The 206,990-nt window shown below is 37.2% G+C and overlaps 4 protein-coding genes across 8 annotated transcripts; 2 read left to right on the top strand and 2 right to left on the bottom strand.

Moving 5' to 3' along the window:
• Window positions 1–3,632: 3,632 nt before the first annotated feature.
• On the bottom strand, window positions 3,633–15,900 carry KCNMB3 (potassium calcium-activated channel subfamily M regulatory beta subunit 3). The gene is made up of 4 exons (XM_033128701.1): window positions 15,839–15,900; window positions 8,869–9,060; window positions 5,157–5,355; window positions 3,633–4,000 (listed from the first exon to the last, which is right to left on the bottom strand). Exons 1-4 carry the CDS (start codon window positions 15,898–15,900, stop codon window positions 3,707–3,709), a joined length of 747 nt encoding a protein of 248 aa, XP_032984592.1. The 3' UTR covers window positions 3,633–3,706.
• Window positions 15,901–62,336: 46,436 nt separating this feature from the next.
• ZNF639 (zinc finger protein 639) lies at window positions 62,337–70,993 on the top strand. Of its 3 annotated transcripts, none has more exons than XM_033087771.1 (6): window positions 62,337–62,586; window positions 65,982–66,054; window positions 66,723–66,791; window positions 67,814–67,924; window positions 69,390–69,524; window positions 69,652–70,993. In XM_033087771.1, the coding sequence occupies exons 3-6, from the start codon at window positions 66,734–66,736 to the stop codon at window positions 70,800–70,802; spliced, it is 1,455 nt and encodes a 484-aa protein (XP_032943662.1). In that variant the 5' UTR covers window positions 62,337–62,586; window positions 65,982–66,054; window positions 66,723–66,733; the 3' UTR covers window positions 70,803–70,993. The 3 variants fall into 3 exon arrangements, with proteins under 3 accessions (XP_032943662.1, XP_032943672.1, XP_032943680.1); XM_033087781.1 differs by lacking the exon at window positions 62,337–62,586 and adding an exon at window positions 62,694–62,815; XM_033087789.1 differs by lacking the exon at window positions 62,337–62,586 and adding an exon at window positions 62,838–63,364.
• An 11,205-nt stretch (window positions 70,994–82,198) lies between these two features.
• Window positions 82,199–117,372, top strand: MFN1 (mitofusin 1). Of its 2 annotated transcripts, none has more exons than XM_033092372.1 (18): window positions 82,199–82,323; window positions 83,411–83,529; window positions 85,725–85,860; window positions 87,242–87,404; window positions 96,298–96,422; window positions 97,857–97,965; window positions 99,379–99,486; window positions 101,686–101,839; window positions 101,955–102,022; window positions 107,338–107,459; window positions 108,825–108,951; window positions 109,123–109,227; window positions 109,528–109,630; window positions 109,767–109,996; window positions 111,847–111,999; window positions 112,833–113,029; window positions 114,845–114,979; window positions 116,671–117,372. In XM_033092372.1, exons 2-18 carry the CDS (start codon window positions 83,418–83,420, stop codon window positions 116,750–116,752), a joined length of 2,229 nt encoding a protein of 742 aa, XP_032948263.1. In that variant the 5' UTR covers window positions 82,199–82,323; window positions 83,411–83,417; the 3' UTR covers window positions 116,753–117,372. The 2 variants fall into 2 exon arrangements, with proteins under 2 accessions (XP_032948263.1, XP_032948272.1); XM_033092381.1 differs by having other exon boundaries at window positions 82,217–82,323; window positions 83,414–83,529.
• Window positions 117,373–119,593: 2,221 nt separating this feature from the next.
• On the bottom strand, window positions 119,594–161,607 carry GNB4 (G protein subunit beta 4). Of its 2 annotated transcripts, XM_033092395.1 has the most exons (11): window positions 161,341–161,607; window positions 158,814–158,915; window positions 141,539–141,635; window positions 136,127–136,165; window positions 135,275–135,381; window positions 134,112–134,175; window positions 132,582–132,744; window positions 131,687–131,753; window positions 131,381–131,582; window positions 128,017–128,233; window positions 119,594–123,758 (listed from the first exon to the last, which is right to left on the bottom strand). In XM_033092395.1, the coding sequence occupies exons 3-11, from the start codon at window positions 141,593–141,595 to the stop codon at window positions 123,652–123,654; spliced, it is 1,023 nt and encodes a 340-aa protein (XP_032948286.1). In that variant the 5' UTR covers window positions 141,596–141,635; window positions 158,814–158,915; window positions 161,341–161,607; the 3' UTR covers window positions 119,594–123,651. The 2 variants fall into 2 exon arrangements, with proteins under 2 accessions (XP_032948286.1, XP_032948295.1); XM_033092404.1 differs by lacking the exon at window positions 158,814–158,915.
• Window positions 161,608–206,990: the final 45,383 nt, after the last annotated feature.

The following is a 206,990-nucleotide window of genomic DNA, read 5'->3' as shown; positions in this document are numbered from 1 at the left end:
TGCCTTGTTTTTAATGGCATTGGAGACATTAAGAAAAAATTTTGGTTAACAATTTAGTCACTGCTCCAGCCATTTGGAAAAGGCTATCGTGCTAAGAGGTTCATGGTACTGGGTTCTTGAATTTGACATTTGAAATGTTATGTTCTTTTTTCTGATTATTAGTGAAATTACTGTGTGCATATTTGCACACATTTCTATTTGTATACACACTGCTTGCTAGCTCTAGTCAAAAGGCATCTTTTATAAAAGGTGTAAACATCAAGTTTCTAAAATTCAGAAGAGTTTAGAATTTATTAGGAGTTTCCCAAGTTGGGACGTTAGTTTTTAAATAAGCTTATTTCATTCAAGTATTCCACTTGAGTAAGTTTTGCACTTCCTTTTTATCAGTGCAGCGCCATTCCTTTTGCTTAGATATGTTAATATTTTAGATATGTTAATATTACAGCCATGGTAGTTAGCATAAAGTGACAGTTATGAGCCATAGGAAATTAGCTGACTTAATTTTTACACAACTACACATAAGAGTTTTAGCAGGGAGGAGAAAAGCAAAATCAGTCTAATTGTACATTTAGTGTAGTTGGGTAACTGATTTTCACTACCAACAGTGGACTCCATTCCTCACGTTGGTAAGTATGGAAAGGGTTTTTTTTTAACGCATTTTTGTTAGCTATTTAAGTCTGAGTCTATCTGAAACCATATTTAATCTGTCACTACAATAATTTTGTGGTTATGCTAAGAGCCATATTACATTTTTATGTGATTCTTATTTTTGTTAATTCTTCTAGGTTAGCAAGGAGGCAGAAAACCAACTTTAATATTGTCTAAAAATATCTTTAGTAAGACTGAACTTCTCATTTCTAGCATGAATTTCCAAATGTGGTCATTATCTATTGATTTCATAAGAAAAAGCCCCTTACCAGATTCAATTTATGTTCCTTAAAGCTTGGCCTTCACCTGATTTCTAGAAATGTTGTTGGCTATGGAACCTAAATTTCAAATGCAATCAGTGGTTTCAGTGTGATTCAGTCCATGGACATAATTGGGTTGAATAAAATCTAAAACAATACATTCTTTCGGAACATAACACTTTCATATCTTGGGGAATATGGCACTACCAACAGAAGACTACTAACAAACACATCAAATGTTGACTTTGGAAGCTTCAAAAGAGTTCCCACCACGCTTTTTAGCCCCCCAAATAGCAAATCTATTTCTCTATATTTTGTCATTCAGTAAATTGAAGTCCTGTGGTATACTGCATTAGTTAGGAGAAAAAGGGTTTTTTAATGTTCTTTTAATGATGGCCCCAAAAGTATCTGACACAGCAAGATGCATGTGTTATTGTACTGAGAATATAGAATAATCCAGTGTCACTGAATTTAAGACCTCTTCCCAGTCTTGCTGTTGCTAGCAAGAAGTTTGGCCTGTGGCTGCACTTACTGTCTGTGCTCATCAGAAACTGTCAATGTTTGCTTTTCTTTAACTTTGCAGTCTGTAACATCACGCTGTTTATTAAAAAAAAAAAAAATTAAAAAAATCGTGTCCAAACAATCCTTAGTGTACTATATATTTTAAAGGAAAAACTGTGGTAATTATATTTTGCCGTTTCTTTTGAATACTTAAAAGCAAAGCAGTGTTGCTAATAATTAAAATTTAGCTGAATTTGAGTTCTGATCAATAATGACTAAGAATAATTGAATGAAAACCTGAAACTATTATGCTTTAAAAGCCAATTTTTCTGCCCCAGTAAAGTGATGAATATTAGAGAAATTCCGGTTTAAATATTAACTTCCTTTAAGCATAAAGAATTATATGCTTGTAGTTCAAGCAGAAATGTATGTATACATATACATGTATGAATGTATTTGTATGTGTCGGCAGACTTTTTTTCAAGTCAGTTAAATACCAGAACCTAAAAGAGAAGTTAGGTTAGAAGCAAACTGGTTTTGCTTTCAGTTGTTGTAAACCTTGCAAAGGGGAACATTGGTACTTAGTACTTCTAAGCAATTAACAGCAAATAATTGCTTAAATTTTGTTTATTTGCCAAGTGGTTTGATTGATTTTGAATTAATATTGTTCTAAATTGACTTTGTTCTCTAAGCATAATGTCTCTCTTTCCTGAAATGAACCAAATAGCCACTATACAAATGAAAAACTGTAGTAATTGAAACACTTTAGGTTTCACACACTCTAGGTTTCCAATTAGTGGTTTTCAAATTAGTGGAATTTGTTAGGAGAAAAGTCCCCAAAATTGCATATTGTTAGATGGGTTTCAAATTTAAGAAACTATGGAATAGAGATGTGCTCTTAAGAAAACTACAGAAACTCAATTTGCAGAATGATTTAAGAGTTGTATGCATACAAATATTTTATCACAGAGAAGTCTTCGGTATACAAAAGAATTTACTACAACCTTTTAAACAGCACATTCTAGACCTTAAATACTTGATCTTATTTAGTTAGCCAAGAGAAGGTGAGGAAGAATCCTCTCCTGCAGCTTCCTACTCTTGCCTTTATACAAGTTGTCTGATGAAAAGTAATAAGGCTGACTGAATTTATTTCATTTTTTAATAAGAAATGTATACATTTAAGGTGTACGATTATAATGACTTGATACATATACACATAGTGAGATGATTACTACAGTCAGGCTAATTAATGTGTCATCTCACAGTGTGTGTGTGTGTGTGTGTGTGTGTGTGTGAGAGAGAGAGAGAGAGAGAGATAAGAGCACCTGCAATCTACTCTCGTCGTCGATTTCCAGTATTCAGTACAATGTTACCTGTAGTGATCGTGCTACGTACTAAATCCATACTGATTCATCTTACAGCTGAACGTTTGCACCCTTTAACCGTCTTCCCATCCCCCCACCTCCCGAGCCCTGATCACCACCATTCTACTCTGTTTCTATATATTCAGATTTTTTAGATTCACATAGGTATGAAATGCACTTTTTTTCTTTCTGCGTCTGGCTTATTTTACGTAGTATATTGCCCTCCAGGTTCATCTGTGTTGTTGCAAATGGTAGGATTTTATGTTTTAAAGCTGAAAAATATTCCTCTGTGTGTGTGTGTGTGTGTGTGTGTGTGTGTGTGACCACAATTTCTTTATTCATCTGTCAATAGACACAAGTTATTTCCACATCTTGGCTACAGTGCTGCAGTGAACATAGGAGTGCACATATCCTTTAGCGGTACTGATTTCCTTTCCTTTGGGTATATACCCAGAAGGAGGGATAAGGCTCACTAAACATTGAAACTTAGCAAAAGACTTTTTCTTTTTAATCTAACATTTTAAAGCGCCTCTACTAGGTGCCAGAAACTAAGCTAGGCGTTTCACATATTCCCTAAAATAATCCCATGAAAAAAGAGATTATCCCCATTTTATAGGTGAAAAGAGAGAGAGGCTCAAACATACAGCTGAATTGCCAAAGGGACCATATCTGGAAAGTTGTCATTAAGACCTACAGACTCAAACCCTCATCTGAGACACATGCTCTCCCCACTACTGCACAACAGAAAGTGGAGAAAACGCCAAAATTGTTCATTATTAGTCAATATTGCTCTATTTAATTATTCAGTTTATTTAGTAATTTGTGGCTTCACATTAATTGCTAAAAAGCATTTCTCTGCTCCTTCCTTTGCTTCTCCCCACACTTCACAGTTTGAATTGATGCTTTTCCATTCGAGGCACTTAGCCGCCTATATCACCTCTTGAGTGCAGTGCTGTGTCTTTCACACAGTAGGGACAGGTACTGTGTCAATCTCACCATGCCAACAATCAGGGCACCACCTAGCAGAGTTAAGGAAGGCCAAAATAAACAGTGGAAGATGACCGTTTGGTCGTACTTTTTTATAAGAATGACATCTTCAGACTGGCTGTCTGGACTGTAGAAGCATGAAAAGGGGGTTCCATTTTTGTGATCGAAGAATTCCTTTATGTCCAGAGCACTGTTGAGCAAATCATTTCTATCTCGGTGGCACTTAGGTGTGTAAAAGCACTAGGAATATGGAAGAGGAAGAAAGATGAGGATACCCTCTCTGACATCAAGCACTTAACAGTTTTAATTCTGAAATAGCTTCAAACTGAAGCTATTTGTGGGGAGTTTCAGTCTCAGAAGGTGATGAAACCTATTACATCGTTCGCAGGAAAGGGTTGGCAGGAGGGCCACAGTGAAATGGCCACTTCCAGGCCCCAGGCGAGGATGTGGGAAGGTATTCTTAGAATAAAGACACCGTAGTAAAGGCGGTGACCAACTTCCTAAGGACCACGCTTCTCCCCACATGCAGTCTATTCCTGAACAGTAACTCAATCCATTTGTCCTTTCAACAAGTACATATTGAGCTCTCTCTGTGCATACAACACCTATTAATCCCTCTGTCATCTTTGTCTTGATTTCCTGTAGTAAGATCTTTCCCTAAAGGATTAGCACATGGAGGCTTTTGCCCGAGGCCCACAGGAAAGGGCCCCACCTGGGCTCTGGTTCCTGGGAGGCAGAACCAATGGAGAATAAGGGAGTTCTATCAGCTGGCGATTTTTTCCCAAAAAGTTCCCAGCTTATTACGTTCCCACCAAGCACTGTGCCAAGAGCCTACAAAAATGTTTGAAACCTTAAAAATCATCACATCCAAAATAGAAAACAGAAATCATCAGATTGAAATTAGTGCTTAAGTAAAGACAACGTGTAACATGTCAATTAATATAATCCAATCCAACTTTGGCAGGTGTAAGTGTACATTTTGTCATAGAACCAGTTGAGTAACTTCTTAAAATCAAAATTGTAATAATCCTTTACATTTCTCTGGTGAGAAAAATTATTGCTCGATTTCAGGTGGACTTTTTACCATTTTTTATATGGGGAGTGGGTCCTCCAAAAATAAGACCACCCACAAATGACTCTTCTTTGGCTCAGCCTATAAATTCTAGACACCAATTTATGAAATTGGAATAATATCTCCCCTTTCCGTATGCCCCATTTTTCCCTCCAACAATGCTTTTAGCTTCATTTATTCTGCTTTGACCACTATGAAAACACTAACTGAAAAGAAACAGATTTATCCCTAGAGACGGCCCGGGGTTCTGCACCCTGCTAGGACAGGCTGACGGGAAAGGGTTGCTGTGATTAGAACTTTGTAATTATGTGAACTTTACATTACCTTGGAATTTATCTGGACAGCCTCTTCATTATAATGTAGGAGAGCTTTCTGACCTGAATGGGTGAGGTTCACAACCACCTGAAGACACGGGTATTTGCCCTGACCTTGGCAGGCCACGTCACAGGTGAAAGCACAGCCCATCCAGTCATCCATGATGTGGGTGTGCATGGTGGTGCAGTTCGATTCTTCTCTCTGAGTGCTTCAATTTGAAAAAAAATAAATGATCTTCACCCTCTAGAAAACTTAGTTCTAGATTTCTAATGTGGTAACCGGAGGCGTTTATCTATTCTGAGGTAATATAGAGCCATCACAGAAGGAACACAATGATTAGGGAGCATGGAGGACATGGAGATGGAATACATAGCAGCAAATTGCCAAGTCCCATATCAGTTATGACCCTCCTAGCATATTTCTCACTACACCAACTCTTAGATCCATGGTTTTCAAACTTCAGAGTCACATGAATGAATGTGTTAGAATGAAGAATTTGTAAAAATATGGATTCTACACTTCACACCCAGAGATCTGGGTTCACGTGATCGGAGTTGAGGCCCAGGAATCTGTCTATTTAACAGAATTGGTGATGCAAGTATTTGGAGAACCATGCTTTGAGTCGTATTACCATAAATACTGTAACCACCAAGATTCACACACACTCAGAAACCTTATCACCTCTCATGCGTCATCATTTCAAGATGCATCCACTGGCTTGCCCTGATGACAATGTGCCTTTGGAAGGAGACCAACAACAGGGCTCAGTCAACACAGCCCCCAGCAGTTCTGGTCACAAGGAACAATTCCATGTACCCACTCTGCTTCCACAGAGGCAAATGCAAATCACACACGTCGTCTCATGAGAAAACCCACCACATCTTTGCCATCAGTGGTTCCTTGAGGTCAGGACCTGCGTCCTAGGCATCCTTACATTCCTCACAGCTTAATAGTAAGCACCCAAGAAACGTTGTGTTTGTTGATTAGGAAAAAAAGTTTAAAGCACAATGCCTGTCACATAGTAAAGGCTCAGTGAGTGCAGTGAATTCAGTTTGACTTGGAAAGCCTTCCGTGAGAATTTTCCTAGGGACACCATACGTAGGATGTCACAGGTGCAATGAGAAGTGCTAGCCATTTCTTCCCAAGAAGACTGTGGTGTTGAAGAGAAAGGACATGTATGTGTGAAATCAGTAGAGCCCAAGTCCAAGATGAAGGAAATGAGGGTGAGAAGAATGGCTATGACGGAATATACAGGACCAGCTCCTCGAGCACTCTCACACCCACACCTAGGTGAGTCCCTGTGTGTTTCCTGGTGCCTTAGACACAAGAAGTTAGAGTATCGAATCCTGAAGTCAGAATATTTGAAAAGCATTGTTTAGCTAGCTTCATACTGTACTTCTATTACGATCTGTGACCGTAAGTCATCATTGCACTTTAAAATAATATAGCAAAGCTGAGATACACAGTGTAGTTTAACACAATCTTAAGGCCCAGGACATAAAAACATCACTGGATGGGGGCTAGAAGAATAATATGTTGGACAAGTGAAAAATACAAAAATGGAAAATAAGGTTCTTTCACAGGTTTAGCACTGGCCTACTTTTTCACAAAATTAATTTCTATACTTATTTAGAGTTCTCTGCTTATCTGTGTTAGAACTTAAACTCTCTAAATCCTAGCCAAGTGCCGAATGGAGTATGATTTGAACCTTCCTTGAAGATTTCAGGAAGCTCCAATATAGAGAGAGGGACATTCTTTCCTATGCACAAGGGCTGGGCCAGCCCTTTCAGGTGGAACCAGGGATATATTTAGCCCTGAAAAAAAATGAGCACATTCTTTCAATAGCATTGTGTGTCTATCTGTCTACAAACAGACAGAATCCATCCTTTGACTGAGAGATAAGTATTTAACAGGGTGGAAATAGATATGAGCTACCCAAGCCTCTTAATTATCATTTTTATGGAGCAAAACTACTCTCTGGTGCCACAAGATCACAAGGCAAGAGAGAGATGAGAATTCACCACTCTTAAGCATTCACTAAGTCACTTTAAAAAAACAACAATTTCCAGAAATGTTTTGAAAACTAAAATTTAACTATGAGCAAGAGTTTGGTGCCATCTTCAAACCATCTAGCAAATATATCACATTTTTAAAAGACAATCTGACCTGCACACAAACATACACATACACACACATATTTATCCAATTTACATATATATGTAATGCAGAGGTGATAGATAGACAGACAGAAAGAAAATGTAGCAACAGGAAAAGGAAAGTAGAAAGCTAGAATGAAGTCAAGAGTGAGGTACAAACACCAAACTTGTAGATCATAAGATCTCTGTTAGTTGTGAGAACTGGGCCACAGATTTGGCTCTGAGCTTCCTAGCAGCCAAAGCAATAAAGGAAACACAACCAGGTATGAGATTCCTGGTGTCCATTGAATAAAAGTAAGCTGGTTGATCAGGAGCAAGAAGAGATTTTCCTGGTGCTAATATCAGAGAGAAAAATTCTCCTGGGATCCTTCTAAGAGTGGCACTATGTGTGCTATACTGGATGGTGACCTACACATTGTTGCCCTAACCATGTTAAGCCTGGAATGGCAGGAGATTAGGCTGACAAATAACAAAAGCAGGCCACCCACTTCTTTTTCTATGATCTCTTTTCTTCGCTGAACTCCTAGGCATCCCTTTGCCCATTCCCTCTGGGCCTTGTGTTGTTCATTGGCTAGCCAAAGAGAAAGTGTTCCTTGCTTTCCCAGTACTGCCCTTCCCCAAAATACTTCATGTTGTGTGAGCAATCCTCTAAAATTAAACAACTCCTCTCCTGCCTAATCAAAATGTCCATCCCCCACATTGCAGCAACCTTCGTTTAAGTATTAGGAGGCAAGAAGTCTTATGTCAGAATGACAGGCAGATTCTTTACTGGCTGTGTGACTTTGGGCAAGTTACTTGGCCTTTCTGATCCTCAGCTTTCTCATTTATAAAATTAAAATAATGCTTCCATTATGGGTTTGCTGTGGTTTAGAAAGGATGAAACATTGTATATTTGTCATATATATTTAATAAATGGTAACAAGTTTTACATGTATCTAATAAGGAAACTAATTATAAGAAAAGGAAAGAAACTAATATTTATTGAGCAACTACTCAATATTTATTTACTCAATATTTATTGAGTAAAATAAGACCAGGTCTTATTTTACTATAAGACCGGGTATAATATAATATAACATATAATAATATAATACCAGGTCTTATATTAATTTTTGCTCCAAAAGACGCATTAGAGCTGATGGTCCGGCTCGGTCTTATTTTCGGGGAAACACGGTATATTCCAAGTAGACATCATCAAATTCAAAAAACTCAGACTCTCAAACTTTTATTGTATTCATGTATAAGGCATAAATCAACCCTTCCAGCGGATATCTGTATGTCAAAGCAAGAATTTGTTACCTACATGAATATCTAATTTGTGAACTAGTTGTTGGAAGTATTTTTGAGATTGAAGCGGGGAGCAGCAAAGAAATACCTTCCATTTTCTTACCACCTCTTCCTCCACCCAGCGGCCTCCCAGCACTGAGACAGGAACAAGTGAATCTCTTTTCTGTCCTAGGCACCGGTCAGGGGGCTGCAGAAACCAACCAGCCTCCCTCCTCTACCACTGTGCCTGCGTCTGATCTGAATTGGAAATTCTGGCACTATCTTTCTCTGTTTCTTACCTGAGCATAAAAGGCTTTAGGATGGTTATTCCAAACAAGAAGAACATTAGGACTGAGAAGCCCATCATTGCAAATCCTAGAAGCATGGCTCGGTCCTCTCCAGCACTGGAAGGCAGTTTCTTGTGCACATTCAGTGGGTCTCCATTATTGTGGTATATATTTCTCTTCCTCTCTGAGGTAGACAAGGCTGTCCTTTGGGAGAAGTGGGAAAGAGATATTTCAAAAAGCTCATAAAGAAGTGGGGACATTTACCAACAACCCATGGGGTGGTGAGGGGCTGATCTCATTTGCTGCCCACCTAAGGGTCGTACGCAGGTTTGGCTCAACACAATGAGATCCCATGTGCAGAGCGTGGTGAAAAGTCCGTCTAAACACACTAAAATGATGTGTTATACCTTTTTTCTTTAATGCAACAAACTAAGGAATGTTAGCTGGTAGAAGTCTTTACAGACCTGTTTAATTGATGACTAGAAAAGAATTCCTTATAAAAGTAGCTTTCATTTGTTTGGTGTAAACAAATATTATGAATTTGCTTATCTTTCAGGGATATTGCATTTTATCCCTGAAAATATTTTTTATGTTCTTCGATAAATTTCATATGGAAAGAATGACTCAGAAAGTTCACATTTGGACTGAACAGCATCCTGAAATAGGATCTGATTTGTTCTTTCATATCCAGCTGTTGGAAAGGCAGCGCATCCACCATGGGGCTTTCTGGCCCCGGGCCCAGTCCACTCAGAACAATGAGGGCTTCACGGCTGCCTTCCCCGCTCTCCCTTCACCCCACTTCTCTTCTTCTCTGTCAACTCACACTCTTCATGAGTGGCCCCACATTTCTTCCCTCCCTCTCCCTGCTCTGCTCCAGCAAAGGATGTAATAAATTCTTTCACAGTAGGGTTCCAGAGAATAGTCAAGTCCAATACAAAGGTTGCAGACTGGTGACCCATGGATAGGATCCATCCCAGAAATGTGTTTTGTTTGGCTTTCTTTATAGTTTTTTTTTTTTTAATGGATAGTTGCTAACACTTTAAAAATTATGCAATTTCTCATAAAAATGCTGATTTCTGACTTTTGAAAACACCACTAGGTCCACATTCCTGCCTATGAACAGCTGGCCAAACCGAGCAGAGGTACCCCTACGGAGAGCAGGAGTGTGTTCTCCAGTTTGCCTCCGTCTCAAATCAGTGACACTGGTTTGCTGTTCCTGCTCAGAAGGCAGTTCAGTCCCTCAGGTAGTTCCATTTTAGAGACTTAGTGAAATCTCCAGCCAAACAATTTCAGTTATCATGGTAGAGGCTCAGGCTCCATCCAAGCTTCGTAAAACGCTTACTAAATTTTGAAACTAAGTAAAAATCCTGTCAAGGGAATTGCTAGTTGTTTCCTTCCAAAGCATATTTTATACTTTCTCCCCCATCCTTTTCCTTCCTCTTCCTAGCTCCCTTTCTCCTTGGCAACACCTTCAAACCAAAGAGAGTGAGGGGAATGTATTCAGGATGTTCCAAGAGCCTGCCTGCACTGGGAAGCACTGACCTCAGACGGCAGCAATCCTGGTTACTACGACTTTGGGAATCAAGAACCTGGTCTGGGGATTTGTAGACTGCTTTGATACTTACCCTCTGTCATCCCACCCTCAGAGAATGGGCAGGGGAAAAAAAAAACTAATGAAATTTGAGCCAGTACATTTGACAATTTATCAACAAACATAACTGATTAAGAAAAGAATTTTCATCCAAAAGTAAAGTTCAGATATTTTGTGGGTTTCCAATACCCAACACCCTGCATTTTCTCTTTTGTTCTGAAACTTGATTTTAATTGCTTTGTATCCAGTAAGGTATCCTGGAGGCTTATTGTAAGCTATCTATGGATGCCATACGTGAAGAGGCTCTCTGGCATTTCTGATATGTTGATTTCATGTACTCAATTATAATTGATTGATATACAAAATGGGCATAACCTGATTCTGATCTAATTTAAGAATAAGCAGACCTGGTAGTATACTGGAGTGTATTATCTCTTACTAATATGTCTGTCCATTTTGTTCTAAGGCTTTATGAAAAGATGACAACCTCATAGATCCCTTGTAAAGAAGTTATTTCATGTTTGAGGGGAAGGAGATATAAAATAATCACCAAAAATAAATATACAGATATATTTTTATTATTTTTATGAATAGGCTTCTGTTTCACCAGCATGGTGAACTAGATACCCACTCTAACTGCAATCAATTAAAAATTCTGGTCAAAGCTTTATAAAAATAGTTGAAAATACGCATAGGACAAAAACGTTCTGGAAGTAGGAATACAGAGAAGAAAGTGAACAGAAATAAACTTTTGCCTTGAGGGCATCTACAGAACTTGGTGACCTTGAGCTTCAGTTTCACAGTTTGGGGGAGGGCACAGGGACAGGAGACAATGCCCAAAACCTATCCAAGGTATAAGTATGAGATTTAAAACACCACTCAACTAGACCTGGGACCCCCAAAAGACCTCATACTCTGTGTAAGGATGAACTAGAAATAACCACCTCATACCCTGAAACTAGTAAAGGAGGAAAATTGTAATCTCCCTTTGAGATTTTGTAACTTTAAGGTGATCACAAGAGAGTTTTAGCCCGAATTCACGCTACCTGGGAAATTCAAACCTCAACCTAAGAATTGTGCTTAATGTTGTCTCAAGTAGTTGTCCCTTTAGCAGCTGGCAAAAGCAAATACACACTTCTCTGGAAAAGCTCACCTCCAACCTAAGCCTCAAAGGAATCCTATAAAAGTTCAAGGAGTATGTGTTCTCACTCAAAAGTCATAAAACACACAACAAGGACTTTGAGTAAGAAAAAATATACAACAGAAAAAAAACTTCAGATATTTGGACAGTGTATGAAAAATATATCTATAATGAGTTTAAAGAAATAAAAGAAGGGTTGGAAATATCAGAAACAGCAAAAGACTCTAAAAACTCTAGAATTTCTAGAAATGAAAAATAAAATAATTGAAATAAAAACTCAATGGACAAATTAGGTACATCTGAAAAGATAATTAGTAAACAGAGAGATGGATCTGAAAAATAGAGTATAATACATAGAGATTTCTTGAATGGCAAATATTAAAGCTAGGTTAAGAAACATGGAAGATAAATAGAAAAGGTCAAAAATAAGGTCTATTCAAGATTTCAGAAAAAGAAAAGAGAAATAAGTCAGAAGCAATATTTTAAAAAGATAATAAGTTTCCAGAATTGATGAAGTCCACAGATTCCAAAAGCCCAGTATGATAAAATTTAAAAACCCACATTTAGACATATCACAGAGGTATTGCAGACACCAAGATAAGAGAAAATCTTAAAAGCAGACAGAGGGAAAGGCAGATTAACTTCAAAGGCATGACAGATAGGCTGAGAGCTTATTTCTCTATAACAAAAATGGAAGCCAGAAGACAGGGATATTGTCAATATGCTGAGAGAAAGTCACTATTAGCAAAAATCTCTCAAGAATAAGTACGAAATAAAGACATTTCAGTCACACACAAAACTGAGTTTGCCATCAATAGATCGTCACTAAAGGAAAAGGTCAGGTATTTACCTCAGGCAGAGGGAAAGATGGAAGAGCTAAAGGTTTAACCAGAAATGAAGAGCAATTACAGGGGTGAATGGGTAAGTAAAGATATTGTCCTTATAAAATAATGATAAATTTAAATATTGAAATTTAAATTATTTTTAAAATTTTTAAATAATTAAAATTATTATCATCATTATTATGGGGATAAAAGATAAATACATCACAAAACCATATCACTTAAAGGGGGTGAGAGTGTTAGTGTGTTCCAAATGTCTGATATTTTTCAAGAGGAAGATAAAGACATTGATTTCTCCTTAATAATTCAAGTTTCCATACTAAAATTTCTGGAGTATCCACTAAAAGAGTACAAATAGGTGATATAATTTCCAAACTAGTAGAGGGAGAAAGAATGCAGGGCCGGGGGTGGGGGTGAGGGGGAGGAATCAATCCAAAAAAAAAAAAACCAGTAAAGAGGAGGAAAAAAACAACTCATGGAAAAGACAGAACAAATAGAAGGCGCGCGCGCACACACACACACACAACATGATAGAATAAATCCAAGTATATTAGTAATTACAATAAATCTAAATGGATTAAATGGTCCAGTTAAAAGACAAAGATTGTCAAACTGGATTTAAACAGGTATAATTTTATAAAAGATACATCTAAAACACACAGATACAGAAAGGTTGAAACTTGTCAGACAAAGTCTAATGAAAAGCAAGCTGATATGAACCTTATGGTTAAAAAGCTTTATTAAAAGTTAAGAAGGTAATAACATTGATTAAAGTTTCAATTCACCTGGAAGATCTAACGATACTCATTTATACGTACCCAATAACACTGCCTCATTGATAGGACTACAGGGAGAAATGGACAAAATTCACTGTCAGATTATTAGATATTTTAATGTACTCCGTTAGTAATTGGTAGCTCAACTGAGACAAATCAGTAAGGAAACAGATTTGAGCAATTAACAAGCTATATCTCAATGATAACACAGGATATCATCCTCTACAGAATATACATTCTTCCCAATATATATATGAAACATTCATGAGACCTAACTACAAACTGAGCCATAAAAAAAGCCTCAACAAATGTCAAAGAATTTGTGACCATAACACACTTTTTATATTTTCATTTTATGAAACTTGGAAAATACGGAAAAGTCTAGAGAACAAAAATAACCCACAATTCTAGTACTTAGACATAATAACTGTTCACTTACTGAATTATTTCCCTCCTCTATATTATTTTAAATAGAATGAGATCACACTAGAAATAGTGTTTTCTTTTAATTTTGTGTTTTTCACTTAACATAATAAGCCCTTTCCCATGTCAGCAGCAATTCTTTGTAATCCTTTCTGTTGGCTACGTAATAATACTGCATCAGTTGGATATGCCATAATTTCCTTAACCATTTCCTTATTGTTGAATATTAGGTTGTTTCCAGTTTTCTGAGACCATAAACAGCCCTGTAATTAACTTTGTGGTATTTACAATTACCTTTCATCCAAGGACCTCAAAGCACTTAGGAATGATCTAATTTTGCTCTCTAGCCAGAGATGAGTAATCAGCATTTGTATTCTTTTTTGCCAGCAATACAGCTTCATTTCTAACCAGTGTGTTACCCAGAGATGTTTTATTCACAAAAGCAGGATCCACCCTCTCCTGTTGTCTCCCCTGCAGACAGAACTGACTTTCCCAACAGCCCTGACTACTACACTTTACTACAGGTGTCTTCTGGCTTAGCCTGAGGCAAACTCAATTTCAAAGAGCTTGAACCTGCTCATGGGGTGTGATCCCTGCAGAAGCCAGCAGCCTCTCCCTCCGACACTGTAACTTGTGCAAAAAGTGTTCCTTAGAAAGATGCTGTAGTTCATCAAAGCAGGATAATTCATCGGATTCTTGTTTCACACATGTATGCAATTTTAAGCATTGGGTATGTTAAATTAATATTTCACTGCAATTTATTTGTGTTGCAGAGGATATCTAAGTAATTATTTTCACATTTCTATTTTTTAATTACAAAATTATTTAACAACTTCTTTTAAAACAGCAAATGAGGTGAAGTAAAATCAACGTGTTTCATTGAGTTTGGTAAGAGGAAAGAGCAATAATCCAGTTGTGCATTTCAGAAATGAAAATGGGATACTGTATTGCTTTGGGGAGTACATGACTGCTCTCCTATCCAGCTAATTATGTTAAGACCAGGGCATTAAAACTTGTTCCATTGCATGTTGTCATTTGATCTTCTGCCATACAGTGATTCACTTTAATTGTCTTTTCACAAAAGCTTTAATACATTTCTAGGAGAGAGGTGTGTTTGCCTGTATCTCTTTCCTCTGTAGCCTATCTGTTCCTTCCTCCCCCAACTCCCATATCCGTCCAGACCCCTATATCTCACTCTCCTGCATTCTCTCTCCCAAATACCCATGAGTGTAGATGATGGAAGTGGGTAATGTGATGAGCAGTGTGATCTTCCCTGTTTCCACTTTCTCAGCTCCCAACTCGACTTCAAATCACTAATAAATCATCCACGTTTCCAGATAGAGCGAGTGAACTTGGCTATGAAACGTACCCCTCCCCGGAGTAAGCTGGCAAGCTTTGAATATCCCATGCTTCCAACACCCTGAGACATGGCTCTTCCCTCCACTTCGGTGTCCACTTCTGACTGCCCAACTGCCCCTAACCGGGGGACAGGCAAAGGGAGAGCAGTGTCGTGTAAGGCTCTCAGCCCCTCTGCTTTGCATTCCCCTGGGGAGAAAAGAGGCTCTCAAGATAGCTTAGTTATCTCACTTCCCCCCTTAAGGAGTAGGTTATTTCACTTCCCCTCTTAAAATGGTTAATAACTGGCTAAAATACTTTAATGGAAAGGTATAGAGAGTACTACATAGGGAGCATGCTAAGGCACGTGGAGGATATTACTGTCCCCATTTCGTGGACGAGGGGATGAGGCAGAGAGAGATTAACTGACCTTCCCAGAGTCATCCAGCTAGTTAAGAGGTGGAACTGGGATTTGAACCCAGGCCTGTGACTCCAAGGCTCAAGCAGGCTTCAACAATGGGACCAAATGCTGGTGGTAATTTCCTCATTCTTTCACTTAACCAAGAGATATTTATTGAGCAGTAACTATGTGCTGGGCCATGTGCTAGTGATGGGAGCCAGGGGTGAGTTTAAAAGGTCCCTGTCCCTCCAAGAACTTGCAACCTGGAAGAGGAAGCCAACAAGAAAGGATGCAGCCCCCCCATGCCAGTACTGCTGGGGAAGCCTCCAGGGTCCCCCAGGAGGCATGGCAAGGGGGTACTCTCAGAGGATGAAGACCAAACTCAACCCCCAAACTCGTGATGGCCGCACTTCCTCTAGCCACTTGTTCAGCGAGATGTCCATTGTAGACTGAGAGATTCCGGGGGTGACTTACCTCCCCTGGCACCGCTGGCCGCCCTGCAGTGTAATTTGAACGGGGGTGTTGAACGGCTGCATGAGACCAGGGGGCTGGGCAAAATGGACTCCTTTCAGAGTCATAGCCTCTGAGGGTAGGAGAAGGGTGAAGCTTAAGCATCAACGGAAGTGGGGTCCCAGAGGGAGCCACCAGTTCCCCGCAGGGGCAGCCACCAGAAGCTAACACCTGGGGGTGTGCAGCGCCAGCCTTCCTGGACAGGTGGGAAGTCTAAGGCAGGCCAACCTGGTGGTTGTGCAGATTCCGAACAAGACCGAACAGGCACTCCTAGATGCTCAAACAGATTCTGCGTGGTTTTCTGCAGCCAGACCTTCTCCCCACGGTGTCCCATTGCCTGCTGCCGCCTTTTCACCTGTGTTCCGCTTCAGCAGCCAGATGCATCGCCATAGAGACCTAACCGCTTGTGGAAAGTTCTGAGGCCCAAGGGACCCCATATAATTGGTGAGGGACATTCTCAGTTCAAGGTTTATAAAAAAAGGAAATTTTTTCCCTGGCTGGCCACGTTTCCTTTATCACAAGTTGTCTGTTAGGGTGCAAGCTTAGAAAAAGGACTTTTCTGGTTAATTGCATGTTCCGATTAAGAGAATGTTTCAATACTACATGTGATTTCCCAAATTTTCAAGACCCAAAGGACCATAAAATAACTCACCATTAAAACTATATCAAAGGTTAAAAAACTATCAAATATCCTTTTATCTTTCTTTGATAACCTAAAAGGCATTTGGGGATCTTTTAAAACGCCCCCAAATCATAAACGGCAATTACCATTATATTGTAGCTTACTGAAATATGGATGATAGAAGGCTAGCTAGACGACTTTTGCTGTGTGTTTTTTAATGCAGGTAATATTATCTCAACATTTTCTAAAACGCTGGTATAAGCAAGAATGTAAGCATAATCTATAAACGTTCATGTCTATATATAGCCATATTAACTGTTACTCGCAGCTATTTTAATACTGTTTAATGAAAATCTATAATTTATATACTTCTGATTTGTATTATTTTTATGTTAGTGTAAACTTTTTAAAGTATTTGTTATAGTCCTTTTTAAACTGTTTGTTTTTAATGAACTGATGCAATTTGGAATAAAAACTGATAGCAACCAGAAATTTTTGCTTTTTGCCCTCTACTTGTAACTTAGCCTTGTAAATATAATATAACAATACAATAACCTTTCATTTTCAGATTTAGATGTGCTAATAAATTCTCCTCCAATGTAGTATGTAACTATAAAGACATGAATGATTTGCTGCTGTTTTTATGTATTTGATTTAACCTTAGAAATGTGGTAACGTTGAGCCTGTGAAATCCCTGCTTGCCCCAAGAATTTGCACCTGCCTTTACTGGGGCTTCCCAGTCATTCCCCTCTTCTAAGTCTAGCTCCATTTAAGTGAAAATACTCATGCACAACCTTTAAAAATTCACCTTAAGATGATATGAAGAGAGAAAGTGAATTATTTCAAATTATTTTTAGTCTCAATTCAAAAGTTCTGGTAGGCCCAAATAGATTTATTTGGGGTCCTGGACAATTCTAAGCCTGGATATGTCTTAGGTGTAGTTGTCCCATTTGGCCAGCAGAGATTGATTTCAGACCTAGCCTAGGCTTTTTTTTTAGTTTCATTTTAAATAGGGCCAAGGGAGCAAGTAAGAAGGAGTAACATAATCTGCTGTCCTTTGATTTTCTTCCTGGTGCCCCTTCACTTGGTAACTGGCTGCCCTCTCTGTCCACCAATACCAGACCTCTCTCCTCTTGCCCCTACAGTAAGTCCTGTCCACACACATACTCCACTGGAGAAGAACCTAGAGTGGTTAGTATGAATTGCAATCTCAATGTACCCATTCAGGGACACGGTAGCTAAGACAGGAGTGTGGTGGTCAGAGACACCAGGTCCATGTCCCTTCGCTCTAAATCAGGATCTCTGGTCCTCACTGTTGGTCCCCAAGACCCTCCCTGAACTCCTAGCTTATTTCTTCCCCTTCAGGTTGCTGGAGATCACTTCCTGCTCCATGAAACAGCAGCCATGAGTAAACTGTCAAGTTACTACGTATGTAGGCCCCCTTTCTCCCTGGGCCAGAATATTTGGTACAGGGTTCAAATCCCAGCTCTGTAACTACAAGTGCCTCTTCAAACATTCTCTGCCCTGGTTTTCCTCAGTAAAAAAAGGAGTGAATAAAACTCAGTGTGAGTTGTAAGAGTATGGTGAAACTTAATTGGTGCCCATAAACTGTTGTGAGATGTGTAGATGAAAGGGGATGTTATTGCAAAATGCTGGCATCATGAATTCCTGGCTCCAGAGTCCAGAGTCATTTTCTTTTGCATTTTATAGATGCTTTACTCAAGGAAAAAAAGAACCATCTCTCTCTTTCACTGTACTAGAGAAACTACATCTTCATTTTTTTACATTCTCTCAATTACACACTCCTATTACAGCTAAGAATTCCTTTGTAGCTGAACTTTTCCATGTTCATGAGAAATTTTTCTCTCTTCTCAAGTTTAGAGATGCACAAATTATTTATAACAACCTAAAAAGTATACAACAGCCTATGTTCTTTGCACGTCTCTGTGTATTTGTGTGTAGGAGAATAAACCCCAAACTGAACCATCACCCCAGTATGGGTAGTTTTTGCTGATGCAAGCAACAGTTTGAATGGTCAAAAGTAAAGTCATATCCGATCTCACATTCTCTTTGCAGGAGAAAAAAACATCAAGGGAGTGTGATCTGTGCCATGTACTTATGGAGTCTTAGATGGAATCTTCCTTTTCCTTTATCTTAATGACCATCTCCAGCCACGTTTGCTCATTAAATTGACACTGACCCTATGATCTAGGCTCATGTCAGAGAAACCAGCATCACCTCACTGCAGATGTTCTTCCTGCTCTGATGAGTAATAACACTAGTGACTAACATTTACTAAGCACTTGTTATGAGCCAAGCACGGTTCTAAGACTTCACATGTTTTGTTTGTTTGTTTGTTTGGTTTTTCCTGTATGTAGCATTAAGGGCAGTCACCTCCAAGCAACTGGGGTAGGCTTGAAAGATTAAAACATCTGGATACCCCTGTCTGGATCTTCCATTCATATGTACAGCCATCCACAGTATGAACTAAAGTTCAAAATGATGGTTGTGAGGATCTGTGAGATTTTTAATCGTTCTATTCAACAAGCATGTAGTGAGCTTCTCCTAGCGTAGAGTTCAATTATAGACACATATCCAACTGCAGTGGTTCTCAAAGGGGATGGTGCCAACCCGTGGTAGGCATTTTGGAAATCTGTGGGGTGTTTCTTGGTTGTCACCATGACCAGAGTTGACAGCCACATGTGGCAGATGTCCTGCCGGGTGCAAGAAAGTCCCATGCAACAAAGAATTGTCCTGAGTGCCCTGGAACTTTCCATGTCCCACTAGACATTCACGTAGATGAAAAGCCTGTTTATAATGGTCTAACTCCATTCTATGTATAAACACAAAATATCTCCTATTTGAGTGTCTTTTGCATTTTTGAAAATCCACTGAATTTTTGAAAAATGCCTCTACTGTGTAAATTGAGAGAACTGTGTATTTTGTTCAAAACTTTACCAAAAATTCTTCATGTCAGAAAATCACATCACCATCAGCAAGACTGTTCATGGTATTTGAGTTGCCAATATAATAAAACAGCCAAATGAGCCAATGTTTTCAGCTGTCACTCCATGGTGATTATTCATATAGATGTCAGCATATAGATATGTATTCCATTGTATTACTGATGGAGCCAGTGCAAGTTCGCAGAGAGAATTACACATTTAACGGTAACTTACTTCACTTTTATTTCTCCTATATTATATAGTTTGGGCATTATATTATTTTTTAAATGTATGTAGGTGGGTTATTTCATCTATAAATCTCATTTCAGAGTAGTAAAGTATTTCAACTATGAATGCACTCCTGGAGCACCTGAAGCAGGTTACCAGGGAGACTGCCAAGGCCCCACAGGTCACCTGCTGCATAAGGCCACCCGGCCAAGACTGGAAGACATAGCAGATCCACCTAATACATAGAAACAAACACAGAGAGGCAGCCAAAATGAGGAAACAAAGAAATGCATCCCAAATGAAACAATGGGGGAAAACTCCAGAAAAAGAACTACACAAAATGGAGGGAAGTAACCTACCAGAGACAGAGTTCAAAACAATGGTTATAAAGATGCTCAAGGAACTTAGTGAGAACTTTGAGAATGAGATAGCAAGCATTAGAAAAGGACATAGAATCCATAAAAAAGAACCAGTCAGAAGTGAATACAATAACCGAAGTGAAGAATGCACTAGAAGGAATCACCAGCAGACTAGATGAAGCAGAGAATCAAATAAGTGATTTGAAAGGCAAGGTAGCAGTAAACATCCAATTGGAAGAGCAAAAAGAAAAACGAATCCAAAGAAATGAGGATATTTTAAGAGACCTCTGGGACAACATCAAGTGAAACAACATACACATCATAGGGGTACGGGGGAAAAGAGACAAAGCAAGGGATTGAGTACCTATCTGAAGAAATAATGACTGAAAACTTTCCTAACCTGGCGAAGAAAATAAACATACAGACCAGGAAGCACAGAGTCCCAAACAGGATGAACCCAAACAGGCCCACACTAAGACACATTATAATTAAAATAGCAAAGTTAACGACAAAGAGAGAATCCTAAAAGTAGCAAGAGAAAAGTAACTAGTAACTTATAAGGGAGCTCTCATAAGACTGTCAGCTAATTTCTCAACAGAAACTTGGCAAGCCAGAAGGGACTGGCACAAAATATTCAACGTGATGAAAAGCAAGGGACCAACAACAGCAAGGCTACCATTTAAAATTGAGAAAACTGTCTGTTTCCAGAGAGCTTTCCAGACAAGAAAAAGCTAAAGGAATCAATCACCACTAAACCAGTATTACAAGAAATGTTAGAGGAACTTCTTTAAGTTAAGGGGGGTGGGGAATCAAAACTATTGATAATAAAATGGCAATAACTACATATCTATCAACAATTACTTTCAATATAAATGGATTAAATGCTCCAGTCAAAAGACATAGAAGTGCTACATGTATAAGAAAATCCTTACATATGCTGCCTACTAGAGACTCACTTCAGATTGAAAGACACACAGACATGGAAAGTAAAGGTACAGAAAAAGTTGTTTCATGAAAAAAAAAGTTGGGGTATCAACACTTATACCAGACAAATTAGGCTTTAAAACAAAGGTTATAACAAGAGACAAAGAAGGACCCAGTAATTCCACTTCAGGGTACTTATCCAAAGAAACTCAAATTGCTACTTCAAGAGGAAGTGTGCATCCCTATGTTCACTGCAGCTCTGTTTACAATGGCCAAGATGGAGAGGCGGCCTAGGTGTCTGTTGATGGAGGAATGGATAAAGAGGAGGTGGTGCATATATACAAGGGAATATTGCTCAGCTATGGAAGGGAATGGGTTCTTGCCATCTGTGGCAGCATGGATGGCCCTGGAGGGTGTTGTGCTGAGTCGACTACTTCAGACAGAGAAAGAAGGATGCACTGTGATTTCACTTATATGTGGAATCTACAGAGTAAAATAAACAAACAAAACAGAAACAAACTCATAGGTACAGAGGACATTTTGATGGTTGCCAGATGGGAGAGGGTTAAGGGTGTGGGTGAAAAAAGAGGAAGGGATTAAGAAGTACAAATTGGTTGTTACAAAGTAGTTATGGGGATGTAGGTTATAGCATAAGGAATATAGTCAATGATATTGTAATAACTAAGCATAGTGCCAGATGGGTACTAGATTTGTTGGGTTGATAAATGGGAGGAGATTGGGGGTAAGGGTGAAAAAGGTGATGGGATTAAGAAGTACAAACTGGTAGTTACAAAATAGTCATGGGGATGTAAAGTAAAGCATAGGGAATATAGTCAATAATATGGTAATAACTATGTATAGTGCCAGGTGGTACTGGACTAGTCAGGGGGATCACTTCTTAAATTACATAAATGTCTAACCACTATACTGTACACCTGAAATTAATATAAAATAATATTGAATGTCAACTGTAATTGAAAAGTTTAAAAGGGGGAGAAAAGGTGAAAGGGAACAAGTGTTCCAAATTTCCAGGTGTAAAGCAAGTAAGTCATAGGGATGTGACATCTAGCATAGGGAATACAGTCGATAATATTGTGATAGCATGGTACCGTGTCGGATGGTTGCTGGACTTACCATGATGATCACTTCTTTAGGTCTATAAATGTTGAATAACTATGGTGGACCCCGGAAACTCATATAATATTGTATGCTAGCTATATTTTTAATAAAAATATTTTTTAAATGCCTTGATGAATAAATGGCCCTTGAAAGATTTGTGCCAGAGGTAATGAATTAAAATAGAAGCAGCAAAGAGGTGACACAGTAGGGAGTCCCCCTATATTTTTATCTAGATATGAGGTCTGGCACCAGTTTACTTTAACCACAAATATGGCTAATGTGCATCAGATATTGTGGGCATATGAAACATTTTGTGCTATTCCCACCTTGCCTCTTTCTTTGCAGAGAAGAGGAGTAAAATTCCTTACCTGACCTCCTTCAGCTTCTTCCTCCCTTCTAAAATGTCTCTGTTGCCACCTCACCTCTGTACCTCTTTCCTTCCTTTCCCTCCCAGAGGACGGGGTTCTCCTCCTTTCCAAGAATCACTTGCAGCCAGCACTTTTATTCCCCTCTCCTTCATCCTCTGCAACATCTTGATCTCTCTTCACTTTTATAACTTCACTCTTCTGCCCTCCACACAAAAATATCCAAATCTACCCTATCTACTCACTTGGCACCAGGCACTGTGCTAAGTGCTGCGTGTGTGTGTGTAAAACCTTCACTTGTTGTTTCATTTGATATTCCCAATCTGGGGGACTGAGAAATGTCCCCATGTCGCACAGTTAGTCAGCTAGTGAGTAGAGAGGAGACAGGGTTCCGACAGCCAACCCTGACGCTGTCCACCAGACAACAACTTATAGTCTTTGGCCACTACTTCCCCTTTTACTGTCTCCTTCACCCCTCGTGGTACCTGATTTTTCTCCCCATCACTGGAAAGTTGGATTCTTTAAGGTGAATAACCTCCAAATGATCAAATCTATTCTACCACATCTTATCTGTAATAGAAAATTTTAATTATTTATTTCACAATATTTTGTTTCTTATTCATTAATTAACGCTGGTTCTCAATCCGGATCACCTACCTCTGGATCACCTGTAGCGATTTTTTTAATTTACACAATATTTTGTAACAGGCAATACGTAACCACGGTTCACTACTCTGCAAAGAGGGGTCTCCCTCCTGTCCATATCACCCACCCACCCAGGACCTCTCCTCGGAGGCAATCAAAGTTACCAGTTTCTTATGTATCCAGGAGCTTTTAAAAAATACAGACTATTCTCCAGGAAACTCAGATTTAATAGGTCAATATTTTCAAAAGTAAAGGTTGTTTTTATTCTCTAAACTCTTTCTAAAGTTTAGAAAGAAGACTCCTAATGCTTTCTAAAGCTTCTGGCCATTTTTAATTTACCAGATAACAAAGTAAATGTTTTCTACCATTTGGACAATTAAACCTGACCATCTCTCTCACTGGCTGAGAACCTTTCGATGGTTCCCCATTCCAAAACTGCCATAGAACTGAATGGGTGTTCTGGGGGGGCGGGGGGGCGGGGGAGAAGGTCCCATGGCCAAACTCACTCGGGAAATGGCCTATTACCATGTTGTCCAATACTGGGGAATGCAAAGAGCACATTAGCGTATTGCCCCAATTAGCTTTTTAAAAACATAATAATGATTTTGCTGCCCTTAGCCCAATGCCCAGCTCATGGCATGAGTTAAAAGAATGTTAATTCTTGTTCTTATTAACTACTCTATCCTTTATCCTGTAACAGTGTCCTTTCTGGGACTTTTCTCTCTTGTAAATACTTAACATATAATTTGCATCCACTTGTTTAATTCCTACTTTCTTCATTGGCCTGTAAGCCCTGTGAGCAGGGCCCCTGGGTATTATTCCCCTCTCTGTGGCTTCCCTCCTCCTCTCCCTCCGCCCCCTGCCTGTCACAGGATGATGCACAATGCTCAGTAAAACAGGTACCAACGGAAGAGTATGGATACTGCCTTTTAAATCAGTGTTCCCCAAATTTGGTTAACCGTGAAACCCATTTACCATGCAAGAGTACTTACCATCACACAGAACAAGTATTCCTTACATTTTGGAAAACGCTGACCTATAGGTTAACATTCAAGTACCTTCCATGGCCCAGAGGCTGCTCTGGTTGGTCTCCCGCCCGCCCCTCCCTGTCCATACTTTCCTGTCTTGTTCTTGCTCATCCCTCCCAGCCCTCCATCCTTTGTCTGACTAGCTTGCAGTCATCCCCCAAGGCTTCACCCTACCTCGTCCCTCACCACACCGGACTGAAATCATCTGCCCTCTCATCTTGCATTGGCCTTAGGGCTATGAGCTCCTCCAAGACAAAGACTTCATCTTACTCATCCTGTCTTCAACCCCTGGCACAATGCCTGCCATGTAATACGCAACTGACAAATGGTTGCTGACTAAACAACTAGTTTTCTTTTATAATTAAAATTTCATCTCCAGGATGGCATTACATAAAATTACCAAAGGAATTATGTTTTTTGGATCTTGAGTCTGTAATAACATAGTAGATCAAGGGATACACAGAATGAAACCATCACTGAACTGAAAGTGAGTAGAATGAGCCCGAGCTAGCCCTCATGTTGTGCGTCACTAAATCTACATGTGGGCAGGACGAGGTAGGCGCCCTCCGAGCACAGACTTGATTCATGAGGCTGGCATCACAAGAGCTCGTGTGTATAAATCGGCTGAGATGAAAACAGAGTTGTTCAGGAGCTGAGAATATCAGAACCATGACTCCGGAATTGTCCTGAGTGGGTCAGGACACATAACTCAGGACCTCTAGCCTAGGCTTGTGAATAGGAGCATGTGAATAGGAGGATGGCTCAGATCAACTTAACTTGACACAATAACAATGACGTGAGCTCTTTTGCAGATGACTGTCCAAAGTTTCAAAGGCCTCTTTCTTCAGAAACATGGTTTTTGGATAAATGGCTATTAAATTCGTTAATTTTATCATTGCATCGCTAACACTGACTTATCTCTTGCATACCAGATTCCTACATCCGGTTTCCTAATGCACTCACCAATTTGTATATTCGCACACAAATAATTGTGGAATTGAATTGTGACTCTGTGTTAGACACCAGGGATCCAAAGAGAAACTCCACAGAATTTTGCTGGCATAAAACTCACAGTCTAACTTGGAGAAAAGATAGGTAAGAAAGTATACAATGCTATGTATGTGACAGGTGGATAATTAAAGACTGGAAAGAGGTGCTCCTAGAACGAGGAAGAAGGGATGCCTTGTATTGCATGGGGGATCAGGGCAAGGGAAGGTGTTTGAGAGGACAATTCTGAGCTGAACCTAGAAGTCTGTCTAACTGACCAGGTGGACAGTTCCAGCAGAAGGAGTTGGTCAGCTCCAGTGGACAGCTCTCCAATTCAGCCTGTACAAAACCCTTTGCATCTCCTCCCCCTGGCATAAACCAGACACGGTGTGGTTTCAGCAGTCAAGACTCATTGAGTAACATTCTGTAAATAGTTAAGCACCTACTATGTGGCAGTCACTGTTTAGGCCTTCCAAAATAACAGGGAGCATAGAGAAGAAGTCCCTGCCTTCCAGGAGCTGTTATTCTGGTGAGGAAACAAGATGCAAGGACCCAAATAAAAGAATTCCAAATATATCGGTGTGGTGAAGACAGAGAAGCGGGGTGATGATATAGAAAGAGATGGGAAGAGAGCAGGCAACATAGAATAGGAACATAGCACTTAAGATGGGGCCTGAATGGCTAGGAACGGCCCACCAGACCAGGAAGCAGCCAATGCAAAGGCTCTGAGGTGAGAACATTTTGGCCAGCAAGGGGAACAAGAATAGACCTGCTGACTATGGCAGGGACACCCAAGTGGGGGAAGCAGAAGCTAAGAGTCTTGGAAGAGGTGAGCCCAGTGGCCCCCGGCCACACAGACAGTTAAGCAGAGCAACGCTCTGGGGCATCCCAGCTGGGCTGACCTTGAGGCATCAGGATGGTAGCTTGTCACTGAGGGCTATTTGTCCGTGTGAGGTAGAGCCCTAATCAACACGCCAGAAAGTCAGACAGAAGGGGATTGCAAGAGTTAAGTTGGACAGCAGGGCCAACTGAAGGCCTTCAGATGGATCTCAAAGCAGCAGTGGGGTGCTAGGACTAAGGAGGGGAGAGTGAGGCAGCTTACTGTGAGCTGAAACTCCGGCCACCCCAGCAGCGTGGCTCACTCCCAGGGTCAGCAAGCCCCGGGTCCAAACCGGCAACAAAAGCGCCCGAGTTCCGGGGGAACTCTGAGAGAAGAGAAAGGCTAGACCACTAGAGCACCCCAAAGCTAGACCACTGGACTCCGGGGCCAGAAGAAGGAACCCTCCCACCCCAGATAGGGGAGGGCATAAGAAAAAGGAGGCGGGTGGTTGGTTATTGTTTGGGTCTCACCGGGAGCGGCTCAAAAACTGAAGTGGGAAGCGGGGAATCTACCCGAGCTGCCCGTGAGCTCTGTCTTAATTCATGGCGGCAGCTTCCACCCCTTCGTCACCCAAGCTGGAAGGCTGAGTCATCTCCTGCACCTCCACCGCCACCTCCACCCACGGTCAGTGAGTCACCACAGTCTGTTGCTAACTCCTCTGAACCATCTCCTGAATCTGTGCCCTGCCCCGATTCACGCTGGACCTGCCTTTGTAGCGCCTTCTTTCTCTCTTACACAGGATAGAGTGGAACATGCAAGGACTGGAGAGTCAGGCAGCCGCTTTGAGCACAGCTCCTCTGGTTACCTGTTGTGTAGTGTGGGGTTAGTCAGTTAACTCTCTGTACCTCAGTTTCCTTACCTGTGGAATGAGAATAGTTACAAACTTCATGGGGTTGCTAAAAGGATTGATGAAAGAACTTTGTAAAATCAGAAACACTCTATAAATATAGGTACTTGTAACCAGGGCAAACGTAGGTGTCCTGAGGACTCAGGATAGTGTCACATAAAAAAAGAAAACAAATCTAACCTCGAAAGGTTCAAACAAGAAATGCCAGCTTTTATGGAAGTCTCGGAATATTTTTCGTTTTCGCTAGCATGCTTCTATTCTCCCTTTTGCCAGTGCCCCAGTTTTCTTGTGGCACCACCCTTCCTTCACTCTCAGTTTTTGTCTTACATCTCTGTCTCCACAGATGACACAGGAGACTCAGGCCTGGTCAATCAGAGCATCACAAACCCTTGGTCAGGTGTATGATTCAGGGGAGGGCATGTGACTGAATCAGAGCCAATTAGACATTCAAGAACTTTTTCTTGGGTTAGCAGCTACCATTGCCACCACAAGGATGAGTGCTTGGCCCAGACGGTCCATTTCCCATGTACTATCCACCCTCCCCACTCCCGCCCCTCCACAGGGAATGGCCGAAGCAGAGCAAATGAACATTTTCTCTGAGGGCAATGTTGAGTCGTGGAAGAGAAACCTTCTATTCTCACTCAGAGTTGCTAAGCCAGAGAATATGGGCCTAGGGCTATTGTCACCCATCTTGCCGACCACAGGAAGGAAACCTGCCTCAAGAAGAGGCAGAAAGGAAGAGAGAGGAAAACTGCCTGGATGATAACATTTGAACCCCTAGTTCCAGCTGCTCCTGAAGCTAATCCACTACTGGCTGCACTTCCCTGTTATGAGTCAATTAATTCACTTTTTGCTGAAGTTAGATGGACTTGAGTTTCTGTCATTTGCCTCTGAAAAAGAGTTACTTTCTAAGCCATTTAGGTAAAAGAAAGGAAGTTCACCAAAATATTAAAGTAAATATTCCTATTTCCTGCCTTCCTTTAGAGAAAACTTGACCCAGTCACAAACTTTTAAAGATGATGAAGAGAACACCACCCATCTTTAAATGCCTATGTCGGACCAAATAGGCTAGAAAACCAAATTTGCTCTTTGTGCCAATTATTAATAATAGATTAAAGCCAATAACTCCCTACCAATACTGGCAAAGTTAAATTGTCAGACACACATTATTTTGGCAACAAGGAAACATTACAAGACACACCACTATTATTTCCAGAGCACACAATTAGGTGCCTGGCTTTGCAGCCACATGGGCAAAAACAATCAGCAACTTCATGGATTACCTGCTCTGGTTCATCCAAGCTGAAATATCAAGGCCATATTTTCCTGCCAAGTAAAAAAAAAAAAAAAAAAAAAAAAAAAAATTGGGGGTGTTGTAAAACAAACCCCCCAAGTCATAATCCTGGACTGGATCCCAAGCATCGGATCCTAAGTTACCCTTTTCCAAATAGTGGTTTATAGCATGGCCTGTCAATTCTTACTAACCCTTTATTAATAAGCACAATTTATTTCTATTTACTCCTCAGGAAGAGAATTACAGAAGCTTGATTTCACAAACATGGTATATGCCCTTCTATGCTTCCATTTTGGGTGAGTAACTGAGATGGGTGGGGTGAGGGGTCAAGTAGAGGGGTCAAGACAACAGCACAAACTGCCTGGGAAATTTGAGAAAAAAACCACATTCTTATGTCCTAACACTTGGTGCTGGGTCTCTTCATTTTTTTACATGAAACATCCTCTGGGAAGCTGAAGATTTGTTGAGCCTCTTGCCTCAGCATGAATTCTGTTAGCACAGGAAACATTTTAAAAATATATTAATGGATTTTCCAATTTGGCATCTCCACGTATGTGATCTTCTCTCTAGTCAGACAGAGACATACAGCTCTCTGGGGCACCTAGGCGGAGACATGGGGGGATATGATTGTTACGACAGGAATGTCAAGAGCAAAAGACTCACTACCCAGTCTCTGACATCCAAATATTTGATTTGGGGGGCTGCACCAGCACGATAGATTTTGAAAGTCAAACTGTGTCAGGAGAAAAGGATTGTCTAAATGACTTTACGTTCCTTTTGAACACTCAAGAAGCAGAGCAGGTGAACACAGGTCTGGGCAGTTAGACTTCTTCAAAACCATAAGGAGGATATGGCTTCTTTTCCCCTAGAACATGAGGCTTGTAGTATGAGGCGAAGGGATCTGGAGGAAGTGAAAATCCTGAAGGCCAGCCCGTGCCCGACACATAGTAAATGCTCACTAACAGTTTATCCACCTGAACTGGAAAAACTCAGAGCTGAGGGCACAAATAGGCTTTACCATTAGTATTCTGGGCTAAATTTCTCCTCATTGAAGTATGAATTCAAGAAATCAGAATAATCCAAGACAGATAACCCACCCACACTCTCACTCGTCTGCTCCATATTCCAAATTAGGAAATTGATTGGTATTTATTCCCACTTTGTTTGCATTCGTGTGTTTGTTTCTGGTTGGTTTTGCTGCAGCTGTGATCCAAACTCAGTACTACTACATTCTGGAGATATAAACAGTTTATTTTCCAGAGTCACATCTGTGACATTGAAATGAGGCCAGAAGGTCACTGAGTTGTTTCTCAGCATCTAAAGTAAATTGACCATAGAACAAATCAGCTCTCTAGGCCCAGTTGCCCCAGCAGGAGAGACCCCAGCGGCATCAAGCAGCCTGAATATCCCAGCTCCTTCCACATGTGAGTTCAGCTCTCTAGAAGTTTTGCTGGATGCACAAGAAACATCAATAGCATAAACCCTCTGAAACCGGAGCACTCTCCTGGATAAAAGTGGGGAGGGGAACTTCATGATAACACCGTGTTTCCCTAAAAATAAGACCTAACCAGAAAATAAGCCCTTGCATGATTTTTCAGGATGACATCCCCTGAGCATAAGACCTAATGCGTCTTTTGGAGCAAAACTTAATAATATAAGACCCGGTCTTATTTTCAGGGAAACACAGGAGGATAATTGGCTAGATGAAAAGATCCACAGATTAGGAAAATGGGTCAAACAAACTTAAAATAAATGGTAAGGCCAGGTCATTCATTCCAAAAATATTTGTTGAGCACCTACCACATATCAAATGCCAGGATAAAAGATACACAAGGCTGATCTACTAACCAGCCATCCTACCCCATCCCCAGGCAGAGCCACTGCACACCTCCAGGAAGTGCCATTCACACCAGATACCATGTGACTGGCGCCCTGGGAGTTTGCAATACTGCCAGAGCCATTCATATTCCTGCTGGTGGCCGAGCTATAAAGGAGTCATTATGTGTGACGGGTGCAGGAATAAAGGTATATGCACGGGGTCATGGGAACCTGGTCAAGTAATGAAGTGGCTCTACCCACCCTGCCTGCCATCCACAGCTTCCCCCATGTACAGGAAGCAGCAGGCCAGGGTCAGATGCCCCTGGCATTCCTGCATGCTGCATTCCTGGGCACCAGGAAGCACTACTGGAAAGCAATTAATACTGGATCAAAGGAAGATTTCTTAGCTTCCAGATTCGTTCCCAAAGCACAGACCCTGGGCAGTAGTGAGGTGTGACACTAGTAGTGAGGCTGAGACGCTCCACAGCCCATGGAGCCAATGACTCAAATATCCACAAACTGATTATTCCATTTGCCTTTTCTTCCCGAGAACCTGCAGAGGATTGGCTGGTGCTAAAGAGTAAAACCAACAAGTGGTGAAATGCTTTTTTAAAAATCCCTTTGGTGCTTTCTCCCCATTTTCTGTAGGGGAAAGCTGAGTGCCAAGTTCATCAGAGCCTTTTGAGCATCTCCGTTCTTGCCGAGGGGGCTGAGGACATCAAGTGACTTCAGTTGCCTGATGGTTTTCGCATGCAGACAATCCCCTGCAACCACCCAGAGTGTCAGTGTCACCGAAATGAATACCCTCTGAGATAGGGTCATATTTAGAGTTACAAGTCATAAGTGAGGATATTTTCTTTCCTGGTTTATATTTCTTTGCTTTAAGTATCAAAATAAACAGATTACACAGATAACAAAGAAATAAAGTAACCCTAACAGAAACCAGGCAAGAGGTGAAAAACTGCTCCAAAAAAGACTAGTTTTGTGCATGCTAAATAGTAACTAAATAATAATAATTGACTGATAACTTTTAAATATTACAAGAACAAAATAATAATAACTGCCATTTCTTGAGCCCTCACATGTCCCAGGCACTGTGCATTGCCTCATTTAATCCTTACAGCAGACCTGTGAGGTAGGCGGAATTAGATGCAGCTATCAGATGAGGAAACTGACTCTGAGAGGTTAAGTAACTTTCCAAGAATACACAGTAGGAAGTATCATGACTCAATTCAAATCCAGGTTTTTCTGACCCCGGAGCTTATTTTCCTCATCACTATGAATAAGTAGTATTGATTAAATAAAACTAAAACTTATCTTTCATCATTTTGCCTGGGGACCTGTGTTAGGGGTTAGGGTGGTGGGGAGGACATGAAGAACCTATACAAAGTAAGATGACACTGGCATCTACTACAGTGTTTTTTTCTCATCCACTTCCTAGGGATGTCTATGGTACACAGTGATACCCAGGAAAAGGGACATGTCTTCTCTCCCAAACAGTCTGAATTATGGCTTTCAACATTCCTACATCCTGAGAGCAGGATGCGTCAAAAGCCTGGAATGCAACTACCGTTGACCCTTGAACAATGCGGGGTTAGAGGAACCCACCTGGGTGCAGTCCAACATCTGTGTGCAACTTTTCACTCCCCAAGAACTTAGTCATCCCTCTGGATCCACTGGGGGAGGGATTGGTTCTAGGACCCCCACGGGTACCCGAATCCATGGATGCTCAAGACCCTCGTGTACATTGGCGTAGAACAATGCACGCCGTTGTCCTTCCACATCCACGGACTCCCGGCTGCAGATAGAAAATACTGTACTCAATCTGCAGTTAGTGGAATCACAGATACAAAACCCATGGATACGGAGGGCTGACTACATGTTTATTGAAAACAATCTGCGTTTAAGTGGACCTGTGCAGTTCAAACCCATGTTACTCAAGGGTCAACTGTAAGAATTACAAAGACTGTCAGGGCAAAAGGGAGAGTAAAGGGAGGAAGAGACGTGTGTGTGCACAGCTAGAAAGTGGGCATCTGGATCCTTTCAAGGATCCAACCTGAATATAGCTGAGCCGTGTTATCAAAGCCACACATTTCCCATGACTGCGTAAACTTCTTCTCACCTTGACTCTACAAGAACTGGTGCTTGTCCTAAAACCCTCACGTCCTGGTTTCCTCTTTGGTCCTCATGGGAATTAAAAATTACAATCAGGGGGATACGAAGATTGGGGAGAATTTATTTCAACACGATCACAGGCACTTCGCTTGGCACCTCACATATACTATTTTGTTGAACCCTTACAACAACTCTATGAGGTAGATGTTTATGTCTATTCCTCAAGTGAGGAAACTGAGGCCCAATGTGGTTAAATAATTTGCCCCAAATCATACAGCCATTAAGTGGGGCTTTATAACTCACACTCTCTACTATGAAATTCACGCTTGAAGCCACTCAGAGCTGAACTTTCACAATTGCTACCTAGAACAGCAGATATCATTGCGGGAAGACGTCACTGAGATCATCTAGCTTATCACTATTGAGTAGAATACAACGCGAGCCATATATGTAGTTCAATTTTTTTCTAGTGGCCACATTTAAAAGAGACAGGTGAAATTAATTTTAATACTATATTTTATTTAACCCAATACATCCAAAATACTATCATTTCAACTCGTAACCAATACAAAAACTATTAATGAGATATTTTAGACTTTTTCATACTGTCTTTGAAATACAGTGAGTATTTTACATTTCTAACAATCTCAATAAGGATGCTACATTTTCAATGGTTAAAATGTAATACTGTCCTACCAAAGTTATGAAGCTGTGTTTAAAAGAAAAATATTTTATACTGCTTCAGTTTTTTAATTTAAATTCAAATTCATTAAAATTATGTTAAATTAAAAATTCAGATCTTCCTCAATTGCATTAGCCACATTTCAAGTGCTCCAGAGCCACACGTGGCTGGTGGCTGCTGTACAGTGAGGATGTAGCCCGAGCCCCCTAGACTTACAAAATGAAGAAACTAGAGCCCAGAGAGGTTAAGGGACATGCTCAGGGTTGCTGCTAGTTGGTAGCTGAGGCAGAGCTAACCCAAGCTTCCTACCACTGACCTTTCTACCACACCACGGGTAGTGAGACACTGTTGAATTGATGGGCTGCTGGGTGGACTTGCTGACGTTTTGGGGGGTTATTCCTCAAACTAACCACACTTCAATCCCAGCCCTCTCTCTCCTTGGATGAGTTCACCATGGTGATTCCTGCTTCCTCACTGTGATTCACTCTCTAAACCTCAGCCAATGAGTGCCCCAAAGCCAGGTCCACATAGCCCTGCTTGTAATAAAAAAAAAAAAGTTATAAGTATGAATAAAGATTCTTTTTAAAAAAATACGACTTAATGACTCAAAGTTTGTCATTTTTACACTATTCATTTTCAGGGACAATTTAATACTACATGCCAAGAATTTTAAAGCATATCTCTATCTTTCAACAGGAAGAATATGGTAAATTTCTCTTTTTAACATTATTTTATGGGTAGAAAAATGAGATGCCAACGAGTTGAACACTTTATCTAAGATTATATAAGGATTCGGAAGCAGACTCCAGGCTGGACGCTTCCTATTCCCACTCTGGGTCTCCCTAAGTCACAGCGCTTTTCTTAACTTACTTGGGGATGAGTTCTGAATGTAAAGTAGAAAAGATTGATGTGTAATAGCCCAATAATTGAGATTTTTATCATCCAAACAAAAATCGAGGTAAAACTAATATTTTAATACCACACATAATAGTGACCAGGTAACATAAACACTACCAAGGCTGAGACAGCACTGTCTGTGGAGACTAACACTTGCCTTGATTTGGGAGGAGACCTTAGCAATACGACATCCATCAGCAGGGCTGTGGAGGTTTCGCCAGTCCTGAAATTGATTCACGTCTTACCACTTGTCTCAGATCTCGTTTTTATAGGCAAACATAGTACTGTATATTACTCTTAACTGACTGTAACCATGGAATCCTAAGCCCTGAAATATGTAAGCAATGAACCAGAGAGAATCACTGTCATGCAGGGTGTCATGCGGGGTCTCTGGTCCCGCTCCCCACATAAGAACGCAGGACATGGTGAGGCCAAAAAGGAACACCCACGGAGCCATAGATAGGCTCCACTATATTCTTGCTGGCGGCTGGGTTGGAGACACAGGAAGCAGGAGCCACACTATCCACAACCTGCCATCCACTTCTCTCTGCCAACCCACCTCACTTGCTAGCTGCAATCCGCTCTTGCTAGCTCAGCCACCATCTTCTTGCTAGCCCCATTTCCTGTTAGCACAGCCACAGCAGTTATATTAGTGGCCAAAGGCTCACTGGTTACAGCTGACGGCCAACTAGCCACAGCTGATGGCCATCCAATCACAGTTGATGGCCATTTACTACCTGGGCCAGCACCTTTCCATGTGAGGGTGAGAGCCTGGAAACTGCACTCCTGGCTCTGTCCCCACAATCACCATTCCCCAGGAAGCTGATATGCTGATAGAGAGCTGGAGTTTTCCTGCTGAATCACGGAAGCATAGAGTGAACCTTGGAGAAAACAAGGGAAAGAATAATGGGGGAAATGAGGTACCTACAAAAAGGCCCTGGAAAAAATGAAACCAGAAAAGGAATAAAACTTTTTTTCTCCTCTGGTTTGGGTTTTAAGATCAAGTTGTTCCTCAGCTGCTATGCAGCAAATAAAAATCTACCTATGAGAAGCATCCACAGTGTCCACAGTCAGCTCTCCTGAGAAAGGTTAAATCTTTAAATAATCAAAGACGGCAGCCTTGTCCCCTCTCCAAAGACTTCTCTTTTCTTCACATGAATCATCCCCAGTGCCATCAACAATTCTTTATAGCACTGATTCATGCTTTCAGCCAACGTGACTGAGTGTTAGCAAAACCAGGTGATGTGCCCTGTGAACACACAGGTGAGCGCCATGCTGCTCCACCCACACACGCCCTGCCTCAGTTTATTTCCAACAGGCAAAAAGTGTGGCAGAAATGTGATTTGCAAAGAATTAAATTATAATTCCAGGTAAACTGTGTTGAAACAATATTTACCCTTGGCGTACATTTTTGAGAACCTTCTATGTATGGAGCTTATATTAGGCATTACTAAGTCAGAGGATCCTTAAGAAACAGAAGAGGGGAAAAGCAGTTTTTGCCCTCCAGAGCTAAGACCTTATCTTTAAGTTTATTACTTATATCTTATGACTGTAAAACTATTCTCATAATCACCAGTTATTTATAGGCACTGTCTCCTAAAGGGTAGAACTTTTGCCTCTTTCTCCCTGGAAAGTCATAAACATGGTCAAACTAAAGTAGTGAGTGTGTGTGCTTTCATGTGTTCACACAATAATAAGCATCATCTTTGTTTCCTTCTATTCTAGGCTATATGCTTTCAATACCCACAAGTGCCAAAAAATCATTTATTCATTCATTTACTCAATAAACATTTAAGTCTCTGCCATGTACCAGGCACTGCTCTAGGCTCTGGAAAAACAATGGTGAATATAAGAGAACCAAATCCCTGCCCTTGTAGAGCTTACCAAAAGCTGTAACTCCATTTTTGATACATAATGCTTTGCAAAATTTTAACCAGGCTAAAGAATTATTTTAAAAAAACGAAACTCTTAATAAGACTCATCCTTCGGGTTGAAAAAATGTTCAAATGTAGAAATGATCAGTCATTATATTGCAGTCAGCCTATCAGCTCTTTTAAAACAATGTTTAAAGACATGCAGAAATGCTCCAGCAGCTTATTTATTAGAAACTGCAATTAACTTTCTCCTACTTTTCCTCTCTACCCTCCACTTTATCTTTATTTAGGGGAAAGGAAGATGCATTTCTCCAGGGGTTTGCTTCAGAAAGTCCCCTTGTCATTTGGTTCATTTCCAAGTAAACATTAGTTTCCAGATGAACTAATGGGCCTAATGGGAATTTAACTGTCTTCAAAGCGCTGATTAAAGGGGACTCACCAGTATAGGGGATTATCAGACAATGTTCGGTCCTCTGTTTCTAGGTAATAATTAACTGAAGGCAATAGACCTTTGATGTCCTCCATTAAATGATCCCCTGATAGAAGGTGGAGGCGGGGAGGTTCCTTTCCCATTTCCTCCCTTGATGGAACTTACTCAAATCTTACCAAGAGTTGCTTGTCCAAGCTCAAGTGCAGCAAACTCATGAACTGCTGAAAAGGAGAGCTGACTGAATACACCCCCAACACAATAACCAAAACTGCACTTGGCACTTTTCTGAAATGTTGGCTATAACCACAGAACTCTATTCTCTATCCACATCCATCTATGTTACCCATAAAAGACAAGCCAAATCTATTGAGAAAAAGGCATACAATCCAATAGAAAAATGAGTAAGACTTGAACAGATGCTTCACAAAACAGAAAATCCAAATTGCCAATGAAAAGGTACTAAATCTCATTAGTCATCATGGAAATGCAAATTCCAACCACAATGATATATATTATACTGGCACCAGAATTACTCAAGTTAAAAGAATGCACCAAGTGTTGATAAAGATGGGGAGAACTGGAATTCTCATACATTGCTGGTAAGGTTGTAAATCAGTGCAACCACTCTGGAAGAAAACTAGGTAGTATCTAGTAAAGCTGAAGATATACATACCCAGCGACATACCAGTTATGTTCCTGGGCATATATCTTAGAGAAACATGTGTACGTATGAACCAGAATGCATATACAAAAATGTACATAGGAAGCAATCCATTTACAGTAGAATGGCTAAAAATACAGTATATTTGTGCAGAAATATCACTCAGAAACAAAATTAATAAATTTCAACTACATGCAACAATTGGGTAACTTACAACATAATCCGAGCAAAAAGAAAAAAGATACAAAAAATATCCTACACAGTATGATTTATATAAAGTTCTAAAACAAGCAAAAACAACACAATATTGTTTAAAGATATTGCACACATATGTGGTATAACTATAAAGAAAAGCAAGAAAATGACTAAATGAACAAAAGGATAACAGTTATACCTTTGGGGAAAGGATAAGTGTTGGGATCAGAAACTGATACACGGATTAGAATGAAGGGCTCACCATGCTTAATTTCTTAACCTGAGTACCACTTACATGGGTGTTTGCTTTATAAATATGTGTTAAGCTGTGCAAATAAGTTGATGCACATTTCTGAACAAACGTGCAATATTTTACAATTAAAAAAATTTGAAGGGGGTGTGGCAAGCTAAATAACACCATCCATCTGCCTGTTCCTTTCACCTGGATTGTTTATTTATTTTGATGCTTCTTATTTGGAACACCATTTCTCATGTGGGAAGTACTTTCTTTGAGAAGAAAAAGAACTTTAAAGGCGAGTTTTGTTTAATAGATTTCCTATACATGACAGAAAAGCAGAAGGAGAGAGGGCTCAGCAGAAATTTTTTTGAAAAGAATGAATTCTATTACTGTGAAGCCTAAACATTCTAAGCTAATTTCACTGCAAAGTCTGTGCTATACAAATCCTGTGTCCTCTGAGTCTCCATCTTTAAGCAGGAAGAGAAAATAGTAACTGCCTTACTCCCAAAGGTGGGGAGGGAACACTTGCAAGTGAAGCGTCCAGAGCATATTAAAGGTTCATTCAAATTTTATATAAAACAGGGGGATCAAATATATGGTGATGGAAGGAGAACTGACTCCGGGTGGTGAACACACAATGGGATTTATAGATGATGTAATACAGAATTGTACACCTAAAATCTATGTAATTTTACTAACAATTGTCACCCCAATAAATTAAAAAAAAATCTTATATAAAACAAACAAGCAAGATGACTTCAGAAAAAGGGAAAAATCATGTAGAGAAACAAACAAACAAAAAAAGATGCAAAACAAAATCTCTGTTGAAAAATTTATTACTCATTTATATCAAGGACTCTGATAAACCATCATTCGTTCATTCATTCATTCAACAAACATCTATTGAGCCTCTACTCCTGTTTGGCATTGTGGGATCTGAATAAGACATGCTTACATTGTTGTTGTCCTGAAAAGGCTTATAACTGAGTAAAGAAGAGAACAACTATATGCAGTTCTTTAGTTTGCTCTCAATTGTTAAAACTTAACCAAGGGCCAAACACTATATGCTAAATCATTAATCATTATTATCTCATTTAATCCTCATAAACAATCCTTTCAGGAGTATTGCAGATGTGGAAACTGACTGAGAGAGATTAAGCAATTTGCCTAAGGGAAAACATCCTGGCTTGAGTCTGGACTTGTCCATCCCACTCCAAACCACATGCTCTTTACACATGGTACATGTACTGCTTCTCTGTTTACAGAACTCAAGAGAGAATAAGCTAAATGCCCTAACATACAAACCAGATACTGAAGGCTGTTTCCTTCCTTAGTGCTGGAATTTGTTACTACAGCACATATTACTTAAGTAATTCTTAATGAAAAGAAAGTGTAATGCTTTTGGATGTTGGGCAAACTTCGGTTTAGATTACCTTAACCTGAGACTTATACAATTTTCCAAAATTTTAATTTAGGAACATTTCGAGTAGGGAGATAAATCCAACCAAAACAATTCTGGAATTCTGAAACTTTCATGAAAGATAAAATGTGGAACCTTAAAATTGCACACTTGTCATACTTCAAATATTCTTCTGATGCCTGAGTAGGGTTTTGTATTCCTGCTTCCCCTCTTAGAGTTTTAATTTCAAAACTAACACATGTGATTAAGGACAAATAATTAGGCCCCCCTTGAACTGTATTACCACGACCTGGAAAGTACCCTTCAAGCTGAGTGAGGAAGAGGAGGACCTTTGGGCAAAGCAATCTGAGGGGCAGTCGTCCTGTTCCTCTCCGTGTGCCCACTGCCTCCTGCCACCAGGCGCACAGCGCCACCGCAGGGCCACCACAGGAGGCCAGCGACAGATGGTGTGGGAGGACTCCCAGCTCAGCAACGGACTCCCTGTGCCTGCCGCCTCCCACTCACTGGAGAAAAGGGGAGCTTTTACAAGGTGACATCTGGAAACTTGATTCACTTTCCTCCAGCTTTGTTTCACCCCAGGTGTGTTCTGGTTGGGGCAACCTGACACTGATGGTCAGATTCTAGATGCACACTACTCAACACATGCATATTCTCACAAACAGCTTAAGCAAAATGACAATTACAATGTACCTTCAGGTCCTCCCCCCAACCCCCAAAAAAAGTAATATTGACTATATTTCTCACGTATTTTGCAATAACTAAGAAAAGAGGGTGAAAGCAATTAAGTGGAGGCAACCGAGGGAATAACAAAGTGGGGGAGAGGCACAGTTTCCTCCATATTCTATCATAACTATGCACTTAGAAGATGTTGCAGAAATATTACGAAATCTGAGATGAGCAGAGATGAAGGAGGAGGCATTCCATTTGGACTTTTGAAGATTAAGTATGGCATGCAGACGGGGGAGTGGGGCACATAAGAAGAAAGAGAAGTGCAAGGTATGTTAGAGAAACCTTGTGATGTCCAGTTCGACTGTCACCTAGTGCTTGTACAGGAAGGAGAATAAAAGGAGATAAAACTGAAGTTTGAATATAGGAGAAGCCCTAATGGTAGATAGTTGTGAAAACCAGGTGAAGGCACTCAAACACTCAGGTCATTTTTTTAAGTGTACAATCCAATGGCTTTAGCATATTCACACAGTTGGGCATCTATCACTGCAAATCAATTTTAGAACATTTTCATTACCTTAAAAAGACTACCCATTTCCCTATCACCCCCTCAATAATCCTTCCCCTGCAGCCCTGGACAACCACAATCTACTTTCTATCTCCATAGATATGAGTATTTTTGAACATTTCATATAAATGGAATCAAAAATATGTAGTCATTTGGAACTGGCTTCTTTCACTTAGCATAACATTTTTTTTTCAAAGTTCACCCATGTTGTAGCATGTATCAGTACACCATTTCTTTTTATTGAGGAATAACATTCCATTGTGTGGACACACCGCATTGTATTCATCCATTCATCAGTTGCTGGACATTTGGAATGTTTCCACATTTTGGCTGTTATGAATACTGCTGCTCCGATCATTTGGGTATAAGTTTTTGTGTCAACGCAGGTCTTCAATTCTCTCAGGTATATATACCTAAGAGGGAAATTGCTGGGTCATATGTCTCCATGTTTAACTTTTTGAGAAACTTCCAGACCATTTTCCAAAGCTATTGCGCTATTTTACATTCCCACCCACCAGCAATGTATGAGGCTTCAATTTCTCCACATTCTCACTAACACTTGTCATTATTTGTCTTTTTATTATAGCCATCCTACTGGGTGTGGAATGATATTTCATTGTGGTTTTGAATTGCACTTTCCTGAGGACTAATGTCGTTGAGTATCTTTCCATGTGCTTATTGGCCATTGTCTATCTTTGGTGAAATGCCTCTTCCTTTGCCTATTATAAATGAAGTTATTTCTCTTTATATTATTAAATTGTAATAGCTTTTATATATTCTACACAAAAGTCTCTTATCAGCTATATTTTGCAAAAGTTTTCTTCCTACCTGTGAGAAACAGTGTATCATTTCAGGCACAAAAAGTTTTTAATTTTAATGATGTCCAATTTATTTTTTCTTTTATTCCTTGTACTTTTGGTGTCATATCTAAGAAACCATGGTCTATTCCAAGGTCACCTATGTCTTCTCCTAAGAATTTTATAGGTTTAGCTCTTACATCTAAGTCTTTGATCCATTTTGAGTTAAATTTTGCACACAGTGTGAAGAGAAAGAAAGTCATTTTTAATCTGTAATCTTTTAAAATCATCAAGATGGATTTTAGAAAGATTAACCTGTCAGGAACATGTAGGATGGATTAGTTTGATAAGAGACTAAAGGTGCAGAGGCTACTGCAGCGGTCCAAACACACGGTAATAACAGCAGCAGGTGAAGAGATTAAATTCCTTGAGGTAGGGGCATGGGCATCATTTTTTTTTAAGTTCACAGGTGATTTTAATGTGTAGTCAGCTCTAAAGGAGAGGAGGGAAAAGACATTGCAAAACAATGACAAGCAAATGCAACACTGTCCTTCTAAGGGGCCGTGTCTAAGCAGGGTCAGTCCTGTGGTTGCTCTCGTCTGGATGGACTGTACTCCCAGAAAAAAGAGGCACAGCAGGACCTCTCAGAGAAGGGCTGGAAATGCCCATCAACGAGTGAGCGTCGGCAGCTGACTCAGAACGTAGTAAGTTTGAGTCCCTGCTTTAAGTTACCTGCTCGTATAAAGTACAATTTTCTCTTTTGTAATAGATCAAATCGTTCATGTTTTGGACACGAGCCCTATTTCGTACACTTACATAGGATTCTCTCCACACGTCCGCAGCAGTTCCTCAGTTTCTCAGTACACTAAGTGATTCCCGACTTGGGGGACCTGGTCATGGAAATTCACCTGATGAGACAACTAAGTTTAATTTGGAAGTTCAAACACAAAGGAAAAGAACTGTCTTTTGGGAAATGCTTTCTCCGTTCAGAAGCAGGAGACTCATTATAAGAAAACACCTTAGCAGATTGAACTAAGGCATTAACATGTCGGGTTAATTAGCATTTCCACCCCGAGGAAGCTCAAAGAAGTGCCATCTGACTTTTGTGAACTAAGTTAACCAAACCGTGCAGTAGACTGTACTCCCAGGAAGTCTGATTTCAAGGTTGCTCAGAATGCACTGCAGCCTGAGTGGTCCTCAGCCCCGGCCTCTCGTTGGAACTACTTGTTGAGTTGTATTTAATTTCTTTTTAATGTTCATTCCTTGGCCCGTATCCCAGAGTTCCTTAACGAGATTTATTTGGGGTGGGTCCCAGGTGTCTGTGTTTTTAGAAATCTCCACAGATGATTTCAATGCCAACCAGGATTTAGAATCAGAGGTCTCAGCTAGAATGAAGAAATCTGGTTCTAATCCAGGTCTGCCATAACTGGCTACTTTAAGCTTGACCAATTCCCAGAAATCAATCTGAGCCTAGATTCCTCATTAAGCAACATAATAATGACCACAACTACCTCCCAATACCTCATGTGAGAGATAAAACTGACATTCCAGATTTTATAAAAGTGCTCCAAAATGTATCACATAAACACTGACTGTCATTGTCAGATCCAATGGCCACCTTATTATACTCAACAGTTTACCAGCATTAGATGCATTTGGCCTCTCCCTTCTTGAGACACTGTTTTCTCGTGGTTTCTAGGTATGACATCACACTTCCCTGATTCTCTCTTTCCTCAAGGACCACTCCTCTTTCATGTTCTTTTCTGGTTTTCCCCACTCTGTTGGAGCACTAAGTATTGGACCATGCGGGCTCAGTCATGGCTCCCCTCATTTTCTCTCTATATATTCTCTCCCTTGGTGATCCCATACGACTTCATGAGATCTATGGTTTAAAATAAGCATTTTCGTTATTACAACTCCCAAAATTTATGTCACCAGCCCTCATTTTATTAGCCATCTAAGCACCTACTTGGTCTCTCCCTTTGGACACCTAAACCATCTCAGAATGAGCATGTCCAAAAGAGAATTCCTGATTCTCCCAAAATTGTTCCTCCTACTAATCCTTTCCATTTCTCTCTCTCTCTCTCTCTCTCTCTCTCTCTCTCTCTCTCTCTCTCTCTCTCTGATGTATTATAAGGAATTAACTTATTTGATTATGAGGGCTATATAAGGAAATCCAAAATCCACAGGACAGGCAGTCAAGAAGGGAAGATTAGGCAGACTCAGACTTTGAAATTCACTAGCCCTGGCTAAAGCCGTAATTCATTCTCTCTCTCTCTCTCTCTCTCTCTCTCTCTCTCTCTCTCTCTCTCTCTCTCTCTCTCACACACACACACACACACTCACACACACACACACACTCATATACTCTGTCCATCTGACAATGGGCCAATAATCAAGTTATTCAATGGACATCACCCTCCCTATCATCCCTAGCATTTGGTATCATCAAGTACTAGAAAAGCCCCTCCAAAAATCTACTCAAAGATTTTTGAGTCTGTCTCCTTCACTTCCTTCTAATCCACACACTTTACTAAGGTAGCTTGGTCAACGAACGGGACCATGCCCAGACACAGATCATTTCCTTTCTCTTTTTTTTTTATTCACATATCATTTGAAGTGCATGGATGGATATAAAAGACCACACTAAACCAAAATGTTTCCTATTGCAGTTAATTTGCCTCTCTGAATTATTCACATGGTAATTAAGTTCACTTGGCTTCTAACTGAGTAAGATACTGTTTTAAAGACCCAAACCTTTTTTCTTTATAATCCTTGAGTGGTGGGATGCTTTTTCCCTATAAGATTCTTTAAAGTCTTATTCTAAAATACTTTCTTAAGTTAAAAAAAGAAGAAAACAGAGGAGATCCAAGATGGTGGAGTAGATAAACACCGTGCCTGCTTCCTTCCATGAACATATAAAAATTAGAACTAAATTATAGAACGATCAACCCGGAGAACCATCTGAAGTCTTGGTGAACAGAAGTTTTACAACTAAGGACATAAAAAAGAAACTGCAGCGAGACTAGTAGGAGGGGCAGAGACTGGAACCCCGCTTGTACCAAACCTCCGCGTGGCGTTTGAAAATAGGGAGGGATACGTGGACCATTGAGGTTCCCCAAGGAGTGAAGGACCCCAGTACCACTTCAGGCTCCCCACCCCGGAATACTGGTGCCAAGAAGAGGAGCCCCCACAATATCTGGCTATGAAAAACAGTGGGGATACCAACAATTTGGGTGGGACAGAAGGCTGCAGGAAACGCAGGCGTCCTCTTAAACGGCCTGCGCACAGATTCACATGCTCGCAGGCACTCACCTTGGGCTCCAACGGAGGGACGGTGACTCAGGGGGCATCAGAGGTGTACGGGGAGCAGACTGAGGTATGTGGCTTCGAGGCCAGAGCTGGAGGACAGTTGCCATCATCCCTGTGTGGAGTCCTACTCTCATGCAGCCAAGCAGGTGGCCACCATCTTTAATGTGTTGAGCCCGCCCCCTATGCTTATGGCCAAATCAGAATCTGATTGGTCTGGTGAGCTCTGGGGCTCCACCCTGCAAACTCACTGGGACCCCACCTGACCGAACTCCCCCAATGCACTTTCAGTGAGCAGCCAGCCCTGCCTGCATTGCACTCTTTCTTGGAAAACTATCAGAGTCCACGGGCCCCAGGTGGGCAACAACTGGCCTCAGTGTGCTCTGAGATTTTTCCTGAGTAGCTCTAGGCTCTGTACTGGCACCAAACCAGAGTTTATATTAACCTGATGACCACAAAGCTTCCCACTTTAGTGACTCCCTAAGACCCTGCTTCACCAAACTCAGTGCCGCATGAGGCTTTATTAGTGGTTGAACATTAAGGGAGCCGGCCAGTGGCAGATCTCCTCGGGGTTTCTTGGCTTTCTGTGGAGCTACCCCAGGCCCGGTACTGGTGGCAGCAGTCCTCAGTTCAAAGAGTGGCCTCTCCAACATGCCTCCAGATTTAGCACAGGCAGTGAAAAACTGCAGATTGCTTTGTAGCTTCTACCAGGTAGCTTCTACAGGGAGTGGCTGACCTGGGCCTGCACTGGAGACCCTCCAAAGAGGCCCCAGAACCAACATACTTAGAGGTTGGCTGCAGAACACAGCAGAGCACCGCCCAATTAGCCCCACAAGCGGCACACCCAAAGGGCAGTCTCAACAGGCACCAGAGCCTGCTGCAGTGAATCCCACTCACTGGAGTAAGCCCCCCCCACAGCACCCCATAAGCTGTGGACATGGCCAAACTCCACAGCCAATCAGCCTGAGGGTCAATGCCCCCCATGGATGTGCCAATAGCAATCAAGGCTCAACTATAATGGGAGGGCATACACACAACCCACATAAGGGGCACTCCTGGAGCACCTGCAGCAGGTGACCAGGAGATTGTGCCAGGACTGCACAGGTCATCTGCTACATAAGGTCACCCAGCTGAGATGGGGAGACATAGCAGATCTACCTAATATATAGAAACAAACACAGGGAGGCACCTGAAATGAGGAAACAAAGAAATACATCCCTAATAAAAGAATAGGAGAAAAAGAATTAAATTAAATGGAGGTAAGCAACTCACCAGAAACAGATATCAAAACAATGGTTATAAGGATGCTCAAGGAACTTAGTGAGAACTTCAACAAAGAGATAAGAAGCCTTAAAAAGGATATAAAACCATAAAAAAAGAACCAGTCAGAAGTGAAGAATACAATAACTGAAATGAAGAATGCACTAGAAGGAATCACCAGCAGACTAGCTGAACAGAGGAGCGAATTAGCGATTTGGATGACAAAGGAGCAAAAAACACCCAATCGGAACAGCAAAAACAATAAAGAATCAAAAAAAAAAAAATGAGGATAGTTTAAGAGACTTCTGGGACAACATCAAGTGTAACAACATTCACATCATAATGGTACCAGAATGAAAAGGGAGAAAGCAAGGGATTGAGGTCCTATCTGAAGAAATAATGACTGAAAACTTTCCTAACCTGGTGAAAGAAATAGACATACAAGTCCAGGAAGCACAGAGAGTCCCAAATGAGATGAACTCAAACAGGCCCACACCAAGACACAGTGTAATTAAAATAGCAAAGGTTAGAGACAAAGAGAGAATCCTAAAAGCAGCAAGAGAAAGGCAACTAGTAACTTATAAGGGAGCTCCCATAAGATTGTCAGCTGATTTCTCAACAGAAACTTTACAGACCAGATGGCATTGGCAGAAAATATTCCAAGTGATAAAAAGTAAGGATGTACAACCAAGCCTACTCTCCCCAGCAAGGCTATCATTTAAAATAGAAAAACAGATAAAGAGCTTCCCAGACAAGAAAAAGCTAAAGGAGTTCATCACCACCAAACCAGTATTACAAAGTATCTTAGAGGGACTTCTTTAAGGTGAGGGGGAAAAAAAAAATCAAAATTATGAATAATAAAATGGCAATAGTTATATATCTATCAACAATTATTTTCAAAGTAAATGGATTAAATGCTCCAATCAAAAAACACAGGGTGGCTAAATGGATAAGAAAACAAAATTCTTACATATGCTGCCTACCAGAGAATCACTTCAGATTGAAACACACACAGAGACATGGAAAGTAAAGAGATAGGAAAAGGTATTTTATGAAAATGGAAATGAAAAACAAAAAAAGCTGGGATAGCAATACTTACCAGATACAATAGACTTTAAAACAAAAGCTATAACAAGAGACAAAGAAAGACCCAGTTATCCCACTTCTAGGTAATCATCTGAAGAAACCCAAACACTACTTCTAGGGGATGTGTGCATCCATGTCTTCATTGCAGCACTGTTTACAATGACCAAAATGTGAAGGCAGCCTGGGTGTCTGCCGATGGAAGAATGGAAAAAGACGAGGTGGTCCATATATACAATGGAATATTGCTCGGCCATGGAAGGGAATTGGTTCTTGCTATCTGCGGTGGCATGGATGGATCTGGAGGATATTGTGCTGAGTGAAGTATGTCAGAGAAAGACAACTGCAATGTGATTTTGCTTATATGTGAAATCTAAACAACAAAATAAACAAATCAGAAACAAACTCATACATACGGAGAACATTTTGATGGTTGCCAGATGGGAGGGGGTTAAGGGTGTGGGTGAAAAAAGGGGAAGGTATTAAGAAGTACAGTAGTCATGGGGATGTAGAGTATAGCATAAGGAATATAGTCAATAATATTGTAATAACTATGTACGATGTCAGATGGGTACTAGATTTGTTAGGGTGATAGATGGGATGGGGGTGGGGGTAGGGTGGAAAAGGTGAAGGCATTAAGAAGTACAAATCGGTAGTTACAAAACAGTCAGGGGATGTAAAGTACAGCACAGAGAGTATAGTCAATAATATAGACTAGTCAGGGGGATCACTTCTTAAATTATATAAATTTCTAACCATTATGCTATACCCTTGAAAGTAATATAATATTGAATATCAACTGTAATTAAATAATTAAAAATGGGGGAAGATAAAGGGTAATAAGTGGTCCAAATTTCCAGGTAAAAAACAAATAAGTTTTGGGGGTGTAACATACAGCATAAGGAATATAGTCAATAATATTGTGATAGCATAGTACAGTGTCAGATGGTTGCTGGACTTATCATGGGGAACACTTCTTTAGGTATATAAATGTTGAACAACTATGGTGTACCTTGAAACTCACATAATATTGTATGTTAGCTGTATTTTTAACAAAAATCTTTAAAACATAAAATAATAATAAAAAAGAAGAAAATTAATAAAATTTTTCTCTGGAACCACAATTAATTTAAGACACAGGATATTTAACAGGTGTGTCTAAGGAAAAGATGGTTTTATTTTTTGAGATATAATTGACATATAATGTTATATTAGTTTTAGGTGTACAACATAATGATTCATATACGTATATATTATGAAATGATCGCCATAATAAGTTTAGTTAACATCCATCACCATACATAGTTACCAATTTTTCTAGTGATAAGAACTTTTAAGATCTTCTCTCTTAGCAACTTTTAAGTATGCAATGCAATATTATTAACTATTCTCTGGGTGGTGAACACACAGTGTGATTTATGGATGATGTGATACAGAATTGCACACCTGAAATCTATGTAATTTTACTAACAATTGTCACCCCAATAAATTAAAAATAAATTAATAAAAAAAAATATTATTAACTATTGTCACCATGCTGTACCGTACATCCCCAGGACTTATTTATTATATAACAGAAAGTATATACCTTTTTACCACCTTTATCCATTTTGCCTACCCCTTAGTCTTCTCATATGTAAAGGGAAAATAATAATATATATCCTATAGGGTTGTTAAGGGGTTTAAATAAGTACAATGACAGGCATCTGGGAGGTACATAATAATGATAACTGTTGCTAATAAATGATTTTTGCAGAATTTTCAGATTTCTAAAAAAATTTTCCCATATAATTAGGTTTTAGAAATCCTTGATGCATATCAGAATTATATGGGAAACTTTTTAAAAATGTTGATGCCTGGGCTTCATCCCTGAGATCCTGATTTACTTGGTCTAAAGCCTGGGGTTAGTTTGTTTTTTAAACACAATTTTTGCACATGATTGTTCATAGTAGATTCCTTTGTATTAGCCCCAAACTGTAAAAAAAAAAAAAAAAAAAAAAAAAAAAAAAAAAAGGGAAAAAGCAAAATGTCCTGTAGTGCATAAATAATTAAACCATCTGTGGTCCCTCTATACCACGGAATACCACTCAGCAATAAAAAGGAACAATCTATTGATATATGGACCAACTTGGATGGATCTCAAGGGCATTATATTGAGTGAGAAAAAGCCAATCTCAGAAAGCTACATATGCATGATTCCATTTGTGTGACATTCTTGAAATGACAAAATTATAGAGATGGAAAATAGATTAATGGTTGCCAGCAGTTAGAGATGGGGTGGAAGAAGCAAGGGGGATGGGTGTGACTGGAAAGTGGTAACACAAGGATCTTTGAGGTGATGGAATAGTTCTGAATATTGACCGTGGTGTGTTGTGGGTCACCTGAATCTACATGTGTTAAATGGCACAGGACTACACAGAAACACCAACACACACAAATGAGTGCACCTAAGACCGGTGAAATCTGAATAAGCTCTGTGGATTTTACCCGTGTCAATTTCCTGGTTTTGATATTATGCTCTAGTTATCTAAGATGGTACCATTGGGGAAAACTGGGTGAAAAGAACACAGGGATTCTCTGTACTGTTTTTGCAATATCCTATGAATCTATAGTTATTTCAAAATAAAAAGTAAAAAAAAAAAAAACTACTTCTGGATGCAACAACTTGAATGGATCTCAAAGTCATTATGCAGAGTAAGAAAAACCAATCTCAAAGAGCCACATGATATATAATTCCATTCACATAACATTCTCAAAATGGCAAAAATATAAAGACAGAACACAGATTAGTGGTTGTCAGAGGTCAGATGGTAAGTGGAAGAAAAGGGATATGTGTGATTATAAAGGGGTAGATAGTATAAGGCAGATCTTAGTGATTATGGAATAGTTTTGCATTTTGATTGCAGTTATGGTTACAGGTCTCTCCACAGGTGATAAAATAGCACAGGACTATACCAACACATTGTACCAATATAAATTTCCTGGTTTTGATACTGTACTAAAGTTATACAAAATGTAACCATTGGGGGAAATTGTGTGAAGGGTACACAGGACATCTCTGTACTGTCTTTGCAGCTTCCTGTAAATCTGTAACTATTTCAAAATAAAAAGTTTTAAAAAAATAAGACCCCCCCCCCAAGTAATTTATAGGCACACAAATTTTTGAGAAACAACGACTCTGTTTGTTAACTTAGTCACAAATATCAAATAAGGAGAAACAGAATCATGACTGACTCAGATTGTTAGTTAACAACCTAGGCACCTGGGAAACTAAATAATAATAATGATAATAATCAATCATAATCATAATAAAAGGCCAAGCTCCAGAGTAACTAAATCAGATTCTGACACAATGATTCTCAGATTCTGGGGCCTGAGATTCTGCATTTCTAGAAAGATCTCAGGTGAATAGCAAAGATCAAGTCCTGCCAAGAAGGGAGAACCACTAGACTATAAAGATGTGGAACCACATTAGTAGGTGCTTTTCGTAACATGTATAAGAAAACAAGTCACTAATATACTTTTCTCTTTTATCACCTCATCAAAATAGTAATAGCAACTGCTATCACTGGAAAGCATTATGAGTTTCCAAGTTGTTCTGAAAAATGAAATATATTTGCAAATACAAGCCAATACAATCTTTATTTACAAATATTTCCATAATTACCGAGTAGATCCATATTGGGAGGAAGGGTCCTAAAGACACTGAAATATGCTTCCCAGATAAAGAAGAAAGCCCTAGAGTGAAATGTGGAAGTCATTCTTACACTAGCTGAAGTTGGGAGGAAGAATCCTTTGCTCTCAATCAGCAAAGCTGTGAGAATGACTCCAGAACTGCTAGGAGCCATCCCTAGAAAAATGAATCACATGAAGCACAGAGAGATACAGGATAGAGAGCGAGGGAAGGAAGGCTGGAAGGAGGGAGGGAAAGAGAGTTGTTTCTTGGTACCAGTCATTCCCACCTGTCTACCTTCCTTTCTCAGTTATTATGATTTTTAAAATAATGTTTTACTTCTATCAAAGTAATATATATATATATATTTTTAAGTTAAATCCTTTTATCAGGCTTCTGATACACAACAGCAGCCCTTTCCTCTACCCAGCTGTCTTCTCACTGTGTCTTCACATGATGGAAGGGACCAGAGAGTTCTCTGGAGTTTCTTTTATAAGGGCACTAATCCCCAAAATGGGGGCTCTGCCCTCATGATATAATCACCTCCCAAAGACCCCACCTGCCAACAACATTACATATGGGGTTAGGAATTCAACATTTGCAGTTTGAAGGGGAGACAGACATTTATTTAGTCTATGATAAGGCCAAACTGCTTTCTTCAGCAGACTTTCATTTTCATATAGACTTTCTCAAAATTTCAGTCCCACTCATACCTATGCCTATTGTATCTAATTTGAGCCTGTCCAGGATACTGCTGTAAAAATTGTCTTGCTTCTTGGAATTACCCTCTTGCAGGCAGTTAGACCTGAGAAAATGAAATTCAGTCCTGCTGATATTCAGACTGTGAAATTCCTAACAAAATATAAACACTGTTTCCAAAGACATAGACAAAGTCTCATAGACAGTGTTTCTATACAAGGCCATACCATAGCTGCAGAAATGACTAATAATCTTTTCTTCTAAGTGATCGTGCTTTGCTACCAACAACATCCCGTCTGGTTTTGTTCCTTCAGTCTCCTGGAAAAAATGATTTCTGAGATATCCTCCCATTTCTCAATCATATCCTACCCTGAGATGATATTCCCCCATTTCTCAACCATATCCTATCCAGAGGTGACACCCCACTTCCCTAATCCCTCCTTGGAATCACGCAGCACAAACCCACCCCTATAAGAATCCCGTCTTAATTCTCCGTTACTGAGATGCTTCCACGATTGCTCTGGGTTGTGTTCGCCCTTGCTTCAGAAAACTAAGTAAACATAACTCTGTTTAACTCCAAGTGTGTTCCTGGTGACCTCTAACTGGTGAATGTTGACACAATTCAGCTTGCTGTGGTCTGCTAAGTTAGTGAACTCTTGTGTATCTACTTTCCAGGTTCTAAAATATTGTTGACTTCTCTCTCTTTGAGGCTTCCACAACTTGTATTTGCTCTTTCTGGTTGGTGTGAACCAGTATTCTGTTGCCTAAGATTATCCAAATTGGATTTCTATCACTTGCATCAGGTTCTTGACAGTGTCAATGGCAGAAAATACTCTGAAACAGGAATCAGTGAATGCACTAATCTGACATAGCATCCCCATGTTAGGCATGTAAGCCATGACATTGGAATGCTGACCATATATGCACTTCCTCAGACCCAGTCCTATTCCAGTGTTAGACCTGCCTACCAACCCTCATTGCATGTTAAATTCAACAAGACCAAAGTTAATCATCCTCTTTTGCCACCAGACTTGCTCCACTCCTGCATTCCCTATGCCCATTAATCTACTTTTTATTCAGTCACACAGCCAGACACTGGAATTCATTCTATACTGTTACCTCTTCCTCACCTCCAAACATCCTATTATCACCAAATTCTGACAATACCTCCTAAATACTTCTTGAAATTATCCTTTTTCTCTATCCTTAATACTATTGGTCTATTTCAAAGTCTTTATCATCTGTTACCTAGAAAAATGCAGTAGCTTCTTCTAATTCTCTCTACCATCAAAGAAGTATCTATACTGTTGCTGCTAGAAGTCACCATTAAAATGCAAATATGATGGTTATGCTACAACTTACCGATATTTTCCTATTTGCTACAGGATAGTCTAAGCTACTTAGTAAGATAAACAAAACTCTCCCAGACCTGGCCCTTTTCCACTTCTCCAGTCTAAAAACATATCCAACTTCAATTTTGACCATTTCTTCCAGAAATACCAAACCATGTTTGTTTGTTTCTCATTTCCTTTGTATATGCATTTCCTCTGGCCAACAATCTTCCCCTCCTTTGTCACATGGCTGATTCTTACTAATATTCCAAGCAGCACTTCCTGCACTTCCCAGCCCAGGTAACTCCTGTCTAACCTAGAAGACTATCAGGTTCTCAGGAGTAGGGGTTTTCTTTTGTTCAACTTTGTATTCCCAGTGGGTAGCATAAACACAGGCACATGACACGCATTCTATAAATAATTGTTATCGCATTCTATAAATAATTGTTCTAAATAGACTTTCAGCTAAAAATGGTCAAAAGAGACAAAGATGGTGATATAATTATAAAGGGGTCAATTCGTCAAGGAGATAAAACAATTGTAAATATTTATGTACCCAACATTGGAAGACCTAAATATACCTACATTAGTGTGGTTCCGCAAAAGCAAAAATCCTCCTTGGATTAATTTCTGTTAGTAAAAACAGGTACTAATGTAAGTCTTTCATAACAGCAATGTGGCATAATGCAAACTTTCAGAAAGTGGAGGATACTTTTTGCTTTACACCATTTCAGCTTACAAAAAGGCTTCATAAGAATTCTACTTTTGGACCATGGGGGAAAGCAAACTCTAACTGAACTAAAATGAGAAATAAACAGCAATACAGTAATACTTGGGACTTTAGTACCCACTCTTAACAACGGATAGATCTAGACAGAGATCTACTACCAGGAAATAGCAGATTTGTGCAACACTATAAATCAAAAGAACATTTTATCCAACTGCAGCACTCTTTCCAAATGCACATTGAACATTTTCAAGGATAGATCATATGTTAGGCTACAAAACAAGTCTTAAAAATTTTAACAAGAAAGAAATTATATCGAATATCTTTTCTGACAACAATGGTATAAAATTATAGATAACGTGAGGAAAACTAGAAAATTCACAAATACATGGAAATTAAACAACATACTCCTGAATAACCAATGGATCAAAGAAGAAATCAAAAGAGAAATCACAAAACATCTTGAGACAATCATAATATACCAAATGGAAACACAATATACCCAAACTTGTGGGATGCGAAAGCAAAGCAGTTCTAAGAGGAAATTTTATAGCTATAAATGCCTACATTAAGAAAAAAGAAAGATCTCAAACATTACACCTGAAAGAACAAGAAAAACAAAAAAAAAATTAAGCCCAAAATTAGCAGGAGGAAAGAAATAACAAAAATTAGAGTAGAAATAAATAAAATTGAGACTAAGTAAACATTAGAAAAAATTAACAAAACTAAGAGTTGGTTCTTTGAAAGGTAAACAAAAGTGGCAAACCTTTAGTTAAACTATACACTAACAGTGAACTTCCTCAAAAACAAATAAAAAAAAATCTCATTTACAATAGCATTAAAAGTAATAAAATACTTAGGAATAAATTTAACCAAGGAGGTGAAAGATCTGTACACTGAAAACTATACGACATTCATGAAAGGAAATGAAGAAGACACAAGTAAAGGGGAAGATATCTCATGTTCATGGATCAGAAGTACTAATATTGTTAAAATGTCCACACTGCCCAAAGCCATCTATAAAGTCAGTGCAATCACAATCAAAAATCCAATGGCATTGTTTTCAGAAATAGAAATAGCAATCCTAAAATGTGTGCGGAACCACAAAAGGCCCCAATAGCCAAAGCGATCTTTAAAGAGAACAAAGCTGAAGGCATTACAGTTTCTGAATTCACACTATACTACAAAGCTATAGTAATCAAAACAATATGGTGCTGGCATAAAAACAGACACATAAACCAATGGAACACAGTTGAGAGCCCAGACATAAACCAATGCATTGACAGTCAACTAATATTTGATAAGATAGCAAAGAATACTCACTGGAGAAAAGATTGTCTCTTCAATAAATGGCTTTGGGTAAACTGAATATACACATGCAAAACAATGGAACTGGACCCCTGTCTTACATCATTCACAAATTTAACTCAAACTGATTAAAACTTAAATGTAAAACCCGAAACTATAAAATTCCTAGATGAAAACATAGGGAGATGTTCATCCATGTTGTCACAAATGGCAGGATTTCCTTCTTTTTTCTGGCTGAATAATATTCCATCATGTATATATGCCACAAATTCTTTATCTATTCATCTACAGAAGAAAAGTTGTTTCCATGTCTTGACTATTATAAATAATAGTGCGGTGAATATAGGGGTGCAGATATCTCTTTTTGAAAGAATAATTTCATTTCTTTCAGATATAGGCATACCTCACTTTATTGCACTTCACTGTATTGTGCTTCACAGATATTGTATTTTCATCAACACCCAGGGAAGAACCTCCACCAGCAAACAGATTACAACTTGCTGAGGGCTCAGATGACGGTTAGCATATTTTAGCAATACAATATTTTTAAATTAAGGTATGCACATTGCTTATTTAGACATAATGTCATTGCACACTTAACAGACTACAGTATAGTGTAAACATAATTTTTGTATGCACTGGAAAGACAAAAAATTCATGTGACTCTCTTTATTGTGATATTCACTTTACTGTGGTGGTCTGGAACCAAACCCACAATACCTCTGAGATTTATCAACTGAATGGTAAATTTAGCTGTAAAAAATAGTATTCCCCCTGGGGCTTGTATCATTTGCATTCTAGAAATTGCCCGTTTCCTTGCAACCACTCCAAAAAGTTTGTTGCCAAATTTTTGGATTTATGCCAACCTGACAATGAGAAATGATAGCTCAGGGTAGTTTTAATTTGTATTTATATTACTATGAATTAACGTGAGCATTTTTTTCATATGTTTAAAGACCATCGCTATTTGTTTCTCTGTGAACTGTTTTATCACTATTTTTGAAAGGAGCACCTCTAACGTTTTACACCATGTGGTGTCACTTCCTCAATGGTATCCGCGGGAGCTGTGTTTGATGATCAGGACTATCCAGAGAGTTTACCTTTTCCAAACATGGAGTAGCTGACACTGAGTGGCATTGCTTTTCTTGTTGTTGGCCCTGAGAGTCAAAAAACGGAGCTTTCACAACCACCTCTGCCTACATCTCATTGGCCAGAGCTGTGTCTTAACATCATCTCTGTCTTCAAGGGAGGTTTAGAAAACATTGTTTTAGACACCATTTTAGTCTCCAGTTAAGTCAGGATTTAGTTTATAAGGAAGAAGGTAAGATACACGCTACATAAGGAGCTGGAAGGCTCAGTCTCAACAATTTATCTTGATTTTTGTTTAACCCTTAATTTTCAGAAGTCCTTACAGAGATAAAAGTAAAGCAGCCAAAGAAGTAAGTGTTACTAGTGATAAACTTGGAAAATGTGACTGAATTACTTATGTTGTACTCAGTGATTTTTTTTTCTCCTTGGAAAATGACACCTCTATATCTGTGTAATATTATGGAGCCAAATAAATTAATAAAAACAGTAATTTCCCTACCTCCATCCCCATAAAACTGGGTGGTTTTTTTTTTTGGGGGGGGGGTTTAAACTCTGCCTGCTTTTTGTAAACTAGCAAAACACTAAGAGATGCAAGATTCCTTACAGTACAAACCTTCAGAGTTCTGTTTGTAACAAAATTTAAAACATATGAAAGTAAAAAATGTAAATTCATCTTCCACAAATCAATGACATGAAAAAAGTAGGAAGGGGGGTATCCAGCTTAATTGAGACAAAAAACAACATGAAAAGTAGATTGATTAGAGGCCTGTTTGATCTTGTTTTTGAAACAAACCAACTGAAAAAAAATATGTGTGAGAGAGAAATTTGTGTCTTTGATGGCATTAAGGAGTTAACGTTCTTTTTGTTAGGTGTGAAAATGAAATTGTGTTCATATAAAAAGAAAAGTCCATATTTTATAGAGAATTACGTAGGAGTGAAATGACCTGGGATTTTCTTAAAATACTTGAGAAAAGAGAGAAAAACAAGAAAAGAAGAAAGGAGGGAGGTCAGTGAAAGAGCAAAAGGAAAAAAGTAAAAATAAAGCAAGTGAAGGATAGCTTGATAATTATTGAAAATGAAGTGATAAGTATATGAAGATTCATCTCTTATTCTCTCTATTTTTGTGTGTTTGAAAAAGTTTATAGAAAACCATGAAAAATACCCAAAAGGCACACTGATTAAAAATTGAAACAATAAACTTAGATTATTGTCCAAATAAAATACCCTTTGAAGATACCAAACCTCATCATTTTTATGAGCAAATCAATGATACGTAACCCATTTTAAATCCTTAAACAAAGGGATTTTACATTTGTGAAGAGCAGAAAAAAAACAAGATCTGCACTCCTTATGATGTTCCTCTTTAAATCTTTTTTTTTTTCTTAATCGTTACAAAATACCTGAAAATCCTGCAGCTCTAAGGGTAACTAAGCTAAGTTTGCTTTGATGTTACCCTTCCCCTGAAGACTCCCCATCAATTTTCCTATTTCAAAATAGATTTCACAGTTGAAAGCATATTTTGGAGGAAAATCAAAAATGAGAAGGAATGCCCACTAAGTAAATCTTTGCTATTAAATATTCTTTGAACACAAAATGGACTAAACATTGTGCAAATATTTATAGTGTGGTATGAATTTCATGTATCCTTTCCTTTTGTTCTTCATTCATACAACAAACATTAGGTGATTTGTCTGGGTCAAATCACCTAATGTGAGGCGTTTGGGGAACAGCAGTTAACAAAGCCAACTCCTTTCTTACCTTCACAAAGCATACAGTCTACCAGGGAAGACACCAGAGTCTTCAACCACTCACTTTATTGTGATTAGCAAGCATTACAGGTAATTATGATGTCAATGTAAGAAACATACAAACCGGTAGAGAATTTTTATAAGAGTTTATTTGAGCCAAACTTACGACATGTGCTGAGAAGCAAGATCTCAAATGCTCAGGAGAATAACAGTTTTGCAGTTTGTTCTATGCATTCGAAATTGAGGGAATTTAAAGAAGATTACATGGAGGTGGGGAAAGCAAAGCAGGGTTTGGATTACAGAATAATTAACACGATTATGTGCTCTCTTGAGGGTGGTTATGCTTCTAAGAGGTCTGAAAAAGATGCGTTCCAAAAGTATGTTAATCTAGATGCATAAAAACAATGAACAGAGCTTGCTTAGGGCAAAGATAAATCTCTTATTAAAAAAGCTATATGCTTAGGGCATGACTACCCACCATGACCTGCCCAGTTAGGAATTTATGATCAGATCACCCTGTGAGGTTACTTTCCATAGAAACCCTTTTTTTCATCCACAATGACTTTCTGGTTTTTGGCTTCATGGCCAACAACAAGAAAAACTGTGCTACTCAGTTTGGGCTAGTCAAAGCTGGGCTTAGAAGAGCTAAACTCCGGACATTTCTGATCATCAAAAGCAGCTCCCATGGTTACCACTGAGTAATGTGGCACCACTTGGTCTAAGACACGAGAACTGCCACATGAAAATACTCCAAAAAAAATACAGTTCTAACAGTTTTCCATAGATTTTTCAGTGGAAGGCTGCCAGAGAAGTAATTAAAAACATATTTTTGTATTGTCCCCTCCATAGTCGCTACCACAGTTATCTTGCAAATAGTAGTTTTTAATAAATGCTTGTTAAGTGAGTAAATAACTGAATTTAAGTACACTGATGGAACATCGATTTTAACAGATTCTGTTCTTTAGGATGAAGAAAATGTATAGTCATAAACTTATCCCTTATATCAGTCAGTGATTACTGAAAAATTAGTGATTCTTCAATAAAAAACAATCCCAAAGCTTATCACCTTAATACAACAAAGGTGTGTTTTTTGCTGTGTCATGTTTACTATGGGTCTTGATAGCTCTCCAGACAGAGGAAGGGAGGACTAGAGAAGCAAGCACTGGAAATGAAATGCCTCCACCTAGAAGTAACACATTAACACTCCTACTGACATTTCAATGACCAATGCAAGTTATAGGGCTCTACCTAACTTCAAACGGGATGGGGTGTAATCTCTTATAGATTACACTGCAGGTAGAAAGCACGTGAAATTGGATATTGTTGAATAGCGTTAATGCCTACCACAGATCTAAACAATCAGTGAGTTTTAGTTCTAGGGATAATAAATATACTTATGTACTGGGGTAATGCTTCCTTTTTATCATCTATTAATGTCAATCTCCTTTCAGATGGTTCAGTCTTCGGATCTTCACAGGTATGTGTGTCCCAGTTTAAATCTGTCAAATGGATACAACACTTGACCTTCATTCCCAGATACTGTAAATAAAGTCATTACTCTAGAAAATGAAAAACGCCATACAAACACTGTAGAAGTTTCCTTATTAGTATTCTAATAAGGACGTCTAGTCAGATTGTATTCATTCATTCATGTGTTCATTCAGTTAAAGAAAAAAAGACTAAATAGCAAATGAAAATTGAGTACTGAGTGAAAAAGTTTTACAACCTCAAGTGAATTTCATCCAGTATAGAGTCTAGGTAGGCTCTCAGAGATAAGATTCAGGGAAGGAGAAATGGGGTAAGTCTTTTAAAGCTAAAAGACTGTTTCTTTCCTATTTTAAGAAAGCAAAACGTCTCAGTAGGTTGGCTGACTAGCTAGATCTGGGCTTGCTGGTTTTGAAAGCACTGGGCTGGCTGCTTGGAGGACATCTGCTGTGATAGGTGGCTTAGAATTATGGAGTCCCGGTGTCTCTTTCGAGGATGAGAGGTCCCTGACTTGAGACTATGGCATGTTGCTGCCTCACGTCTGAGTCAGGAATACATCACTCAGTCAGGTCTGCACTAGTGTCCGCAGGCTAGGTGGTCAGGAAAGAGTTTATCAATTTGTTCAACAAGTTTAATGTTTAATACCTAGACTCTTTACTGCCCCATCCTCCTTAGACCCAGCTAGGCCACCTGTCATGTGCTTCTGTAACGCTCTTTACTTACCTTATATAAGTTTAATTGTCACATGCTAGAGCTATTTTATTGCCCATATTAACTAGCCTACTGTAACGACCAGCAGAACAAGGACCATATCTCTCTTGCTCACACTGTATCCCTAGTACCTAGTACAGTGCTGGATATAAGGTAGACACGCAATAAATATTTTACTTAAAAAATGGATGAGACGCTATGCAAGATGCTGTGCTAAGCAGGGAGATGGAGCAGATTGCAATATAACAAAACCAGAATTCAAAGATGGTGGAGAGACAATATAGGGGTGGATCCAAATTTTGTGAGGACAGTTTATACAAATTAAGGGGACCAATTTTTTAAAAAAAGAATATAAAATTATAAATACAAATTAACTACCTCATCTTGGAAGATGTTCATGTCATGGAAGGAACTTGAAACTTAAGCTTCATTATCTTCATAGTAAATACATCTCTGGTCCTAAGTGGACTTAATGTACCAAATACTGTGAAATCTCTAAAGAGTGATTAGAGATCTCAGCTGGGGAAAATCAAAGATTTCATAGAAGAGATAAATTAGGGGCTTGATCTTACAGAAAGAAACTAAGGAAAGGGATTGCAGGTGGAAGAAACATGCTGAAACACACAGATGAGAAAGAGCTACAGCCCATCCGGGGAAGAGTTAGAGTACTTTTTGGCTAGTGTGGGGCTGGGTGGGGAAAGTCTTAGGATAGTGGTTCTCAAAGTGTGTTCCTGGGCCAGCAGCAGCAGCATCACCTGAGAACTTGTTAGAAATATAGCTGCTCAGGCTCCAGCCCAAACTTAGTTAGAAACTCTAGACATAGAACAGAGAAATCTATATTTTGACAAGACCTCCTAGTGATTCTGACGCAGTTAAAGTTTGAAAAACCAATGCTAGGAAGTTACTTGAGTGTTATATGAAGCTATTTTATTATTACAAATTTAGTTTCAGGCTATATGACATATAAATGGAGAGAAAGAAGAAAAAAGGTTTATGACAGAAAAAGAGAGACTTTTACTCATCTCATACCCCACAATAAATTACAGATAAATTAAAAAGTTAAAGCAAAAAAAAAAATGCAATCAGAGCTTAGGGAGAAGAAAAGATTATTTCAGCATAAGTTCAATAATAAACCTATAAAGGAAAAGATTTATAGATCCGCTTTCACATGGATTTAAAACATTTGAACCATTAACAAAATAAAAAAGGAAACAACAAATTATTAAAAATATATATATGCAACCTATATATATATTTTACAGGTTTTAGCTATATGCAAAAAGCTAAAAAAGTAAATCTTAAGTAAAAAGCTAAAAAATTTAGTTTAAAAAACATATTAACAGCCTGTAGAAAAATGGGCAGAAAACATAAACTGAAAATTCACAAAAGAAATATAAATGGCCAATAAACACATGAGCAACTATTCAAGTTCACACACACAAAAACCCCAAGAAATATAATTAAAATGGAATGCTGTTATTTTACTTACCAAACTGGCAAAGCATTTTTAAAGAATGGAAACAACTTAATCATCCACCTTTTAACTGTATGGTCACTTATACTGGAATTCCAAGGTGCCATTAACATTAAATTAATAGCATAAGGAATACTCATGCTACATGAAATGGGGGAGGGGGAGGAGAGCTGTTACAAAATAACAAACAATACTCTCCTAATTTTGAAAAAACAATTCTAAATGGATATAGATATATAAATAAAGGAACAATGTTGAGCAAAACATTATCATTGGTTAGCTCTGGATTGTGAGATTATGATAAATTGTTCTTTTATTCTTCATATATTTCTATTCTCTCCATTATGTGATAAACATGTATCCTTTTTCCAATCAGGAAAAAATTAAGCTATGCTACGAAGTGTGGCAATAAGTTGGAAGAATGATGATTCAATATCCCGTCAAAGTTATAACAGAATATATTTAACTCCAGAACTTGGTACTCTTGAGATTTGAGGGTTTTATTCTGCAGTCACCACCCTCAAGTGGAAAGAGAGGAAAAGGGAGATGCAAAAATGAAACTAGAAACATACTCCAGCCAATCAAAGAACCTCAAGTTGCTTCTGATTTGTGATTATGTTAAATGACATGTAAACACTGTGATGTTCTTATTCACTTTGTTGAGTAAACACAAATAGTGTGGGTTTGTTTGTTTAAGTAATACACGGGGGGGGGGAGTGCTCTCACTACAAAATGTATGTTTTGGAATAAAACTTCAGCCTAGAATGTGAAGATTTTGTTTGGCACAAGGCAAGGGTGAACAAAACAGTAACTTAAAATGGTCCCATAACACCCCCTTGTGGCTTCCACTGTATCACATTGGGCAACAGCTCAACCAGCCAAGAGGAGGAAGCAATACCTACTGTTCTTTATAAATTCAACAAACATATGTGAATTCCTTATTCTGTGCCAAGTACTAACAATACTAGGATAAAATGCCACTAAATCTCTTCGTACTTTATCAGGCCATGCCAGCATTCGTAAACATTCCTGTTTGTTTGGGCTGAGTAGACACATAAAAGTTATGAGTTCATAAAAGTTGAGCCACACAAATCAGTGTTTCTCTCAAACATGGCTATATCTCCTGGGAGATAGTTGAGGAGCTCGGAGTAAGGTCTGTGATTGTTACTACCCAGCAGTTGGTTGGTAAGCATGTGGTCATCAGAAAAAGCACAGTGGGCATGGATAAAAAGACACGGATTACAGCCCTTGATTATCCGAGTCACCGTGGGCACGTGATAATCCCAAGTAAATGGGAGTCATTCATTCACTTAACAATCTCTTGAACTCGCGGCTGCGGCTACAAAAAAAGAGTAAAACCTTGTCTTTAGCCCCTCACAAACTCCCTTCTCTAGTATGTAAAGTAGGACTAACAAATTCGTTGTCAAAAAGGTTAAACATATGACCACTCTTGAATTTTCATTTTTGAAACCGTGTCCACCATTTGTTTGTACTTCTTTATAAATTTAATCCTTTCTACATCTGCTCATAGAAACTCAAGGTCGGAAAAGGAATTAAATCATGTAATCCAATCCCATATAATTTCACATTAATTCCACCAAGATTTCTTGAGTCAAGGAATCCAGCTGAAGCCTAATAATGACTCACGATGTTCAAGAGTTCGCCCTCCTGCCCGGTGGACTGCATCCCAGCCCTGTGTGGCGGTTCTTTGGCGAACGTCAGTAAAACCATGACGCGGTTGTTGCCCTTTTCGTTATCCCCAGCAGGCTGCTGCCACTCGTTAAGATTTGAAATGCCATCAGCCTGGCCCAGCCCGGCAAGACCGTTCTCGCACGTCCCCTGAAGGAGCGGGGTGGGAAAGCGGCTGCAGGCGCGAGCGCTTCTCCCCCTCCTGGAGGGGCAGGAGAAGGGCTGCGAGCGGGCGGGGTAAATTCCCTGCGCGGCCCCGCCTGGAGCGGTCTAGGGCTGGAATCACCCCCTGGTCGCGGGAGGAGCGTTACCCGGAGCGGAAAGGGCCTGCGGCGGCGCAGAGGTGCCGGCAGGGGGCGCGGGCTGCCGGACCACCCCCGGGGTTAAAGGCCGGTGGTCCCTCCCAGGCCTGGTGTGAGGCCCGGCCTCGCTGTCAGGTCCCCTGCCCCCACTCTCACCTCGTCACCTCCCCGCCCTCCCAGCGGGACCCTGAGGTGCGCGGCGCAGGCGCAGAGCGAGGCGGTGAGTGCGGCCGCGGAGCCTGGGCTTGGGGCCTGGCGGGCAAGGCGTGGGGCGCGCGGGAGGGAGAGGGGCCCGCCCGGCCGAGTGCCCGGGAGCGCGAGGGCCGGAGCCGCCGCACGCCGCCTGCCGCCGTGAGCCCGCGGGTAGGGCGGCGCGGCCCCTCCGCCCGCGCTCGGCCGCTGCCGCCTTGGAGCTAAGCCTGGGCTGGCCCGGCGGCCCCGGGGGACTGGTGAGTGTGACGGAGGGGCGGGCCAGCAGGGCGCTGGGCTGCTGCGGGAGACGCGGGCGTGCGGGCGCAGCTTCCAGCGGGAGAAGGCAGGAAAGACCGGATGGCGTCTTTTAAACCGAAACGCTACCTTCGTGTTCTGGCGGGATTGCGGTCCCCCTCCCCCATCGCGAAGGCTGTTCCACCCCCTGCTGAGGACGCAGCACCCTGGCTTTCCTCGGCCCCCTACGGCTTTTTTCCTTAGGCGCTTTAATGTCGGGGCTTGGGAGTCCCCGCTAGTCGCTGGGCCTAGGTGTGGCGCTGCGAGGCGCGAGGGTGGAGGGCTGGGGCCCGGCGGCTCCTCCTGCCCGGCCCCACCGACGGGCACGTCCTGCGACGTCTGGGCTCCAGACGCCCGTCGGTGCCACGCTGGCCCGCCGACCCTCCAGGTGGCGTGGTGACCCTGCGGCAGCGCATCCGCGTGCTCTTGCCCCGAGCTTCAGCCACAGCAGGAAGCCGTCGGTCCAGGCGCTCAAGACTCCAAACTCCAGTCTAAGCAAGCCGCTCTTCAGGGTGCTTATACACCCCTTTTGGTTTTGTTTTTTAGTACAGTTTAGGGATATGAGTAACTTGATGCAGTTTCTCTCTTTGTGAAGAGCTAAAGAGTGGTACTTCAGCAAAGACGGACAATAAGTTGGACATATAAGTGGGTTCTAGTTCAAGCTCTCCTGCAACATTTTTGTTTATATTTTTCTAAAATCTGGAAAACATGCTTATTTTAAAATGAGGGTGAAAAGGACGTGCTTTTAAAACTCTTTAATATAAAAATGTAGCTTTTTATTGTAAATGCTTGTCTTATTTTGAGTAAGAGAATATTTACATTGCAAGAAAGTCCTTAAAAAAAGATTGTCCTATTTCATGTCAGTGCTGACTGCCTATTATGTGTAGTCTGTTTTGTACATAGACATTTTTATTGTTGAAAAAGAGACAAGTGGAAAGTTGCTGACATGAGTTTTGTAAATTTTTTTTTAATTAATGTTTTGTGTGCCATTATCTCATTTTTGTAAATGTAAAATGTATATTCATATCTTAGCATAGGATAATGTCTAGTAGTCTGTACTTCAAAATGTTAACTCTGATTTTTCAGAGTGAATAGATTCTACATGATTTAATTATTTATTTTTCTACTTTTCTAATAGTTTTTTCTTATAGTTTGCTTTTAAGTGGGGAAGGGGGAGTGAATGATAAACTGCATGGGATTCAGAATCTTCCCCAAGAGAGGAGAACTAGTGAGCAAATGCTTATACGACATCTCTAAGTAAAAAGTCAAACTTCTTCATCGCAGTACCTATGCATCCAAAAGCACATAAAAACATTTGCTGAAATGAAGTGTGGGTAGCACTTTTGGTCTTGAGGAGGCATTTTCCCATCTTGTTGAAAGGAGATCTAATAAGCATTGGGGATTGTTCAGCCCTAAATAGGAGTCAAATCTTGACTGATCAAGGTGATCCTATTCCTTTCACTTGACAGTCTGAATGCTGGCCAGCTTGCAACATTAATTTTAATGCCATGCTTGGTTTCCTTTTCTTACTTTTTTATTCTTCATGTTTGAAAGAATTTGAAATGTATTCTGAAATAACAAGAGGCTACTTTAACATGCTCAGCTGCCAGTTTTCAGTGTTCTCCCTGAAACTTGTAGAGCATTTAAAACGTGAAGTGTAAAGCTTTTGGCCGTATAAATTCTGGAAGTGTACAAAAGAAGGATTAGGAATAAATCTTGAAATTTTAGTTTATTACATAAATATGAAAACAGCTTTTGTGTGTTTTTTTTTAATGTTTGAATGCACTTGATTGGGATGGGCTCAAGAAATGCTATTTGTTTTGTCAAGTAAGGCATTATATATGTTGATATCATTTCCGTAAATCTCCTGGTTGTCAGTTCTTTGGATGGTTCCCTTCTCCTCCTAATTAGTGGCTGAGTAAGAAGTGGAAGCAAGATGTAACTTGCTTGTAGCAGTGATTAGCAATAAAGGTTTACTCACAGTTGTTCAAAATCCAGGAGTCAGAAAACATGCTTTTTCATCTCTGGTTCTGCCACTTAGTTGATCTGACTTTCACTGACTCTTTCCTCATCAGTAAAATTGGGGCGCGTTTGATAGTAGCCCTTCTATGTACCTCACGATTGTTATGATAGTAGCCCCACTATGTACTTCACAAAATAATTGTGAAGACCAAATAAAATAAGGGTTAAAAAGATGTTCAATAAACTAAAAAAGCTCTACCTTAGTACCATATGATCACATCACCTGTAGTGCTGATATACCCAGAACTTAATGAAGCAGCAAAAATAGTATGTGCACCTCAAATTCCTCACCGCTAGAAATGAGATGTTCTTAGTAATGATGCCATGTTTTACCTGCTATGTATATCACCTTATTGGTAAGAAAAGCAGCATATAAAACTGATGGAGAAAACCTCTTTTTCTAACATTCCTTCTGACATTCCTCACTGCTACAGAGGAAAGAACACTAACTGAAATGGAAGAGGTAGCTCTGATTCTGACAATCTGTTACTTGAACCGGGGTGATCACTTTATCTCCCTATTTGTTTCCAAAACTTGGGCTTTAAAATTGATTAGATATTTGTTCAAATCCCAACCCTACCACTTACTAAGTTTCCCCTTGACTTTATTATGCCTCAGTTTCTGTGTCAATAACAAAATATTTTGAGAGAGTGTTGTGGATTTTGTGTATCATAGGATTAAATAAGATAAAGTATGTGCACAGCCTAGTATATAACTGGTGATCAATAAGTGATCGTTTTTATTATTCTATTGTTAAATAGTCTATAAGGACTTAAACAGTTAAAAGTCTGTGGGTTGGTGTTTGCTTTCATTATATTGCTTTCATCATGACTGAATAAATTAATGTAGATTTATATTCTTTGGTGTTAAGATACAGCTTAGAAAGTAAATTCATTTCAAAGAAATATGACATTTACATATATTCACATATTTGTCAATATAAATAATTTTTAGTATTTAATACAGTGTGTTGAAAAGAATATTATACTTGAATTAATTTTTGTATAACTTTCTAATTGACTAAAGATCTTGGTAACATTGTATTCTTGAATATCAGAAATGAACTACATTTTTGCTTATAGGACTTCTGTCATGTTTTTCCTGCAGGCATTTTTTACCACCTATGAAAACTTCAGTGTAATTCATTTTTCCTCACTACCATATTAAGAATTTATACCAAGTAAGTAGAATGTGGTAAAACGAATGAGTTAATTTTATAACAGTCCGTGAGAATTTAATTGTACAATGGTTGTCATACCTGTTTTGTTCTCAGTAGAATGTTGAATGTGACCTAATAAAGTAAGAAAAGAATTTTTTCTTGAAAATTGTATTTTGATACAATGTGATAAGTATCTATGTGGTAAGTATCTGTGTGATAAGTATTTTTCCTGGAAGCCAGGGTATTGATACAGATTTGCAAAAATACTTTTTTAAGGGATCAGATCCACCTTTTGCTTGAAAACTATCAAAATACTCCCAATTATAAGAAATGTAACTATTTTATTCTTATTATGTTGCCATAGGCTCAATTTATTTTTTATAAAAAATTAAGCATAAGGCTTATTGTAATTATCCAGTTCTCACAATTACATCATTTGAAAAAGAGTTCTTAATCTCACCAAGAAAGAAAACAGAAATTGGTGCCCTGCCTTTAAACTTGATCAGAAAAATCCAAAATATAAACAGAGGCATTTTTTAAAATATTTTAACATTTCTCTTATGAAGTAGATTTGCATATGACACACAAATTTCTTATTGCCTGTAAATTCTTAGGTTAGAAGGAATTTTTTATAACAGTATTAACAACAGTTATTTGCGACATATTTTAAAAATTTTTTTCATTTTCAGATTGAAAAGATATGAATGAATATCCTAAAAAGAGAAAAAGGAAGACTTTACACCCTTCTCGTTATTCAGGTCAGTGAATGATTTTAAAGTTGGGCTGTGGATTAATTTCCATGCAATTGTATTCCCATCTGTTTTCTCATAAATGATCAGATAAGAATTAAATACCTGGGTCAATGATTAGGTATGAGAAAACTTTAAATAAATTCTCTGAATATGTATTTTTCATTGCCTACCATGTGCTAGGCATACATCAGAACTGACAGGCATTATTTAATTCCATACAACTTCATGGTTTATAGATACTTAAAAGTAGATATCCAAGGTTGCATACTTACACAGTGTAATTGGGATTTGCCTATATGCTTCCCAAGCCTGTGCTTAATGCAGAACCATAACCTTGTTGGAAGATATTTTGCATCACTGTGGAAAAATAGCTTTATCCTATACATTACTTTCAGAAATAAAACTTTTATTTTGATAGTGTGATTTTATATCTTTTGGTTGAGGTTGTCTCTATCTTGGCAGTACTAAGAAGAGAGGTCTCTCTGGCTATCTCTAACTCATATACCTCACATACATAGACTTGGGATGGTCCCAGTCATACCTGCTAGCCCAGCCAACCTACACATGCTTCACATTTGAGGAAATTAAGCCTGGCTTACTTCTTACTGGCCCCTACCAGGCAAGATTTGAAATGACTATATTCAGAAGCTCTAACTGGCCCTCAGACCATGTTCCCTATGCATTATGCTTTCTCTGCATCCCATGGCATATCTTCTTGGTAGTTAATTCAGTGTTTTTTACAGTTAACACATTTATTGCATATTTATGTTTTGTGGTATTCTGACAATAAGTGAAATGTATCTGTGTGTATCGCAGTTTTATATTTTATATTGTATAATTTGCGATTCTTTCAAAGCTCGATGTTAATAACATCTGAAATATAAAAGCTATCAGAATTGAGGGAAATATTAATACTTTATTGCAAATACTATGAAAATTTATATGTTAGATAAAGGAGTGGTTGTCATTTAATGTATGTATGTATGTTTACTGTGCTTGAAAATTTTTAAATTTTGTTTTATGTTCAGATTCCTCTGGAATAAGCAGAATTGCAGATGGATTCAATGGAATTTTTTCAGACCATTGTTATAGTGTCTGTTCTATGAGACAACCAGATTTAAAATATTTTGACAACAAAGGTATATCTTATATTTTCCAAGCTATTTTTCTTTAAATTGCTTTTATATATTATCATTTCTTCCATATTTGAAAATGTGAGTGAGTTACAATTTCAAAATAGGCAAGTGTTTAAATTTGTTTAAATGCAAGAAAACAAGAATTTTTTTGTAAGAAAGCAATTAAGTGAATTTTAATTTTTAGAGTTATTTCAGATATATAAATCAAAAGTACATTTTCCTAAATACATTTTAGTTGGCTAGGAATTGGTGGCAAAGCAGAAGTGGCCCAGAATTGGGAGCATTTATAATGAAAAGTTAAGAATGTTACACACAGTTTATCCACTCAGCTATACCTTTCAGTCTGGAGCGCTAATGGAAAGAAAGAATAGAGGATGAAGGATTTGGTCTTTTTCAATCGTTCATCTTGTACTGACTTCTCTGTTCTCCAGTATTGGGTGAATGATAACAACTTGCATTTGTTTTCTTCTTCCTCTGAAATCATCAAAATTCCCATTTCCCTTGAGCTCTTGTTACAGATACAGAAACAGAAATTATTTTTTTTAAAAAAGAGAGAGACATCAGTATGAACTCATGTTTGGCTTAATATAGACACAGATGGTTACATACAAAAATATTTGTAGGTATGTCTATCAATACATGGCAGTGTACACAAATATTTTTTGCTCTGTTAGCTGAAAAAAATGACACCCCTAAAAAAAAAAAAGATGACATCCAGTAGCAGTGAGCACATCTAGTGCCCAGATCTTGGCTTCTAATACCATTCTCCAATAAAAGGAACTAGGGCTTCTTGGAGAAATGACTGGTTCTAGTTCTGGGGCAGAAAATATACAGGATGAGCCTGAAGCATCCTATAGTGCCACAAAATAAGGAAGTACTCAAAACTCTCACAAACACTACAGATATGCCAAAGGAGCACAGGAGTCAACTAAAAGAACTCCCAATAGCCAAATCTGAAACAATTTGAGGAGAAAAAAATTGAGTTATAACCCAAAACATAAAATAAATAGCCATGAGTCCATACTGATATAAATAAATGATCGAATAAATAGATGAGAAGAAACAAATCTCTTGTACAGAAGAATCCCAAATTATAAGTCTATTAAAACAACAGCGACATGATGTTAAAGCCCAGTTTTCTATACAGACCTTATTTCAGCTTCTTCATGCTAACTTGACAACACTGTGTCTGGGCTGAGGGAATAAAGTTTCATTCAAATTCAGTAATTTAAACTTAAAATTCCTAAGTAATTTTGAAAAGTGTATTCTAGACCAAGTGGGGCATGGAAGCAAAAACAGTTACTTGTTTGGACAGATTTTCTATGTCTGTGATATATGTAACCTCTTTTCATGGCTAAATCTAAGTCCTTAGTTCCTGTTGAAATCCAAAATCATACTTAAAATACTTGGTGCTTTGTGTTATAACAATTAATGTTTAATGCTTTGATATAAAAATCTCTTTTTACAGATGATGATTCTGATACAGAGACATCGAATGACTTGCCAAAATTTACAGATGGAATCAAGACCAGAAACAGAAATCAGAACTATCTGGTTCCCAGTCCCGTACTTAGAATTTTAGACCACACTGCCTTTTCTACAGGTTAGGGAAACTTAAGTAATAGCATTTGCATATTTTGTATAGATCAATCAAGAAATAATGCATAAAGTAATTTTTTTGCCAGTTATTTAATAGGCCTTAACAATAATAGGCTTGTTTTATTTTTCAGAAAAATCTACTGATATTGAAATTTGTGATGAAGAATGTGACTCACCTGAATCAGTCCACCAACAAACTCAAGAGAGCCCTATAGAAGTTCACACTGCTGAAGATGTTCCAATTGCTGCAGAAGTGCATGCAATTTCTGAAGATTATGATATAGAGACAGAAAACAATTCCTCCGAGAGTCTCCAAGACCAAACTGAGGAAGAGCCGCCAGCTAAACTTTGCAAGATCCTTGACAAGAGCCACGCTTTGAATGTGACTGCCCAGCAGAAATGGCCGTTACTGAGAGCTAATAGCAGTGGCCTCTACAAATGCGAACTTTGCGAGTTCAACAGCAAATATTTCTCAGATTTAAAGCAGCATATGATCCTGAAGCATAAGCGTACTGATTCAAATGTGTGTCGAGTATGCAAGGAAAGTTTCTCTACCAACATGCTTCTGATCGAACACGCCAAACTGCATGAAGAGGATCCCTACATTTGTAAATATTGTGATTATAAGACAGTAATTTTTGAGAACCTCAGCCAGCACATTGCAGACACCCATTTTAGTGATCACCTTTATTGGTGTGAGCAGTGCGATGTGCAGTTCTCCTCAAGCAGTGAACTCTACCTACATTTCCAGGAGCACAGCTGTGATGAACAGTACTTGTGTCAGTTCTGTGAACATGAGACAAATGACCCAGAAGACTTGCATAGCCATGTGGTAAACGAACATGCATGTAAACTAATAGAGTTAAGTGACAAGTATAACAATGGAGAACATGGACAGTACAGCCTCTTGAGCAAAATTACCTTTGACAAATGTAAAAACTTCTTTGTGTGCCAAGTATGTGGTTTTCGGAGTAGACTTCACACAAATGTTAACAGGCATGTTGCTATTGAACATACTAAAATTTTTCCTCATGTTTGTGATGACTGTGGGAAAGGCTTTTCAAGTATGCTGGAATATTGCAAGCATTTAAATTCACATTTATCTGAAGGGATTTATTTATGTCAATACTGTGAATATTCAACAGGACAAATAGAAGATCTTAAAATTCATCTAGACTTCAAGCATTCAGCTGACTTACCTCATAAATGTAGTGACTGCTTGATGAGGTTTGGAAATGAAAGGGAATTATTAAGTCACCTTCCAGTCCATGAGACAACTTGATTATTCTCTTTAACATCCATAATGTTAATGTAAAATAATAAATATGACTTTTTTTGGAGATGTTAAAATGAATTATTTTAAACACAATTTATGAGAATTGCCTTAAACAAGTAAGATTCTTTAATTGTCCAATTTTCTTGACATTACTACATTTTTCAGTATATAATTGTATACTAAATGTGGACTTTTCAGTGTATGGTAGTTCATAGTTTTAACCCCTCTTGGTGACTATCATCCTGTTTCTTGCATGTGCTCTGATTTAATGAATTGATAGGAAATAGATGTATTAAAGAAATGACTAGTCTTCCTTCTGTAACCATAGGTGCTATTAACTTTTTTAAACTCAAAACAAGCTCAGTTTTTCAAATAGAAAGTCGTTAAACTGCCGCACTACCAGCACTAAAGTGCAGTATAATGTACGATTAAGTCCACTGATACTCCCGTTAATAAGAACCCAGACCCTCCTTTTGCAGTCCCCATCAGTAATTATCCCCAAGTCAATCACTGAACTCTCCATCTGTGTGATTCTTTTAATAACACTAGAAGGTCAGTGTAATAGTGGAAAAGATCTGGTTTTGGTTTTCTAAGTAGTCTTATTTTTTTATTTTTTTTACTCATCACTTTATTTTAGCCCCGATATATGTGTTAAGTAATGTAAGATGTGGCTGGGGAGGAACTGGTAAGGGATTAGACAATGAGAAAGCAACATTTCATAACTCAACCTGTTCACATTCCATATCCAGTTATGCAACTACAAAGTCATGCCCAAACTGTTGGTGTCAAATCATTTATTGACCTGAAGTATTAATACTGAATTGGGAAGATGTGGGAGCTAAGGATTTGCTGGCGTGATAATGTATAAATTACTTTTGATCATGGTAAAATCATCTTAGCTTCTATATTAATTTACTGTGGCTGCCATAACAAAGTACCACAAACTGAGTGGCTTAAACAACAGAAATTTATTGTGTCACGGTTCTGGAGGTTAGAAGTTCAAAACCAAAATGTTGGCACAGTTTGTTCCTACTGAGGGTTGAGAGACAAGGCTCTGTTCCCTGCCTTCCTCCTTTGCTGATACATGGCCGTCTTCACATCCCTGTGGTGGTGCTCCCTCTGCATGCAAGTCTGTCTCCATATTTCCCTTTTTACAAGGAACCAGTCATATGGAGTAGGACTGACCCCATTTTAACTTAGTGAAGACAATATCCCCAAATAAGGTCACATTTTGAGGTACGGGGGCCCAGGACTTCAATATATGTATTGGGGGGAGGGAAAGAGAGACAACCACAAAAAGCAGCTTCTAAATAGCAGCTTCAAAAAAATAGAACTTTGTGTATCAGCAGCCTCAAACTTAAAAAATACTACATCTCACAAACAATATATTGTTCGGGAATATTGATATAGTTGAAGAAACCAATTTATGACCTATGATTTTTCCCACTTCAAAAACCATGGGAATATAGGGTATTTTGAGAATGGCAGAAAAAAAGTATTTTCACAACCAATCATTTTTATCTACTATTTTGTCATACTTGTATATGCATACCTGTATTCCTAGAAACGACCATTCCATCTGATTGTAACTTTCCAGGTAGGGAGGGCTATCTGATACAAATGTTTCCTAGAAAACTTAAAATTATAATTGTTTAAGTTAGAAGAAAACCTTAGAAATCATCTGGTCTAAACCTAGTTTTCTAAGTTTCTTGTAGAAATAGAAACTTAGGTTGTTTTTAGGTCAAGGTCACAAAACTACTGTAGCAGACAGAAGTGAATCCAAGTTATTTGGCTTCCTGTCTAGTGATGTTTCCATTACACCATGTTACATAAAAATGTAAGCGTTGTCCTTGAGATATTTTTCATGACTACTTAACCTAGCCGTCCAGCTGCCTTTTTGGTAATTGTTGTTAATACTTTTTTGATATACATCCATCTCCAGGAACTTGATTTTCAGGAAACAAACTTGAAGTAATGACTTGGTGGTTTGTTTTTTTAATTCTGTATTTTATTGCTTTACATTTGATTAGGTGTTGGTAATCAAATTAACAGTACTGTAATGAAACTAAAAAGATACTAAATCCAAGTTTTAGAAACATAATTTTGTACTTTTTGAAGAATCTGCCGCTTGAGGCAACATCCCACTGACAAAGTGTTCAATAAAAACTTGTGACTTTGACTCAGCTTTCAAATAAGTCTGACTGGCCAAATTGCTGAGGTAGCTGGTCTATTTTTAGCTTAATGAACTTCTTTGGAAAAACAAACATACCTAAAGAGAAATTTTCTAATTACTTCTTTTTTTTTTCTCTCAAAGACTGGCATTTCCACTATATTCTTTGTGACTTGAACCACAATTCAAGTGTGAGAAAACATAAGTGATAATGATGTTTATTAGCACTACAATACAATTCCTGGCAGCAGTGAACGTAGTGACAGGTCATTTTTTTCTTGCTATTTTTATCTTCACCTTGGAATGAGTTACTGCTTTTGAAATTCCAAAGCATTTCCCCTGTACTCCATCATTTCAAAGTGATTGTGCACTACTCAAAAGCCTTTCCTCTTCCTACTTGTTAATTTGCCAATTATACCATTTTATATCATTTTCTTAGATTTCTCTGAATGTATGATATCACACATTAACCAGTTCCTCAGTTTCACTGGGCCTATAGTGGGTTGGTAGGTGATTGCTGAATTGTTGGCAGATAGAGTATATAGGCTTTTTTTTTTTTCAATAGCTTACACTATTCCTAATTTTTGAATCCGACTTACAAAGCATTGAATTACTTAATTCCTGGCACTTTACCATTAACCTTAACTTTTCCTTGTTTTGCCAATCATACTATCTTTTGCAACTAGTTTAATATAATGCCCCAACTATTGTGATTAATTTTTAATGGAATTGTAATGCCTAAAAAGCACTATAAATTATGTAAATTTGAAAAAGCTAATAAAAATCAAATGGCTATAATCCTCTTGGGAAGCAGATTGGCTCACCAAAAAAAATCAGTACTCATTAAGAATTTAAGTGAAAATAAATAGTTAAGGCTAATGTTAATCCCAATGGAGAAGCAAATTTGGTAAGGTTACCTTACAACTGAGCCTCATCGTTATAAATTAAAAATAAAATTTTGCCTCTCACTTTCAGTTCTGATGACTGAAGATGCAGAGGATCTAAAGAGCATTTTCATTAATGGCATTGAATTTATTGATCGACAAAACGCTTTATATTGGTTTAGCTTTCCAAAAAACTCTTTTAAGACATTAAAATCTAAGAAAAAATTATGTATATTTGTGGTATAAAATATAAATTCACAAAGCTAAAAGTTGTCACATGTAATTTTCATGTTTATATGAAGTTAAATGTTCAATTTGTAAGTTGAAAAACTAAAAATTTTAAGAGCCTATCAGAATTGTTTGGAGTCTACTTCATACTAGTGATTTAAAAAAAATTTTCTAGATCAAGACTTTCCATATTAAAGCATGAAAAACCACAACTTCCTTATTAAATTCATTCTCCTTCGTAACACTGGTAATTACCTGAACCCAAAATAAATCACGTTTGTGAAAAGTAATTCACTTATTTTAAAAAGAAACAATTTTCTCACACTGCTAAATAGGAATATTGTATTATCTACTAATCTTATTCCATACTTGAAGAGAAATGATTATTTAGACAGCTTTGAAAAGGAATTTTTGTTATCACAACCATTAAAAGTTTGTTGTTTATTTGTGGCTTTAAATAGGCAAAAGAATATAACCTGCATAACCTTGCTAAAAATATTGAGCTGAATGAATTACATCCTGAAAATTTTAATGAAAAATATGTTTTCAATGAAAACTCAAAAATTGTTAGTTTTTAATATCTGATCCAGATAATGTCCACTACTGAAAAACATTCCAGTTGGAAATAATTAAAACTTTTGCCCTTACTCTTCAGAATAAGCTGATACCAGGAATTGGAAACATACCCATCAAAAGTAAGTTCTGGTGGGTAATTCCTTTTTTCTCTCTTTCAATCCTCTGCCTACTGGCCATTCACTATGCTGTTCTGAATTTTGGTTGGCTGAAACTGAGAAGATTGAATTCTCTTTTCCTATCTACCTAGTTCATTTTATTCAGGGTTACTTCTTTACGGCATTCTTCATGTTTCTAAAACATAGGCCTCCAACTATATTTTATGGCTAATTGCCCTCATCTTTGCAACTCTTCCTCACCTCATGTGGGTTTTCAGAAAGTCTCAAGAGATTAAAGGTTTTCCAATTAACAAGGTGAGAGTAGATTTTCAAAAATAATTCTTCCCTCTATGAACTGTGTTAAGTGATTCCCTTTATACCATATACCATATCATTTGCTTTTATAGCCTATAAATATGTATTCCTGTCTAACAGCAATTTGGTTATGCTGAATTTATAAATTTCAATGTGTCTTTTAAGCAGAATATCATGGCACATCTTACTAAGCAATTCTTTATGGTTACAAGAGTACGGTTAAGTTCTTTATGGCACTGATCCAACGTTCTTTAGTGAACAACTAAAATGCTGAAGTAGAGAAACTAACCTAGAATGACAGAATGTTAGTTTGGGAGCTACCGCAGAGATCATCTAATCCAGATTCATTAAACTACACAACATATAAAAATAATTGTATATAGTACCTAGTTTTATTTTCATGGTTGTAAATTGTATGTTGTAAAATACAACTAGCACATCAAATATGATTCATGTATATTTTTACTCAGGACAAAACTAATTTCTTAAGAAAAAAGCAAATTGATTTAAAGAAAAACGAAGTAAATAATGATACGTGGACATGGAAAAAAATTGGGTAGGTGATACATGAATGACTGAAATTTGAGAAAACAAAATTCTGATCTAAACTTTTTTATAGCTTAGAAAAATGGTTCTATAACATCATTAGTCAAATACTTTTTAAGCTAGAATAAACACCTCCCCACCACTTTTCAAAGAATTTTCTTTAGAAAAAGTTAAAATGTGCCCTATTTTGTTTTCATGGAATGTCCTACCAGACACCTGAAGGGTAAATGATGCATTAGAGCGTACTGGACCAAAGCATATATGACTTTGACTTCTAATCCCTGTTTGTTAATTGTGTGACTGTACCCATGGACAATGGGTGTAATGTCACTAAACTTTTCTCCAATAGTCCATGGATTCTTTGCAACTCTTTAAAAACTTCTATTACACTACTCTTCAATTTAACAGCTATGGGATATCTACTGTCAAGCCATATATTTAGAGATACAAGGATAAAATAAACTATGGTTCTTGTCCTCAAGGAGATTTACCATATAAGGCAGGAAACTTCCCTGTCACCTTTCTGAACTCCAATTCAGTTAAAATATCAAATTGAGTGCCTTTTTGTGTTTCTAAGTATTTGCTAGTGTACAATGCTACCATAAACATCCCTGTATGTGTTGAGATGTTTTGGGGTTTTGGTTGTTTTCTTGGGGAGGGGGGAATTTTTTTTTTTGTATACTTGTGATTATATACTTCCAAATTATTATCCAATACAGCTAAAGTTTATACTCCCACCAGCAGATCACGTTTGCCTACATCCTCATCAACAATGTCATACAACTTAATTTTCTGGAAATCTGGGAGGCATAAAATAGTATATTAGTGTTTAAATTTGCATTATTTGATTATTAACAACCATGTTTCCCCAAAAATAAGACCAGGTCTTATATTAGTCTCTGCTCCAAAAGACACATTAGGGCGTATTTTCAGAGGGTGTCTTATTTTTTCATGTACAACAATCTACATTTATTCAAATACAGTCATATCATCTTCTGGAACATCATCATAATGTACTAAATGCGTCCGTCTGGCTGACGATCTTAACTGGGGATTATTTTCGGGGTAGGTCTTATTTTAGGGGAAACAGAGAAGGTTGAAAATAGCTTGATATGTTTATGAATCATTTTGGTTTCTCACTTTGTGAAATGCATCTCCATATCATTTGTTTACTTTTCTATTGGGTTTTCTGGTTAGTTTTCAGAAGTTCTTCACAAATTTTAAATGTTGCTCCTTTGTTGACTATATACACTGCAAAAAATAGTTTCTCATATTGTCATCTATCTGTTACTGATGTTTTTGGTTGAACAGAAATCTTTATTTTTAATGTAGAAAAATCATCATTTTTCCTTTACAAGTTGTGCTTTCCGCATCTTATTTACAGAATCCTCTCTAACCCCAATGTCACAAATTATTTTCCTACATTTTCTCCCAATAAGTTTCTGGTTGGAACTTTCATGTTTAGGTCTGAGTGTTTTTTTTCTAATTTAAAAAATTTTTTATTACATTTATTGGGGTGACATTGGTTAACAAAATTATATAGGTTTCAAGTGTATAATTCTATAATACATCATCTATCCATTGCATGGTGTGATCACCACCCAGTCAGTTCTTCCATCACCATATATTTCACCCCCTTTTCCCTCTTTTACAACCCTTTCTCCCCCGTTACCTTTGGTATTAACTAAACCGTTGTCTGGGTGTATGAGTTTTGTTTGTTTTGTTCATTTGTTGCTTTCAGTTTTATATCCCACATGAGTGAAATCATACGGGTCTCGACTTTTTCTGATTTGTATTTTGCTTAGCATGATAATCTCAAGATCCATCCATGTTGTAGGTCTGGATTTCTTTGTGTGTTGGTATGATTCAAGTTTTATTTTTATTCTTTCAAGTGAGCCAGTTTCCCCCAGTACTATTTGTTAAATAATGCATCTTTACCCAGTGATTCATACTAATTTTATCACATATCAACTCTCCATGGGCATAATTGAGATATGGGTCTCTATCTGTATTCATTAGGCTTGTCTGTTCCTGCAAGAGTATCACATGCTTTGACAATAACATTATGCTTTGAATATTACGGCTTTGCAATTGTCTTAATATCAGGTAGTGTGAATTTATCCTCTCTGCTCTTCTTTTTGAGAACTGTTTTAGCTATAGATGGACTTTTTCTTCCATGCCAATTTAGAATTAGTTCCAATTCCATCTGAAGTCTTATTGGAATTACATTAAAATTATTGGTAATTTTAGAGGTAATTGACATCTTTACAATGTTTAATCTTTCCTTTTATAAACACTGTATATTTCTCCATTTACCGAGGTCTCTTGTTAATGTTCTCTTTAATTTTTTCCATAAAAGTCATATGTAATTTTTAAGTTAATTCCTAGATTCTTTAGAATTTTGGTTGCTTTGACATGCAATCTTCTTTCTAATTGGTTATTATAAGTATATAGGAAGGCTTCTGATTTTTTTTAAACATTGCTTTTGTGTACAGAAAACTTGTTCAGATTTTAGCCTTTTTAGTTCAAATATCTTTGTTCAATTTTTAATGTAAATAATCATATGATCTGCCATGAATGACATATTTGTCTCTACTTCCATTTGCCACTCCTTAATAGCTTTTTTTCTTATTACAGAATTTGTCAGTATTTTCACTAATATAATGAGCAGAAGTAGCAACAGCAGGCATTCCTTTTTTGTTCTTAGTCTCAGCTATAAGACTCCTAAAGTTTCCTCAATAAGTGTATTTACTGCAGGTTTTGGTAGGTAGCCTTTAACACGTTTCTTAGTATTCTAAGAACTTTTATTATATGTAGGTAGTAAACTTTAGCAATGACTATTTCAGCACCTATTGAGATAAATGTGAATTTTCTCCTTTAGTCTACTAATATTATAAATTACATTGAAAGATTTTCATGTTATTTTTGTATCCCTAGGAAAACCCTATTTGGACAAAAAAAAGTTTTTTAATACAACGTTGGCTTCAGTTAGCCCATATTTCATAGAGGATGTTTGCCTCTATATTCATAAGTGTGACTTTCTTTATTTACAGCTCCTATCCAATGTGGAATCAAGGTTATTCTAGTCTTATAAGTGAGTTGGGGTGTTTCTTCTCTTATTCTATACTCAGCAAAAACCTGTGTGAGATAAGATTAATATTTTCTTTAAAGATTTGATAAAAAGTTACTTTTAAAATCATCTAGCTTGGCTTTTTCTTTTTCTTTCTTTCTTCTTTCTTTTTTTGTATATGTGGGAAATTGCCATTTCAATTTTTTAAATACTTATTAGCTGTTTTTTCTTGGGCTAATTTTGGTATTTGATGGTTTCTCAGAAATTTTACACTTCATAAAAGTTTTCATATGTATTGGCATTTATATTATATGTCTAGTTATTTCCCCCTTGGTTTGTATCTCCTTTATTTTTGACATTCAAGAACAGAGTTGGAAGTAATATGTCAAATATATAAGTTTGTAAAATAAATTTTAGTTTTTGTTAATTTCTATTTGTTCCAGCTTTTATATTTTAATTTTTTTCTTCTTTCTTTGTTTACTTTGCTAGTTTTTGCCTATGAGTCTATTCCATAAAAAGAAAAGCAGTGGATTAATTACTTATTATATCAAAACACTTATTTTTATAATTCATAACATGCAATGTCACCTTTACTTTAAAATACAGTAATTATATTAAACATTATTATTTACAGAACTAATAAAGGGATACCATCATGATTTTCAAAATTCAAACAATGTAAATAAAACAAGAGATCCCTTTGAGATCCCCTATGCTCAAAACTGATATAAGTAGTTAAGGGTTTCACATAGCTCTTAAGTGGCATAGTATAGAGTTGAACTCAGGTCTTCAGATTTCAAGTTCTGTAGTTTTCCATTAAAATGTTTCTTCAATATATTTGTTGAACAGACCTGTGAATGATCTCAAGGGTGGTGAATGCTTTCACCTTCCACATGCTGGTTGATGCTTGAAATTCATCCTTAAAATCTGATTTCTTTTTGCTAAATGCCTTAACTCCATTGTAAATTATTGTGCTTATCAAATATATTATTGTTATTAGTTATATATATATGTTTTATTAAGCATTAAAAATATAAACTATTAGATTTTTCTCATTATAGGAATACATGCCCAATGCAGAAAACAAACAAGTACAAAGAAAAAAAAAGGAATGTATCACCACCCAGAAATAAGATATATGTATTACATATGATTTACAAAAATATCATATTTTTATATAGTGTGGCAATATGGTGAACATTTCTCTATGTCAAGTACTTTTTTAAAACAAACTTTAATGATTACATCAAATTCCATCCTGTGAATGTACCATAATTTATTTAACCCATTTCCTATAGGGGAACACTTGGATTGTTTCCAGTTTTTCATGATTTTAAATAACATTTTGATTATTATATATTTATTTGTATTTTTGAATACATTGTATTTTGAATGTATTTGATTATGTATTTACAGCTACAGCGATTCTTTTCCTAGGGTTGCTGAGTCAAAAGGCCTACACATTATAAATTTTGAATCATTTTGCCAAATAGCTCATAACAATGTGACAATTTTATGTGTCATCTTGGAGAGTCTACAGTACCAAGTTATTCAACCAAACACTACTCTAGGTGTTGCTGGAAAAGTATTTGTGATTAACATCTACAATCAGTTGACTTTATGTAAAGGATATTATTTTGGGTAATCTGGGTGGGCTGATCCAATCAGTTAACAGGCTTTAAGAGCAGAACTGAGGTGCCCCCTAAAAAGGAATGCTGCCTACAGGTTGCAGTGTGAGCTCCTGCCCAAGAACTTCCATTCTGCCCTTACTGGGATGGCAAGCCCTACATACATATTTTGCCTAGCCAGCCCTCACAATCCCATAAGCCAATTTCTTCCAGTAAGTTTCTTACCCTATAAAACCTGACTGATACACACTGTAACCTTCCTGCCAGCAAAGTATGAGACTGCCCTGGGTCATTGGCATAACAATGTTTTTAGATAAATACACACATTTTGATAATTATAATTCCAAGAATTCCTAGCAGAAATGATTAGCATAATGTGTTTATGTATGTGTTTTTATGGAGAGGGTAGGGAAAGGAGATAAGGGATTAAAAAACATAAAATAATTGTGAAATCAAATGATTCCAGCTTATTTTGCAATTAAGCCCAGCGACTTCGTATATTGCTAACATTAAAAGCCATTTTCTTTTAATGGAATGCCTGCAATTCCAGCCAGTGGACGGGGCCCTTTAATAAACATTGCATGGAATCTCTGTACAGTCCAATACCCACAGAGCAACCAAAAAGACCTTTCAAAATGTAAATCAGATCATATTATTCCCCAAGCTTAAAACAGCAAGCCATTGCACTTAGAATAAAACGCAAATTTCTGATCTTGGCCTATATGATTTTACCCCTGCCTACCTCTCTAAATTTATTTCCCCCAATCTCTGTCTCTCTCCCTTCATCCCAGACATATTGGCCGTCTTTCTTTTCATTCACCATAACACTCTCTTTCCTGTGGACCTCTGGACTTCCCTGTTTCCCATTTTGGGCACTCTTTCTCCAGTCATTCCAAGGACTGGCTTCCTGGGAAAAGCAAGTTAATATTACCTCCTTAAAAGGACCACCCTGAGAGGCTCACTCTTTCTTATTTTCCTTCAGATAGTTTATCCCATTGCCATTTTTCTTCTTCAGAATACCTAATTTATTGCATTTGCTTATTGATATTCACCTATTGCAACAGAATAATATTTATCCAGCTCTTACTAAGTGTGCAGCAGTGTTCTAAGCACTTTACATGCTATCAACCCATTTAATTTTCAGAACAATCCACAAGGTAGGCACTATTAGTACTCCAATTTTATAGATGAAGTACCTGAGGCTCAGGAAGATTAAGTGGCTTCACTTGCAAAACTGCATCTCACTTGCCAGCTCTAGAAAGAAATCCCAGGACATTTTGTTGAGCCATGTACAAACCAGCTGCAGCAGCTTCCCAAGGATGTTAGAAATTCACACTGTTAGGCCTCATCTCTAACCCAATGAATCAGAATCGGCAATTTAACAAGATCCCCAGGTGACTCCTAAGTACAAAGTTTGAGAAAAACTAGTCAAAGATAATACATCAATTTCCTAATTTCTTCTCACCTCTAAAGTAATTCAACACACACACATACACTCACAGCTCCAAGCCCAGAAAGCCAATCGCACAGAACATAGTAGTGGAGAGGTCAAATGGGTTTTCCATTATTGCTGCTGGCCCAGCAAGTCCGCACCCTCTTGTCTGGTAGCCCCAACCTCCACCTCACCCCACCTCCTTTTAGCTCTCCCTGACTAAACTAGCCATTGGCACCTACCTATGACTGGGCTGGTCAGAGCTTTGGAAACATTGCAAGGAGAAGGGAGGGGAAGCAGAAGTTGGCAGGAGGTGGGGAGTAAACAGCAAAACATTCCCAGGCTGCATTCCCTGCCCGCACAAACCTTGCCTTCTGCCCTTAACAAAAATGGCGCTCGACATAGGTGCACTTCCGGCCACTGAGCCAAACAAAATCGGGCACGGCAAGAGAACGGAAGTGACCGCCCTTTTGGCACGCCTCCCGCCTCTTCCCAGCCTGCCAACCTCCCTTAAGAGGATGAAGGGGCCTGAGGGCTGCGGCTGACCTGCGAATGCCGAGTGACAAGTCGGAACCAGGACAGTGTGAGTGCCCTCTGTCTTGGCCGCTGGCCGTTTTACTTCTCTAGGGGTGACCTTCGTTCGGTCAGGGACGAAGTCGGAGAGCCGTGCGCCGGGTGCTCTGTGACTAGACGCTGCCACAGCCCTGCGAGAAAGGAGCGAGCAAGCCGGGCTGGCGGCCGGGTCCGGCCCGCGGAGCTCGCGAGGCCGGAACCTGGGCGAGGGGAACCGGGTCTGGGCCGGCGCACGCGGGGCGGCGGTGGGGTCTGGCCCCTGCCCTGCGGGCGGGGCTCCCGTGCCTGGTGTGGAAGGCCTGGATTTCCCGAGGTAGGTGATTCTCCCCGGCTGAACCGGGTCGTTGCCGTCACCCCGCCTTTCCCACGGAGCTCCTTCGCTCAGAAGATTCCTGACCCTCTGGTATGCTCGCCTTCCTTATGGCCACTCTGCCACATTCCACACATACACACCAGGATTAGATTGGTGTTCAATCGTTTTTGTTTGGTGTCTTTTTCATGAGAAGCTGCCCCCCCCGCCCCACTTTTTTTGTTTGTTTAATTTCTATTCCTTGAAAGTCTTGGTACTTTGGCTGGAAAACTCAATACTCACTTTAAGCCTTGCCTCCTTACTTGTTGTGATGAGAATTACTTCTTTACATAATTCAAAACGTCAGTATTGAATTATGATCTTGGAATTGTATTTCCTCACTTTGCACATCCACCTCCATCCACCTAGAGCTCCAGGTTGAGAAACTTAATCACTTACTGTTTGTGAACTTGGCTTCTCACTAATTCTGTTCCGTGATATATATACTTAAGAGTCACATGTAGTCACAATTTAGCCACAGATAGCTTCATCTTCACCAAAGGGAAATAAAGTAGAAATTGCAACTAAGATTTTGGCTAGTGGAGTTCACTTATTTTAGTGGAGTATCACTCAAAAGAAGTCTTTGTCTGACTAAAACTTCTCCCCCCAAAATAATTATCTAAAAGCATTTTGACAGTTTAATTTATTTCATTGGGGAGTTAGTGTCCCTTGAAAGTGTCATTAATTTGCAGGTGATTGTGATCCAATTTAATCTGTGCATTTCTAACTTTTTGTTTTCATCCCCCAGTAGCATAATGGCAGAAACTGCTTCTCCGCTGAAGCACTTCGTGCTGGCGAAGAAGGCAATTACTGAAATCTTTGATCAGTTACTGGAGTTTGTTACTGAAGGATCACATTTTGTTGAAGGTGAGTTTCTCTAAAGTTTTTAAAATAATTACTGTTGAAAATATACAAAGGTGCATTATTCTTTCAACCTTAGTTACTGAACACATATATAGGGTATTGTGCTATATATCTGAATGATGAGTGATATTACAAATGAAACCCATTTCTGCCCTCCGAAGGAGGATTAAATAGTAGTAATAACAACTAAGAAATAAGTGTTTGTATATAAGTGTTTGTACTATTCTAAGTATATTGTTATATTAATAACTCATTTAAAAACCATTAACTCATTTATTATGTTCGGTATAAATTAAATTTAAGCATTAATTTAATTATACTTAAATTGAATAAATTTCATTTGAATTATATCATTAACTATGAATTGAATTCAAATTTGAATTATGTAATTAACTATGAATTGTATAATTAACTGAATTGAATTTCATTTGAATTATATAATTAACTATGAAATGAATTATATATTAACTCATTTCAGTAATAGTAACAGCTCATTTAATCCTCATCAACATTGAGGCACAATTTTAATCACTCCTTTTAAAAATAACATCAGTGTACAGAAAAGTCAAGCAGCTTGCCCAAGATCACAGAGCTAGTGAATGCCCAGACTAAAAATGAGGCAGCCCACATTTAACCATTATACTTATCTCCTCCCCAACTCAGCTGTTAAGCCACGATCTCAGACCTATTTTATTCTTTCAAATGAGGCTGGTATGCTGTGGGAAAGGGCAAGAATAGTTTTCCTAAAATGAGTGTAACTGTTTGAACAAAGGTGGTGAGGAATGTCTTGCTAGGGAATACTGCTTTGGAGATAACTCTTGAAAACTTTTCTGTTTCTTAAGATTATGTGGCCTTCAGGGGTCCAAAGAAAAGGGAGGGATTCTGTAAACTTCTCCGGTGACAGTGGGGAAACATTTGGTAGGTTGGTAGAATCAAACTTTCCTTGTCCCTCCTTACCCTTCCTCACTTAAGGGTAAGGATCATGCCTTATTATTGTGTCTCTATCACCAAACCTGACACAGTTCAAGTTTTGTTGGAGTGAGAATAAAAATACTGGTATAGAATCTTTATGTTTCCAATTTGGAAAGAACTTGAGCTCGCACAGTGACTTTGAATAGTATTTTATTCTAAAAGAATTGATAGGAAGTGAAAATGAAGTTAAACATAACATGTTTTGTGTATTGAGCCAGTTATAGCTTGAGTGTTATGCTTTAGAATCGGTATTTGATTTTACTGGTTCTAGAACCTCAGAAAAAATGTTGCAAAAAAACCCCTAAAAAACAAATCAGGAAGACCAAGAATAAAATGAAAAACAAAGGTGAATGTAATGATACTTAAGCCAGTCTTAACTTTTTTTACCAAGTTACACATATTTTATTAATTCACTTGAAAAGTATGATGAGATATGTAAAGCTTAATTGAATTAGATGACCACTCGTAAGCTGTATCAGTGTTTGTGTCTTAATTAGGACCACTCAGTTAACCAAATGAATCACTATATTTTTACCTGCAGAATCAGATGATAAAAATATAACTGTGCGCATGTGTATTCCTAAAATAGAAACAAAGCTGAAAAGCTTTTCTACTTTTCAAACTCAGGCTTTCGCAGTTATCCCTATCCTTGGAAGAGGGGAGTTTGGAGCTGGGGTGGGATTCAGTCTGCAAGTTCTCTTTTTATGTGAAATGAGCTGTTTGGCTCCATCCCTGTGGGAAGAAGCGATTAAGGTAGCAAAGTCTTACTTAGCTTGGAGACCTTGAACCATATCTTTACTTTGGAGGGCCCCATTCAAACTCCACTCTTTTTACCATGTGGGTCTTCTCACTCAAGATTTGATGATCCAATCAGGATGGGGACAATAATAGGTGAATATTAGGCTCTACTTTCTCTGTTCAGAAACATTTTTGTCTTAGTTGGATATTTTGTATTTTTGAAACCAGATGAATAATAAATACCTTTTGAGTGGGCTCCTGAAATTCTTAATAATTTTGAAATTCTTTTGGGCAGGATTCTTATGACCCATTGGAAAGAGGCACTCACCTTTTACCAAATATTCAAATGCTATGGGCATTTTTATTTTTCAGATGGCATGTTAATATAGAACAAAGCCAAAATATATGCACATCGTAGGTATCCCATTGTATAATTAACTTAATATTCATTTATATCATTTTTTTCTAATACAATTTCAATGTTATAGCAACATACAAGAATCCAGAACTTAATCAGATAGCTACTGAGGATGATCTGGTAGAAATCCATGGATATAAAAACAAGCTTTCCATCATCGGTGAGGTGCTGTCTCGGAGACTCATGAAAGTGGCCTTTTTTGGCAGGTAATTCTTTATTATTTCTTCTCGAGGGTAGTTTCCAGAAATCAGTTTTCCCTGTCATTTCTCCATCTTAGTTTCTGATGTTTCAACAAGTACTACTCCTCCCCCTTCTCTCCACAACAATTTCTGCTTGTGTTAATTGTTAAAGTCATTAGCATGTAAGAGAATTTGTTCATTTTAGCTCGTGGTATGAAATGAAGCTTTATGAAGGTCAATCATACTTTTATTTTTTAAGGATGCTCATTTCTAAGAATTAGCTTCTTAGCTAGTTATAAGAGTATAAATACAGATAATATGCATAATATGTCACTTACTCCTTTAAGCTTCTGTTGATTATCAGGTGTGTCTTACAATGCCTCATGATTCCCAGGGGGACAGTAGGAAGTGCCATTCGTTAATGTTACTGTTTGGAGTGACAGAGTGATCTCTGCCACAGCTTCTCCATACGTTTAAGGATCATTTGTTAATTACCTATGTACCATGCACTTTCAGGCAATAGGGATGCAAAGACAGAATACTAGGCTCATACTTGGTTGCTCAGGTATCATGTGCTATGTACCAATAGAGGCATTTATTTACTCACTAAACTGACCTCATAGGCCTTCTAAGCTATTTTCCTACTTAGGGCTTTAGCACTTGCCATTTCCTATGCCTAGAATTCTCTTTGCCTTATTCTGTCTGGCTGGCTCCTTTTCAGTCTTCAGATCTCATCCTAAATGTTACTACCTCAGAAACCTTCCCTTATCACTCACTCTATTTAAGTATTCCTTCTCTGTTATTCTGTACTAAAGTACCTGTTTATGACTTGAAAACATTTTCACAGAGTTCTGTTGTTTTGTTTCTGTTTTTATTGTCTGCTTCTCCCACTTGACCATATACTCAGGGCCTTAGAATCTAGTATGAGGTAAGTCTATTAAAGAGCCCCTACCTCAGATTAGGGTGGAGTAGGAGTGGGAGGGAAGAGGCCTCCTGGAAAGGTGATGACTCAGTTGTCCTACTTGAGAAGGAGGAATAGGTATTTAGCTGTGGATGTGCAAAAGGTCCAGCCTAGATTTAAGAAGATGGAACATTAGAACACATCTTGTGATTGGTCAAGTAGCACAGAATTTGGGGCTGTGATTTCAAATTGCCCCAAAAAGAAAGAAAGTTACAAAAGGCAAAGATAGCTTTATAGAAAAGGTAGGATTTGCTTTCTGCTATTTTCTGAAATGTACATTGCTAATATTTGTGTAAATCCAGTTGTCAACTCTTTCATGAAAAACTCAGTCTGATGAAATTTTAACAAAATTTCAATTCTAGAAAAGTCAGCCTTAAACCCAGTGAAAAAACAAAGTTTTTTACTGTTATATTTTGTTTTTCATGATTTTGTATGTTCATTCTTCAGGACAAGCAGTGGGAAGAGCTCTGTTATCAATGCGATGTTGTGGGATAAAGTCCTCCCTAGTGGGATTGGCCATACAACCAATTGCTTACTGAGTGTTGAAGGAACTGATGGAGATAAAGCTTACCTTATGACAGAAGGATCGGATGAAAAAAAGAGTGTGAAGGTATGATATTTGACCTTAGCAATATAATGTATCTGAAACAGTGTCCTTGTTCTTTAAAAAATATGTAAGATATTTGCAATCCTGGAGATGGAAGACCCGTTAATATGTAGTCATAGTTTTTTAAGCCATTACTTTTATTTTTAATTCTCTAAAATTCTTTTGCTTCAGAGCTAAATTACTAGGTGACGAAATCCTGTCCTTAAAATATGAGTAAATTATAGTTAAAAGCATATTACGTTTTAAAAATAAACTTTCCCAATGAAAACATTGAAGTGTATTTCTATTTAATCTCAAGTCTTGCCTTTCTAAAGAAAACTGTATGTAAAAAATTGGGCCCTTGGAATCTGTTTTTGACACATTTGTGCCTTTAGAAATTGTTTTACCTTTGGAGTACTCAGTAAGTATATTTATGAATAAACGTTATGTTATCGCTTTATCAGATAAGGGCCAATGGCAGTTCTCTACCTTTCATAAATGTCTTAAGGAATTCAGTGCCACCAAATTCCTTCAGCCAAAAAAAAAAAAAATTAGATGTAAGATGTTGACTGTAATGAAAGCAATTGGTAAAGACACTGTTTCTCACTATGGTCACTTTCTCTTAAGTCTTAACTTCTCTCCACAAATACAGAAGATCAATGTTTGAAGTTCCATGCCATTTTAGTTTTTGGTAAACTAGGTGAATACATGGATCTGGTTCTTGTGTTGTGAGTTTGCTGTTTGATCTAGATCAGGTAACAATCTGTGTAATACCCTTCAGTTTAGTTATGAGGAATAAATTAGATGATGTGTATGAAAATATTTTTCACACTTTTAACCCGTACAAATGAAGGAGTCACTTATTTTGTAATCAAAAATTTTAGCAAATTACAATTCAAGCTATGGCATTAGATCCTCAAAGTCAAGTGTGCTGTGGTATTTTAAGGAAATCATTCATTTTTTCTGATATGTGCTCTCTACTTCCAGTCCTCGTCCTTCTTGCTCTTTTACTCCTCTGCCCTACTCCAGAATATACATTTGTTTACCTCAAGTGGTGGCTTGCTTTAAGGTATAAACAGACCTTGAATCTTGTGCTCTAATAGTTTACTTAGTGAAAGAAATAAAACAGTAACAGCTAATACTTCATTATATACTTGCTATGTACCAGGCACTTGTAATAACTCAAACCTCACCACAGTTCTGCCTGATAGGTGCTTTTGTTAAAATCTTAATTTTATAGGTGAGGCCTCAAGATTTTAGTACGAGTTTATAATTCCATCACAAAGTTTATGAAAGCAAGCCAAAAAAAAAAAAAACCTACTTAACATGGTCATTATGGAGATTCACTTCAACCCTGATCAGGAGTATTGTGCTCATTTGAAAACAGATATTTCCCTGTAAAATCTGATACACATCAAATGAACCGTAGCGGTATGTGTGCTGATGCCCTTTCCTTGATTGATGTTTCTTCTATTCCCCGCCCCCTTTTTTAAAATTTTTTTAAATTAATTTATTTATTTATTATTTTTTTAATTTATTAGGGTGACAATTGTTAGTAAAATTACATAGATTTCAGGTGTACAATTCTGTATCACATCTATAAATTACATTATGTGTTCACCACCCAGAGTCAGTTCTCCTTCCATCACCATATATTTGATCCGCCTTACCCTCATCTCCCACCCCCAACCCCCTTACCCTCTGGTAACCACTAAATTACGTTCCCCAGATTAATTTTCAAACCCCGTGGCCATCTTGTGGTTACTGATTGTTTTCTAATCTCCTCACCTTCCCCTTTACCCCCCCCCCGCCCATCTAGCAACCCTCAGTTTTTCCTCTTTGTCTCCAAAACTGTTTCTGATTAGTTCATTCACTTATTCTTATCTTTAGATTCCGCATATAAGTGAGATCATATGGTACTTATCTTTCTCTGTCTGACTTATTTCACTTAACATAATGTTCTCTAGGTCCATCCATGTTGTTGCAAATGGTAAGATTTCTTTCTTCTTTATGGCTGCGTAATACTCCATTGTATAAATGTACCACAGTTTCTTAATCCAGTCATCTACCGATGGGCATTTCGGTTGTTTCCATGTCTTAGCTATTGTGTATAGTGCTGCAATAAACATAGGAGTCCATAAAGATTTTTGAATTGGAGTTTTGGATTTCTCCAGATAGATACCTAGGAGTGGAATTACTGGATCATAGGATAGTTCCATTTTCAGATTTTTGAGATACCTCCATACTGTTTTCCATAGTGGCTGCACCAATCTGCAATCCCACCAACAGTGCACAAGCGTTCCCTTTTCTCCACATCCACGCCAGCACTTGTTGTTTGTTGATTTATTGATGATAGCCATTTTGACTGGGGTGAGGTGGTATCTCATTGTGGTTTTTATTTGCATTTCTCTGATGGTTAGTGAGGTTGAGCATTTCTTCATATGTCTGTTTGCCATCTGTATGTCCTTTTTAGAAAAATGTCTCGTCAAGTCCTCTGCCCATTTTTTAATTGGGTCGTTTGTTTTTTTGGAGTTGAGTGAGTTTTTTATAGATTTGTGATATTAATCCCTTATCAGATATATCATTGGCAAATATCTTTTCCCATTCAGTAGGATCCCTTTTTGTTTTATTGATGGTTTCCTTTGCTGTGAAAAAACTTTTTAGTTTGATATAATCCCACATGTTTATTTTTTCTCTTACTTCCCTCGCGCGAGGGGATATATCAGTAAAAATCTTACTCCGGGTAATGTCTGTGAAGTTTCTTCCTATATATTCTTCTAGGTATTTTATGGTTTCAGATCTTACATTTAAGTCTTTAAGCCATTTTGAATTTATTTTTGTATATGGTGTAAGTAGGTGGTCCAGCTTCATCTTTTTGCATGTGTCTGTCCAGGTTTCCCAGCACCATTTATTGAATAGACTGTCTTTACCCCATCGTACATTCTTGCTTCCATTGTCGTAGATTAAATGGCCATATAGGCATGGATTTATTTCTGGACTCTCTATTCTGTTCCATGGATCTATGTGTCTGTTTTTATGCCAGTACCATGCTGTTTTGATTACTGTAGCCTTGTAGTATAATTTGAAGTCAGGTATTGTTATACCTCCCACTTTGTTCTTATTTCTCAAGATTGCTGAGGCTACACGGGGTCTTTTATGGTCCCATATAAATTTTAGGATTATATGTTCTATTTCTGTGAAAAACGTCATTGGTAGTTTGATAGGAATTGCGTTGAATATGTATATTGCCTTAGGCAGTATGGACATTTTAACTATATTAATTCTTCCTATCCATGAACATGATATGTGTTTCCATCTATTTATATCTTCCTTCATTACTTTCTTCAGTGTCTTATAATTTTCTGAGTACAGATCTTTTACTTCTTTGGTTAAATTTATTCCCAGGTATTTTATAGTCTTTGGAGCAATTGTAAATGGGATTGTTTTTTTAAATTTCTCCTTCTGATGTTTTATTATTGGTATATACAAATGCAACTGATTTCTGAATATTAGTTTTGTATCCTGCTACTTGACTAAATTCGTCTATCAGCTCTAATAGCTTCTTGGTGGAGTCTTTAGGGTTCTCTATATATAGTATCATATCATCTGCATATAATGATAATTTTACTTCCTCCTTACCAATTTGGATGCCTTTATTTCTTTTTTTTTGTCTGATTGCTGTGGCTAGAACTTCTATGTTGAATAGAAGCGGAGCTAGTGGGCCTTGTTCCTGATCTTAGGGGGAATGGTTTTAGCTTTTCCCCATTGAGTATGATGTTAGCTGTGGGTTTGTCATATATGGCCTTTATTATGTTGAGATATGATCCCTCTATTCCCATTTTCTTAAGGGTTTTTATCATAAATGGCTGTTGGATTTTATCAAATGCTTTTTCTGCATCTATTGATATGATCATGTGATTTTTATTTTTCATTTTGTTAATGTGGTGTATCACATTAATTGATTTGCGGATGTTGAACCACCCTTGCATACCAGGGATGAATCCCACTTGATCATGGTGTATGATCTTTTTAATGTATTGCTGAATTCTGTTCACTAATATTTTGTTGAGGATTTTTGCATCTATGTTTATTAGAGATATCGGCCTGTAGTTTTCTTTTTTTGTGGTGTCTTTGTCTGATTTTGGGATCAGGGTGATAGTGGCTTTGTAAAAAGTGTTTGGGAGTCTTCCCTCCTTCTGGATCTTTTGGAAGAGCTTGAGGAGTATAGGTGATAATTCTTTTTTGAACGTTTTGTAAAATTCACCTGTAAAGCCATGTGGTCCAGGGCTTTTGTTTGTTGGGAGATTGTTGATTACTGATTCAGTTTCCCTGGTGGTAATCAGACTATTCAGGTTTTCTGTTTCTTCTTGAGTTAGCCTTGGAAGGTTGTACGCCTCTAGAAAATTGTCCATTTCTTCCAGATTGTCAAATTTGTTGGCATATAGTTGCTCATAGTAATTTCTTAAAACTTTTTGTATTTCTGCGGTGTCCATTGTTACTTCTCTTTCATTTCTGATTTTATTAATTTGGGTCCTCTCTCTCTTTTTTTTAATGAGTCTGGCTAAAGGTTTGTCAATTTTGTTTATCTTCTCTAGGAACCAACTCTTGGATTCATTGATCTTTTGTATTGTTTTTCTGGTTTCTATTTCATTTATTTCTGCTCTGATCTTTATTATCTCCTTCCTTGTGCTCCCTTTGGGCTTATTTTGCTGTTCTTTTTCCAGATCCCTTAAGTGTGAAGATAAACTGTTGATTAGTGATGTTTCTTGTTTCTTTAGGTATGCCTGCAAAGCTATGAATTTCCCTCTTAGGACTGCTTTCGTGGCATCCCATAGATTTTGGGTCGTCGTGTTTTCATTTTCGTTTCTCTCGAGATATCTTTTGATTTCTTCCTTGATCTCCTGCTTGACCCATTCATTGTTTAGTAATAAGTTATTCAGCCTCAATGAATTGGTGTGTCTTCCAGTTTTTTTTTCTATAGTTCATTTCTGATTTCATAGCATTGTGATCAGAGAAGACAATTGGTATGATTTCAATTTTCTTAAATTTATCAAGACTTGTTTTGTGGCCTAACATATGGTCTATCTTGGAAAATGTTCCATGTGCGCTTGAGAAAAACGTGCATTTTGCAGCATTGGGGTGAAATGTTCTGAAAATATCGATTAAATCCAAGTGGTCCAATGTATCATTTAAGGCTGTTGTTTCCATATTGATTTTCTGTCTGGAAGACCTGTCCCTTGTTGTCAGAGGTGTGTTGAAGTCCCCTACTATGATAGTGTTACTGTTGATCTCTGTCTTTATGTCAGTCAGTACCTGTTTTATATATTTAGGTGCTCCTATGTTGGGTGCATAGATGTTTACTAGGGTTATGTCCTCTTGTCAGATCGATCCCTTTATTGTTATATAGTGCCCATCTTTATCTTTTAATATGTTCTTCATTTTAAAGTCTATTTTGTCAGATATAAGTATCGCAACTCCAGCTTTTTTCACATTTCCATTTGCATGAAATATCTTACTCCAACCCTTCACTTTCAGCCTGTGTGTGTCTTTTGTTCTGAGGTGAATCTCTTGTATAGAGCATATACAAGGGTCTTGCTTTCTTATCCAGTCAGCCACCCTATGTCTCTTGATTGGAGCATTTAATCCGTTTACATTTAAAGTGATTATTGATAGGTACATAGTTATTGCCATTTTTAAATTTGTAGTTAGGTTGTTTTGATCTTTCTTCTATTTATAGAAGTCCTTTTAGTATTTCTTGCAATGCTCGCTTGGTGGTAATAAATTCCTTTAGCTTATTTTTTTCTGGAAAGCTCTTTATCTCTCCATCAACTTTAAATGATAGCCTTGCTGGATAAAGCAATCTAGGTTGTAGGCCTTTGTTTTCCATCACTTTGAGTATCTCCTGCCACTCCCTCCTGGCCTTCAATGTTTCTGTGGAAAAGTCATTTGATAGTCTTATGGGCGTTCCCTTGTATGTAATCCTCTGTCTTTCTCTTGCTGCTTTTAGGATTCTCTCTTTGTCTTTAAGCTTTGCCATTTTAACTATTATGTGTCTTGGTGTGGACCTGTTTGGGTTTATCCTGGTTGGAACTCTGCACTTCCTGGGCTTATATGTTGGTTTCCTTCATCAGGTTGGGGAAGTTTTCGGACATTATTACTTCAAATATGTTCTCAATCTCTTGCTTCCTCTCTTCACCTTCTGGTATTCCTATGATGCGCATGTTGTTGCGCTTGATGTTATCCCAGAGGTCTCTTAAGCCATCCTCATTGTTTTTTATTCTTTTTTCTTTCTGTTGTTCCATTTGGGTGATCTCTGCTACTTTGTCTTCTAAGTCGCTGATTCGATCCTCTGCTTCATCTAACCTGCTGGTAATTCCTTCAAGTGAGTTCTTAATTTTGGTAATTGTGTTGTTTAGTTCTAACTGGTTGTTCGTTATGATTTCTACATCCTTCTTTATGTCTTCTCTAAACTCCTTAAACATTCTTATCACCAGTGTTCTGAACTCTGTCTCTAAAAGGTTGGTTACCTCTGCTTCATTTGGTTCCAGTTGTGGAGGTTTCTTCTGTTCTTTTATTTGGGACGTGTATCTTTGCTTCCCCATTCTGGTTGACTCTCTGTATTTGCTTTGATGTATTAGGTAAATCTCCTAGAGTTCTTAGTTCTTGCTAGGTTATCTTATGTAGTATGTGTCCTTTATATTTGACTTGCACTACTTCGTTCTTCTCCTCTGCGTGTGCTCCAAAGGTGACTCTTGTGTTGTGTATATTGTCCTGTTCAAGAAGATCTTTAATTGCTTTTTGCTTGTGAGTAGGTGGGGTTAACTCCTAGGCTGACTCGTTGTGAGACTTGGCTCTGCCCACCGCAGGGCGTTCTGCTGCGTGAGGGTTGACCACTTAAATGTGGTTTGGCCTCTATGGGCTCTAGTGCCTGCAGAGAATTCCCTCTGGGTGTGTGACTTGTAGGTCAAACCCAGTAGTACTCTGGTTTGGTCTGGAGTTGGCCTCTGGATATGTTGAATCTTGTGCCTCGTAAGCTGGGCCCTGGAAGGGCAGTTTCAGAACAAACCAAATCACCAAGCACAACAACAACAACAACAACAAAGAAAAGAGTCAAATACATTCACATGTAAAAACACCCGATAACCCCCACTCGACACAGGAAAAGATATCAAAGATATAAAGATAAAACAAAACAAAACAAAACAAAGCAAAACAAAAAGCAGTGCCAGTCTTGGCTTAAGCCCACCAAGTAATGTCCAGGTTATCCTCTGCTGTACCAAAGAGCCCCCTGCTTATTGCGCAGGCAGAGCCAGTCACCTGGTGCCCAGAGTGACTTTGGGACTGTAGATTTAAATGCGTGGGCCTGAGGGGTCTGGATGATAGTTTTTACAAAGTCAGTGCAGTTTCTGCCCTTGCCTGCACATATGCACACTGAGAGTAGCACCACCAGCCCCGTGTCCAGTACTCCTAAGTCTTAGGGCACTTCTTCAGTGTGTGTGTGTATGGGGGGGGGGGCGGTGCGGGCGGGAGATTTCTGAGCTGCTGAAAGCCCAGAGCTGCGTCTGCTGCTTACTGCTGATCCCTGGGGGTGTCTCGGCAGTTGCCCTTGCCCCATCCTAGGCAGGCCTGAAAGGGTGGGGGCTGGGGATGAGGGGTCTTCTCTTTCCCAGCCCAGCCGCGCGTCACCCTCTTCCTGCAGGCCAGAAAAGGTGGTGGCTGGGGGTGGAGGAGTCTCTTCTCTCCTAGCCCAGCCAAAATCACACTCTTCCCAGCCTCTTCCCTGGGTCAGGGCTGCCTGTCAATCTTCCCAGAGCCTGAGCACTACTACGGCTCCTCTGTAATCTGACACTACTCCTCAGTTCAGGGGCCAGTTTAAGTCTCTGGAAGGGTGGGGGTAAGATTGGAAGGGGGGGAGGGTCCCAGGTATGGAATCTGTGTTCTTTGTCCGCCCCTGGGCCCACTAGCCGCCCTCCCGGCGGGAGAAATCAGCCGTGGGACGCAGGGAAAGAGCCCACCTCCTGGTCTCTGTGCTCTCCGTTCCGCCCTGGGATCCCGTGCGGGCCCGGAAGTGCGGGTGCCACCGCGGTTTTTGCCACCGCGGTTCGCCACCGCCGCTGCCGGCTGAGACCCCGCCGCGGGCTGGGATTTCGCTGCCGCCGCCGCGGGCCCGCACGTTTTCACTCCGCTCCCTTCCTTCCTTCCCCTGCTCGCCCAATTAGCGCACCTTCAAGTAATCCTTCCAGGAGTCTCTTAGCTGTTCTGTGTGATGAGCAAAGAGTTCTTTGGTGGGTTATAGGTCCCGTTTGTAATAAGATCCGGAGGAGAACTCAGAAAGTGCGCCCCGCTGCCGCCATTCCTATGACATCATCCCCCTATTCCCTTTTATTACTAAGCAATACACATTCATTTTAGAAGAGACAGAAAGTACAAATAGATAAAAAGAAAAACTCCAAAACTCACATACTTCCCCTGTCCAATGGAAACCCTTTGGTATAGAATTAAATTTGTATTTCTCTGTATTTTTTAAACAAAGTGGTTTTATATCATGTGCTATATTCTGATTTGCTTTTTTTTCTCTTGATATATTACACATTTCTTTTCCTACATACATTATCAATTTTAGGGGTTACATAGGACTCCATTGCCACCATTCCATTTTGGGGGGCATTTAGAATGTAGCCCTGATTATTTTTACAGAATGATATGAATAAACTGTTTTAAGGGTAACAGTTATTTTTCCTAGTTGATAATTTTAAAACTAACTTTCTCAAGATTGCTCAAATGGTTTTATTTTAAATTATTTAAAGTTCTGCTTTTTGTACATGTTTTACAAAAATAAATGTTGTACCAAACCATAGTATTTTACGTTTTTATTAAATTTTATTACAAGTAGAGTTCTGTTTTTTCCATGCTTTAGACAGTTAATCAGCTGGCCCACGCCCTTCATATGGACAAAGACTTGAAAGCTGGCTCTCTCGTGCATGTGTTTTGGCCAAAGGCAAAATGTGCCCTCTTGAGAGATGACCTGGTTTTAGTGGACAGGTAAAATTACGTATGAGTTGCGTTTTGTCCTTGTAAAGGTGTTTTTAATAATATAATGCTGCTTGCTTTAGCGTGTAGTACATACAAATTTTAAATGTTCAATTGCTGCTTTGCTTCCATTTTCTATATTGTTAAGGAACAGTTAAGGTGTTGGTTTTTATATTTTAATGATATTATAAAAGTGCTAATTTATGAGTCTAATTCTATTACAAGAGATTTCAAAGGTGGCCACTTTTATTTCTCTGTTTATCTAGACTGTTTCTTTGTTTATCTAACTTTGTAGTTTATGTGAGTAGCTGGGCCTTAGAGAATGTCTAATTCTAGATACCTAAGTAAATAATTCTAAATAGATAATTTTTTAAACTAGTAATGAATTCATTCTTGAGAGCAAGTTTCCCAAAATAATTTTGCTGGACAGTTTATATAGCTTTTTATTGTTCAAGAATTAATCCAGTACTCTTGGAATTTGTTTTCCAACTCTTCTGATTAATCTGCATTTATTATGTATCTTTAAAATCATCCTACTACACTGGTGCTTAATAAAATGGTAATGCATACTTATTAAGCATACTTATTAACCAAAAAAGATAGTTAAATGACTTTTTTTTGTTTTTGTTTTTAATTTTGGTGTGTTCGTTTTCTTCAGTTAAAATTTCAGTGTTCTGTGGAAACCATTTTGTTTTTTGATGATGGGCTCTCCATTTAATTGGAAGAGTGTTTCAAGTAATCAACAGAAATAGATCAGATGAGAGGGAAGTTGCTTGTGAAGTAAAAATATTTGGTTTAACTATAAGCTAATTAATTTTGCTTTATTTCACAGCCAGACTGTGTCCATGGCACCAACCTTTCAACTTGCCACAGGATACGTCAAACCAACCTGTAGATAATTGCACTATAATTTTTATAGCAGATTGTATGTTAAATTTATGTCTAGCAGACAGTCTTTTATTTTTCATTACTTATAAGCACTTAGTCTTTTCTGAACTGTACTGGACCTAGCTGCTTATACCTTCATTTTTGTTTATGTATTAGCCTAGTTTAGGGTTTTTGTACTTACATTTTAGTCTTCCAAAGCATTAAGATTTAAAAGGTTAAAATATTGACCATATTACTTGCTTTATTAAAAGCCATGAGGTTATTTGTTTTTAGTAAATAAACCTTTTTTTAGCATTTATTGTCAACTGGGTAGGCTCTGGGAGTTCCTTGTCAGCAGAATAAATATATAGAATTATATAAAGCACACACTCTCAACTTGCCACAACGACTGTCTTATAGGTGAGAAAATAATTTAAATCTCCTAGGCTTCATACTGATGATTGGTAGAAATCTGTCCTTAAAAGTTAAACAATTTATAAAAGTTTAAAAAATTGTCTTTCTGTAATCGAAATTTTCTTTTTAAAAAATATTATATAATTTTTATTTTATTTCCATTAGTCCAGGTACAGATGTCACTACAGAGCTGGATAGCTGGATTGATAAGTTTTGCTTAGATGCTGATGTCTTTGTTTTGGTTGCAAACTCTGAATCAACACTAATGAACACGGTAGGACTTAATCATATTATTATGTTTGAGTGGTGGGAAATGAAATCGTTTGTGTTTTAATTCCAAAAAGTGACAGAAATCCAAATCTTGAACTAGAAAGAACTTCTGATATCAAGGGTGAATGAAGGGGTTTGTGTTTCCATGGGACTTGAAGTGCTGATTCTGGTCTCGCGTGTTCCCAGGGTTTGAATAGCAATTTAGGGTTTTATGGCAGTAGCTTCTCGTGAATCTTGGAGTTCAAGGTATGAAACGTGTGTGTTGTTCACATTCACTGTGGTTATTTGCCTGTTTCAGAAGGAATGGGCACCAGAATTGTTAGGATGCTGACTTAGTCTCTCTTGAATAAAATATAACACCAACACCTCACATCCATATATGACAGGCAAGACTTTTCTGTTTTGACTTTTGTCAACATTTTCCAGCCTTCCCTGTGTACACTCTAAACCACTGTCAAGCTTAGAAGTGTATTTATCCAGAATGTCTAGAACCAGACTCATCTCAAATAAACTTTCCAGATTTTAGACAATCTCATATCTCAAACTATACTGCGATATTTTTAAATTGTTATTTATCAAAAGCATATAAATGGCAAAACACCTATGTAACCTTGATGTTATCAGCAGTCACTATGTTATTGGTATTTGTATGGCCCATTCCATATCGCGTAGACCAGGCTGCTTTGACAACACTGATAGTTGTTTATTACCTGATGATATAACAGATGATAAATGTTTAAAATCTATTAGAATAACTTCATTATTTGGATGTTGGATAAACACACTTTAATATACATTTGGATTTTGATGACTTTGTTTATGCTGTGCATTGCCCACAATTCTTTCCCCCACCCAACTTTTCATCGTGTCAAAAAGCTCTGTTGTCTACACTTTCAAGCTCATCTTTATCACTACTTCCTTCTTTGTGGAGCTTTTCATAATTTCAACTAGATATGGTGTCTTCTTCCTTTGAATAATTCCAGCATTTATTTATAGTATTTATGGCACATATTTTTCTCTGTTGTTTATTATGATGTGTTGTACATATGTCTTACATTGTTACTAATTTACTTAGTCTAAATCTTAAAAACAATTTGAGGTAGCTTTTTGAAAATATGGATTGTTATATCCAGCAGTTCCTTTTATGTCCTGTATATAGCAGAAACAGAAAAATATTTTATCTTCAAAAAAGACTCATAGCAGGAGCCAGAATATCTTCACTTTTCCCTTTCTTTTATTTTAATTTTCTCATATTTGAAAAGTTTAATGCTCAGAGTACTTTGGGATACTCTATCAACGAGTGTTAATCACTGTTGTCTAAATGGTTCAAATTTTTATATTAAAATAAAGCTTTATATAAAAATGTAAAAATAGCTTTTAAAAATGAACATATTGTTGGGCATTTGATGTTTTTCAGGAAAAACATTTTTTTCACAAGGTAAATGAGCGACTTTCCAAGCCTAATATTTTCATTCTGAATAATCGTTGGGATGCCTCTGCCTCAGAGCCAGAATATATGGAAGATGTAAGTTATTTTTTTCCTGTAAGTTTTGAAATATACTCAGGTACATTGTTATCCAAGAAAACTACCTATAGAATAGAACATCATAAGCAGCTATTCTCTTACTTGAGAAAAGTGTATAATTATAGAAAATCTGAAGTCAATATGTGATAGACAAGTATTAAGCTGCTGTGAAGGAAAATTGTGTTATAAAAGTGTTATTCATTTTAGATCTTGACACTTCATTTTTTTGTTTGTTTTGTTTTAATTTTTTATTGAAGTATAACAGAAAAGTGTACAAATCATAAGTGTCTAGCTAAGTGCTCTTTATAAATTTAACATACTTTTGTCAGGCTCCACATCAAGAAGCAGGGCATTCCCAGCAGCCCAGGAGCCCCCTGTTCCATCCTCTATTCTCCCTCCCAAGGATAACCACTTACCATGACTTCTAACACCCTACATTAATTTTTCAAGTTGTTAACCTTTGTGTAATAGAATCATTTCACATCAACTTTTTTGTCAGGTTTCACTTGCTCACCATTACGTTTGTGATAGGCAGCCATAGTCTTGTGCATAGTTGAAGTGCATTTCTCACTATTGTATAATATTACATTCTGTGATTAACTGCAGTTGATTTATTTGTACTGTTAGTGATGTGCATATGGGTGATTTTCCTGTATTTAGTTATTAGGAATCATGGTGCTGTCAATATTCTTACATGTCTTTTGGTGACCATAGGAATGTATTTCTGTCGGATATATACCAGTATTCTCAGTACAAGGGGTTGGACAGCTTTAACCCCAGGGAATACTTGGCCATCTCTGAAGACATTTTTGTTGTCACTACTGGGGGAATGTGCTACTGGCATCTAGTGGGTAGAGGCCAGAGAAATGGTAAACATCCTATATCACAGAACAGCCCCTCCCCCAATGATTTATCTGACTCAATATCAATAATGCAGAGATCAGTAATCTATAGGTATGTATCTAGAATTGCTGGATTGCAGGTTAAGAATATGCTGTTTTCGTAAACAGCCCAAGAATTTTCTAAAGTACTTGAATCAGTTTATATTCCCACCAGCTGATTGAAAGTTTCAGGTGATTTATATCCTCGCCAACACTTGGTATTATTGTTCTTTAGATTAATCATACTGGTGATTTTAGAAACTTCTTTTTAAAAAGAATAGAATATCTGGCATTTGGTCTATAAATAATGTTTGCTCGGTACTACTTTTTATGATTTTAATAGTAGTATCTGTTTATTGTAAAAAAATTTTAGAAAATGCATTAAAAAATTAAAATTCACACTATCCCATTACTGTTCACATGTTAGATTATTTGCTTTCATTGTTCCCCCCACACTCAAAATTAGAATTTTGCTTACTATGAAGCTTTATATCTTGCTATTAACTCTTGTTTTATAATCATACCCTTTCAAATTGGGCTCTCATTTAGTCATCAGATAGTTAGGAAGTGTCACCCATAAATGGTTCTTCCCCATTCTTATTTTGCTTAATTGTATTAAGTGTTAATATAGAGATTTCTTATCATGCCCTAATGCTAAAGGCGAGTACTAACCCTAACTAATTTTAACCCTAATTTTAATACCCATGTGCTAATCTTAAACCTAACATCGCAACTGTTGGGGAGGTTAGTGCATTCTCCCCAACTTTAATTTCAGTGTTTTAAAGAAGAGAAATATATTATTTATGTCCTGATTTCAAAATAAAAATAGCTTCATTGTAGAAAATTTGGAAAATAAAAGCATAAGGAAAATATAAAAATGCCACCCATTTTTGTGGGTGTTGCTTGCATACCACCTATTAACTTACATAAATATATATATATACACACACACACACTTCATTTCTTTGTTGTTATATAATTATGTACGTCCTTAATACAGAATTAGCAACTTCTTCCCGTGCCATTAAGTCCTAATATTTGTCTACAATATGTTTTATAATGACTGTAGTATTTTTGGTCCATCAGAATTTTAGATTAAATGTTCAAAGGAGAATCACTACCTTAAGTTAAGAGACAGGTTTTTCTGTCAGCAAGTATCAAACTTTTTATATTTGAATTATAATTAGGATTTGTTAAGTATATGGGAGCTATTGTTATGATATCACTATAAATGGAGTTTAGTGTAGGCCTGTAGCTGTCTGTTATAATTATATTTGTTTAACTATTAAAATTCTTTTAATATCCTATTTTTCTCTAGGTACGCAGACAGCACATGGAAAGATGCCTACATTTCTTGGTGGAAGAGCTCAAAGTTGTGGATCGTTTAGAAGCACGGAATCGTATCTTCTTTATTTCTGCAAAGGAAGTTCTTAATGCTAGAATGCACAAAGCACAGGGGATGCCAGAAGGTGGTATGTATTTATTAAACATTTCTTTTTGACATACAAGTGTAGGTTATAAAAACGGCTAGAAATCCTACTTTGCTATATTATACTAGGTTTTTAAATCTTCACCTAACTATTTCAGGTGGGGCACTTGCAGAAGGATTTCAGTCAAGATTACAGGAGTTTCAGAATTTTGAACAAATCTTTGAGGTAGGGATTTTGTGAATGTATTGGCTAATGTGAAACCCTAGCATTGGTTGGAAAGTGATCATAATGTTCTATTTTCACTATTTATCTTTGTCAATAACTTTACTGTTATTTAGTGTAGTTACTGACACAGCAAGTGAAGCAAGGAAAGTTTGAAGAAAGGAAGTCCCTGCAAAATGGATGATCCGTAAGAATTGAGAATTAAAGATTGTAATTTCTTTCTTAATCATTTTCCTTATGTATTTGTATTTAAATGAGAAGTTACTTTCTAATATTGCTTGTGTTTTGCATTGAGGGAAGTTCTCTATATGTAATATGGGGCAAGACTAAACAAGTGTAATGGCTGTTGGGTTGGAATAGAGCAAAGTGAAGATTATCTTTTTTCTTTTGTACCATAGTATTTATAGAGAGAAATATAACATAGTTAATGTCATTTGACAAAAGTTTATTACATTTCTATAACTGTTGTCACCTGTTACTCTCCACATGTTATGCCAAATGTCCTGAACACATGAGTGAATACAAAAATAACTAAGAAACAGGTCCTGTACTTTAGGGATCTGGTAGGAATTACTGAGGCATATGAATAGCTAATGTGTGTGAAGCACTGGGGAGGGAGGATACTTCTTTATGTTTTGATATAGGTGTTTTATTTAAAGACATTAAAACTCATCCTGCATTTGACTGGAAAGTTTTTCAGATGTTAAAAGACATCTAAATTCTTACTTAGCCTTATTTAATCTAGGTCTGCTTAGATTGCATATCCTCTTCTCACCCTCAAGTGAACAGAAAGATTGCAGACCTAAAAAATCTTCCACCTGTAATTATTCTTCCTTATAAACAGTAACTGCTTTAATAGTAAGGACATGAATGTTGAATGTACTAGGCAGAATTTTTTAAATTAAACATTTGTTCACTATCCCTGTCTTTAATTTGGTGAGAGGCAGAAAGATTATTAGGAAGGTGAAGACAAAGTGTTTAAGAAAGAAAACCCACTACCAGCTATCTTGGTAAGATCTCTCTAATTATTCAGAGGCAGATGTTCTCTCTAGCTAGGCTATAGGATACATGAAGTCCCAGTTACTCAAAGATCATTTTTTTGTTTATTTTCTTTCCCTTTTGTTTTGACAAGAGATTTAATTATCTCCCCTCTCTCATCAGTTATTTCATCCATGGGGAAAATATTGGGGAAAGGATCTATTGTTCTGTTTCTTTTGTCTTTCCTTACTTACTGACCTTTTCTTCCTTCTTTTCCTCCTTTTCTCCCTCCCCTTCCCTTCCCTCACTTTCTGTTCCCCTCCCTGTTTGTCATTGATTTCTCCTACCAAATAATAATACTATTTTATTATACCCTTATTCATATTGGTTCCTGGTGCAGCTTTTTCTTTCCCAGAATATCTCCTTGAAGAGGTAGGAATGAAAAGAATAAAATATGTGCCTGTGGAGCACTGGTTCCCATACCTGGCTGGTCTTGAAAAACCCATGAGGTGCTTCAGAGATCTGCAGATTCCTGACCTGTCCCAGGGACTGATGCAGTTGGGCTACGATGGACCTAGGAATCTGTACATATTCAAAGCTTTCCAAGTGATTGTAATAATCAGGCAGACTTAGGAACTATTCTTTTTAATGTTTATAGGAGAGAATTGGCAGTTTGCTTTTTTATTGTCAACATTCATTTGGGAATCTAAAAATTATATATGGAAAAAAACTTTATGAGCAAGAGCTTTTAAATAAACTCATAGAGAATGTCAGGATTTAGAATTTGAAACTTTTAATTGAAACTATTATAGATCTAAGATGAGAGTCAGCTAAAAATTATTTGAATTTACCTAAAGAAATAATCAGCTAGGCCAAAAGTTCTGTCTGAATGTCCAAAGCATTTTCAGTGGAATTGCTTTTTGTTGTTTAAGGAAGAATTTAAGGCTATGAATTTGTCTTTGAATGTAGCTTTGGACATATTCCGTGGCTTTCAGTATCCAGCTTAGTTTTCATTGTTTATTTTTAATTGTAGTTTTGAAATTGCCCATTCCAGTAGTTCAAATTCAGGTATTTTGATCCTTTTCATCTAACTTTTGGTTATTTCTTGAATTTTTTGTATTGTGATCACAGAATATGGACTTTATACACCTTTTCTTTTTATTTTTAGCCTTCTCTTTGTAGTCTCATAAAATGATTTTTGCAAAAATAAAAATTGTACCAAGTTCATTATTATCAAACAGTCTGATTTTTGCCATGGACTTCTTTGAGGTTCATTTGGTTCAAAGGAGCTAAATATTAACAGAATAGAGTACAAAGTCCAAAGCTTGGAAATTAAATCAAGTAAAATCAATCAAGAAAATCAACATTAATATGTTTTCTTGTTGTTTTCAACCTGTATGTGGACAGGTATATATTCTAAAGGCCATTTACAAATCTAAATTTCTTTGCTCAAATATTTGGTCATTAACTATTTTTAATAGTTTTGGTTATGTGATGGAAAAGAGATATAAAATAACTCTTTTGTAAAATGTCAGTGAATTTGTTATAAAGAACATTCCTGGGACAGCTGGTAAAGTTTGAAAATGAACTCTGTGTTAGGTTGATAGTATTATCCCAGTGATAAATGTTCTCAATACAGTAATTGGTTCTTGGTTCTGTAGGCACATGTTCCCATTCCTAGGAGACACATGTTAACATATTTAGTAGTAAGGTTGTGGTAGCTGCAATGAATTGTCACATTGTTCAGCGGGAATATATATACATATATATGTAAAAATATGGGTATGTCTTTATGTATAGACATACCTGTCTGAATGTAGCATCAGAGAAGGAAAGGTAAACAAATGAGGCTGAATGTTAACATTTGGTATATTGACTTGAAAGGTATATTATATATTGGTGTTCTTTCTTGTACTTCTTCATTTTAAAATATTTCAAAATAATAAGTTAAGAGTGGTGAATGTTATTAAGTTATCAAGGAGCCTTAACAACTTTGTTTTGTTTTAATTACACATAAATATTAATATTTACGTTTGTGTAGCTATGTATGATTAATTACTAGCTGGCTTCTTTAGATGTTAAACTTCTCCATGGAAAGTTAGAGTTCCTGATAAAATAACTCTGGGAACTGCTGCACAGTATATATATTCCCCATGGAGATTCATAAACGTATTAGTCTATTGAGGGCTCAGAAATAATTCAATAATGAAACTTTAAATTAGCATTTCCTGTACTTATTTCAGAATAGAGTATTTATTTTGCAGGTTGACTCTTGATTTTTTCTGATCAGTGGGAACATCATTGTGGGATACTTTTTAATTAGAAGAAGATTCTGTGTTTTTTTCTTTATACTTACAATTGTATATTTTTGAATCAAGGAGTAACATATTGCCTAATAACTTTTGGAGATCTTTTCTTTTCTGTCTAGTCTAGCTCTAATACTGTGCTGTTATCTACAAATCCGGGGTCTTCATTGCTGATATCTAGATCTGCTTCATCGAGGAACATAGAATTTCTTTTAACCTTTTATTTTCTTTAAAATATTTTTATGCATTATAGTTTTTGTGGAGATTAATTTGGCAATTTATGAGATACAGATACTTAAAATAAAACTTGTTTTGTTTTGGTTGTTAAAAAACCTGCAGTTTACACTTTAAATGTTTAATGTTGTGTAGGTATTGGTTTTTGCTTTGGCATGTACAGAACAGAAATGCTGTAACTTCCCACCACTAGTCTCCTCAGCATTAGTGATATACAGTGATGAATGAATGAGCTTAACCACAAGCAAAAGTGAGACTATACAATGGGAGGAAGTAATAGTCTCTGAGTTAACTCTTTATAAACTGTTAACTAAATGACAGTTTATATCATGTGCTCTTTAGCTAAAGAAATGAATTTGTGTTCTACACCTCAAAAAAAAAATGCTGAAGAGGGCAGCTACAATGGCAAAAATATTTTAAAAGTCTTTTCTATTTTAGGGAAGTGAACAAATTATCATTTTAGAGATTGTAGAGACATGAAGGCTAAGCATGGGTTATAAATAGTACATTGAATGAATATGTAACATACAGATTTCAAGATAATAAATACAGGACTAGAGTACTAAGTGAATGCCTTTTAAAATCTGTAAGTTATTTAATGAAGAATAGTAATTAATTTAGGAAGTAATGACTACAACTTTGTACTATTGATATATAAAAAGAGGTTCAAGAAGATGTATTCAAAGAAATATTGGAGTTGGGGTATATCCCAAATTTTAAACAGTTTATCATAGAAAATAAACATGGCCTCTTAACAAAACATCTGTTATAGTTACTTATGTTGTGACCCAGGTGAACATTTCTTGATTGTTCAAAGACCTGATAGTATCCCTCTGTCAACATTTGTAGTTGTTTTCAAATGTGATGTCAGTACAGAGTTTCACTTTCTGTGAAATAAAACTGAAAGGCTGATTTTAATTTAATAATTTTGCAAACATTCAATGATGAATTACCATAAATATTTTAAATAACATGTAGCTTGCACACATATAGAAATTGAAACCAAAATTTTGCAAAATAAACATCCGTCACTGTATGTGATGCATTCTGATACATTCTCTTCTATTTAAAAAAAAACACTGGTCATGAAATTCTAATTGTTTTGTATAAGTATTAACAGATTGTGAGGTGTATTTATCTTGAAAGTGAAACAAATGAGATAGGGTATCATTGGGACCTGTAGGCACACACAAACCAATGCCAGTAACAGGATTATCTTTGAAATAGCTAGAGTTATTTTTCTATCAGCAAAATATTACTTAGGTTATTTGTTGTTAAAGAATAGTTTTCAAATTGTTCAAGTTTTAATCTATTATAAAAGTCCTTTTTAATAACCTATGTGAATCATATCATTCAACTAATTTTTTTTAATATGATAGAATTCTATAATTCAGAGAGCTTTGTTAGGTTATCTGTTGCAAATATGAGAACAATCAAGATAGATTAGAAGTAGATTAAAGGCGATACAAATAAAATTAATAATTCTAAAGGAAAAACCTTTAACATTGAAAATAGTATCCTATTTATTTATTTTTAAAAATAAATACAGTAAAAAAAACATTGCACATTACTGTGTGAAATTACACAAAGATTTGGACTTGCTGTTTTAAAGCCCTTTTTACTTTTGAATCTTTGTAGTTTCTTTAACGTTTGTAATTTTAAGTTGTGCTCATCATGCATTTATTTTCTATCCTTATTTCTGTTTTGGTTAAAGTTATAAACAGCAAGTTTTTGTGTTTAAATTCCTAAAAATGTTGGGATGGAATTACAGTAATGTGTTATGGCTTGGGCCCCTCGCAGGAGTGTATCTCGCAGTCAGCAGTGAAAACAAAGTTTGAACAGCACACTATCAGAGCTAAACAAATACTAGATACTGTGAAAAACATAATGGATTCAATAAACGTGGCAGCAGCAGAGAAAAGGTATGATACATTTTATTGCAAAATAAAAATGTAATTTTTTGTATGTCAATATGAATTCCTTAGACTAAGGTTTTAAATTGTTATAAATACTTTTCCTACTAAAATCAGCCTTGTGGGTGTAACTGGTGCCCATTTGCATGTTTTTAAGTGAAGAAACTGTAAATATTTATTCTACAGCCTTGCATACATCATTTACATTCCCTGGATCTTGGTATTGTCAGGTATGAATTGTGGTTTTAAAATGTTTGGTGGCTTTAAAATATCTTTAAAGCAGAGGAAGAACCATTTCCTCAAGCTGAATTTCTTGAAGAAGTCCAAAACAGGTGACCCTCTTTTTTACATTCAACCCATGAGTCATCTTTTATAAATTCATACATTGATAATCTTGAAATCACTCTTTTATGCCAATGTGGTTTTTATCAGCTGGTAAACAGAGTGATTTTACCTGCCAGCTGGAAAGTCAGTTTGGTAAGCACTACCCTGTATGTCATACTGTACTGCACCATTTTATTCATTTATTACTTTATAAAGATGAAAATGAATATATGAAAGTGTCAACACTTTTGAAGAAAAGGGTAGTTCTCACAATCTTGGTACATTTGAAAGAAAGATCAGGATGTTATTAGATGTGACAAACATAATGATGTTAAGCCTCATTTGAATCTTTTAGCAGAACTTAAACCAATCAAAAGAAAGATATGAAACATTAAAGACTAAGTCCAAGATGACATTTAATTGGGAATTTTAAATGTATTTGATAATGCTGGAAACAAAACTCCATATCTAAATCTGTTGCCTAATTTCAACACTTGTGCAAGAATGTGTTATATACAAAATTCAAGAATTTCCAGCTTATAAAACAAAACAGAATCCTGTCTGACCTCAGCTCCCTAATGCGTTATTTCTGTATAATGAGATTGTGTTGTCGTTTATGTCCCTTTCAACTCAGTTGCTTTATTACAGTAGCCAAAGTGAGTATTTGGTCTGCTGGATTGAACTTCTTAATTTTTAAAAATACAGGACATTGAACTAAACGTGGCACAAAAAAGATGTGATTTGAGGATGGTTTGTATAATCATAATGTCTTGGAAGTTCAGTTCATGTCTATGAAGTGTTTGGAAACTTAGAGTGCTCATTAATCCTTTGTGGGATTCAGGTGCCACATGAGCGAGAAAGTAGTTCATGTACAACCAGCTATAAAACATAAGTAATGTATTATTTGAATCCTTTTTGATGTGGAAATATGAGATTTTTTTTCTTGTATAATGCTAACAGATGGTTCAATACATAATTAAGTGCCCTTGTTTAATTGTTTTGGGATTTTTAATATACCCTGAATATTAATTACTCTTCATACTATAATAGGGTTTATTCAATGGAAGAGAGGGAAGACCAAATTGACAGACTGGACTTTATCCGAAACCAAATGAACCTTTTAACACTGGATGTTAAGAAAAAAATCAAGGAGGTTACAGAGGAAGTGGCAAACAAGGTGGGTAACAGTACCTTTTTGATTAAAACGCTGGGAATGGAAATATTTTTGATGATGCTAAAAATGTTATCCCTGTTGATTTAAAGGACTATTTTAAGTTTTTTCAGTTTGATTTTTTTGAGTGGTTGATAATCTTGTTTAATATTTTTACTATTGATTTTCATATTTCAGGTTTCATGTGCAATGACAGATGAAATTTGTCGACTCTCTGTTTTGGTTGATGAATTTTGTTCTGAGTTTCATCCTACTCCAAGTGTACTGAAAGTATATAAAAATGTAAGAAAGTTAAATTGTAATTAAAAGTTTTTTAGATAGTTTCCTCCCCTTGTTCTATACTCTTATGTAGTGGTTTGTCCATTTTAGTGTCTTTATGGCCATCAGTATGTGATTGAACTGTTAATACCACCTGTGCACTCTTATAATAAATGTAAACTATTTTGTATATAAAGTGTACAGAAAAGCTATCCTCTTAGAATAAGAATAAGATCATTTTAGTGCTTACTACATGTTTAGAGTTTTATAAAATCTGCTTATATTCTAGAGAAAAATAATGTAGACATTTACTGTTTTTAACAGGAGTTAAATAAGCACATAGAAGATGGTATGGGAAGAAATTTGGCTGATCGGTGCACCAATGAAGTCAACACTTCAATGCTTCAGTCCCAGCAAGAAATTATTGGTAATATATCGACAAGTTCATTTTTTTGCTTTATTTTGTTGGTAAAGGATTCATTTTCCTTTAGGTGTTTTATAAAGTGTAGAACATTATTTACTATTGTTTCTTAAAGTAAATGTCATAATTTTGTTCTTTCTAGAAAATTTGAAGCCACTACTTCCAGCTGGTGTACAGAATAAACTACACACACTGATTCCTTGCAAAAAATTTGATCTCAGCTATGACCTAAATTGCCACAAGTTATGTTCAGATTTTCAAGAGGATATTGTTTTTCGGTTTTCCTTGGGCTGGTCTTCCCTTGTTCAGCGTTTCTTGGGCCCTGCAAATGCTCAGAGGGTGCTTCTAGGATTATCAGAGCCTATCTTTCAGGTATGGTTTTTTTTTGGTTTTTTTTGTTTGTTTGTTTTAAGTAGGCTTTTTTCAGGTGTTTATTGCTGTACTACTACACAGGTATGTGTCTTTGATTCTACCAGTTGAGATTCTCCTTTTTCATTTTGCTTATGTGATTTTTCTCTAATAGAACTAATTGTGTCAAATTTGCATATTTGTGAGTTAATATCTGTCACAGAGCCATTTATGAATTAGGTATACTATGCATAAGGGAAAGCCAATTCCAAATTTTTTGTCCTGTACTGTTTCAGGTCATTCATCATTCATTTTTGAAACTTTTTTTATTTTCTTCAAAGTTTCTGCTTTCAGATTTAAAATGAATTGGAATGAATATAAATGTTTTTAAAAATTTTTTTGAATTTATCAATTATTTTTTAGAAAATTTATGATGGAGTTGTAATACCATCACCACAATCCAGTTTTAGAACATTTCTAGTACCCCAAAAGATACTTTGTGCCCCGTCATTATTCCCACCTCCAGCCCTACTGCTAATCAGCTTTCTGTAGCCATTATTTTGCCCTTTCTGAATGTTTCCTCTAAAAGGAATGAAAAAAATGTGTCCTTATTTTGACTGGCTTATTTCACTTGGCATAATGTTTTCAAGCTTCATCATTGTACACAAATGTTGTAGCCTATATCAGTACTTCATTCCTTTTTTTAAAAGTTTTCTTTTTTTAATTGGGGAATATTGGGGAACAGTGTTTCTCCAGGGCCCATCAGCTCCAAGTTGTCCTTCAATCTAGTTGTAGAGGGCACAGCTCAGCTCCAAGACCAGTCACCATTTTCAATCTTAGTTGCAGGGGGCATAGCCCACCATGTTATGCGGGAATTGAACCAGCAACCTTGTTGTTAGGAGCTCGCGCTCTAACCAACTGAGCCATCTAGCCACCCCAGTACTTTGTTCCTTTTTATGGCTGAATAATATTCCATTATACATATCACACATTTTATTTATCCATGCGTAAGTTGATGGACATTTGAGTTGTTTGTACTTTTTGATTATGAAAAATGATGCTGTGAACACTCGTACTGTTTTTTATGTGGACATCTGTTTTCATTGTCTTGAGTACTTACTTAGGAATGAAATTGCTGGACCATTTGACAAATCCATGTTTCACTTTCTGAAGAACTGCCAAACTGTTTTCCAAAGTGGCTGCACTACTTTACATTCCTACCAGCAATGTATTAAGGTTCTGATTCTCAACATTCTCATTTAGACTTACTATTGTCTGTCTCTTTTATTCTGTTGGATGTGGAGTGTTACCTCATTGTAGTTTTGATTGTATTTCCCTAATGACTAATGATTTGAACATCTTTTCTTGTGCTTTTAGCTATTCATGTATCTTGTTTTATGAAACATCTATTCAAATCATTTGCCCAAGTTTTAGTTGGGTTATTTAGCTTCTTACTGACTTGTAGTTCTTTATATATTCTAGATAAAAGTTCTTTATCAGGTATATGCTTTCCAAATACATTTTTCTAGTCTGTGGTTTGTCTTTTAATTTTCTTATGATGTATTTTTTAAGTGTAAAACTTTAGTTGTGAAGTACAATTTTATTTTAAAGGATTGTGTCTCTGGTGTGAAAACATTTTTTAAATACAGTTTTAATTTAAGAGTTGAGGGCCTACTGTTACAGAATTTGTCATAGAAAATAAGTTTCAGATCATTTCTATTTTCCTGTGTTTATGGTAAATTAATTAATTGGAGTCTTTCTTTTCATTGATTTACTACTATAATTTTAAAAGAAATGGAACAGAATTTTACAAATGTAACTATTGCATTTGTATTTGTTTAATTGTAATGATTATTTTTTCCCAATCATATTAGCTCCCCAGATCTTTAGCTTCTACTCCCACTGCTCCTACCAATCCAGCAACACCAGATAATGCATCACAGGAAGAACTCATGATTACATTAATAACAGGATTAGCTTCTCTTACATCTAGAACGTCTATGGGCATCATCATTGTTGGAGGAGTGGTAAGAAGCAATACTTTTTAATATAATGGAAATTGAAATTTTTGCAGAGCTGTCTGCTAGATCACAAAGAGAAAGGTATATTTATTTCTATTTACAGGATCTGTAAAATAACATGAAAAGGTGTAGGTTAAAATTAGTGAATGAACAAGTTTCACAAGCTCAGTCTTAAGTTTTTAAAAAATGTTTATTTTTAAATTGAAATATAATTGAGATAACATTGTATTAGTTTTAGGTGTACAAACTAATGATTTGATAAAAATATGTGTGTTGTGAAATAATTACAACATACATTTTTAAAAAATACATCTTTAGGAAAGAAACACCACCAAGTAGCTGGTCCTTAATACTTTCTATTTTCCCATCACAGCACATAAAGAAATGATATTTGTACAAAGAGTAACAAGAATGATCCAGGTTTCTTATGTAGCATTCTCAGAATGCCAAAGGGATCTGCCTTAAAGTATTGATGATTACAAAGTAGTTCTTACATATTAAATTTTCATATCATTAACAGTATATACTTACATGTTTTGGTTTTTGAAACCTCTGACCGAAAAGAAATTAACCTCCCTTTGTGAGAAACATTGAATTAACTTACCAAATGTCTGGCAGGTTATAAAAGTTCTTGCCTGATATTTATGTGCTGTTTCCTTTTTCAGCTTGTTTGATTTCTGATTACTTCAGATTTTCATAGAGAAGGAAGATACGTTTTTTAAAAATGGATCTGACTCAAAGATTTGTAGGGAACTGATGAGTTTTCTAAAATGCCTTTTAGTACAATCTCCCTGGTATTGTTTTTCTTTCTCAAAGTATGTTGCAAATTTATCTTACAGATTTGGAAAACTGTAGGCTGGAAACTTATATCAGTTTCATTAAGTATGTATGGAGCTTTGTATCTTTATGAAAGGCTGAGCTGGACCACCCGTGCTAAGGAGAGAGCCTTTAAACAACAGTTTGTGAACTACGCAACTGAAAAGCTGCAGATGATTGTTAGCTTCACGAGTGCAAACTGCAGCCATCAAGTACAACAGTAAGTTGAATGCTTCGTATTTGGTTTAAAAAAAAAAAAAAGGTTTATTGAAGTATGCCATACATGCAGAAAATGTAGATAAGCGAATAGCTCAAAAATATACCACAATATGAACACATTTTGTTATTATAATAAATACCTGGGTCCACTGAGTGTCTTCTTTCATGTATCATAAATATTTGTTTCATTGATTTAGTAAAAATATGTAGACCTCCAGTTAAGTCAATGCATAATACTCTGTATTTGGATGCTACTGAGAGGTGAATTAAAAAATTCTCTGAGCTACAGACAATTGCAATTTAATAGAAGAAATAATGTAAATATTTATAATAAAATGTGATAAGAAATATGGTAACCTCATAATGTGAGGCTCTAGAATCAAATCATAAAGGATAGTGGATCAATAAAGGTTTCCTAAAGGAGGAGTAGAATGTGCAGAATAGCATGGTCTAGGCAGAGAAAACAGCTCAAACCTAAGGCAAGAAGGTAGGGGAAAAGGAATGTGTTGAGAAACATGAGAGAATTTCAGTGAGAGCTGTATATAGAGGGTACATTTGAGTATAAACTTAACACTAGGACAGGGGTTGGCTAATTAGGACGCCTGGGAGTGATATCATTAATATTTAGCTCTAGAACAAATAAAACTTTGCAATGGTGTGTGTATAGAATGGTTTAGATTAAGGAGACAAGAATTTGCAGGGAGATTATACTGTTTCAGACACGACATGAAAGCCTGTTGTAACATAGAGCTTATAGAGAATGGAAACAATGAGGGCATGGATTTGAGACCACTGATTTAGTTCATTCATTTATTCATTTACCAAATATTTATTGAGCTATTTTATATAATTTTAGTATTAAGGAAGATCTTTCATCTAAGGAAGAGACCTGGACCTCCAGCAGAAAGCAGCTGAGGTTCACATATGTAGAAAAAACATTAATGAAATTCTCCATTCATCTCATCATCAAACATTTGTTAATTGCCTACCATGTGACGAAAAGTATTTTAGATGTATGGGAAATAAAAAGTTAAAGATAACTTGATCCTTTTCTTTAGAGGACTTCACACTCTAATGGAGGCAACCTGAACTAATTACTCAGTTAAAATAATACTGATAAAATATTAATTTAATAAAATATTAAAATAATGAAAGATGCTTCATTTGTCTAATATTGGTAATTGGTGGGATGTGGAGAGAAGGGAGAGGAAAAAGACCAGGGCAAAGATGAAGATGCACAGGAGAATAGTTGCAGAGAAAGATGAGAAAGTTGTTTAATCCTAGTCCAGAGATAGATTATCTACCAGGCATGCTCCCAGTTGCAAAATATAAGCATAACGTTTGCCAATGCTAACATATTAATAAGTAGCCTACAAAATAAATGTAACCTATTGGTTCTAGAAATATGGTTAAATGTTGCCATAGTTTAAAGTATTTTTGTCTACGTCACAGGAGTTTGTGAAATTTTTCCTGGTCTCAGTAATTATTTTTATGAGTAGGAGACAAGAATAAGGCTTCTGAAGAAATATACCCATCTTTTGCCTTTTTATAGCTTATTCATATTCACAACCATATATCAGAGGTAATATCGCATGTTGAGCATTGTCTTGAGGCCAGATGAAATTAAGCCCACAGTCATTAAGCTCACAAGTGCCATACCCTCCCCGTACCATTCTTAGCACCTTGTTCTTATTCTTTGATACCTTATGTTTTAAGTGTTTTTTACCGTGTGATCTCCTTTTTATAAGCTTTAAATGAAAGCCTATGCATTTTAAAAGACATTCATGACTGCTGATAAAATATTTTTTATTTTAAGGGAAATGGCAACGACTTTTGCTCGCCTGTGCCAACAAGTTGATATTACACAAAGACATCTAGAAGAAGAAATTGCTAGATTTTCCAAAGAGATAGATGAATTGGAGGAAATACAAAACAATTCAAAGCTTTTAAGGTATTCGAACCATTTTTTTCTCAATATGAACACTTTCTGATAAAATCACTGGTGCATTTGTGTTAAAACTTTTAGCTTCCTATGTTGGCTTAAATTATAATTTTCTGTATTTAATTCCATAATTTTGCAATTTCAATGAAGGCTAATTTCAACAAGAAAAAAGTAAATGGGATTTTTTTAGATCTAACTTGACAACTCTTAAGCTATATTTAGTCCCTTTTGAAAGCATAAGTTCTGCAATTCAAAGTACAAGTTTTTAGTCATGTATATCTATCTAAAACCCATGACTTCCATTCTCATTGGGGATTATTGAATATACTTAAATTTGAATCAACAAAAGTAAACAAAGTATCCTACTATAATGTAGAATTCTGGTTTAATGTAATTTATCATGGACTCTTTGGGATATAAATAAATTATGCTTTTGGGGACAAGACCAGAAGTATCACCACATGGTCTGTATTTCTTGGCAGTTCTTAACTGTCAGTTTTATTAACCCATTTGCTGGTTCACGAGTCTGGGAGAATCCTTAAGCATCATTTAATCCCTGCTGCTACTTACCAGAGTACATACTACATACAAACCCGCATATAAGAGCAGATTGCATTGTCTGCAAATTGGAGAGACTGTCCTTGTAACCTGAATTTGGGGACACATATTTAAAACCCTGTGGTAGTATCTCTCTAGGGTGTCTTAATCTGATCAGCAGTCACATTCTCATTGAACCTTAGTTTCAGAATCTCTGGAGATGACTACCGGTACCTTCGAACCCAGCCTCTTTTCACACACCACAAACACACCCAAGTGAATTCCAAGTACTCCGTTGCTCTTTTAAATTAGATCATTCCAAATACAGCCTTTGAAATTTGGTGAAACTACATCCAGTAGAATTTTTTTTGTTAACCTAGGTAGATTTTTAAATGTGTTTCATCTTGTTATAGTAAAACATAAATGATAACAGATTATTGGCGCTTATGTAGCTCTCTGATTTGGGCAGGACTGACTTGATAAGTATGAATATTTTTGATCTGCAAATTGACCTTTTTCTAACAGGAAAATTTTCAATAACAAATTCCATAATATTTGCAATCTTGACTGTTACTAGCTAAGGCTCAGCCATTCAGATATAATTTAAATTACCTAGTACTTCAGGAGACTTGTCTGAAGAAATATACAGTGGAGTTCATACGTACATTTAACTTACATTACCCCGAGCATATGCACTCAACAAAACAAAACAAGCCCAAGGAAAAAAGAGAGGGAGAAGCTCATTCAAGTATGTGTGTGTGTCCTGGCACAGTTTGAGAATGGGACACACAAATCTGTGTTCTCTGTCAGTTTTGGTTCCTTTTTTCCTCTTTTTATGGGCATTTGTCTGTATCAAGTATGATTCTAGTTTTGTATGTGACTTAGGCTGTAAGTCCCATGTAAGGTGATAGGTAAGACTCCACTGCCTCCTACGCTTTTCATTATTTTATGTCCTGGACATTGGAATCTGTGTTTACTGGAAAGCTATAGTAGCACATGTAATACTCTAAAAAGGGGTTGTTAATAGTTTAATCTGAGTTCAGATAAATGTTAACAGCAGCTACCTAGTGGTTTTTTATTTTTAAGATTGGGTGGAATGCATTTTTTTTCTCATTGACCTTTATGATAATTAGATGGTTTTTTTCATTTTTTGTTTTAATTAGAAATAAAGCCGTTCAACTTAAAAGTGAGCTGGAGAATTTTACTAAACAGTTTCTACATTCAAGCAATGAAGAAGAATCTTAACCATAGAGATCGCTTTGGTGATCATCATAGGAGAAAATGGAACTTGGATAATTTGGGACAGTTATTTTTATGAAATTGACTTTAAATATGAATTGTGCTCACTGTACCTAAATAGCAAATTCTTGTGTAGATTCTGGTAATGATCTATCTCAGGGTGTTTGCATTTCTGAAGAGTGTTATGTCTCTTTAGTTTTAATTTTGGGTAAAGAAAAGGCTAAATTGTTGGATGTGTTAAAATAATGAATTAGTTAAAAGCAACAGAACCAACTATGTGACCCCTGAGGGGTGGGGCCTTGCTCTTAATTAGGGCTTTCTTAGTTTCTGATTCTGAAAAACTCTGCTTCCTGGCATCCAGGAGTTAGAGGTACTCCTTTCATCTTCTTTCTCAAAACTAATTTTTGACATCTAATGGGAATAGTCACTTTTTTGTTTTATAAACTGCACTGTGTGCTCTAACCAGCAGGAGGGAATGTGGAATGTTCTTGTGGGTATTATTTATGCAACTTACAGTCACTTGCCATTCTGGCAGGTATATGTAAGCCACTAATAAATATGCTGTTTTTACTCCTTTTATTCCCATTAAAACCGATGTAAAGCAGTATAAAGTTATTCTAAATAGTGTCTACTAAAAGTATGTGGGTCTAAATAGCTTCCTGATATGTTTCTCAAAAAACATTTTCAGCTTTAGCTGTGACGACAGTAAAGAAAGCTTCCTATCTCAGTATTAGGAGTCAAGTTTGAAGTGATAAAAAAAAGCCAAAAATAAGGGAGGTCTGAGTTTTGGATGGTTAACAGTTGTGTACAGACTCTGTTCAGAAGGTATTTGCTGAGGACACTGCTGGATTCCCCTCACACCCTCACCCCGGTGGGTTTACTTTTAATTGTATGAATTTGCCAGGGCACTGTTAAAAATTGTCATTGTATTTTTTAGCTTAATGAAATGTTTATGGATTCAAGTATTGTGTTTTTGTGTTGAAAACTAATTGAAACTTAATGTGGAAACATTAGAAAATGACAGTCTAGGGCTTTGCTATGCAAAACGTAATCTTGAGGACCACCCAATCTGCATCACCTACCGTGTTTCCCCGAAAATAAGACTGGGTCTTATATTAATTTTTGCTCCAAAAGACGCATTAGGGCGTATTTTTCAGGGATGTCTTATTTTTTCATGTACAAAAATCTGCATTTATCCAAATACCTGTACAGTCATGTCATCTTTTTTCTGGAACATCGTCGTAACGTACTAAATGCGTCCATCTGGCTGATGATCTTAACTGGGGCTTATTTTCGGGGTAGGTCTTATTTTCAGGGAAACATGGTACATAATTGTTAGAAATACACAATCACAGAGGACACAGTGCATTTGGCCAAGTGTTTTCATGCTTCTTTTCCATGGAGGGATAGCATTTCAGGCTCTTTTCTTCTTTTAATACTCAGTACTTCCTTTTCTGTGCCTTCAAGGCTCCTGGATGCTGTTCTGTCTTTTCACAGCAGGTGCAACACTCTTTTTCAGGATATTTTAAGTAGAATATAACATTATTTAGAACATAAAAGCCTTTCAAAATATATTTTTATGCCAATCAGATACTAGGATGCAGTGTCAAATAAATATTAATTTATAGCTGTTGTTGTTGCTTTATAACCAAAAGATGGTACAACCACCAAGTGGGATCACGTAACACCTGCAATATGAAACTGATGCCTAAGACTGCTTACTGGTAATTTAGGTTCCAAGTTCAGGGCCTTAACCTTTATACAAAGTATTTGAACTTAACAGCATAATGGTTTGGTCTCACCTCATTAGCATATTTAAGTGGTTCTCAAAGTTTGGTCCCTGGATCAACAGTAAACTTGTAAGAAATGCACATTCTTGGGTCCCACCGCAGACCAACTGAATCAGACCCAACTGAATCAGACGCTAGGTTTGGGGACCAGGAATCGATATTGTAACAAGTCCTCTGGGTCATCCCGATGCATGCTAAAGTTCGTGAACTACTGGAATTGTCCTGGTATAGTAAATTTGTAGTAAGTTTTCCATCACTAGTTTGAATGACGTTCCACCTGGTCAAGTTTGAAAATGTATGAATGTTGGAAATGGAACACTAAAATAATGAAACCCAACCTTTATGCCTAGAAGTAAGTGTACCTACTATGGCCAAGCCCGTGAATTCTAAAGAAATTAAGTAATTTACAGCTGATATAGTTCAGAGTTATTGTTCACTATGTGTGTTTGTAGGATTATTTATAAACTTTGTATAACCTCAAACTTTTTACAAAACTACATTTTTTATAAGTACGCAAGCTTGCAAGGTGAAAATAAAACCTGTTTGCCTGATAGTTGACAAATGTAGCATTTATACTGTCATTTAGTGAGTTTTAATTTTTACGGGAGGTGTATAAGCTACCTTGGGTAGACTGGCTCATCATCTTTTGATTTTATTAACTCATTTAGTACACCTGGCCTAGTGTTGAAAGTTTTACTCATTCATCCTCCCACAAGGTTGTGGTGATGAAAGTAAAAACTTTTAATCAATAGTATAAGCAATAGAATTGTTTATTTAAAAATTACACAGAAGGAAACTAAATTATCCTAAGGGAGCTCCAGGGAAAGAATGACTTAATTTTGCCTTGTAATGAAGATCTGTGGCTCTTGAAGAGGAAGCTAACATAGAACTTCAAGTACAAGTCAGAAGCATTCCAATCTCTGCTCTGGTATCCCAGGGCCAATGTTTAGATAAAGAAACCAGGCTGAGCATGAAATAGTAGGCTTGGAGTTTAGTTCTGACACTTAATTTTAATGATTCAGTCTACTAAAATTAACTTAAAACATGCTACCTGAAATCGGGTTAAAGTACTTTATTGATTACAATATGAATTCACAGCAGTATTATTTCACAGAGCTACTGTACATAAAGGAATGAATCACTGTGCAAGAAAGATCAAAGAACACTGTTAAATCATGGTACAAATCCATCATTTGTTTGGTTTAAAGCTTTTATAAGAGCTTTAATCTAGTAGGTTCACCTACCCCATAGTCATACTACTGATATTCTGAGTCTGCTGGCCACAAGTGTATAGAAACCATTCTACATGAAGAAAAACATCTTATTAACTTTAAAAACCCACTTAGATGTGGGTGCCTTTGGATAAGAATATGCAAATACAAGTGTTCAGACACTTCTTTGAAAAAAAAACAATAAGATAGAGCACCATTGTATAAAAGACAGAAAGGCTTCAAATATCTACCAGGTATATTGTTGAAGTGTTCTATTAAGAAAAATACTATATGGTGTAAGATTTTGTGGGGCACATTGAACACCAGTTAAAACACAACTTTTTTCATAATGCTGCATCATCATAACTTCTATAGGATCAACAATTGGATTTAAAGAAAAAAACTTAGGAATTTTATTAATGTGCAAACAAATTTGCTAAATACAAGGTGTACCATAAAACTGATTAATAAATTACTTTTTAAAACAGTGCTAGCTTAGACATTCAACTACAAACCATTTTCATGAGTACCTATGGTAACCAGTGTTTTAAATACAGCACTGAATTTAAGGCAACTCAACATGAACAGTGGGAGAAAAACTAGTAAATATGAAGTGTACTTTACATTCTATTTAATCTCATTTAAAATACCAATTTTATTCATTCTGCTACCCTTTCTCACAAGAAACACGGTCTAGCTTGTGGGTCTTTTAAAAATTCTAACAGGAGGTGAGAAATGGTTTTAAATATTTTCCACAATGGCAACGGGGAAACTACAAGTTGAGCATAGTACTTAATTAATTTTTTTAGCCTGACTCACACACTAAAGATTCTAGAAAGAACATTATTAAAATGATAGGCCCACTTGGTAAATTGTTTAATCAGTTTCCATAAGTTTAAACACAAATAAGCTGTTAAGTATTCAATTGTGTTCCAATTTTAAATGTGAGACATTCATCAGTAATCAAAGCATAAATTTCCCTGAAGGTTTTCACTTTTAAAGCAGGTAAAGTCTTAATTTATTATTAAATCCAAGACCTCAAAAGTGCTAGAAAAGGTCAGTTATGTAATATTGGCACAGTATTTTTTTAACACTAAAAATTTCATTTTGTCACTTGGAGACGTCAAGATCCATTTCTCTTTAAATAGGTTAACATTAAAACTGCTTACCCCATATTCCAGAAGTACCTATATCCATCATGTCTAGGACTCTGGTGCTATCTTTGCCTGTGTGAAGGTGGAGCTCGACATGGTGTGTGTAACCACGGAATGATAGTTATAAAAAGATGAGCTAGGGAGGGACCTAGCTTACGGTGGTTTCTTGAGCAGGTTTTTGGGATGACTTGTGAACCACAATGGCAGGTCTCTATTACCTTGTTTTAGAAAAGACTATGTGCCTTTATTCTTGCCAGATCTCTAAAAACTACTCTTTATGAAGTGATTAATACAAATAAACCTGCTGAGGCACATATTTGTATCTTTTAAAGTAAAAAAAAAAATTAATAGACATCAGATAACTGCAACATTCTTGATGATATGAATTCCCTAAAAGGTATATTTGGCCATATTTTTAACTATTAAAAAACTAAGATTCAAACTACACATTTTTTCAAATTATATACTCTTGTTGATTTCAGGAAGTCTTATGAACAACAGAATTAAACAGAAAACCAGCTGAACTCAAACTGCAAGTAAATATATTTCGCAACTGGAACCCATAGCACTCTAAAGCAAACTAGTAAGTTAATGTGGCAATGAGGTCACCATTTGGTCATATGTATAATTAGCCACGACCTTGGTAGTTTTCAGTTGCCTCGTACATATTTAATTATGGGAATTGCTTTTAAAACTATCTACAGAAACTAATAACATTAAATCATTTTTATCAACATGTTTAAGAACAGAATTCTTGTAGTCTGTGTCTCTGACTAAAGTATCTTTTTCTTAGAATAACTTTCAAAGTAGAGGAGCTACTCTGTATAAAGCTATTTTCCACATGGAAGAAGTGCTTTCTTGAACAGGATTTTGGAATGAATTGCTGAACTACATGGCAAACCCTCACCCCCTCCCTTTCTTTTGGAAATGAGTATGTTCCTTCTAAATATTCTTGCCTTATCTCAAAGAGCTGCCTTTATGAAGTAATATAAATAGTCTACAAACATTAACAGAAAAAAGTTCATAGAAATCTGTGTATAAATATACATTCTTGCCTGCCACCACTTTTTATGGCCCTGTTATCTTAATCTTCCTTTATTTATTTTATTCTTTTTATTATCAACTGGTGTTAAACAAAACTGACAATGACTTCATTATAATTGGTGCACTTATTAGCATATTCACAATATAAAAATGAAAATTGACATGTGAAATTTGGGAGTATTTAGGGTTACAGGTGATCAAAAGTTAATAGAAATGTATCTCACGAGTAACAGTTTACTGAGTTAACAACACACAATGCACTTCTGTATATCAGAATAACTCATGACTTCACCATCAAGAAAGACTAACAATCTTCCATTGTCAATCATTTAGATTTATTTGTAGGAGAAAATCCAAGGGGAAAAGTATTTTTGTTTAAATCTACGAGGGCCCTTTCTAGTAATAGACACTTTATTATACCATTCACAAGCAGGGAAATGAATTGCTTAGTATTTTCCTCTGACTCCTTGAAGAACTGCTTTTGAACTTTTTCTTGTGGCTTAAAATGGAGTCGCTTGGGTCTAGCTATTCGTTGAAGTAAAGTCATGCCACTTAGAAACCAGTATTTTGTGCTAAGGGAAGAAATATTACAGAAGAGCAAAGAACTTGACTATTTCCTTTGTAAAAGGTTTCCTTTTGAAGTCACAGTTTACATCAATTCAGGTTTTATATTATATGTACATAAATTCACATAATATAAACCAATCAGGTCTAATGACTGCTCAGATTTTACATTTTGAAAAATACAACACTGTCATATTTCCTATCTAGATACATCCTGATGGAGAACATTGGGGAAAATTCTTCTGATGCAAGGACAATCCAAATGTTCATCAACATTATTAAATGAGTACAACCTACAAACTCAGTTCTAGAATCTGAAATCAATAGGAAAGTCACTAGAGGGCTACTTAAATGTCATTTGATCATAATCTGCTTTTTAAAATACCAAGAACCATTTATATGTGATTATTGCTATCTACTATTCATAAAATAAGAGTTTCTTACATATAACTAAAATTTCAGAATGAAATCTATTCCCTAGCCTTGTGATTATCTCCCCCTCAAAGAACTGAAATTGAGCGCTTATTTAAAGTGATAGGATGGCAAAGGATGCACCAGAAACTAATGATAATCAAAAGGACTCCCCTCAGAGGTACCAAGCTGTTAGCATTCTTAAACATTAAGCAACCAGGATCTCTTTTAGATTAAAAAGGAAGGTCAGAATTCAAGGAGACTTTCTTGAAACACGAGGACACACATAGTGTTACCTCCATCTATTACTGTGCCTGATTCCTTCCTTACAAAACTCAAAAATGTGACAGTTCTTATGAATACAAAGTTAAAAATGTAGTTCTTGAAAAATGCAAACACAAACGACAGGTTGCTATAATGTGTACATTTTGTTCCACACAAAGAAAATAAAGAATTAGATTTAGAAAAGCAAAAATTCACCAGGGTTAAATTAGCTCAACTCCTCAAATTAATACATTGGTCCTTTTGATCTCAGCAAGCACCTTTGCCTTGTTTTCTTCATCTTTTTTTTGTTTTGTTTTGTAGTTTACTGAAAGCTTCTTTTTCTATATAATAATCTCAATAGAAAAATCTTCACCTGCAAATATAAGGTAGAATTTTTTTTCACAGCTATGGGCTGTAGCACTGATTTCTCCAGGTATCAATGGAGAACAGAAATCTTGTATGCGCTGTTAATTCCAGATTCTAAGAAAACTGTCCCAAGACCCTGTTGCCACAGCCATACCATCATCAGTTACACCCAAACAGCTGACACGGTTATCATGACCAGCAAGAACACCTGAAAAACAAAAGTTCAAAAAAAAGGTAACAATGGGCAAGTTTTAGAATTAAACAAGTGTATGTGCGAAAAATCAGGAAGAGCACTTAAAAGTGAACAGATTCCTCTGAGTGGGGAGACTGAGGGCCGGGGATAAGCTGGACATCTAAGTAAAATACAATTCTTTGCAGTACATAAATTTTTGACATACGCATCAAATTGTGTTACTCATTTTTGAAAAACTTGCATAATTATGTCTTCTTATATGTAGGAAAATAGATATAGGCTATTATTCTACAGCTCTAGTAAGTTCATGATACTCCATATTTTGTCACTGAGCTATGCTATTTTCAACAAAATTTTAAATGAAATTCAATGTAGTCTTTTACCAGAAGAACAATAAAAACGAAAGAACGAAGTTGCCTTATATCACCACTTGAAAAATACCAACATAATTTATTTACTTGCGTCTGTTAACCACCAAATGCTGGAATGTTTTGATTATAACTTTCTGAAACCACCAAACTCATCTAGTTTTAGTTTCTTTTGTATATTAATCTCAACATTCTAATTACCACACAGCATAAAATGAAATATTCCCAAATATTTGGAAGGAAAATGAGACATGTAAAGATTTTTAAAAATAGAATATATCAAATTCTCACAAGAATTTTTTATTTAATACTGTGTTTGAGTTTATGTTCTCGCTATATGTAATTAAGCGTTTTCATCCGATCTCAGGAACAGAAGTTAATCTTGTCTAAGTCTGAATATTCTCTAGCACGTTCTACATGGTAACATTCGGCAATGGACAAATTTACCATTACATGTTGAAATAACAAAAAATGAAAACTGGCTAACTACTCCAAGACACATTGGAAAGGACTATGCATTAGTATGAGAATAAGCAACAATTCAATTTTAAGATGAAAGTATCCAGTTGAGCCACATTGAAACCAACCAGTAAGCAAAGCAAAACTAAAACTCAAGCATATCTTAAAAATAAGGAAAACAAACACATTTTCATTTTATGGATACTAATTGACTTAATCCAAGTAAAACACCTAATACCTTAAAAAAGTAATTGGTTTTGGACAATGGAATATCTCTGAAAGTATACTTGCAAAATGCAAACTGTGAACTTTTCTAAACTCTATTTAGAGAGGTGGAAAATTATTCCTGGGAATGTTGATATTCCCCCTACTCCCTTGGAAACCTCAACAACTGTATAGGAGTTTAAATGGGTAAGGACGAAAACCCACCAGTACAGTGAGGATATGAGAGCGGGCAATGGCAACAAAACTTTATAAGCTGGATGGTAGGAGCGGTTTTAGTGGAACGGAAAATGCTGAGTTCATAGCAAATGCTCTGGTAAGCCGAGAAAATTACACGCAGATCCTCCAAAACGGTCAGATACGAGTGGTACGAGCCTCTCTGGAACCAGGTGGGGGGCAAAGCTGGGGCAAACTAGGACTGCGATACAAAGTGTCCAGGGACAGACTCCCCAGGTCTCTCTCCACTCTTTAGTCAAGTGAGCGATCTCCTACAACACGGCGTAAGACTGGAGACATATTTGCTAACGAGAGTTAAAAAGGATCTCTTAACTGGGAGAAAATGGGCACAGTTCAGATTTATGAAAACTGTGCTGAAAATGGGGAATGAAGAAAATTTACTTGCTAATTGTTTTGCCCCACAGCTTTCCTGCTGAAGTCAGCCCCCAAACTAGCAGCGAGCTTATACATGTCAGGTAGAAAAATGGAAAATCCATCTCAAGAGAACTTGGCTAGCCCAAGGGAAAAAAAAAGTCCATAAGATCTATAATATCAGCGGTTCCCCAATGAAAGCCTGGCAAGATTATCCTTCAGTGAGGCCGACAGGCAGTACACACCACCCATGTGCACAGGGCTTTCAAACAGTGCCAGGCACTAAACAAGCTAAGAGTAACCAGAGTTTTAAGGAAATACTCTAAAAATAAGGACAGGGCTAAAAAATAAGAAAAGGGGAAATAAAGCAACTTGGAACACACAAAAGATTATGCTCGAAGGGGAAAACTTCAAAAAAGGCTTTCACTGTGGTATATTTATACAATGGAGTATTACTCAGCCATAAAGAAGAATGAAATCCTAACCATTTGCAACAATAGACCTAGAGAACATCATGCTAAGTGAAGTAAGTCAGACAGAGAAAGACAAATACCATATGATCTCACTTATATGTGGAATCTAAAAAAATAGAATACATGAACAAACTAATCAGAAACAGTCTCAGAGATACAGAGAAAAAACTGAGGGTTCCTAGGTGGGAGGCGGGTGGGGATGAGGGAGAAGGTGAGGGGATTAGAAAGCACAATTGGTAACCACAAGATTGCTATGGGGATACGAAAGACAGTTTGGGGAATACAATCAATAATGTTGTAAAGATTTTGTAGGGTATCCGATGGACACTTGTCTCGTTAGGGAGACCACCTAGGGATGGTGTAGATGCCTGATCACTGTACTGTACACCTGAAGCTGAAGCTGAACAATAATGAATGTCAACTACAATTATATATATATATATACACACACACACACACACATACATCTATATGTGTGTGTATGTATGTGTGTGTGTATATATATATATATATATATATAGTCATAGGATGTGAAGCACAGCATTAGGAATAGAATCAATGGAACTGTAACAGCTATATACGATGTCAGAGTGGTAGTAGATTGGGGGACGGCGGTTATGACTTTGAGGGGTATAAACGTCTAACTATTACATTGTTTTCTACACCTGAAACTAATAATAATTAAAAAAAGGCTTTCATTTGTAACCTCAGAGAAACGAGACTTTATTCATGAGAAAAAGAATGGGTACCTTAACAAAAATATCTCAAAAAGATGGTAGCAAAAATAAAAAATCAAAACTTTACAGAAAGATCATTGAATAAAAAGGCAAGGATTCTTCTAGAACATTAAGGGAAAAAAAGACACGGAAAATAGGAGAAAATGTAATCAAGTCTAAAGAAAGTCCAAGGAAGTCAGACATCAGGATAATGGGAGTTCTAGAAAGAATGATAATGGATAAGAAATGCTAGCAATTAAATAAACCCCCAGCATCCTAGTACTACAGGGTGTAAGTTTCCAGATTGAAAAGGTCCACTGAATACTCAGCACAATGGATGAAAATGGATCCACTCCAAGACATATCAAAACTGGCAGAAAGATTGAAGATTAATTAGTGAGAAGTACATCAAAACTACGAATATAAGCCAAAAAATTAATTTAACCCTAGAGAATATAAGTAAGGGCTGTATAGCAAAAAAGTAACCTCATTGCTCAGCAGTAAGTACTATTAAAAAGTTATAATTATGTAAACACTGACTGATGTGTTAATCAAAATTCACAAAATGGGAAATATTGGAAGATGGGTCTGGGTGGGATGTGGTGGAAGGAGCGGTGTTAAAGCCGAACTCTCAACAGATAATGCCTAAGCGTTAAGCTACCTTTGGAAGCAAAAAATATGGATTGGGGGTCAGAGAACTCCTATGTTTTGGTGACAATCTACCGTGTTTCCCCGAAAATAAGACCGGGTCTTATATCAATTTTGGTCCAAAAGACGCATCAGGGCGTATTTTCAGGGGATGTCTTAGTTTTTTCATGTCCAACAATCTACATTTATTCAAATACAATCATGTCATCATCTGGAACTTTGTCATCACGTACTAAATGCTTCCATCTGGTGACGATCTTAATGGGCTTATTTCCAGAGTAGGTCTTATTTTCAGGGAAACAGTATGTAGAATTATTTGATTCTTTAATTTGGAAAAAAAAATCACTCTGTGTAATTTGTTATTGACTTCTCAATATGACTTGATGTATATACTAATATTTCGGAAGCTGCAAAGGAAGACAGTGAGTATATGTCTTGTCCCAGATAAGATCTGTTCTAGAAGAAAGATGATCCATAGTACTAAAACAATGTTTCCTGTCGGGTTATAAGAAAGTTTTAATTTGGAAAAGACCACACTGAATTATATTCACTATCCACATTTATATCAAAATTTACCAAACAAGAAAATAGGACAGAACTAGATGTTAACTCTTCAGAAAACAGGAAAGTAATTGTGGTTTATGCACCGTAACTGCACTCAAAGGTCAACAGTGACCATGAGTGAGAATTGCTAGGTTGCTAATTCCTCAGCTCCAGGGCTCCAGGAGCCTCAAACAACTGATGGGAACTCTTCATATTTCCTACCAAAACCACAACCTAATGCGGACTTGTTACTAACCTGCACGATCTCCTTTCAGTGTGTCCCATACGTTACAATTAAAGTCATCATAACCAGCTAACAGGAGGCGCCCACTTTTTGAGAAGGCTACAGAAGTGATTCCACAGATGATATTGTCATGAGAATACAATAATAACTCTTGGTCTGCGCGAAGGTCAAATAGACGGCAAGTGGCATCATCAGAGCCAGTGGCAAAGGCATATCCATTTGGAAAAAACTATAAAGAAAAGCAACAAACATTTATTTCATAGACATGTACAAAAATCATGTGAGGCAATATAATAATAGGCTCGGGGGTAAAACAAATCTAGAATCAAATTCCACCTTGGCTTCTTACCAGGTACTAAAGATTTTTAACTGGTACTAAAGATTAACTACTTTGGGCCTTAGTTTCAGTTTTAGAGTGTTGGTTAGCATTGAATAGAATAACATGCCAATTACACAGCCCATTGTTTAGCACATAGCAAGTATTCAGTAAGTATTGGATCTGGTCCTCCATATGTCTTATTAAAACAGATAAATATGACTATTTATAGAATTTATATATGTGTACTCTTAAAGAAAGGTTTCAAAATCCCATTATGAGAAATAAATAGGACAGATTTGATCAGAGAGAACATGAATCATTCCAGCTAGGCTAGGTTATAAAGTTAAACTAGTAGTGAAAACAAAAATAAAACTATCTATTATTAGTTTGTGAATCCTTTTCCCAGACACTGGCACTACTCAACGCTGATCTTTTATAAACAGGAAATAACTTTTTTTTCTTATATCTAATGGTCATCTGTATTACTTTTGTTGACTGATTGTTCATGACCTTTATTTTTTACTGGGCTGTTAGTACTTACGTGTAATTTGTTGATTTGTAGGAACAAAATGAAGAATATAAATTTGTTTTGTTACACATATTATTTTATAGTTTATCATTTGCCTTCTAATATTATTTACTTTTTAAAACTATAAAGCAATTTTTAATTTTTATCTAGTCAAATTTGTTTTTCTTTTCCTCTGAGATTTCTTTCATTCTTTTTATAAACAAAGTTCTTCCCCAAGCTATTATCTCATGTTCAATTTTACTTTCTTCTAGCTTCTTTTTTTAATAATTTCATTTTTCACATCTTAGTTTTTTTAATCCATCTGGTATTTATTTGATATACAACACTCAGTGTAACGATCTAACTTAATTTTCTTAATAGTTAATCAATTGTCCCAGCTGTTAATCATTTTTTGACTCATTTTGTTGCTACATCTCTAATTCACTAAAGTCTTATATACACCAAAATGTTAGTTTTGAGTTTGCTGTTTGTCCTTTCTTGTACCTTTATCATACTCCTTTTTTTCTAATCATTATAACCTGATAGTAAAGTTTTATTATCTGGCAAGGCAAAACACTCGTTATTCTGCTTCAGTCTATCCTCTCTTTTTCCCACTTGAGTTTCACAGACATTTGATCAAGTCTCTTTTTTCCATATTCCGACTCATCTCAAAAAGATTCTACTTGGGTTTTGATTAAAATTTGTATTAAATCTGGACATTAGTTTGTAAAATAAATGGTTGGTTTACAATATGCAGTCTCCCCATTGAGGAACATGGCATTAAAAAAAAGAAGTTCACAAGTAAAATTTTATGATAAAGATTCTGTACATTTCTTGCTAAATTTATTCCTTGTCTATTTTATAATTTTTGTTGCTGTTCTCAATAGGATTTTCTTCCTTTCTATTTTCTACCTGGCTATTATTGGTATAGCAAAGTTATTGATTTTAAAATAGTTTTTGTAATACAGAAAATACACTGAACTCTATCTTGGGATATCTTGGTAGCTAAATACATCAGCTGCAAAGAATATTTCTTCTACTTTCTAAATGCAACTCTTATTTCAGTTTTGGGTCTAAACTATAAAAGGCACAAATCATGAGATTACAGAAAAGTAAGACGCAACTGCTGTTTCTAAGAAAATCACTTTGAATATAAAGACACAAATGGGTTAAAAGTAAAAGGAAGAAAAAAGATATGTCCATGCTAGCACTAATCAAAAGAAAACTGGGCTAGTTCTGTTATATCAGACAAAGATTTCAGAGCAAATAATATTACCAGGGATAAAGAGGGATATTTCATAATGATAAAGGAATCAATTCATTAGAGGACATAACCATCCTAAAAGTATATACTTTGAAATACATGAAGCAAAAACAAAAGGATAACAAGGAAAATGTAGAAATGCACAATCAGAGATTTCAACACCCCTCTTTCAATAATGAACAGAAAGAACAGACAAAAATTAGCAAGGATAGAGAACACTTGAATAACACTTTCAACCATCTTGACCTAATTGACATCTATGAAACTCTCCACCCAGTAACAGGAGTACAGATTCTTTTCAAATGCATATAAACACATCAAAATTTGTGGAATGCAGGTAAAAGCAATGCTTACATAGAAATGTATAACTTTAAGCTCCAATGATAGAAAAGGAAAACGTTTCAAATCAATGGTGTCAGCTTCTACCTTAAGAAACTAGAAAAAGGAAAGCAATGAAACCCAAATAAACAGCAAAAAAGAAAGAAGAAAGATCAGAGTGAAAATCAATGAAACAGAATAACAATACAGAACATCATTGAAACCAAAAGATGTTTTTTAAGAAGATAAATAAAACTGATAAACTTCTAGCCAAATGTATTCATTTGCTAGGGCTGCTGTAACAGAGTGCCACAAATTGGGTGGTTTAAACAAAAAAATGTATTGTCTCACAATTCTGGAGGCTGGAAGTCTGAGATCAAGTGTCTGAGAGGGCTGGGAGGGAAGCACATGGGGCCTCTCTCCTTAGCTGGCAGATGGCTGTCTTCGGCCTGTATCTCTTCACATTGGTTGCCCTCTATGCTTGCTGTCTCTAAATTTCCCCTTTGTGTAAGGTCACCCAATCCAGTACCTCTCAAGTAACCACATCTGTAACAACCCTTCTTTCAAATAAGGCCGCATTCTGAGGTACTGGGGGTTAGGACCTCAACATATAAATTTTGGAGGGATGCAATTCAACCTACAACACCAGACTAATCAGGAAGAAAACAGACAAATTACCAATCTTGAATGAGATATCCTACAGATTCGACAGATATCAGAAGAATAATAAGGGAATGTTGTGAATAACTTGAACACAATGCTGTGGATATCCAACTTGTCTGCTAAGATGATCCATCCCTCTAAACTGGGAAATAAAACTTATTATTCACATGTACAGAAAGACCTAGGCCTGTGGATAAAACCTTTCTATTGTTTTGTTTCCCATCAAACCCTTACTATTTAGGGATTCAATGTTATAAGAGCATATTATTTATAAGAATTTTCCTTAGAAATGCTATTCACTTACACTGACGGCATTGATATCTGACACATGTCCAGTGAAAGACTGTCTACACATTCCGTCTCGGATATCCCATAATTTGGAAGAGGCATCGCAAGCACCAGAAACAAAAGTCCTCATGTCAGGACTCAGAGAAAGACTCATCACATCTCCAGAATGCCCAGTGAACGTGGTAGTCTGCTGGGCTGTTTCAATGTCCCATAAAGCACTGTAATGAAAAGTAAATAAAAACAATGACTATTGTCTCTTCTTACGTTAGTTCCTACTACCACCCTCAACCCCCAAATCAGTGCTCTTCTGGAATAAACTTACCAATTTGTATCTCCTGAGCTTGTAACAATCTGGCTGTCATCTACAAAACGACAACAGGACAAGTAACCTACAGCAGAGAGGAACACATGGTAGGTTATCAACGATTTAGTAACTCAATTAGCATATGAAATATTACTATATATTCTTAAAAATAGAATACCTGGGCACACATGTTTGTCAGTGTAATCTGTCATTCTACCTTAATTACTTCACCTAATTATTAGGTAATTACTGTGTCAACGGTATCATGTTGGGCACTTCGAAAGTTACAAACTTGAGTCAGACACAGACCCTTCCACCCTACTACAATTACCTAAGAGAGAGAGACTCCTTTACACAAATATCTATGATCTATGGCAGACAGGATTAAGTACTTTGGAGAAAGATTAGAAGTATGGTGAGAGATTAGAACCACCTCAGTGACAGCTTCATGAAAAAGGTGGTATTTGAATGCTCAGAATTCACCAGTGTTTCAAAATATGGAAATGGCAGGGAAATGCCATTATAGAGATTTTGTAAAAAGCATGGTCAAATAGTACTGCCAAGAATTAGGAGAGGCGGAAACCTGATTAAGTGGCAACATTTCCTAATTAATGCTGCTAACCAAATACTATACCAGAAAATAATATTTGCTTTCTTTTTGTATTTTTCATTATCGTTTGAATAGTTTGCAATAAACTTATTATATTTACAAAAATAATACCTTTTTAAGAAAAATAGAATTGTGGTCATCATTTATATTAAAAAGTTAGTTCATAGTAAGTTCTACTCTCACTTGATTAGTACTCATCCTTTAGCCAGCTGAGCACAATTTGTCACTCATTCACCTTGATCAGATCCATTCTTCAGGAGGAGTCAAGTTTGGTAGGAAAGGATAATATTTAACGGAGCTCACCTATGTGACCTGGTAATTCTCGGCTCACTCTCACATTTCCCTCTCTGGTTTTTAAGTTATATATAGAGCAGATGTTGTCCAGTCCTCCACAAGCAACATAATTACCAGAGGGAGCATAAGCACAGGTCATCACCCAGGAGGACCTCAAAGGAATAGCATGCATCTGTAGAACAAATACAATGCACAAAAACTATTACTAAGTAAAGATTACAAAAATAGTCACCCTCCTAACTTATTTACAATGAAGCAAATACTACTAAAAATTAAATGCATCCAAAAAATTAAAGCAAAAATAAAGAATGCAATGGATTGAAAAAGTGAACAATGAAAAATAAAATACTAATGCATACTAAAATACCTATTATGTTTTCTATATTAGTGTTCAATAATTTGGATTTAAGTGCTCTTCAGAAATTCTTTTAAGAGAAGCAAGAACATAGGATCTTTCAATGCTAATATAGCAATTTGAAATCTTAACTGTAAAATATTAAAGAATCTGATAAAAATTCTGTTTTTGCAGTAATGCTCAAAAGAGGAATTTTCTCCAACATAACACTGATACTGAATAATACTAGTATCAGAGTGGATTAAAATGGTTCCTTCATGAAGAGATGGTCCTTCCAATAACAGGTCCCACACTCTGGGCTCAAATTTAAACAATAGTTAATAGTTTACACTAATCTACTCACACCATTGCCCAGTGCCTTGTTACCCAACACCAATCATTGGCAGGTCAGGCAGCTAGGTTTAAGGAATAGCAAGGCTAAATAAAGGTCCATACAAAGAACTTTAAAAGTATGGAAAATATAATTGAAAGACATGCTCAATGCCAATTAATATAGAAAAACTGTTATAATACAAATATGTCTTAGCTACCTTTAAAATCTAAATCAGGCTGAAGATACTATTTACTTCACAAAATAGTACTTTTAAAACTTTAACAGTGATATAAGTGTACACAGAATCTGAGGTATTTGACCTTTGCAAGTTTTCCTGAGGCTTTTCCACTACCACTCAACACCTTTACATCAGGGATTCCTTCAGGGACACTAGGGAATCCACTGGCTTTCACTAAGAGATCCAAACAAGTTGTAATTTGCCTCCAATCTACTGTCTCTTCTGAGCAGTCTAGAAACACAAATCAATGCTTAGAGTAAACCAAAGAAAAGTTTCATACTAGCATTCTAGCTTACCCACAACTAGAAATAAAAATCTCCAGATCATTGTCACATTAGGAAATGGGAATTTTTGAAAACCTGTTTATGTGTAAAATGCACATTCTTTTCTAAAATACGAAAATATGAGACTCCAGTAAAACACACTGAATAATATCCCAGCAGTCATCCTTGGGAATAAAAAATAAGGCTAAATATGAAAAGCAAACACGAAGACTCAAGAGAGGATCTAGATTAAAATAAATGAAACAGATTAATCTTAGAAGGAAATTAAAGTTGGAAGTAATAAAGGAATGAATTGGTGGATATTAAACCAAATAAACAGTTACTTAAAAGAATAATTAAGAAATTCTACCTTATTTGTTGTATAGCTATCCCAAATAATTAATTTTCCATCTTGGGAAGCACTGACTAGTAGCCTAGAAGAAGAAATAAAAATAATTTCACACTTAAGAGGAAAAAAGAAATTTAAATTAGTTATGCATTGTATTAATGTAGAATAGTTCAGAAAAGAAAAATATAATTTTTCTCATTAAAAACCTGGTACCAGAAAATAGAATCCCAACTTTTAAAAAATGTATTCTGCATGCCAAAATTTTCAACATAACGTAGAATTTAGCAAAATGGAGACATATCACTAAAAATGTCTCTGGTTATGATTCAACACTTTCATAATGACAATATTCTAGTTCTTATTCAAGATTCTGGTAGATATAGGGGACTGGTTTAGTATTTACTGATTTAAATTTTATGACAATAAGAGCACATATATGCCTCACAACCATATTTCATTCAATCTAAAAACATCAAGTGAGAGCTTGTGAATGTGAGGCAGTGTTACGGGTACGACAAGAAATACCTCCTAGCCTTGGCCTTTACCATGCGGGGGAGATTGGAGATAAGATATTTTACACATATTTATAAGAAATCAAGTAAGTGACAATTGTCAGAGGAGTGGTATAAAATAATGTCATAGGAAAGTAAAAGAGAGACAAATAACTGCTAGTTGAGTTAATCCAATAGTCAAGCAAAAGAGAATGCATCTTGAAAAATGGAATTTTGAGTACTAAAGATATGTACTTCCATCCTTTGTGAATTTAGATAACAAATAACTATAGTAATATCTAGTAACTTGTCCATAGCAACATTCAAGAATTGTTTGCTTATTAACTAAAATTTCAAGGTTAATATACAATAGAACTGTTTTTCGCATATCAAAAAACAAAGTATAATACCCTACTGCAAAGAAAAGAAATCCTAAACAGTTTACCTGAATAACTTGATAATGGATATTTTTGAGAAAGGAAATTTATTTTTCATAGTTAAGGTTTCTAAACTTTTAAAGTGTCAAAAAACATTTTACTGAAAGCAAAGTGTTCATACTGGATACATTTTCTGCAAATATTTCATAAATATAGTTTGTTTTAACTATAAAAAATGTTTGTTTTAAAAGAAATGCAAACGATGATTCGTAACAAAAATAATTCTGCTGATAGTTTGAAAATGACAGGTACAAACCTTGAATCATATCCCCAATGCATAGCATAGATTTTAGCTAGGTGACCCCTCAGTGTGCGTCTTGTTCGCATTTGTATCCGACCCACAGAATCCATATTTGATGTGATCTTTAGAAAATGACATGAATGTTATTCGTTAGCTTAAATATAGCTCAGAAAATAAAGTAGAAACAATTAATAGGCAAAAAAGCAAACAAAGAACAAATTTGTAGCAATTGAAGCTAATTTAATATAAATACATGTAATTCCACAGTCATTTCTAGGATCAGTGTGTTGTTCAAGAAAAAGTATGATTAATTTAAAATGATGCTATTTGCACACCTTCCAGTGAGAAAATATTCTGTAGACTATTAACTAAAAAGAATGGACAACCCCCACCCAAATTTGGTTAAAAAAAAAAAGCCCAAATAAAAATCTAATAGCAGATGATCAAAGAGTAAAACATTTAGAATTTAACTGTCTGTAAGAAAATCAGTTTTATATTTGTAAAGCACATAAAGTATTTATTCCATGAAAAGTATCAATGTTAAACTAATGAAGCCTTCCTAAGAGTTTATATAAGAAAACAAAGTTTAATCAGGGCATTTCAAAAAGAACTAGAAGCCACCTAAAAAGAAACATATAAGAATCTACATATTTTATAGTATTTCTTTTTCTACAGACTTCTATTTTAACAAGTATGCTTTAAAAAAGCATTTGCATGGCATCTTACAAATTACAAAGTGTTTTTAAATAGAGATCTCATTTTTCTTTCAATTAAATACTAATAAGAAGAATCTGAATGTCATTTGCATCAGTGTCAAGCTGTTTCATGTAAATTATTAAAATGCAAAAAAAAAAAAAATCCCTTTACCTGAACAAGTGTTGCATCATTACATGCTTTCCTAGCATCCTGAAGTAAAGAAAGATGGTTATAATACATTTAGATATGGAAATCACTAGACAGGATTTTAAATATTTTCATTGAAAAATGTAGATTTGCAAATATTCTTTTTACTGTACAGCATCTTTATTTTAAAAAACTTTTATTGAATTAAAATTCACATAACATAAAATTAACCATTTAAATCATTTTAAGGTGTATAATTCAGTGGTTAGTATATTCACAATGTTGTACAACCATCACCACTATCTAATTCCAGAACATTTCCATTACTCCAAAAAAAAGAAACACTGTCCTCCCAATTCTCTCTTCCCTCATCCCCTGGTATTCACTAATTTACTTTCTATCTCTATGGATTTTCCTATTCCGGACATTTCACATAAATGAAATCATACAATACTTTTTGTGTCTGGCTTCTTCCACTTAGTACAATGTTTTCAAGGTTCATCCATATTGTAGCATGTATCAGCATTTCATTTATTTTTATGACCAAGTAATATTCCATTACATGGATATGTCACATGTTGTTTATCTATTAATTAATTGATGGATATTTAAGTTGTTTCCATTTTTTTGCTTTTATGAATAATGATGCTTTGAACATTCACGTACAAGTTTTTGTGTGTACTTACATTTTCAATTCTTCTGGGAATATACCTACGAGTGGAACTGATTGTTGATATGGTAACTCAATGTTTAACTTAAGAAACTGTCAAATTGGTCTTCACAGCAGTTGTACTGTTTTACGTTCCCACCAGGAATGTATGAGGGTTCTAATCAAGAATTTCTTCACATACCAAAAAACACTGTTCTTGTTTTCTTTTTATCATTACTATTATTACAGCCATCTTAGTGGATGTGAAGTGGTATCTAGTGGTTTTGATTTGCATTTCCCTAATGATTAGTGATGTTGAGCATCTTTTCATGTAGGAGTATCTTTGCATGTGCTTATTGGCCATTTATATACCTTCTTTGGAGAAATGTTTATTCAAATCCTTTGCCCATTTTTAAATTGGGTTGTTTCTTGTTGAGATGTAGGAGTTCTTAGACATTACCCGAGTAAGATTTTTACTGATACATCCCCTTGCTCAAGGGCAGTAAGAGAATAAACATGTGAGATTACATCAAACTAAAAAGTTTTTTCACAGCAAAGGAAACCATCAGTAAAACAAAAAGGGATCCCACTGAATGGGAAAAGATATTTGTCTATGATATAACCAATAAAGGGTTATAATCACAAATTTATAAAAAAAACTCAACTCAACTCTAAAAAAAACAAACAACCCGATTAAAAAATGGGCAGAGGACATGAAGAGACATTTTTCTAAAAAGGACATACAGATGGCAAACAGACATATGAAAAAATGCTCAACCTCACTAACCATCAGAGAAATGCAAATAAAACCACAATGAGATACCACTTCACCCCAGTCAAAATAGCTATCATCAATAAATCAACAAACAACAAGTGCTGGTGAGGATGTGGAGAAAAGGGAACCCTTGTGCACTGTTGGTGGGACTGCAGATTGGTGCAGCCACTATGGAAATCAGTATGGAGGTATCTCAAAAATCTGAACATGGAACTACCTTACGATCTGGCAGTTCCACTCCTAGGTATCTATCCGGAGAAATCCAAAACTCTAATTCAAAAAAATTTATGCACACCTATGTTTATTGCAGCACTATACACAATAGCCAAGACATGGAAACAACTGAAATGCCCATTGGTAGACGACTGGATTGAGATGTAGGAGTTCTTTATATATTCAGGATACTAGACCCTTATCAGATGTATAATTTGCAAATGTTTTCTTCCATCCTGTAGACTGTCTTTTGATTTTCTTGATAGTATCCTGTGACACGCATGTTTTTAATTTTGATGAAGTCCAATTTACCTATTTTTTTCTTTTGTTGCTTGTGCTTTTAGTGTCATATTAAACTGTTGCCTAATTCAAGGTCACAAAGATTAAAAACTATGTTTACTTCTAAGAATTTTACACTTTTAGCTGTTACAATCAGGTACCATTTTGAGTTTATTTATATAAGATGTAAGGAAGGAGTCAAAATTCATTCTTTTGCATGTGGATATCCAGTTGTCCCAGCACCATTTGCTGAAAAGATTATTCTTTCCCTATTGAATTGCCTTAGTACCCTTGTTGAAAACTCATCTGTCTATGACCAAGTGATTTATTTATGGACTCTCAATTGTACTCTATTGTGCAAATATACTTTGGGTTTATGATTAAAAGATTTTTAATTGCATCCCCTGAGTAAAAATGAACTAAGTTGATTTAATAAGGCTGCAGTAACCACAGTTATATTTGTTACTAAGCTTCAGAAAAAGCAAGAGTTCTGAGTTCTGTTCTGCTTGTTCTGGCATCTAGAAGTTGAGGTGATAGGAAAGATATTTATAGTTAACTCAGGTCACTTCAGAAACTTTTTTTTTAATACATAACACTTCTTTAAAATGCTTTCCAAGTACACTGGATACAGATGATATTAGAAATAAAATAGTTTAGATCTAATATGAGAAAAGACATGGTATCACAGGAAAACAATTTTTTTATGTAATAGCAACTGTTTATACTGAGTCACATCTATGTTTTTATATTAATAGCATTTATATTAATAGCATTAATTCATAACATGTAAGCTGGTGTTTATTCCTAAGCTATAGCTTTTCAAAGAGATCTTAAATTTCTACACAACTAAAAGCAATTACCAAAAGGAACATGATGAAACAGAAATCAATGTAACAACATAAATAAAGGCAAAGGAAGAACATATTTAATAAGGAACAAATTGTTTAAAACCAAATTTATCAGTTAATAATACGTTAGAGGATTCATATACATCAGAAAATCATATGCTAATTAATTCTCCCTACTAGACTTGAAATAAAAATTTTCCCCCTCAAAGGTTAGCATGGTATCCTCTGCAACTTTGGTTTTCCCTATTGTGCTTAGCATGCTCCTGTGCAAAGAGGAGGCACACAGTAACTTGTGGATATAAGTCCCAAATGAACAACGTGTTCCAGTCAGCCAAAGGCAAAATGCCTGCCTCCACTCGCAGCAAAGATGGAATGCACAATCCTTTGGCTGCCCTTTCAACCTATTTATAAACACTTAGGATATTTCTATGTAAGGGTGTTCATAAGTAGTTACACAAACATACGATTTGAGTCTCTCATTCTAGGCAAATTATGGGTTGAGAAATCTCATTTGGCAAGGAATGATTTCGCCTACTTTCCTACAATGAAAAGAATTTCTAGAAATGACAGTGACGGCCTGAGCCATGTTCCAAAAATGAAGAAGTTGAAGACTAAATTCTAAAAAAAGGATTCTCTGATTTTAAGCTTTATGAAAACGAACTATCATTTAGGTCACCTATCTTAATTGAGTCATCCAAAAAAAAAATCTGTTGAACACTATCTGTCAGGTACTATTCTAGGTACCATGGATACAGCAGTGGACAAACCTAAAATCCCTATCCTCATTGTTAATGTTACTTTAACATTAACAATGCAATTAACAAACCACACGTGAAAATTATTGAATAATGCTAATCTGTAGCAAAAATTAAAACATCACGTTGGAATATAAGAATTCTACAAATATCTTCACAGCAATTACTTGCAAATGTACATTATGCAAAGATTCTCTTTACATTGATGAGAATTGACTCTTATAAACACTATTACCCATTGGTAATTATCTGAAGAAAATGAAAATATTAACTTGAAAAGCTATAGACATCCCACGATCACTGCAACAGTATTTACAATGGCCAAATAAGGAGACAACATAAGTGTCCATAAATGGATGAATGGATAAGGAAAATCTGGTACATGGGGGGTGGGGGAGGGGACAGGGAAAGGAGGGGTGCCAAAAAAAGTACACATTTAAAAAGATGTTATCTATGTATTACTTTTTGAAGTTGAATTGAATTACAGTAGCAATATGTAGTATGACATTTGCTCAAAAGATGGCGTTAATCAAATGAATACTAGTGTCATTCATTGTATTATAATTTTAACAGTTCTTTCCTCTTTAAAATGTGTATATATGTATTTTTGGCACCCTTTGTATATACAATGGAACACTATTCAGCCATAAAAAAGAACGAAATGTTGCCATTTGCAACAACATGGATGGACCTTGAGGGCATTATGTTAAGTAAAATGTCAGACAGAGAAAGACAAATACTACATATCTCACTTATTTGTGGAATCAAAAAATAATAATAATAAAACAAGCTCATAAATACAGAGAACAGATTTTTCAAAAATGAGATGGGCAAATGCCCATGTGCTCGGCCCATCAGTAGGTCCTGCTCAGCATCTGGAGCAAGTCACCCCAAGTGGAGATGGGGGAGAATCCTTTCTGGTGGTGGTAGCAACATTTAATTCAGAGATTAACTCACGAAGCTGCCTCTGTTCATCCCAGGTTAAATAAATCCTTCCTTTGTTTTGACAGCTTTGTTCTGACACCTAAGGTATCAACTCAAGAGTTCTTATTCACATCTAAATCATTAACTTCTTTGAATTCCTGGCAATGAAAATGGTTAGGACTTCAATCTACTCAGAATCAACATTTTTTTGGGTGAGTGTTCTTCATCCATACCCTGTTTTTCCTGCTCCTTTCCCTCTCTTTTCTTGTAATATCCTTGTATAGACCCTGTGCTTATTCCTTTTTCCTTATTCCTCACTTTCAAATTAGACGAGTCCTTCTGAAATATCTATTGCAAAAGGATCATATTGGGGAGGGCAACAGCAGTGTTCCAAGTTATTAGGGATTCTCCCTGCTTCATGCGGAAGGTCTTCATTTATATTTGTAAGGTGTTTTGACTCTTACTTTTCCCTGAGAAAAAGAGAAGGTAGTGCCAGACTACACAAGATTCTTTCCTCCACCCTGTCAACAAGAGGCTTCCTAAAAGATAGCATGTCTGTATTATTTCATTTTGTTCTCTGCCTTCCTTGATACTCCTCAGTCCATGGAAGCACCTGTTTCCATTGTTTCAAAGACAGGATTATTGCAGCTGTTGCTGTGAGAGTGAGACGTGCTCTGTATGAGAAGCCTCCCCACACCCTGAAGCATCACTGCGTCTCGCAACTCGTCCCCATCCTGTTATGTAGTTCGGAGAGTCTTTTAGTTTTGTTAAAGACGGAGCTTGTGTTTCGTTTCTTATGCTCTTTACTGTTTTGAGTTGATTTGTTACTAATGATTTTTGGAGCGTTCTTTAGCGGCATAATTTTTAAAAAAGACCATTTCTAGCCTCATAAGTTATTTCACATATGTAGAATGATGACTAATGAACAATTTTTGTCATTGCCGGTACTGAATAAAAGTGTTAAAATTTCAAAATGAAGAAGTTTGCTCTTACCTGGATCTGATTCCGCAGTTGTTCAGCTTCCTGCCTTAACTGTTCCAGTTCACTCATTTTTCAATGTGTTTACTCCAAAATTAGCAACGCAAAGCAACTATAAAAAATAAACAGAGACTGATTCAGTTCTCCATTTACATATCAATCCACTTTTAAAATATTGATATATAACTTTTTGGTCTTTCTAAAACTCAATTGAAATAGTCAATTATTCCTAGAACTTAAAATTATTTAGTAAATATAGATTATTTACTAAAGGATTTTATTGTGGAATGTGATCAGAGGATGGAATAGAAACCTTGAGCTATAGTATTCGAGACTAAATTATAGACAATTAGTACTAGAATGGAGTCCAGTGAGAAATACTTTACAATAGTTCAGAGGGCACCAATAAACATCCCTACTTGGATGTCTAACAGGCACCTCAAACTTAATACTTCAAAACTGAACCCCTCAGGTCTTCTGCATCTCAGTAAATGGTAATTCCATCCTTCCAATTGTTTAAGCCAAAAACCTGAGGGTCATCCTTAACTTCTCTTTCTTTTCTGTACCATCAACAAAGCATATCAGTTAGTCCTTCAAAAAAATCCAGTGGGGGAGGGGTGTTATCACTTTGTGAGGGGTGCAAATGTCTATTACATTGTTTTGTACACCTGAAACTAATTTTAAAAAATCCAGGATTTGACTGTGTCCACTTTGACTACCTTGGTCCAAGCCACCATCTCTCTCACCTCGTGTCCTTTCTACTGCTTTTGACCACTCTCCAGTCTATTCTATACATAGCAATTAGTGATAGTTTTTATTAAAACACACATCACTCTTCTGCTGTCAATCCTACAACGGCGTTCCACTCCACTCTGAGGAAAGACTAACTATTTTGACCTACAAAGTCCCACACAACCTCTTACACACACCCCTCTGACCTCCTCATCTATCAGTCTCTCTCTCACTCTCACTCTGCTCCCACCACTCAATTTCTTTCTTAATGTTCCTTGAACCACTAAGTAGCCTCCAGCCTCAGGATCTTTACACTTGCTCTTCCCTCTGCCTGAAATGCTCTTACCCTTGATGTTTTCATCACTTGCTCCCTTACTTCTGCTCAAATGATATTTCCTCAGAGGGACCTTCGCTGATAGCACATATGCACCCACCTAAGCACTTTACCCTGTCTATATATAAAGTCACTAAAAGGCCCAACCATCCAGCATGTATTTGCTTATTTGTTGTCTATGTCCTCCTAGTAGAATGTAAGCTCTAAGGGCAGGGATTTTTTTTCACTCTATCCTTTGCTATATATCTCTAGCACCTACAACACTTCATTCTCCAGTAAATAAATTCACCTGAAATAGCTTAAGAAATAAAGAAAAATTTGTTCTAAGGATTTAGGATGAATCACAGCACCAAAAGGCATGACTATTACCACCTCAGTAAAAGATGAGAGGATAAAAACCAGTAGTATTCTTTCTCTAGCTGTCCTTTTTTTCTCTTCATATCTTTGTTTTTCCTCTTTCCACAGAGTAACTTACTCTGCTTCTCCAAGCACAAGACCTAGAGAAAGTGCAATCAGGGCAGGATGGGCTGCTCACGGAGAAAGTGCCTCCAGCATTTGGGAGTTGTGTGGCGCAGGGTCGCAGTGAGTCAGCAGGGCAGAACAACAGAGCTCACCAGGCCAATCAGATTCAGATTTCGCCGTGGTGGGGGCGGGCTCAATGTAAGAAAGATGGCGCCCGCCTGTCGGCTGCACAGGAGAAGGACCTCACACAGGGAAAATGCCCACTGTCTTCCAGTCGTCCCCTGGCAGCCACACACCTCAGCCTGTCTACCCGTTTGTCTCTGAGGACCCCAAGTCACCGTGCTTCTGCCAGAGCCCAAGGTGAGTGCTGGCGAGCACGTCAGTCTGCATGCAGGCTGTTAAGAGGATGTTTGGGTTTCCCACAGCCTTCTGTCCCACCTGGATGGTCAGAATCCCCACTGTTTCTCACAGCCATATGCTGTGGAAGCTTCTCTTCCCGGCACCAGTACTCCGGGCTGGGGAGCTTGGTGTGGGGGGCTGGCGTCCTTCGCTCCTCCTGGAGGAACCTCTGCGGCCAAGATATCCCTCCTGATTCTCAACCACCACACGCAGGTGTGGGGCCTGTTCCGTGTCTCTATCCCTCCTACCAGTCTCGGTGTGGCTGCTTCTTTATATTTAGTCATAGGACTTCTGTTTGGCTAGACTTCAGGTGGTTTTCCAGGTTGATTGTTTATAATTTAGTTGTAATTTTAATGTGTTCACGGAAGGAAGCAGGCACAGTGTTTATCTACTCCACCATCGTGGATCTCTGATGACTAAGTTCTTTTTCAGCATGAATATTTGATTCATTTAACACATTTTAAATAACTATCATATAGTGAAAGTACTGTAAGTTGAGTAGAATGCAGCATATCAATTATCTTTTAAAAGTTCAGCTGTACCAGTTACAAATATTAAAAAATACCAATGAGCCATTGCATCCAAGCCAATTTATTAAATAAAACGAAAAAAAATAGTTGCATAATTCAAACTGCTGTCCCCTCCACTTCTTAAAATGTCCACAGAATTTTTATTAAAGTAAGGCTTTATGTCGACACAATTATACTGTTTTTAGTGAACAGCTATTTTCATCTATATGAGACAACAAGGAAATACAAGTATCTTAGCTACTAATAATTCTCATACTGATCATGAAAGCATATTAAGAGAGGAAAGAATATTTTCAATTGCACTTTAAAAATGTAAGCAAAAACTACTTTTTCTTACTAAGTATTTATCAGAAAAGTTCATTTCAAGTTTGTTATTATAATTAAATTCTCTAATATTCTACTTTTCTCTTTGCAAACTTGATTTATAATTTTTATACTTTGTAAAATTAAAAAAAAAACACCTAAACCCATAATGAATTAGGTAAGGCAATTAAAGCTTCTATGATCATTCTTACCAAGGAATTTAAATACACCCTTGCCTCCCCACCCCAAGTACTCAATATATACAGATATTCCCTTATGGCTTTCTTTCTCAAGAAGTTAGCTGCATGGGCGAATAGATAAGAGAGGAAAAATAGAGATGCTGAAACTGTAGCGTAAGCATTAGATCTTGTTTTTTTATTTTGCTACCAAATTTCTCATTACATTCAACATTTTTAAGTGTCCCAAAAGTAAAACAATTCAGCCTTGTAAACTAAAGCAGTCTATTTTATCTGTGTTCCAGAAAATAAATAACGTGCTGCTCTCAGGTCTGTTTCCCTTCACCTCACTGGTGTGTTCTGGCATAGTTCATTCTTTCACCAAACATTTACTGAATGCCTATTATGTGCCAAGAATTGGGACTACACATGAATAAGACATAGGCCCAGCTCTCTAGGAGTTTATAGTCTAAGAAGAAAAATATTTAGGTCCATAATCCATTACCCTAAGCGCTAGGGCCAGATGCATTTCCGAATTCAGAATTCAGGTTTTTAAAAATTGCGCCCATCATATATCACATAACACCCCAACTGGACCCTGGAGAAGCACCCCACATAATCAAGGAGTACTCCCGCAGCAAAATCTAAGTATATCCACAGCCAGGTGGGAAAAAATAGACTCGCAAGTTGCATGTTAGTACAGGTCAGGTTGTAGCACCAAATGAGTTCAAATCACATAAGGTTTTGCCATTAAATGATTTCCGAAAACAACTATAGTTTTGAAAGCATTCTGGAACTCCAAATTATGAATAAGAGATTGTTGACCTATAATACATAAAAAGGATTCCTTGGTACAGAGGCATGATGAGCCCTGAACTTAAAAGATACCAAGTAGGAGTTAGCCAACCAAGAGGTGACATTGATTGAGCACTTATTGTGCACCATACACTGTTCAAAACTCTTCATAGTAACTCATTTAACAACCTCAGAAGGCAGGTGCTAATACTGTCCTCATTCTACAGGTGAGGAAACTATATTGAAGGGAGTTATGGACCTTACCCAAGTTCACACAACCTAACAGAGTTGGAATATGACAATACTTACTGTGTGATCCCAGAAACTGTTTAACCTCTCTGAGTCTCACTCCTCTCATGGGTACAGTGGAGACACAAATATCTACCCCATGGGATTGTTTTGGGGATTAAATAATACACATTTACAAAATGTCCTTAGAACTTTAAGTCAGAGCTAATTTGGCCCAGCAAGGGCAATATATGAAGAAGCTATAACCATAAACACTACTCAGGCCAATATCTATAGCTATCGGTGGATCAATAGATATAATACAACCACCATACTTTAAACAAAAAAGGAAAACAAAATGATTACCAAGAAAGAATTCTCTTCATGGTCTCAGCATTCCAGTTATGCTGCAACGTAACCACTTCTCCCTCTCCTTAACTGCCTGAGAAGCACTGAGGCTTCTTCCCTGACTCTACGGGTTGTGCTCCTCTGTTTGCTGGGAGGGGACATAAACCATCCCATCCCATATGGACGCCTTCATACAGACCAGGATTTCTACGAATGAGGGGGCTGGGGAAGGGAGAAAGACTCCAAGGGGTAGACAGGACAGGAGGAAAAATATCCAATTATTTAAAGGGCTTTCTCACACTACACCACCTCCTGAAGATTTCATCACCTGACCCCCACAACAGCACCTTGCCCACCCCCCCTACAATGTCTAGATTGAGGCACTATTCTTAGTGTTAAGTCATGCAGGTGTGTAGGGAAGAAACAGTGCTAACCATTCGTTTAACCAAATAGCTAATCAAAGGGTGGCACAGCAGCATCACTTAGGAACTTGCTGGAAACACAAATTTTTAGGCCCTTTCTCAGGCCTGAAAAATAAGAAATTCTGGAGGTGGAGCCCCGCAATCTATGTTTAACAAACACTCCAGGTGATTCTGCTGATGCCTCCTGGAGTTTGAGAACTTCAGGCCTAAACTCCGGTTTACACAAGAAAAAAATTCTAAAACTATTCCATTGGAGGAAAATTCTTTATCCTGTTATCATAGATGAATCCATTTGGGTTGAACACTTTGAATAATAATTAGGGGTTTTATCATTGACTAGGATCTGTCACTGTTGCAGAAATCTAACCTGAGATGGTAAATTCCATAATCCATGATGGTCAATGTCATGCATAAAAATAAAAAATGAATAGGAATTCATGGAATTAAAAGCAACTGGATTTTTAAAAGCTTTTTTATTAAAATACAGCCAACATACAGTATTATATTAGTTTCAAGTGTACATCATAGTTATTCAACAGTACCCACGGTGCAGTATACATAGTTATTACCATATTAGTGATTATACGGTAAAGAAGTGATCACCATGTTAAATTAAGTCCAGCAACCATCTGACACTGTACCACGCTACCACAATATTATTGACTATATTCCCTATGCTGTACATTACATCCCCATGACTTATTTGTTTTATACCTGGAAATTTGGACCTCTTATTTCCTTCACCTTCCCCCCCACTTTTTAAATGTTTCAGTTACAGCTGACATTCAATATTATTTTGTATTAATTTCAGGTGTACAGCATAGTGGTTTGACTTTTATATAATTTAAGAAGTGATCCCTCTGACCCACCTGGCACTATAAAAAGCAAATGAATTTTGTTGTTTCATTCCTACACAATTTTTTTACATTTGTATTATAAATGAAATGTGTGTGCTATCTGCAATGTTTTAGACTATTTGCTGTTTATAAAAGCTAAGTGTTTAATCATAAGGTCTTTAAATCAGTTTAATTTTCATATTAAAAATTTTTTTAATTATCCTTTAAATCAAGTAAAGAGAAAAGAAGGGGAAGAAGTCTTTGAGGTAAAGCTGACAAAACCTAAAATTACAGTAACATCAAGTGCTACCTGATGCCGAGTGCATTCTTTAAATATAGAATGGCTATATTTCTATTTTTCAGTGTATCCTGTTTAAATTCCTACATACAGATATAGAGAGATATTTTTATCTATAGTCCTAAAGTACATAGCAATGACATGATCTCGACCTATTGTCAATCCAAATTATCATGTGACCTGTTCTTCCACTCAACGAACATGTACTTAACACCTACCCTGCACTAAGCACAGAAAAACACCGGCCCCGATCAGAAAAGATAAATAATAATAAGTACATGAGGATGTAAGTGCTAGAATAGAGCACCTATTTCAACTATGTCACCAAAACCAAATGCTTCATGAGAATGTCACTGAACTCAGAAGACTAAGGATTTCCCTGGAACTTTAAGCAATACACTTGAAATTACTGTCTGTGAATCCACTGAAATCATTTTCAGTATGCTTATATTTTTAGCTGTACTACCTCTTAAAGTGACAAGTTCTATAAATTCACTGTCAGCTATGTAAAACAGCAGCGTAATTCCTTTTACTTAGTCCTAAAACTACCTTCTCTAAGTCAAGATGCCTCTAATTTTAGGATTTCTAAGACTTTGTGAACCAAACATTAGGAAAATAAATTATGATTATGTAAATTACAAATCCTAATCGTGTCAGCCTGTCTTTTCTCATAACTCCTCTCACGTAGTATCACCTCTTGGATTTTTTGATAGGATCATGCGAGGTTCATCCTGTATCACTAAGTCACAGACTTTTTTTTTTTAAGTCACAGTCTTATATTACCTTAAAGTCACATTGTTTCCTTTTGTTTTACTAGAAATAACCCCTTAAATTTATCAGACTTGGTTACATACTACACTTAGTCCTATCTTTAAATGAATCCCATCGCTAAAGGACGAAAATACGGCAACTGAGGATATCAGAATTTCATTTAACAAATATTTGTGAATGCCTAACAGGCATCACAATCTAGTTTATTTGCTGACTTGGCTTCATAAGAAAACGTGACCTGTGCAATTGACATATTCATGACAAGACAGCTGCAATTCCATATGTTCACAGCTTTAATAAAAGTAAAATATCTCAAAGTAGAAGGTACCAATTATAGTTAGCACTCAGTGTCTTTCTCCCACTGCAGATTTCATTCTCTCTAACATAAAGCCATAATGCCTAGACACAAGATAAAACTTTGGAGGTTTTACTAATTAAAGAGTAAATGTACCTGTGATCTTGGTCTGAGATGAACAGATATCCACCACTGCTACTTCAGGATCACACTTTATTTAACAAAATACCATACAATTGCAGACTTGGGTTTAGTCTTGGGTTTAGACCAACAGCTAATTAATAACCAAGACTAGCTATTTGGGATTCCACTTCACACCCAACTCCCTACCCCCACCACTAATCTTCTCCAAATCCATCAATCAAAGGGGGCTTATCTCCACCAGATGGCTTGAACAGTGTATTCATTTTGAATTACACTTAGTCACATTTAGTTTTATTCTACTACTCCGTTTTTCCTACTGATGTTTTCATCCTGCAACACTCAGTAGTACATATACCTGCCTTAAGTGAACACACATTACCCTTCATGCTTTACCCTCCCTTCATATCGTCTCCTTATAACCTCTAACAACTTCACAAAGATGTTCCCTCACTGAAAGATTAGTTAGCATAGAACCATGGGTGAAAATTTACATACCAACATTTCTCACCTTCTTTATATATTAAGGCATGGAGTAGTCTTTGTGTGTTTTTAAATGTTTTTTCTCCCCAAATGCTTCCCTAGTGGCACATTAATAATTAATAAATATAATGAAATTCCTTGTTGGTATATTTTAATTCCCATAAAGATTAACATATAACCATGAAAACTAATATCTAACTTAAAAAAAATTTTAAATACAAATTGCTTTTGCTTTTTATACCATATGACAGGAGACAGCATTTTTCAAAGTTTATCCCCACCCCGTCAACAGCTTCCCTAGAGGCCCTTTTAATAAGCAATGCACACAATGAAGATCCCTTGTTGACAAAATTTCAATTTCCTTAAGTAATTAGCTGTCTACCATTTTCCACTTAAAAACATAATTTACAGAAGTCTAGGAAGTAAAAAATGTTTTAAATTACTTCTTTATAAAAACTGGTCACTAGAATAAGCCTTGTTAAGTATGCTAAATATACTGTATAATCTATGTTACATGCCAGATAGACAAATTCATTCAGCTTAAGCTGCATTATTGAGTTTTAATTTCACATTACCAATTAGTTAAAGCCCAATTTTTGTATTGGAAAGAATTCCTAAGTAAAAGTGTCTAAGTGGAGAACTCATAAAAATTGAAGGGGAGAAAAACTGAGTCAAGCCATTGCTACATGTTACCATAACAAGAACATCAGAAATTCCCAGGTAAAGAACCCAGAGATGATTAGCTCTTTGAGCACAGGGACCACTGTCTTCATCTTTGTCCCTCCCAAGGTACTGTTCTCACTTTATGCTACAGATGCTATCAATTTCTCTATAGTTAAAATTTATTACAAGTTAGATATCATGAAGAAGAAACAGTAAGGCATCTAAAAATATGGCATTTTTGAATAGGTAAGAATGAAAGTTTAAAGACAGTCATTACCCAATTGTTTACATAAAAAAAATTACAAATATAAATCAATAGGAGAGTAGATATGGTACACCCATACAATGAAATATTATGTAGCTATTAGGAAGAGAACATCAGAGCTCTAAGTACTTGCAAAGATGCCAACACTAATGATACCCCCTAAACAGATGCTCCCTTTGGGGTTCCAACTGTAGGATAAGCAGCCCGGTGGGAGTTGACCCTTACCCAGCAAAATATATATTAAGTTTCCTTGGTAAAAATTGTAAAGTACACGAACCAACCCTGCTAAAACCCAAATTGGGAAAACATTTTTAAGCTATATACTGCTTTAAATATAAATGTGGACATAAGAGAAACTTTAACATATTTTAACAAGCCAGTAGTACACGAGTATTGAAATCATTTAATGTGATTTCTAGTTCAAAACAGATTAAATAAGAGACAGTTCTCAGCAATTCGGGAAGAAAAAGCTCTCCATAATGGATACTGGAAAAATGTTACTGGGGAACACACGGTATTGAGGAACTTAAAAGCATTTTTTCCCCATAACTATTGCACCAAAGGAAATTCTCTGGTACCTATACCATCCAGGGGCATTAGCAGGAAGGTGGTGAGGCATGATAACTAAGAGTGCTGCCTTTACTACCCAACTGTTGGGGTTTGAATACTGGGGTCTCCACTGGCATGTTAACTGACGTGTAGAAAATCAACAAACGTTAAATGAAATTATTACAGTTATGGAAAATATGTCTTTGAACTAAAGAAGAAAAAATATTTAAAATATTTTAATAGAAAGAAGTATATTTAAGCAGGAATTATTTTAAGTAATCAAAACATTTTGGAACTAGTCTTACTTTTTTTATCCTAAGCCAGATACCGCTTTAAATCTAAATTTTGCCCTTTTGCTTTTCCTTTTTTCCAATCTTATTATGTTTAACATAGAAGCTCACCGAAAAGTAAAATTTTCAAATCCTTGTAATTTACAATAATCCAGTTTGTGATCAAGGTTCTTTCATTTTTATTTCTTCCTGTTGACCTACTCTATTCATTTGCTGCTTATTAGTATTCCTCCACTAGAGGGCAGACAAAAGAAAGATGAAGTTACGGAAAACAAAGTTGGTTAACTTGTTAGCTTCCAGAAAAGCATTAGCAATGTCACCAAAAAACTTTAAACAGCACTAATGTTATAAGGTGTTCTGAAACAGTCTTCTCCATTTGAAATAGGAGTAGATAAAACACAGCCAAAATGTTGGCAAACATTGATTCGTGTATCCATTCATTCATTCAACAAATATCTGAGCTCCAAACACATGCCAGGCACATTCCAGGCAGGCTCTAGGGATTCAGCAGTAAACAAAACAAACAAAAGTTCCTGTTGTCATGGAGGTTTATTCTATATCTGTCTAAAAGAAAGATAATGAAGCACATAAGTAAATAACGATTTCAAGTACTACACAGATAAATACTACACAGAAAAAATACTGCAAAAAGTTAGAGGGTGACAAGGAAGACCATTTTTAAATAAATTAATCTAAGATCTGAATGAAATGGATGAGTGAGTCATGCCTTAAATGGGGGATGAGCACTCCAGGCAGAAGAAACAGTAAATGCAAAGGCCACCAGGCAGAAAGGAGCCTAGCATGCTGCATCAACAGCAGAGAGGGTGGTGAGGCTGGAGGGAAGAGAGCAACCACGTGACCATGTGAGCTCCTGACCTTAGGAAAGCCCTCCTATTTTATATCCCAGTATTGGGTTTGGATGACTGAGTGATATAATCTAATATGACTTACATCTTTGAAAGTTCATGCTGGCTGCTGTGGGACAGAGGCTGGAAGTTGAAACACCCGTCGTTCAGGCCAGGAGAGATGGTAATTTGACACAAGAGTAGCGGCCGTGGAGGTCATAAGAAATAGCCACATTTGGAATAATTTTTAAGTTAGAGCCCCTAGTACTTGCCAATAGAGGGATAGATATAGAATGAGTGAAACAGGAATTAAGGATAACTCGTAGGATTTTTAGCATGAGCAACTGATGGATGGTGGTACCCTTTGCTGACATGCAGAACAGTAAATAACTACAGCCAGTGAGGCAGGATGAAAATAAGAGTCAGTGTCCCAGAAGCCAAGGGGAGGAAATGCTTCAATAAGGAAGGAGTTATCTATCGCATATCTATCAATCAAAAATGAGGCTGGGGGATCTAATTTGACAAGACTGACATCTCTGGTGACCTTGAGAAAAATGGTTTCATGGTATATAGACGGGATAAAGTCTCTCTGGAGGGGGTTCAGGAGAAGATGGGAGATGATGAGTTGAGGAGTAGACAGTGTACGTGAAACCTTTCAAAGATTTTTTGTTTTGTTTTGGACACATTTAAAATTTTATTTTTAACTTTTCATTTTTTTAAATTTCAAACTTAAAGTTGGAAAAAGTAGTATAGTGAACACTCTTACACCCTTCACCTAGAATCACCAATTTGCTTTATTACTCTCTCTATATATGTAATAACTATTATTGTGTATCCATTTAAGAGCAAATTGAAGATATTTTCACCTTTACTCCTAAATACTTTATTGTGTATCTTCTAAGAGCAAGGGAATTCTCTCACATAACCACAGTACAATGATCAAATTCAGGGAACTGAACACTGATTCAAGACTATTATTTAATATTCAGTACATACTAAAATTTTACCAATGTCCCAGTAATGTTCTTGAGGAATTGAATTTTTGAATCCAATGTCCAATCCAGGATTGTGCACTGCACTTCATGGTCAGGTCTCTTGCACTTCCTTCTAATCAGGAATAGTTCCTTTGCCTGCCTTTGTCTTTCAGGACGTTCACATGTTGGAAGACTACTGACCAGTTACTTTGTAGAACTATCCTCAGTGAAAGCCCCTCAATTGTTTCCTCGTGATTAGATTTTGTTATGCGCTGTAGAGATACCACAGAAAAGTAAGGCTGTCCCTAGTTCAAGCCCATCAGGAGGAACATGTTTACCCCCGGGGGTGATGCTAACTTTGATCACTTGGTTGAGGTGATTTCCTCTCTGTAAAGTCACTGTCTCCCCTTGGTCATTCATTGGAAACTGTATTATGAATATCGTTTTCCCCATCAAACTGTCTCTATTACATGGTAGCATTTGCCTGAGTTAATATTACCATAAGAGTTGCAAACCGGTAACTTTTCTATCATTCCTTCTACATTTTTTATTGACAGTCTATTCGACAGTTTCCTCTTTTCCTTATTTTATTTATTATGGACTTGTGGATTCTTATTTTATTCAGTGAGTTATGATCCATCATTATTAACATAATTCATATTTATTCTCAAATTTTCCCAGATTTGGCCATTCAAGCTAGTTCCTATTTCCTTTTCACATGCTCCCATCAAGTTTTTTTTGAACAGTTCCTTATTTTGTGTCCTAGGCTCCTCTTTTTTTTTCTTAAAAATTTTTATTAAAATATAGCTAATATACAATATTATATTAGTTTCAGGTGTACAGAATAGTTATGCAACTTTTATATACCTAAAGAAGTGATCACCATAAGTCCAACAACCATCTGACACTGTACCACACTATCACAATATTATTGACTATATTCCCTATGCTGTACATTACATCCCCATGACTTATTTTATACCTGGAAATTTGGACCTCTTATTCTCCTTCACCTTCCGCCCCCCGCCCCTTTTAAATGTTTCAGTTACAGCTGACATTCAATATTATTTTATATTAATTTCAGGTGTATAGCACAGTGGTTCGACTTTTATATAATTTAAGAAATGATCCCTGTGACTAGTCTAGTACCCACTTGTCATTATATATAGTTGTTACCATATTACTAACTATATTCCCTACGCTTTACATTACATCCCCGTGACTATTTTGTAACTATGAATTTGTACTTCTTAATGCCTTCACCTTTTTTACCCTGCTCCCCAGCCCTCCTCCCATCTATAACCCCAATAAATCTAGTATCCATCTGACACCATACATAATTTATTACAATATTAATGACTGTAGTCCTTATGCTATATCCTACATCACCATGACTACTTTATAACAACCAATTTGTACTTCTTAATCCCTTTTGCACCCATTCCCAACCTCCGTCCTGTCTGGCAACCATCAAAATGTTCTCTGTATCTATGAGTTTGTTTCTGTTTCGTTTGTTTATTTTGTTCTTTAGATTCCACATATAAGTGAAATCACATTGCATCTGTCTTTCTCTGTCTGACATACTCCACTCAGCACAATATCCTTTATGTTCGTCCATAGCACCGCATATGCAAGAACCCATTCCCTTCCATGGCCGAGCAGTATTCCACTGTATGTACCCCCTCCTCTTTATCCATCCATCCCATCGACAGACATCAGGCTGCCTCCACATCTTGGCCACTGTAAACAATGCTGCAATGAACACATGGATGCACTCGTCCCCTTGAAGTAGCATTTGGGTTTCTTTGAATGATTACCCAGAATTGGGATAACTGGGATCTTTTGTCATTTGTTATAGCCTTTCTTTTGAAGTTTATTTCGTCTGGTATAAGTTTTCCTACCCCAGCTTTTTTTTCTTTTCTTTTCCATTTCATGAAATATCTTTTTCCATCCCTTTACTTTCTGTTTGTGTGTCTTTTGATCTAAAGTGAGGCTCTTGTAGGCAACATGTGTAAGGATCTTTTTTCTTATCCATTCAGCCATCCTATCTTTTGACTGAAGCATTTAATCCATTTTCATTTAAAGTAATTGTTGATAGATACGTAATTATTGCCATTTTATTATTCATATTTTTTATTTTTATTTTATTTTTTTGTCTTAAAGAAGTCCCTCTAACATTCCTTGTAATACTGGTTTGGTGCTGAGGAACTCCTTTAGCTTTTTCTTATCTGGAAGCTCTTTATCTGTCCTTCAATTCTAAATGATAGCTTTGCTGGGTAGAGAAGGCTTGGGTGGATCCTTGCTTTTCATCACTGAATATTTCCTGCCAGTCCCTTCTGGCCTGCAAAGTTTCTGTTGACAAATCAGCTGATAGCTTTATGGGACCTCCCTTGTAGGTAACTAATTGCTTTTCTCTTGCTGCTTTTAAGATTCTCTCTTTGTCTTTAACCTTTGGCATTTTAATTATGATTTGTCTTGGTGTGGGCCTCTTTGGGTTCATCTTGTTTGGGACTCTATGCGGTTCTTGGGCTTATTTATGTATTTCCTCTGCCAGGTTAGGAAAGTTTTGTCATTATTTCTTCAAATAGGTTTTCAATTCCTTGCTCTCTCTCTCTCTTCTCTTTCTGGTACCTCTATGATGCAAATGTTGGTATGCTTGACGTCATCATGGAGGCCCGTTAAACTCTACTCATTCTTTTGGATTCCTTTTTCTTTTTGCTGTTCTGTTTGTGTGTTTTCTGCTACCTTATCATCTAAATCATTGATTTCATTCTCTGCTTCATCTAATCTACTGTTGATTCCCTGTAATATATTCTTCATTTCCATTATTCTATTCTTTACTTCTGACTGGTTCTTTTTCATGTTTTCTATCTCCATTTTTATGTTTCCTATCTCTTTGTTGAAGTTCTCCTTGAGATCACTGAGCATCTTTATAACCAGTGTTTGGAACTCTACATCTGGTAAATTGCTTGTCTCTATTTTGTTTAGTTCTTTTTCTGGAGCTTTGTTGTGTTCTTTTATTTGGGAAATGTTTCTTTGTCTCCCCATTTTGGCTGCCTCCCTTCATTTGTTTCTATGTAGAGCTGCTATGCCTCCCGGTTTTAGCAGAGTGGCTTATGTAGTAGATGTCCTGTGGGACTCAGTGGTACAGTCTCCCTGGTCACCAGAGTCAGGTGCTCTAGGTGTATCTCTTTTGTGGGTTGTGTGTGCCCTCCAGTTGTAGTTAAGACTTGATTGCTATTTGCACATCAATGGAAGGGATTAACCCTCAGTCTGATTGGTTGTGAGGACTGGCTGTACTACAATGGAGGAGCTGTTGTGCAGGGGTGGCCCTACAGAGCAGGGTTCACTTTAACAGGGCTCTGGTGAATGTCCAGTCTTTCCTTTGGGTGTATCATCCTTGGAGGTGGCTGGGTGATGGTCTGCCCAATCTGAAGCTGGCCACTGGGGCTGCCATACCTGGGGCCTCCAGGGAGGGGGCCACTGCAGGCTAAATTCAGCCAAAGTCTGTGCTCTGCCCAGGACCACCTGGCATGAGCCACAAAGCAATCCAGAGATGGCTGCCTCCCGCACTGTACTTGGAGGTGCCTTTGGAGGCCAAGCCATGAGACAAGGCCGGCTGTCGCTAGTGCCGGACTTCTCACCTAGCTTTACAGGACATGCTGAAGCCAGATGCTGTTTGTTTGGGTTTTTGTGAACCTCTGAGAGATTTTAGGAAATTCTGAAGCATAAGCCAAGGCAGGCCGTTTATACAGAAAAGCCACTGAAAGTGTGGGTGTGCCTGAAAGTTGGGTGAGGTGTGGTCTCAGGGAGTCACGAGGGCAGAGCAGATGAAAGGTGATAGCCAGTTTGATGGAGATGCAGATGTGGCATCTGCCTGCGTCTGCACACAGGCATGAGGAGGACTCAACAAAGAAACAATGGCTTCCACCAGCTCCTCCGTCCCAGAGAAAGCTGCCGCTCCAGCCCTCACCCTGAAGCTAGACAACTCAGTTCCTCCTCGTATGTCCCTGGCGTCTTTTGAGCTGCTTCCCCAGCAGCTGTAGCTCAGAGCGAATGAGTCCACCAGCGAGTAAGTCCATGCATTGGGCCCTTTAAGAGAAGAGCTTGGGAGTGCAACTGCCCTCTGTTTCACTCAGCCATAATCTCTGTTGGTTTTCACAGCCAGAAATTATGGGGACTTCTCTCTCCAGCACTGAAACCGTGAGCTGGGGAAGGACTGGGACCCCTCGCTCCTCAAGGGGGGATCTCCACAGCTGAGATATCCCTCCCGATTTTTAACGATCACATGCAGGTGTGGTACCAGCCTGTTCTGCATCTCTGACCCTCCTACCAGTCTCGAGGTGGCTTCTTCTGTATGTCCGTAATTGTAGGATTTCAGTTCAGCTAGACTTCAGGTGATTCTCAGTAATGGTTGTTCTGTGGTTTAGTTGTAATTGATGTGGTCCTGAGAGAAAGTGAGCAGTGTTTACCTACTCTACCATCTTAACCAGAAATCAAGATGGTAGGCTCATCTTATACTTTCCTTGCCCCAGCTCTGGAACCAGCCATTTAGATCTGGGCACTACTGTGTTTTCCCGAAAATAAGACCTTGTCTGACAATCAGCTCTAATGCATCTTTTGGAGCAAAAATAAATATAAGACCTAATCTTATACTATATAAGACCCGGGCTTATATTATAGTAAAATAAGACTGGGTCTTATATTAATTTTTGCTCCAAAAGACGCATCAGAGCTGATTGTCCGGCTAGGTCTTATTTTCAGGGAAACACGGTAGTTATGCTCACTGTTACTAGGGTGTCATTGTTTCTAGGCCCTTTCATTAGACAGAGCTAGGAAATATATATTTATATATGTATGAATGTATGTATATGTTTAGCACAAGTTCATATTGATAACTCTAATTCCAATCCAACACCAGGGAGTTCTTCAATGTCTTCTTCCATTTCATAATTGTATTTCCCTTCTCCCACAGTAAAAACTCCAGCTCCAAAAATATCAATAAATTTACTTATTTGCTGAATCCTACAATATACACAAAAGAGTTTCAGAACAGCTATGTCTCTAACACTATAAATAACAGCCTACTACAGGGTTCAAGATTTTTTTGGCAGCCCTTTTTATCTTTAGATTATAGTAAAAGTCCTAAAACATACTTAGATTCTTTTTCCCCCCTCGGAGAGTTGATGTTATTCATTGAAATATAGTTGGTTCATTTATTTCTTGTATTCAATTTTGGAGGCTTTTTTTTCCTCCCAACATTGTTAATTTTATTTTTGAATATGTAACACATTAACAAGTTTCCAAAACTCAAAACTATACAAAAAGGTATAATCAGAGCAGTGCCATTCCTTCCATCATCCCTTTTACTCCGTTCCTACCCAGCCCTGTAGGTAACTAGTTTCTAGTTATCTCTTCTGTATTTATTTTTGTTCTGTCAAAAAATTCTACTTTCTACAAGTGGAGCAGAAAAATGGGGCAGAACACCAGATCAAGGGATAACTTTAAGATGGGAGACATCATAGAATATTTGTGTAATAATGTAAATAATTCCACAGAAACTGAAATTGAAGCTGTAGGAGGGGCAGAATAATTACAAGGGAAATAACTGTCAAAATATCTTCTGGTTTAATTTCAGGGATATCAAAGGGTTCCCATAATCCAAAATAAATTGCCTTCCTGTTTGTAACCTTCCACATTAATGACAGTTATATCTATGACTCTAGAGAAAACACATTACAATGGGGTTATTATTTTGCAAGAATAATTAAGCTTTCACTACCTATTAATGTCAATGGAAGAAATTCTGCCCTAGCAATAGGGAGGTTTTGAACTCTGAGCTAGACAGTTAACCAGGAAAAGAGAGGCAAGAGAAGAATGGCTTATGTGAGGATCTGTATAACAACACAGATGAATAGTAATGATCACCCTGGAACAGCAAAGCCATGTCTCGAGCATGTACTAGAAAATGTACAACTATGCTAATAATTTATGTGAATAATTAAGGATCATCCCTCATGCCCTGGCTCTAAGTCAATGTGGCACAGAGGAAGAACATGGACTTTAGAGACAGAGAGGTCTGACCTTGAATCCCAGTTGAGTTACTTAACAGCTACATAACCACTGGCATTCACAAAGGCAGTTTCCTTACCTGTAGAACTGGATAATGCCTCCTTTGCCAAATTACTGTGCGATATAAATAGAACAATGTATCACCCCTGATGCAGAACAGATGTTCAATAAACAGATGTTCCTATAATAAATGCAGATTAAACCAGTCAGCAAAGGTAAAGAAACTATTCAGTCATTCTACTTCAATAACGTGCCGGAAAGAAATCAGAGAAATCACAACATCTCAGGCAGTATTTGGTAAGGACAGAAAAATGTCCAACACTTACTTCCAATTCTCAATTTTCAAAATGTCCCAGAGTCTATTTTTAAAGCATAAAAATATGTACTGGCATACTGAAGCACCAATGATTTCAAAGAAACAATTCTGGGGAGATGTTGATCAAATGGTACAAACTTCCAGTTATAAGATGAATAAGTTCTGAGGATCTAATGTACAACATAGTGACTATGGTTAACAGTACAGCATTGTATACTTGGGAGTTGCAAAGAACGTAGATCTTAAATGCCCTCACCCTCCACACCCACACAAAATTAATAATGTGAGGTGATGGATGTGTTAACTAACCTTATTGTAGTAATCATTTTGCAATATATACATGTATCAAGTCATCAAGTTGTACACTTTAAACTTACACAATGTTATATGTCAATTCTATCTGAATAAAGCTGGAAAAAATACTACAAGAAGCAATTCTACAGGTTAACAAAGAAAAATGACTCAGGCTAATCTCCTAAATAATGCCTATGGCTCACAAATAGATGAACCTAAATATATCACAAGCCGTATTAACTAATTTTATAATTTTATAAATGTGTACACACAAGAGTTAACCACGTTCAATAAAATAACATTTTAAGTTCTATTTCAGTTTCAAATTCATCTACAAACCAAAATGCAACAAGGAAAATCTTAAAATGATCTTTAACCAAATACTGAGATATACAATAAACTTTCAGAGATGTGGACAAAAAAAGGGCTCTGTAATAAATTTAACCAAGAGTAACCTCACAGGGTGATCTGATCAGAAATTCCTAACTAGGCAGGTCATGGTGGGTAGTTACACCTCAGGCCTCTAACTTTCCTAGTAAAAGGTTATCTTTGCCTTCAGCAAGCCCTGTCCATTGTTTTTGTGCGTTTAGGTATCACACCTTTGAAATGCCTCTTTTTCAGACCCTCTCAATAGAGCACACAATCTTGTTAACTACCCTTAATCCAATTAGAGATTTTCCTGCCTTGCTTTCTCCCACAGGTTCACATAATATGTTCCCTCCTTAATCCCAAATATATAAAAGAAACTGTAAAACTGTCATTCTCCAGAGCATTTGAGATCTTGCTTCCCAGCATGTCACCAGTTTGGCTCAAATAAGCTCAAATAAACGCTTATAAAAATTCTCTACAGCTTTGGCTGTTCTTACATCAACAGAGCCTAGGATCAGTAATAATCCAAAAGCCCCATACTGAAATCTTAAAATGTGCAATGTCAAAGAGACTCAAAGCATGCAATTTTGAGTATACAGAGCATCGTTTTCCTTGCAGACTAGAAATGACTTCTCTTTCATCTTAAATAAGCAGTGTGTGCTCTATCTCTATTTTACAAGATGTACTTAAAGGTCACAGTCTTAGTTTGCAACACTAAGATGGGCTGATAACAAAGCGATCTCATCAACAATTAAATTCGAAAACCTCCCAATAGGGTGCTAATCCATGCCAAGCTATTCTGCCAGTGGTGGAGAGGCAGAGGGATGCATCCACATCCTTTACTAAAAGAGAAAAGGAAGGAGTGGGAGAATGGGGAAGAGACGGAGATGCAAATAACAAAGCACTGCTTCTATAAACAAATGAAAGGCTGTTTTAAAACTTTTAGAAATTCAATCTTCCCTTACTGAACAGCAATAATCATCAAAATACACGACAGTCATTTGTGTTTTGAAGCAGAAATGTGGAGAGAAAAGGAAAACATTTGGTCATGTACTGAACTTACAAGTATTCAAAATCCAGTAACCTGCCCACCCTACCCCCAAAATGCTGGGCATCATATCATTTCCAAAACAAATTTAACACGAAACCACCGGATCATTTTTAGTACCCAGTGGAGAACTTTTATGAACTTTCCCAGAGCTGTCCACGCAACAACCCTTCTGGGCAGTCCCGAATTACTGCTACATTCGTGTAAACACGAGCTCGCTCTCCGTCCCCCAGAGGGGGTTAGGGCCGTAGAGAGGAGGAACCTGGGGGTCTTGAGGCCAGGGATATTGACCGCCCCCTTGCTTCCCAGAGCCAGTGGACCGAGGGGCCCAGGAAGTGGCGGAGGCGGCCGAGCGACCCGTCCCACGCGGGAGCAGAGCGCGACCAAGGCGCGGCCGCCCCATCTCTCCCTGGCAGGGTCTGCTGCTCGGAGCCCTCTGTCCCCGAACCAGGAGGGATCCGGCCAGTCCTGCGCCACCACCCCAGCCGGATTCCGTGGGGCCTCACGCCCCCTGCGGGGAGCCGGGGATCCCCCTGCGGGACGCACCCACCAGCCTCAGCTTGCGCGATCATCGCCTACCTGGAGTGAGCTCCGGCCCAGGTCGACCGACCGACGCTGCCTGAGTCCGCTGGGCACTGTGCAGCCCCTGGCGTTTGGAGCGGGCGCGCAGAGCTCAGCGCACCGCCGAGATCCGCCGGCCACACCCAGCAGCCAACTCCGCAGCGCGCAGGGGCTGGGCGGGGACGTGGCTCGAGGCGCGAGGCACGAGGCACGAGGCGCGCGGGCCGGGCGAGGACGCGCCGCGGGCGCGCGCAGACCCTGGAGCGCGCTGGGCCTGGGCGAGGGGCGCAGGGAGCCGGCACCGAGAGCAGCTTCTGCTTCCTATTTCTCTCTGGTTTCCTGCTCAAGAAGAACAACGTGAATTCCCGGCAGTTTCGTTTTCTTGTCGGCGTGGCGCCTGGACGCCGGTTCATACTTCTGAGTGGCGCTCAAGTCGTGCGGCCAGTTTCCTTCCTGGTACCGCATAAGCCGCAGGAGGCATAATAGGGGGTCTGAGTTAGAAGACCCCAGGGCCGCGTTTGGATGTAACATTGTGGAATGCTACGTGTAAGAAAGTGAACTGAAGCCCGGAGTCATAACAAAATTGCATTGCGGTCCCAGTTCTATCATGGCTGGCTGTGCGGCTGAATACCGTCTCAGCGCCTCAATTTCGTCGTTGGAAAATAGGGATAATGATACTTGCCTCATAAAGGTGCTAAAATATTAAGTGAGATGACGTCCACTCCGAGCCTGCCTGTAAATAAGTGATCAATACTTGGAAGTTATTGTTACTATTGTCACTGATGAAACCAGGCCCTCCAGATGACACTGTCAAGTCGCCCTTCTCTGCATGAGTTAAACATCACATGCATCTCAACCAACTTTTTTCACATTTCTCTGGGTGCATTATGTTTAAAATGTCATTAAGTGAATGCCTCTACCCAATTTGCTTCCTCTGAAGTCAGTACCCGCCCGGGAGCAGTTTTCCTCTCTCCACCCCCATCTTTCTTCTGAGTTAATTCCAGTTTGACAGACTGTTGCTATAGCATTCCTTCTCTGACGTCAAAGGATTTAAAGAAATAGCCCTGGGTAACGAAAACTGCAGAGGAGTTCTTTGTGGAGTTTCTGTGCTGCAGAAAGATTTGAACAATATAACAAGAGAACTTCAACACCTCCGCAGTCGTCCATTCCGTCTTCTTCAGCAGCTTCCCATTATCACGGGGAATAAATCTCTTGGTACCTGAAAAGAGATGATGCCATGATAAGCACACCCTGATGGCGACTGTGAAAAAATGTGACCGTTTTGTATAAAGCCAGACCATAACAAAAATGGAAAACAGTCGTGAGGCTGGGATGATGAAATTATAGGTGGCTGTCCCCCAAACTTTCATTTTTCCTAATGTAGCGTGCTTTTTTTTCCATTGGGAAGAAAGGAAAGAAATGTCAAAACGTCTACATATCAAAGTGTCAAAAAAATTGATTGGGATATGAGCATCTGTAACTGTTTATATGTTTTAATGATTAAATCCTGACCTTATTATTGTCTTTTTTAGGAGGAAACAAAGGGAAATTGTTATTTGAGGAGTGCCTATTAAGTACCAGGCTCTCTGCTTTCTTATATCCTACTTAATTCTCATATTGACCTTACAACATGTGTTGTATCCCCATTCTACAGATAAGGAAAGCGAGGCTTAGTGAGATTAAATAATTTATCTAGAGTCCCATAGGGAGTGGCAGAGCCTTATGTGGAACCCAGATTGGATTGACTCCAAAGCCCACTTTAGATTCTTTTCTGTCTTGTTCTTGGGCACTACCACTTAACAGATATTATGGGGCTTCCAGAGGTAGTTGGGTTAAGATTATTAGTTGAAGAACAAGTGACTGGTATGTAAGAAAACCCAGTGGAGAGTACTAAAACATTCTATTCCAGAAAAGGTTAGGGGAAATATAAATCAGCAGCTTCTAAGCACAAAAACCTGAAAAAATGAAACAAGAATTGTACTGACCTTTGAAGATTTGAGAATAAATTAAACAAAATGATGGCTTTAACCTTATTGAAAATTCGATGTGGACAGAAAAATTACTAGAAGAATAAAGTTCCCAGAACAATAAAGGAAAGTTCAATCATTATCCAAATTAGTTCACTTCTAAGAATATTATATTTCTGTTTTGCCACATCTGCTGCATATTTTTTTTGAAAAGAACAGTTACTTGTTAAAGGACAAGTCTGTATTGCAAATCTGAAAGTGGAGCTGATGAAAAGAATTTCATTACCAACAATAATTACCTAAGAGTACAGTAATGCATCTAAGTGATCCAGCAATTAGTAATTTTTCAAGTGATAATGTAATCCATGTAGAAAAAAGGAGAGACAGAGAGAGAGAGAGAGGTACTATTACTATTTTTGAAGACTGCTGATTTGTGTAGACAATTGCAGTGATATATTCTGCTTCTAGTGATTAAACCCAGTTTTCTTATGTTTAGGTGCCACTGGACGATATTTAGATATCGTCCCATGTTCCCAAATTAGGCCCATGTTCTCAAATTCTAGTTCATTAAGAGAGGATGGTGGCATTCCTGCTAGAGAACCTTTGAAAACAAAATCCCTGACCATTTCATCCTTGCATCCCCTATAATGTATAACAGAATACCTTGTACATACTAGGTACTCAGTGAATGAACGAACAAATGAATGAATGAATGCACATGGCTACTTATTTTACTCAAATAACCTTTATGCCTAACCCCACGCTCATTCCCTACTTAGAATCATAGAAAGAGGAGAGTAATCATTATTTTCATGAAAGTTTAGTTGCAGTTGTTTCTGTAGGGTGTTTGCTCTCCTGTGATCAAGTTCGGAGAAGCTTTGCTCTCGGTCCTGTATTATGTACATAGATGAATCTGAATCCTGGTCTCGGTGAGTTATGCTGAAATCCACAATGCCATAAATTCATAATCCCTGCTTGTAAATCATACCCTAGAAATGGTCTGTTTCTTTCTGAGCCTACTTTGCTCTCAGACAATGCCAAGTGTATTATGAAGAGCAGAACCATTAAAGTGTACAGTTTTCCAGTATTGCCTTGTTATACATGTTGTATGCATTTCAATTCTATTTTATTCAGGACAAGGCCAAATTTTATATATATATATATATATATATATATATATATATATATATATATGTACAATATTAGAACTAAAGTAGCAAGTTTTCTCCAAACTACCACAAAATACGTTTTAAAGTATTAAATGGAAATTGTCTAATAGGATCTACAGTAGATTTCTCCAAAGACGTGGGAAGCGATCCCTAAGTAGATTCAGTAAATAGTAAGTTTATGGGTCTTTTCAGACATCCTTGATGCCCAGCAGTCATGTCGAAAGCCTTCCTTGTGCTCTCACACAATACATTTAGATAATTAACCATTTTACAGCTTATATTTTGAGCCCACCTTTGCTGTCTTCTATTGACACTCCTGACAACAAATCAGTGATAGCATCTTTCTTGTATCTTTCTACTCGGGGGAACTAATGAAAATTTGGGTCTATTGTCTACATGTACATCAGTGAGCTTAGGAAATGATGTCTGTTACAGTCATGGGAGAGGGAAGTAGAAGCACCCAGATGTAGATTTGCTGCTCTAGGTCCTGTGATTCAGGTCTCTGGAACCTGTTACTGGTAAGGGACAGGCAAAGTGAAAAGAATACTAAACTGCATGTCAGAAGATCTGATTTAGAGCTTTGGCTCTGGTACTAAATATCTGTGGGATCTTGAGCAGATCACAACCCGTCTGCATTCTGTCTTATTCAATATATGAAATGAGAGTTCTGGATTCTAACCGGATTGGCAACTGTCAATGATGACATCACTCAGTACTATGCCCGATGTGTAACTTCACTAATCAGTCCTGCACTCTTTCCCTCTAAGCCTCATCCCATCACAAGAATTCTTGTGAACACCATACGCCAGGAAAGCACTCTGATGTTGGCGTTGATAAGTGAATGAAAACATTACCTATTGCTGTGTAATACACCACCCCAAAATGCAGTACATTAGTACAACAGCAATCATTTTTTTTACTCATTAATATTCAAGTTGGGCAGGGTTTGGCAGACACATGCTTGTCTGCTCTGAACACTGTCACATAATTTGACTACTTTCAAGATGGCTCGCTCATATGGCTGGCAAGTTGGTGCGGGCTGTTAACTGGAATATCAGCCAGGGCTGTGGACAGAGACCTCCACTCCTCTTCACATAGGCTTTTCTATGGGTTACTTGGAATTCCTCATGCTACAGTGGCTGGGCATGCCATGAGCACATGCTCTAAGGGAACAAGGAAGAAGTACATTGCAGGTTTATGACTTAGCCTCAGGAAGCACATATTATAACTTCCACCATATTCTCTTGGTCTAGGCAGTCACAAATTCAAATGATAGGGACAGAGATCTCTGGATGGAGGAGTAGCAAGGTTCTAGAAGAGCATGTAGGCTAACAAATATTTTTACAGCCATTTTGGAAATACAATCTGCCACAAGCGTATTCGCTAACACCGAATTAATCGATGAATGTAACAATCTAAGATTCTGTTTTTCCATTCCTTCCTCCCATTTAGCATTGACTTTTTTTTTATTTATGCTACTGTGCTCTGTCCAATAGATATTTCAAACAATGGAAAATATCTTGTTTTCCATCCTAATTTGTTTGTTGTTTTTTTTTGGTTTTGCTTTCTTTTTTAATTTTAATGTTTTTAATTATCATACTATAAAATTGACCTTTTTCTTTTGGTGTGCAATTCTATGATTTTAAACACATGTACCCACCACTACAATCAGGGTACAGAACAGTTTCATCACCCCCAAAAAACTTCCTCAGGCCATTTTATTGTTACTACTACTACTACTACTACTACCACTACCACCTCTTTTCCCTCCCCTAAACCCTAGCAATCATTCATCTGTCCTCCATCTCTATAGCTTTGTCATTTTGAAACTTGTTTAAGTGAAATAATACCCCATGAAACCTTTTGAGACTGGTTTATTTCACTCAGCATAATACCTTGTTCCTTCTTATTGCTAAGTAGTGTTCATGGGACAGAGATACCATAGTTTGTTTATTCATTCACCCACTCAAGGATTTTCAGGGTGTTTTCCATTTGGGGGCAATTATGAACAGAGGTTCTATAAATACTCATGTACAGGTTTTGGTGTTTTTTTTTTATGTTAACATATGTTTTCATTTCTCTAGGGTAGATAACCATGAGTGGGATTGTTGGGTTCTATGGATAATGTATGTTTAACCTTATGAGAAACTGCCAAATCATTTTCCAGAGTGACTGCTCCCTGGTTCATTCTCACCAGTAACGGATGGGAGTTCCAGTTGCTCTGAGTCCTTGTCAGCACTTGATATCGTCAGTATATACATGTTTTAATTTTAGTCATTCAAATAAATGTATTGCGGTATTTCATAATGGTGCTTAACTTTTTAAATCTTCTGTAGCATCCCACATGCACGTTACCTCTTGTCTTTCCCTGTCCTGATCCAGTCCATGCATTTCTGTCAAATAGATTTTCCTTAAACATAGCACTAATTAGATTCTTTTTTTGGCTCAAAAAAACCTTCAGTGGTTTCCAATCATTTACTGAATTGAAGATACGTGCCTTGCCCTGACATGCACGGCCTTCATAATCTGGCTCCAACCTACCTTTCCAGGTTCATCTTTTACTATTTTACTCTATTTTTCACTCCACCTAGTTCTTTTGCTCTTCTAAGAGTGGCTTCTTTGCCTTGTCATCTTTGTCAGTGCTGTTCCCAAAACTGGCTCCTCTGTCTTTCCTTCTGTGTCTCTGAAAAACCAAGAACTTGAGCAGACTGTCCTTGCCCCTCTGTGCCTGGAATACCACCATGAAATACTATGCAGTGTATCCCAGATACTCTCCCACGCTTTTAGAGCACCGTCCTGGGAAGGTCAGCAAATCCAGGACCGAGAGGTATCCAGCTGGGAAATGAGTCTCCTTTGCTTACAGATACCAAGAACTTTCCAAGTGATTCTGTTGGGTGCCTCTCCCTTGGAGAAGGGAAGGAAACTAAAGTAGAGGGCTAGCCTCTCTTTATGAACATGGCATTCTCCTCAGGGCATATTTCCTTCCCCAAACCCATTTCTCCTTGAACCAGTGTCTGAACACTAGAAGGCAAAGAGTGAATATATAGTAATATTATATTATACCTGTCTTAGTTTTTCTCTGAGAGATTTTTGAAACATTTTTGAAATTTGATTTTTAATGATATGGCAACTTTTCAAATGATTTTCCAATAAAGCCTGAAGGGCTCTGATAGCTGTCAACAATATGCCACTTCCTTTTAGCAATGAAAGCTGAGAGAGAATAATGTAATAACATTAATAATTTCCTGATGGAAACAATTGCTTTGGTCTGATACCAAGCCACTTAGCCTGGTCTTCAGACTCTACTTAGAAGGTTAAAAAAAAAAAAAATGAAAAGGAGATATATAAATGAACTATTTCTCTAAACATTTTAATTTGGTGGTAGAAACATTATTGTCAGTATCAGTAACAACGAACATTAACGAACCTGTTTTTTAGTACAAATCTCTAAGATTAAGTGTATGATTTTAAATGCCTCCGCTTGCTCCAAAGAATATTTAAGAAAAAAAGGAGTTATGAGTTCAGACTTCCTTAGCCATCTTCTCGAAGTAGACCAGAATATCCAAATTATGTTTCCAAAAGCCCATATAAATTCTAAGAAAGTCAAATGAAGTTGTTAATGATAACAAATTCAGTTCTGGTCAAGTGTATGATGTATTCAAGTTACATTCTGCATAGCTTCCCTCTTATATAATTATGCCCATAATTACAGTGTCTAGAGCATAATATATAATTTTGTATGATCTAGAAGTTTACAATTGCATAATATTTTATGCCAAAATTTCACTGCTGGGGGACTCATGACTTATCACTATATCCATAGTCCTAGGACAGCATCAGCACAGAGTAGGGACCTATCAGTGTTTGTTTAATGAATGAATGAATGGATGATGACTGACTGAATGAACGAATGAATGCAGAGTTCTAAGGTGAGGTCACTGGGAACTCCATTTATTCATTCAGTCATTTATAAGTATTTAATGGGTTCACACACAAAAAACACGATATCTTCATGGCTATTTAGGAATGCATAGAATCCGGCTAACACAATGCTTGATTCAGCATTAGTGCTTTTAGGAATGGTGTTGTTTGGCAGGTGAGGTTGTCCAGCTGGGGTGGAAGGAGGGCACAAGTTCTAAGGGTGGGAATGGTTTTTACTTTTCCTTCGCTCTAAGGTAACACACGAGCATTGAACTACTTAAACAGTTTACATTCCCTTTTGTTGTCATTTTGGGTCTTGATGTGATGTGGGGAGGGCCAGGGGCTGCCCTAACATTTTGCCATCCACAGGACAGCAGAGAATAAGGGCTTTTAGAGCAATTCACTCTCCTTAGGGACCAAGGATGGAGGAAAGCGATTGGGCAGAACCCAGCTTCTGTTCTCATAGAGTGTGCTGAGTGCACTAACGGGTGTAATATCATTACCTGTTTTTAAGTCCTCTGTGGGAAAACCTAGCCTTTTGCATTTGAACCAGAATATAAGCAGGGTGATGATGGTTTAAATAAGAGCTGCTTTGCTCTTCTATAATGTACCTGCAGGGGGAAAAAACCAACACTTAGGACTAAATATCTGAAAATATGTATCTAAAATGCTCTAAGAACAAAGCAGAGTTAAGACTTTCTCTAATAGAAACAATCTTCCTTGGAATGTGTATCCTAATATAGTATTCGCCTTCCATATCTTTTAGGATCATAGTCGTGTATGTTCGTTGAGTAGTTAGGAGCCAGCACTTCATTGTATTTACCTCGTTTACTACCTATCTACAGGGGATCTTATTATTTCCATTGTGCAGAGGAGATTTAGGCTTAGAAAGAGGAAAATCTTGTTCAAGGTCCTGAGGCAGTGCGAGGGGTGGGCCTGCGGGGTTCAGATCCCCATCCTTCTTACCCCCGCCCCCATCTCCTACAGCTCTCCCAACTACCACGTAACTCTACAACCTAAGGAAAAGGTTATGCAAATGTTATACAAATGGAGCTTAAAACATGCCCCTCCTTCAGTAATACCCTAGCCTCTGAGACTCTCCAATATACAATCAAACGCCTAATGAATGGTGGAGCTGACATATGGAGCCAGAACTTTCTGACTGGATGCTCAGGTGTGTTCCTGTCCCTGATCTCAGGAGCCTACTTCCTCCCCCCCCCCCCCCCCCCCCCCCCCCCCCCCCCCCGCTCCCCGCCCCCGGCAGTAACACAACTGCTTTCTCTTAGGTTTCAATCTGAATATTGTATTTCTTCTAAATAAATCAGGGCAAAACCTCCAGTTAACGAGTGCCTCAGAAGGTTTTCTATCACTTCAGTCGTATCACATCAATAAAAATCTGGCAGGTGGAGAATTTAACCACTCCCTCCGCCCTTACCCAACTTGCCCCAGCACTGACCAACTCCGGGAGACTTCACAAATTCTTTCAGTCTGGGAACAGCAACTTCTTTGCTGCTCCTTTTTGGCCCTCCCTTATCAGGATTAGCTGCTTACTGCTCTTCCTGTTTTGATTTGACTGAAAAGAACTTGAGCTCCTATCCCTCTGTCAGATGGATTTCTTAGCTTAAAAGCTTTGAATCAGAATGACATTAATCCTAGTTTTTCCACATGTGACATTATTGCTCATTACAGACATTTTGTACCACACTATCTTACTTTCTGAGAAATTCATGGACTTGCTCATTGCAAAAATGAGTCAGTGTTTTGGAATTTACATCTTCTCAAGTAACAAGTAGGTTGCCACATTTTTAAATGTCACTGTTTTCAAAGAAAATTCTAGTCCAATTTATCAATTTTTTGAAAAAAGTCGATTTAGTTACAATCAAACCCAGAATTCAATTAACTAACATTTATATTATTATTATTGTTCAAAGAAGTATGTTTTATGTAGAAATTGATCCCGGGGCAGCTGCACAAGTCTCTGCAAGAAGGTTCCTCTTCTTTGGTGACAATGAGTCAGATTTGTATTAACTCAGAAATGAATTTAAGGAGAAAAAAAACAACTTTGTCATCTAATGAGTAACTAACTGTTTCATCTGGGTTAAGTTGATAAAGCAGCAATTCTAAAAATAAAACTTACTGTAGATTTGTTCTTTCTTTTATTTTAAAAACCAAACTCTTATTTTGCCTCCACGTATCTAAATAATATATAATTTTTAAATGACTTCCAGTAATAGTATTTGAAGGAATTGCTTGATTTGGGGATGGTGTGCTAATTGTTTGGATCCACATATGAGCTGAAATATGAATTTCAAGGAAATTTAAATGTCCCCAATTTAATTCATTTTCGTGAAATCATACCTGTTTTTTTCTTGCATTGACGATGATTGCCTAATAAATCTATCCTAGGCCAACTAAAAACATAACAACTTTCCAGATGTTTTTTTCCCTCAATGTAAAATTACCATAGCATTTTGTACATTTCAGTGACAATTATTACAATTTGCCTTTTATTGAAGTTATTCTCCTAGAGTTCACTATGCTTACGTAACTTGGATAAGAATCTACAACAGTTTCTAGTTGCGCACTGAACGACAGGCTATTGCCTCGCCTGGCATGCATCGCCGTCCATGATGTGGCCCTAACCTGTCCTTTCCAGTTTTATCTCTATGTTTTTTTTCCACTGAAACCTGTTCTTCCTACTTCTGAGAAGTCCTGGGATTTCCCATTTTTTCTCGTGTTATTCTCACAAACCAAGTGCCTCATAGAAATACCCATCCACAAAACCACGTCTGATCCTCTCAATTAAATACCTCTCCTTGTTTCTGATCTTTGCAGCACGATACCACTGTTCTGTATTCATGTCACTGCTACCCACTTTGGCTTAAATTATAACAATCCGTGTGCTTATTTTATTTCCCAGATTTGCAAGGAAGCATGGCATGCTTGAAAGAACATGAGGTTGGAAAAAAAATCTAAGTTCATATTAGAGCCTCTGTCACTTATGAGCTGTGTGACTATGGACAAGTAACAACCTACCTTTCTGAGCTCTTTTTTTTCAATCTGTTGAACACTCATTGAATCGCTTCCCTTCTCTCGCATGCTTTGAGTTATCACAAAATCATTTTAAGTACAAAAAAGATTCTTTCCAAAAAAGATTCTTAGCTCAACCCTATTTGTAAACATCAAAAAGAAAAAAAAAAGATCAAGATAGAAGGGAGTAAACAGAGGCCAATGAACGAAAAAGGACAGAAAGCTTGTACTGAAAGCCTAAGAAAATTTGAAGGAAAAAAAGGTGTTTAGCTAAGAAAAGAAAGAGCAGAAGAATAGATTCCACCCCCCCCCCCAACTTTTCAAAGGAGTTTTGTCACTGGTCTGTATATTCACTGAGTCTGGAAACAATATCTGTAGTCACACAAAGCAATGAAAACCCTGGAAAGCAAAAAGGAATCAAACTCACTTCTTTCTGAATCCCTTCCTCCTCTACTATATCTTTCACAAATAAGAGATAGAAAATAAACAGTGCCATCCAGCATATGTTGGGAGGATAGCTATTTTGTCTCATAAAACAGAAGAAATTTATCATATTTTTCCAAGGAAAATTTCCTGAATTAAATTTGCCATTGCTTCTGCAGGAGCAGAGAATAATTAATATGCACATTAATAATAATATTGAAAATTACCTTAGACATTTGTTAAGTGTTTATGAGGAGCCTGTTAAGTAATTGGTACCCAAAACTTTGATCTTTCTTAATAGTCAAATAATTTTGCTACTCAAAGAGTGGTCCTTGGAGCTTGTTATAAATGCAGAATTATAGCCCTGTCCCCTTCAACCTATATAATAGAATCTACTTTTTAAAAAGATCCCCAGGAAATCATCAACAAAATGAAAAGGCAACCTACTGAATGGGAGAAAATATTTGCAAATCACATATCTGATAAGGGATTAATATCCAAAACATATAAAGAATTTATACAACTCAGTAGCAAAAAAACCCCCAAACAATCCAATTAAAAAATGGGCAGAGATCTGAATAGACATTTCTGTGAAGAAGACTACAGATGGCCAACAGGTACATGAAAATGTGCTCAACATCATCAGGGAAATGCAAATCGAAACTACAATGAGATACCAACTCACAACTGTTAGAATTGCTATCATCAAAAAGACAAAAAATAAGTGCTGGCAAGGATATGAACTGTTGGTGGGAATGTAAATTGGTGCAGCCACTATGGAAAACAGTATGGAGGTTCCTCAAAAATGTAAAAATAGAACCACCATATGATCCAGCAATGCCACTTCTGGGTATTTATCCGAAGAAAAAGAAAACACTAACTCAAAAAGATATATGCACCCCCATGTTCATTGTAGCATTATTTACCGTAGCCAAGATATGGACACAACTTAGGTGTCCATCATTGGATGAATGGATAAAGAAAATGTGGTATACATACACAATGGAATATTATTCAGCCATAAAAAAGAATAAAATCCTGCCATTTGCAACAAATGGGTGGACCTTGAGGGCATTATCTAAGTGAAAGAAGTCAGACAAAGACAAATACTATATGATCTCACTTATGTGTGGAATCTTAAAAACAAACAAACAAAGAACTCATAGACACAAAGAACAGATTGGTGGTTGCTAGCAGCATGGGGTAGTGGGGAATAGATGAAGGGAATCAAAAGGTACAAACTTCCAATTATAAAATAAGTAGTCATGGGAATGTAATATACAGCACAGCAACTATAATACTATATTTATATTTGAAAGTTGCTAAGAGAATAAATCTTAAAATTTCTCATCACAGGAAAAAATTCTGTAATTGTCTATGTATGATGACAGATACTAACTAGATTTATTGTAGTGATCACTTTGCAATATATGCAAATATTGAATCATTATGTTGTACACCTGAAACTAATGTAATGTTGTATGTCAATTATACCTCAATTTTAAAAAAGATTGCTAGGTAATAAAATAAATACATTGAAGTTTGAGAAACACCGATGAATAAAGTCCTTTCCATGAGGATTCTAACTAAGATCCTTAACATTAGGAAATCACCTTTTTCTCTCTCTTTCTATCTTAGTCTTAGTCACTTTGGGTCCTTTAGTGTCCAGTAACTATTTGGACTAATATGGGTTTGAAAAATGCAAAAGCATACTAATGTTAATATGGTTGCAAGAATGTTCTGAAAGTGATGGCATCTTTTCCACTTTTACTGTACTGAGACCTATAATTAGAAGTTTTTTCTTTAACCTATAGATGACCTTTTGGAGTCGGTTAGAATTAGCCTCATATAAAAGAGCTGTGGGTTGGACAGGTGAAAATAGACTATAAGAAAATCAAATGGAGAGACCTTTGCTAGAATTTCAAATTCAGGTGGGTATTTGTTAGTAAACCCTGTCTGTAGGACAATTTGGCAATATGTATGAAGAACACTAAAACTCTTTGGCCCAACGATACCATTTGTAAGAATTTATCTAAAATACATAATCAAAGATGCACACAAAGTTTAATGAGTAAAAATTTGGTATGAGCCATGATTTTATTGGTGAAAAATTATAAATAAAATATTCAACACAATAATGAAATAATTAACTAGATTATGATGTAGCTACATAATGGAATAATATGCAGCCAATAAAATCTTATTTCTGGTTTGGGAAAAAGCTCACAATATGCTAAATGTAAAGGTAAGTTCACCAAATAAAAATAAAGTATTATACAAATTTTATGCAATAATATTTACACATAGAAAAATGGAAAGAAATAAAATATCAACAGTAGTTATTGCTCAGTTTTAAATTGTGGGAAATTTTAACTTATTTATTTATGATTTTCAATACTTACCAAATTTTTTAAAGTGAACATGTATCATTTCTATTATAAGGAAAATATTTTAAATCGTTAAACAAAACAAATACGTACTAACAAAATGTATAGTTGGTACTCCTTAATTACTGCTTCTGATTTCAATTCTTGAATTGGAAAAGGAAGGGTGTTTTTGATAGAACATTCTATCATGTTTTTCTACTTGGTGCCACTGATTTGGAAAAAGGGACCCTCCATGGACACCAGACATACTCTTTGAAAATGACAAAGGTCTGACAGCAGACATCCCTTTCCTTATTCTTCTGCTAAATTCAATATAACAGGAATTGTTTCCAAGGTTAAAAATCAATTTCCCATACGGAGGCAACTTTAAAAAAAGTTTTATTTTGGAGTAATTATGATTCACAGAAAGTAGCAAAGATAATGCAGAGAGATCCATTGTGGCCTTCACATAATTTCCTCTTGAAGCAACTTTTAAACATGAATTTTTTTGATGGATTTAATGTTTTTGTTCTTACAGTACGAGATGAGTGCTGAGCAGCGGTGTCATCAGTTCTAGAGGCAAGTCCAGTCTCTTCTGTTTCTCTATTTTGAAAACAAGAAAATCATATTTTTCTTAACTTCCCATGGTTGACCTGGAGTCACAGATATTTGAAAAGAAGTTTCAGCCTGTTATATTGTAGAATTTCTTCTGCTTTATCATGGTGTACATGTGACCACTTAGTTGAAGTTTCAGTTCAAGAGTACTTCTCCCTTTATATGGAATTACAGTACCAGGTTCTGGCAATTACTCTGCTCTGCTTAGTTGATATAAGGAGGGAGGAGAACATGGGCAGAAAAGTTAGTCTTGATTGATATAAACTTCTCTGTCATTTGTAATGTGTGGAGGCTTCAACATCACTTACATTTAAAACATTGAGGATTGAAAAAATAATACTTGGGGCAGCTGGATAGCTCAGTTGGTTAGACGCGGCGCTCCTAACAACAAGTGTCTGTCCAATGGAAGGAGTGCCTAAACTGGAAAAAAGCAAAAACAGAACAAAAAAAGCCCCTGTCATTTTGCCAGGCTAATGGAGGAACAATGTCCTAGCCCATATAAAGGCATACTATGAATTAATTAATTAGTTCAATTAAAGTAGAAAAGACATTTAAGAGCAAAATGTATGAGAGCACATATTAGGAAAAATATACTCAGCTACAAACTCTTCTTAAATAGCAAACACCAGGAATATTACAGTGTTCAAACGCTCTCAAGGGCTTCAGCATCCCTTAGAAACATTGCATATTCTCGGGTCATAGAATTACAGAATTTTAGAAACAGAAGAAATCCTAGGGATTGTGAAGCCCATTTGACAAAGGAATCATAGCAAGTACCCCCCATGGAAGAGGCTTGCTTAAAGGCACTGGACACATTTGGTAGCTGAACCCGGATATTCTGACCCCCTTTCATAACAGCAACAACAATTTTAACGTGCATAACTCTGAACACCTTTTCATGTGCTGCCTCTTTTTAATGCTCACTGTCTCTATTTTTCCTTCTCTTCACCAAAAACCAGCTTCTGTCATTCCCAAAGTTCCAGCTTCCTCTAGGAGACTGGGAAACAATTTGTGTTCTGCGAAGTTCTTGTCTCATAGCATGCACACCTCCACCCAATACTTGATACTGTTATCGAGTACAGAGGGGTTTGTGTTTATTCTCCAAGTTCACACAGATAAGAAATTGTGTAAAGAATTAAAATTTATTATTACATGTGTGGACAAAAAAGGGATTTTATGGATGGAACCTCACAGGGTGATCTGATCATAAATTCCTAACTGGGCAGGTCACGGTGAGCAGTCATACCCAGACCTATAACTTCCCTAGTAAAAGGGTTTTCTTTGCCTTAAGCAAGCCTTGTCCACTGTTTCTAGGTTAACACAGCTTTCAAATGCCAGAGTAATCTTTTTCCAGACCGCTGGGAGATAACCACCCTCAAGAGAGCACATAATCTTGTTAATAATCCTGTAAACCAGGGACATGTGAGTCCAAGTTTCTGGTGATAATGCCATGAAGAAAACTGCAGTGTACAAGTGGATTCAACGTTTTTCTGAGGAGAGAGAACGCATCTCTGATAAAGAGAGGTCAGGGTGGCCAATAATGAGCAGAACTGACGAAAACATTGCAAAAATTCATCGAATTGTGCATCAAAATCATCGGCTGACTGTGAGAAGCATAGCAGACCAAATAAACATCGATAGAGAAATGGTTAGGAAAATCTTAACTGAAAATTTTGGCATGAGAAAGGTGTGTACAAAAATGGTCCTGAAGGAGCTTACAGATGAACAAAAGCAAAGGAGAATCGAAGTTTGCCAAGACCTTTTGGAGAGGCAAGACGATGTTTTTGGCTGTGTTATCATTGGTGATGACACATGACTCTGAAAGAAAGCATCAAAGTGCACAATGGAAGTCAGCCAATTCTCCGTGACCAAAAAAGTTCCAAATCAGTCCAAATCAAGAGTCAAAATGATGTTGCTAACAATTTTTGATATCAGAGGGATTATTCATTATTGTACTAACTGGATAAACAGTTAACCAAGTTTCTGATTGGAAGTGCCGAAAAGGCTGCATGAAAAAGTTAGATGAGAAAGACCTGAATGTTTCTCCAACAATTCATCGCTCTTGCATCACGACAATGCAACAGCTCACAGAGCAGTCTGTGAGTGAGTTTTTAGCTGGTAAACAAATAACTATTGGAACACCCTCCCTACTCACCTGATCTGTCCCCCAATAACTTCTTTCTTTACCCCAGAAATAAAGGAAACATTGAAAGGAAGATATTTTGAAGACATTCAGGACATCAAGGGTAATACAACGATAGCTCTGATGGCCATTCCAGAAAAAAAGTTCCAAAATTGCTTTGAATGGTGGACTAGGCACTCGGTGCATAGCTTCCCAAAGGGAGTATTTTGAAGGTGACCATTGTGATATTCAGCATATGAGGTATGTAGCATTTTTTTCTAGGATGAGTTTGCGAACATAATTGTCACATCTCATATGTACACATGGGAACCCCACATACACGAGCGATTCAAAGACAGAAAAAGAAAACTGGGTATACATGACATTCTGAGTAAAGGTGAGGGGCTTTAAAGGGCCATTGCAGGATGACAAGAAGAGCAGATGTTCAGTAATTACAAAGTTTGCCCTGCCGTATGAATAGTTTTAAGAAAGTTTATCTCTGATAATCTCTTATTGCGGGCGTGTTCCATAATTCAAATTCTTTTAGGTAGTTAGGTGGTAGCAGAAGTTTCTCTTGAGCCCATAGGGTCTTGGTTGCCTCTAGCTCAAAACAATCCACATATCACAGAGGTACATCTTGGGGTGACTCGCTCTGAACCCCCAGAGTAACATCTGGCAGGTGGAAAACTTTAAAATTTTTTTGTATGACTTTTCTGTCTTCAGGGTGTGAAGTTATTCCTGAGAAATAAAAGTATTTTACCTTCCTCCCCCTAAAAGATAGTGAGCCCTTTGATGATTTCTATCCTTGATCAAGTTGAAGAAATCTTTGGCCTGAAGCCCTTCTTCCAGCAATAATCAGCTAGTGGGCCAATTGTGTATGAAGGCCACCCTGGTTCCTGATAATAAACCACGATGACATCAGAAGCCATAGACACAGTTCTGCCTGCAGGAAAGCAATGGCTCATTCTCTTTCTATCCAAAGGACAATTTAATGTTTTCTTTTATTATCTGTTTTCCTATGCAGGCTCTACCTCCTTCCACAAAGAAGAATATCTTTTCCCTTCTAATTTCAGAATGGTATGACTGACAACAAAAGACATGTAAAATAAAAGAGGAAAATGGAAAGAGTACTTAAAAAAATCAAGAATGAGAAAATTATAACTACTAGTAAATTTGCAGTTAGTTAATATATACTATATTATAAGTAAATTTATATTAGTCAATTCGTAAGTAAGTAGTATAAATTATAAATAAGATTAAGGAAGAGGAAAGGCTTACAAAGGCACAGGTCTTGAAAAACTATATATTTATAGTTGAGCTTCAAATTTCACTCTAAGCTACCTGATAAGTAAAGCTAAGATAAAGAAACATCAGCGTAACTTCATTTTCCTTCATTAATTCACTGGGGGACTATATAGTAGGTTTATGTGATGAAGCAATTATTGAAATCACAAATAGAAGAAAACCTGTGATAAATAGGCAATTGTTTCTCATGATATTAAATATAACCTCTATTATAAGACTGAAAAAATTACTGTCTGACAGATAATAGTTTAAGGGATCTTTTCCTGCTATCTGTATATTTAGTTGGCTTATTTCCATTGTGACTTTAAGAGAATGTTTTCTTTTCTGATTGCATCCTAGTAAAGATTAGGGTTAGCAAATGATAACTAATTAAAGGAAAAATATTTAACAAATTTTATTACAATCAATGTAGTTTAAATAATTTTGAATTACATCTCACCCGTTCCTTTTCAAAGCTGTTTAATCTCTTAAAAGTACAGAATTTAGATCTGAAAAAAAGAGCTTTAGAACTTTTCTAGTTCAACTTCCTCATTTCTTATGAGTATATTTTCTTATGAGTATATTTCCTTAGTGTCTTAGTCTTTGAAAATTTATAAGGTACAATTTTCTAATTAAAAGAATGACAGGTAAGTTAAAAATGAACATGTGTCAAATAGTTTATTCAACTTGTTAATTAATGAGGGAACCAGCAGGATATTAAAAATGATTCAAAGAGCAATTGAGAAACTAGGTTTATAAAGGCACTCTAATTGATTTCTGTCATAGGTGCAAAATTGGTTAACCCTTTAGCAGGGCCACATGCTATATAACCTATGGGGTTCTGTTCCGCTGGATAGAAATTATTTGCATCTCTATTGGATGAATAAAGTCAATTTTCATTATTTGTGAATTCCATATCTGCAAATTCATCTACTCATTAAAATTTATTTGTAATCCCAAAGTCAATACTCACCACGGTTTCATGGTCATTAGAGAACATACACAGAGCAGCAAAAAATTTGAGTTGCCTGACCTGCATGTTTTCCACTGAGGCCAAACAAAGTGCCACTCTTCCTTCTTGTTTCAGCTGTCAAGTTGTAAACAAGTGTTCTTTTTGTGGTCTATTTGGTGCTATGTTTTTTTGCATTTTTGTGCTTTTTTTTTGGTTGGTGATTTCACTGTGTAAAATGTCACTCAGTCACGGTGTTGAAGTGCTGTCTAGTGTTTCTAAGGCAAGAAATCAGTGATGTGTCTTAAGTGCGTGTTACCTATGTTTTGTTCAGGCATGAGTTAGAGTGCGGTTGGCCACAAGTTCAATGTTAATAAATTAACTGCAAAGCTGTATGTAATAGGGTGTTTTTAAACAGAAACACATGTCAAACAAGGTTATATACTGATCAGTTAATGAAAATGCTGTGACCAGAGGATCTTGGGAACATAAGTCTGTATTTCCCATAGAAGCAATGGTCAGTATTTGAGAATTCAGTGTTCATGGCAACTATATAGAACAGAAATAATGAGACTTGACTGTATCTACAAGTTAACTCGTCTCTACCGAGTTATAACATACGCCTTTAAATAGAAAGTCAAGCCTAGCTCTGCACTGTAAGATCACCTGGTATTTCTTTTGCCTATTTCCGAATTTTAGATAATATTTCTAGTAATATTTAATTAACTTTGTAAAATTCCTTGACTCCGCTAAAGTTCTCTGCTGTGAAACATGACGCAGGATATACTTCTCCTGGAGTGCATTTTTCCCTCTTCTAACTCTAGAATTGTGTTATCTTCTAACATATAAACCTCAGTCACTTGTGGTTTAAACATCATCACTTAAAATACATATTTAAGCTGTTATTCACTGACTCTTAAATCTCTTCATGTTATTTCTACTCTTTGAAAAAACCTGTATTTTGGTTATACAGTTATGACAACATATTTTGCTCCTAACCTAAATATAAAATGGTGATTCAAACTGTTACAATCCCCTTAGATTTGTTTTTGGGAAGTTTAGAGGAACTTATTTAGGAAATATTGTTAAGAGCCATTTGGCTAATTTAAAAGACTTGCTATAGTAGCATCAGAAGACATTTCATCAAGTTTTGTCACTCACTAGGTGTGTGATCTCAGGTAAATCATCTAACTGCGTTGTGCCTCAGTTTCCTTACCTATAGTTGTCATCTCTAAAATGAAGTTGATAACCTATCTTGCTTACCTCCCACTATTGTTTTAGAAGCCAACTAAAAGTGTATAAGGTGAACAAGTTCCAACCTACTCTCAGGGATCAGGAGGTAATGTTTAAGCTGAAACTTGAAAAAAATAAGGGGAAATGAGGAATAGCTTGTAGGAAGGCCCATCTGGACGACAGTGTGTTAGTCTCGGGAAACTAAACCCTGTGTGACTGAAGATGCCAAGGGGACCCTGGTGACGCTGGACTGGGATGTGGGTTCTGGAACTGCCTTCTTTCCACTAATTGTGAACATTCTGTAAGCCATTCTTCTGTTAAACAATTTAAAAACCATCATGTGTTTATTTACGTAATAAATCCCCTATGATGTGAACATTTCTCTGCATATTTTGCAGTCTCTCCATCTTAAAATTGTGATGTTAATTTGAGTAGCTCTTAATCAAGCTTTTCTAATTCCCAGCTACAGTCGTTGATATATGCCTAAAGTTGAAGAGTATTTGTATATTTTTCAGCAAAACAAAAGTAAGAAAATATCAAGAGAAAACAAGAGTATCCCTGACATCTGCAATAAGTCAGTGAGCTATTGCAAGATTCCAACTGAATTTCGAAAGGAATTCCTGGTGATGTAGGACAGGTTTTGATCCTATTTCACTTGATGTGGCAAATTATAAGCACATTTAAGCCCAAAGGAGATCTGAGCAGGCTGAAACTGGCCCACCCATTTTATAAAACAAAGTTTTGCCTCAAATTCAGTAAGCTGGGTGCATAAGCATACTGTTGCATGGCCATAAACGGAATTACTAGAGAAAATCTAAGGCTTCAGAAACAGCTCTCAATCAATAATTAGGAAGTCGTGTTATCCTGTGAAAAGTGAGCATGTGTGTGCAAACTTAAAAAAACTTTATACATCTGGCCTCACAACATAATCATACAACTCTTTTGAAAACATATTGGCATACATCAAGCTGGAGAAACTGGGCCTGTAGTTAGAAAACAGTTCTATTTAAAAACAGTTCCTTCTAAGGGAAGTCTGAAGGAAAAAAAGAAAGCTTTCATCAGATGCATGAGATACTTCATTATTTCAAAATCTAACCAAATCTATTTTAAATAAGAGTCATTTAATGCAACATGTGCTTACTATGAATGAATGTCTTCAGACTATAAACTAATTCCTACAGTGTTTAACAAAGCGTACTGTTAACTGTGATGAATATGCTAAAAACATTTGAAGGAAGGAAGATTATACAACCACATCTTATCCCATCAACTTATTTTGTTAGAAAAATTTTCTTCACGTGTCAGCAACACCTTATATAAAATGTTTTAAAAATGGGTCATATATAAGAGCAATGACAGTTTTGAGACCTAACATGCTCGCTCTAATTGTAAAATATAAATCTCAATTATAAGATATGACTGTCCTATGACCACGTTTTCATGACTCTGAAATAACTATTTTAATTTAAAATGATTTATTTTACAAGGAAGTAACTGCAAACTTTCAATTAAGGAACATAAAACATTTAACATTACCATATAGATTAAAAGGCACAGGGTACACTAACATTTTTATGGCTATGTTCTACCTACATCCAAAATGCTTAAAATATTTTACCATGAAAGTCACATTATACAATTTGGCTATTGCAATAAAAAATGGAAAATAAAAATGCCATGTTATTCTACAGAGACAAATATACCAATTCCACAAATGAACATATTGATTCTTATTACACTTAGCTCTGAGCCTCCTGTTAACCAAAGCATAAAGAAAAAAACAAGTTACATAATTCTTACCATATGACCAGAAGAAGTATACTATTTCTTCAGGCAAATTTTCTCTGAAACTAAATTCTGAAAGAAGTGGAATTAACATTTATTTTCTATTTTATGTATGCTTGGAAATTTACATACATGATATGATTTAATCTTCTCAGTGAGTTTTATATTAATCTACTTTCCATTCTATGAAATGTAGATTAAAATTTAGGACTGCTTAATTCCTAGGTTTATGCTTTTGTCACATTTCCAACAGCTTAGCACAAAGCACTTTAAACCTTATAATGGATCATCTGTTAAAGAATAAAATCCAACCAAGTAAATTTAACGTTCTAATTGGCTTTTTTAAAGTGATTCATGAATTGGTCAGCATCCCAAGTAAAGACTAAAAGGGCGCTCTAATGAGTTGTACAAAATTGAAGGTTTCTATAGGCAGAAGAGGGTGGGATTAAGAAATTAGAAGAGTGGATTCTTTTAGGCAAGGACACTGTCCCTTAAGGGAAAGCCAGGGTCTTATCTAGCTGATGAGCAGAAAATTCCAGACTGGTTGGTTTAAAATTCCAATCCTGGGAGAGGCTGAAATTGTAATGAGGTTAGTTATTAAGTTTTGGTTTGGTGACCGTGGCTTAGCAAAAGTGATTCCATTGTTGGTGTAAGAGCATCCAAACCTGTACATTTTTTAATAAGAGCTTATATAAGAGTTTGAGCTAAACAGGAGATATTCCTAGAAACAAAATTTCAACAGACTGAGAAAAATGCTTCCCAGAATGACAATTTGTAGTTTCTTTTATACGTTTGAAATTGAGGGATTACGGAATAGTTAACAAGCTTATGTGCTCTCTGGGGGGTGGTTATGCTTCCAAGAGGTCTAAAAAAAGGCATTTCAAAGGTGTGTTAACTTAGATGCACAAAAACAGTGGACAGGTCTTACTTAAGACAAAGATAACCTTTTACTAGGGAAGTTATAAGCCTTAGGTGTAACTACCTACCACGACCCGCCTGCCCTGTTAGGAATTTCTGATCAGATCACCCTGTGAGATTACTTTTGTTCACTGATTTATTTCAGAGTCCCTTTGATCATCACATCATTTTGGCCTGTTCTTTCTTTCTTTCTTTCTCTTTCTTTCTTTCTTTCTTTCTTTCTTTCTTTCTTTCTTTCTTTCTTTCTTTCTTTCTTTCTTTCTTTCCTTCCTTCCTTCCTTCCTTCCTTCCTTCCTTCCTTCCTTCCTTCCTTCCTTCCTTCTTTTCAACACATTGAAAGGAATTTACTAGAAACTCATAACCATTCTTTGTATAGTCATTTCTTCTCTTTAACCTCTATAGAAATTAAAGACACATGTTTAAAAAGCGATTAAGTTAGGTTTTGTTCCAGGTAAGATAGAATAAGCACAATTCATTTTTTTCATTCACTGCATACAACTATAAAATCTAGACAGAATGCGTGGAACAGGTATTTTAGGACTCTGAAAAGTAAATAATAGCAGATGGATTGGAGAAGAAGATCAGAATTTGAAGTATCACTGAACTAGTGGTGACTTTCCAATCTTTATCACTCCAATATTCCCTCGCCTGAACTGAAGGCAGCCACAGACACAGAAGTGTAGTTTCATAGCCTGAAACCAACCAGTTCAACTACCTGCTAAAACAAAAATATCAACATTCTCTATAGGATTTCAATAAGATCTAGAGCCCTATAATAGTTAAAAGATCCAGGACACAATCCAAAATTACTCAGCATTGAAAGAACTGGTCAAGTCTCAGTTCACATGGAAAAAGACAATCACTAGATGCCAACACCAAAATGATACATACATTAGAATTATATGACAAAGTATTTGAAATAGCTATTATAAAAATGCTCCAAGAAAGGATGAACACTCTTGAAACAAATAGAAAGATGAAAATTCTCAGCAAAGAAATAGAAAATATAAAGAATCAAATGTAAACTTTACAAATATGAATAAAAAAGTGTCCCTGGGCTCAAAGTGTTCACAATCTAATTGGAAGGATAAGAATTTTTATAAATTGCAATAATACATAAAAGACTAAAGTTCCAAAGTAATGGATTGAAATCCATTCACAGATTTCAACGAATTGAGAACACCTACTAAGACACCTAAATGATGACAATACATTATGGAAAATGCTTTGACAGAGGCATGAACAAAGAGCAGCAGGGCAAGAAAGAGGGAGTGGTCAACCCTGGGTGGGTGGAGAGTAAAGAAGGATCAGGGTAGATACATTATTTAGGATTAAATTGGTCCAAGACTGATAGAGACTCAAAAAATCATATATATATATATGTATATGTATATGTATATGTATATGTATATGTATATGTATATACATACATATTTGCTTTTATGAAAGTCTTGATGGAAGCACTTCAGAGCTGGTGTAGAGGTTCTACCATCCACCATCTGGATCTCAGTCTGACTGCCCATCTTTCTGCTCCACCATTCCTAAGGTCTAGCCCTGTCGTCCCTACTCAGGATGGAGTTTTAGCCATTCCAGACATGTCCCAAGCAGCGGAAAGGAAGGGACATGAAAGGACAAAGTTTTTGCCCAGCTGTATTTCATTGTTATTGTTTTTAAGTAAGGTCCCCTGAAGCAGCCATCGGTATTCTTTCATCATTGGCTTAAACTTAGTCACATTGTCACACCTATCTTTAAGGGAAATTGTGAAATTTTGTCTTTATTTTGGACAACAAGGTGTCCATCTGAAAGCTGGGGATTCTAAAACTAAGGAAGAGGGTGAGAACAGATATCAAGGGGCACCCAGAAATCTCTGATACAACAGGCTTCATGGAGTAACGCTTTGAACTTCTCTTGGCTTCTAAGCCACCTCTTTTTCTTAGTTATTCTCCTGCTTCAAAGGCCTTTCTTTGTCTCCTAGCTGGTTTCTCCTTATCTTTCTATTATAGGTTTAGTTCTGTGAAAACAGATGCTGAGACACAGTTTGGTGTATAAGATGTATCTGAGGGATCAATACCTGTGAAAGGAAGGAGGAGAAAGCAGGAAAGGGCAGAGAGAGAAGATGAACGGTAGCACAGGCCTAACAAAGCTGTGATCTACCCAGTGGGGTACCTAAACAAATATTACTGGTCAGAGTTGTCCTGCAATTGGCCAAAAATGGTCGAGCTTTTATACCCGGGCCTTGCTCAGTCAGTGGATTTGGGCTGCCTGGGAAAGGCGGGACCTTGAGTGAGATGACTCAGCTGAGGAAGCTCTGAAGGAGCTGATAGCTAGAGGCCACCTGCTGACCTGCCTCCCTACAGCTGGGTCACAAGTCTCCTCTTGAAGGGGAATCTGGGCAACATCTCTTTTTGTCTACCAAGCTCTCAGTCTTCAGACCTCTTCTTTTTTTCTTTACTTCTCACTCCCTAGGTGATCTTGTCTTGTATTTATAACGCCAGCCTAGACATGCACTTCTTCACTCCTCTGAACTCTAGACCCAAATATCCAATTGCCTATTTCATATTTCCTCCTGGAGGCATAACGGGCATCCAAAACTTAACATTGAAAACTTAAAATTGAACTCCTAATTTCCTTCTTTTACATCCTAACATTTTATTTCTATTTTCCACAGCTCAGTAAATAATTCAGGTATCACACTTGGCATCACCTTTGAATTCTTTCTTTTTCTCATGATGAATATCTGATTCATCATCAAAATCTGTTTTCTCTATCTTAAAATGTCCAGAATCTGACCACTTCTCACCATTTCCATTATTTCCTCTTTATCCCAAGTACCATCATCTTCTGCTGTGATTATTGATTATTGCACATGTATTTATTTCAGAGGGTTAGGTCACCTTTTATTCTTTTATTTTAGACTTTTCCATCATAAATTTTATAATCATTTTGTTATAGAGATAAAGTCCTATTGGTATTACAATTCTAATGTTCTTAAGCCTATAAATGAAACAAGGAGAACTGACAGTATTACAATCTTTGATTGCTCCACTCAGGAATATAGTAATTTTTTCTTCATATTGTTAAAACCTTCTTTTATCTTTCAGTAGTTTTATAGCTTCCTTTATTTATGTTACACATTTCTCTTGTAAACTTATCCTGAGGTATTTTTATATTTTGCATACCATTGTAAAGTGCATCATTTTTGTCATCATATTTTCCAGTCTGCTATTTTGGTATATTTGTTAAATGACTGGAGGAAATAATTGGGTAAGTGTTGGTAGTCTGTAATTTATCCTTCTGGTAGTCTTTGAAACTTAAGCTTATGAAAAAAGAAAAACGCACTGAATTTCAGCAAAATCTTCTGATGAGATGGAATATGCAACCCTGAAAGTAAAACAGATAGTCATATCTCCAATTAAAATTCAATGTTTTAGGTGTATGCTTTTGTTAAAACTTGTCAAATGGCACATTTAAGATTTGTGCATTTCATTCATGCAATTTTACACCAAAAAAACCCAAAAAAATATTGAACTCTAGTTAATAATAGGCATGCTGGAGTATTTAGAAATGGAGTGTACCGATGTCTGCAACTTATACTGAAATGCATAAAAAATTAAGAGGGACTGGTGGATGGATAGAAAGATAGGTAAATATACGATAAAGCAAATATAGCAAAATGTTAATTATTGAGTCTAGGTGATAAATATGGGAGAGGTTACTACAATTTTATAAAATTTTGGTATGTTTGTGTTTACCAGATGGTAAGGGGGTGGTAGGAGAAGGTAAAGGGGGTCAAATACATGGTGATGGAAAGAGAACTGACTGGGTGGTGAGCACACAATGTGATGTATAAATAAAATATTATAGAAATGTACACTTGAAACCTATGTAATTTTACCATTGTCACCCCAACAAATTTAATTTAAAAAAAAGAAAAACACTTCTATCAACTTAAAAAGTATATGTTTTGTTATGTTTGAAAATTTTGATAAACTGTTGGAAAACATTTCTATTATCAACTACATAATCCGTTAAAGTGTCCTGGGCTTCAATAGCTCTTCTCATCTCAATGGTTTTTACCCCCAACAAAAAGAGCCTCTGCCATACCTGGCCTGCCCTTTGTTTACTAGTGGTGAACTAAGAACATCTTTAATTTTCTGTTCTATGTTTCTATTCTAAAACACTTATAATTAACACTGTTGGGAGCATAATATCATGGCACAGTGTTACCTAGTGCCAGCAAACAGCCCCAGAAATATCCTTCAGCCTTCATGGTGGGTTGGCTCATTATCCAAGTACATGAATGCAAACCTACGATAGTTGTATTCAAGAGATTAAATTAAAGGGCAGTGGCTTTAAGTTGTGGAATAAATCACAAGCCAAATTTATTCAATCTGATTTTCATTTGCTAGCAGCCAAGATTTGAAATATTACTCTTGGGTCTCTGCATTGCTTTCTATTGCTAGTAAGATTAAAATTAATAACAAATAAAGCTAAGTAGAACTAAACTGGGGAATGGCTCTGAGTTCTGAACTCCCAGATCGTTCTGAGTGTACCTTTTCCTCAACTGTTCAGTTTCCAGGGATGAGTGGGACACGTAAGTTTTCACAACTGCTTTCCTCTGATGAATGAATCCTTTTCATTCATGCTAATCATAATTCTAAACTTTCTAGTCTTGTTTGCTATTTCACAAATCTGTGCTTTTTTTAAATAATGGTGAAATTCTTTTGTGCATCTATCTTAGATATAAGAAGTAAATTTTTATAAAAATAACTAGTTATCTTATGAAAACATACGAGGTCTGACAATTAAGTTTGTAAATTTGTTGCAATGATGTTTCTAACCTTTTTTGATATCAGAGGGATTATTCATTATGAATTTGTACCAACTGGACAAACAGTTAACCAAATTTACTATTTGGAAGTGCTAAAAAGTGTTAGATGAGCTGAACTTTTTGCCAACAATTCATGGCTCTTGCATCATGACAATGCACCAGCTCATACAACACTCTCTGTGAGGGAGTTTTTAGCCAATACATAACTATATTGGAACACCCTCCTTACTCTCCTGATCTGGCCCCCAGTGATTTCTTTCTTTATCCAAAGATAAAGGAAATATTGAAAGGAAGACATTTTGATGACATTTAGGACATCAAAATTAAGACAATGACAGCTGTGATGGCCATTCCAGAAAAAGAATTTTACAATTGCTCTGAAGGGTGGATTAGGCCCTGGCATCAGTGCATAGCTTCCCAAGGGGAGCACTTCAAAGGTGACCGTAGTGATATTCAGCAATGAGGGATGTAGCTCTTTTTCTAGGATGAGTTCGTGAACTTAATTGTCTGACCTCATATATGAAATAATGAATATATACAGTGAAGCAGAAATCTTATGACTCTTGATATTTTCAGGCCACTGAATACTTGTGCTAGCAAATACGTTTGTCTTAAATTAACAAATTTATCACCTTGAAGTTGCTTATGTACATGTGGCTGTGTAATGAAATTCATGATACATGCTAAAGTTTATGTGATAGAGGTATATGGAAATTTTGGGTTCACTTCTAAAAAATAAGTATTTTGGAAGGAACAAAAAAAGAAACGAAAATTATGTGAATTATAGTGTTGTTAACCTAGGTAATATATTTTCAAAAACAGTCATTACATTTCCTACATTTGTCAACCCTACACTGACAAAAATCTTTCATTCCTACACAGTAATAAAGTCTATGGACTTTTAAAAGAAAAAAAACAACAACTAGATATCACCTTCTCCCATCTCTCATTCAACCTGTTGTTAACCAGTTTAGGTGTAAAATAGATCACACATAGAAAATATATGACAATTTCCTTTTGTGTTAGTTTTGGCTATTGCCTCAAAGTGGTAAAGAAAAGGAGGTGCTGACCTAGCTTTTAGGACCTGCTAATAGGTTGTTAAACTCACTTTGTAATTCTAAGCCCATCTCCCACCCCCAGTGTACAGATGAGATGAAGGATTGTTGGAGGTGAGAATCTCTTTGGGAAACAGTTATTGGGGTTCTATGCATTTAAATCTTCCCATCTCACCACCACCTTACGTAGGATAAGGAGCCCTAAGAGAACATCTCAGAGAACTTGCTATATGTCTTCAGGAGTTTGGAGGACCCAGAGACTGACTTACACCTGGAAAAGTCCAAAGACAAGGGCTGCCCATCATGACAGAGTGAGGAGTGAAGGCTATAGTAGGATTAGCCAGCACATTCAGAATTTGATAGAATAAGAATATGAATATTTCCAGTGAATCTGAGTGGACACTGCAGTAGGTGGCCAGCATTATTTGTCTTACAGCATCAGATATGTCTGCCTGACAAGATAGCCCTAAGAGAAAGACTGTAAAGCCAGAAGCAGGAGCTATGGGAACAGTTGTGGGGGTCAGCTGAAAGATGCTTGCTCACATCAGAAAACAGTGCAGTGGGTAGCTCTAGCAAGGAGTCTTCAAAAAATCATCCCATGAGAGAAAGAGCCAGCCACTCTGTTTCTGTTAGACAGAGGGCTTGACACCAGTCAAGCAGCGTGATTAACGGGAGGGGTAGAACAATAGAGAAAAGCAGACCTCACTGCAAGTGTCCAAACCTAGATCTGATTAAGAGTTGTAAAAAAGAAGGTGATTTAAACTGAATGAAGGATTAACGTTTTTATTGTGACCAAATTAAACTTTTTAAATCATGAAGAAAAGACTGTGATAATACCTCAAAGTTTTAAGAAAAGCTTTCTAATCTACTCCCAGATAACATTCATAGTTGGCGAAAAGGGATGCCATTCAGGCTTATTTGAAAGACTGTAAGAAAAATAAAGCTATTTAAAATTTTTGCCTCACAAAACCTAGTTAGTTCATAAAGACCGATGATACAGATGATACATAGCGAACAAGCAAAATATACGTATCCATAGGAATTTAGAGCTGAAGTGGATTGTATTACTTTTCCAAAGATTCACTGTCTCTCCATGTGAGAGGATTATATCTCCCCATCCACTGGCATCAGGCTTAACCGTGTTACTTGCTTTGGCCAATAAAATATGAGTGGGAATGACGTACAACACGTTTAAGCAAGAGATTTAAGAGTCATCACATGATTCCACCATCATTCTTTGCCCCCTGCCACAAGAATGGCATGTCCTAGATAGAGGCTGCTCCTTCAGCTCAGATCCTAAAGTGAAGAGTATATGAAGCTGATCCATAGCTAACCTGTAACCAACAAGAAATATGAGTGCGAGATGAATACTTTTGGTTGTTGTTGTAATCCACTGAGATTTGGGGTTGTTTGTTACTACAGCATAACTAACCTAAGCTGACTAATGCACACAATGTTAGGTAAAACCAAAATACAAACTTATAAAAAAGTTTTTAAAAAATAATATAAAGTATAATGAAATAGTTTGTGATAAGAGGTAAAATACATGGTACTGACAATAAATGGTATGAATTTGGAGAAGGAAAAGATGGCATAATGTTGAAATGGACAGGGCTGCTCTTAATACCAAAAATTAGAAACAACTTAATAGGATACAATGTAATATTATGAGGTCATTAAAAATGATGTCATTGAAGAATCTTTAAGGGCAGAGAAAGAGGACCATATCATACTGTTTATGTTTTTTTAAAGCACGTTAAAAATCAAAATATACAATATGATCCTGTTTAAAAATATAAATTAAAAGTATGTTTTTTTCTCTTTCCCCCTTCATTAGGAGAAAAAGAAAAATTACCCTAAAATATTAACCATATTTATCTTTGAGCAATAGGAGTATATTATGTTGAATATTTCTCCTTTTTGCTTTATGATGTAAAGATGGAAACATATTTTAGTATAAAAAAATACAAACAAAAAGGATGCGAAATACACAAATTAAAGGAACAGGAAGATAGTGTCTGAGTTCTGGTTATAGCAATAAGAATAAAAAGAAAGGCACAAGAAGCTTTAGAGAAGAAGAATTGATAGGAACTTAGATCACCACCCTCTGCAACTCTCTGGGCTTCAGCATGCGTTCAGACTGAAGTACTTTTAGCTCAACGTGCTGTTTAGATTTTTAGATCAGTTACTTTCCTCATGCTTCTCAAATGCAAACTCTGTTCTGTTGTTCCCATGAATACTTATCCCTCAGCTCTTTTCTGTCTTGTTTTTCCTAAGTCGCCCTCTCTAACCCTGTCTCTATTGTCAATAAACTGCACGTCCTCCCCCTTATCTTACAGTCTGTTGCTCGCTCCTTAGAAAACACTGTGCCTTTCACATAGTAGATGCTCCATAGATGTTTGTTGAATGAATACTTTTTTCATGGTGTTATTCCACTGGGATATCCTCATCATTGCTCCTCATCCTCCAACCTGATGCTTCTCCTCTTGTGCTCCTATTCTAAGTGAATGCTGCCACCACCGATTTAGGTGGCCAAACCAGAAGTCTAAGGGTATCCTAGAGTCACCATCCACTTGCTAAGTCTCATTGGTTCTGTCTCCTTCACGTCTCTCAAGACAGTTGTTTTCCCACCATCTTTTCTGCCACTGCCCTTAGTTCAGGCACTCATCATTTCTCCCCTGAATTATTGCATTAGTCGTGCCTCCAGATTGTTCCTCTTTCATTTCATTGTCATTCTCTGGCCAGCATCCAGGGTGATCTTTTTAAGATGAAATTCTGATTACATCACTACGCAATTTTAAATCCTTTGAGGGCTTCCCAGAGAATTCAGGTAAAAAAACAAAATTGTTCATGATGAGGAGACAAAATTCTTCAACATCGGGTCACTAGCTTTCTTCTTTTGCCAAACTATGACATGCCAAGAATGTTGAAAAAATATGTCGTTGTTGGAACACATCCTGCTCTCATTTACCTCAGAGCTCTCTCTGCCTGCTCTTTCTTCCATTATTCTTTTTCTCTCATGATTAAATCCTATTCCCACTTTCCCTTAAAGTTCGGCTTAGTGAGAATTTTCCTTATTCCTTTGTTCTCTCAAACCACCTGCTGCCTACTTTGATTACAGCACTTTACAACATACTGGGATCATTTCTTTATTGTCTTCCCCACTGCAGTGTAAGCTCCTTGGAATCACCAATCATGTCCTTTCATGTTTGGCATATAGTTGATACTCAAGAAATATTGATGTTGAATGTCTTGGTGATTGAAAAGAGTATGAAGACTAAACAGAACAGAGAAGCCTAAGATGACCAAAGTGTTGGTACTGGGTGGGGAACAGAATGGAGAACAGATCTTGCTGAGAACAGCTACTGGAAAGTTTGGAGGCAGAGTTCATTCAAAGAGAAGGCTGATGCTTTGGCTTTATGCGTGCTGAATTTGAAATGACAGTATCTAAATGGAAAGGAAAACATGGACATTTTCTTATGTAACCACAATGCTCTCCCCCACACAGACCCATGGCAGACGCAACATGGGGGACAGAGAACACACTGGACTGCTCACTGGAGTGGTAGCATCCAGGGCAGGGAGAGGCTCCCGTGGTCACCCCTCCTCTCGCTATTGTGTGAGAAGGGGACAGGGTTAACATACATACCTATCTGCTTATGTTTGCAAGGATGAATCAAAACTAATAAGATGCAGATGGAAGTCATTCTTTCTCGAGTACACATTATTATGTAGTTTTAGATTTGGTATATTGTTAACATGTTACATAGCCAAAAGATAAATCAAAAAGAAAAAGCAATCCCTAAACATTTTTTAAAAATTAAAATGAATGTTTCATCATTTTTATCTCTATACCAAGCTTGTGATATAACTATGCAGAGAAAATAATTCAAGTTATTAACACAGTATTTTAACTATATAGCCTCAGTGGAATATATTATAAGAACAAATAGAGTTGCAGAGAAATCATACATTTCATGCATTAAATAGTTTTATTGTTAATAGTTATATTAGCATTATTTTGAATCTATTTTTTTTCTGTTGCAGAATAAAGCAAATAACTGTGTTGTTAAAAATCAAGATTTTCCACAGTAGCATATATATATATATATATATATATATATATATATATATATATCCCCTGTAATGTTAAATTTGAATTGGAAATATGAGTATGAGCTTGTGATTTTTTTAAATGTCCAGAAATATGTATTTCCTAGCTCTGACCACTGCAAAGGCCTAGATGCAATGACAGCACAGACTGTGGCCTTTAAATACCAGCTCCCACTCCCGAAGCCAAGGTTTCTTGGAGGGATGAGTGATTCCAGATCTAGGACGTGATTACACACACACACACACACACACACACACACACGCACGTGTATATGATCATCACATAGAAATTTAATTTGCAAGCATGTCTTAGAGGAGGAGGTCCTGGGGGACACACTTGGTTTAACAAAAAGAGATGAATTTGTAAAACCAGAGTGCCCATTTATTATTTTAGAAGGTGAAGTAAAACTCCGAAATAAAGTGGATATTTGTATTTGTGTTCTCTATTTGTGGACAGATCTTGGGAAACCAAATTATAAGCAGAAGTAGCATGGTGAGCACCAAGCCAGAAGGGACAGAGTTAGCTGGTTAACCCCAGTGGTTGATGTTATCACGCCACGATCACCTGGAACAGATCCCTCCCCACAGGTGACTCAATTATGCACCTGCTCCCTGCTGTGGTTTCTCCTGCCCTTCTCACTTGGTATAGCAGAATGAGAGACGCTTTGCCTCTGTTTACTCTTGTTCATCTTCCCTTCATTATGCTTTTCTACTGGCCACTCTCCTCCCCTTAGACAGCGTCTTTCTTTAGATATAGTAAGAGTATCAAGTCTTAGGAGCAAAAGACCACATCTGTCCCTGCAGACATATTTTGTGCCACTTAACGTACAATGTTAGTTGCCCACATTTCACATGAAAATTCAGATTTCTGATCTCTCTTTAAAAAAAAAAAAAAGAATTGGGCAATAATTAGGTGGAGTAGTAATAACAGCATATAATCCCGTTCACCATGGACTCTGCCCAGCTCATGTCACTTGTTTCTGTCACCTGTCCAGCCACTGTAGGTACTGAGTTGCAGCCCTGATTTTAAGGTACCTCTGTAGGATCAATCACTTTTCTGAGCCACTGCTCTTGCTCGGTAGTTAACTCTCAGTAGGCAATCCTTCTTCTTAGTATTCATGTTCAAGACCAGAGTCAGCTATCTTCCTGTTGGTCCTCTGGTTTGCATTTGCACCACCTACTGATGAGCTGGGTAAAGCCATGAAATAGAATGAGTTTGCTGAAATGAAAGAAAATGAGTCCTGAACCTTGGGGGAAAACCTACAACAGAAAAATGAGAGGAAGAAAAAAGCCTCTTCGGAATGGGGATCCTATTTGCTCTTTTCTTTCTTTGAATTTTTTTTTTCCTTAACAAAATTTCCCACCCAAAAGTTGCGAATCAGTGCTCTTTCTGGAGCAATGTCTCTATAGTCAGAAGCCCTGAAGCAAATCAATCTTTAACCTGAAGTTTCCTGACTCCAGTCCCTGGTTGAGTTTCTGCACACATTTCCCTCGTCACATACTGACATAGGCATGTGCTCAACTCTCCACTGTATGTGTGCTGTGCACAGACTGAAACCCAAATTATTTTTGGTCCCCATTACAGATGTTAGCCTGCGTTCCATTTTTAACTCTGACGTAGGCACAGGCACTGGTTGCCCAGGAGACATGAATCTGGGCAAACCAGGGAGAAGAGTGCCCTGAGAGAGGGCAAATTTTGTTTCTCTGTGGTCCTGCTCACCCACAGCCTCCAACCGCACCCTGTCACTCCTGCCCCCCACCCACAGGGCTCCATGGTAAACCCACCACCACGGGGCATGTGGGCACCACTGACCCATACTGGGTGGCACCAGCCAGGATGCTGGGGGCTCCCTGATCTCCCCTCCTCTTGGCTGCACTGCTCAAAGTTTGCCTGCTCAACAGAGCCACACCTGGCCTCTCTGAATGGGTCAAATCTCATTCAACACTTGGTACCAAAAGCCAGTCCTTTGTCACACTGCTTCCCATTGCAATTGTCCATGTCTTTATGTGCTTGATTAATGTCTGCTTGTCTCGCTGTGAGGGCAAGGACCATATCTGCTTTGTTTGTATCCAGCATCTAATATATTCCCTACCCAGAATAGGCACTCGACAACAACTGTGTAAGTGAATAAATCCTACACCATTTGCAGTGGAAAGGACCTAAGATGGCATTTGGTCTGCTTTCCTCATTAGATGAGCGAGGTGAAGCAATTCTTCCCCATCACATGGCTTTTCAGAAAGGCAGCATTAAGCAAGGATAGGACCAGAGATGCTGGGGGCAGAATGCCTGGGTGCATATCCAGGCTCAACCACTTACTGGCTCAGTAAGTGACTTAATGTCTCTGTGCCTCAGTCTCCTCATCTGGAAAATGGGGATAATTGTACCAGCTCGTAGAGTTATTATGAAGATGAGATGATATTTATAAATTGCTTAAAATAGTACTTGATACACAGTAAGTACTTTATATGTATTTGTCAAAAAAAAATCGATCACATGAGACAAACACCTATTTTTTTACCTAAATTAACAGCCAAAAAAAGACTTTTCTGTAAACAGCCCCAGTAATAAATATCATGACAAAAAATAAAATAAAATAGAGGCTGGAATAAGACTAAATTCTGAGCCTCTTAACTCCTTATCAAGTGCTTTCCACAACACTGCCTAATGTTACTTTGTCATCAGTATAGACCTGTGGTGTCCAATGAAAGTTTTTGTCTTGATGGAAAGGCACTGTCCGTTATAGAAGCCCGCTAGCCACATGTGGCTACTGAGCCCTTGAAATGTGGCGAGTGGGACTGATGAAATTAACTTTTTATTTTGTTTTATTAGAATTTGAATTTAGACTAGCCTACCAGACAGTGACGAGCAGGGATCCTTACAGCAGAGAAGTCATTGTGTCTGATAGAATAGATGTCTGCCTACCCTTGAAGCCCAGGGAGATCCTTCTGAGCATGAGTAGTGTGGTCTCCTGGAAGCCAAGGAACTCCCCACATCCTTATTTAGGTCCGGCCTCCCGGGCCAGACAACTGGCATCAAGGCAGTCTTGTTATTCTGTCAGATCGCTGTGCAGGTTGGCATACCCGCCCCCCCCCCCGCCCCCGCCAGAACTGTGGTTGAATAAACCAATTAAGAGCATCTTTCTTTTTTTCTTTTTTTTTTTTTAGGGTCATACAGTGAATTTAAAAACAACAACAGTCTACAGATAAACAAAAACTTTCAAAGCTCTACCATGAACAATTTTTTTCAACCAGTTTTAGAATATTTATTCTCTAAGAACAGTTAAAATGTTACTTTTAGAAAACTCTTTCTCCATATGTATAGCTATCTATTGCCATTAAAAAGAATCAATCCAAGAAAAAGGCAAGACCTCAACTGGTTGGCTTCCAAATTAAGCTACAGCTTGAGATAAAAATAGCTTGCCAGTGTTAAGACTCTGTTCTCTGAATTTAAATGGCTTGCCTCTCTCCCAGAGGACAACATTCGCTGTGTTCCGTGGCAGGAAGGGACTCTGGGAAAGCACACTTCGTGTTTTCTCTGCACTCATTTCTACTTTGTATTCAAAGCAGAGTAAAAGTAACCAACCGTAGTTTTAAGTTTTCCACATATGTGTTGTTAAGTGTAATGAGCATAAATATTTATAGCTTTCCTTAGCGTGAGGTGTGTGTGTGTGTGTGTGTGTGTGTGTGTGTGAATGTGTGTGTGTGTATGTGTGTGTGTGTGTATAATTCAGCTTTGTTTAGATGATCCTACAGGTACACATAAGAGCCTTAAGGTATGTTCTGAAATAGGTTTAATCCTCTTTTTTTCCCCCAACCATGTTATCATTTACTCTACTGAAATCTATTTTCTCATGATTATCACGGAAAGACTCTATGCTTTTTAATTTCAGAAACAATCTCTGTTTTTTCTCTGGAACTCTGGGATAGCTTTCCATGTGGTAGTAAAGAGCTTTCCATGTGGAAGAAGAAAATACAACATGATAAGTTGCAGGCTCAATATGTGGTAAAAATTATATTTGAAAATGGATTGTATTACACATATTTAAAAAATTTTTACAAACAAGCAAAACAAATACTGACTCATAGAAAGAGAGACCAAAAGGATGGTTACCAGAAGGGAGTGGTGGGGGATGGGTGAAAATGGGAACGGGAATATAGTCAATAATATTGTGATAAGTTTGCATGGTGATAGATAATTATTAGAATTAGGGGGGTGATCTCCTTGTAAGATGTAAAAACGTCAAATCACTATACTGTACACCTGAAATTAATATAATCCATATAAGATTGTATACCAACTACACTTAAATAAAAGAATGAATTTAAAAAACGTTTTCAATACTGCAGAAAGTAAGTATAAGGCATTTATATGCATAACATTTTTTTCAAGTTCTAATTTTCATCCATTAGACATGCACATACTTTAAATAATCAAATAATTCTACAAACCTTATAAATTATTTTTTTAGGATGGGCACTTCGGGGTATGTACGTACCTCTGTCAGGTGCCTCCAAAGCCCTCCTCCTTCACCATCTTGGCCACATGGACAATGCACTTTAGGAATAATAGCCACATATCCTGACATTACCTTCCACACACCTCTTTTAAAAAATATTTGAAACTTTTGATACTTTTTCTTATGAAAAAAGAAATGCATATATATATTATAAATATTCAAACAATTCAGAAATACAGAACATATAAAATAAAAGCCCTCTGAAATCTCACCCCTCTATAGATAAGCATAGCTAAAGTTTAATGTTTGTCCTTCCTGATCCCTCATACTGTCTATCCCTACCGGGTTTTCACTGTCATGCAATTGACATTTCATTCAACACATTTTTTTGGTGCATTTTGTAGAATAAGTCTTTATACGAGGGCAGGGTTATCACAGGTGAATTGGAACTATTCATCACCGAAGGACCTCATAGAGGAGCTGAAGCATGGGCTGATATAAAATGGAGAAAACAAAAGGTTCTGAAAGGGAGACACTGTGCTTTGGGAGCTCAGCTGAGAAGAGAGGGCTTCCATTAGGGAGGATTGGGACAGGTTTCCTGGAGGAAGTTGAATCCAAACTGAATTCTGAGATGTAGGTATGATGTGGACCTATAGATATGGTGAAAGGCATTGTAGGAGTAGGGAACAGAATGACTACAAAGAGGAACACACCTCAAGCAAAACAACGTATGATGAACTTTGCTTAAGCCATAGAAGGAGCCTGTGGGGCAGTGTGGTGGGAAATAACCCTTAGTCATCATGAGTCAGGGTGGACCTTCCCTGAAGCCAGTAAGGAGACCTCAAAGGTCTCAAGGCAAGGGAATGAGGCAGAGTGGTTTCTTGTTGTTGTTTTTCAGTTTTGTTTTTCTTTTAATTTGTTTTGTTTAATTGGAGAATATTGGGGAATAGTGTGTTTTTCCAGGACCCATCAGCTCCAAGTCAAGCCATTGTTTTTTTCAATCTAGTTGTGGAGGGTGCAGCTCACTGGCCCAGGTGGGAATGGAACCAGCAACCTGGGTGTTATGAGCACTGCTCTCTAACCAACTGAGCCAACCGGCCGGCCAAGGCAGAGTGTTATGGACTAAATTCTGTCTTAACCCCCACCCCCAAAAATTCATATGTTGAAGCCCTAACCCCCAATGTGGCTCTATTTGTAGATATCATCTACAAAGGAGATAATTAAGGTTAAATGAGGTTGTAAGGGTGGGGCCCTAATCCAATAGGGTTGGTGTCCTTATAAGAAGAGAAACAGACACGTGCACAGGGAAAAGGCCAGCTCAGGACATAGCAAGGATGTGGCCATCTGCATGCCAAAGAGAGTGGACTTACTAGAAACCAACCTTGCTAGCACCTTGATCTTGGACTTCCACTCTCCAGAACTGTGGGGAAAAAAAACGAAAGAAAGAAATGTTGAAGGCACCCAGTCTGTGGTATTATGTTGAGGCAGCTCTAGCAGACTAATAATACACAGAGTTCAGCATTTGGTTTAGAACACTTCTTAGTTCTTACTAAAGAATAGACTTTAAAATGGTCACATTTAAAATGATGAAATTGTTCTTACCCTTTCGTGCTTTGCTTCTCCGTTTAAAGAAGTGAGACTGTCTCCATTGCTGTGTATTTTTGTTATTTAGTATGACTTCCTGGTATTGAATACCCATTCATATTTACAGTATGCTAACTTCTATGCAAGTATTCAGAAATCACAGTCTTGGCACATTGAGTGATTTCAGGTAAAATGGCTTCATCATAAAAATAAAAGCAATAAAGTTAACATAGCTGTTCACACTGAGTGCTTACAATGTAACAGACACTATTCTAAGTTCTCTTCATGTATCAATTCATTTAATCTTCACAACAATCCTATCAGCTATTTACTACTATTATCCCCATTTCGCAATGAGGAAAGCAAGCACAGTAAGGTTAAGTAACTTGCCCCAGGTTTTACAGCTAGAAAATTCAAAACTGAGATTGATCCCACTGGAATTGATCTAATTTACCTAGACATTTGTCCATATTAACATCCTAGTAGGAAGTATTACCATTTGATAATGTATTGAGGACAATTTGTTTATTTTCAGACGAGATCGGGAGCATTCAGGGTGGTATGGCCATAGACTATTTTCAGATGCAACTCAAAATTTAAATAGAATATAAGTTCTGTGATGACATTAAGTGCTACATGTGACATTGTGAGTCAAAAGCAGGATATGAGTATTTGGCTTCAAACTGATTTCAAGCTTTCTTTGCCTCTCTCCATCCCAGTATCATTGAAGATAAAACATATGACACTCCAATTTGCAGATATCTGACCAAATATCACTCACAAGATTCTAGTATCTAAAACAAAAATGGAGTTTCTAGGCCAATAACGCTAAGGGCTACTGTTTGGCCCCTGGAGAGCCATGTTATAAAGCTCTGTTTGAGGGGTCTGTTGATCTTTCTCCCGGACATCTCTGTTTTATTCTCTCTCTAACTCAGCACTGTCTGTATTATCTTTATTGCAAAAGTCTGAACTGTGCTTCTGTGCCAAGACCCTGTCAAGTTATACTCTAAATCATGGGTGTCCAAACTGTGGCCCGCGGGCCAACTGCGGCCCACAATCCACTGTTAATTGGCCCGCAGCAAATTCCAAAAATATATTTAGTTTACTTAAATAAACCAGGTGAGGCAATACGTACTTCACCTCGAGTGAGTGGCCCGGCTGTTTGTGTATTTTACCGCATATGGCCCTTGGTGAAAAACGTTGAAAAAAGTTTGGACACCCCTGCTCTAGATTGAATTTTCATAGTCTTATTGTATAAACTTTGAAAACCAGAGAACAAAATCTTCCTCTCTCTTTTCCTTGTTGAATAGTTCCTTAGATGATAAATAAATTATAATGTTACACACATAGAAGATCCTTAGTCAACAGTTCTGAGCTATAGAAAAATTATTTTTGGCACCCTTCTCAGAATTAACAACAACAAAAAATTAATTTTATATATGAATGGTACAAATGGATGTCTTAGAATAGGGAGCATAAGGGGGCTTAAGGGAAAGGGGAGGAAAATTCTGTGAACAATTCTCCAACCCAGAGGATAAGAATATTGTAAGTATGTGCACTATTCTGGAAAAGGGGTCTTTAACAATTAAATAGTTAAATCTGGAGTGAACGCAGGCAGCAGCTGGAGGGAGTATTTACAGTGCAAGGCAGGAAGTATGGAGTCAATGACTTCTGCTGGCCGGAAGGAGTGGAGGAAAAGGGGGAGGGAGAGGAGAACAGGGCGCCTGGAGGGAAGGATTCCTAGTTGTTCTCAGCCTGGAGACTTTCTTGCACAAACTGAAGCCAGATATTGGTCAGAAAATTTGTCCCATTGCTGCAGACAGGATGAAAAGGTACTAAGTGCAAATAGGGTGAAGCCAAAGTTGAGAGATACAAGCTTCGTGCCCAGAATACATTTGGAACTTCTAGCTTTGAATGGAGAGACAGGGAAGTAGGGATTGAGAGGCTTGAACATCTAGAAATACAGTTAATAAACCCTTCTTAAATAATAATCATGACACCTAACATTTATTTGGCAATTTCTACATGCCAAAAACTGTGTTAAACATTATATAATTGTATCCCATTTAATTCTCAAGAACCCTATGAGGAACGTCATTGTTTTAGAAATTATTTGTTTTATAAATGAGCAAACTGAGGCATTATAGATAGTTTGCCTAAAATATAAATTTAAATAGTTTGGCCCTGTCAAAGCATACATTTGAAAACTTAGAAACATGAACTTCATACAAATACATAATGTGCAAGTTTTGCTTGCCTCATTTATGAGGCAACAAGCTGGTTTAAAGGGAGAGATAGGAGATTGTGTGTGTGTATGTCTTACCAGAGGAAGAAAAGAATGCTGAGTAAGATTGCAACATAAGATAGAGAATAGAAAACTGACTTATTCTACAGAGCAATAAAACCAAAACCTTTAGGGTTCTTTTCTATCAGACACAAATCATTTGTATCTCTATAAGATAAAAGTAGTTTGCAATTTAATCTGCTAGGCATGAACATCTGCTTTTAAAGACTTGGAACCCTCATCAATAAAACACAGTAGATCAAACAAAATGACATCCCCCAGATAGTCAGGTGATCTCAGGTGGACTTACGCCATGCGGTGTACAGCACGAGCTAAAAGAATTTTCCATGATGATAATGGGAATATTTCGCAACTGCGTTGTCCAGTAAGGTAGCCACAGGCCACACTGAACATTTATCGAGCACTTCAAATGTGACCAGTGTGACTGAGGACCTGAATTTTAATTAATTTCAATTTTAACAGTCACACATGACTGGTGACCACTGTATTGTGTTGTGTTAGATGGCACAATTCTATGACTTTGAAAGAGTACAGCCTACAGGTGATTCATATGTGCAGTGAATGTCGAGAAGCGCTGTTGTAGACGATGCTGACAAAAGTTGTTTGTTGACCACATTTTGAGAAGTGCTGCTCCAATGCATGATCTTCTAGAATCTACTGTTTAAAAAAAGGCAAAGGTGGTCGTATCGATACCGTGTGCTGAAGGTAAGTGAGGGTCAGTTGCCAAAGGCAATACAGTTAGTCAGTGGTAAAAGTTGGATTTGGACCCGTGTGTTTGCTTGAGAGGTTGAAATCACAAATGCCCACAGAGGCTAGGTAAGTCAAACAGGTGGATCAAGTGGTTTGGTTATAAAAGAAATTGAAAGCAGCTAGTCTAGAGCCAGTTGATGATAGTCCAGAATTGCCAGATCCTGTCATTTTTTTTTCCAGGAAAATCCATAAGTCTGGACTTTTATGTAAGATATTCTTGATGTTTAAAACCCTGTGCTATAGACCAAACAAAACAAGTATGCATTCCTGATATGGCCCATAGGCCACGAGTTTTTAACCCTGGCTAGCTCAGCAGTGTAAAAGCTTTCTTCTTTCCCCTGACACTTCTACAGGGAACTGGAAATGGGTGTGACCTCTCCAGACCTTTCCAGGCAGGGTCAAGGACTTCTAACAGTAATCTGACCCTTTCAATTTTTGTCACATATCACTAAATGATTATTTATGTTTGTTTGTCTTCTCAACTAGACTGCAAGTCCCTGGAAAAATAGAATATCTACTCAGCTATCTATTGCCAGCGTCACACCTGACAAATAGGAAGCATTTAATATTTGTTAGTTGAATGAGTATGCATAAAAATAAGAGCTTAAATAAATAGAGTGGCTATGGGCCATTTCTTCATTTTCCACTTTAAATTTCTATGGGCCAAACTGATTTATTTCCTTGTTGTTGTTGTTTCTAAACCTGGGTTCAGACTTCCACACAATTAGACAATAATTCAGAAATAATTTCTAAGTAATAATGGCTACCATCTTTTTAAAAGCCTGTCGTGCATAAGATTCTTTCTGTGCCTTATCTTATTTAATCCCTCCAATAACCCCAGTAAGTAAACATTATCATCTCTATTTTACTGAAGAGAAAACAGATTCAGAATTCAGTAATTAACCCAAGGCCTCACAGCTCTCGCTGATATTACCTCCAGTATTAATGCTCTGTGAGCTCTGCTCAGTAACTCCTCCTATACTTTTTAACTCTATCTGGGGAAAAAAAATCAATATGTCTAATCCTTTCCTTTGGTGAGAAGGCTGAAAGAGTGCAGGAGGAAGGGGAGCCAGGGCTGGTCCCTGAGGCTGGAGCTAGTGGGGAGAGGCTTTTGTAGTGGGCGCAGCCTGCCAGAATTAAGCAAACCAGGCAGGTGAGAGAGAGGTGGGCTGTGGAAGTGCAGAACGGGTGTTGGTGATGCCAGACAGGAAGGGGTCTCAGCAGGAAGGAGAGCCAGAAAGTGGAACCCAAAGCCAGAGAACCTGTGGGGAATTGGAGCTTAAGGAGGAACGGACTGTGCCTGCATCCGAGGGGCATGCTGCTTTCCTTCACCTGGTCTCTGAAGCTTGATACTTTGGAAGGTCACAGGAAGGCACAAATACTGTAATAACCCAGTGCAGAGCCCAGCACCAAAGGGGGTTTGATCAATGCTTAGTGACTTATTCACTGTCATAAAGTTTCCTAAAAGGGATTCATTAATAGATGCCCTTTACCCTTAAAACTCAAGCAAAACAGAGATTCAGAAAATTTGGGAAAGCTAACACAATCCAGGGCGTATTTCAAATTGTAATTTCCTTTCCTCTGCCCTTTATTCACACTAGTGATTTATCCATCCCACGAAGATGTTACCATTCAACATATATTAATCCATTCATTTGTTTTAAGGATCAAACTAAAATCCATTTGCACACTCGCATGACATGCTCATTACGCTCAAAGAAGACATAATAGAGCATGGAAGTTCTAAACTAGAAATTCCAAAATAACCAAAGAAGGGAGAATGACCTCAGGGTGTGGACTCTGAGACCTGGGCCTGTGTTACAGACTCAGGAGAGTGGTATGCTATGATCCACTACCGGGAAGTGAGGAAAAAAGTGGACTAGGTGATTGGACACAGAATTTTCTATTAAACTCCATACCAAAAGTGCACATTATTTAAATCTTAAAATTTTAAGATGCATAAAAAAGGTATGCTACAATCTTATACACTTGATACTAAGTTTATGGAATATTTTGCCCAAGAAGTGATTCAGGCTGAAAATAAGAAATTGTCTCAAAAAAAGGGTATATATTCAATCATGAAATTCACAATGGGTTATTAAATAAATCTAAGAGTGTTTGAGGGCAGGTACGTTACTGACCCTCTATAGTTGGCATCCTAAAGAGAAGTATGCTGAAGAACAAAAAGTTCCTGTATCTCAAACAAAACATTTTAAAATGTTTATTCAAACATAAAAAGTGTTCTGTATCTTGCAAAGGATTTCCCTAGAAAACAACATTTGTTTCAAGTTTCTAGTTTCATTTGAAAAGTAATTAAATGAATTTCAATAATGCCAAAACATACACACTTCAGAGTATATAACAGTAAGAAATTATTTTTAAATAGAAGATCCACCAACAGAAATGAAATATCTGAGATGCATGCCAGAATTTAATTTTCTATTACTAGGTTGAGTTTATTTCAAAACAGAATGAAATCCAATTTAACTGTAATGGGGTACCTCTTCAAACCACAATGGTTTATTTATTGCTGCCACAAAATAAAAACATATTTTGTGTAAAGTTGTAAAACTTACACTTTTATGGATATAAAACTTGGAATTAGTATAATGTGGCAGATCTCTTTTTAGAAACATACCAGTTAATTATGTTGATTGATACTCCCAGTATTAGTTCTTAATTAATTTTTTTAAATAACATACTTTCTCAGGAATATTAAATATTCCTTTTTGAACAGATCTCAACTTTTCTCATGCCTGAATTTGAGGTAAGCTAGGTCTTTCTATTGACTTTACCAAGATGATTTAATGAAATACAACCAGTACCTCCTCACAATATTTTTTTCCAGGAAGAAACTGTAGCATGTATAAAAGTCTATACACAGAGTTGGTTTTTTTTAATGCATTAATTAAAAGCAGAGCTGCAAAAACAACAGGAGGTTCCTTTCTGGGAGTTCCTTTCTGTACTGTGAAGTTTGGTTCTCTGTGAAGTAGAATTTTATCAAACTGAATGTGTTATGAATTTTAAATATATTTGATGCTAAGAGAGAAAAAATAAGTATGCTGTCCTTTCTTGTAGGCTTGTCTTTAGATGGTCTGGTCATTACCTTGGCAACCCTTAGAAATGGCAACTGACGTCAAGAAAAGAGGAAAACAACTGCTGAGAGCATACACTCCATGCATTATATATCATTCTGAGGACTTAGAATTCTTAGGCACGTGCAAGCATTAAATGGCTTTAAGATGAGCACGAGCAATCTTCCATTTTACAAACATTCTTCATAAACTTTTAAAGGACTTGCAGATCTGAAAAGAGCATCTTTGAGTTTTTAAGCAAAATATAATTCAGCTATTAGCTTAGTTGTTCTGTCTCACAACAACTGCCAAGTCCACTAAACTGTTAGCATCAGGAAATCTCAAAAATAAATGGAAACTGCCCTTTTCTTCGGAAAGTATATTTTCCCAATGATTCATTATGAAAAATTTCAGTCATAGGAAATTGAAAGAATTTTGTAATGAGCACTTATATACTCATCATCCAGAGTCTTCCATTACTATTTATTCTACTGACATTATCACATATCTATCTATCTGTCTATCTGTCTATCTATCTATCAATCATCATCTATCCATCCCTTATCCATCCCTTATCCATCCCTTAATCCATCTAATTTTTGATGCATTTCCGACATCAAAATTGCAGACATGAATATAGTTCCTAAATATTTTAGCATGCATATCATTAACTAGAGTTCAAAATTTGGTTTTAGATTTTCTTTTGATATAACATTTACAAACAATGAAATGCACAAATCTTAAATGTACATTTGCAGAGTTTTGAAAAATGCATACTAACTTCTATACAGATATAAAAGATTAGTATCATCCGTGACAGTTGCCATATGCCTCATCCCATTCAACACCCACCCCACCCACTCTCCATAGGAAACCACTCTTGATTTCTGAAAGCATTTTTAAGAGGCTCGAATTAGGGTTGATTACTTCTAAGAACCTCCTGTCTTCAATTGTCTCCAGGACTTCACTTATCCTTCAAATTATAGGTGTACATGTTCAGTGCATGTAGTATCAGTGTGTCCAGCATTTGCTTTTCCTGTGATAGCTTTTCCCCAACTTCAACTATGTAATCACCATACCCCACTTCCAGGGATGAAAGGCAAAATTAGAACAGGCTACATAATTCTGGAGGCCCCGTGAAAAATGAAGATGCAAGACCCTTATTCAAAATTTATTAAGAATTTCAAGATGGTGACAGTCAAACATTAAACTAAAGTGCAGGACCCTTCTAAACACGGGACCTTTTCGATTGCACAGTTTGCATACTGGTGAAACTGGCCTTGGTCAAAACTTTTAACAACTGTTATAGTGTGGCCCATGCAATCAAGTTGCAAGTCGGCCAGCCGTAGCAGCCAAGCTGAGTTTGAGAGTCGCTCTTTTAGTGGCTGGATGGTGAGAGGAGTTCCAGGGGACATGGTGAAGGGTCAAGGTAGTGGGCCACAGAGAGGTACTTACTTGGTGGATTCCAATAGTGGTTACATAGCAATTTATCTGGATGTGTCAGGATTTCAGCCTCGGGGGTGTCCCTGTGGTGTCCACTGGCTGAAATCAGCCCAGTTCCTGGCAGGTGAATCTGGCTCAGCATTTCTTAGTAGCCCATTCCCTGAGTAAGTCAGGAAGCAAGCTTGTAACCCAAGCTAGATTAATCACAGATCTTCCCTATTATTTTGCTCTTTGGAACTGCAGTAGTGGTACCTCCCCACCTTCCCCTTCATGC

Source organism: Rhinolophus ferrumequinum, chromosome 2 (assembly GCF_004115265.2).
Source record: "Rhinolophus ferrumequinum isolate MPI-CBG mRhiFer1 chromosome 2, mRhiFer1_v1.p, whole genome shotgun sequence".
In the NCBI taxonomy this organism is placed as follows: domain Eukaryota; kingdom Metazoa; phylum Chordata; class Mammalia; order Chiroptera; family Rhinolophidae; genus Rhinolophus; species Rhinolophus ferrumequinum.
The sequence above is the reverse complement of the archived record's forward strand: the minus strand, read 5'-3'. Positions and strand labels throughout refer to the sequence as shown.

What these genes read in the sequence shown, in the direction of transcription:
- KCNMB3 (XM_033128701.1), bottom strand. Translation starts at nt 15,900, where the DNA reads ATGCAGCCGTTCAACACCCCCGTTCAAATTACACTGCAGGGCGGCCAG. An exon ending in CTAAAGCCTTTTATGCTCAG is followed by an intron (nt 5,356 to 8,868) that starts GTAAGAAACAGA and finishes TTCAAATTGAAG; the next exon opens with CACTCAGAGAGAAGAATCGA. An exon ending in CTGTCCAGATAAATTCCAAG is followed by an intron (nt 4,001 to 5,156) that starts GTAATGTAAAGT and finishes CCATATTCCTAG; the next exon opens with TGCTTTTACACACCTAAGTG.
- ZNF639 (XM_033087771.1), top strand. Translation starts at nt 66,734, where the DNA reads ATGAATGAATATCCTAAAAAGAGAAAAAGGAAGACTTTACACCCTTCT. An exon ending in ACACCCTTCTCGTTATTCAG is followed by an intron (nt 66,792 to 67,813) that starts GTCAGTGAATGA and finishes TTTTATGTTCAG; the next exon opens with ATTCCTCTGGAATAAGCAGA. An exon ending in AAAATATTTTGACAACAAAG is followed by an intron (nt 67,925 to 69,389) that starts GTATATCTTATA and finishes CTCTTTTTACAG; the next exon opens with ATGATGATTCTGATACAGAG.
- MFN1 (XM_033092372.1), top strand. Translation starts at nt 83,418, where the DNA reads ATGGCAGAAACTGCTTCTCCGCTGAAGCACTTCGTGCTGGCGAAGAAG. An exon ending in GTGGCAGCAGCAGAGAAAAG is followed by an intron (nt 107,460 to 108,824) that starts GTATGATACATT and finishes ATACTATAATAG; the next exon opens with GGTTTATTCAATGGAAGAGA. An exon ending in TACTGAAAGTATATAAAAAT is followed by an intron (nt 109,228 to 109,527) that starts GTAAGAAAGTTA and finishes TGTTTTTAACAG; the next exon opens with GAGTTAAATAAGCACATAGA.
- GNB4 (XM_033092395.1), bottom strand. Translation starts at nt 141,595, where the DNA reads ATGAGTGAACTGGAACAGTTAAGGCAGGAAGCTGAACAACTGCGGAAT. An exon ending in CATTGGGGATATGATTCAAG is followed by an intron (nt 134,176 to 135,274) that starts GTTTGTACCTGT and finishes TTCTTCTTCTAG; the next exon opens with GCTACTAGTCAGTGCTTCCC. An exon ending in AGCTCAGGAGATACAAATTG is followed by an intron (nt 131,583 to 131,686) that starts GTAAGTTTATTC and finishes TTTTCATTACAG; the next exon opens with TGCTTTATGGGACATTGAAA.